This window comes from Capra hircus, chromosome 7 (genome assembly GCF_001704415.2).
Source record: "Capra hircus breed San Clemente chromosome 7, ASM170441v1, whole genome shotgun sequence".
Lineage (NCBI taxonomy): Eukaryota > Metazoa > Chordata > Mammalia > Artiodactyla > Bovidae > Capra > Capra hircus.
The window spans coordinates 103,121,618-103,384,392 of NC_030814.1; the positions used below are offsets into that span (position 1 = coordinate 103,121,618).

At 51.0% G+C, this 262,775-nt stretch overlaps 7 protein-coding genes and 1 non-coding gene across 17 annotated transcripts; 5 read left to right on the top strand and 3 right to left on the bottom strand.

Moving 5' to 3' along the window:
* Positions 1,033–5,267, bottom strand: NXNL1 (nucleoredoxin-like 1). Its single transcript, XM_018051707.1, has 2 exons — positions 4,942–5,267; positions 1,033–1,363 (listed from the first exon to the last, which is right to left on the bottom strand). The coding sequence occupies exons 1-2, from the start codon at positions 5,265–5,267 to the stop codon at positions 1,033–1,035; spliced, it is 657 nt and encodes a 218-aa protein (XP_017907196.1).
* Positions 20,073–60,772, top strand: SLC27A1 (solute carrier family 27 member 1). 4 transcript variants are annotated; one of them, XM_018051382.1, is made up of 13 exons: positions 20,073–20,395; positions 21,980–22,147; positions 46,469–46,863; positions 46,992–47,153; positions 47,247–47,316; positions 48,133–48,224; positions 48,296–48,405; positions 54,349–54,558; positions 55,677–55,803; positions 55,894–56,031; positions 56,104–56,268; positions 56,949–57,095; positions 58,411–60,772. In XM_018051382.1, the coding sequence occupies exons 2-13, from the start codon at positions 21,981–21,983 to the stop codon at positions 58,566–58,568; spliced, it is 1,941 nt and encodes a 646-aa protein (XP_017906871.1). In that variant the 5' UTR covers positions 20,073–20,395; position 21,980; the 3' UTR covers positions 58,569–60,772. The 4 variants fall into 4 exon arrangements, with proteins under 4 accessions (XP_017906871.1, XP_017906872.1, XP_017906874.1 ...); XM_018051383.1 differs by having other exon boundaries at positions 20,073–20,314; XM_018051385.1 differs by lacking the exon at positions 20,073–20,395 and adding an exon at positions 21,110–21,221.
* PGLS (6-phosphogluconolactonase) lies at positions 65,691–73,679 on the top strand. Its single transcript, XM_018051386.1, has 5 exons — positions 65,691–66,178; positions 70,075–70,182; positions 70,650–70,751; positions 71,040–71,180; positions 73,317–73,679. Exons 1-5 carry the CDS (start codon positions 65,891–65,893, stop codon positions 73,452–73,454), a joined length of 777 nt encoding a protein of 258 aa, XP_017906875.1. The 5' UTR covers positions 65,691–65,890; the 3' UTR covers positions 73,455–73,679.
* On the top strand, positions 77,562–95,762 carry FAM129C (family with sequence similarity 129 member C). Its single transcript, XM_018051388.1, has 15 exons — positions 77,562–77,631; positions 79,049–79,179; positions 82,240–82,365; positions 82,928–83,042; positions 84,897–85,064; positions 85,793–85,908; positions 85,991–86,095; positions 86,292–86,454; positions 87,090–87,280; positions 88,797–88,955; positions 90,231–90,347; positions 90,428–90,535; positions 91,496–91,607; positions 93,396–93,479; positions 95,435–95,762. Exons 1-15 carry the CDS (start codon positions 77,577–77,579, stop codon positions 95,497–95,499), a joined length of 1,815 nt encoding a protein of 604 aa, XP_017906877.1. The 5' UTR covers positions 77,562–77,576; the 3' UTR covers positions 95,500–95,762.
* Positions 88,083–88,154, bottom strand: TRNAE-UUC. Its single transcript has one exon. It is a non-coding gene; the product is annotated as a tRNA-Glu (tRNA).
* Positions 97,869–120,257, top strand: COLGALT1 (collagen beta(1-O)galactosyltransferase 1). The gene is made up of 12 exons (XM_018051389.1): positions 97,869–98,196; positions 99,523–99,633; positions 100,380–100,497; positions 106,609–106,743; positions 107,901–108,105; positions 110,122–110,241; positions 115,207–115,283; positions 115,364–115,470; positions 115,721–115,853; positions 117,425–117,552; positions 118,320–118,526; positions 118,725–120,257. The coding sequence occupies exons 1-12, from the start codon at positions 97,934–97,936 to the stop codon at positions 118,990–118,992; spliced, it is 1,872 nt and encodes a 623-aa protein (XP_017906878.1). The 5' UTR covers positions 97,869–97,933; the 3' UTR covers positions 118,993–120,257.
* UNC13A (unc-13 homolog A) lies at positions 136,010–202,667 on the bottom strand. Of its 7 annotated transcripts, none has more exons than XM_018051391.1 (45): positions 202,499–202,667; positions 192,971–193,000; positions 192,292–192,391; positions 190,138–190,255; positions 188,413–188,536; positions 187,629–187,702; positions 186,736–186,790; positions 184,808–184,843; positions 181,336–181,543; positions 173,263–173,784; positions 172,648–172,756; positions 170,879–170,925; positions 168,995–169,073; positions 168,826–168,831; positions 168,238–168,309; positions 167,747–167,966; positions 166,524–166,751; positions 165,261–165,402; positions 164,974–165,143; positions 163,873–163,988; positions 162,743–162,906; positions 162,237–162,387; positions 161,852–161,920; positions 161,449–161,538; positions 161,087–161,221; positions 159,051–159,184; positions 157,851–157,936; positions 157,530–157,656; positions 156,737–156,833; positions 156,219–156,362; positions 155,316–155,396; positions 154,687–154,764; positions 154,371–154,459; positions 153,556–153,708; positions 152,295–152,418; positions 151,345–151,350; positions 149,755–149,793; positions 148,614–148,643; positions 147,151–147,207; positions 146,719–146,799; positions 145,471–145,618; positions 144,236–144,292; positions 141,336–141,428; positions 140,465–140,624; positions 136,010–138,586 (listed from the first exon to the last, which is right to left on the bottom strand). In XM_018051391.1, the coding sequence occupies exons 1-45, from the start codon at positions 202,518–202,520 to the stop codon at positions 138,286–138,288; spliced, it is 5,172 nt and encodes a 1,723-aa protein (XP_017906880.1). In that variant the 5' UTR covers positions 202,521–202,667; the 3' UTR covers positions 136,010–138,285. The 7 variants fall into 7 exon arrangements, with proteins under 7 accessions (XP_017906880.1, XP_017906879.1, XP_017906881.1 ...); XM_018051390.1 differs by having other exon boundaries at positions 155,313–155,396; XM_018051392.1 differs by lacking the exon at positions 184,808–184,843 and having other exon boundaries at positions 155,313–155,396.
* On the top strand, positions 221,619–254,873 carry MAP1S (microtubule associated protein 1S). The gene is made up of 7 exons (XM_018051398.1): positions 221,619–221,774; positions 223,030–223,131; positions 224,480–224,562; positions 225,538–225,678; positions 226,321–228,682; positions 252,018–252,253; positions 253,103–254,873. Exons 1-7 carry the CDS (start codon positions 221,654–221,656, stop codon positions 253,256–253,258), a joined length of 3,201 nt encoding a protein of 1,066 aa, XP_017906887.1. The 5' UTR covers positions 221,619–221,653; the 3' UTR covers positions 253,259–254,873.

Below are 262,775 nucleotides of genomic sequence, written 5' to 3' on the forward strand. Positions count from 1 at the left end.
AAACACCTCTACACCCCAATTCTAGGCTTTTTTTCCCCGCATCCGGGTAGCTCAGAGCAGCCCCACCCCTACCGCCCCTCTGCTCCTGGGGCTGGGCTCAGAATAAAGACAGCTTCCATCCCCAGCCCTGGGGTTCGGCTTTAAGCTGGGTCCCCTCCCTCTGAACTGAACTGAACCTGCGCTTCTCAGGTGGCCTTAGTGGTAAAGAATCCGCCTGCCAATGCAGGAGACGTAAGAGACAGTGGGTTTCATCTCTGGGTTGGAAAGATCCAGTGGAATAGGAAATGACAACCCACTCCAGTATTCTTGCCTGGAGAATCCCATGGACAGAGGAGCCTGGCAGGCCACAGTCCATGGGGTCGCAAAAGAGTCCGATACGACTGAGCCACCGAGGACATCCTCCTCCTTCCTGGACTGAACTCAGAGAGGTTCCCTCCCCTCATCCTGTCCCCCCTTCCCGCCTTGTTGAGGCTTTTCAGAGATTCTGCTGGCTCTGCCCGCCAGCCTTCCACCTCGGGGCTCAGAACAGCTTCCCCGGCTCTGGTCCCGCCCACTACCGGGAGGAGGGGTTTGTCGTTGTTCAGTCGCTCAGTTGTGTCTGACTCTTTCCGACCCCGTGGACTGCAGCACGCCAGGCTTCCCTGTCCATCCCCACTCCCGGAACTTGCTCAAACTCACGTCCATCTAGTCGGTGATGTCATCCACCCATCTCATCCTCTGTCGCTCCCTTCTCCTCCAGCCCTCAATCAGGGGGAGATGAGGGCTCATCAAAGAATCGCTCTCGCCCCGCCCCGCGCTGCCGCCCGCCCCGCATCCTTGTGTTCTTTCCTACAAGGGATTCAGAAAAGACCCCAGCCGCCAGTCCCACCTGCCCTTGGGGGTTGGGGGGAGGATTCATCACAGACCTGCCCCTCTCTGTTCCCCCCCACCAAAAGGATCGGAGCAGCCGGCTTCCCCCTCCCCCCGGCTCCGCTCCAATCTTCCTCTTGAGGTTTCATCATAGAACCCCCAGTCCTGTCCATCCCGCAGGGGTCAGAACAGTCCCGCTGCCTCGCCCTCGGCCTCGCCCTCCTGTCCGGAGCCGCCCGCTCTTCCCTGGCCTCGTGCGCCCCGCGCAGCCGGGTCTACGCGGTACTTGCAGCGGCGCAGGGGCTCGGTAAGGCTCCGCGGCGCGGGCTCGTCCAGGTCCTCGGGCTGCAGAAAGTTGCGGTCCAGCACCTCAGCCGCCTCCTGCCAGTTGGCGAAGCAGGCAGGGCCCAGGCGTCGGATCTCGTCGGCAGCGTCGAGCGTCAGCACATCCCCGCTGGGTTTCAGCACCACGACAGCTGGCAGGCGCTCCACGGAGAACTGGCGCCCAAGGTCCCTGCGGGGCGGGTGGGTCAGTGCGATCGGACCCTCGTCCTAGATTCTGAGCTGAGGAACACTCCACCCCTCCTCCTAGTACTTACTGAGCGCCTTCTGTGTGCAAGTGTCCCATAGCAGCCTCTGGGAGCGCCCAGGAACCCAGAGAGGCCGGGGCCATCGTGGCCTCCTGGCTGTGCCTCCAGCGCCCCGGCCACGCACCCACCACAGGGCCTTTGCACTGGCCGCGTCCTCTACCTGGAGCGCTCTCCCCAGACATCTGAGGATTAAGACGCTGTTTGCTGCAGACACCCAGCCTTACATTTCAGTGCCTGATCCACGACTCTCAGCACCCAACGCACTGCATAGCTGATTTCTCCTGTTGTCATTTTCTCCCACAATAGAAAGCAGTTTCACTGGGGCACGGATTTCTGTCTCGATACCCAGGTGTCCCCAGTGCCTGAAACAGTGCGGGGCATAGAGTAGATGCTCAGAAAACGCACATGGGATGAGTGAACAAATATTGATCAATTCCATAAAGAGATATTAAACTGGCTAAAGGACTTAGCGCCAGAGAGGGCCTCTCTCAGGAGGTGCCCCTGGAGCTGAGATCTGCAGGATGAGGAAGGGGAGAACAGGGGAAGGTCTTCCCAGGCAGAGGGCTCAGCTGGTGCAAAGGCCTGGACATCAGGGAGAGAGTGGAGGGCAGCCCTGATCATGGTGCAGGGCCATGGGAAGAACTTGATTTTGTTTTCTGTACGAGAGGAGGGCTGTCAGAATCCGTCCACTGGAGACCCCAGACTTCATCTCCCATTTAGGCCAGAATCTTATGCAGTCTTCATAGAGTAAAGGAGGCTGCCAGGGCTGGGCCCATCCATCCACAGTTCTTAATTTGGGTTCTCAGGTGGCCCTTTTGCTGGCCTTCACACAGAGAAACATAGTGCTTGCAAAATCCCAAAGGAATAGGTTGCCAGACTTAGCAACTAGAAATAGAGGATACCCTGTGTGAATGAATTGGAATTTCAGGTAAACAACAAATAACTTTTTATAAGTATATCTTTGAATTATGTGGGACATACTTATACTCCCAATTCGCCATTGCTTATGTGAAATTTATATTGAACTGGGTATTCTGTGTTTTATTTATTTTTAAAAAATTGTTTTTAATTTGGCTATGCAGCCTAATTTGGCTTCCCTGATGGCTCAGATGGTAAAGCGTCTGCCTGCAGTGCGAGAGACCCAGGTTCGATCCCTGGGTTGGGAAGATCCCCTGGAGAAGGAAATGGCAGCCCACTCTAGGACTCTAGCCTGGAAAATGCCGTGGACAGAGGAGCCTGGTAGGCTACAGTCCATGGGGTCTCAAAGAGTCGGACATGACTGAATGACTTCACTTTCACTTTCATGCGGCCTATGGGATCTTCGTTCCCTGACTAGAGATCAAACCCACAATCCCTGCATTGGAAGTTTGGAGTCTTAACCCACGGACCCCCAAGGAATTTCCCTGGGTGTCCTATATTTTATCTGGCAGCCTGGTATGTAGGAAGGGTAGTGGGTAGAAACTGTCTGGATACTTGCCTGGGGGAAGGGTGTCCGACTGTTTGTGAGATCCCCTTCTTCAGGGGATCTTCCCAACCCAGGTATTGAACCCTCGACTCTTACGTCTCCTGCATTGACAGGCAGGTTCTTTACCACTAGCACCACCTGTTGTTGAGAGGACCCTGCTCCAAACAAAGTCAGTGTTTGGCTATGATGCCCTTGTAGTAGGCATTTCTTGCCCCACGGGAGGGAGATATTTGCCCTTTGGGGAATGGAGCCTTCTCAGCTGCAGTACTCTTGCCTGGAAAATCCCATGGATGGAGGAGCCTGGTAGGCTGCAGTCCATGGGGTCGCTAGGAGTCGGGAGTCGGACACGACTGAATCGACTTAGCAGCAGCAGCAGTTGCTGCAGAAGCCTGTGGGAGTGAGCAAGTTTGCAAACTCTGATTATCTTGGGTAGCGGATAAAGGTCTCCATGACCAGAAACTTCTAAGTTTTGTAACAAAACTAATGAGATCAGTAAAATGTCCTCAAATCTGCAACTCACTTTCAAATGGTTCAGCACAAACTTCACACTAGCGGAGATAAAGCAAATAGAAAAATATGAATAATTTTCATGTGGTTCTTTGTGTGCTCCTTCCAACTTTTTGATGTCTTTGAAATTATTCTTATCTCTCTCTTTTTCTCCTCTTGGATGCTCTGTGTGGCTTGCAGGAAATTTTTCATGATAAAAATCGCGGGCTTAAAAAGAATGTAAGTAAAAAAAAAAAATTAAAAAAAAAAAAAGAATGTAAGTCTGAGACTTCCCTGGTGGTCTAGTGGTTAAGACTTCAAGCTTCCACTGCAGGTAGCATAGGTTTGATCCCTGGTGGGGGAACTAAGATCTTGCATGCAATGTGGTGCAGCCAAAAAATAAATAAAAAGAATGACAGTCTTATTGCAGAAAAGGGGAAAGTTTGAAAATAGCCACAAATGTTCACAGTTTATCCGGCAGCTCACTGGAAAGCTTGAACCCAACCACCCCTCTCTCTCTCAGCTCCGCTGCTGTCTGAGGATCACAGGCCCACTTAGTAGGCGACATTGGGGGCACTGCTGCACACGGTGCCTGCTGGCTTCCCAGGTGGGCGCTAGTGGTAAAGAACCCGCCTGCCAACGCAGGAGACAGACTCGATTGATCCCGGGGTTGGGAAGATTCCCTGGAGGAGGGCATGACAACCCACTCCAGTATTCTTGCCTGGAGAATCCCATGGACAGAGGATGGCTACAGCCCATGGTTACAGCCCGTAGGGTCACAAAAGAGTCGGACACGACTGAAGTGACTTAACATGCATGCATGGTACCAGGGGGCTTCTTGCTCTTGGTGTTACAGTTCCCTGAACTGGCTGTTTTTTCTCTGAAATCCTCTGAGCCTTTGTGCTGTGTCTGTTCTCTGCCTGGAAACCCTTCGCTTTCCTCATTCTTTGCCCTCCTTTCCTCCCTGTCCTTGGGGTTCTCCCTTTGAAGCAATTTCTTCTGGGAAGCATCCCCCAACTCCCAAATCTCAGCAAGGTCTCCCTGTTATATTTTCACATGACACTCTCCCTTTTGCTTTTGGAATGGCTGCAGTTTGTTATTATGTATTTCTTTGAGTGTTTGAGTGTTGGTTTCACCTTTGGTAAACTCCCCTGCAGCTGGGTGGAAATGGGCATAGATGCCCCTCCCTCCCCCATCTCCAGGCCTGACTTCTCTGTCCTGACTGGCCCACAGAGGGTGCTTTTATCAACTCCAGATGGAACAGATACACCAATAAGCAAATGGTCTTCCTGGGTAGTTCAAGTGATAAAGAATCTGCCTGCAATGTGGGAGACCTGGGTTCGATCCCTGAGTTGGGAAGATCCCCGGGAGAAGGGCATGGCAACCCAGTCCAGTATTCTTGCCTGGAGAATTTCATGGACAGAGGAGCCTGGGGGGCTCCGGGCTATTGGGTTGCAAAGAGTCGGACACGACTGAGCAACTAACACTTCACTTTCAGCAGAAACAGCCCCTCCTCCAGGAAGCCCTCCCTGACCTCTCCTCTTGTCTCACCTCCTCAGGTCATCCTCGAAGGGCAAGAAGAGCCACTTCTTGGGCATGTCCCTGAGGAACAGGTCTTGCTGCTCCTCCGTCGGGTCCTGGGACACGTACACCAGGGCCACCTGGGCTGCCCGCAGCACGTAGAACTCATCTGTGAGCCGCACGAAGAAGTCCCGGAGGATGGGTGCAAAGGCCTGGCACTCCGGGCAAGACCCAGCACCAAAGAATAGCAGCACCAGCCGGTTTTCCAGTCGACGGCTGAGCTCAGCCTCTGTGTCCAGCTCATCCTGGTCGCTGTTGTTTCGGATCAGGACGCGGCCGGAGAAAAGGGAGGCCATGGCAACTCTGGCTGGGTGCTGGGGACAGGGTGGAAGGACCTTGTGTGACCCTGAGCCTGCTGGCTGGCTGCTGCCCCAGGATTAGGAATCCTTAGGAGGCCAGTTTAGGACGTCAGTAATCTGCCTAAACCTCGACCTGATTCTTTGCTGCCTCTGAAGGCACAGGGCCAGCTGCTCATGGGCTGGTCTCAGGAGATAGCTGCGAAGAAATTAAGAAGCCAGTCGGACTGAGATGTGGGAGTGAAAACAGCTTATTCAGTTGTGATGTAAAAAGATAAGTGAATCTTGCTGAATGCACTCAGGATTTCAGTCTTCATGAATGCATTTGGTAATCCTAAATCACAAAAGCTCTACTAATTAATGACTGTGATTTCTAAGTTGTTTGGTCGTTTCTGACTCTTTGTGACCCCATGGACTGCAACACTCCAGGCTTCCTCGTCCTTCACTGTCTCCTGGAGTGTTCAAACTCATGTCCATTGAGTCGGTGATGCCATCCGACCATCTCATCCTCTGTCGCCCACTTCTCCTCCTGCCCTCAATCTTTCCCAGAATCAGGGTCTTTTCCAGTGAGTCAGCTCTTCGCATCAGGCGGCCAAAGTATTGGAGCTTCAGCTTCGGCATCAGTCCTTCCAATGAATATTCAAGATTTATTTCTTTTAGGATTGACTGGTTTGATCTTCTTGCAGTCTAAGGGACTCTCAAGAGTCTTCACATTTCAAAGGTATCAGTTTTTCGACGCTCAGCCTTCTCTATGATCTAATGCTCACATCTGTACCTGATTACTGAAAAAACCATAGCTTTTTCTATACCGACCTTTGTCGACAAAGTGATGTCTCTGCTTTTTAATATACTGTCTAGGTTTGTCATAGCTTTTCTTCCAAGGAGCAAGCGTCTTTTAATTTTGTGGCTGCAGTCACCATCCACAGTGATTTTGGAACCCCCCAAAATAAAAGTCTGTTCCCGTCTATTTGCCATGTGCTGGGACTGGATGCCATGATCATAGCTTTTTGAATGTTGAGTTTACTGTGATTTCTAAGTAGAGACGAGTGTAAATGATATTTGAAGGTACCCGCCTGCCATGACCATAAGGTGCTATGAAATTATCTGAGATTTACGCGGGTGACAGAGTCACAGAATTGGCCAATAGCTGCTTTGATAGCCCAACTGGATGCACAATTCCAGTTAGAAGTTAATAAGAGTCAACGATTTTTTTCTTCCCTCCTCCCTCCTGAATTCTGTCTGGACAGCCCACCTTGACATTCCATGGCGTCTAACTGTCCAACTCACCGTCATAGTATTTTGCAACCCTCTCCCATCAAGCCCTGGGGACTAGTTTCCCTCTCCTTGAAGCCAAGTTGGCTCCTAACTTGCTCCCCCGCCTTTTTTTTAAGTTTATTCATTAAAAAAGATTTTTTTAAAATTTATGGCTCTGCTGGGTCTTCATTGCTGCTCGCAGGCTTTCTCTAGCTGCAGCGAGCAGGGCCCACTCTGCGTTGTGGTGTGTGGGCCTCTCATTGCGGTGGTTTCTCTTGTTGCAGAGCATGGGCTCTAGAGCGCAGGCTCAGCAGTTGTGGCACTCGGTCTTGGTTACTCCGAGGCGTGTGGGATCTTCCTGGACTAGGGATCGATCCCGTGGCCCCTGCATTGGCAGGTGGATTCTTAACCACTGAACGACCAGGGAAGCCCATTCTTAACTTGCTTTTGACCAATAGAATGTGATGGAAGAGGCGAATTCTCAGGATAAGGCTCTTCTTGCCTCCCACGCTCTCTCTTTTGGAATGTGGCCTCCTGACATCCCATGTAAGGAAGCTGATCTAGCCCTGAGGTTGGCAGACTTTTTATATAAAGGGCCAGGGAGTAAATATTTTCCACATTGTAGGCCATATGGTCTCTGCTACAACTTGGAATTCTCTCATTATGTGCATGCAAAAGCTTCTCTAGACAATATGAAAAAGAATTTATGTGTCTGGCTTCCAATAAAACTCTATTTACAGACATGGAAATTTGAATTTCCTAGAATTTTCATTTGTCATGGGATACCAATCTTTTTTTTTTTTTAACTGTTCGAAAATGTGAAAACCATTCTTTGCCCATAGTGAGCAGGGTTTGGCCTGTGACCCTGTGCCAGTCTACTGGTTCAGAAGCCACATGGAAGACACCTAGATGCCCAGCCAACTGCCAGGACCAACTGCCACAAATGCGACCTTACAGCCTAGCTGCTAGCAGAATGTAGCTGAGTGTCTGAGCCAGGTGAGACCAGCAGAGAACCATCAGGTGTTACTGACCAGGGCTGCGTTCTTGGCCTCTTTGATCAATAGAAATTGATCAGAGGCCAGTTAAGAAGTTCAGGCAAGACTTCACTGGCAACCCTGCTGTAGCAGTGGGGAGACAGAACAAGTAACGGTTTCTGTTGCTTGCTCACTCACTGGGACGGGGGAAAGCTTGTTCCTTATTTGGGGTGAGGGTAAGTATGTGTCCAGGAGGTGGGCAGGAGAGGTGGCTTTGGTGGTGGTATGTGCAGGTGGCATACCCGATTGTTGTTGCTCAGTCACTCAGTCCTGTTCAACTCTTTGTGACCCCGTAGACTGCAGCACGCCAGGCTTCCCTGTCCTTCACCATCTCCCAGAGCTTGCTCAAACTCATGTTCATTGAGTCGGTGATGCCATCCAACCGTCTCATCCTCTGTCGTCCCTTTCTCCTCCTGCCTTCAATCTTTCCCAGCAAGAGGGTCTTTTCCAGTGAGTCAGTTCATCGCATCAGGTGGCCACAGCATTGGAGCTTCAGCTTCAGCATCAATCCTTCTAATGAATATTCAGGATTGACTTCCTTTAGGATTGACTGGTTTGATCTTGCTGTCCAAGGGACTCTCCAGAGTCTTCTCCAACACTACAGTTCAAAAGCGTCGATTCTTCTGTATTCAGCCTTCTTTATGGTTCAACTTTTACGTCCATACATGACTACTGGAAAAACCATAGCTTTGATTATACAGACCTTTGTTGGCAAAGTAATGTGTCTGCTTTTTAATACGCTGTCTAGGTTGGTCATAGCTTTTCTTCCAAGGAGCAAGCGTCTTTTAATTTTGTGGCTGCCCTCACCATTTTCAGTGATTTTGGAGCCCCCAAAAATAGTCTGTCACTGTTTCCATTGATTCCCCATCTATTTGCCATGAAGTGATGGGACCTGATGCCATGATCTTCGTTTTTTGCATACTGAGTTTTAAGCCAGCTTTTTCACTCTCCTCTTTCACTTTCATCAAGAGGCTCTTTAGTTCCTCTTCGCTTTCTACCATAAGGGTGGTGTCATCTGCATATCTGAGGTTATTGATATTTCTCTTGGAAATCTTGATTCCAGCTTGTGCTTCATCCAGCCTAGTGTTTCAAAGGATGTATTCTGTATATAAGTTATATAAGGGTGACAATATACAAATGACATACTCCTTTCCCAATTTTGAACCAGTCCGTTGTTTCATGTCCAGTTCTAACTGTTGCTTCTTGACCTGCATGCAGGTTTCTCAGGAGGCAGGTAAGGAGGTCTAGTGTTCCTATCTCTTGAAGAATTTTCTACAGTTTGTTGTGATCCACACAGTCAAAGGCTTTAGCATGGTCAATGAAACAGAAGTAGATGTTTTTCTGTAATTCTCTTGCTTTTTATGATCCAACAGATGTTGGCAATTTGATCTTTGCTTCCTCTGCCTTTTCTAAATCCAGGTTGAACATCTGGAAATTCTCTGTTCATGTTCTGTTGAAGCTTGTCTTGGAGAATTTTGAGCATTTCTTTGCTAGCATGTGAAATGAGTGCAACTGTGTCATAGTTTGAACATTCTTTGGCATTGCCTTTCTTTGGGATTGGAATGAAAACTGATCTTTTCCAGTCCTGTGGCCACTCCTGAGTTTTCCATATTTGCTGGCATATTGAGTGCAGCACTTTCACAGCTTCATCTTTCAGGATTTGAAATAGCTCAACTGGAATTGCATCACCTCCACTAGCTTTGTTCGTAGTGATGCTTCCTAAGGCCCACTTGACTTCACATTCCAGGATGTCTGGCTCTAGGAGAGTGATCACACCATCGTGATTATCTGGGTCATTAGATTTTTTTCTGTACAGTTCCTCTGTGTGTTCTTGCCACCTCTTCTTAATATCTTCTGCTTGTGTTAGGTCCCTACCACTTCTGTCCTTTATCGAGCCCATCTTTGCATGAAATATTCCCTTGGTGTCTCTAATTTTGTTGAAGAGATCTCTAGTCTTTCCCTTTCTGTTGTTTTCCTCTATTTCTTTGCATTGACTGCTGAGGAAGGTTTTCTTATCTCTCCTTGCTATTCTTTGGAACTCTGCATTCAAATAGGCATATCTTTGCTTTTCTCCTCTGCCCTTCGCTTCTCTTCTTTTCTCAGCGATTTGTAAGGCCTCCTCAGACAGCTGTTTTGGCATTTGCATTTTGTTTTCATTTTTTTTTAGTTCTGTGCAGTTTATTGCTACCAACTCATCTCCCTCCAGCCTCATGCACGCGTACTCAGTCATGTGACCCCATGAACTGCAGCCCACCAGGCTCCTCTGTCCATGGGATTCTCCAGGCAAGAATATTGGAGTGGGGTGCCATTTTCTTCTCCATGCATTTATTTTTTCCCGGAGATGGTTTTGATCACTGCCTCCTGTATAATGTCGCAAACCTCCGTCCATAGCTCTTCAGGCACTCTGTCTATCAGATCTAATTCCTTGAATCCATTTGTCACTTCCCCTGTATAATCATAAGGGATTCGACTTAGGTTTACCTGAATGGTCTAGTGGTTTTCCCTACTTTCTTCAATTTAATTCTGAATTTTGCAATAAGGAGTTCATGGTCTGAGCCACAGTCATATTCAGGTCTTGTTTTTGCTGACTGTATAGAGCTTCTCCATCTTTGGCTGCAAAGAATATAATCAATCTGATTTTGGTGTTGACCATCTGGTGATGCCCATGTGTAGAGTGGTCTCTTGTGTTCTTAAAAGAAGGTGTTTTCTATGATCAGTGCATTCTCTTAGCAAAACGCTGTTAGCTTTTGCCCTGCTTCATTTTGTACCCCAAGGCCAAACTTGCCTGTTACTCCAGGGATCTCTTAACTTCCTACTTTTGCATTCTAAGCCCCTGTGATGAGAAGGACATCTCTTTTTTGGTGTGTGTTCTAGAAGGTCTTGTACGTCTTCACAGAACTGTTCAACTTCAGCTTCTTCGGCATTAGTGGTTGGGGCATAGACTTGGGTTACTGTGATATTGAATGGTTAGCTTGGAAATGAACAGATATTATTCTGTCGTTTTTGAGACTGCACCCAAGTACTGCATTTTGGACTCTTTTCTTGACTGTGAGGATGACTCCATTTCTTCTAAGGGATTCTTGCCCACAGTAGTAGATATAATGGTCATCTGAATTAAATTCACCCATTTCTTTCCATTTTAGGTCACTGACTCCTAAAATGTCGACCATCACTCTTGCCATCTCCTGTCTGACCTCTTCCAATTTACCGTGATTCATGGACCTAACATTACAGGTTCCTATGCAACATTTTCCTTTACAGCATCAGACTTTACTTCCGTCACCAGTCACATCCACAACTGGGTGTTGTTTTTGCTTCATTCTTTCTGGAGTTATTTCTCCACTCTTCTCCAGGAGCATATTGGGCCCCTACCGACCTGGGGAGTTCATCTTTCAGGGTCCTATCTTTTTGCCTTTTCATACTGTTCACGGGGTTCTCAGGGCAAGAATGCTGATGTGGTTTGCCATTCCCTTCTCCAGTGGACCTCATTTTGTCAGAAGTCTGCATGACCCGTCCATCTTAGGTGGCCCTACCCGGCATTGGCTCATAGTTTCTTTGAGTTGGACAAGGCTGGGATCCGTGTGGTCAGTTTGATTAGTTTTCTGTGATTATGGTTTTCATTCTGTCTGCCCACTGATGGATGAGTATAAGAGGCTTGTGGAAGCTTTCTGGTGGGAGGGACTGGCTGTGGGGGAATCTGGGTCTTGCTCTGATGGGTGGGGCCATGCTCAGTACATCTTTAATCCAATTTTCTGCTGATGGGTGGGGCTGTGTTCCCTTCCTGTGGTTTGGCCTGAGGCCAGACTACAGTCAGGCTAATGGCAGTAATGACCACCTCCTTCAAAAGGACTTATGCCAGAATGCAGGGCCTCCCAGGACTGTTGTCGTTAGTGCCCCTGACCCTTGGCAGGCCACTGTCAACCCACACCTCCACCAGAGACTCCTGGACACTCACAGGCAAGTCTGGCTCAGTCTCCTGCGGGGTCCTGCTCCTTTCTCCTGGGTCCTGGTGCACACAAGCTTTTGTTGTGCCTTCCAAGAGTCTTGTTTCCCTGTGCATTCTCAGCCCTTTGGCTGGATCCCCAGTTTGGGAAATCTGTTGTGGGCCTTAGAACTTTTGCAACAGTGTGAGGACTTCTTTGGTGTAATTGTTCTCCAGTTTGTGGGTCATCTGCTCGGTGCCTCTGTGGTGGGGCTAATGGTGACTTCCTCCAAGAGGACTTAGGCCACATGCCACGACGCCCGGGTCTGCTGCAGCTGGAGCCCCTGTCCTTCTGGCAGGCCACTGCTGACTCTTGCCTCCGCAGGAGACACTCAAACACTCGAAGGCAGGTCTGGCCCAGTCTCTTGATGGGGTAACTGATCCTTTCCCTGGGTCCTGGTGTGCACAAGGTTTTGTTTGCGCCCTCTGAGCATCTCTGGTGGGTCTGAGATTTGATTCGAAATGAGATTGCACCTCTCCTGCTATCTTGTTGGGGCTTCTCCTTTGCCCTTGGACACTGGGTATCTTTTTTTGGTGGGATCCAACATACTCCTGTCAATAGCTGTTCAGCAGCTAGTTGCGATTTTGGTGTTCATGCCAAAGATGAAGTTTTGTTCCTGACACCCTGCTTTTGCTCCCCAATCTTCAGAAGTGGCAGTTGGCTTTTTTTTTTTTTTTTGGTCTTTTTGTACCTTGTTGTCCACAGCTTTTGTTTTTGTTTTTAATACTTATTTTTGTTTATCTATTTGGCTGTGCCAGGTCCTAGCTGTGGCATGCAGGATCTTTAGTTGTGGCATGTGGGATCTAGTTCCTTGATCAGGAATCGAACCCAGGCCCCCTGCCTTGGGAGTGTGAACCACCAGGACACCTTGGGAGTGTGGACCACCAGGGAAGACCCATATGCATTAATTTTCAGTCAGAGACATTACTTTGCCGACTAAGGTCCGTCTAGTCAAGGCTATGGTTTTTCCTGTGGTCATGTATGGATATGAGAGTTGGACTGTGAAGAAGGCTGAGCGCCGAAGAATTGATGCTTTTGAACTGTGGTGTTGGAGAAGACTCTTGAGAGTCCCTTGGACTGCAAGAAGATCCAACCAGTCCATTCTGAAGGAGATCAGCCCTGGGATTTCTTTGGAAGGAATGATGCTAAAGCTGAAACTCCAGTACTTTGGCCACCTCATGGGAAGAGTTGACTCATTGGAAAAGACTCTGATGCGGGGAGGGACTGGGGGCAGGAGGAGAAGGGGACGACAGAGGATGAGATGGCTGGATGGCATCACTGACTCGATGGACTTGAGTCTGAGTGAACTGTGGGAGTTGGTGATGGACAGGGAGGCCTGGCATGCTGCGATTCATGGGGTCGCAAAGAGTCGGACACGACTGAGCTACTGAACTGAACTGATCTCCCTACGAGGGAGCTCAGTTGTTAAAGAATTTGCCTGTAATGCAGGAGACCTGGGTTAGATCCCTGAGTTGGGAAGATCCCCTGGAGAAGGAAATGGCAACCCACTCCAGTATTCTTGCCTGGAAAATCCCATAGACGGAGGAGCCTGGTGGGCTATGGTCCATGGGGTTGAAGAAGAATCGGATACGACTTCATTCTGATAGGGATAGAGTAAGATAGTCACATGGTTAGAAATCCCACTTGGCGATGATAGGTAGAGAAGGGCTTCAGGAGATCATTATAAACTAGACACCGATCAGGAAACGCCCAGACCTTCTGGCGACTAAGCAACAATTGGAACATTTTGAGATTAAACAAACTTACTTAGGCCAGTATCACAGGAAAAGATACAAGACCCGCTCTTGGCCTTGTAAGATAAAGAACCCTGAAAAACCGCATTCCTGCACGTAGCGTGCACAAGAATATGGGGGAAGGTGAAAGAAACTAGGGGAAAGGTGACGTTATACTGAAACCTGAGATGAATTGCCATATTTCAGTCTATGTTACAAACTTTTTGCTAATATCCATATGATTCTAGGTAGCCCGTAAGTCCCAGTTAGACCATATAGAGTTCGAAGAGGAGCTAATGATGTAAGTCTTGACATCTATCCAAGAAGGAGGAAGAAAGTGGCACTTTCCTCCCCTTTTTCTTTTTAAAGATGTATCTGCTTGCTCATGTATTTTTGGCTGTCCTGGGTCTCCGTTGCTGCTTGTGGGATGTCTCTAGCTGCGGGGAGAGGGGACTGCCTTTCATTGGGATGTGCGGGCTTCTCACTGTGGTGACTTCTCTTGCTGCAGAACGCTGGCTCTAGGAGCTCATGTTTCGGTCGCTGTGGCGCCCGGGCTTAGCTGCTCCAAGGCCTGTGGGTTCTTCCTGGACTAGGGAGCAAACCTGTGTGCCTTGTTTTGGCAGGTGTATCCTTAACCACTGGACCACCAGGGAAGGGCTCCCTGTGGCTCAGATGGTCAAGAATCCACCTGCAATGCAGGAGACCTGGGTTCGACCCCCATGCTTTGTTCTCAGGGTGGCAGAGTGCTCTTGCCTGCCTGCTTGTTTCCTTCACAAGCATCCTATACTATTAAATCCACTTCTTACCTATCACTTTGCCTCTTGTTGAATTCTTTCTGCACCAAGACAAAAGCAGCTGAGCTTCAGTAAGCCCTGTGACCAGGTGTGACGTTTCAGCTGGGAGACTGTGGGTCTGAGTCCCATCTGAGGCATGTGGCTTCAATTCCGTCCAGAAACAATTTCCTGGTCAGATTTTCCTCAGTCTGCCAGAACCGTGGGAAGTCCCAACTTGTTGTGAATTCAAGATGTTACTGAGAGCAAAATGATCTCAACAATGGGGAATTTTTCTATGATGTTTATGAGGTATGAAGGAAGATAAAAGCAAACCTCAGGAAAATGGTGTTGGGAGGCCAGAAGGGGGAGCTCTCACGCAGTACACTCAAGGTCAATAACAGGAAGAACTGTCCTTTACAGGCCCCAACAGAAGATTCATCAGTTACAGGCACCAAGAAGAAAAGATGTACATTGCATCACCTACAGGAAATCGACTCCCCCAGGAACTTTGCCAATGAGGAACTGTCATCACCTGAACTCTCACTTTTCTCCAGTGGATTTTCCTAAAACAATGCCTTTCAACTTCCTCCTTTTTCTCTGTAAAAGAATGACCCTCTCCTTTAAAAAAATGATTATTTATTCATTTATTTGGTTTTTCCAGTAATCATGTATGGATGTGAGAGTTGGACTATATAAAGAAACCTGAGCGCCGAAGAATTGATGCTTTTCAACTGTGGTGTTGGAGAAGACTCTTTAGAGTTCCTTGAACAGCAAGGAGATCCAACCAGTCCATCCTAAAGGAGATCAGCCCTGGGTGTTCATTGGAAGGACTGATGCTGAAGCTGAAACTCCAATACTTTGGCCACCTGATACGAAGAGCTGACTAATTTGAAAAGACCCTTATGCTGGGAAGGATTGGGGGCAGGAGGAGAAGGGGATGACAGAGGATGAGATAGTTGGATGGCATCACTGACTCAACGGACATGAGTTTGAGTAAACCCCGGAAGTTGGTGATGGATAGGGAGGCCTGGCGTGCTGCAGTCCACGGGGTCGCAAAGAGCCGGACATGACTGAGCGACTGAGCTGAACTGATTTATTTTGGCTGCACTGGGTGTTTGTTGCATCACGGGCTTAGTTGTATGTGGAATCTTAGTTCCCCAACCAGGGATTGAACCCAGCCCCTGGGTGTGTATATTGAGAGCACAGAGTCTTATCCACTGGACCACCAAGAAGTCCCCTTGTCTGGTGTGTGTGTGTGTGTGTGTGTGTGTGTGTGTGTGTGTGTGTGTGTGTAAATCATTGGACTTGCCTATGGTTTTTGCTGTAGCTTGCGTGTCCTGAATTGCAATTCCATGCTATTCCCCTATAACCTCATCTTTGCTGGTAAAATAACTGTTTTATTTTTAAGGTCAACAGAGGCGCTGGGCTTGTGTTCTCAGAACAGCCCTATAAGGCCTGCGTGGTTTTATTCCATTTTACAGTGAAGCACAGAACCTGGGACCAGTCACTCAGCCAATGGTTATCTGTCAGACCGCACAGCTCATTCCAGCTTGACTGGACCTTTCAGCTATCCCAGAATTTCCAAACTGTAACAACTCTGCCCTTTGGGGCCAGATCATTCTGGGGGCTGTCTTGAACATCATGGGAGATTTGGCAGAATCCCTGGCCTGGACTCACTAGATATCATAACACCCCCCACTCCCACCACACATGATTCATTGTAACAATTAGCAATGCCTCCAGGGACTTCCATGGCTGCCGGTGGCTGAGTCTCTGACCTCCCAATGCAGGGAGCCCGCGTTTACCCCGGTCAGATAACTAGATTTCACATGCCACAACTAAGACCCAGCGCAGCCATAGAAATAAATAAATACATAAATAAACACTTTTTAAAATGTCTCTAGGTGTCAACAAATGTCCAGAGGGGGCAGGATTACCTCCTAGTTGAGAATCACTGCTCTAGTATGTTACCCTGCTGTTACTGGGCTGACTGGTTGCCCTTACAGAGACATGTGCAAGTCCTAACCCCCTAGAACCTGTGACTGTGACCTTTTTTTTGGAAAAAGGGTCTTTGCAGATGTAATTAAATTAAAATTTCATGATGCGATCATCCTGGATTATCTAGGTAGGTCCTAAATCCAACGACAAGTGTCCTTGTAAGAGGCACAAGAGATACAGACACAGGGAAGCAATGTGAAGATGGAGGCAGAGATTGGACGAAGGTGGCCACAAGCCAAGGGATGCCTGGAACTGGAGGCAGGAGGGAGATGCCCCCACCCCCACCCAGAGTAAAGGGATCAGAGAGTCATTCCCTGTGGACTGAAACTCCAAGACAAACACAGCAGGACAATTGAAGGAGGAGGCTGGGCCCTGCCCAGACCACGTATTTCTCATTCTCGAAGTCAGGAGAACTTCTCGACCACACATGTGCAGAAAGACTCTTTAGAAGTCAAAGAAGGCGATGTGAAGGGATGCTCTACGCCTTTTCAGTAGAACCCATCTTGGCTAAGAGATGCATGGGCTCACGTGGGAGGATCCCGAGACGCACCAAACATGGACTGCGAACCAGGAAATCGAAATGACTGGCCAAAGGAGACCCAGAAGAAATGCCCCCTGAAAGGAACTCAGCTACCAGAAGGGCGCAACTCAGCGGCTCTTTCTCTCTCTGAGTCTGCCCACGTGCCTATCCACGCCCGTCAGATCAATCGCTCCGTCGTGTCCGACTCTTTGTGACCCCCATGGACTGCAGCACGCCAGGCTTCCCTGTCCATCACCAACTCCCAGAGCTTGCTCAAACTCATGTCGAGTCGGTGATGCCATCCAACCAGCTCATCCTCTGTCGTCCCCTTCTCCTCCTGCCCTCAATCTTTCCCAGAATCAGGGTCTTCTCTAAGGAGTCAGTTCTTCCCATCAGGTGACCAAAGTATTGGAGCTTCAGCTGCACCATCAGTCCTTCCAATGAATACCCACATGTACTGTACTCTTTTTCCTCTTAATAAATACTTTGTTTGACTACTTTCCATCTTTGTGGGAATTCTTTTTTTGCAAAGCCAAAGGGCCAGGGCCTTGTCACTGACCACCAGTCCACTGGCTAGGATTTGGTGGTCTCCCACCAACCCGGCCTCAGTCTCCAGCTGGGAACCCGAGCCCTGCTTCAGGCTGTTGCTCACTGAGGACACCTGAGGTCAGAACCACCAGAAATCAAAAGAGGCAAGAAAGCACCCCTAGAAATTCCAGACGGAGTGAAGTTGCTGACACTCTGATTTCCGAGCCCGGCTTCAGGAAGAACTGCGAGACAATCCACTCCTGTTATCTTAAGCTACTCAATTTGTAGGATGTTGTTATGGCAACCCCGCTACACTAATACTTCTACTGTGGTGGGCACTTGAACTTGGCTGGGAGAAACTACTCCCTCCCCCCTAGTGCTCATGTTCTATTTATAGCGCAATTCCCACGCTGTGATGGTCCACTTACTTTATTTCAATATACGCTTCACTTCTCTCGTTCTTCCAGAAAGTTCCAATAATTCCCTCTGCTGAGGACTGCAGATCCCTGTGATTACCTGGGGAAGGGAGATACCTGTCTTTCTGTGTCCCCCACCTACTGTGTGCCTGTTCATTCCCCAGATGAGAAGCCCCCACGAAACTTTGTGCATGGTGCCCTGGGAGGTGATCAGCCAGAGGGCAATCAATGCGCAGAGGTGAGAGGTGGCCCACCCAGGATCACCCCACTGGAGAGGCTCAGAGCCTGCTTTGACCCTGAAGCTTGAGTTCTGCTCCCCTTGTCCAGGTCTCAGTTTCCCCTTCTGGACAGGAAGGGGAAATGGGGCAGGACTGTTCCTTTACCGGTCATCTGGAACCCTGGAGAACTGCTCTGTTTTTGGAACTGGGAATTATTCAGATCTTAGGAAGGGAAGGCTGCCCTGTGTTGTGTGATGTCCCTGAGGGTGTGTGGAAGCCCTTATGTAAAGAGACAAAGGGCTTCCCAGGTGGCGCTAGTGGTAAGAACCTGCTTGCCAATGCAGGGGATGTAAGAGACATGGGTTCGATCCCTGGGTCCAATGCCTGGGTCGGGAAGGTCCCCTGGAGTTGCACAGCAACTCACTCCAGTATTCCTGCCTGGAGAATCCCATGGACAGAGGAGCCTGGCAGGCTACAGTCTGTAGGGTTGCAAAGAGTTGGACACAACTGAAGCGACTTAGCAGCAGCAGCAGGCGTAAAAAAAGAACACTGCTCACTGAAAACAGCTTGAGTCAGTGCTATGGAAATGGTCCCTCCACTGGACTACTGGCACCATCTTAAGAAAAAGGTGGGTCTCCAGCGCCGTGAGGACTTGGGGATTGCTGACTGAAGACCCAGAAGAGTGTCTCCAGTAGCCATGGGAGGAGTTAGAAGAGATTGTTATGTGGCATATGGGATCTTAAGTTGCTCCACCAGGGATGAACCCTGTGGAAACACACAATCTTAACAACAGTCCCATGTGTACTACTGGTATTTAGCCAGGGCTCAGTAAACCTGGAAAGATGGGGGGAGGAGGAGAGAGAAGAAAGTGGAAGAAGAAGGGGGGAGGAGGGAAAGCCACAGGATGAGAGGAGAAAGGGAAGAGGTGTGGGTGGAGGAGAAGAAGATGAGCAAACGGGGAAGTGGAGGAAGGCTAAAGGAGGAGGCAGAAAACTTGAAAAGGGAAGCAGAATGGGGAAGGGGGATGGGTGGGGGGAATCAGGGCAAGATGGAGAAGAGGGAGCCGCGTTAGGCATTACCGACAAAATAGAGGCAGGGCCCTAAACCCCCTCCCTTTGTTCCGCAGGCATGGACCCAGAATGAAGAAGTTAGGCTTTGTGATTCTGATTTGTTTTTCCCTTTCCTCGGCCGAGCTGACTGAAGAGAATATTAAGGTGTTTATTGTTTTTGAGAGGAGCATGAGAAGGCATAAAGCCTTCTGCAGCTGTGCTCAAAGAATAATTCATAAAGTTAATCACTGACATTTGTTCAAGGACTTTTACAATAAAGTGTTCCAGGGTGAGCACACAGGCCGCAGCTTGAGCCCATGGGAGGGACTGCTATCTGAAGCCCATTTGTGAGAAAAGTGTTTATGGCAAAGGAGTTTGCTGAATTTAGGGCTTAGGAATAATTAAAATAGAAGCTAAAGATTTAAGGATTGCTGTAATGTTACAATATTCTACTATAGCTTATAGAAATTACGGACTTTAGAGATATTATTAGCTAGAAGCCCTTTCTAAGAAATAGTGAGCTTAGGGTACTAGGGGCAAACAGGACTTAGAAAGATAAGAAATAAACTGAGGAATGTGGTATGCAGCCCAGACATTAGCATGAGTTACAGTGGATTCACAAGGACACATGAGAAAAAGTAGATAAGAGAATCGCTGAGGAAGGAACTCCTTTTGAGGGGCAACAATGATTTTTGGAGAAAAATCAATCTGGGTCAATGGGAACTAAAAATATCAAACCTCTGACCTAATGCTTTTGTAAAAGTATAAAAGAGAATCATAAGCTTGAAATAAACAGGCAGTCCAAGAAAAATGAGAGGCTGCCTCAGTTTCTCGCCGACACTGCCCACCCCTTCAGGTTGAATCCCTGGCTGCTGGAGCTGGACTCTGGCAGAGAAGTTCAAGGAAGACTGAAAGGGAAGGAAGGGAAGCAAGCTCTCTGCCCACATTTGTGAAAGAATGAATCTCAACTCCAGCTAGTGTGACAGTGTCAAGCCTCAGTTTCTTTACCTGTAAAATGGGGTGATCACAATAGCACTATCTGGAAGGAAAAGAGTAGCTGCTATAGTTTCTGGGCATTCCTGAACCCTAGCTGAGAAAGTCGGGGACCAATGGCTGGATCTGGGCCTGTCCTCCGGATCTGCCTCCTTGTCCCCATTTCACCCACCCTAGGTAGCCCGCAGGGACCAATGGCAGCATGCGTGGGGGGAGTGCCTGCCCAGTCCTGTCCTCTAAATGGTGCTGGAAGCAGGCGCTGGCTGCCTCCCAAGGAGAGAGCTGAGAAGGTCGGCCAAGCAGGGAAGAAACAAGCAGGGGTGGGATAGGCAAGGGGGCAGAGGAAGGGGGAGCTTCGAGAGAGGGTTCCAAGGCAGAAGCCCACATGGGCACAATGCAATCACAGCAGGCCCCATGAGCCTGCAGAACCAGAAGCCCCAAGGGGAGGTCCTCTGTCTTGGCCTCACTGTCGGTGTCCGCCTCCTGCCTGAGCTTCTGGGAGCCCACGACGGAGCAGCCAAAGCCTGAGGATCTGTGAGCAGCTCCAGGTCAGCCAGGGAACAAGGTGGTGAGCAGTGAGAACAGCACTAGCCCTCACTGGATCAGCTGGAGGGCTTTAGGGTCTCTAGGTGAGCATTTAGGGTTAGGGTTGCAAATAAAGGACTCTGTGGAGCTTCCTGTGGAAGGATGGGGACCTGGTGTGTGGATTTTTTTATCTTCCCTGGGCAGCTGGGGTGTTATTGAGATGAAACTCACAAGATTTGGAGATTCGGATTTGGGATTAGTTGGGTCCCTGGAATATACCTTTAAGACTGAGACAGAGGTTGGATTCCCTCACAACTCAGGTCTCAGTCGGTGAAGAATCTTTCTGTAGTGCAGGAGGCCTGGGTTCAATTCCTAGGTCGAGAAGATCCCCTGGAGAAGGAAATGGCAACCCACTCCAGAATTCTTGCCTGGAGAATCCCATGGACAGAGGAGCTTGGCAGGCTACAGTCCATGGGGTTCCAAAGAGTCGGACACGACTGAGCGACTAAACTACCACCCACGGGTTGGATATTCTGGGACCCCTAGGCTGTGAGTTTAGGGCTCCTCAGTTTCCTGGAACGTGTGTTTAAAACCGAAGAGGCGTTAGGGATTGGATTTAGAACAACCTGGGCCAAAGCCCAGTACAGGTAGGCCCTGAGTATAAACTGGGACTTTATAGTCCCCGGGCGGTTAGAATTCAGTTTGCCATCTAGGGCTTGGGCCGGGAGAGCCGGGGAGCCACGCCTCTTGGCTGAGGGACACACAGTTTTCTAATTACCAGGCTGGGAGGGGAGCTGGGAGCGGAGCTCGGAGCCTGGGGAAATTTGGTGTTGGAGACAACAGCCGTCCTTGCCAGGACGTTCTAGCCCCCAGGTCTCGTTGGCAGTCGTCACTCTGGCCAGAAACCCCTCTCTATGGTCCTGGTCTCCGGTACGGGGTGGGCCTCGGCTGTGCCGCAGCGGGGCTCTAAGTCGGGTCGGAAGAGAGCTTGTCTGGGAGGGCAGGTGGCGCGGGGCCTAGGGTGCTAGGTGGGCCCGGGGGGTGGTGACTGCCAAAGCCTGAGGGCGGGGTCGGTAGCCGGGGTGGAACTCAGGCCTGTGAACACCCGCTAAGCCCAGGGCCGGGGGCGGGGCTTGAGCCCCAAGGGCGGGGCCTTACTCAGAGTGGGGCGGGGCCATGGGACAACCTAGGGGCCGAACCTGGTTTAGAGGGGGCGGGGCTCTGGAACAGTGCCTGGAGCTTACGGGCGGTGCCAGAGGCCCAACCTGGGGGTGGGGCCAAGCGAGTGGCGGAGGCGGGTAGAGGCGGGACCTAGAGGAAAGCACGGGACCAGGGTCTGTGGTGGGGCCAAGGTGGAGCCTAGGCTTGTGGGTAAGTCGTTAAGGTGGAGCTTGGGTTCGGGGTACGGCCGCTCAATCGAGGCATGGGGCGGGGCTCGCCAGTGACTGACGGAACAGAGACTGTGTCGGGGGCGTGGAGATACACTAATGATTGGCAGAAAAGCCTGGGCCGGGCTTGAAGCAGGGAGGTCTGGGACGGGGCGGAGCCTGTCCGAGACCAGTCCAATCCCAGGCATCGGGGCGGGGCCTGGCTCGAAGCGGGAGCGGAGCTCGGTCTGGGGGCGGGGTTGGGTCGGTCTTGAGGCGGGGCCCGGCTGCCCGCGGCCTCAGAGCTCTCCGCCTCCCCAGGATGCGGGCTCCAGGTGCAGGTTCGGCTTCCGTGGCCTCTCTGGTGCTGTTATGGTTGCTCGGACTGCCATGGACCTGGAGCACGGCGGCGGCTCTCGGCGTGTACGTGGGCGGCGGCGGCTGGCGTTTCCTGCGCATCGTCTGCAAAACCGCGAGGCGGGACCTCTTGTGAGTGCAGCCCGGGCCTGATCCAGGGGCTGGGGTCGGGGGCGGGCTGAGTGTCCACGGGGGACCAAGAGAGGGGGTCTGCAAGGGCGGCGTGAAGACAGGGGGAGAGGTTTTGGAGGCTGGGAGGCGGGGTTTGGGTGAGGGCGGGGCTAGGGGCGGTGCTGGGACGGAAAAGAGCGGATTGGGGACTCTGAGGGCACCTGCAGGGGACAACTTGAGGGTCTTTGGAGGGAGATGAGTAGGTTTCAATGCCCTTGAGACTGAGTGGGTGACTTCAGGGAGCTGGACGACAGCTTGGGGGTATTAGGAGTGCGAGTAGGTCTTCCGGAGAGCTGACACTGATGGAGGGGGAGCTGTGCATTTTAGGGGGGCGGGGGTCTTTATGAGGCTTTGGTAACTGGAGGACTGGGGACTCTTCAGGGACTCTGGTAGGTCCCTATGGGGCTGTCGGGAACTTTCTCGGAGAAGATGAAAGGGCTTCCTGGGGAATGTATAAAGGGTTTTTAGGGTCTTTGAAGGGTGTTTGTCTGTTTAGGGCCATTTACAGATTTTTCTGTAGTTAGAATGCTGGTTGAGAGTTTGAGATCTGTGCGTGATTTTGGGGGTTGTTCACTCCAGTACTCTTGCCTGGAGAATCCCATGGGCGGAGAAGCCTGGTGGGCTGCAGTCCATGGGGTCGCTAGGAGTCGGACACGGCTGAGTGACTTCCCTTTCACTTTTCACTTTAATGCATTGGAGAAGGAAATGGCAAGCCACTCCAGTGTTCTTGCCTGGAGAATCCCAGGGACGGAAGAGCCTGGTGGGCTGCCGTCTATGGGGTCGCACAGAGTCGGACACGACTGAAGTGACTTAGCAGCAGCAGCAAGGCCTGCCGAGAGGTTGCTGTGTATTCCAAGGCTTGCTTAGAGGTCTCTGGTGACTGACTATCTCTAGGGAGGGTTCGCAGGGATCCTTGGAAGGTCTCTGGGCTGTCTCTGAGGGCCTTGCTCTAAGAAGCTGTTGGGAGTCCTTCTGGGGTAACATAAATGTTTCTGGGCATTCCACCGGAGCAAGTCTTAGGAATAGCCTCCATGTGGAAGTCCGTGAACACTTGCTATGGGTCTGCCAGTCTTGGTGCCCATGAGAAGATGGGAGGACTAACCCATTGTAAAGATAAACTGAGTTTCTGTGAGCAACAGGGGTGGTGTGGAGTTGGAAAAAGTTCCTCTGCTAGCTGACTAGTTCTGAATTCTTTAGAACCCACCCTTTCCTTTCTACACCCTGGTCCCTGCCCCTGGTTTTCTGACATGCAGCTCAGACTGTGCTCTCTGCTCACACATTTTCCACGACCTCTACCCGCTGCAGTAGAAAAGACTCAGTCCCCAGCTGTGTCCTTGGGGTTCTGCCATTCTGTTGCCTGCCCACTTGCCACTCCCCACATCTCCATAGGGCCCCCAGATCAACTTGCCTTGTCAGGCTGAGGCTGCTTCCTCTGCCTGGAACACGTACGTGTGCATGCTCTGTCGCGCCGTGATGTCTGACTCTTGGCGACCCCCAGGGCTGTAGCCCACCAGGCTCCTCTGTCCATGGGAGTCTCCAGGCAAGAATACTGGAGTGGGTTGCCATTACCTTCTCCAGGGAATCTTCCTGACCCAGGGATCAAGCCCGAGTCTCCTGTGTATGGAGGATTCTTTAGCACTGAGACACCTGGGAAGCCCACGGGCCCTCTTTTTTCTTTTTTTTCCCACCTGCTGATGCCTTATGATGTTGCCTCCCTCAGAGGAACCTTTGCTGAATTTTCCTGGGCAGCACTCTCCCACGGCTCCTTGTTGCTCTAAGAATCTAGACCAAGTGAGCTTTCTGACCTTGTCCCCAACCTCCTGTCCTTTTCTTTGTCACTCTTCCCACTAAACTGGCTTCTGTGCCATTCCTAAACATGCTCCTATTTATTCAAGCCCCAAGGCCTTTGCACTTGCTGTACCCTTTGCCCAGATCACGGTTCCCTTGTTCTTTATTTTCATCATGGGTTAAATGTCATCTCAGACAGCCCTCCCCTGACCCTGTGTCTCTGTAGACCCTCCTACCTTCTTGCTTTCTAGGAGGATAGCCAAGACTGACGCAGGGCTCCCTCTGTGTGAGGCGCCCTGGGAGTCATGGCTTTTTCAAGTCCTCCCAGCCACCCTGGGAGGTCTGTACTGTCTTGTCCCATTTTACAGATGAGCAGATTGAGGCACAGCATGGTTTGGTCACTTGCCCAAGGTCACACAGCTGGCCGATACCAGGGGCAAGATTTGAACCCCGACAGTGTGGCTCCAGAACTTGACTTGTAACCACGAGCAGCATCAGTCACTTATAATTATCTTGTGTGTCTGCCTTCTTGCCTTTTAATTTTGGGGTCTCTTTTCCCCCTTGGACTAAACTGTGGGCCTGGTGGGAGCAGGCGGCACAGACTGCCCTGTGGCCCTGGCCTCCTCCCATCAGTGTGGCACCCAGCAAGTGCACAGGATATATTTTTTGACTGATGGACCTTTCCCCACCTCCTTCCTTGGACTTGCCTAGGCCCCAGCTCTGCTCCATGGAGCAGGGGCTATCCATGCCCAGGCCTGTCTCCCCTGGAACAGGGTAGGAGCTGAGTCCACTCTGAATCCCCAACACAGAGCTTGGCACACTTTCTGTAAGGAGGCAGCCTGGAAGATGGTTGCACCTTCTGGTCTTCATAGCTTTGTATGATCCCTTTCCTTTGAGTGTGGGCTGGACCTAGTGATTCACTTCTTTTTTTTTTAGTTCACAAATGTTTATTACCAAATGCTGAAAGCTTTTAAGAGAAAAGATAAGAAGATTTCCTTAAACCTGGAAAAACGAAACATAAAAGAACCAGCAATGTTTTAAACAAAAAAAATCATAAAAATTATAATCATCTTCATCAGTTTATTCAGTCCTATGCAATTAGTTTTTGATCTTCATCTTTTGTTAGCAGTTTATGAATCTAGTTTTTCTTTGGAGTACTATAAATCCTTACCCAGTTGATGTTATGATCTGAAAATTACCGTAAACTTGTATCCTAGAGTACTTGTCAGAATTCTTTTTAGAAATTTCTCCGAAGAAGGAACACTCTTGTAGGAACTCTTTAGGAAAAGCCTCAGAGTAAAGCAATAACTGTCCGTAGATGTCAAAAGACTTAAAATGCCATAGCTAAAGATCTGATTAGAGTTCATTACAGTGTAGTTGACAGGGAAATTTGGTTATTTCTATGATACATAGCACTGTAAAACAATAACTAGAGTTATGACTGATAATATTATCAGTTATTATATTATTATAAATAGAATATCACTATATGTATTATAATGTTTTATTGCAACATTACCAGAATTGATGCTTTTGAACTATGGTGTTGGAGAAGACTCTTGAGAGTCCCTTGGACTGCAAGGAGATCCAACCAGTCCATTCTAAAGGAGATCAGTCCTGGGTGTTCATTGGAAGGACTGATGCTAAAGCTGAAACTCCAATACTTTGGCCATCTCATGGGAAGAGTTGACTCATTGGAAAAGACCGTAATGCTGGGAGGGATTGGGGGCAGGAGGAGAAGGGGACGACAGAGGATGAGATGGCTGGATGGCATCATTGACTTTATGGACAAGAGTTTGGGTGAACTTTGGGAGTTGGTGATGGACGAGGAGGCCTGTTGTGCTGTGATTCATGGGGTCGCAAAGAGTCGGACATGACTGAGCAACTGAACTGAACTGAACATATATTTCTAGGAACATGATATAATTTTAAAAATACTTATATACCTATATAAATACAATATAAAGAAAGCTTAGTATTTTTACTTCTTAATGCTTCTTCACATGTAACTTAACATATCAAATAAGTCTAATTAGTTTAACATCTATATTTTTGTGAGAAGAGAGAACAAATCTTTTGTAATATGCTAGGGGCCCTCTAAAAAAAATCCCAAAGTTAGTTTGAGGTCAAAAAGACTTCTTTGAGAATTTCATCTTGGGGAAGGTTTTAAAAAAATATTAAAAGGTTTAAAAACACTTGGTCACATAGGGTCATAGGACACTGTGAAACAATACTTACGTATTTAACCAAAGTCGCAAAGATTTTACAGGCAAATATAGGTTGCATAGCTGGTGATTCACTTCTGATGAATAGAATATAGCAGAAGCAATAGGATATTATTTCTGAGATTAGGTCATCAAAGACTGTGGCTTCCATCTGGGGTGCTCTTCCGTGGGTCCCTTACATGGCAGTCAGTAAGGCAGCTCTCTGGAGAGTTTCGCATGAGTGAACTTGGAAGTGAATTCTTTCCCAGTGAAACCTTGAGATGACCACAGGCCCAGCCAACACCTTGATTTACAAGAGAGCCAGAGCCAGACCACACAGCTAAGATGCTCCTGAATTCCTGAAACTGTGAGGTGATGAATGTTTGTTATTTCCAGTCGGTAACTTTGGGTGTAATTTGTTACACAGCAACAGCTAACCAATGCAGCTTGTCATAATACCAGTGTTCTAGTGTCCTCACAATCTTGTAAGGAAGGAATGCTTACTAATCCCATTGGATTGTTGATGAACCAAAGCAAACAAATAAGGCAGGTCATTTGCCTAAAAATGCATAGCCGGGGGGCGGGGGGCAGGGCTCTAGATGCTGTTCTTAGCTGCTGTGTTGTGCTGGAGTAGTGGTGGAGGCTGGCTGCATTTAGATCTGAGGTTCAAAAATATTTAAGCACCCTGCCCCAGTTCTTCCAGCTCTCCTCTATTTTCATCATGAAATCTGATCACATTCATCCTTGTTTATTTCTTCCTGCCCTGGTGCCCTGGAGCTCAGGGTGGAAAACAGGATGGGGCAAAAGGAACAGAGGGACAAGAAGAAGTCTCAGGAAGGGTCCAAAGGCAGACAGTGGCCTCTTTGTCCCCAGAGTGGGGGTGGCTTGTGCTGCTGCCAGGCAGGGCGGCCTAGACATGTGGCTGGAGCCCAGCGCCGAAGTCCACTGCCCGCCCGTGGGTGTGCTCCGGAGAGGGCTGTGAATGCTCGGGTAACGTGAGCACGAGCCCCTGCGGCCTCAGCTCGCATTTCTTTGCTGTGTTGTCTGTGGACAGGAAGCATCCTTGTGGGGGCTGTTTCCTATGGTTCTGACCCTTAGTGCTAACCCTCTCCCCATGGTTGTAACACTAGTATCCCTTCATGGGGTTTTGGGGGTACCCTATTGAATTCGTCCATGGGAAACTGAGCTGGGCACAAAGTAGGTGCTCAGACTTGTTGGCACTGATTGCCTTCAGGCAGCAGTGGGTACCTCAGTCATTAGGAGCTTGGTGGCTGGAGCCAGAGTAGCTAGCCCATGAAATTTCACCCTCTGGGTCTCCGCTCTTTCGTCTGTAAGAGTGCACTGTGTACAGCACCTCTCCTTCAAGAAAACGTGGCTTGAGTACCTGCTGTGTGCAGCGTGGGCGCTTGGTCTGCCACGTGGTGCACGTTGAATGTTGCCCTCAAGCTTCGGGGCAAGCTTGGGCAGGAGCAGAGGGACCCTGCCAGGGGTCCTGGGGCTGGGTTGTTCTGTCCTCTACTTGTTGTGTGACCTTGGGTATGTTAATTCACCTTTCTGAGCCCCCACCTCATCTACCATCTGGCATGGGGATTTTAGAACTGTACTTTGAAGTCTGGCTATAAGGTCAGCTCAATAAACACTGAGGTCGCTCATCGGAGCAACTCTGTTTATTAGTTGAATGGTCAAGATATCAGGATTTGACCAGGGAGTTGAGTGTATAAACAGCTAACTTTTGACATTTTACATTTTCAGTTAGTTTTTTGTAGCAATTAATACATAACAGGTACAAAATTCAGATGTTAGAGAGAGGTTTGCAGTGAATGTTGCCCTCTCTGGACTGCCTGCAGCCCTGCAGTTCCCCTCCTCAGAAATGTCTTATGTCTCTTTGCCAAGATATAGTTATGTAGGGGCTTCCCTGGTGGTCAAGTGGCCAAGACTCCATGCTCCCAATGCAGGGGGCCTGGATTTGATCCCTGGTCAGGGAACTAGATCCTACATGCTTCGACTAAGAGTTCATAGGCCACAACTAAAGAACCTGCTTGCTGCAAACAAAACCTGGCGCAGCCAAACAAATACATACATATTTTGAAAAAGGAATATATGCAGATCTTTTGTTCTTTTTTAAAAGTACTTGGCCACACCCCACGACTTGTGGGACCTTTGTTCCTCAACCCAGGGTCAAACCCATGCCCCCTGCCTTGGAAGGCAGAGTCTTAATCACTGAACTGCCGGGGAAGTCCCAGACCTCTTGTTCTTGGTGCTCACGAGTGGCCACACATCCATCATCATTTTCTTCACCACGTGCTTTTTTTCTGAAAGTTTTCCTTTTATTAAAGTCATGCAAGGTTCAAGATGAAAGATTCTAAGCCGTCTACCTCAAGTGGCAGCTGCCTGCTCAACCTTGACCCACATTTTCTCTTCTCTGTCAGGAGTGATTCTTACCTCTTGTTTGAATCTCCAAATGGCTTATGTGACAATATCTGCATTTTTTCACTTTGAGAGCTCGTCTGTCCTCTCCCTCTATGGAAGATGAGGATTCAGCACCCCTTTATCCCCCTGTCCTCATTTTCTTTCTGTTCCTGTGCATGTTGTACACATACCCACCCCCCATACATACCCAGACATGTTTTTCCATTCCTTCATTGTCCCAGTATTATCACAGTAGATTCTCATCATCTGTTCTACAGAATTGCTGCAAACATTGAATTAGCAAATACTGAATCATTGTTCCTAGGGAAAATACAGGGTTAGGTTCCTGAGAGCCTCTGATCACATTTCCATCAACCAGTCAATACTTAATCTTGTTTTATGCGTGTTCTATTGAAAGACACCTCCTATATATTGTTTATTTATTACAACTGAACTCACTGCCAACAACATTATAACTCATGCCTGAATAAAACTTTCTAATGTGCACATCTTCTCCAAAAGGCACATCCCAGCCTTCTTGTGCTTAGGAACCCTAGACATCATTTCAGCATTATGCGTAGGACCCCATTTTAAACAGAAAAATCACCAACAAAAAGCAAAAAGCTTAATAAAAACTGTGGTGTATGTGGTGTTTCAGTTCAATTCAGTTGCTCAGTCGTGTCCGACTCTTTGTGACCACATGAACTGCAGCACGCCAGGCCTCCCTGTCCATCACCAACTCCCAGAGTCCACCCAAACCCATGTCCATCGAGTTGGTGATGCCATCCAACCATCTCATCCTCTGTCATCCCCTTCTCCTGCCCTCAATCTTCCCCAGCATCAGGGTCTTTTCAAATGAGTCAGCTCTCTGCATCAGGTGGCCGAAGTATTAGAGTTTCGGCTTCAACATCAGTCCCTCCATTGAACACCCAGCACTGATCTCCTTTAGGATGGACTGGTTGGATCTCCTTGCAGTCCAAGGGACTGTCAAGAGTCTTCTCCAACACCATAGTTCAAAAGCATCAATTCTTCGGCACTCAGCTTTTTTTATAGTCCAACTCTCACATCCATACATGACCACTGGAAAAACCATAGCCTTGACTAGATGGACCTTTGATGGCAAAGTAATGTCTCTGCTTTTGAATATGCTATCTAGGTTGGTCATAACTTTCCTTCCAAGGAGTAAGCATCCTTTAAATTTCATGGCTGCAATCACCATCTGCAGTGATTTTGGAGCCCAGAAAAATAAAGTCAGCCACTGTTTCCACTGTTTCCCCGTCTATTTGCCATGAAGTGTTGGGACTGGATGCCATGATCTTCGTTTTCTGAATGTTGAGCTTTAAGCCAACTTTTTCACTCTCTTCTTTCACTTTCATTAAGAGGTTCTTTAGTTTTTCTTCACTTTCTGCCATAAGGGTGGTGTCATCTGCATATCTGAGGTTATTGATATTTCTCCCGGCAATCTTGATTCCAGCCTGTGCTTCCTCCAGCCCAGCATTTCTCATGATGTACTCTGCATATAAGTTAAATTAGCAGACTGCCAAAAGGATGTTTGTTTTTAATATAAGCTAAACAACTCTATGTATTTTCTCTGGAGTTATTGATTGCCTTTGTATTTGTTAGTTGTCTATGTATCTATCTCTACTTCAAGCTCAAACTCCACACATTTGTCTCTCTCTCTTCTTATGTTTATAGTATCAGATGGGCTTTCAATTTTACCTTTTTGGAGAAATCTCTGTTCTAGTCTCCAATCTGTCCAAACTGTGCAAATTGCCCTTTCCACCTGGGGTGTCACCATCACCCCAGCCCTGCTCCTAGCCATCCTCCTGAAGATCAGCATCACTTTGACGTGGGCTGGATACCCGGTTTCCTGGGTTCCTGGTAGTCCTCCTCTTTGGTTTATTCTTTCAATTAGTTGGAGCACGTCTTTATTAGTTTTGGGAGAAATGATGCATGGGAATTTAAGTTTTTGAGACCCTCCATATATGAAAATATTTTCACCCTCCCATTTGACTGGTGGTCTTAGACTTCTAGTTTGGATATTACTTTCCTTCAGAATTGAAGGCATTTCTTATTTTCTTCTCACATCATGGTTATTACTGAGAAGTCTAAAACCCTCTGGTTCCTGATCCTTTGTGGTAGCCTGCTTTTTTGTTTTTCTTTCTGGCAGCTTGTGGGATCTTTTCAAGATAGTGGGCTATTTCCATTCATTGTATGATCTGTTGGTGGGGTTTCAGGTCAAGGAAGTGTTTTTAATCCTATGATTGGTGATTTCCTCACCTTTCCTTCCTTTGTCCTTCTTTGAACTCCTGTTATAGAGTGCCTGGAACAACGTCTAGCTTGAGAACTATTTGTTGAATATGATGTTGGATCTTCTGGACTGATGCTATAATTTTCTTATCTTTTCTCTTTTATTTTCCATCTCTGTCTTTTTATTCTACTTTCTATGATATTTCTTCAAATTACTTATAACCCTTCTATTAATGTTTAATTTATACTCTCACGTTAAAAATTTTTATTATGATTATCATTTATTCAAATTAATAAACTTTATTGATTTTTTAATTATGTTTTTTCTTTTCTACAAAGACTTCATTTTTTACTGTCAGTTATAAGTTTACAGAAATTGAGCAGAAAGTATTATATACTCCCTCCCTATCCCCTGCAGTTTTCTCTATTTTTAAGACCTTGTGTTAGTATAGTACACTTGTCACAACTGATAAGTCATTATTGATACATTACTATTACTATTTACTAAATCTATATTTTTCACTTGGGTCATGTTGTATGTTGTATATTCATGGTGCCCTCACATTTAAATTTTTCACTTTCTTTTTTTTTCTTCATTCCCTGAAAGCTTTTTTTTTTTTTTAAATACTTATTTCATGGATGCAGTAAATCTTCTCACATCTTCAGGAATATTAATGACTTTATTAGGTTTTTTTCCTCTTTGCACGATCTTTTCTTTCCTCAAAGCTTCTCTTCTTTGATTAGTTTAGTCTCCATCACCCCTGTTAGAGGAGCCCCCCAGGAGTCTGGTGGTCTTCAGTCATAAAGCCAGTCAGAAGCTCTCAGCATGAGTGTGCATAAGGGGCGAGGGGTCTTGTCAGCTGAGCTTCACAATGAGGGTCACCTGGCAGGTGGTGCTTTGGGGAAACTGCAGGGCAGTGTCCTCAGGTCTTTCCTCTGGGCCTAGTCATGTCTTCCCATAGGAAGCTCTTCTGGTCTTCTGCCTGGGGTAGAGACCCCACCAGCAGCGTCCCAGGAATGCAGAGGGGGAAGAGGGCTGGAAGCTCAGTATGTGGCAGGTGAACGTTAACACCCATTTGCAGGAAGGTGTCCCACCCAGAAACCATCCTGTAGTTGGATGTTCAGTCTCCTCCTGGGTGGCAAAGGGGCCACTTTCTTTCTAAATTTTATTTATTCATTATTTTCGGCTGTGCTGGCTCTTCCTCGCTGTGTGGACTTCTCCCTAGCTGTAGCAGGCGGGGGCTGCTCTCTAGCTGCAGTGTGCGGGCTTCTCACTGCGGTGGCTTCTCTTGTTGCAGAGCGCAGGCTCTAGGGCATGCGCTCAGCAGTTGTGGCTCCCGGGCTCTAGAGCACGAGCTCAGCAGTTGCACACAGGGGCTTAGTTGTTCCATGGCACATGGGCATCTTCCTGGACCAGGGATCGAACCCCTGTCTCCTGCACTGGCAGACAAATTCTTTACCACTGAGCCACCAGGGAAGCCCTGATTGAGATACTGACGTATAATACTCTTGGTTTCAGGTGGGCAACATAATGATTTGCTATTTGCATAAAGGTTCCCCCTGCTATACAAAAACAGAGCATTCCTATGAAACCATTCATAAGCCAAAATGATGTAATGCAAAGAAGCAATTACCTTAGGATGCATCTTGCTAATGGATGCACAAAAGAAATTGAGATAAAAGTCAGGTGCTCACAGAGTTCAAAGCTACAGTGGCTTGACACTGGGATGCCAAGTGTATTTAGTTCCAGGGTAAGGGGCTTGACGGTGCCTCTCTTGCTCCTTTGGGTTCATGCTGCCCCATAACAGCTCCCTGGAAAACAAACACTGAAGGCTGTTTTCACATTTTGCCTTTTATCGTAAAAGTGAAAGTCCTCTTTGGATTTCTTATGGTTAGCAAAAACAGGTACTCATTTAGGTCTTTCGCATAAGTGAAGAGGCATTAAAGTGAATTTTTGAGAAGCAGAGTGCATTATGTATATTATGAAACGGTTATATTATATATATTGTATCTTGTATATTATGAAATTATTAGCCACAGTAAATCTAGTTAACATCCATTACCATACAAAGTGAGAAAAATTTTTTTTCTTCTGATAAGAACTTCTAAGATCTACTCTCTTAGCAACTTTCAAATATGCAATGAGGTATTATTAACTATAGTTGCTACTTTGTACATGCATCCTCATGACATTTATTTCACAGAGGGAGATTCTTAATTTTATTTTTTGGCCATGCCATGTGGTATGTGGGATCTTAGTTCCCTGACCTGGAATGGAACCCGTACCCCCTGCATTGGAAACGCAGAGTCTTAACCATTAGACCTCCAAGGAAGTCCCAGAAGGGGTTTCTTAAACAGATTTCTGCCAATTCTGCAGCCCAGGATTCTGCTTTCTCCCACCTCCTACAGCTCCCACCTCTTATCTGCTGTTTCCCAGCTTTTCAAAGTGAGGTGACTTGGTCCCTATGCTCATCTTACCAGTCCTTGTGAGTACACACTTTAAAAAAAAAAAATCCCTTTAGGGACTTTCCTGGTGGTCCAGTGGTTAAGACCTCAAACTTCCATTGCAGCGGGCACGAGTTCAGCCCCTGATCAGGGAACTAAGAGCCCCCATGCTGTGTGGAGCAGCCACAAATAAAACAAAAAACTAAAACAAAAAAATAACCCCCTTACTAGCTGTTCGGGGGAATGCAGGGAGGTGTGATGATCAGTCAGCGTCTGGGCACTCAGTCAGCTGCCTTTGCTAGATCAGCACTGACTTTTCCCATTTACCGTCAGGGTCCTTCCTCATTCCTTGCAGTGGGGGTGCCTTTCTTGTGTGCAGCTTTCCGTTGTAACTTCGAGCTGATGTTCATCTGATCCCTCACCTACTGCAGGATGTTTGGATCCCTTCCTATCTTCTGCTCAGAGCTTCCTGGGTGGCTCAGTAGTAAAGAATCCACCTGCCAATGCGGGCCCCGCAGGAGACCCAGGTTCGGTCCTTGGGCCAGGAAGATCCCCTGGAAAAGGGGATGGCATTCCGGCTCTTGTCAGGATAATCCCATGGACAGAGGCCCCTGGTGGCCTATAGTCCAGTGGGTCACAAAGAGTCGGACATGAACTGAGCACACATGTCCATCCATCTTCTGCTCATTGGAAGCTAGAAATGAATAATGCGCTGTCATTTCCCCCACGTGACTTTAATGTGCCAAAATCAATCCATGAGTTAGTGGGGCGATTCAGAGCCATGAGAGATATTCCTGACCCCGTGCTCTCTCTACCCCGTCTCTGCTTCACTCTCTCTTCTCCCCTGTGGGCCTTTGCTCTCTTTCAAATCTGCCAATCTCCTTTCTGCCTCCAGGTCTTTGCACTCGTGGAGCCCTCCATCTGGAATTCTTTCCCTCAAGCTTAACCTATGGCTGATTCCTTCTTATCCTTCAGAGTTCAGTGCAGATGTTGCTTCTTCAGGCAAGGCTCCCCGTCCCCGTGGGTGAGATCTGGTCCTGGTTGTGCCTGATCACATCGTCTTGTTTGCTTTTTATCTTAGGAAACATATAAAACTGTAATGGTTTTTGTTTGCTTTCTCCTTGATTATTAACTGTAGACCCAGAAGAGTCGGACACGACTGAACGACTTCACTTTCACTTTTCACTCTCATGCACTGGAGAAGGAAATGGCAACCCACTCCAGTGTTCTTGCCTGGAGAATCCCAGGGACGGGGGAGCCTGGTGGGCTGCCGTCTATGGGGTCGCACAGAGTCAGACACGACTGAAGCAACTTAGCAGCAGCAGCGCAGCAGCGTGGTGGCAGAGATCACACCTGCCTTGGTCACCTGTGTGTTCCTGTTCCTGTCATGATGTCCAGCAGGTCGCAGTCCTTTATGGAGGTGTGCTGCACGTGTGGATCAACTCCTCTGGGGAGGCGTTCTCTGTGAGGAGGCTTCAGCTGCAAATAGTGGGAATCCCGATGAGAAGCGGCATCAGTAGTAAAGCACATTTATAGCCACATGCAGTGGGGTACTGGGACATGAGATGGCTTTAGGTTGATCAGTTTGTGTTCAACATGTTCTACTGACCCAGGTTCCTTCTGCCTTTCTGCTCTGGCATCCTTGCTGCAGAGGCTTGGTGTCGCCAGTTGATTACCCTCATGGCCTCAGATTGGCTGCTGTGGCTCCAGCCATCACATGCTGACCACTTCTCTGGACAGAAGAAAGGGAATACGGGACCACCATGGCCCACGTTGCAGGGGGTGTGAAAGCAGCTATTGTGATGGCAGGGGGTCTGTGAGTTGGGCACTTATGGAGTCAGAGCCAGATTTCCAGGGCTTTGAACACTGAGCAGAAGAGTCTTATGTTCCCAGGGAATGGTTCTGAGTAGGGAAGCAGCACAGCCAGGCTGACCTGCAAAGAGGAGGATGGTGGCTTGGTGAGGAGGATTTGGGGCAGCCAGGCAGGAAGTGCTCTTATTCCCAGATAGTGGGAATGGAGACACACACCCCTCTCTCCCCTTGAATGGGGCGCAGGGGTGAGAGCAGTAAGGAAGACAACCAAAGGTTGGAGATAAAGCAGTGTGTGTTAGTTTCCTGTGGCTCTCAGAACAGAATAGCACAAAGTGGGTGACTTATAACAGCAGAAATTTATTTGTGGAGGCCTGCAGTCTGAGTCTTCCCAGGTGGCCCAAGTAGTAAAGAACCCACCTGCCAATATCTCCTACGTAAGAGACGAGGATTCGATTTCTGGGATGGGAAGATCCCCTGGAGAAGGAAATAGCAAACCAATCCAGTATTCTTACCTGGGAAATCCCATGGACAGGGGAGACTGGTGGGCTACAGTCCACGGGGTCACAAAGAGTCAGACACGACTGAAGCGACTTAGCACGCACCCACAAAGTCTGCTTTGAAGAGTGGGTTGGGGGGGTGGCAAGCTGAATTTCATCGTTAGCCCACTGGTAACATTATGTGGAATTGTCTTTAAAAATCAACAAATGAGTCCATTTTTAAACACCCGCCTCCTTTAAAAAAACAATTACAGGGCATTGCAGTATGGTAGTTCAGAGAAAGAATTGTGATCAGCATTAACAAAATGCCATCGGTAAACTCATAAGGGGTTTAAACTTGACTTAAGCTGATCACCTTGGGAGAAGGAAATGGCAATCCACTCCAGTATTCTTGCCTGAAGAATCCCATGGACAGAGGAACCTTGCCGGCTACAGTCCATGGGGTCACAAGAGTCGGACACGACTGAGTGACTTTCACTTCACTACTTCACAAAGTCTGAAGTCAAGGTGTGGGTAGGGCCTTCTGGAAGCCCCAGGGAGAATCTGTTCCATGCCTCTCTCCTAGCGTCTAGTGGCTTCCAGCAATCCTTGGCATTCCTTGGCTTGTGGTTGCCTCTCTCAGTCCATCTCTGCCTCCACCTTCACGTGGCCTTTTTCTCTGTGGTTGTGTCTCCTCCTCTGCCTCTTAGAAGGACACTGGTCGTTGGATTGAGCTGTGCTTAGTCGCTCAGTCATGTCTGACTCTTTGCAACTCCATGTACCATAGCTTGCCAGGCTCCTCTGTCCATGGGGATTCTCCAGGCGAGAAAACTGGAGTGGCTTGCCACGCCCTCCTCCAGGAGATCTTCCCAACCCAGGGATTAAACCCAGGTCTCCCATAGTGCAGGTGGATTCTATACCATCTGAGCCACGAGAGAAACCCATTGGATTTAGGGCCTACCCTAAATCCAGGAGGATCTCATCTGAAGATCCTCAACTTTGTTACATCTGCACAGACCCATTTTCCACATAAGGGCTCATTCACAAGTTTGGAGGGTCAGGACTTCATGTATCTTTGGGGGGGCCACCATTCACCCCACTATACACAGGGTGGGGCCTGGCCCAGGGGGGAGGTGGGAGACTCGGAGGAGGGGACCACACTGTTTCAGGTGTGTGATGTGGGGCCTTGGCCGTGCTGGTGAGATCGTCAGGCTCCAGCTAGTCTTCAATGGAGAAAGTAATTTGTTGTACCCAGCCTTGAGGACCTCCTGGGCACCACACCCCATCTGGGCTTCGGGATGCCGGGGTCACTGTGATGTGCTGTGAACACACCAGGCACTTTTGGTGTCCTCCAGAGCCCACAGCATAGAGAAGGACACTTGAGAAGGAATTAAGGAAATAATTTAAACATCAGAAAGTGATAGGAAGGGGACTTCTCTGGTGGGTCAGTGGTGGAAGAGCCAGGCTGCCTGTGCAGGAGACACAGGTTCATCCCTGAACTGGGAAGACCCCACGTGCTGTGGGGCGACTAAGCCCGTGCACCGCAGCGACTTGAGCCGGTGCACCAGGGCCCATGAGCAGCGACTCCTGAGCCCGCCTGCTGCGACTGCTGAAACCCTGCCCCTAGAGCCTGTGTCTCCAAGAGAAGCTGCAGTGAGAAGCCTGTGCACCACCCCTGGAGTCGCCCCTGCTCACCACGGCTAGAGAAAAGCCCGAGCAGCAATGGATACCCAGCACAGCCCAAAATAAAAACAAATAAATAAAACTTATTTTTAAAAAAGAGCAAGTGACACGAAGAATACAGCATGAAGGGAGGAGTCAGGGTTCATGCTGGACTACTTCAGCCAGGGCAGTTGGCATGGGGCACCCTGCACAGGTGGTCAAAGAAGGAACCAAGCTTGCAAAGCCTAAGAATTCTGGAAGACCTGCTCCAGGCAGAGGGAACACCAGGTGCAAAGTCTGGAGGCAGGATCCTCCTGCGCAGAGTAATGATAAATCCCTCTTACTCAGTCCTTTTACTTGGTCAGGCATTTAAGACACTTGACACGTATTAGGCCAAGAATCCTATTGTTTCCCCATGTATGGAGGCGCTGCCACTCTGGGCCTTGCTTCCTGTTTGTAAACGGGGTGATGGCAGTACCTACACTTTGCTGAGCTGCAGAATACTTGAGAGGTTGTGACTTTTAGCCTTCTGATTCAAAGTAAGGAAACTGAGGCCCAGAGAGGGCAGGATCTGTGGCACACAGTGGGTAGGTGGTGCCAAAGCTGTCAACTCCAGGCCACTTCTTTCCTCTGGGTTCTGCTGGAGCTCAGAGCTCTGGGACAGACACTTGAGGAATCAGTGTTTGTACAAGGCTCTCAGGTGATGCCTTGCCCCATCTCCTAGACTCCTTGGGGATTTTCTGTGCTGGCCCCCACTCTTGGAACTTGTTTGTTCCTCTTTCTTCCTTGCAGTGATAGTGAAGTTGCTCAGTCATGTCCGACTCTTTGCAACCCCGTGAACTATAGCCTACCAGGCTCCTCCATGGGATTCTCCAGGCAAGAATACTGGAGTGGGTTGCTATTTCCTTCTCCAGAGGATCTTCCCGACCCAGGGATTGAACCCAGGTCTCCTGCATTGTGGGCAGACGCTTTACCCTCTGAGCCACCAGGGAAGCCCAATGCTGGGCTGGAGGAAGCACAAGCTGGAATCAAGATTGCCGGGAGAAATATCAATAAGCTCAGATATGCAGATGACACCACCCTTATGGCAGAAAGTGAAGAAAAACTAAAGAGCCTCTTGATGAAAGTGAAAGAGGCAAGTGAAAAAGTTGGCTTAAAGCTCAACATTCAGAAAACGAAGATCATGGCATCTGGTCCCATCACTTCATGGGAAATAGATGGGGAAACAGTGGAAACAGTGGCTGACTATTTTTCTGGGCTCCAAAATCACTGCAGATGGTGATTGCAGCCATGAAATTAAAAGATGCTTACTCCTTGGAAGGCAAGTTATGACCAACCTAGACAGCATATTCAAAAGCAGAGACATTACTTTGCCAACAAAGGTCCATCTAGTCAAGGCTATGGTTTTTCCAGTGGTCATGTATGGATGTGAGAGTTGGACTATAAAGAAAGCTGAGTGCCGAAGAATTGATGCTTTTGAACTGTGGTGTTGGAGAAGACTCTTGACAGTCCCTTGGACTGCAAGGAGATCCAACCAGTCCATCCTAAAGGAGATCAATCCTGGGTGTTCTTTGGAAGGACTGATGTTGAAGCTGAAACTCCAATACTTCGGCCACCTGATGCAAAGAGCTGACTCGTTGGAAAAGACCCTGATGCTGGGAAGATTGAGAGCAGGAGAAGAAGGGGACGACCGAGGATGAGATGGTTGGATGGCATCACTGACACAATAGACAAGGGTTTGGGTGGACTCCAGGAGTTGGTGATGGACAGGGAGGCCTGGTGTGCTGTGGTTCATGGGGTTGCAAAGAGTCGGACAGGACTGAGCAACTGAACTGAACTGAACTTCCTTTCAGAGTGGGTATGAGTCAAGTTTGGGAGCTTCCCTGGTGACTCATATGGTAAAGAATCTGCCTACAATGTGGGAGACCCGGATTTGAACCTTGGGTTGGGAAGATCCCTTGGTGAAGAAAGTAGCAATCCACTCCAGTATGCTTGCCTGGAGAATTCCATGGACAGAGGAGCCTTGAGGGCTACAGCCCATAGGGTCATAAAGAGTCGGATACGACTGAAGCAACTGAGCATGAGTCAAGTTGCTGGGCAGACGAAATGCTAATTCAATTCTGATTTCTTATTGGTAGTACATACCTCCCTGAGGACAGGACAGCAGCAGAGTTTATTTAGAATGTAAGACATGTCAGGCCCTGTCCTTAGAAGTCTCCATCCATCTCTTTTATCCCCCAGTGACCTGGAAGGCACAGAATCTTATTGCCTCCATTAACCAAGAGGCCCAGTGCAGGATGTACCTACCAGGGTCCTCTGTATGAGTGTCCTGGGGCTGCTGTAACAAAGTACCATAATCCTGGTAGCTTAAAACAAAAGGAACCTGTTGTCTCAAAGTCCTGGAGACCAGAAGCCAAAATCGGTTTCTGGGGACTCTGGGTGTCTTTAGCTTGTGGCTGCATCTCTCCAGTCTCTTCCTCTGTCTCCCCAGGGTTTCTCCCTTGGGCCTCTGTGTTCTCCCTTCTTCTTTTTTAAGATCAATACTTCTTGGCCACTCACATTGCTAGCATGCGAGATCTTAGTTTCCCAACCAGGGATCAAACCCACATCCCCTGCAGTGGAAGTAAGTGCACTGTCTTCACCACTGGACCACCAGGGATGTCCCCCTCTCTTTTTCTTTTTTAAAAAGCCATTCACTTTTATTAATAACCATGTATTAATTTCACCATAGTTGAAATAAAACCTTTTACAAGCCACAGTATGATCCATGATTAAATACAGATCAAAAGTACGGAGAAATATATTCATTTTTTTGATATAAGGATGTGAGATTTGTGATTTTTACAGCTTACTGAACAAAGCCTAGGAAGCACTTCGCAAGCATGGTATACACTAATTCCATGCCTTTTCCAGGAAGGGTTTCTTAGGTTTCTAGGTTATCGCTGTCTTTACTTCAACATTTTCAAGTAATAATCATGACTTGTGTTGATATTATAAGATAGATCAATAGTGCAGTGACCTGTCATTGTGTTCTTCTTACAAATCAAGGATATTACTATTGAAACATTACAGCCAGCTTCTGTCTTACTTTAATACATGGAAAGATTAAATGATCACTTATATCATGGCAGCCTGCAGATATTTCACGTCAGTGAGAAATACCTCCATTTAGATGTTCATTGTACATTTTACATTATGGTATCCTTCATCTTCTAATGGAGAATAGATAGAAATGGTTGCAACACAATATAAAAAGGCTAATCTTTAATAAACCATCAAAAACCTGTGTTTGCAAACACTAGAAACAAAGCATGAATGTGAAAGTGAAGTTGCTCAGTCATGTCCGACTCTTTGCGACCCCATGGACTGTAGCCCACCAGGCTCCTCTGTCTGTGGGATTTTCCAGGCAAGAATACTGGAGTGGGGTGCCATTGCCTTCTCCAGCTCTCTCTTCTTATAAAGATACCTGTCAGTGGATTTAGGGCCCATCTAGGCAATCAGGAAGACCTCATCTCATATTTACTTTAATTATATCTACGAAGACCCTGTTTGAAAATAAGGTCACAGTCTGAGGTTCCAGGTGTACATGAATCTGGGGGACACTCTTCCACAACTGCAGTCCCAGAGACGGAAGAGACTGGGTCGCAGTCAGGCCAGCCTGTGGGCCACCAGCATTGTCCTTACATTCCAGGCCCTATCTCTAGTGCTGAAATTACAGCTCTGGACACAACAGACAGACAGATGGGGTGCCTGCTGTCATGGAAACAAAGAACTTAGGAAACCCACAAGGGAAGAACTGAAGCCCACAGCTTCAGGTTGTGATGATTGCTCTGAAGGAATAAAACCATATTGGGGTGGGAACTGGGAGTGTATTTACCCACCATTACCCACTGCTGGCTAGCAAATTACCCTTGAGCCTCAGGGGCTAGGGCAGAGTACTCCAGGCAGCGGGAGCTGTGCAAAGGCCCTAGGGTAGGAACCTTTGACTTGCTGAAGATCAGGAAAGGAGGCAAGAGCAAGCTGGGGGAATGAAGAGTGAAGAGGTGGTCAGATACATGGGGCCGGTCCATGCTGGGCTTCCCAGGACACAGGGAAGGCATTTGATTAACAAAACAATGGGAGCCTTTGGAGAGTTAAAGTATTATTTTTTTAAATTGATTTTTAATTTTTTTAAAAATTTTTTAAAATTTAGGGAATTCCCTGGGCAGTCAAGTGGTTAGGACTCCATGCTTCCATTGCAGGGCACCCAGGTTTGATCCTTAGTCAAGGATCTAAGATCCTGCAAGCCTCATAGTGTGGACAAAAAAAATAAAAAATAAAAATTTTTAATTTTTAAAATGGAAACATTTTATTTCAAACTAACATTTATTTTATTTAATTTTAAAATTTTATTTTATTTTTTAAAATTCTGTATTAAAAATTTTACTCTGGAAAGTTCAAGGCTGCAGAAGTAGAAAGAATAATGTAATAAGCCCACGTGGCCAACCCCACAGCCTTCGTGATCTTCATATGATTGCCTGCTCACCTCCGCCCACTTCCTCCTCTGTCTGAATCTCAGTGGCACATGTTTTCATCTGTTAGTTTTCCAGAGCATAGCCCTGGAAGGCAAGGACTCCCTTTTTTAACCTTGCCACAGATAGGCTTCACAAGTTTCAGTAATTTTTGTTGTAGTAAAATGCATATAATTTACCATCCGCAACATTGAGTACATTCACAATGTTGTGCAACCATTAGCTCTAATTCCAGAACATGTCCATCACCCCAAAAGGAAACCCTGTCCCCACTAGCAGTCATTTCCCATTCCCCCTTCCGCAGCTCCTAGTAACCACCAACCTGCTCTGTCTTCATGGATTGCTTCTGAGGTGTAATTTACCTGTAATAAAATGTACCCATTCTAAGTGGTCAAGTGGGGCTTGGGGTATCACACCCAGGTTACCACCACCATCAAGACATAGAACATTCCTGGGCTACTCTGGTGGTCCAGGGGTTAAAAATCTGCCTTGCAGTGCAAAGGATGCTGGTTCAATCCCTGGTCAAGGAAGATCCCACATGCCGAGGGGCCACATGCACAGCTTCTGAGCTTGCACTCTAGAGCCCTTGAGCTGCAACTCCTGAAGCCCACCTGCCCTGGAGCCAGTGCTCCACAACCAGAGAAGCCACTGGAATGAGAAGCCTGTATACCACAAATAGAGAGCAGCCCCCACTAGCCACAACCAGAGAAACCCCACGCACAGCAACAAGACCCAGTGCAGCCACAAACAAATAAACATTGGTAAAAGTTGGGTTAATCGCTTCAGAAAGATATAGGACCTTCCCATCTCCCCAAGGACCTCTCCTGCCCCTTTGCTGTTGGTGTCCCTGCCCTCCGCCCCAGGCCCCCACTGACCTGCCTTCTTCCACTTGACCAGGTCACCTGTCCACAAGAGGTGCTCACTGCTTCTGGGTTGAATGATGGAAACTCTGCCTTTGGACTGGCTGCCAGGAGGGGACAGGATTCTGGGCTCCATGTTCAGGGATGTGAATACAACCATCCGACCTCTGTTTACAGAGCACAGACTATGTGCCAGGCTCCTAGTCAGATGCAGAGGGAGTTGCTTCCTCTGGGGCCCCTCACCAGGTTGCTGCAAACAGTGGCTTTGATGAAGGGAACCCTCCAACTGGAGATGTTCGCTTACAAGGATCCATTCAGCCACCAAGAGTAACAGGGCAGGAACCCAAAGGGACCTGGTGGGCAGGAAGCTGCCCAGGACTCTTTGTCCTTGCTCTTCACATCTGTCCCCATTGCTGGCCCCTAGACAGACAGGCCTTGCCCCGAGACCCTATTCATGTGTGGCTGCTCCTGCCTTTGCCAAGGATCTGACCAGGGCCTGGCCAGCTGCTCCCTTTGGTTGCGAGGTTCAGGCCTGGCCTGGGAGCCCCAGACACTCCTCCCTTCCTCCAAGTGTCCCATGCAATTATTTGTGGCAGGCTCACTCTACTCCAAGAGGATAAACCTTGGTCTGTCTCCTCCACTGCCGTTTCTCTTGGGCTGAGAATGAAAAGACAGAAGTCCTGTCTACCAGGAGCAGGGAGAGACAACTCAGAGGCAGATGGTGAATGGGTAAACTGCATTTGGCGTGTGTGTGTGTGTGTGTGTGTGTGTGTGTGTGTGTGTGTTTTAGTTGCTCAGTCATGTCTGACTCTGCGACCTCATGGACTGTAGCCTGCCAGGCTCCTCTATCCATGGAATTCTCCAGGCAAGAATACTGGAGTGGGTTCCCATTCCCTTCTGCAGGGATCTTCCTGAGACCAGGGATTGAACCCAGGTCTCCTGCATTGCAGGCAGTTTCTTTATCATCTGAGCCATGAGGGAAGCCCTTTAAAGACTGTAAGTCTGTGTTAAAAAAAAAACAAAGCAGGGAGGGGACTTTCCTGGCGGCCCAGTGGTTAAGACTTCACACTTTTACTACAGAGGCTGTGAGTTTGATCCCTGGTGGGGAACTAAGATCCCACATGCTTTGAGGCATAGCCAAAGAATAATAATAATTTTTTTAAAAAGTAGGAGGGAGTTCCCTGGTGGCCTAGTGATTAGGAGTCCATTCCTGCTTGGGAAAGTGACATCCCACAAACCATGCCCCGCAGCCAGAAAACAAGACAAAGCAGGGACCCGGGAGGGAAGAGGAGGGGGTGGTGCAGTAACAGGTGGGCGTCCAGGAATGGCCACCTGAGCCAAGACCGCACAGAGGTGGACGAGGAGCCACTTGGATGTTGGGAGGAGTGGTCCAGGCAGAGGGCAGAGCCTGTGCAAAGGCCCTGAGGTGGAAGCACGCCAGGTGTGCTCAAGCAACAGCAAGGAGGCTGCAGTGAGTGAGTGAGGGGGAAATCTGTGGGGAGGATGGAGGGGGAGGAGGGTTGGGTCTCTCTAGGCCTGGCACACAGCAGGTGCTCCCCATCTGGGGATGAATGGAGTAGTCTGTGCTCCTGTGCTGGCTGCTGGAGAGGGCAGGCACACCAGGTCCAGAGTTCAGGCAAGAACAGCCATTCAGTTTCTGTTTACTGAGCATCTGCGACATGCTAGGCTCCTTGGCTGGAGCAGAGGTGACTTCCCTGGCTGCTCAAAACCCTGGGGAAAATGGACTCACAACAGGGTGGCTTCAGGGGTTTTAATGGGGGGCTGTGGGTAAAGGGGGTTGGGAGGGCTCTTGGGGTGGACAAGAGAACATTCCCTGAGCCCAGCCAGCACGCAGTCCGGACTGGCCCCCTTTGGGGACATGATGGGGGAGCAGTGGGCACAGCACAGGGCCAGAGGCCTGGAAGGCTCCCTGGGGGAGGAGGTGAAAGGAGTCACCGGAGAATGAGCAGGTGTGTAGGGCTGTGCTTAGCTCAGTGTGCTGGCAGCAGACGTGTGTGCAGGTGCTCTGGCTGAGCCAAGTCACAAGGGCCACAGGATCCCGGTCCCTTCCCAGGGGCAGCTAGAGGGGCCCTCCAGGGACTCTCAGGATGCGCAGCTTGACCCAAATAGGAAGTCTCATAAATCTCTCAGAACCCTGACCTCTTGTTTTTAGAAACTGCGATGCAGGTGGCTGTGTCGATCCAACCTCTCCTCTATCAGACCTTCCTGACCCACCCAAGACCTTGTCTTCCTCCATTCCCCAGGTCCAGTCCGACCCCAGGACCTTTGCACTGGCTGTGAACCTGGCTTTACACTCACACCGCTGCTTTTCACTTCTGAGGCCCTGCACAGGCCTTACCTACCTGGCTATCTCCGGGGCCACCACTGCCTCCATTCTGACCCATGTCATTCTGACAGCCTTGTCATCATCTAGCACTTTCCTCATGCTCATTCATTTATGTAGAGGGGGTTTCTCTCCTGGGAAAACTATGAGGCTCGAAGGGTTGGATCTAGTCATCTCTGAGCCAAGAATGCCCAGCGTGCAGTAGGTGCTGGTACCAAGAAAAAAAGAAATCCTGAAACAAAAATAAAGCCAATTAGATCTTCTAATTAAAATATAAATAAAGCCAATTAGATCTTCAAACTGAAAAAAAACAAAACACAGTAGGCCCTGAGACACATCAGCTGCCGTCATGAATTAAGGACAGAGGGAATGAATGAATGAATGAAAACGCTGAGGTCTGTTGTGAATCTGTTGAGTCTGAGGAAGCCATTGCAGGGAATTAAGGAAGCAGCACAGAGGAAGCAGTAGGGATGCACAAAGGATGGTTCTGATAACCAATCTGATGCTAAAACTGGTGGGACACAATAGCCAGATGAAGCCTAAAGAGGGAGCAGAGTCAAGACCACTTGTATTGGTCAGGGCAGAGGAAGCTGCTGTAACAAACAGGTCCTCACTCATCAGTGGCTTAACCCAGCACCAAGTTACCTCTCAGAGCCAGGGGCTCTGGATGGTGGGCCAGGGAGCCAGATAAAGCCAGGAGACCACTTGTTTCTTGAGCTCCTGTACTAGGAAATTTTGACTTTCTTGGTTCGTGATCTAAAAGCCATCACTTTTGCTTTAAACAATACAAACAAGTTCAAGTCTCACTCATCTCAAACGGCCTGGTGTCAGCGATGGCTGCTCATCCCAACAGGGTCATTCAGGAGGCTGGCTCCTTCTCCTGGAGTTCTCCTTTCCCCTCTGACGTCTGATCGCCTTGTATCCGCTGTCAGGTGGGGACAGAGGAACAGGACACCTGCCACTGGGGCCTCTCACTAGCCTGTCTCCTGGCCCCACCTGGGGCAGAGGCAGCTCCCCGCCTTAGGTGGGGGCACCCGAGCTGGGTGGCCCAGTCACCTCAGCCTAGTGCCATTCAGTGACTCGAGAGTGGGGCAGCCACGCAGCTCAGGGATGGACCCCAGGGCTCAGCTGAGGCAGGCAGGGCATGAGGAGTCCAGGCTGGAGGCAGTGTGGAGTCAGCATGGGGTACTCTGGATCCCCCAGTAAGGAGAAAGGAGGACTGGGCCCTGGCTCCTGAGGGTCACCGGGCAAGCTGTGATGCGGGAGGACAGGGTGAGTCTGATTAGCACTGCATAGCCAGCTTTGAGAATCCGCCTCCTTCTGGGCTGGTTGGGAAATAGCCCTTTGCCCTTAGTCCTCCGAGAGACCCGGCACCCCAAGCATCCTCTTTGAACCCTCGCCGCCCTTAGGGAACTGGGGTCTCTTCCTCTGCCCTCTCCGTGTGGGGATGCCGAGGCTTGGGGAGGTATCCTGGGGTGAGTGGGGCACCCAGTGACACCGGCTCCTCATCCCCCCTGCCAGCGGCCTCTCCGTGCTGATACGCGTGCGCCTGGAGCTGCGGCGGCACCAGCGCGCACGCCACACCATCCCGCAGATCTTCCAGGCGGTGGTTCAGCGGCAGCCCGAGCGCCTGGCGCTAGTGGACGCGGGCAGCGGTGTGTGCTGGACCTTCGCGCAGCTGGATGCCTACTCCAACGCTGTGGCCAACTTGTTCCGCCGGCTGGGCTTCGCGCCGGGTGACGTGGTGGCCATCTTCATGGAGGGCCGGCCTGAGTTTGTGGGGCTTTGGCTGGGCCTGGCCAAGGCAGGTGTGGAGGCCGCGCTGCTCAACGTGAACCTGCGGCGGGAGCCCCTGGCTTTCTGCCTGGGCACCTCGGGCGCCAAAGCCCTGGTCTTCGGAGGGGAGCTGGCGGCGGGTGAGGCCGGGTGTGGGTAGCATCTTCTCGGTGGGGGCCTGGGGCTGCTCAGGGCAAGGAGGCAGTGCTTCCCCGGCCCTGGGAGGGGCACCTGTCCATCTTCAACCACGACATGTTTCGCGCCGCAGCGGTGGCGGAGGTGAGCGGGCAGTTGGGCAAGAGCCTGGTCAAGTTCTGTTCTGGAGACGTGGGGCCTGATGGCGTCTTACCGGACACCCAACTCCTGGACCCGCTGTTGAAGGAGACCTCCACAGCCCCCCTGGTGCAGCTCCCTGGCAAGGGCATGGATGGTGAGTCCAGGTGGGATCCCCCTGCCCGTGCCTATCCTGTCCCCTCGTCCCACCCAGCCCAGCCTCTGGTCCCAACACCCGTGTCTCTCTCAGATCGACTCTTCTACATCTACACGTCGGGGACCACGGGGCTGCCCAAGGCTGCCATCATCGTGCACAGCAGGTGAGGGGCTCGTGGGTGTTGCCCACCCCGCTTCCGCCGCCCCCACCCCCACCCACACTGGAGAGCCACTCCAGGTCGTCTCTAAGGCTTTATCCTCCTGCCTCCCTCCCCACCCCAACCACCCCCTGGCCGCCGCCCCCCCGTCCCCCCCCCCCACCCCACCCCCCCGCCCCAGCTCTTGTTGAGGATATTGCGGGCATCTTGAACTCAACTGGGTAAAACCCACAGCCCATCTCAGGACCCAGTGCTGTCCTCTGCCCCTCCTCAGCCTCCGCCTGCCCCCAACAGCCCTCCTCTCCTCCACGACCAGAGGACATCCCAACTCATGCCAAACCGCCCTGTACTTACCTTGGCCCTTGGATAAAAAGCCTCATTCGTGTTGTGCCGCTTCTCTGATGCCATTTTCCTCCTCTGCCTCTTGGCTCGCTCTGTCCTCAATTCCTCCAACCTGCCAGGCTGCTTCTGACCTCAGGACCTTTGCATATGCTCCGCACTTCACCTGCTTGCCCTTCCCTAGCTCTCCCCACAGCTCCTTCTTACCAGGTCTCAGTCACCTCCCCAGCGAGGATACCCCAGCCTCCCTGGCTTTGTCCCCTTCAGCCTCTCTCTGTTGCTCTGTTATATTCCTCATGGCACCAAGCGTCATTTCCTTTCTTTGTTGCGTGTTCCTCACCCGCCGGCCTCTAAGGCCCCTAAGAGCTGGGCTGGCTCCGCCTGGGTCCCTGCTGTGTCCCCAGTACCCAGCACGCTGCCCCCCCCACTCCCACGCTTTTCTCGGGGACGTGGGCCCCAGCCCCTGCACTCCCTGCCCCACAGGTACTACCGCATCGCGGCATTTGGGCACTACTCCTACAGCATGCAGGCAGCAGATGTGCTCTACGACTGTCTGCCCCTGTACCACTCGGCAGGTACCACGGGGCGGCTCGGGCGGGGAAGGGGGCGGGGGCCGGGGACCCCTCACCGAGTCCACTCTCTGCAGGGAACATCATGGGCGTGGGTCAGTGTCTCATCTATGGGCTGACGGTGGTCCTGCGCAAGAAGTTTTCAGCCAGCCGCTTCTGGGATGATTGCGTCAAGTACAACTGCACGGTCAGGCCCCGCCCTGCCCCTGTCAGGCCCCGCCCCCGCCTGGTCAGGCCCCGCCCCTCTTTCACCACTACCCTCCTCCCACCCGTCTGCCTTACTTCTCTGAATGGCTGCCTTGCAGGGACGTGAGGGGGCTCGGAGGGGGTCATCGGTGCTTTATGCTCTCTGTCGGGCCAGAGACTAAACCTTCAACGTGTAAGCTCCTTGTAGCCTCATAGCTGCTTGGGAGCAGGCAAAGGCATCACACCCATTTTGCAGGTAGGGAAACTGAGGCTTCTAATGCAGTTAGGATTGGACGCAGACTGCCTGAGCTCCTTAAGATGCTACCTTCCCCACACCCTGTGCCAGAAAGGTTTTCCCTGCTGGTAGCTGCAGGCAAATGGGTGGGTCATGCTTCCTGGTGGGGTAAGCATGAGGCAGAGGTGGAGGGCATCCACTGTCCTGCAGAGCAGGTAGGGGTTAAGACAAGTCCTTTCCTCCCCTCTCCCCTCCTCAGTGCGAGGAGACAGCTGAAAGGTTTCAGTGCCATGGTGGGGCTGGAAATACAGGTGCTAGTACCTTCCTCCAGGTGGAGGAAAGAGTGAGAAGGGGGTGTGTCCAGAGACTGACAAATTGGGAGGTACTGCCCTCACCTTGAACAGGCGGGGGCTGGGAGGGGTTCAGCCAGTTGCCTGAATCACACAGTAGGGCAGGGTGGGGGCTCTGGGCTGGCATCCTGTGGGGTCCCTCAGGGTGAGGGCTGTGCCATGCTCTGCTTCTGAGGATTTTATGTTCTACTTGGAGGTGTGTGTGTGTGGGGGGGGGGTCTTGGGAAAAATTGCTAATCTGAATCTTGACATGGAAAACAGTCCATTTGATTAACTTAATTATTGACAGTTGCAAATACAAATGCGGACAGAAACGTTTAGGGGCTTCCCAGGCACCCATCCTTCAGCTCCAGAGGAGTCAGATACTCTGTCCTCCCCTCTCCGCCTCCCCACCCATGTCCCTCCTCCAGTCTTATGAAGCAGCTCCAGACAGCAGCCTGTTTCCTGCATAGATAGCTCAGTAAAACCTCCAAAAGATGATTGTTTTTTTTTTTCTAATTGAGGTGAAATTTACATAAGTTTAGCCATTTGAAGTGGACACTTGAGTGGTATTTAGTCTGTTTACAGTGTTGTGCCACTAGCCCCTCTATACAGTTCTGAAAACCTTCCATCACCTGAAAAGGAAATCCTGTCCCCACTGGCAGCCACTCCCCATTCCTCCCTCCCAGCCCCATGGCAACCAGGAAGCTTTCTGTCTCTGTGTGCTGGCCTGTTCTGGACATTTCTTGTAGATGGGACCTCTGTGTGGGCTTTTGTGTTTGGTGAGGGCTGTTCTTAAAACAAAAGATCTGAAAGCAGAGTCTCAAAGAGATATTTGTCCATCCATGTTCATAGCAGAATATTCACAATAGATAAAACATGAAAGCAACCCGAGTGTCCATCCACAGATGAATGGATAAGCAAAATGGTCCATCCCTACAATGGAATATTATTCAGCCTCGAAAAGGAAGAGATTCTGACACAGGCTACAACGTGCATGAACGTTGCAGATATTATGCGAAATGAAATATGCCCATCAAAAAAAGACAAATACCGCCTGATTTCACTTACATTAGGTACTCACAGTAGCTAGAATCATAAACAAAATAGAGTGGTGGTTGCCAGGGGCTGGGAGGAGGGAAGAATGGGGAATTAGCATTTAATGGGGATACAGTTTTAGATTTACAAGATGAAAAGAGTTCTGGGATGGATGGTGGTGAAGGCTGCTCAATAATGTAAATGTGTTTAATACCCCTTTAAAATAGCTACCCAGGTGGTGCAGTGGTAAAGAATCTGCCTGCCAATCGGGATACAGACTCGATTCCTGGATTCGGAAGATCCCCTGGAGAAGGAAACGGCAATCCACTCCAGTATTCTTGCCTGGGAAATCCAAAGAACAGAGGAGCCTGGCGGGCTACAGTCCATAGAGTTGTTAAGAATCAAACATGACGAGGGACTGAGCATGCACACACAGAAAAATGACTAAGATGGAAAAAGAAAATGCTAAGGTGGTGAATTTTACGTTATGTGTATTTTACCACGATAAAATAAAGAGAAAAAAAAAGGAGGAGAAAAACCCCACAGCCACATAGCTGCAGTATCATTATCACAGCCCCAAAGCGACAGGATTTCTCAACCATCAGGAACCCGGACACTGATCCCCAGTGTTTTACCATGTCAAAAATATGGGTTTTCTTGTTTCTGTATATTCTTTAAAATTTTTAATTAGATAAAACCTACACACAGCAACTAGTTGATGTTTCTTGTAAGATTCCTTGTCTATCTCTCATTCTTTCTCCTTTTTCTCCCTCCCTTCCCTTATAATTTATTTATTGAAGAAAGGGGGTTTGCCCTGTGGTGTGTTCCCAGTCTGGGGATTGCTGCAAGGTCCCTTGACATACTCCTGTCACTCTGGTATTTCCTGTACCTTGGGAGTAGGGTTAAGCCCAGCGATTTTTTTTTTTTAATCTATTTTTTAAAATGGAAGTGTAGTTAATTGACCATGTTGTGTTAGTTTCAGGTGTACAGCAAAGTGATTCCGTTATACATATCTATTCTTTTTCCGATTCTTTTCCATTACAGGTTATTGCAAGGTATTGAGTATAGTTCCCTCAGCTACACAGTATGTCCTGCGGTTATTTTATATATAGTCGAGTGTATCTGCTAATCCCAGAGTCCTAGTTTGTCCCTTCCCACCCCTGATCCCCTTTCATAACTATTAGTTTTCTATGTCTGTGAGTCTGTTTCTGTTTTGTAAATAAGTTCATTTGTATCGGTTTTTTAGATACCGCACGTAAGTGATATATGATAGTTGTCTTTCTCTGCCTGACTGACTTCATTTTATATGGTACTCTCTAGGTCCATCCACGGTGCTGCAAATGGCATCATTTCGTTCTTTTTTTATGGCTGAGTAGTGTGTCTATTCCATTGTGTATACGCACCACATCCTCTTTATCCATTCATCTGTCAGTGGACATTTGGGTTGCTTCCATGTGAACACTGAGATGCATGTATCTTTTCAGATTAGAGTTTTGTCCAGATATATGCCTGGAAGTGGGATTGCTGGGTCATATGGTAGCTCTGTTTTTAGTTTTTTTAAGGGCTGTCTGTGCTGTTCTCCATAGTGGAAGCTCAGCATTTCTCAACTGCAGTGCTGTGGAGACTTGGCTGCCTCGTTCTCTGTGGTGGGGGCCATCCTTTGCACAGTAGGATCTTTAACAGCATTTCTGGCCTAAAATCACTGGATGCCACCAGGACCCCACCTCCCAACTGTGATAATTAAAAATGTGTCCAGACGTTGTCAAGTGTCTTGGCCACGGTTGAAAACCACTGCTTTAGACAGATATTTGATTGATTCAACGTCTACTTTTTTGTCTGGGGCTCCCTGTGGGTGGTGTCATGGCCTCCTCCTGGGAGGCCCGCAGTGTCTGGTGGTCCCTCTCTTTGTCCTTGACATGCATATGGTGCATCGGGCTTTGCTCACTGTCTCCAGGCCCCTGAAAGGCTTCCGTTCTGTTTCCTTGAAGAGTTATTTCTGTGACCAAGAGAACGCATTGGGGAGCTCTATGAAGATTAGATAGGGTGGACTCCTCAAGTGAAAATCACTCAGTCGTGTCCAACTCTCTATGACCCCATGGACTGTAGCCCGCCAGGCTCCTCTGTCCATGGAATTCTCCAGGCAAGAATACTGGATTGGGTAGTCGTTCCCTTCTCCAGGGATCTTTCCTACCCAGGGATCAAACCCAGGTCTCCCGCACTGCAGGAGGATTGTTTACCGTCTGAGCCACCAGGGATGCCACCAGGACTTAAGAAATGCTGCTGGGTTCAGAAATCCCATCTCATGGCTGTTGGGTGGGGGAAACTGCATGGCTGTTTGTTTGTTTTTTTCACAGCAGTGGGTGCTGGCCCAGATCAACTGGCCAGCTGTCCTCATCAGAGGCTGTAATCTGCTTTCTTGGCTGCATACAGCAGGTGGGCAGGCAATAGACAAGTCAACCCATCATCCATCCATGGGTATACAGTTCCTGTGTCTCCCTGTCCGTTTGGGTGTGTACATTTGCAGTTGTAGTGGGGGTCCCAGGTTGACGATTCACTCCTAGCTTCTGCCCAGATGCTGCCCCGCAGGCTGGAGGTCACAGCATGGGGCACCTGGTGTCTCCCTCTCTGAGCTGACCTGAGTTGCTTTCCTTTTAGCCCTGGGTCTGTCTGAAGGTCCAGGCCAGAGTAAAGATCAGCTGTTTGACTCTCAGTATGCAGAGCTGGCCTCAGAGCCACGGGGATGTCATTGTCACTTTTAGCTGCCTCCGTTGTGGTTGTGTTATCCCTTCCCCAGCCTAATTTCTGAAGAGGACAGTTGAAAGCTGCCTGGGACGACTTATGATGGTCTGGAGGGCAGCTCTGTTCTTAGGCAGGACTTTGTCAGCTGACAGGTAAAACCAAAACCCTAACCCCAGCCCTAACCTAAACTCTCGCTTTCTTGACGAAAGAGATATAGCAACTTATGGAACTGAGGAGGCCAAATAGTGGACAGCTTCAGGCACACCTTGATTGGGGTGGGGGGAAGTCTATCTCTGTCTTGTTTTTCTCTTCCTCTTGATCTCTTCTTTCCTTAGTGGGTGGCTTCCTCTCCACTCTTCCTTCCCCAGGAGGGTTCCCAGCAGCTCCAGTTGACAAACAGCCTGTGTTCCCACCATCCATTAAAAGTCTCAGGGATGATTCTCATTGGCTGAGCTGTGGTCACATGCTTATCCTTGAACCAATCATTGTCTGAGGATGGACTGGGCTGATTGGCCAGGCTGTATGACTTGCTCTGCCCTGGAAATAGGGTGGGCTGGGCCACCAAGACAGGGGAAGGAGCGGAGGGCAGAGGGAGAGAAACCGTCAGGTGTCTCTGATCTTGCCTTGCCCAGGCTTGCCTCCTGGTGATCTTTGCCCAACTGTATCTCCTCTCTGGATTCTTGGTGACTTCACCTTCAATAGAGAGTGTTGGGAAGATTAAACAGATGAACTCTGTGTTCGACAGGCTTGTATTCATCAGATCCACACCAAGTCCTGCTCAGCCTTGGTGGCATTTGAACTGAGACCTGACTCTCAGTGTGTCAGAGGGAGGAGTGTCCTAGGCAAAGGGAACAGTATGTTCAAAGGCCCTGAGGAGAAGACCTATGTGACAAGGGCCGAGTGAGCACAGGAGCTGGAGAGACACAAGGTAGTGAGCAAGGCAGGGCCAGATGGAGCTGACCACAGGTCCAATTTTATAATGCGTTTTGGTGTGAGCACTTTGGAGCTATGATTGCCATGGTGCTTCATTCTGAACATGTAACTGTTTCATTGAGACTCTGGTGCCCGGAGGCCAGATTCCAATCAGATTTTACCACGTTATCAGCCTTGGTGGGCGCTTACTGTCTGTGAGCATCTGTAAAGTGGGGAGGGTACATTCGGAAGCCCACCTGAAGATGAGGACTCAAGGGCAACTGGGGTATCTGGGAGACGACCCCAGAGGTGGAGCCACAGGAAAGAGAGAGAAGGAGCCGGCGGAGAGGGGTGATCAGTAGGTGACTCCCTGAGCCACTGGGGCTAGGTCTGTGCTGTGACTTCAGAGAAGCCACAAAGAACATGACCTGACAGTTATCCCACCCCTAGGTCAGAGCTGTGGGCGGGCAGCCTGAGCTCAGACAGGGCTCTGAGCGAGTGCATAGGTATAAATGGTCTGGACTGTTCTCCTGCTGTCAATCTTTAAGGCCATTTTGCTCCTAGCACCCAGATGGGAGGAAGAAGGTTTTGGGTCTAGGGGGGCCTCCAGCCCGCAGCAGCCTCCGCTCCCAGTGGGCTCCTCTCGGCCCCAGCACAGGCGCCCACTGCTTGCTTCCCACCCCACCCCCAGGTGGTCCAGTACATCGGGGAGATCTGCCGCTACCTGCTGAAGCAGCCGGTGCGCGAGGCGGAAGGACGGCATCGTGTGCGCCTGGCAGTGGGCAACGGGCTGCGGCCGTCCATCTGGGAGGAGTTCACGGAGCGCTTCGGCGTCCGCCAGATCGGCGAGTTCTACGGGGCCACCGAGTGTAACTGCAGCATAGCCAACATGGACGGGAAGGTGGGCGCGGGCGGGGCGGCCCGGGCAGGGCTGGGGGTTCCGGGAGCACCGCTCCCTCTGCCTCGCCGGCCTGGGTTCCCATAGAGCAGCCTGGTTTGTGGTCGGCCTCTCGGCCAGGGTGCTGGGCAGCCTTCCTGCCAGCTTGCTCAGTCACCTGACTGTTGCCCCTGAGTTCCGATCACAGCGTGGCTCTGTGCCTCAGCTTTTCAGAGGCTCAATTTGTAGCAATAGAGGTGGAAGGGAGAGCAGGGTTCTGGGGGACCCAGGGCCAGGAATGGGGTGCTGATCTACTTGGCAAGTCACTCAGGCTTCTTGGGTCTCAGTTTCCTCATCAGTAAATGGGATTAACAACTTAGGTTTGTTCTGATCATGGAACATCCTGAACTCAGCATAGCACTCCTTCCCCCTGCAGTAAGCTCTCTGAAAACACGCAGACATTTATGATTAGCAAGTATTATCTCTGATATATCCTTGCAGGACCCTCCTTCTTCCTTATCAAGCGTTTCCCACCCAATGTCAGGGACAGGAAAGGAGAAGAATAAAGCAAGCGCCCCGGAGGCAGGCATTCTTTTCTGTCTCTTGCTGCTGGGGCCCCAGCATTGGACAACAAGGCCTGGTCCGCACCATGCACATGAGTTGAATGTGCAGCCCCAGAGTACACTCTTGTCCAACCAGCAGAGGTTGCTGCTGTAACAAACATGCCCAGCCACGTGCGGCAGTGCAAACCCATTAGATGGGCATTTCTGCTCATAGAGCTGAGCCAGGCAGTGTGCCATGCACTGGGCAGCAGCTCTGCCAGGGTCCCTTCACGGCTTCAGAGTCACTCTGGGCATCCCCTTCCTGCCAGCCTGGAGGGTTTTAAGGACCAAGAAGTGGTGGCCGACTGGCAGGTCTCCTCACGTGACTGCAAGGGAGGCTGGGAACAGGGAGAGAGGGGGCGTGATTCCTGATGGGAGCCTGCACTTCATAACCCCCTCGTTCAGATCATCGAAGGTCACAGAGTTAGTGCTAATTCTAGGCCCCGAGGCAGGAGAGGCAAGGTGTCGGGGGTGGGGGTCGGGGGAGGCCACGCCATATCACTGCAGGGCTCCTCGCTGACTGGGTTGGCCCCATCCCAGGTTGGTTCCTGTGGCTTCAACAGCCGCATCCTGCCCCACGTGTACCCCATCAGGCTGGTGAAGGTCAACGAGGACACCATGGAACTCCTGCGGGATGCCCAGGGCCTCTGCATCCCGTGCCAGACCGGTGAGCAGGGTCCTATCCGGTGCCCCCCGGGGAGCTAGGGGGCGAACCTCCCGCGCGCCCGGCACAGCCTGAGTGCTGCCTCCTCCCCAGGGGAGCCCGGCCTCCTCGTGGGTCAGATCAACCAGCAGGACCCGCTGCGTCGCTTTGATGGCTACATCAGCGAGAGTGCCACGAACAAGAAGATCGCCCACAGCGTCTTCCGCAAGGGTGACAGCGCCTACCTGTCAGGTGTGCAGAGCCCGGGGGCCGGCTGTGGCGGTGGTGGGCCACCGTCTCACCTCCCGCTCTCCCCTCTGCCAGGTGACGTGCTGGTGATGGATGAGCTGGGCTACATGTACTTCCGGGACCGCAGCGGGGACACCTTCCGCTGGCGTGGGGAGAACGTCTCCACCACTGAGGTGGAAGGCGTGCTAAGCCGCCTGCTGGGCCAGACAGATGTGGCTGTGTATGGAGTGGCTGTGCCAGGCAAGCTGGGGCTCCGGGGGTGGTCCCAGGGTCCTGGGGGCAGCCCCAGAGGAGCCCAGCCAAGAGGAACTTGGAGGTACAGGTGCCCTGGTAGGCAAGACCTAAAGCAGTGCACAGCCTGGACAACCGCTCAACAGGGTGGTGGCCTGGATCTGGAATTATTCCTCATGCCTGATGCTGCGCTTGTTTCCTCATCCAGGAAATGGGCTCATGAAATTAGCTGTGGCTCAAGGTTGCAGCGGAGAAGGCAATGGCACCCCACTCCAGTACTCTTGCCTGGAAGATCCCATGGATGGAACAGCCCGATAGGCTGCAGTCCATGAGGTTGCTAAGAGTCGGACACGACTAAGCGACATCACTTTGACTTTTCACTTTCATGCACTGGAGAAGGAAATGGCAACCCACTCCAGTGTTCTTGCCTGGAGAATCCCAGGGACGGGGGAGCCTGGCGGGCTGCTGTCTGTGGGGTCGCACAGAGTCGGACACGATTGAAGCGACTTAGCAGCAGCAGCAAGGTTGCAGGGAGTGCAGCAGGAGCTCAATAAAGTGTTCACTGCTTCAGCGAGCGTTATCCCAGGTGGATAGCGCTGGAGATCAGAAGCCAGAGGCCACCACTGGAGGATGGATCTGGTCTCATGGTGGGGCAAGGGTGGGGGTCTCAGCCAGATCTCTGTCTCTAGGAGTAGAGGGCAAAGCAGGCATGGCGGCCATCGCAGACCCCCTCGGCCAGCTGAGCCCGAACGCGCTGTACGAGGAGCTGCAGAAGGTGCTGGCGCCCTATGCCCGGCCCCTCTTCCTGCGCCTCCTGCCCCAGGTGGACACTACAGGTGCGGCCCCTGCCTCTCTGTCCGTCCACTTGTCAGTTTCTCAACCATTTACTTACCCGTTCTGGTTCCGCCCCTGCGCCTGGTCTAACCTGCTGTCCACGGCCAGCCGGCACTATGAGCTGAGCTCTCCTCTCGTCGTATTTGCACGCTTCCTTCTTTCCGCTCCTCACTCCTACCCCACTGGCTGTCCTGCAGTGTTTGGTGCATCTCTTCCTTTTCGGCATTTTTCCGAGGACTAGGAAGTTTGAGCGAATCATCTCACACATTTGAGGTTTCCTATTCTGTAAATCACCTGCTCGTATCTTTGACCGATCTTAGTATTGTCTCGTTTTTTCTTTGTGATTTACGGGAGTTCCTCCTAATAGTGCAGATGTTAATTCCTTAGCAATATCAGACATTTTAAATCTCCTCTATTTTGGAATCTGTTAACTTTGTCCATGGTGCCCTTTATTGAAAAGAAGCGTTAATTTTGATACAAAGGTAAACACCACCATCATCACCTCCGCCCCTGCTTTTTTAATCTTGAGGTTTGTACTTTTCAAGTCTCCTTCCTTATTTTTTAATGGCCAAGCAGCATAACTTGCGGGATTTTAGGATCAAACCTGTATCCCCTGCAGTGAAAGTGCAGAGTCCCAAACACCAGGGAAGTCCCTGAAGTTTCATTAAAAAGGGAAAAAAAAGAAAACCAACCTTCCTAATTCTTGAGCACACAGGGATTCTCCCTCGATTTTCTACAAACCCAGATCTTTCACAAAACCCCTCTTTAATTGTCTACTGCAGGGAGTGCAAACTTTTTCTTTAAGGCCCAGATAGTAAATATTTTCAGTTTCGCGGGCCACAGCCTCTGCAGCAATGATTCATCTCCTCAGCTGTAGGGCAGAAACAGCAGTAAGTAGTTTGTATGTGTCCAGGGGTGGCTTCCTTAGATGGGGGGTTGAATTTGGTCCGTGGGTGGATCATGGGCCTACAAGTTGCTGACCCCTGACCTCCTGTGTGACTGACCTAGCCCTTTCACCTCCTTGGTCTTGTGTGGGGTGGACATGTGACAGGCAGGGAGTATACATGGAGTTTTGGGTCACGCGGGGGGTGGTCAGGGAGGCCTCCCTGGTGGAGGGAGCATGAAGCTGAGAGCCAAAGGCCAAGGAGGAATCAGGCGGGCAAAATGGGGAAGAATGCTTCTGGCAGAGGGGACAGCGCATTCAGAGGACTGGAGGTGCCGGAAAGAATAGTGAGCTGGGGCGTGGTGGGGTTCCTGGCAGCCCCCTGCCAAGTTCCCACCCCACCCCCGCCCCTACTTCCGCCCCCGTCCCCACAGGCACCTTCAAGATTCAGAAGACCCGGCTGCAGCATGAGGGCTTTGACCCACGCCAGACCTCGGACCGGCTCTTCTTCCTGGACCTGAAGCAAGGCCACTACCTGCCTCTGGATCAGGGTGTCTACACCCGCATCTGCTCAGGCGCCTTCGCCCTCTGACACTCCTGTGTTGGCCCAAGACTCCACACCAGGCCCAGCGAGCAAGGCGGGCTGGAGCCAGACGGACAGCCCTGGTCTGTCCTGGGGCAGAGAAGCCGGATCGCAGGAGGAGCCCTTATTTCCCGGCTTCCTCCTTCTCCTCTCCACCAGCTGGCTGCCCCCGCCTGTCTTCCACTCCTGTGTCTGTGTGTCTGTCTGTGCTCCCTGCTTCTGGGCCTCCCCGCTGTCCCTGACTGCCCTCCCCTCTTCCTCCATCTCTCCTCTCCTGCCCACTTCCTGCCAAAAGTAGAACAGACGTTTCTGGGAGCTGCAGTCTGTGTGGGGGCCCACAGCTGTCCTGGGGGCCTCTGTGGGTCCTCCCTCGGAGGGTGGTAAACCCAGAGTGGGGCCGCTCCACCTCCCTCTCAGCTGTGCCTTATTAACAAACCCCACCCAGCCCAGCCCTCCCTAGGCTGCTGGATGCCAGGACATTGTAGCCCTGTAGGAGTTCCAGGCAGCCCCTCTGCCTTCCTTGCTGAATGAGGAGCTAGGGATGGTCTGTCTGGACAACCTGGGTTCAAGGGAGCCTCAGCCCAGGGCCCTTCGGGTCAGCAGGGAATCTGCCCAGCTGGGCCAATTGCCTTTTGCACTTCCTGTCCCTGGTGGCTCTCGCTTCTCTTGCCTGCATTTCCTGATGCCCCAGAAACTTCTGGAACTGACTGTGACCACTTGGATGTTGCTCCTGCCCAGTTGTCACCATGGAGCTCCTGCTGGAGGGGACCTGAAGATGGCCCTGTGTGGCTGCTTGGCCCACTGCTCAGATGCTTACACTGGAGGAGGCCTCTTGGGGACCCCACCTGCCGTGGCTGCTGGCAGGACCCAGGGGGATGGCAGCAGTGGATTTGGGGGAGCTGCCAGGTCAGGGGTGGCCTCTGAGATGCCCTCAGGGGTTCCTGCCCCATTGACTGTTCCCCTGACCTTGCTAGTGACAACTTGGAACCTTGGTTGGTGACATCCCAAGACCACCCCGCCAGGACAGCCCGGACCTTCCCATCAGCTTTGTCGGTGGCTCATCCCAGACACCCATCGGTGGGGCTGGCCACCCAGACTGCTCCCCGTCCCTCCCTCTGGCAGCACCGTCCGGCAGCTAGAACAGCAAGGCCAGTAGCAAATGACCCCGTGCTGTTTCGCATGGGCCTTTTCAAGCACTGAGGTTTTGTTTGCTCGTTGAGTTTAAGAAATAAACCTGCAGAGCGTCTGGTGCCTGATAGGAGCTCAGTCACTCACCTTTTGTCCCCATGTGGCCCAGAACTCTGTGAGTTTCAGACAGCAGGCCCCTCCCAGGGAACACATGGTTAGTCGCCAGACATGGGCAAAACACACTCGGCCTTTACTGACAGCTCCTGTTGCCTCTTCTCCAGCCTGCAAGGTCCAAGGTCTGGGGACTGGGTAGGGGGTGGAGGGGCCACGGGTTAGAGTTCTTACCACCTCCCTACAGCCTCTGGGTTCTGGCAGGTGCACAGGATGGCCCGGGACAGATGGTATGTCCCAGCAGGTCTGGCCGCCCCTCTCTGGGGGGCCAGCATGTGTGGCTGTAGCTCTGAGTGAGAACCACCAGGCCTGCGAGGGTAACTGTCTGAGCTGGGATTTGAACCCAGGACATTGAGCTCCAGAGTTCATCTTCTCAGCTTCCTCCTCCAGAATTACAATGTCTGTCTTATCTTGTCTTCAAAGGAGAGAGGAAGAAAATCTTATGAAAATTGCTAGGTGCTAGGTGGGAGCACCCAGGGGGTGACTCTGGGGATGGATGGGGGTTGGATGAGTCCTGGACCAGCCTAAGAATGGATGAACTATTGTTGTGGGGTGCTGGTCCTTCACTGCCCACAGTGCAAGGAAGGTGATGCCAGGTAGAGCCTTTGAGTTGCCCAGTGAAGGTGAGAAAGATATGTCGTGGTGGGGATGGAGGCCCCTGGTGTGCTGATAAGCAAGTGCATTCCAGGTAACATCCCTTCAGACATCCGACCACCTCCAAAGGTGTCATCATGGTCCCTGTTGAACAAATGAGGAAACAGAAGACACAGGGAGGGGAATGAAGTCATTGTCAGGGGCTCTGGCGAGGAAGTGGTCTAGTGGGGACCCTTCTCATTGCAAAGTCAGTCACTCTAGCTGCAACAATGTAAGAAGTTCTCTCCAGACCAGCAAGAAAATAATCCCGATGACTCTTCCGTTCCGGCTCTGTGTGTGTTTGCTCTTAAAGATTAATAGATTTTATTTATTACAGCAGTTTGAGGTTTTACAGAAAAATGAGTACAGAATTCTCTTATGCCCTTTGACCGCTGTTTCCACTAGAATTAACATCTGACATTCGTGGGTTACATTTGTTACACCTGATGAGTTAATGTTGATACATTATTATTAAGTCAAGTCCACAGTTTACATTAGGGTTCCACTCTGTTGTACATTCTATGGGTTTCAACAAATACATAATGGCTTGCAACCACCCTTAAGAGTATCACAAAGAATAGTTTCTCTTGCTCTAAAAATCCTATGTTCCATCTCTCATCACTCCTACCCCAACCTGTGGCAACCACTGTTCTTTTTACTGTCTCCCTAGTTTTTTTTTCCAGACTCATGGATGGATTTGGAATCAAACTGGGTGTCATCTTTTCAGAGTGACTTCTTTCATCAGAGGTTCCTCTATGCCTCCTTGTGGCTTGATAGATTTTTTTTTTTTCCCCATACCAAATTAGAAGCTCCATGACTTGCCCCTGGGGACCCTCAGTAAATCATGAAGAGAGGTGGGAGCTGATGGTGCTCCGCCACGAGCTGCTCCTTTCTGGATGCGCCCTGGAAGCATGTGCATGGAGAGGACGCCTGTACCTGTGGGAAGAGAAACGGCCCAGCCTGGTGTTGGCACGTGTGCTGTGAGAGGCAGGGGCTGAGCCGTGCACAAGGGACCAGGAAGCAGCAGCAGCTGCTCAAAAGGGCATATGGAAGAGGAGAGTTCGCGCCAAGAGCTTCCCGAGGAGGGGGCTGCAGGCTGGATCCCTGCCCCACTCTCCTGGCGTCCCCATCACTTCAGGGGAGAGTCCAGGCGCTCTGGCTAGCACTGCTGTCTTGCAGGCTGCTTCCCTTGTACCATGGATAATTGTTTCCAGCCTGTGTCTGGCTTCAACGCCTTCATTCCGATTGTTCCTTGTGCCCAAATCAGTATCTTTAATTGAGCTAATTATTTAGACCATAAATTCGCCCTTTTAAATACTGCAACATAGCAGCTTTTAGTATATTCACAAGGTTATGCAAGCATCCCCTATGTCTAATTCCAGAACATTTTCATCACCCAAAAACCCTCATATCCATTGTCCTCAACCTCTGGCAACTACTACTTTCTGTCTCTATGGGTTTATCTATTCTGGACACTTCACAGAAATGGAATCACACAATCTGTGGCCTGTGGTGTCTGACTTATTTCTCTCAGCATGTTTTTAGATTCATCCAAGTTGTAGCTCATTCTTTTTTATAGCCAAACAATATACCATTGTAAGGGTTCCGTTCAGTCGCTCAGTCGTGTCCGACTCTTTGCAACCCCATGAGTCGCAGCACGCCAGGCCTCCCTGTCCATCATCAACTCCCGGAGTTCACTCAAACTCACGTCCCTCGAGTCGGTGATGCCATCCAGCCATCTCATCCTCGGTCGTCCCCTTCTCCTCCTGCCCCCAACCCCTCCCAGCATCAGAGTCTTTTCCAATGAGTCAACTCTTCCCATGATGTGGCCAAAGTACTGGAGTTTCAGCTTTAGCATCAGTCCTTCCAAAGAACACCCAGGACTGATCTCCTTCAGAATGGACTGGCTGGATCTCCTTGCAGTCCAAGGGACTCTCAAGAGTCTTCTCCAACACCACAGTGCAAAAGCATCTATTTTTTTTAACCACCAGTTGATGGATGTTGATTTATTTCCTTTTGTGGGGGTGTGCTATTGTGAGTAATGCTGCTGTGATCATTTGTGTAAAAGTTTTTGTGTGAACATATGTCCTGAATTCTCGGGTGTAAACCTAGGTGTGGAAATGCTAGGTCACATGGTAACTATGTTTAACCTTTTGAGGAACTGCTAGACTGTTTTCCACAGTGACTGTATCACTTTATATTCCCCCCAACAGCAGTGTGTGAGTTCCAGTTCCCCATATCCTTGTCAGCACTTCTTTTTCTTTCTTTGGCCACACTGCTAGGCATGCAGGATCTTAGTTCCCCAACAAACGGCCGAAATTGCGCCCCCTGCAGTGCAATCTTGGAGTCTTAACCACTGGACTGCCAGGGCAGTTCTGTCTTTTATTGTGATCATTTTGGTGGGTATCCAGTGGTATCTCCTTATAGTTTTGATTTGTATTTCTTGAGGGCTAATAAGCAGAACATCTTTTCATGTGTTTGTTGTTGTCTAGTTGCTAAGTCCTGTCTAATTTTTTGCCACCCCATGGGCTGTAGCCCACCAGGATCCATGGAATTCTCCAAGCAAGAATACTGGAGTGGGTTACCATTTCCTTCTCCAGAGGGATCTTCCCAATCCAGGGATCGAACCTGCATCTCCTGCATTGGTAAGCAGTTTCTTTACCACTGAGCCACCTGGGAAGCCATCTGTATACCTCCTTTGAAAAGAAATGTCATTCAGATCCTTTGCCCAGTTTTTAACTGGGTTGTCTGTTTAGAGTTGGAAGAGTTCTTAATATAATTCTGTATACTAAACCCTTGTAAGATATGGTTTGCAAATTTCTCCCCTCCTGTGGATTGTCTTTTCACTCTTTTGGTAGTATCCTTTGAAACATAAATATTTTTCATTTTGATGAAGCCCGGTTTTTCTTTTTTCTGGCCACAGTATGCAGCATTTGGGAACTTAGTTCTCCAACCAGGGATTGAGCCTGTGCCCCCTGCACTGGGAGCATGGAGCCTTAACTGCTAGACTGCCACAGAAGCCCCACTCTTGCTTTTGGAATCATTTTCTAACCCAAGCTCATAAAGATTGATGCATCTGTTTTCCAAGAATGTTTTCATTTTAGCCCTGACATTTAAACTTTTGTATACGGTTTGAGGTGGGGATCTGTATTAGTTTTCTAGTGCTGAGGTGACAAACACCGCAAACTTGGTGGCTTAACACCAGTGATTTTACAGTTCTGAACGTGAGAAGTCAGAACTGGATCTTACTTGGCTACAATCAAGGTTTGGCAGGGCTGCATTGCTTCTGGAGTTTCTGAGACAATCCACTTCCTTGCCTCTTCCAGCATTTAGAAACTGCCCACATTCCTTGACTCATGGCCTCTTCTCTTCCTCCATCTTCAAAGCCATCAGCAGTGGGTTGGGTCTTTTTCATGCTCCTCCTCCTCCTCCCATTTTCCGTGACCCTTGTGATGATATTGTGCTCATTCATGTAACCTAATTCAATCTGCAGTTTTCATTTCCCCCTGCCAAGTAACCTAACAAATTCAGATTTAGGGAACTAGGGTGTGGACACCATTGGGGAACTATTTTTCTGCCTACTACAGGGTTCAATTTCATTCTTTTGCATGTGACTGTCTAATTTTCTCAGCACCAGTTGTTGAAAAGACTATTCTTTTCGAACTGAATGCTTCTGGCACCCTTGTTGAAGAGTCACTGATCACAAACATATGGTTTGTTGTTCTAGCTCAGTTGTATTCCATTGATAACATGTCTATTGTATGTCAATACCACAGTTTGATTACTATAGCTTTGTAGTAAGTTTGAAATCAAGAAGTGTGAGTCCTCCAATTTAGTTCTTCAAGACTGGTTGGCTATTTGGGGCCCCCTGCAATTCCTCATGAATTTTAGGATCAGTTTGTTGATATCTCAGAAAAGGCTCTCAGAATTTTTTGAAAGGGATTACATCGTGTCTATAGACCAATTTGGGGATTGTTGCTATCTTAACGGCTTTCCCACGTGGCTCAGTGGTAAAGAAAGTGCCTGCCCACGCAGAAGACGCAGGAGTCACAGCTTTGATCCCTGGGTTGGGAAGATTTCCTGGAGAAGGAAATGGTAACCCACTCCAGTATTCCTGCCTGGAAAATACCATGGACCGAGGAGCCTGGCAGGCTACAGTCCACGGGGTCAGACACAACTGAACACAAGCACACGTGCTATCTTCACAATATGTTTTCCAATCCATGAATGTAGGATGTTTTTCCATTTATTAAGATCACATTTTAAGTTACTCTTCGGCAAAGCTTTATAGTTCTCAGCGTATAAGTCTTGCACCTCTTTTGCTGAAATTATTAAGTATTTTATTCTCTGCTGCTATTATAAATGGAACTGTTTTCTTAATTTGCTACTTCTTTGAAAGATGCACTGCCTATGCAAATCTCTCTGCACTTATTACACTATCCTAAACTCTCAGGTTCTGAGGTGGTCCAGCTGCCCTGACCTACCAGACCGCCTGTCCCTTCCAATCCTCCCTGCTCATGTTATTCCCTGAATGTTCTATCTTATCGGGCTTCCCTCATGGCTCAGTCGGTAAAGAATCTGCCTGCCTGCAATGCAGGGGACCCCGGTTCGATTCCTGGCTCAGGAAGATCCCCTGGAGAAGAAAATAACAACCCACTCCAGTATTCTTGCCTGGAGAATCCCATGAACAGACGAGCCAGGCAGCCTTGTCTCCATGCCGGCCCGCGAGCTGCCCTCTGCCGCCGCCCTCGCTGGCCTCGCGCGCTGGACGCTGGGCTTCTGCGACTAAACCACCACCATTCTATCATATCAGCCAAGGCCCACTAGTCTCAGTCTGGGAGCTTCTCCAGGCAAGACCCACGGGGGAGGAGATCTCCACAGAAACATACAGGAGAAATTCAACACAGCTCCTACACCGTGCCACAGTTCAGGTGGGTTGAGAGGACTCTGAACAAACCAAAACAATCGTCCTTATCAAGTATATACTTTAAAATACATAATTATACTTTAATTAAAGAGAGGAACAACAGATACAGAAATTTCAAAGTCCACCAAAATCCCCGCCCTCCAAGAAATCGGCTCCCTCCAACCCCACCCCAGGGCCCCCTCATTGCGAGCCTCGAAGCTCTGAGCTCCGGTCTCTAGCCCCGGCCTGATATCGGGAACTCGAGCTCAGGTGCACCTACTCTGCCTGCTCCAGCCCAGGAAAAACCTCCATGATCAGGCAAAAAAAAAAACCAGTGAGCGCATCCGGACTCACCGCCCGGCCCCTCTGGGACGTCATCCGTGGGTCTGCGCATGTGCTACAGGCACCTGGGTAGCGGGGCGGGCGTTCACGCAGGCGCACTCGTGGCCGCCGGGAGGGCTTCCTCCTGCCTGCCACCGCCACCGCCACCGCCATGGCCGCGCCGGCCCCCCGCCTCATCTCTGTCTTCTCGAGCCCGCAGGAGCTGGGTGCCTCGCTGGCGCAACTGGTAGTGCAGCAGGCAGCATGCTGCCTGGCGGATGCCGGCGCCCGCTTCACGCTCGGCTTGTCCGGCGGCAGCCTTGTCTCCATGCTGGCCCGCGAGCTGCCCGCCGCCGCCGCCCCCGCTGGACCCGCTAGCCTCGCGCGCTGGACGCTGGGCTTCTGCGACGAGCGCCTCGTGCCCTTCGAGCACGCCGAGAGCACGTACGGCCTCTACCGGGTGAGAGCTACGGGGGCCGCCGGGGGTCACGCCGAGAGGGCCGCGCTCATCGCCTGGACCCGGCTACGGAGGCCACCGGGGGTCATTTCGAAAAGGCCGCGCCCACCGCCTGAACCAGGCGACGAGAGTTATGCAGGGTAGCGCCGTGCCCTCTGCCTGGACTGGAGCTGGGAATGGTCTGCTGGGTGCCCGGAGGTTCCATCAGGGGGTGCACCTCCACTGCCACCCGGGTGGACCGGTGATGCATTTTGTGTGTGTGTGCTCTGTCGCTAAGTCGTGTGCGATTCAGGTGGCCAGGTAGAGGGCATGACATGAGCAAAGGCATAGAGGCGAAACGGAGTGGTCCATTCCAGGGTCTTCGAGAAGCTCAGGCGCTGCAGGCTAGTAAGTGCAGAGGCCGAGTTAGGAAAGAGCCAGGTAGGCGGGATCTGGTGTGGAAACTGGGCCTCGGAGAGTTCTCTTTGATCTCCACTCTGCTTGTGGCGCTGACAACTCCGTGGCTGGTTATCTTTGTCCTGGGGCCCCAGACTCCTATAGAATCAGGGCAACTCCCCACCCCCATTTTATAAGAAGGGAAACTGAGGCCTGGAGAAGCTATGGTCTGAGCTGCCCTCCACCCCCCCCCCCGCATCTGAGTCAACTCTTCCTGCCGTGGATGGAGAAGGAAAACCCACCCAGGGAAGTGTGGGAGGGGTGGAGTTGGCCAGAAGCCTCAGGTTGCTCAGGTCCTGGGTGTGTTGAGTTCTCTTCGCAGAGAAGCTTGAGCTGGGTTTTTTTGTTTGTTTCGTAATAAGGAAGGTTTACTGATTACCATAGCTTTATTCACATCATCTCATGAAACCCCACAAGCGCCTGTGAGGCGGGGACTGTTATTACCTGCATTTCATAGATGGAGAAACTGAAGCCAGACAAGGAGAGTCACCTAGTGGCCAGGGAGGGAGCTGGGGTATGAACCTGCCTGGCGGAACCCCCCAGAGAGCGCCCGGGACACATTTCAGGGGCAGGGGCCACTCTCAAGTCTGCTGTCCTGCATGTCTTCCCCTAGAGCTTAATTTTAAAGTGACCTTGTGCTTCTTTTTTAGTTTGGCAGACTTTGAAAGACTTTTTAAATTTTTTTTATTTTTAAAGCTTTTTTTGGGGTGGGGGCAGAGATGTGAACCATTTTAAAAGTCTTCATTGAATTTGTTACAGTATTGCTTCTTCTTTATGTTTTGGTTTTTTGGCGGTAAGGCATGTGTGATCTTAGCTCCCTGACCAGGGACGGAACCCATATCCCCTGCGTTGGAAGAGGAAGTCTTAACCACTGGACCATCAGGGAAGTCCCTGAAAGATTTTTAATTAGGAAAGCCATACTTGCTCAAGTAACAGAATCCTAACAAAACAGTCAAAGAGAAAGTTGCAAGGATATTCAGTGTGTGTGTATGTGTGTGTCCTTGTCCCTGTATCCAGCACTAGGGACAGTTCCCTCGTAGGGCTCACAGTGGGGTGGGGCACCAACATGCAGGGCAGTAAGAGTGGAAATCCGCTCATAGCCGCGTGTAATGTGTAATGAAGTTTGGACAGAAGATAATAGTGTGAGCCCCAGTAGTCCGGTGGCTCCCAGTGCAGGGGGGCTGGGTTTGCTCCCTGGTCAGGGAACTTAGATCCTGCATGCTACAATGAAGATCAAAGATCCCAAGTGCTGCAATTAAGACCCAGTCCAGCCCAATAAATATTTTTTAAAAACAGTAGTGAGATGATAAGACGTGCCACGGGAGGAGGGAGAGCATCCTTCAGCCAGGGCAGTGGGGCGCTCTGAGGAGGTGACATTTGGGCAGCGACCAGGAAGATACGAGGAGCTGGCCACGGGTGAGCTGGGGCAGAAGGCGCAGCAGAGGCAAGTGCTCTGCGGTGGGAACCTACGTGGGGCGAGGACTTGCTCCTGCCAGTTTGCCCCGGAAGGGAATCATATTAGTTTCCTGGGGCTGTGGTAGCAAAGTACTAACCAGTGGGTAGCTTAAAACAACAGGCATCGATTCACAGTTCTGGAGGCCAGAAGTTCAAAATCAAGGTGTCAGCAGTCCCGTGCTCCCTCCAAAGGCTCTCAGAGAGGAGGCTTCCTTGCCTCTTGCGGCTTTTGGGGGTTCCAGGTGTTTCTTGGCTTGTGGCCACATCATTGCAGTCTCTGCCTCTGTTTCTACGTCACTTGTTCATCTGATTCTCTCTGTGTCCTCCTCTTGTAAGGACACAAGTCTTTGAATTTAGGGCCTATCCTAATGCCCTGTGACCTCATCTACACTAATGACAACTGCAAAGACCCTCTAAATAAGGCCACATTCTTTTTTTTAATTAATTAGTTAATTATTTTTGGCTGTGCTAGGTCTCTTGCTGCAACAGCTTTTGCAACGGGCTTTTCTCTAGTTGTGCCGAGCGGGGACCACTCTAGTTGCAGTGTGCGGGCTTCTCATTGTGGTGGCTTCTCTTGTTGCCGAGTTCTGGCTTCAGTAGTCGTGGCTCCTAGGCTCTAAAGCACAGGCTCAGTTGCACGTGGGATCACCCCAGATTAGAGATCAAAGCCGTGTCTCCTGCATTGGCAGGTGGATTCTTTACCACTGAGCCACCAGGGAAGTCCACATTCTGAGACTCCAGGTGGCCGTGTATATGGGGGCGGGGTCACTAAGCAGCATGGTACAGGGATGCAGGGGCGTTCCTCTCCTGGAGGATGGACCCCAGGCAGTTGGGCTCACCCTGTACCATGGGCCTTCTGCTGTCCAGGCTGGAAGGAAGAGCTGGGGCCCACCTTCCTGGGGATGGTTTCTCAGCACCTGCAAAGTGTTTAGAGAGAACCCACCCAATCCAATTCTAGGAAACCTGCCAAACCGATGTCTAGCCTGAGGAGGAGGAAATGGCTCTGAGCCTCTAGGGGGATGGCAGCTATGAAGGGGACTCAGGTGACAGAAATAAGGCACCTGTACTCCCCACTGACTTCACTCAGTATGATCCCCAAGGGTGTGTGTAGATAGGGACCTTGGGCAGAGCTGGTCTTTCCCACGATGGATCTGTCTGATCGTGCTCCTCCCCAGCTCACACACCCTCCTTGGCTCCCTGTTATGCTCAACACAGAGCCTGCACTCCGCAGGCCAGCATTTGGTGGGGAGTCAGCACCATAAGTTCTGGCTGGCTTATTTTTGTTGTTTACCTACTTTTACTTTGTGGATCAGCCCGGCATTGACTTGGCTGAGCTAGGCCGTCCCCAAAAGGAGGCACCGAGGTGGGGGTTGCCAGCATCCATCCCAGAGCAGATCAAAGACCATGGGGCTCATCTCTGCAGGAAAGGGCTGGAACCTTCTGCCTTGCAGGACGCCTGACTCCAGGTACATCTGCATTAAATCCACCGATCATAGGCTGGGGTGCTTGCTATGGGCCGGGCATGTTCACCCTGTAGCGCAACCCAGAAAAGAAATCAGTGCTTACCACAGTTAACATGTCACACCCCCAAGGAGCAGTTGGGGAAGGTGCAGGCAGAGGTAGCTGCTTGGAGGAGGCAGCTTGAGGGATGTATAAGAGTTTCCCAGGCAGATCAAGAGCTGGTGTACCTGCTGAGGCCTGGAGGTCAGCAGGACCTCCTGGAGGGCTGAGAGGGGCTAGGTTTTATCTTGAAGCCCAAAGGACCCTGGGTGTTTAGAAACAGGATCCTGGTGTGGCCAGACAGGTGCAGGCCAGAGCCAGGAGACCTCCAATCACCAGGGACTTGAAAGACCTCTGGGGGAATGCCACTGGGATCCTCACTCACACAGGAGGTGGGTATAATGACAGTCGTGTCCTAACCTGGAGGATCCAGGTAGTCCCTGGTGTAAGCCCCATGCCCCACTGACTGTATGTTGCTGTTGGTGACACTGTGCGTCTGTCCACTGCAGACCCACCTGCTCTCCAAGCTCCCTATCTTCGACAGCCAGGTGATCACCATCAACCCCGCGTTGCCTGTGGAGGAGGCCGCTGAGGACTACGCCAAGAAGCTGAGACAGGTGAGCCCCTTGGAGCTGCTGCAGGGAGACCTCATCCACCCAGTGGGCTCTCCCAGAGTGATGGAGTAAGCCTACTGGTGACGCTGAGTGGTCATCACTGGCAGAAGCTCTCCCTGGGGGTGGTCAGTAGACCCAGTCTCACGCTGGGCAGACCCCTTTGAGAATCCCCCTCTCTCTGAGAGGCCACAGCCCTGCTCTGGGGGAACCCTCAAAGGTGGCCTCACTTCTGACACCCTGGCAGTAGGCCTGGGTATTCACGTCTTGGGCACAGCTGCATCCCCAGATTGTCAGGCCATTGAGACAGTGAAGTGTGGAGCCTTGTAGATTAATAGAGTTCCTTTTTTTTGCAGGTAAAGCTGAGCCTTGCTTACTGTGTTATAGCAACTTGTTTTTCTGACAACTGTTTCTTTGTGTCCTCTGAGCTCTTCCCTCACAACTTCTTGGGACGGTCTTCCTTCCCCACCCAGGCCTTCCAAGGGGACTCCATCCCGGTTTTTGACCTGCTGATTCTGGGTGTGGGTCCTGATGGCCACACCTGCTCACTCTTCCCAGACCACCCCCTCCTGCAGGTGAGCACACCCACGAAGGCCCTGCTCACGTCTGAGCCCCAACCTCTGCCATCTGGGGGTGGGAGGTGCCTGCAGCATGGTGTGAGTCAGCCTCAGCCAACAGGCGTGCCCACTGGGGCCTGACCCTTCTGAGCCTCAGTTCACCCATCAAAACAGGGGCCTTCGGTCAAGGGCCACAGAATTAGCACAGTGGGATGGAATGATGGCTGGATGGTGCCTGGCCTGTGTGAGTACTCAGGAAGTCAAATGATGTTTTCCCGTTTCCACCTTGGGCCTCCCTGCCTCCAGGAGCGGGAGAAAATTGTGGCCCCCATCAGTGACTCCCCGAAACCACCTCCGCAACGTGTGACCCTCACTCTTCCCGTGCTGAACGCAGCTCGAACGGTCATCTTTGTGGCGACAGGAGAAGGCAAGGCAGCTATTCTGAAGGTAACAGTGAGGGCCCCCTTCCCTAGAAGGTTGTAGGCGGAGAATGCGATCCTAGACACTGCTGTGCTGAAAGCACCACATCCCAAGGCATTTCGGTAATTCTTGGGTTGAAGGAGAGATGAAAACTGCAAATACAGCCTAGTTAGGGGTTAAGAATTGTGAATTGAAATTGACAAGATACGGCCAAGACGGCTCAGAGGTAAATTCATAGCACTTAATATGTATGCATATATATTTCATTATTAACTAGAAAACAGTTGAAATAAACCAGTCAAGCACTTTAGAATGAGAACAAAGGAAAATAACATAAATCTAAGAAAAGTCAGAGGAAGGAATAAGTGAGATTGAAATCACTGAATTGGCTCATATTCTTAAAAGCTTAATGGTAAATAGATCCATAACATAGAGCCATAACACAGACATAGATCCATAGCATGACAGCTACCCCTGGTGAAACTGGAGGAAAATCGTGTGTAGTAGGAATAAGAAAAAAGGTATAGTTATACATAATATATTAGGAAAGCATAAAATTAATAAATTTATATTTATATAAATAGAAATATTACATATGTTTATAATTTATAAATTTATACATTAATAAATTTATATTGGCAAGAATCCTCCTGCCAGTGTAGGAGACATGGGGTTCGATCCCTGATCCAGGAAGATCCCACATGCCACGGGGCAGCTAAGCCCAGGCACCACGACTGCTGAGCCTGTGATCTAGAACCCCCAAGCCACAACTCCTGAGCCCACATACTGCAACTGTTGAGGCCCACGTGCCCCAGAGCCCACGCTCCACAGCAAGAGACGCCGCCGCAACGGAAGTGGGTGTCCCACAGCTAGAGAGTAGCCCCCCACTCGCCACAACTAGAGAGAAAGCCCACGCAGCAGTGTAGACCCACCACAGCCCCAGATAAACAAACGAAACCACATTTAAAAAAATCATGAAGTGGATATAAAAATAAACAGAAAAATACTTTAATTACCATCACTGAAAAGACCAACAACTATGGAAGAAACTAGACATATTTTTAAAGATAAATAAGTAACAATTCTTCCACCAACTGTTGGGCCCAGATGTCTCCATGAGGGTAGCTAATGTTAGGGCTCAGGGTGTAGACTCCAGCAGACCCAGTGGCCCTGCCAGTGATACCCAGCATTCCCTTAGATGGTCACTGAACCCCCCCACCCCACCAAGCCTCAACTTTCCCATCTGCAAGGTGCACTAGGAAGGTTCCTCCCCATGGATTTCCTGAGGGTCAGTTATGGCAGTTCCAACTCATAGTCCACTCACAGGAGGCTGCCCTCAGCCTCAGCTTCCCTGACTGTAAAAAGAGGGGTGAGAACAGAGGCAACCCTGCAGGGCTGTGGTCAGAAGTGAACAAGTTAATGATTCAGAGTGCTTGCGGCAGACCCAGCTGGCAGAGAGTACTATTTCCCATGCCCGCTGATCATGAAATCACATTAGGGGGTCAGCCCACCACAGCTAGAGGGACCGAATCCTCCTGATAGCTAAGAAGGCTTTTGACCTTTTTAAGCGGTTGGGAGAAAAAGCAAAAGAGAAGGCATATTCTTTGGTGTGTGAAAATGTTACAGAATTCAGATTTCAATGTCCACGAATAAAGATTTGTTGGAACCTGGCCATACCCACTTGGCGACGAGTCTTCTGCTGGTACTTTTGCCTTGTAACAGCAGAGCTGAGTAGTTGCAACAGAGTTGGGGTGTCATCTGCAGAGCTGAAATAGTGACTCTCTGGTCTTGGCAGAAAAGGTGTTCTAGAGACTTCCCTGGTGCTCTAGTGGCTAGACCCCATGCTCCCGATGCAGGGGGCATGAGTTTGATCCATGGTCAGGGAACTACATCCCGTGTGCCGCAATTAAAGATGCCCAGTGCTGTAGCTAAGACCTGGTGCAGTCAAATAAATATATTTTTTTAATGTGTTAGAAAAAAAAAAGTGTGCTGACTCCACTGTTAAACAGTCACAGATGATAAAAAGGAAGAGACCCCCGTCTCTGCTGGTTGCTTGAAGCCAGGACATCTAGGAAGGGTGATCTCAACTTCTGAGGGTTGGAGAGGTCTGAGGGGTGCTGGGGTGCAGGGAGAGGGGCCCATGCTCCTGCCCTCTCCACACAGCGCATTTTGGAGGACAAGGAGGAGAACCCGCTCCCCGCCGCACTGGTCCAGCCCAGCACTGGGAAACTCTGCTGGTTTCTGGACGAGGCAGCAGCCCGACTCCTGACCGTGCCCTTCGAGAAGCATTCCACGTTATAACCCGTGCCGAGAGGTGCTACCGCTGTGACTGTGTGCAGCCCCAGTGGCCTGGGACCTGCTGGGGCTGGGCCCCGCTGCCAGCCCACTCCAGGCTTCATTTTAGAAAAGCCGAGGGGTGCCACTGGAAGCTGAAGGGTCTGGCCACCAGGCCCGCCCAGGGGCTTAGCGCATGGGCTGTGGCTCTGGGTGACTCAGATATTAAAAGGAGCATCTGTTTGAAGTTTCCACTGTCTCGTGGTCCTTGGTGGGTGGTGGGACCATCGGTCTCTAGGTGGCGCGCCTGACTTGTAACATTCATCCCAGCCTGTGGAGGGCAGGAATGGGCGTCTGGCATGAGTGTCCTGGGCCTGCCATAGCAAAGTACCACACATCAGGTGTCTTAAAATAAGTGCAGGTCACTGTCTCACAGTTCACAAGGCCAGAAGCCTGAAACCTCGGTGTCAGGAAGGTTGGATCCTTCCAGAAGCTCTGCAGGCGAGTCTGTCCCAGGTCTCTCTCGTGTATTCTGGTTGCTTCTGGCAGTTCTTGGCCTTTCCTGGCTTGGAAATACCTCACTCCAGTGTCTGCCTCTCTTGTCTGGCAGACTCTCAGTGTCTGGCCTTCTCTCTGTGTGTCTTTCCGTACTTGTCCTTTTCTGTTTTCCTTTTGGTTTGTCTTGTTTTTTCCTTTGGCCATGCTCCTAGGTTTATGAGATCTCAGTTCCCAGACCAAGGATTGAACCTGGGCCCCAACAGGGAAAGCCCAGAATCCTAACCACTAGGCCACCAGGGAACTCACTCCCATCCTCTTCTGAGAAGGACCCCTGTCCTTGGGCATAAGGCCGCCCTAAGTCCTAAATTCTTGAGAGTTTGTCTTAAGATCCTTAATTGATTATGTCTGTAAAAATGCTTATTCCAAATAAGATCGCATTCTGGAGTTTCAAGGGTTAGGACATGGACTTAACATTTTTTTTAACTGTATTAAAATAACACACAAAATTTACCCTCTTAACCATGTTTATACAATTCAGTGTTTTCAAATACGTTTGCATTTTTAAGCAGCCGTCGCTGCCATCCATCCCCGAAACTCTCTTCATCTTCTAAACCTAAAACTCTGTATTTGGAAATTCCCTGGTGATCAAGTGGCTAAGACTCTGCTCCAGTGCGGGGGGCCCAGGTTCAATCACTAGTCAGGGAACTAGGTCCCACATGCCACAACTAAGACCCAGTGCAGCCAAATAATTAAATAAAAATAATAGATATGTATAAATATGTGTATATATTTATTTTAAAACTGTATACTTATTAAATGCTCACTTTCTATTCTCTCCTCTCCTCAGCCCTGGGGCCACCATTCTGTTTTCTGTCTTTATGAATTTTTGGGGGGGGGGAAGTATAGTTGATTTATAATGTGTTAATTTCTGCTGTACAGTACATTATTCAGTCACACATACATATACATTTTCCGTATTCTTTTCCATCCATGATTTATCATAGGATATTGAATGTTGTTCTCTGTGCTATACAGTAGGACCTTATTGTTATCCTCTATGATTTTGACTCCTAAGTGCTTCATATAATTAAAATCATACAGTATTTGTATTAATGTGATGGGCTTATTTCACTCTGCATAGTGTCCTCAGGATTCATCCATGTTGTAGTGTGTGACCTTCCTTCCTCTTTAAAATACAGTCATATCACATTTTAGTTATTTATTCATCAGTCGGCAGACACTTGGGTTACTTCTGTGTTTTGCTATTCTGAATAACGCTGCTGTGAACAAGGGTGGACAGATATCTCTTCCAGAGCCTACTCTCAGTTCTTTTCAACAGACATCCAGAAGTGGAATTGCTGGGTCATATGCATATGGTAATTCTATTTTTAGTTTTTGGAGGACCCTCCGTATTGTTTTCCATAGCACTTGTATCATTTTTATATTCCCGCCAACGGTACACGAGGATTCCAATTTTTCCACATCCTGGCTCACGCTTGCTTTCTGGTTTCTTGATAGTGGCCTGTAGACATCATTCTTTGAGGGGACACAGTTCAACCCTCTCTACGCTCGCTTGGCCAAACTCCCGCTGCAAACCCAGGGCCAGGGTGACTTCTGCAGGCCTGGCCCTGCTGCAGGTCTGCTCAGAAGCTTGAGTGTGCCGAGGCACTGCTTCTTTGCCTCAGGGCTACAGCATTTCCCCAGAGTGCTTATGGCCCACCTGGTTCCAGGGACCAGGGCAAGCAGAGTGGGCGAGGGGCGTGGGAACTGAAACCTCAAATCCGAAACCACAGAAAGTGAAGTTCCTTTCAACATCTTGTCTGGGTTGATCACTCAGATGTGAGAGTGAGGAAGTGGGACCGATTCTGAGCGGAAACCGAGGAAGGTGGAGGAGAGGTTTGGAAGGGAAGCAGCCCAGCCGTGACCTTGGGCAACAGCAGGTGTCATGACCCCTGAAGCCGCAGGCGGAGGCTGAGAAGTGGAGGGAAAGTGATGAGACGGAAAGACCCCGTGTGGAGGGCCCTGCCTGAGGCAGGTCACTTCTCCTGTACCCCCCTCCTGGTAGCAGCAGCTCTTCCTGCTCCAGACCTGCCTGTGGCTCCCCTTGCCTTCATAGTGAAGCTCATCCTCACTCGACCCGCAAGCCCCCACGTGGCCCCTGCAATCCCCACCCTCCTACCTAACATCTACTCCCCATTCACTCTCCTCCAGTCCATCCACCTTGTGTTCTTCCTGGAACCAGCCAAGTCCATTCCCACCTCAGGGCCTTTGCATGTGTTGAGCCCGCTGCTCAGCATTCTTTTTCCTCCAGCTTTTCGCATGGCTTGGCCCTTGTTTCCTTCAGATCTTGGTGCACCATAACCTCCCTGACCCCTCCTTGCGCCTAGCATTTTCTGTTTTTTCCTATTCCATGTTTCTCCCTTATCCATACTGTCTGGCAGTTTTGTTGCTGTGCTAACCAGTGGTCCACTGGGGCTGGACCATGTGGTCTGTTTTGCCCAGGTCTGCATCCCCTGCTCAGGGATGGCGCTCAGGCTATTATGGAGTGATGTTGAAAACAGAAATTCCGGGGAATTGGTGAAGATTACAGTCAGATGTTCCTGGTTTAAACAAAATGGAGCTTTAGCTTTTCCTCTGGAGGGAGGCCACCCAGAACTGGTGGAGCAATGTCATGAACTCTTTGGGGACTCTGCAACTGACATCATAGTTGTGCCATTGTTATCATGTGAGTTTTACCTCGTGGTCCAGAGTGGCTGCTTATGCTCCAGCCATCACGTCCATGTGGCACCCACTGGAATTTGATGCTCTCTTCATCTGAAATCCGGTGAAAACCCCATCTGATCACATTTCAGTCTGAAATGTAGACCTTCCTTCCTTCCTGTCTGCCTTTCTGTCTTTCCTCCCTCCCTCTCTTTCTTCCGTTGCCAAACACTGAGGGCTGCTTTGTGCCAGGCAGTGAAAAAACAGGTGAAGGGGTAAGGCTAATTCAACACAGTCCTCTGCTGTAGATGGGTAAAGCAGGATCTGAAGGGACATGTCCTACGTGTCTACAGCAGAACAGTGGCACCCCACCTACTCCTGCCCTAGCACGGACCCCAGGACTGGAGGTATCAGTTCAGTTCTGTCTTCCCAACCCGGGGCTGGACTAGGCCTGAATCCTCTTGGGCCCCAGAATCACTGCCTGGGTACAGATGAGGGGATAGGAGCGTGATTTAGATGCATGCCCTATCCCTGCCTTCTCCCTGCTTCCCTGGCCTCCCCTCACTAACAGTTGCTCTCATGTGCTGCCAGATGTCTGCCCTTCATCCACCCTCCAAGGCCAGCTAGGTCTTTTTTCTCCACCCGCACCCTGGGGCAGCCCCTGCAGAAACCGCCCGTTCTGGGGAACTTGGCCCAGGGGAAGCGGGAGGACACAGATGCAGGGTGTGGCAGGCGGGGCAGGGGGCAGGGCAGAGTGGGGAGCAGGTGTCCCACGTGCACACACCCCAGGACTGTGCTCTGGCTTTGGATCCCAGGCGGCTGGCCTTGTAGCACTCGGGCCCTGCAGGTCACCTTGCTCCCAGGGTGGCCCCTGAGCTGAGGAACCTGGGAGGTTGTGGGGAACAGAGGGGTGTTTACTTCACTCAGAGGAGCCCAGGAGACGGCAGCAGGATGGGCGGGCGCCCCTCGAGCCCCCTGGACAAACAGCAGCAGCAGCACCTGAAGGGTGAGTGAGGTGGGAAGGAGCCCGATGTTGGCAGGTGGGATTTAGGGCTGGGTTGTCAGCTACACACGATGTCCTGTTAATGTGAATTCTAGAAAAGCAATGAATACTTACTTTAGTATCAGTGTATCTCAAATTTTGCATGAGGGCATATTTGTGCTGAAAAAAAGTATTCCTTAGTTACCTGAAATTCAGATTTAACTGGTGTCATGTACTTTTATTTGGGTAAATGTGGTAATCCTACTTGGGGCATGGGTTCAGTTGTGGCGGGCGGGCGGGGAGGGTGGGGGAGCGGCATGGGGCCAGGAGGGAGGTGCCCCGAACCTGGCCAGATGTAGAATGATCCTCTCAGGCGGGCAGGGACCAATAGGCCCCTCTGTGTGGACCTCAGGGACTGAGTCACAGTTCTTTTGAGACAAAGAAGGGCCAGTGTCCTTCACACTCCGTACCTACAGCTGAGCACTCACTGTGTCACGCGCCCTGGGAATGTGAGGGGGCTCACAGAGAGACCAAGAAACAAGGTCAAGTTATCAGTACATGAATGGATTCAGTAAGCTACTCTGCAGAGTTTTGACATTTTTTTCTGTAGTGGCTTACACAAGATATTTATTCTCCCTCTTACAGAGGGTTAGAATCCCTGAAGAAGGAAATGGCAATGCCTGGGAAATCCCATGGACAGAGGAGCCTGGCGGGCTCCAGTCCACAGGGTTGCAAAAGAGTTGAACATGACCGAGTGAACAAGAACATAGAGGGGGATAGAGGAAGGCAGGCTGATGATAGACAACCCAGCTCCTCCCGTCTCATGGTTCCACCATGCGTGGCTTCTGTGCCTGAGGTCACCGCCTGGCCCAGAGTTGCTGCTCCAGCTCCAGTCATTAGATCCACATTCCAGTCTGCTCGGTGGATGTGTTATAGACACAGTCAAGTGCACACATCTTAGAAGAGCTAGAAGAACTTTAACACGTGTGTAATCACCTCCTAGATCAGGCTACAGGACACATCCATCAGCCCAGAAAGTCCCCTTGCGCTGGGTGAGGTTTTTAAAGATTTTGATAGTCTCCTCAGGTAAGGGGCACAAGGAAATTTTCGGATGCAATGATCTGTTCTTTATCTGTGATGATTTCACAGGCGTGCGCATATGTCAGGCTCATTAACATTTGTGATTTATACAATTAAGCTGTGTTGTACATCGGTTATAAATTAAGCCCGAGTCCCTTAATTCCCCTGCCCCCCACCAACTCCCCTGTGGATAAAAACAGGTCATGGAGGGTTACCAATGAATGGAATTGGAACCTGTCTTTCGGGGAGGCTTTGGGGTGTGGGTAGGAATCCATAAGTCACTTCTCTGCCTGTTTGGCCTCTACTTGGGCAGGTTGAGAGGACCTGATTCAGCCCCCTCACCATCCTCTCGTCCCTGCAGGCCAGGTGGACACCCTGCTGAGGAACTTCCTGCCTTGCTACCGCGGGCAGCTGGCGGCCTCGGTCCTGCGGCAAATCTCCAGAGAGCTGGGCCCCCAGGAGCCAGCCAGATGCCAACTGCTACATAGCAAAGTGGGTGCCGCAAGGGGGGAGGGGGCGCGGAGCAGGCAGGGCTGGGGAGGCCGCTTGTTTGAGGGTCCCTCTTCACATCTTTGCCCTTGCTGGAGCCACGACCTAGGGTGACTATTAAAAATTCATTCTTGGATTGCAATAATGACATTAGCAGCCACATAGATGAAGCTAGAGATTGTCATACAGAGTGAAGTCAGAGAAGGAGAAATATCGTATGACATCCGTTATATGTGCAATCTAAAAAGATGATATAAGTGAGCTTAGAAAACAGAAAGAGCCTCATAGACTTAGAAAAGGAACTTATGGTTGCCGGGGGAAGGATGGGGGAAGGGATAGTTGGGGAGTTTGGGATGAACAGGTACACACTGCTTTGTTTAAAATGGAAAACCAACAAGGGCCTGCTATATAGCGCAGGGAACTCTGCCCAGTGTTATGTGGCAGACTGGATGGGAGAGGAGTTTGGGGGCAGAAAGGATACAAGTGTGAAAAAGAAAAGATTCATCCTTTGAACAGACATTCACTAAGCGTCAGCTGCCTGCCACGTCCCTGGTTGGATGCTGGGGTGCAGGGTGGTGCTAAGTTGCTTCAGTTATGTTCGGCTCTTTGCGACCCCATGAACTGTAACCCACCAGGCCCCTCTGTCCATGGGATTCTCCAGGCAAGAGTACTGGAGTGGGTTGCCATGCTCTCTTGGGTATCTTCCCAACCCAGGGATCAAACCCACATCCCTTACATCTCCTGCGTTGGCAGGCAGGTTCTTTACCACTAGTGCCCCCTGGGAAGCCCCGCCAGGGAGGCTGGGGACACAATAGTAACTGAGAGAGACTTCCCTCTGCCCTCCGGGGCTCACAGTCTAATTGGGAGAAATGACAAGTTAGTTATCAAGTCAATGTATCATGATGCAGGATAACCCCTGATAGGTGCCAGGAAGACAAAATGAAAGGTGGTGTTGAGGGTGGGAAGCTGGGGTGTAGGAAGGCCCTTCTGAGCTGATATGTAAAGGATAAGACAGAGCCAGAGCATTCTGGAGCCCACATTGGAAGGTCATTTGGGGAGAGGGCATAGCCAATACCAAAGCTCTGAAGTTGGAAAAGGTGTGGCCTGGCTGAGTGCAGTTCCCAAAGGCACAGCATGCCCGTTGGACCCCCAGGCCTCTTCATGTGCCACCCTCCCTATTCCATCCCATACTTTGGCTGCTACTTCTTCCAAGAAGCCTTCCTTGATTACCATCACCCTTGCCTGAGTTGGGCACCTCCTCTGGAACCCCCCATCTGTCTGCTTCTCCAGCGCAGCTCCAGGGTCACAGGTCTGCCTCCTCCACTTGTCTGCTTTGTGGGACAGGGTTCAAGTCTTATTTCCCCTTCCCACGTGGTGCCTGCACCTAGTAGGGGCTCAGGAAGAGTATGTCGATGGAACGAAAGAGACTGGAGCTGCCCAGTCTCAGCTCCAAATGTCTTCAGAGCTGGACGATGGTGCTCAGGATCTCCATGTGCCCTGCCCAACTTACTACATCTTCACCAGCCTCAGAAGATGAGTCTTTGACTATTGAGGAAACCAAAGCACAGAGAGGTGAAGTGACCTGCCTGAGGTCACACTGCCAGCAAGAGGCAGAGGCGAGATTGGAACCCAGAGCCCACAGTCCTTATGACACTGGGTCATCTGTCCCAACTGGGGCTCTGAGATTTCCTCTTGGACACCCCATCTCCTAGCTGTGTCTGCCCTGGGATTGGGGCTCCGTGGTACTGTGGACACAGAGCCCACTCCCACCTGGGATGCCACCTGTCCCGCTTGGGGCACCACGGGGTCTGGGTGTTGCCCCCACCTGCACCTTCCACCACCTGTTGGTCCCAGCCACCTGGCCAGGGCACAGCTGATGTGGGGGTTCAAGCAGCATGGAGGAATCTCCTCTTGCTTCAGTTGGGACGTTTTCTTTAATATTTATTTTTATCTATTTGCATTAGGTATATCATTTCTATAATAACATTTTAACAATATTGCTGTGACAAATGTCAGACCTAGAAAGAGGAATGGAGAATCCTTTAACAAATATCTTAGTTCCCACTACTCTACCAAAGAATTAAAACATCACAAATGCTGGTCATTTAGTCATCAAATATTTACCGAGTGCCAACTATGCACCAGGCACCACTCTGGAGCCCAGTCGTGGAACAACACAATTCAGGTGGACAGGCAGTGAGATGAGCAATAAAGAAAACGAAACAAGTTAATGTCCCATCCTGCCTGAGGGAGGGGCCTGTGGACCAAGGCCTGGCCGTTTCTCATAAACTTAAACTAACACCTGTTCCATGATCTAGCAATCCCACCCGTATCAGTTAGCTATGCTGCGTAACAATACACTGCAAAATCACCCCTTCAAAAAACACACATTTATCAATTTATCTTTGACTGTGCTGGGTCTTCGTTGCAATGTGCAGGCCTTCTCTGCTTGCAGCAAGCAAGCAGGGGCTGCTCTTCAGTTGCCCCGCATGGGCTTCTCATCACAGTAGCTTTTCTTGTTGCAGGACGGGGGCTATTGGGTGTGCGGGCTTATTAGTTGCGACTTAAGGGCTCCAGAGCATGTGGGCTCAGAGTTGTCGTGCGCAGGCTTAGCTAGGCCATGGCATGGAATCTTCCCAGACCAGGGGTCAGACCCACGTCCCCTGCGTTGGCAGGCGGATTCTTTACCACTGGACCACCAGGGACATCCCAACACACATTCAGCATCTCAGTTACGGTGGGTCAGGAATCCAGACGGGGCTTCGCCAGGTCCTTTCTTTCAGTTTCTCAATCAAGGTGTTGGTCAGGGCTGGGGTCTCATCTGAAGCTCAAATGGGGGAGATCCCCTTGCAAGTAAGTTGGAGATAACAAAAGTGTCTGCCTCGATTCATATTTGGAAGTGAATGCTGTGAGCATGTGTGATAAAGAATAAAACATCACAACAGCAGCACCCAAGCACCTTGTACTTGGGGGCACCCAGCTCACAGCACGAGCTGTCCAGGGGATTTGGACACTGGAACACCATCAGATGCTTCTGATATCTGCCTGCCCATCCTCCCACAGAAGCTACCCCGCGTCCGTGAGCACCGAGGGCCCCTGGCCCAGCTGCGGGGCCACCCACCCCAGTGGCAGCCAAGCTTCTGTGTTCTGCGTGGGGATGGCCGCCTGGAGTGGTTCAGCCACAGGGAGGTGAGTGCGTGGCTTACAGTCCATCTACCTCTCCATCCCACCCTTCCCAGTGTGGGTTTGGGGTCCAGTTCCTAGCATAGCCCCGCTCCTTTCTTCAGTCATCAAATATGAATCAAGGTCATCTGTGTGCTTGGCCCCTGGATGGGCAACCATCTCCTGCTGTGCCAGGCGGGTAAACTGAGGCCCAGGCCAGGGTAGGGACTCACTTGTGGTCATCAGCAGAGTGAGGTTGAAACCATGCGAGGCCTTTGCATATCCCACCTGCATCCTGCTTCCCAGCTGGGGAATTCTTATCTCCCTGGGACTCAGTTTTCACCTCTGTGAAATGGGATGATGATGGTCTATGCCACATGGGGCTGTGAGGATTTGATGAGATAGTCCTCATATAGCACTACAGACTGGCCTAAGACACAGTGGGTACTGGGTGTTCCACTGTGGAGAAGGGCGGAGGGGTGGAGGCAGTGAGGTGGGTTAACCCCAAATCTTCCCCTGATCCCACGCTGGGACATAGAAGCCACCATTTAGATCTGTCCCAAGACAGTTCTTTGGATGCCTTTTGCAGGAATATGAAAATGGGGACCGTCCCCTGGGCTCCACGACCCTGACAGGGTACACAGTCCTGACTTCCCAACGTGAATATCTCTGCCTGTTGGATGCTCTCTGCCCAGACTCCTCAAGTAAGGCTCCTGGGGACCCCAAGAGCTGGCTTCTCTACTTTTGCACTGGTGATACTGGAGCCAGATCATTTTTTTCTGCAGTGAGGGCTGCCCACTGCACCATAGGATGTTAAATAGTATCCCTGGCCTCCACTCACCAGATGCCAATAGCACTCTGTATCCCAAATGTGACAATCAGATATAACTCCAGAAACTGCCAAGTGTCCTTAGGGGCAGTGTTGCCTCTGGGTGAGCACTCTGTCTCTTGGAAGAGAAACACCCACTCTTGTCAGAGTGAAGGAGTTAGGTCACTAAACCAGAATCAAAGCAGCAAAGGGTAAAAATGATAAAAATCTGGTGTCAGCAAGCATATGGAGAGATGGACAGTGGTGGGCAGGAAAACTACAGACTTCCATCTTCTTCCTCTTCCTGCCCCTCCAACCTCTCTTCCCCTCACCTCCCCTTCCTCCCCACTCCTCCTCCTTCTCTCTCTGAATAGTGTAAGGAGCAACATAAGTGGCTGGCATGCATCTGACTGAGGGCCTGCATCATCTCATTGACTCTGTCCAGGAGGCAGTCCCATCACTAATCACCCCATTTCATAGAAGGGGAAACTATGGCTTCGGACTACCATACCGTTAAGAGACAGAGCCAGAATTACACCCTTTGCTTCACTGCAGAGCTATTCTGCTGCTTAATGATGCAAAGATGTAGCAATGAAAACCATCTGCAGAAATGCTGATGATGTTGAAAAGATGGGAGTCCACCCAAATACTCATCCTTTGGGGTTGATTAAATAAACTGTGGCCTGACCCTTAGGAAAGAAATCTGTGCAGCCTCTGAATGTATCCCAGACATACACAGGAGCCAAAAGGCCAGTTATACATCAGAAAACTCCACCCTGTTAAAAAATGCATCCCATATAGCTTTGTGCAGATTTAAAAATCTGGAGTAATGTCTCCCAAACCGTTAACAGTTATTATCATCTCTGGAGGCTGTGATTAAAGGGCTGCATGATGAGGAATGTCCACTTCTTTCTGCATTATTGTATGTTACTGCAGTTTATATTTATCACTCTGAACAATCTGAACAAAACACTTAAGGATTTACGAGATCTCAATTTAATTAATCTGGGCTTCCCTGGTGTCTCCATTGGTGAAGAATTTGCCTGCAGTGCAAGAGACCACAGGCAGCCTAGGAGACCTGGGTTTGATCCCTGGGTAGGGAAGATCCCCTAGAGAAGGAAATGGCAACCCACTCCAGTATTCTTGCCTGGAAAATTCCATGCACGGAGGAACCTGGTGGGCTACAGTCCACAGGGTCACAAGAGTCAGACATAATTTAGCAACTAAATCACTGCCAATTTAATTAATTGAAATAAATTCACTCATTTTTGTCCTCCCAATTGTTCTAGGTCATTGGTGTCACTTTTTAGCTCATTTTACAGACAAGAAAACTGAGGGGTTTTTTTAGGGTGATGGAAATCTGTGCGAAGAGCTAGAAAATGGTTTGGCCAGGTATGAATCTGGGCCTAGCTGACTCCAGCACCCTCCAGCAAGCAGGACTCAGATCACATGCCAATTCAGACGGTTGTTGGTAGCTCCCCAGGCCGCTGTGTTGAGGAGAATGCTGAGGCGGATTATTAGTATCTGCCCTGGGCACACCTCCTCCTGGGACTGAGCTGGAATAAGGATCTTCTAAGTATTTCAGTATTCTTGCGAAAATTCCATGGACAGGGGAGCCTGGTGGGCTACAGTCCATGGGGTCGCAAAGAGTCGGACACGACTTGAGCAGTTGAGCTCACACGTGGAAGCATTTCATGGGGAATGAAGGGAAGGAATGAATGAAGATTCGAGCTTCCCTGTCTGATTTCAGGAGACCACACACAGGAAGAGCCTGATCCCCTCTTGGAAATGCCTGTTAGCTTCCCTCTGTTCCTGCAGCATCCCTTCCGCCAGCACCTCTGTTTCTCTGCAGCCACAGGGGAGGCGCAGCGTGCCTGGAGACTAGCCCTGCAGGGCGGCATCCGGCTTCGAGGCACAGGTGGGTCCTGGCAAAGGGCAGGCAGTGGTGGGGTGCAGAATCTGGGGTCAGATGGCTCTGCTCATGCTGGCTGTGGAATCCTCTCCAAGCCTCAGTTTCCTTATCTATAAAATGGATTGTGGGGAAGGACAGAGGGGAAACAGGCAATTATGCATGGCCAGGGCTGTGATGAGGACACAGGCCTGTGGGAGCTTAGCCTGGGGATCAGGGAGGGGAAGTCAGAGCTGGAGTCTCAAAAAGATGAGGGACCAGCCAGGTCAAGAAGAGGAACAGAACTGACACGTACAGTTGGGCAGGTTGTTGACTGAACAAATGTACTTCACTGGAGAGGCAATTGGAGACTGCCTTGCGACCTGGGTGGTGACTGCCTGCCTGTAGTAGATGTCTTTTCCTAAATGGCATCGGCATCGACAGGAATTTAAGCCAACTGCAGAAGATAGTGGAGGACAGAGGAATCTGGCATGCTACAGTTCACAAGGTCACAAAGAATCAGACACGACTGAGCATCTGAACAAAAAAACATAAAGCTCGCTTATGGGCTGATGATGGTCTTAGGGAGATGTGCTTCCTGCGGAGAGCAATTCTTTGTGCAAAGGTCTGGAAGTGGTTGACCTAGCTGTTTGAACCTGGCGAGGAGGTGGAGGGCTTCCTCCTGAAGTGATGGGGAGCCAGGCAGCCTGAGGAGAGTAGGGGAGGAATGCGTGGACACTTAGGAGTCGCCCCCTCAGTCCTGCAGCGAAGTCAAGCGCCGGCAGCCCGTGCCTTCCTAGATGCCATACGGCTCTACCGGCAACAACATGGCCAATTTAGCAACGACGACGTGACCCTAGGCTCCGACGCTGAGGTCAGTGCCGCACCAGGCCGCACCCGGGACCCCCAGGCCCCCTCTCGGCCCACTGAAGTACCCATGGTCACCTCTCCTGCAGGTGCTGACCTCGGTACTGATGCGGGAGCTACTGCCAGCGCTGCGAGCCCAGACCCTGCCCGGCCTGCGAGGAGCCGGCCGCTCCCGGGCCTGGGCCTGGACCAAGGTAGGCACAGGGTCGAGGAGGTGGAGTAGGGACGCTCGGGAGGCCAGGAGGGAGATAGGCGTCGGACTTGAGTGCCCAGTTTCTCTGCGCGTCTCTCTATGCCTGTCTCTGTCTCTCCGTCCCTCTCATCCCCGCCCCGTCTTGGCGGTCTACCGCGCCCCTGGCCCTTGTCGGGTCCCCTTGCTGGTCTGAGTAGCTCCTGGACGCCGTCCACGCTGCAGTCCTGGCTGGCGCCTCCGCGGGACTCCGCGCCTTCCAGCCCGAAAAGGACGAGCTGCTTGCGGCCCTGGAGAAGACAATCCGCCCAGATGTGGATCAGATGCTGCGGCTGCGGGCGCGCGTGGCTTCCAGGCTGAAGGGTGCGGTTGGGGGCGTGGCCAAGAGGGGCAGGGCTTGCGTGGGAGGGGCGGGGCTGGCAGCCGTAGAAAAAGAAGGGGAACTGGTTGGGTGTAAGGGTTGGGGGGCGATGATCTGGAACCCTGAGACCTAGCAGGGGCAGGGCCAGAAAAGGAAAGGGCGGGGCCGAAGTGGGAGAATGGACGTGGTTTTGAGGTTTAGGCTGAGGGTGGGGCGAGACAAGGGCTGAGTCAAGAGGAAGAGCTGGGCCGCGGGAAGGGGGAGAGCCAGGGACGCAGAGGGTGAGACTCCAGACCCTGACTGGGTGGGGAGATGGGCCGAGGCCTTGGCAGTAGCGGGTCTGACCTGGGATGAGGTTGTCCTGTCAAAGAGCGGAGATGGCTCCTACTCAGCACAGTAACAAAGAGAACTGGGTTTGAATCCGGACTCGGCCTCCTAGTGTGCGACTTTTGAGCTGATCCTCATCGCACTTGAAGCCTCATTTTTCTCATTTGTAAAACAGGATAGAGGAGGATGCTCAGAGTCTGCGCTCCCATCTTCCTCACCCCGTTGAGCAAATAGTCGCACACCTCCCCCCTCCCCTCTCCTATTTGCTGAGCACCTGGAGGAGATCCAGGCCAGTGTCTTCCGCTCGCAGCCGAGGTCCAGGGCCCCCTGGAGTCGTGCCTGCGCGGGAAGGTGGATGCGCAGCTGCCGCGGATCACACAGACGCTGCTGAGCACTGTGGAAGCCGAACTCGCGGCGGTGCGGACCCTCCTAACCCAGGGCATGGATCGCCTGTTCCGCCTCCTTCGTGGGAGTTCCTCCAGCACCCAGCTGCGGAAGGAGGTGAACTTCAGGGGCTCTGGTTCATCGGGCCTATGGGCAGTGTCTTAACTTTATGGAAGAGTCACGTGAACCTTGCATCTTTCTTGTTTGAAAATCCTCTTTTGAAAATCTCCGAACTTTCTCCTAGGCTGCGTTTTACTCAGGGTGGGCCACGATGGGCGGGGAGGAGTAAGACGACAAGATTAGCGAGTTAGTAACATTCATCTGGAGTCACCGGACCCGAAAACTCTTCCTCCTCCCATTCACTTGTTTGGCGACAGCCCACCCCATCTCCTGAGACAGAATTCTGCTCTATGCGGGTCAGCTCAGTTCTTCTGCTATGAAATGAGAGCATACTATATGCCAAGAAACATTCAACTCATTGTTGACCTTTAAAATGAAACAGCCAGTTATTTTACCAACAAAATATTTTAGGGAGAGAGAGAGACAGCCTCCACATTGTAATTTGGGACAGGCAAGCTAGGGCAAAACCATAGGCAAATCTCACAAAGGGGAGGCATGTTACTTTATAGAGAAAAAGGAGGAAGTTGGGAGCGGTGACTTTGAAGGAAAGCAGGAGTTCCGGATGTTGACACTTTCTCATTGGCTGAGTGGTGGTAGTTTCTCATTGGTTGGGGCTGTTGCTGGGTAAGGAGAAAATCTTCCTCCTGTGGGACTGGTGAAGCGGTAATTTTCTTCTCCCCCCTTTGGAGGGGAGGGCAGAGGGCAAGCAGTGGCAGTGCATGAGAGCTCTCCCTTTAGGGCTTAATGGCTTCATTTTATTTATTTATTTGGCCCAGCCACTCGACTTGTGGGATCTCAGTTCCCTGACCAGGGATTGAACCTGGGCCATGGCAGTGAAAGTGCGAAATCCTAACCACTAGACTGCCAGGGAACTCCCACAACTTCATTTTAAATGAGGTTTCCAGTATTCTTGCCTGGAGAATCCCATTGACAGAGGAGCCTGGGGAGCTACAGTCCATAGGGTCTCAAAGAGTCAGACAGGACTGAGTGACTAACACTAACACTCCCTTCATGAATCTTCACATCTCCATTTCATAGTCATCTCCCCCAGAAATTTTCCCTGGTCCTTTCTGCAGCTGCAGCTGCTTATGCTTCCCTCCTCATCTGAGCATTTACACACTACTATGGTTGTTCGTCTAAACTCTGTCTCCTCCAACTTTTGCGTGGGCAATTTGAGGGAAAATACCACTTTGGATTATTCCACTTCTGCAGCCCCAGGATCTAGCACACAGAGGACATCAGGTGATGGCATTGGTGGGACAAGGGCTGTGTGTGCCCATTTCCCCTCCGTCACGCCATCACCACAGTATCATTTTTTTCAAGTTTCACCATTTTATGTCCATCACTCCATACCTCACCTTTATTGTGGTGTGTTTTTTTTTTTTTTTTTGGTGACAGCTGAGTTGGGATGTGTTTCCAGTTGTGTTTCCCCTTCAGTGAATTGGCCATGAGGCTCTTGGTCCTGCTTTTCCACTGGTGGTGTTTTTCTTACCTGACTGTCATTGGAATGCAGGTGTACTCATTTGGGGAGATGCCATGGGACCCAGAGCTGATGCAGATTTGCTACCAGGAGGCCAAGAGGAGCCAGGGGCAGCTGGGGCAGCTGGCAGCGCTGTTTGGCTTCTTTGGAACACAGAGCCTAGTGTTTGGGGCCCAGGATCTCGCACAGCAGGTAAGGGTTAGTTGGAGGCTGGGAGGAGACGAGGCAAGGATGGCAGCCCCTACTTAACAGGTGCTACGTGTGTGCTGAGGAGACCACAATGACCCAGACAGACCTGAGCCTCCCTGGCCGGGCTCCCAGGGTCACGCAGACCTGAACTCGTGAGCAGGCAGTAACCACATCTGATGGACAGGGCTGTGACGGGGACACCTGAGGTGCTATGGGAACCCTGAGGGGGCACCTGATCCATCTCCAGGGTTGGGAGAGTTTCCAGGAGGAGAGGACTGCCAGGCTGGGGCAGCCATGGGGGGAATGGGAATAGGGTATATCCTGGGTGTAATGAACAGTGTCGTTAAGCCCTGGAAGGTGAGAGAGCTTGTCCACCTTTGGGAAAGTAAAGCAGTTTAGAGACATTGGGTTGTAGATTTCAAGAGTGGGCAACTATGTGAGAGATATGACAGAGAGGTGGGGAGGCAGGTGAATCAGGGCCTTGAGTAATGGGGCTGCAGGGACTGGGTTCTTTTCAAGGGCCATGGGAACCACAGCAAGTGTGTGAGCAGGAGAGGGGCATGAGCAAATTGCAAGTTTTTTAGAAAGCCCTGCCTGCCATGGCGGGGTGGGCAGTGGCTGTCGGTGGCAGGATTGGAAGCAAGGAGGTCTGAACCAGAGCAGGTTGGTGGAGAGAAGCCAGGGGTTTTGAAGGCCAAGGGGATGGGACCTGCTAATGGACGTGGTAAGTGAGAGAGACAGAGGTTGAGAAGACCCAGTTCTGCCTGGCCCGGTTGTTCGGTTTGCATACTGCACAAGAGAGCTCAGTCATGAAGCCTGGACTCTGGACAACTCTCTGCTCCCCATGCTGGGCCTCCTGGCACTGACTGGATGAGGCTTAGGTCCTGAGAGGAAGAGAGTGCTATATTTTTCCTTTTTAAAATTGTATTTTTAAATATTTATTTATTTGGCAGTTCCCAGTCTTAGTTTTGGACTCAGGATCCTTAGTTGCAGCACATGGGAATCTTCAGTTGTGCCATGCCAACTCTTAGTTGCCTCATTTGGGACCTAGTTCCCTTATCAGGGATCAGACCAGGCCTCCTGCATTGGGAGTTCGGAGTCTTAGCCACTGAACCACCAAGGGAAGTCTCAAGGGTACTGTATCTTGGGACAAGAAGGAGCCTGGGGGGAGGTAGCTGGTCAGGGCAGGCTGGATACTGAGAAGGGTTCAACTGAGCAGGCGCAGGGCCCAGAAAGAGCATGGATTTCCAAGGCTCATCTCAGCATCTCCTCCCACAGCTCATGGCTGACGCCGTGACCACCTTCCTACAGCTGGCTGACCAGTGTCTGACCACGACTCTGGACTGCGACCAGGCCACCCAGCAGCTGGAGAAAGTCAGGGGGCGCATGCTGAAGGTGAGGTCTGCGAGGAGGGCATGGCAATGGGCCTGACTGTTCAGGTGGTTGGGGGACCAGCTGCTGTGTGTGTCATGCAGAAATTCCAGTCGGATAGCAGCTTGGCACGGAGGAGGTTCATCCACAGCTGGCTGCTCTGCATCTTCCTGCCCTTTGTGTTGGGCCAGCTGGAGTCGAGCTGCAAAGCGGTGAGCTAATGGGGGACAGGCCCTATAGAACAACCAAGCATCATAGAGCCACCCTGATGCTTAAAGACTTCGGTTCCCTGAGCCCTGAGGCTGGGTCAGATGGCTCCTCTGGGCTTCCATAATGTTCTCTGCTTCTCCCATGACATGGGAGATGTCTGCCATTTGAGAGCTGGCATGGGGTCCCATGTATCACATATCAGCAGGTGATACAGGCTTCAGAGAAAGGAGGAAGCAGAGAGGGAGTGTGTGTTGGTGGAGGGTTCTGAGTGGTTAGGAGGCTCTCTTTGAGAAGATGATGCTTGAGAAGCAGTGAACTAAAGGCATGAGGCATATCAGGGAAAGGGTGTTTTTTGCATATGCATAGGTCCTGAGGTAGATCTGTTTCTGGTATGCTGGAAAACGGTGAAAAGGCGAGTGTGGTTGGAGCTTGGCGAGCCAGCAGGTGGGAAGTAGACAAGGGAAGAGGTCACAGGCACCTGGCTACGCACGGCTTAGGGACACTGGAAAGTGGTCTGCAGCAGGGGTCAGGCAGGAAGTGGCTGTGAAGGGACCCAGCAGGAAAACCTATCCTGTTCCCACTGAGGTGTGATGTGCTTTGTTTCACCAATCCCCACAACAACCAAGGGAATAATGAGTCAAGGAGTCCATTTTAAAGATGAGCAGACTGAGGCCCAAATTTCCCTGGCTAATCAATGGACATGAGTTTGAGTAAACTCTGGGAGTTGGTGATGGACAAGGGAAGCCTGCGGTGCTGCAGTCCATGGGGTCACAAAGAGTCAGACACGACTGAGCAACTGAACTGAACTGAATCAGTGACAAAGCTGGGGAAGGAGTCCATTTTAAAGATGAGGAGACTGAGGCCCAAATTTCACTGACTAATCAGTGACACAGCTGGGGCTGGAACCGATGTCACACACAGCCCACTCCTCTAGCTCACCCCCTCACCTGCTTTGGTTCTAGAAGCTGCTTAAGTTTGAAGGGGACGTCCTTGCTGTGGGCAGCCCTGCCCTGACCATCGAGGGGATTTACGAGGATGTTGTCCGGGCTTTCCTGCTCCAGAGGATCAATCGAGGTGAGCCCCTACCCCTACAGCTCAGGGGAGCCTGGTGACTCCTTGCTGCATCTATTGAGCCCTACCAGCGTCCCCATTGCCTCTCACTTCCTGTGAACACTAGCCTTTTGACTCAGGGCCAGGACTGGGAAAGAAGATATCTGGGGTGGGAGAGCCTATAAGGACAGTGATGGAAGTTCCCTGAAGGAGGGGGCACTGGAGTGGGGCTGTGAGGGATGTGTAGGAGTTCTTAGGCTGAAAGGAAGGAGGGAAAATTTAAAAACTTGGGATACATATTTACATTTATTCATTCAAATAACCTCTCCCTGTTTTATTCTGAGCTGGCATTGAGGCCCCAAGTGTACGTGGACTTGAGAGTAGGCCTCTCAGGATTTCCTGGGCTGGGAAGAGGCTCCTGAACAGTCTCTTCTCCCTCCTGCCTTGTCGCTTCCTTCTTGACCCAATGCCTGTGACTGCTGAGACATGTGTACTCACAGGGTAATGAGCAGTGTGTAATGGTTATTCAGGGAATGCCACAGCTGACACAGAAGGAAGGAGAGGAGGCTGGAGGCTGGAGGCTGTCTGGGAAGATGTGCAGGGCCTAGCCTGACAGGTAGAGGAGTTTAGACATTTCGTGGCAGGCAATAGAGAGCCATGGTGAGTGTGTGAGCAGAGGGCAACAGAGGCCAGACTGGAAGTTAGAGAGGAGGCTGAGGACCTGGACCTGGGAGCAAACGATGGACTTGAGCAGGGGCAGAAACCAAGGGGACAGAGCCCAGGCATGAGGAAGAAGCAGAAATCAGAGGCTGTTGTTGGCCTTGGGTGTTACTAGGTACATGGGAGGGACCACAACCCTGGAAGTGGTGTGGATAGACTGTAGAGGCGTCCCAAAGGGCCTGGATTTGAAGGACACAAAGAAGAAAGGGGATTTCCCTGGCAGTCCAGTGGTTAAGAATCTGCCTGCCAGTCTAGGGACACAGGTTCCGTCCCTGGTCTGGGAACTAAGATCCCATGTGCCTCAGGGCAACTAAGCCCCTGCTCTGCAACTACTGAAGCGCATGTGCCCTAGAGCCTGTGCTCTGGGACAAGGGAAGCCCCTGCAGGTGGAGAGTAGCCCCCACCCGCTGCAACTAGAGAAAGGCCCACGCAGCAACAGAGGCCCAGTGCAGCCTTTAAAAAAGACAAATACAATTCAATGCATATATATGTATATGTATTTAAAAAAAAAAAAAAAGAGTAAGAAGGGATTCAGAAAGAGCAGTCAGAGTTAGCAAAATTCTGGGAGCCAGGAAGTAAGGGTGAGAAGAAACTCAGAGAATCTCAGAGGAGAAACTCAGAGATAGCAAAGTTCTGGGAGCCAGGAAGTAAGGGTGAGAAACTTCCTTGTTCTGTGCATGGCCAAACAAAAAGAACCCAGTTATCTTAGAACAGGGGACATTTTAAATGGAAAAAGTTTTTAGAAAACAAGTTTCTGTTCCTAGAAGCTTTACATGTCATGTGGGTGGGGTATGGTGGGTGGTTGGGGGCAGGGTTTCCACCCTGAACTGATTTGTGACGTCTGTTTGAGGTGCTGTGCTGAAAGGTGGAGTAGGTCGCATTCAGGCTCAGTGAGGGTGTGAGGGTTGGCTAGCAGTGTCTGCCATGGATACAGGTGTGGGCATAGGTTCGTCTGAGCCCTTCCCTTAGGGCTCCTGGTTGAGACACATCCCCCATCCTTTGCCCTCTTGTGGCCTCCCTGGGAAAATTCATGGAAGCCCTGGGATTCTGGGGTTTATCCACGTGGGCCCAGGGGTTTCTATTTTATTTTAGAATTGAAAAAGGCCCTTGGGGCCAGAAACATGTCCTGCATTCTGGATGACTGCTCAGAGGAGCCATGGGACCAGGCAGAAACAGGTGAGGTTCTTGACCCATGCCAGTGAATTGCTGGGGGTCAGGCAGGGGGTCTCCAGGGGGGTTGTGAGTGTGGGTTCTTGGATGGAGCAGCATGCACCTTGTCTGCTGACTTGGCCAGGTGGCCAGGCTCATAGTGAGCTAGGGCAATGGCAAGCCACAGAGTGTACCTAAGTGATAGAGGTATCCTCTGACATGCATATGAATTTGTGTCCCATTTCTTCTTGTCAGGACTCTATAGGGCCTCTCCCAGCAGCTACTGGTTCCCAGCACTGGTGGGGAAGATAGTGGTGATGGGAGTTTTGAGTTCACTTCGAACAATGCAAGGAACTGTGTTCAGGGCTGGGGCAGCCTGGCCTCCTACTATAGGACCCGACAGCAAGCTCCATGTTGGAACAGTAAATGCGTGTAGGGCAAGAATTCCCTGAAATTGGACAGAAAACAGCTGGTCCAGCTGGAAGCTGACCAATGGGCAAGATGTTTATAATCTGGGTGCTCAGAGCCCAGGGTGGATGTAGGGATTCTGGAGTGGCTCACAGCTTCTCAACTCCCTTGGGTATCACTGTTTTGAGAGCTTTGTGAATCCACCCAGCTACGTGGCTCCCACATTCTTTACCCACAGAAACTGTGAGATAATAAATGTAGTTTTCAGTGGCTAACTTTTGAGGTCCTTTGTTATGTGGCAGTAGCTAAGACACATCCCAGCTGATCTGGGGTAGCATCTCAGAGTCAATCGAATTTCTCAGGTAGCTCAGTGGGTAGAGAATCTGTCTGCAATGCAGGAGACGCAGGAGATATGGGTTCAATCCCTGGGTCAGGAAGATCCTCTGGAGGAGGGCATGGCAACCCACTCCAGTATTCACGCCTGGGAAATCCCATGGACAGAGGAGCCTGACAGGCTATAGTCCATAGGGTTGCAAAGAGTTGGACATGACTGAAGTGACTGAGCTCAGGGTCATTTCTCAACAGATTTAAATGTCTACTAGTGGCATTTCTGAGTCAAAACATATATACCATTTCAAGGCTTATTATGACCCCCACACCTTCACCTTACTCCTCTCCGGCAAGGCTGTGCCTTTTAATGAACTGAGTCAATTGCTGCAGATAAACTGATGAATATTCACACTCGCTGGGATGGATGAAGATTGGACAATTTTTAAATGATTAAAATTATCCTGAAATGTCAGAATATTTGGGGATTTGCAACTAGGATGAGGAAATGTGTATGGGCTTCTTAACCTATTGTTGTTCAGTTGCTCAGTTGTGTCTGATTCTTTGCGACCTCATGGACTGCAGCATGTGAGGCTTCCCTGTCCTTCACCATCTCCCAGAGCTTGCTCAAACTCATGTCCATTGAGTCAGTGATGCCATCCAACCATCTTGTCCTCTGTTGTCCCCTTCTCTTCCTGCCTTCAACGTTTCCCAGCATCAATTTAACCAGAATCTAATTGATGATGGGATTTTGCTTCTAGTCCTTTGCACTGATAGCTAATGCCACTGTGAATGACCTTTCATGTACTTTTCATGCAAGTGGGTAAATCCCCCAAGGTGAAATCTCAGGGTTTAGAGCATATATGTTTGTCATTTCAGTAGCAGTTTCCAGAGTGTTCTCCATCAAGGTGGTCGCATCTGGTACCCCCTCACCTGGAGGTGGACTATTTCCCCACAGGCTGTCAGCTGACTTGGGATTTCTCAGATCTTCTGGGTGAAAAATGTCTCAGCATCATTTCAATGAACATATCTTATTGGGAATGAGGTGGAGAGTCTTTTCATGTGTTTAGGAGCCTCTCTGTGAAACTCTGTTTCTCTTGGTGGCCCACGTACGTATCTTCTGGGTGCTTTTACATTTCTGTTAAGCTTTTCTCACTAAGCTTCCATTTCCTAGGTATCTATTATATGCCAGGCACCTGATATGTCCAAATGTTTTGGCATCATTACGATACTTTTCCATTTTACAGATGTAGAAACTGAGGCTCCGAGAGGGACTTGCTCCAGGCAACCAGGCCCCAGCACCGAGGTCTAGCCACTATGCCCACAGCCTCCTCCGGGGACATTCCAGCGCTGAAGCTCTGCCCACACTTATCATCATTCTCAGCAGATAAATGTCTACTTGTGGAATTTCTGAGTCAAAACATATGTACCATTTCAAGGCTTATTATGACCCCTACTCCTCTCCAGAAAGGCTGTGCCTTTTATTAACACTCCCACCAACAATATTTGTGCATATTCTCCTTTCCAAACACTGGAACTTTTCATAAAAGAAAGACTGCCAATCTGATAGACACACACAGATTGCATTGTTTAAATTTCTTTGATGACTATGTGCATGCATGCTAAGTCATTCGGTTGTGTCTGACTCTTTCTGACCCTTTGGACTGTAGCCCATCAGCCTCTTCTGTCCATGGGATTCTCCAGGCAGGAATCTTCGAGTGGGTTGCCATTTCCTTCTCCAGGGGATCCTCCCAACCAAGGGATGGAACCCTTATCTCTTACGTCTCCTGAAGTGGGAGGGGGGTTCTTTACCACTAGCTAGAAGGCACTAGCGACCCACTCCAATACTCTTGCCTGGAAAATCCCATGGATGGAGGAGCCTGGTAGGCTGCAGTCCATGGGGTCTCGAAGAGTCGGACATGACACTTTCACTTTTCACTTTCATGCATTGGAGAAGGAAATGGCAACCCACTCCAGTGTTCTTGCCTGGAGAATCCCAGGGATAGGAGCCTGGTGGGCTGCCGTCTATGGGGTCGCACAGAGTCAGACACGACTGACGTGACTTTGCAGCAGCAGCAGCGTCACCTAAAAATATCTCTACTGACCATTTATATGTTTGTGTGTTTTTATGTTTTGCTTTGTTTTAGTGAGTTGCCTGTTCAGAGCTTTTACCTACTTTTATCTTCAGGAGAGTTCATCTTTTTCTTATTGATCTCTAATAACTCTTTATATATTAAGGATATTAACAGTTTTGTGATACAAGCTATAGATTTTTTTTCCCCTCAGCTTGCTATGTGCCTTTGGAATTGTTTACTTGCTCCAAATCTTAACTTAGATTCAAGTTTCCCAACTGACAGTAGAGGTTTTACTGGTTTCCCCCTGCCTGCCAGAAGCCATCAGTCCACTGGAGGTTGGCAGCTTCTGCACATCACAAGCCTTCCAGCTGCTTCCGGCACCAGTCCCAAGAGGGATTTCCCCAATGTTTTTCTCAGTTCAGCTTTCAGAGGGAGGACATGCAGACTCCCTGGTTTTCTCCCATTCTGCCCTGGAATGTTCATCCTCCCCCAGGAGAATGAGCTTCTCCTTAGCTTTCCCTCCTAAACTTTTGCCTCATGTCCCTTGAGCATATCGAGGACACACAATCTGTGCTGTGAATTTTACTTCACAATATTGAGGCTCCCCCCACAGCTCACGTTAACAGACATTGGAGCATCTTTCTAAAAACAATTTCTTATAACAACACAAAAGCGATCAGGGAAGCCTGGTCTGATGCCGTTCATGGGGTCGCAAAGAGTGGGACACGACTTAGCAACTGATCAACAAAAAGTGATTAGAAACACATTAGATTATTGGGAAAAATTAATTATTGAAAAACAATCCCCTTGTAGCATTTCTAGGGAAACGCCCACCTTGTCTCCAGAGCGTGTGCTCAGCGAGTTCTATCTTCTGACTATCCTGAGGTCGTTATGACTCCATTTTACATATGGGCAAACTGAGGCTCACACAGCGACCCGACGCGCGGGCTGGATTTATAGCCAGGTCTGGGGGCCCATGCTCTTAGTATCCAACAACCCCTGAGGACATCTCTGGGAGATCAAAAACTAAGACGGTAAAACCATGTTGCAGCCGAGGAAACTGAGATTCAGACCTCAGGAGTCTCAACCCAGATCCTAAATATCCAGGTCTGCCTCGTGACACAATCGGTGTGTGTGTTAGTCGCTCAGTCGTGCCCAACTCTTTGCGACCCCATGGACTGCAATCCACCGGGTTCCTCTGTCCATGAGATTTTCCCGGCAAGGATACTGGAGTGGGTTGCCATTTCCTTCTCCAGGGGGATCTTCCCAACCCAGGGATCGACGCAAATTCTTTACCGACTGAGCTACAAATAGAAGTGGGACAGAGAATCGGGTTGATCCCGGCGGGGAGCAGTTTCTGAGGCAAGCCAGATTCTGAGCTCTGCACACTTTTACTGCACAGACCCAAGTTCAGAGCTCTCCAAGTCTATGAGGGGGCGGGGGATCCCAAGCCTGCCTATAAGTTGACGTCATTCCTCCTAGCCGGCTGCTGCTGAGGGTACGAGGCACTTGTGTCTTTAAGACCGTTTGGAGGCGGGCCCTAAAGCCTGATTCCGCCTGGAGCTCTCCTCCCCTTTAAGGCGCGGAGCAGGGGCGGGGTCCTGACGTCCCCTTTAAGGCGCCGTCCGCGTCCGCCGGCAGAAAAGCGGCTTAAAGGCGACTCGTGGCGCGATGGCGGCGGCCCCACGCGCGTGCAGGGGACACGGGCGGCCGCTCCCGGTACTGCTGCTGCTGCTGCTGCTGGCGCTGCCGCCTTTGGGGGGCCCGCCCGGCGCCGCCGCCTACTTCCCCGAGGAGCGCTGGAGCCCTGAGTCGCCGCTGCAGGCGCCGCGAGTGCTGATCGCGCTGCTGGCGCGCAACGCGGCCCACGCGCTGCCTGCCACTCTGGGCGCGCTCGAGCGGCTGCGGCATCCGCGGGAGCGCACGGCGCTGTGGTGAGCGCGGCGCCCACCGGCTCCGCATCAGGCCTGCTGTCCCCGTCCCGGCGGGTCCACGCCGCGCCCTGCCCTCTGTCTTCGCACTGGGCAGGGCGGACCGGACCCACGCGTGCCCTCTGCTTGCTGTCTCCTTCGGGCGGGTCAGACCCGCGCCGCGCGCGCGCCCTGCCTGCTGTCCCGCATCAGAGCGGACCAGAGCTGCGTGTGCCTTCCTGCCTGCTTTCCTCCGCCGCGTTAGCACCGGCAGAACCGCGCTGAGCCCGCTGGCCCCTTTAGGGTGGGGCGAGCCACTGTTCTGCCGCCTACTGGCTTCCCTGCCCCCACTCCCATTAGGACATATCCGGGATCACCCGTGCCGCGCAGCCCGAGACTAACCCCCTAACCCACTTGGGAGCATTCACAGCTTGAAAGATGGGAAGCCTGAGAACCGCCCCCCGCATTGGGGCGTTGCCGTGGCCCACATTGCACTTCTACTAACTGAACGTCTTTTCGCTCCTGCTGCCGTTTTGGTCCCTGAGCCCAGCCTGAATCAGACTTCCTGCCTCCTGACTACTGGAGTGGGTGGGTGGGGTGCCCGGCGGATGGCGGCGGGTAGTGGGGGAGCAGGTCCTTCCTGGAAGCGGAATGGGGCAGGGCCAGGAACAAATCTGGCTGATGACTCATTGCTTCCTACCTCAGTTTTCTCATCTGAAAAGTGGGGATACTAAGATAACTCTGATTGAGTTGTTTTTGAAGATGAACCAGTTAATGAGTGTGAAGCCCTTGTGCCCGAGTTGTGAATATCATAATAATAATTTTGTTCGATTTTGTTATTACTGTTATCAGTGTTATCGTTGTTGGCAACTAAAGAACAATTCGTTTGGGAGAATAGTTCTCAGCTGATGGCTTATTCCTTTTCCCTCCAGTCCAGATAATCCAAGCACTTAGTTGGTGCTTAAGAAATGTTTCAAGTCCACTGCTCACAGGAGACAGTTGAAGAAGGCAGGACCGGACTGTGTGATATAAATGTATTTTTACTAAATTGTACATATTTAGTAACAAATATGGTTGTAAGATCCTAGATGCCCTAGAATACTGGCATCATATCTAATGTGTTTTTCCAAAATGATCTTGTGTAGTCCCCTCTACAGCTCAGGGAAGTGGGCCCAGTCCTCACCCCCTGTGTTACAGATGAGGAAACTGGGGCGTGGTGGGGGCGTGTCATGCCCAGGGCTGTGTGGCTGGTGTGAGGCCCAGCTGGTGGGTGGCAGCCCTGGTGGCCTCACTGCTGCCTGTCCTGCCTCCGTCTCCCTCACTTCACTCCCTGTCCTGCTCCGCCTACAGGGTGGCTACAGACCACAATGCAGACAACACGTCAGCAGTGCTCCGGGAGTGGCTGGTGGCTGTGAAGGGGTTGTACCACTCTGTGGAGTGGCGGCCGTCGGAGGAGCCCAGGTGAGCGCCAGGCCTTGCCCTGGTCCCCTCCTCCAGTTGCACCTGGCTGTGTCGCTGCTCACACACCCTCCACGGCTCCCATTGTCCTGAGACAGGCATGCCCGCCCCCTCCCTCCAGCCCCTGACGCTCCAGTCCAGCTCTTCAGCCTTTAGCACCGGCTCTGGCTGCCTACCCACCTCGCCCCCAGCTTCCCCGGTGGGCCGTAACCCTCCTGCTGGACTTTTACCCCCTCTTTTTATTCCACCTGGAATTCCTGCATTCCCTGGGCTTTGTGGTGGAGGCCCGCTGCTTTATTCCTCGCCTCTCTTAGCTCAGCTGTTTACCTTTCCCACGAGCCCTTGGCCGTGGAAGGTTCCTTTCGTTCTTTCAGGCTTTAGTTCTGTGCCCACCCACTGCCCAAGCCAGATCAGGAGTCCAGGAGGACAGGCTCCCAGTTTTCTTTGACTCCCCATCCCCTCAGAGATGGGGGCGTGTCCCTACAAGGCAGTAGAGGCCCCTTTGTCTCTCACCCCTCTCCAAGCGTTCTTCCCCTCTGGGTTTTGCACGCACTGTGTCCCCTACTTGGGACATACCATACCTCCGTCCTCCTCTACTTTCTCCTTGCTTCTTCCCAGCCTTCAGATCTAGCTTACACATCCCCTCCTCCAGGAGGCCCTCTCTGACTACCCCACATTCAGCCAGCTCACGGCCTCTCTGGGCTCCGACAGTGCCCTGTGCTTCTCCCCTCACAGCTGCCTCTCCGCAGGTCCTACCCAGATGAGGAGGGCCCCAAACACTGGTCTGACTCACGCTACGAGCATGTCATGAAGTTGCGCCAGGCGGCTCTGAAATCAGCCCGGGATATGTGGGCTGATTACATCCTGGTGAGTTTCTCGGCCACCCAACCCAGGGGTCCCCAGTAGAAGGTCTGAGGTCTCCAAGGGAAGGCGGAGCCGTGGGATTCAAAGACCAACCTTAACCCCATTTTACAGAGGGGGAAACTGACACTCTAAGAGGGGAAGTGAGTTGTCAGAGGTGACACAGCTGGTTAGTGGAGGAGCTGGGTCTTGATCCTAGGCCACCTCGGTTCTTAATCATCAGAAGTGAGTGGGTTTTTATGTCCCCTGTGGTTGGACACTTGTTCATCTCCCCTTTTATCACCATCACCGGTGATCTGATATCTCTGCCCAGTTGCAGTGATGACCTCTGGGTGACTCCAAGAAGCAGGAGGATGGGGTGGGGGCTGGGGGATGTTGGTGACACTGATCTGCTAACCCCTGACTTTCACTTCCTCCTCCTGGGCCCTTGGCAGGAAAGGGCTGGTTGAGGTTTGAGTGCAATATTAGGATACATGCCCACAGATCACGAGTCTTCTGTGAGCTCCTTCAGCCTGGCCCCTTGACCAGGCATGGTCCCCTCACTTGGTGCGATGGGCAGGGGACACTGACCACTAAGCTTAACTCTGTGGAGGCTGAATGTAATAATGTCAGACTAACAGTGCCTATGGTGGTTTCCCATCTATGCACCAGACCCCAAGCTTTGATCTTTTCCTTCTCTTAAAGAAAACGTTATTTGGCTGCGCTGCGTGCAGGCTACTCTCTGGTTGCGGTGCGCGAGCTCCTCGGTGTAGTGGCTTCTCTTGTTGTGGAGCACGGCCTCTAGAACACGTGGGCTCCGGTAGTTGTGGTGCGTTGCCTTAGCAGCTCTGCTGTGTGGGATTGTCCTGGACCAGGGACTGAACCTGTGTCGAGCCTGTGTCCCCTGCATTGGCAGGCAGATTTTTAGCCACTGGACCACCAGGAAAGTCCTGGTCTCTATCTTCTTCTTTATTTATTTTTGGCTGCGCTGGGTCTTGGTTGCTGCATGTAGGCTTTCTCTAGTTGTGGCGAGTGGGAGCTAGTTTTCGTTGAGGTGCACGGGCTTCTCATGGCGGTGGTGTCTCTTGTTGTGGGGCCCGGGCTCTGGGGCGCACAGGCTTCGGTAGTTGCAGTGAATGGGCTCCAGAGCTCAGGCTTAGTTGCATGTGGGATCTTCCTGGATCAGGGATCCAACCTGTGTCTCCTGCACCGGCCAGTGAATTCTTCACTGCTGAGCCACCAGGGAAGCTCTGGTCGGTACCTTCTTAATGTATCAATCAGCATGTGGCTATCAGCCACTCCCCATGCCTGCCCTCCTCGTGCCAGGCCTGGGGGACACAGTGAACATAGGCACAAGCTGAGCCCCACCTTCCTAGCTTCCCAGGAAAGGTGAAGGTGACCAGAAAGCAAACAAAACCGAACGAGGAAGTATCAGAAGGCGGCCAGTGCTCCGAAAGACACGGGACAGCATGGTCAGTGCTCACGGGCTCCTGTAACAAAGGGCCAGCACCGAGGGGCTTGGCATGATGCAAGTTTCTTGTCTCACGCTTCTGGAGGCCAGCAGTCTGAAACCTAGGGGAGGGGGCTTCCTTGCCGCTTCCAGCTTCTGGAGGCTTCAGGTGTTCCTTGGCTTGCGGCAGCATCCCTGCAGGCACGGCTTTTGTGATCACGTTATCTCTTCTTATAAAGTCACCAGTCACCGAATTTAAGGCCCACTCTAATCTAGCTTGGGGCTTCCCCTGTGGCTCAGCGGTGGAAAACCTGCCCGCGGTGCGGGAGATGCAGGGAGACAAAGGTTCGATCACTGCATCAGGAAGATCCCCTGGAGGAGGGCGTGGCAACCCACTCCAGGATTCTTGCCGGGAGAGTTCCATGGACAGAGGAGCCCGGCGGGCTACAGTCCATAGGGTTGCAAAGAGTCCGACAGGACTGAAGCGTCTTGCCATGCATGTACTAATCTAGTGTGGTCTTCCTGGTGGCTCAGATGGAAAAGAATCTGCCTGCAGTATGGGAGAGCCAGGTTCAATCCCTGCGTCAGGAAGATCCCCTGGAGAGGCAGATGGCAGCCCACTCCAGTATTCTTGCCTGGAGACTCCCTGTGGACAGAGGAGCCTGGCCGGGTACAGTCCACGGGATCACAGAGTCAGGACAGACTGGAGACAAACACCTTCGCTTTCACTAATGTAGTATGAATCCCATCTCTTTTTTTAAAGTGATTATTGTTTTATTTATTTTATATTCTTTTCCACTGTGGTTTATCACAGGATGTTGCATCTAGTTCCCTGTGCTATACAGTGGGACCTTTTTGTTTATCTGTCCTGCGTATAATAGCTGACACCTGCTAATCCCGTACCCCCAGCCCCTCCCACCCCCACCCCTCCTCCCGCTGGGCAACCGCAAGTCTGCTCTCAAAGTCTGCGAGTCTGTTTCTGTTTTATAGGACAGGTTCGTCGGTACGATAGTGTAGCTTCTGCGTGTAAGTGATGTCATACGGTGTCTGCCTTTCTCTTTCTGGCTTTCCTCGCTCAGTAGGAGCCTCTCTAGCTGCACGCCTGTTGCTGCGCACGGCACTGTCCCATTGTGTGTACGCCTGTCTTCTTGACCCGCTCGTCTGCTGGTGGACATGCGGGTTGTTCGCGTGCCCTGGCTGTTGTGAACAGTGCTGCTGTGAACAGGGAGGTGCATGTGTCTTCTCGAATTAGAGTTTTGTCTGGATATATGCCCGGACCTGGGATTGCTGGATCATACGGTCGTTCTATTTTTAGTTTTCTGAGTCGTCTCCATAGTTTTCCATAGTGGCTGCACCGACTTACATTCCCACCAACAGCGTGAGAGGGATGAACTCCACCTTAATCACATCTGCAGAGACCCAGCTTCCAAATAAGGTCGCAGTCACAGGTACCAGGGCTTGGGGACCTCCCTTAGGAGGGGGCCCTAGCGGAGACCTGAGGGAGCAGAGGAGCCAGCCTCAGTGGGAGCTGGGGGTCAGTGTCTGAGACAGAGCGAACAGAGCAGGGAGCAAGTTTGGGGCGTTCCGGGACTGGCTAGGAAGCCAGAGTAGCCAGAGTGGAGTGATGGAGGGAGGGGGCTGAAGTGGTGGGTGGGGGCTGGACTGTACAGGCCAAGAGGGAGGGATATGGCTTTTACTTTGAGGGTAATGGGGAGCCGTGGAGGATGCGTGAGCAGGAGAGGGCTAGCTTCTGATTTCCGGTTTTTAGAAGTCCCTGGGGCTGCCGTGGGGGCAGGGCCGATTGGGCAGAAATAGGGCCATCGGGAGGCCAGGGTGGGCGCTGGTATGGGGCTGTGGCTTCAGGATGTGTTCTGAGGCTGAGAGAACAGTCCCTGCTGGATGTTTGGATGCCAGAAGGACCTCACATCCTGGGCGTGAGCCTTGTGGGGAGGACAGAGCCATCTCCTGGGAGGAGGAAGGAGGTAACAGGCTCGTCCTGGGATCCCTGTGACTTGGTGCCTTATCAGACCATTTTACAGATGGGAAAATAGAGGCTTAGAGAGGTGACAGCCTGCTGGGTGGCGTCTCAGAACCAGTGAGGGACAGAGGTGGGCTCAGGCCTCCTGGAACCATCCAGCCCAGGGCCGCCTTGTGTGCCTCCCTGGGTTTTGCTTTCATGGTTTGAGGTTGGCTGGTTTTCACTTTTTTCCCTCAGCAAACCTGGGTGGAACTCAGGGATCTGGTTCAGAACTCAAAGCAGCTTTTGACACACTGATGTATTTTTGTTAACTGAGGGCTTTGGTAATCCATCTTGGAATGTGAAATCATTTGTTGAGTGTTTTTTTTTTTTTTTAATAACTTTATGTGTTTATTTGGGGCTTCCCAGATGGTGCCGTGGTAAAGAATCTGCCTGCCAATGCAGGAGACTCAAGAGATCCAGGTTCCATCTCTGGGTTGGGAAGACCCCCTGAAGGAGGAAATGGCAACACACTCCAGTATTCTTGTCTGGAAAATTCCGTGGACAGAGGAACCTAGCAGGCTTCTGTCTATGGGGTTGCAAAGAGTCGGGCAAGACTGAGTACCTGAGTACATGCATTTATTTGTTTATTTTTGACTGCTCCGGGTCTCCATTGCTGCACGTGGGCTTTCTCTAGCTGTGGCCAGCAGGAGCTACTTTTCCTTGCGGAGCACGGGCTCAAGGGTGTGCAGGCTCTGTAGTTGTAGCATACAGGCCCAGTTACACCAGGCACATGGAATCTTCCTGGACCAGAGATCTAACCCACTACCCCCTGCATTGACAGGCAAATCCACATCTACTGTCCTGCCAGGGAAGTCCCTAGTGTTTGAAAATTGTTATTAAAAAGCCCTCTTTCTCTATTTATGGATACTGTGGGTGTTACGTGTAAGAAAATACACAAGAAACAGTAAGAATTAGCTTAAGGGAAAAAAAAAACATACCTTGTAATGTCACCTCCTAGAGAGACTCACTCTGGCTGTGTTTTTCTAATTGAGGTACAAGTCACGTCGCATAAAATTAGCCCTTTTCAAGTGTACAGATCAGTGGCCTTTAGTACGTTCATCGTGTTTTGCAGCCACAGCCTCTGTCTGGTTCCAGAACTAGCTTCCATCACCCCCAGGGGAAACCCAGTGCCCGTGAGCAGTCACCCCCGATTCTCCCAGTCCCTGGTGGCCACTGATCTGCTGAGTGTTTCTGTGTGTTGGCCTGTTCAGGGCATTTCGTAAACTATGCGGTGTGACTTCACTCGGCCTAGTGTTTTCAGAGTTCACCCGTGTTGCAGCGTGTGTCCCTGCTTCACGTCTCGTCACGGCTGAGTCATGTTCTGTGCGTGAAAGGGCCACATTCTGTTTTCCTCGGCTGACGGCCGCGTGGTTGTTCCCACTGTTTGGCTTCTGTGGATAATGCTGCTGAACGTGGTGCACAAATGTCCATTAAGCCCACGTCTCCAGGTTCCTCATTCTGTGTCTCTGAGTGAACTCGCTGTAACTCGACGTTCCACTTCCTGAGAAACCACCAGACTGTCCTGGCCATTTTCACCGCGTGTATATTCCAAGGTCGCAGATTTGAATGTCCGCAGCGGCTAGGCGGGGGATGTCACAGCACTGCACGGTCTGCCCCAAGGGGCGGCCACCTCCCATCTCCAGCTGCGCCTCGCCTTGTGGGAATGCTATTCCCCTGTTGCTGGAGAAGCCTGGTGTACTAGTGTTTGCTGTTTGCAGCAAATGATTTGAGCATTCTGAAAACCCTGCGTGAGTAACGGAAAGTACGTTCTGTGGACTGGATGCATTAAAAGAAAAAAAGAAAAACCAAGAATCCCACCTCCTGACAGCTCTCTAATATACTGTGATCTGTGTTTTCACATCCCGGTCGATAGAGAGATCCTTACTTGTGTTCTGTTGCTTGATTTTCACTTGTCCCGACTCTTGAGCCAGACAGTGCGACAGGGCCAGAGTTTCTGTAGCTGATTCTCCACGGCTAGACTCCTGAGTCGTTCCCAGCTTGTGTGATGAACAACTCTGCCGTGTGACTTACGGGGGGCACCAGCAGGCGCACACCCCTCTGTGATGACCCTGTCTGTGGGTTGGTGAATTTCCTTCTAGGTTGCCTCAAACGAGTGATCATCTTTTTACTCCGATGTTCAAAGTGTTAAAGGAAAAAAAGAACCTTACGTAAAGATCCCATTTTTACAAAATTTTTGGTTGGTGTTTAACTCACATAGAAAAAAGTGTCTTTCTCCCGGCCCCTCCCTGCAGAGGTGGCTTCTGCCCCAACCGTCCTTCTCGTCAACCAGCGCTGCCCATCTGGAAAGTTCCCATAAATGGAGCCACGTGGTACACCCGCTGTCACTTCCGGGGTCTCGCCAGCACTGTGCGTGGGGCCCGTTTGTATTGCTTTGTGTCGTGTGGCCCATCCCTTCTCTTGCCATGTAGTGTATTTCATCATGTGATCGTAACTCTGATGGTGACTTAGGTCAGAGCTGTCTGTTGAGAAGCACGGGGGCTTCCGAGGCCTCATGTGCTACTCAGGGTACCCCAGGCCCCCGGGACTCTGGCCTCGGCCCCAGCTGTTCCAAGCCGTGGTCTACCCCAGGTGTGTCTGCTGGCCCACGCTGATGTCAGCCCAGGTGACTCTGATGGCCCATGCTGATGCCACGTTGGGTGTCTTGCAGTTCGTGGATGCCGACAACCTGATCCTCAACCCTGACACGCTGACCCTGCTCATCGCAGAGAATAAGACGGTGGTGGCCCCCATGTTGGATTCCCGGGCTGCATACTCCAACTTCTGGTGTGGGATGACATCCCAGGTCAGGGGCCTGCTGGGGTAGGGCAGGGGCCTGGGGGTGGCGGGGGCTGGACAGAGCAAGTAGGGACTGGGTTTGAAATCTAGCTTATTACCATGCTGCCTCATCGTGAACATTTTATAAACACCATTGTGACAATCCTTAAATTAGGGGATGGTCTGAGATCGTTTCCACCCCACCCGCTGCCCCCAGCCACCAATACCCTGAGGCAGAAACGCAAATACAGAGAGGGGGAGTGACTTGCCTGTGCAAACATCGCTAGGACGTGGTAGTGCCAGGGTAGGGCTTCAGGCTTGATCCCTGTGTTCAGCCAGTTCCTCCTTCCCTTGAGAGACTTCATTTTCAAACTCCTGGGGAATAATTCCAGCAGCATTCAGCTAGTTCACTCTGGTTGAACCTTGTCCAGTCTCCTTCTCCACCTGAACCAGTTACTGAAGCCAGGAAAATGCCAGGCTCTGATCACCCCACCCCAGAGTTGAGGGTGGGGTTGCAGGGAAAGCCAGAGGGAGTGAGGGACAGGTGCTGGAGCAGGGCTGTGCCACCGGAACGGGGCCAGGTGGCTAGAACCAGGATGCTGACCTAGCCTATCTCTTCCTGTGTTTTTGTTTTGAATTGATACATAATTCATAGAATATAAAGTTCACCATTTTAAAAGTGAATAATTCAGTGGTGTCTATATTTTAAAGTATTCATAGAAGTCTAAATTTATATGCTAACAATTCCAATTTGTAAAGGGTACAAGGAAGAGAGAGAACAATTCCAGATTGTTCCAGAAGCTTTTAGAACTTCTAAAACATTCCCCCTGACTTTTTTGAAGTCCTGCTTCTGGTGTTTTAATTTTAAAATCAAAGAAGCTCAAGTATCTGGTCCCTTTTCACGTTTTTAATTTCCCTTCCCAAATGCTGCCTTTCTGATCAGAAGTATTGATCTGGGTCTGTGAGTGACTGTTTCCCTGTGTTCGCTGCCACTGCCCAGCGACTGAGGTTTGGGGGTTGGAGACTGCTTGGCCCTGCCCAGAGCTCTGCACTCGGGAATGGCCACTGCAGCCAGAAGCTGACACCTGGTCTTACTCTCCCAGGTGTTCTGGGCCTCCCTTTGTTCTGGTCTCCAGCCTGCCCTTTAGGGACCCCCACACAGAACTCTGCCTCCACTTCCTGCAGGGCTACTACAAGCGCACGCCTGCCTACATCCCCATCCGAAAGCGGGACCGCCGGGGCTGCTTTGCAGTCCCCATGGTGCACTCCACCTTCCTGATCGACCTGCGGAAGGCGGCATCCAGGAACTTGGCCTTCTACCCTCCGCACCCTGACTACACCTGGTCCTTTGATGACATCATTGTTTTTGCCTTCTCCTGCAAGCAGGCAGGTGAGCCCACAGGAGATTTGCCATCATGGGGTGTCTGTCTGGTTCTTGGGGACCAGTTCTCAGCCCACAGAAGGTTCACAGAACCAGCACTACAGAGTACAGCGATGACCTCAGGTGCAGCTGTATCCAGCCCTGGCTCTGCTGGGTGACTTCACTCCCCAGGTCTTTAAGTCTCCTTATTGATATTTTCCTATATTCTTCCAATTATCTATAGTTGACCATAATTGCTCTCTAATTGTATACTTAGGGCAAAAAAAATTTTAAGAGAAAGAGAACACTGAATGCTGACTTGTCATTTATTTTAAAGATGGGTCAGCAACTCATGGCCCGTGGGCCAAATGCAGCCCACCATCTGTACTCACTCATATGGACCCAAGCCAGAATGTCTTTTGGGTTCTAGGATCCAACTCCCGTGTGTGTATGTTGGAGACGGGGTAATTTCCCATGCCAACCAGCAATTCTAGGACACCAGCAAGGTGTCTGATAATTCAGCTCAATTCTATTTCAATTTTGACTCTGTCTACCTGGAGATAGCATCCGATTCCACAGGTTAAGGTCTCAGGCCCACAATACTGACCCCTCTCCTGCTTCACATGCTGGCCACAAGTTCAAGTTGTCACCTGTGTTTCTACTGCATACTCAGTCGCTCAGTTGTGTCTGACTGCGCGACCCTATGGACTGTAGCCCGCAAGGCTCCTCTGTCCATGGGATTCTCCAGGCAAGAATACTGGAGTAGGTTGCCATTTCCTCATCCAGGGGATCTTCCCCACCCAGGGATAGAACTCACATCTCCTGCATACATTGCAGGTGGATTCTTTACCACTGAGCCACCAGGGAAGCCCCCGTGCTTCTGACCTAATGGCTATAAATCAGAGGTTTCACAGCTCCTTCCTTGGGTTCTGCTGATTTGCAAGAGCAGCTCAGAACTCAGGAAACTCATTTACTCACTGCTGCTGCTGCTGCTGCTGCTGCTGCTAAGTCGCTTCAGTCGTGTCTGACTCTGTGCAACCCCATAGACAGCAGCCCACCAGGCTCCCCCGTCCCTGGGATTCTCCAGGCCAGAACACTGGAGTGGGTTGCCATTTCCTTCTCCAATGCATGAAAGTGAAAAGTGAAAGTGAGGTCGCTCAGGTTACTGTTTATTATAAAAGTGTATATAACCCCGGAACAACCTGTAGGAAGAGATGCATGGGGCAAGGTGTGGCGAGGGGCGCAGAGCTTCCATGCCCTTTCTGGGCACATTCTGAAGGCAGACTTGAGTTGTTGAGATAGAGCAGTTTGCCCCACAAACCTAAACATTTACTATCTGGCCCTCTGATGAAGGGCTTCCCTGGTAGCTCAGCAATAAAGAAGGCATTTGCAATGCAGGAGCCTCAGGAGATGTAGCTTCGATCCCTGGGTCGGGAAGATCCCCTCGAAGAGGGCGTGGCAACCACTCCAGTATTCTTGCCTGGAGAATCCCATGGACAGAGGAGCCTGATGGACTACAGTCCATGGGGTCACAAAGAGTGAGACACAACCGAAGCGACTTAGCACCCACACACCTTGAATGAAAATCATTTTCACTGGGATTATCACTTTAAAAATATATATATACTTGTTGTAAAGTTTTAAACCATTCAAAAAAATGTTTTAGCTATTCAGAGAAGGACAAACAGACAGAGGTAATGATATTCATGGTTTGTCCAACTGCATCTCATTTCTGTATGTAAATATGAGTATTTGCCGTTCACCCACCATTCTGTGGTTTGCTTTGTCACGGAAGCCTGCAGGGACGGTCAGTACCCATGCAAGGTGGAGGTTTTTTTGTCTTCTCGCCTGGCACTGTGAACCCTTCTTCTGACTGCAGTTCCCAGATGGAGTGCTGGGGTGGTCTCTGCCAGTTGCTGGGAACAGCTGGACCCATTTATGCCCCGGCCCCACGCCAGGCAGTGAGGCTAATGCTGCTGCTAGGAGGCTGCCTCCACGGCCTTACTGCTCTGTGTTCAATTCTCATTGTTGTTGCTTTGGCCCCAGAGGTCCAGATGTACGTCTGCAACAGGGAAGTGTACGGCTTTCTGCCGGTGCCGCTGCGGTCACACAGCACCCTCCAGGACGAGGCCGAGAGCTTCATGCACGTGCAGCTGGAGGTCATGGGTGAGTCTGTCCGCACCGCCCCGGGAGGGCCACGTTGCCTCCCTCTCCCCACCATCTCGCGTCTATCTGTGAACGCTGATCGAGTGTCTGTTGGGCATCCGTCTCTTTGCCGGGCACTGAGAATCCAGTGTGAACAGTTGCCCCCCGCTCTCATGGCTTGCAAGCGGCTATGCATGGCACGCTTGGGGGAATCAGGGTGAGCTTTCTGGTGGGGGTGGCATTAAGATGCAGGATGAGTTAGCTGGAAGGGACATTGCAGCTGGAGGGAGCAGCATGTGCAGGAGCTGGGCAGCTGGAGGGGCTGTGAGCTCAGGAAACAGGCAAGGTTGGTGGGGCAGAAGGGGGACAGAGCCAGCAGGCAGGGCCACCGTGGGGGCATCAGATATTGGACTTAGGAACGGGTCTTGTCCCCAGGGGTAGGCAGGAGCCGTGGAAGGTAGGTTTCACTGATGACCCTGCACGTGTGCGCCTGAGTCAGCCATTTCATCACCCATGCCCCTGCCAGCCCCCAGACCCACTATTTGTTTAACGTTTATCTTATCGGACACTTTCTTTTTTTTATTTGAGTACACTTTGAAAAGGAAACTTTAATATGTATTTTTACTGTGGTTGCAAGCTGATGGCTTTCTAATACATATACAAATAAATCCATAGGCTATTATATTAGCACCTGTACCTCTGGTGAGGTGGGCTGAGTGCACAGGGCTGAGCCACCATTGAGGATGCTTGAGGAAGGGGACTCTGCCTCAGCTGGGGAGTCTCTGAAGCAACCAGACAATGGAGCAACATCCTCTCCTGGGGGGGCCTGGCCCTGTGCTGAGCACCCACTTCCCTGTGAAGGCCTGTGAAACAGCACAGCGATTCCTTCCACTGCACAGAGAGAGGATTGGAGGGCCAGGCCCCTGTCCTGGGGCTCAGTCCCCATCACCCCATCCATTTCTAGAAGATTCTGTCTATGGCTCCCCCTTGTGGCTGAAGATGGAACGACACTCTGCTCTCTGTTAAGAGGGGGCTTTGGGGTCTTCCCTGGTGGTTCAGATTGTAAAGAATCTGCCTGCAATGCAGGAGACCTGGGTTTGATCCCTGGGTTGGGAAGATCCCCTGGAGAAAAGAATGGCTACCCACTCCAATATTCTTGCCTGGAGAATTCTGTGAACAGAGGAGCCTGGCGGGCCACAGTCCACAGGGGTCACAAAGAGTCAGACACAACTGAGCGACTAACACTTAACACTTTGGGTCTTTTGAGATAACACCTGGAGGCTGCAAGGTCACCAGGGCGAAGACCCCCCCCGCCCCCAACACCCAAGTGTCTGTCCCATGCGGTGGCCCAGGCCCAGCACGGCAAACCCGCCATAGTCACAAGAGGTGGGTCTCTGCTTATTGGCAACTCCTTTCGGTGATTGGACCCTGAGAAGCTTCTCTGTGGCTACTATTAATGGTCCTAGTTTAAATTTTCACGTATATTCTTGTTTCTGGTTAGGAAACTGTTCACTCCACTGTTATAAACTCAAACACAACAGAGGCATGAATATTTTCCTGTTTTTTTGCGGGCTCAGGCAGATCACCCAGGACAGATAGAAGGAGGGTCTGGAAGTTTCAGATATTTGGGCAAATCCTTCTTTACAGTTCTTCTGAAAACCTTCTTTTCTCTCTACCTGTATGTGGGTACCTGGTCCCAGGCCATGCATGTGATTTTACATGTGTTCAAAGATCTTTCTTACAATAAAATTTCAAGCTTACAGAAAACCTCGGAGAGATGCCCTCTGTTCATGGGGAGTCCAGCAACTTGCTCCCTTCCCTGCCTGCTCATGGAGTGTCTTTCCCAGTTGGCCCCATACACTTGGCTCAGTGTAAGGCCTGTTCTCTGAGTCTTAGCACACACAGCAGTGACGGGTCATGGGTGTGCAGTGATGATTGTTTTATATCCCTTTATATGCAGATGGAGACCAAGCCCTGACCCTCCCGTGTCCCCACTGCCCCGAATCCACCGGCTGACAGGCCTTCCCATTTTGTGTTTCGCATCAGCGGAATCACACCGTGTGCTGCTCAAGTGCGGTACCTCCCCCTCAGCGCCCCTGTCGGTGCCGTCACTGGCCGCTGAGTGTGGCTGTGACTCATTCCCGTGCCTTGCTGTCTCGTATTCCATGTAGATGTTCAGCTACAGATTTATCTACTCTTAGCTGTGTCATCGGTCACTTTACCCATCTTCTCTGGGGCGTGCAGGGCATTTCTTGTTTGCCAGCATTGCAGAGAGTTCTGTAGGTGCAAAGTTAGGAGATATTTACAAGATTGCTCTCACTTCTTACGTCAGTTACATCAGGAGTCCCCAAGAACATGTTCAGGTTGGATCATCTACTAGAAGTACTCAGAGCTCGCTGCAAGCTATTAAACTCACAATTTATTACAGCAAAAAGACACAAGTTGCAGTCTTGGCAAAGGGAAAAGGCACGTGGGGCAGCATCCAGGAGAGTTCCAAGCACAGGGATTCCTGGTGTCCGTTCTCTGCGGAGTCGCATGGACAGTGCTTGCTTCTCCCAGCGCTAGCGCATGGCAACATGCATGGCGTACTGCCAGCCCGGGCTACTCCCCAAGCCTCTGCATCACGGGCTTATGCTGGGGCTCATACAGATACAGCTGATGCCATGTGGCTGACCCCCGTCTCCAGTCGCTGTAGAGCCTGAGCCGAGACCCCCACCCTAAGGTACACTGTTGGCATAGATACCCATTATGGCCCAAGGCCTGAAATAAACAAAGACATTTCCAAGGTCTTCAACTACCCAGGAGCAGAGAGCAAAGGCCAGACCTCTCTGTGGTCAAGTTTAATCCTTCACCCTATGATCGGTCTATCAATGTTACGATTTTTTTTTGGTTAATTTGACTGTGTCTGGAGTTAGTTGCAGCCTCTGGGATTTTCCACTGTAGCTCACGGGCCCATGTGCCAGCTTAGTTGCCCGGAGCATGTGGGATCTTAGTTTCCCAGCTAGGGATTGAACCTGCATCCCTTGCACAGGAAGGCGGATTCTTAGCTACTGGATGACGGGGGAAGTCCCTAGGGGTGTTGCATTTTTATATCACTGTGACATAGCTGCATTGCCTTGCTCTTTCTGGACCTTAATATGCTCCGTTTCCCCAGAACTGATAAGACAGGATGAAGAGATACCTCCACTTCCCACAGGCGGATCCTTCCCACACGTACACCCCAAGGGGGGCAGGCAGAGACTGAGAAAGAGAGGGAGAGTGATTTGCAGCCGGATTCTCAGATCCCTAAGCCTTGCCCTTTTGGGTCCCAGGGTCCCCTGTAGATGGCAGCGGGTGGCAGGGAGCTGTGATGGGTCCCGAATAGGAAGAAGCCCCAGGATGCAGTGTCCCTAGAGGAAGAGGCCCAGGCTTCGAGGTGGGAGGCTCCGGGTGGACTCTGGGCCTCACCCAGGCCTCTCCTAGACAGAGGGGCCTGTGTCTGCCCTGCTAGCTCACACGGGGCCTTTGTTCTTGGGGAGGTGGATGCCACGCTCAGCCTCAGCAGGCTCATAGTCCCCTGTGGATCTATTCCTTCTATGGGAAACCATCTGGGAAGGGCCAAGACAGGGCTCTGGGGATGTGGTCTGAGCACTGCCCACAGCAGCTAAAAGGGGAGCGCTCATGACCACCCTGAAATTCTTAGCATACCTGGGCTTGTAGACGCCACTCCAGTCACACGGCCGCCAGCTCCCTGTGTGTCCTCACCCCGTCTACCCTCCGTGGGGGTCTCTGTGTCCAGATTTCCCATTTTTATAAGGACCCCAATCATACTTGATTACATGCCAAGTGTATATGTGCTAGTGGCTCAGTTGTGTCTGACACTTTGTGACCCCATGGACTACAGCTCTGTCCAGGGGATTCTCCAGGCAAGAATACCGGAGTGGGTAGCCATTCCCTTCCTCGGGGGATCTTCCTGACCTAAGGATGGAACCTGGGTCTCCTGCATTGCAGGCAGATTCTTTACCGTCTGGGCTCCCGGGAAAGCCCATATTGATTAGAGCCCACCACCCTAATGACCTCATTAAAGATCCTACTTGTAAATAGTCACCCTCTGGGGTACTGGGGATCAAGCTGCCGGTGTATCTTTTGGGGGGAGGACACAGTTTAACCCAAAATAACATGTGATTTCATGGCATTGCCTCATGATAGAAACCTCGAGAGGTTTTCCAGGCCATTTTCAAGACTGAGGGAAGGAGGAGAAGGGGGCGACAGAGGATGAGATGGTTGGATGGCATCCCCAACTCCATAGGCATGAGTTTGAGCAAACTCTGGGAGGTAGTGAAGGACAGGGAAGCCTGGTGTGCTGCAGTTCATGGGGTCGCAAAGAGTCGGACACGACTGAGCGACTGGACAACAACACAGATGAGGAATGTCATTTCTTTGCTTGATTTATGAGTTTGTGCCAAGGTCCTTGTTGGGTGCCAGGGAGCCAACGTGAGTGGGTGGACCTGGTGTCCGTCTGGTGGAGCTCACGGGAGATAATCAGAGAATTGGGACTGACTTAGGGCAGCTGAATGAGGCTTGACAGAAGGCCGGGTGCTGTGAGGGCCTCCAGAGAGGTACCTGACTCAGCCTGGGGAGGTCAGGAGACTCCTGTTGGTGCATCGCCCCCCTCCCCAAGAAGACATCTTAGCTGATAACTCAGAAGGAAGCGAGGGAGGAACAGGGTTTCAGCGAGGCCCAGCATGTGCAAAGGTCTAGAGGTAGGAATACGGGATGGGTAAGTCTGGAGCAGTGCCAACAGCCAGAGTGTGTAAGAGGCAGAGGAGAGAGACTGGCACTGCTTCTGCGGGCGGGGCTGGGTCAGGCAGGGTCTCTAGCATCAGGCCGAGGAGCCCGGGGTGACACGGAGCCATGCAGAGGTTGGGGAGGGGGCCATCAGGAGCGAGGCTGGAGCCCTCCGTCTCCATGACCCCCTGCTGACCCCTTGGCTTTGCTGCCCCCCAGTGAAGCACCCACCCTCGGAGCCCTCGCGGTTCATCTCAGTGCCCACCAAGACGCCAGATAAGATGGGCTTTGATGAGGTAGGCTGGGCCTTCGCTCGGGGTGGGGGCCGGAGGCCGGGGGCCAGCCCGGAGGGTCCAACAGAGGCTGTGGGCCGCAGGTCTTCATGATCAACCTGAAGCGGCGGCAGGACCGGCGGGAACGCATGCTGCGGGCCCTGGAAGAGCAGGAAATAGCGTGCCGGCTGGTGGAGGCTGTGGACGGCAAGTGAGTTGAACCCTGCTGGGGGAGGAGCGGCGCCACGGGTGGGTATAGACCACCCTGATGGCCCCGCGGAGGGGGTGTGGGTCTGACGCTGGCCGGGTGCTCAGACCTGCGCACGGGTATAGACCACACCCAGGCAGGCCACATCCGGTCAGGGATGGGTTGGGGGAGGGTAGGGAAGGGAGGCTCACTAACTGGTGGGATTGTGGATAAATACAGTCTTCCTCTGCCTCCCACCCCTCCCCACTTGCAGAGCCATGAACACCAGCCAGGTGGAGGCTCTGGGCATCCAGATGCTGCCGGGCTACCGGGACCCCTACCATGGGCGGCCCCTCACCAAGGGCGAACTGGGCTGCTTCCTCAGCCACTATAACATCTGGAAGGAGGTACGTCTGGCAGAGGGGCGGGACCCTCCTCAGCCTTTTTTTCTTTTTTTTTTTTAATGTTATGTATTATGATTTTTATTTATTTGGCTGCCTCTGGTCCTAACTGCAGCACTCAGAATCTTCCCTTCACACGGGGGCTTTTCGTCACAGCTAGGGGATTCTCCAATTGCGGCACTCGGCCTCTCTAGTTGTGGCTCACAGGCTTAGTTGTCCCACGGCATGCTGTATCTTAGTTCCCCTACCAGGGATCAAACCCGTGTCCCCTGCGTTGCAAGGCAGATTCTTAACCACTGGACCACCAGGGAAGTCCCCTCCTTGGGCTTCTTAACAGCTCAGGAAGGGAATCCCCTGCACCCCAGGAAGGCTTCCCAAACCACTGCAGGACACTCAGCCTCTCTGCTTGGGTGAATGTGGCACCTGAACCCCGGGTGGGGCAGCTGCCATCTTCCCACTGTGCAGATGTGAGTCCTGAGTCTGAGGAGGGGTGAGCCTGACTGTAGAAACAGGTGGGGTCTGAGGCCCGGGACCTCCAAGTGAAGCCTCTTCATACGCAGCCACTGTCAAGTATCTAGAGCCTGGGCACCGTGCTCGGAGCTTGCTAATAGGAGCACCAGCCACAGTGATGTTAACTAGTGCACAGCCCACACATTGGTGTCCCATCAGCCACAGAGGCTCATCAGACACCCTGGGAGGGAAAGGGTATGATGGGCAAGGATGCCGGATGGGGCTTTGAACCTGGAACCATCCAACTTGAGGCCACATTTGGTGTTTGAGGCAGTGCATTCTCGCCCAGGTTGCTCTATTTTTCTGACATTCATCATGGAAGGTACGGAGCAAAGGTTGCGGTGTCCAGGAAGCTGTGGAGCCAGAGGGGATCCAGGTTCAAGTCCAGCCCTGCCTCTGAGCGGGGTGAGCTCTGTGAGCAAGGAAGGCATTTCCCAATCTGAGCCTCGTTTTCCCAGATGAAGAAGAGAGTCTTCAGCCATGAAGATTATCAAGTTCATTCGTTCAGGGAAGATTTGTCAAGTACCGACTGCATGCCCAGCCTGGTGCTGGTCCAGGGGACACGACAGCCCCCAACGCACACCCAGCCCCTGACAGGGGATTCACAGCCCTGGGAGCTGGGGAGACTGATGCTAAACCACAGAGAAATGAATAACGTTGAAATAAGTGAGAGGCACCTACAGGACAGGTCCAGGGTTATGAATCGTCCTCAGCTAGCAGTTTTGGGTGATAGTCATGAAGGATCTCTTTAGTTGACATTGGAACTGAGGCCAGCAGGGTGAGAGGGATCCTGCCTGCTGCTGCATGGGAGAAGGGTGCTCTGTATCAAAGGCACAGGGCAGGCCCAGGCCCTGGGGTGGGAAGGGGCAGCCAGGCTGAGGCTGTGGAATCTGCTTCCAAGTTGTAAGGAGAAGGTTTTGGCCAAGAGGTAGATCTGAACTTGTGGTGGGGTGTGTGTGTGTGTGTTTTGCTTTTTCCTGGTGCCCCAGACCTCTTAAGCAGAACTAGCTTTGGGGTCAGGCCTGGGCTTGATCTCTGCAAGATCTCAGCGGGGCCTCCTCCCTCAGGTTGTGGACCGCGGGCTGCAGAAATCCCTCGTGTTTGAGGATGACCTACGCTTCGAGATCTTCTTCAAGAGGCGACTGATGAACCTTATGCGGGATGTGGAGCGGGAGGGTCTGGACTGGGACCTCATGTGAGTCGGGCCTGGGTGGGGCCGGAACTTGGAGGTGTGGCCTGGTGACTAGCTCTGAGAGCCTTTGCAGGTTAATAGGTTGGGTTTTGTGGGAGGTTGGCAGGAGGACTCATACTTGACCTGGAAGTCGGGGGTCTTGGAAGCCTGCCAGCTCTTTCGGGGCTTGGTGACTTGACTGGGGCTTTCCTCTTACTTAGCCAGTGTGGCTGAGATTTGACTTGGAAGCCTGTGGGTGTGGCTAAAGAACTTGGGGGTGTGGCCTGGGTGGGTGTGGTCAAGGCTTGGAAGCAGGGCGGAGCCTTTGGTGCCGAGTGTGGGGTGTGGCCCAGGGAGCCTGGATCTTAGACCACTTCTAAGTGGAGGGTGGCCAACGTATTTCCAGAACAGTCTCATGTAGGTGGGTTGGTTCATCCCTCCTCTGTGCAGAGCCCTGATCCGGGTTCTGAGCCTCAGACTCACCAGCGTGTCATTAAAATGAGTAGTAATGGGTCCCTTCACTCCTGACCGCTTCACCTGAACCCTCTACCTTGCCCACCCGTCCCACTGCCCTCTGAACCCAGAGCAGCTTCCTTCTCAGTCCCACTCTGCTCCTTGTGGGCCCTAGACTTCTGTGGGCCTGTTCTCACCCAGTCCAGTCACACCAGCCTCCGCAGTGCTCCCCAGTTCCCCCACCCCAGGGTCTGACAGCGGCTCAGTGGCTCCCTGGGTTAGCATTCTTGGGCAGGTAGACAGGCGGAGGGTGAGAGAGCCCCCATTCTGCACCCCAGCTACGTGGGCCGGAAGCGGATGCAGGTGGAGCACCCCGAGAAGGCTGTGCCCCGCGTGAGGAACCTGGTGGAGGCCGACTACTCGTACTGGACCCTGGCCTACGTGATCTCCCTGCAAGGCGCCCGCAAGCTGCTGGCTGCCCAGCCGCTCTCCAAAATGCTGCCCGTGGACGAGTTCTTGCCAGTCATGTTCGACAAGCACCCAGTGTGAGCGGGGGCGGCAGTGGGCAAGGGGAGCTGGGGTCTCGCTGTGCAGTTGGCCTGGTTAGGGGGTGTGAGGCTCGCGGGCCCCAGGAGGGGGCTTTTCCTCTGCTTCCTTCCTCTGCCGCTTCCTTCCTGAGTCCCCTTTGCCATGCGCTTCTGTCTCCATCTGCCTCTGACCCCCACCCCGCTCCTCCCCTGCAGGTCTGAATACAAGACCCACTTCTCCCCTCGGGACCTGCGCGCCTTCTCCGTGGAGCCCCTGCTCATCTACCCCACGCACTACACAGGGGACGACGGATACGTGAGCGACACGGAGACCTCAGTCGTGTGGAACAACGAGCACGTCAAGACCGACTGGGACCGCGCCAAGTCCCAGAAGATGCGGGAACAGCAGGCCCTGAGCCGCGAGGCCAAGAACTCCGACGTGCTCCAGTCCCCGCTGGACAGTGCCGCCCGGGATGAGCTCTGAGAGCTCTGAGGGGGCGGTGGCCGTGAAGCCAAAGCAGCGGTAGCTGGCCCGGCCCCCACACGCCCACCGGGGACCTGTGGCCCCTGGCAGGCCCCGGAGGGCTCCCTTCACTGGGCGGCGTCCAGCCGGCTCTTGCTCAGCAATCACGTGCACGCAGGCAGCATTAATGGAGTGCCTACTGTATGCCAGGCGGCCTGGGTGGGAACTGTTCATCTCTGGGTGCACCCAACACTTGGATTGGTTGCAGGGTGCCAGGTTCCCTTGCTGATGGAGTCAGTCATGAAGCGTTATAGATCCCCCATCAAGAATCAGGCCCTAGTGACACACATTCACTGTTTCAATTCCTGCGAGTATTTATTGAGTGCCTACTGTATGCAAGGCACCATCCCAGGCTCTGGGACAAGTGAGGCATACCTTCATTTGTTTGAGCACATACTGAACACCAGCTCTGTGCCCGGTACTTGTGACACAAAAGTTCTTACCGACTCAGTGCATTTATGGAGTGCCTGCTGTGTGCCGGGAGCTGAGCGTGGTGCTAGGGCGGAAGATAATCAAGGTGCTTTTCACTCTAATTGGTTTCTTCTCCACACATCCAGAGAACATCTCCTGCGCTAGTGAAGCAGGAAACTGGACAACAGCTGTTCAGTCAGCATTCGAGCCCCCACAGAGGTGGGCGAGTCCTTCCATTTCTTCATGCAGCGAGCACTTACTGCGTGCCTGCTGTGTGCCTGACCTCGCGGACTCCCGGTGGGGCTGACTGAGTTTGATTCCTCTTCTGCACCACCCCCGTCACCTGAAATGTGTGTGCGTAACATCCCCCCACCACTGCCCAGGAGCAGGGGTGACTCTTCCCTCAGCAGGGAGAGCCATGAGTTTCAGTGACCCCACGCCCTCATGCAAGGCTCCCCTAGACCCAGCCCCCCTGGAGGGGGCGAGGACCCCCCTGTCCTCGGTTGCTTGGCCGCCCTGCCCTGCATCTCAGGTGTGGTCTACCTGCTTGATGGCATTCTTTTGTCCAAGCCTCTGGTGGGATCATGTGTTTGGGGCCTCGGACGGGCTCCGCTGCACTGGGGCGCTATCCATGGCCTGGGCAGGACGTCCCCCAGCACAGCCTGGAGGACTCACCGTGCCTTCAAGCCTGAAACGAATGTCAGAACCGGCCAGCAGTGCCTCATCCTCTGAGGGGTAACTAACTGCTGTCCCGGTCGGGTTCTGGATAACTTCCTTATTTTTTTATTAAATGTTCCTGGTTGGGTTTTCACATACATCTGTGTTCCCTTCTTGGCCCGATGGTCTGCTCATCGCCTACACACCACCCACACTCCCCACCCTCTGCTTCAGGCCAAGACGTGGGAGGAGACCAGGTGCTGGCGGGGAGCCAGTGAGGCGGGTGAGGGTGGAATGAGAGCCTGGTGCCCCAACGCGCCCTGTGAAACTTACCCAGCATAGTGCAGGGATAACAGACGGCCAGCCGCACTCTACCCTATAGGGTCAGCTACAGGACTGTCTCAGAGGACAGAATGAGGAGGGCGCGGTCATAGTTTGGAGTCTCAAAAAAATAGACCCTGAGATGAGGACTTGAGTTATCCAAGAGATGACCCCCAGATAGCCCCCAGGGTGACGCAAAGAAGAGCGGGAAGGAGTCCTGCAGGGGTCGCCAGTGAGCCATTCAGTTCAGTCACTCAGTTGTGTCCGACTCTGTGACAGTCACTGCCAGTAACTGGGGACCTTAGATGGGTCTGAGCAATATATAGCATCGATCTTAGAGTGGTCCCAGCCCCCAGATGAGGGAGGTGGGGCATTTATCCACCCTCAACAACGTACATTTTCTGGGTCAAATACTTAAACGTTTTCAAGATTCTTAAGCCCTTAGGGCTTGGAGGCATATACTGGAGGCTTTTACAAAATAACAGATGGTGTGTGATTCTAGTGAAGAAATGAGAATTTACAGCTAAGCAAACTGAAAAAAAGCAAAATTAAATCATACCTCCTCAGAGACAACAACAACTTTCTGGTGACAAAACTTTCCAGTCTTACCCATGTGCATGGTGCAAATATATACATGTTTTGAAAAAGAAGTTTCATATTACATAAACTCGGTTACAGCCTGCTTGTATTTTCTCCCACACAGCACATTTTTATTTCAGAAACACAGGATCAAATTGTACCCGGGGTTTTTTTTTTTTTTTTCACCCCCAGCAAGGTTCTTTGTAACTTTAACAGCATATTGTGGACATTCTAATCAGCACAGGCACTTACCAGCTCTTTTTGGATTGTTACATACAATTAAAAATACCATAATCAGGATGGACCACCATTTACTCAATCATCCTGACTGAAGAATATCACAGTCCGGCAGCGAACGGCATTGTACAACACATCTTTCCTACTGGATTTTTTATTTCGGTTGGGTAAGTTGATACAGATGAGATTGCTGGGTTAACAGAAATGAACGCTTGATGTTTCCGTGGAGACTACCATATTTACTCTTGTTAAATCCTAACTATTCATCTTTGTCTACCAGGGTGTCCAGTCCCCTCTCATCAAACACTGGAATCATTTCTCATGCGTTACTGTTGCGAGTGATGTTTCCATATCTTAACTCTTAGCGGTTAAATTAAGATTTTAAAATTTGGTGGGTCACTATTGGATTGTGTCTCTCCAGGACATTTGGTGATGTCTGGAGACATTTCTGGTTGTCATGACTGGGGGTGGGTGCTATTGGCATCTGGTGGACAGAAATTAAACACCATGCAGTGCATGGAGAAGGTCCATAACAGAGAATGATTGGGCCTTAAAAGTCCACAGTCACACCCAGTTCCATTCAGCCTCTTGAAGACATGAGCCTCTAGAAGAGACTTCTTCATGGCGTGAGTAAAATTTCCTTTGCTATGAAATGTCTCTGATTCAAATGTAGATTCTTAGGCTCTGTTTCCAAACTGAAGAGGTCAGAATCTTGGAGGTGATGCCTAGGAACCAGAGTTTTATTTAGAGGGCAGCAGAGGGTGAGATGGTTAGATAGCATCACCGACTGTGAATTTGGGGAAACTCTGGGAGATAGTGAAGGACAGGGAAGCCTGGCATGCTACAGTCCATGGGTTGCAAAGAAGCGGACATGACTTAGCCACTGAACAACAGCAACAGTCCAATTGTCTATGGGGCATTCCAGGTGGCACAGTAGTTAAAAAAAAAACCTATCTGCCAATGCAGGAGACGCAAGAGACTCAGGTTTGATCCTGGGTTGGGAAGATCCTGCTGGAAAAGGGAATAGCAACCCGCTCCGATATTCTTGCTTGGGAAATCCCATGAACAGAGGAGCCTGGCGGGCTATAGTCCATGGGGTCGCAAACAGTCGAACAAAACTGGGTGACTGAGCACACACATGGGTATCTTGTTATCTAACTTGGATCTCTCCTTTGCTCTCTGAAACTGGGAGAACCACATCCTTCTAGAACATTCCAACAGAACTGGCTTACCAGGGGGAACTGAGGCTCCCCACCCTCACAGAAGGGGCAGTTGGGAGATTCTAGGAAGCTCCAACTTGGGGCACATACCTTGTATCTGCCTCCATCAGAACTGCCTTTCTTTTATTGTTGTTCTGAGTTTTGGCCATGCCGTGTGGCATACAAGATCCTTAGTTCCCTGACCAGGGATCAAACCTGTGCCTCTGCATGGAACCATGGAGTCTTAAGCCCATGGCAGGGAAGGCCCACAACTGCTTTTCACTGAACAAGGGAATTTGAATTCCAAAATATCAGATGTTTCCATGCCCCACTGCCGGCAGTGTGAAGTGAAAGCAAAACCAAGACACCTCCGATTGCTTCTGCCTTCCAACCCTCCACTCCCGCCCGAGGGCTCCTGTGGCCTGTGGACCTGAGCGCAGACACTGATGCAGGGACTTCTCGCAGTGTGGCTGCAGCTCTGCAGCCTCTTCCCAGAAAGGAGTTGGGTGGGGGCGGGTGCTGATGTCAGCCCAGCATCCCCTCTCATTTAGTGACTGTCCATTGTGATGGTGGAAAGAATGACTATGTAATTACAGACTGCATAATCATAGAAACTGTTCTATGTAATTGCAGGATTAGGAACTGAATAATTATAATGCAGTGTAACAAATTACGGAATGAAATGTAATCTCACATAGACATTACACAGTCATGTTACACCCTCCAGGAACTGAGTATGCATTTTGTTGACTTTCTCTGAGAGAGCCTACTGTGTTGGCAGGTGTCATGACGAAGAGGTGTGGGGAGACAGTGGGGTTACGTAGTTTAAGGGGGAGCAGAGGGTTCAGGTGAGAGTGGAGGGTGGGGTGAGTATAAGGAAGGTGGTGATAGAGTTTAGCCTAAGGTTGGGAGAAGTGAGGGGAACCAGGAGGGGAAGTTGAAGAAAAACGGATTAAGTCCTGTACCATCCTGGTGGTCCAGTAGCTAAGACTCTGAGGTCCTAATCCAGGGGTCCTGTGTTCCCATCCCTGGTCAGGGAACTATATCCCACACGTTGCAACTGAGAGTTTGAATGCCACAACTAAAGAGCCCACATGCCTCAACTAAGACCCAACTCAGCCAAATAAATAAAAAATAAATATTTTTTTTAAAAATGGATTAAGTCAGGGGTTGGCAAACTATGGCCTGAGGGCCAAATCTGGCCAGCCATGTTTCATCGTTGTTGTTTGTTTTTTTTTAAACTGGGACTTCCCTGGTTGTCCAGTGGTTAAGAATCTGCCTTGTAGTACAGGGGACTCAGGTTCAATCCCTGGTCAGGGAACTAAGATCCCACATGCCCTGGGGATGCTACTGAACCTTTGAGCCACAGCAAGTGGCGCCAGAGGTAAAGAATCTGCCTACCAATGCAGGAGACACGAGATATGGTCTTGATCCCTGGGTTGGGAAGATTCCTCTGGAGGAGGAAATAGCAACCCAATCCAGTATTCTTGACTGGAAAATCCCCAGTATGGTAATTCTGTTTAATTTTTTGAGGACCTCTCATCCAAGGCTCCATAGTGGCTACATTAAAAAAAAAATATTTTTAAGCGTTTATTTATTTATCAGGTCCCAGTTGAATGGAGGAGCCTGGTGGGCTGTAGTCCGTGGGGTCGCTAAGAGTTGGACACGAATGAGCAACTTGACTTTCACTTTTCACTTTCATGCATTGGAGAAGGAAATGGCAACCCACTCCAGTGTTCTTGCCTGGAGAATCCCAGTGACGGGGGAGCCTGGTGGGCTGCCGTCTGTGGGGTCGCACAGAGCCGGACACGACTGAAGCGACTTAGCAGCAGCAGCAGCAGCAGGCAGGATCCTTGTTGCAGACTCAGTAGTTGTGGCACACAGGGTTCATTGCCCCATAGCATGTGGGATCTTTGTTCCCCAACCAGGGATCAAATGACTGTCTCCTACATTGGAAGGTGGATTCTCAACCGCTGGACCACGAGGGAAGTCCGCGTTTCCTTCTTTCCCTCCCCATTTCTTTTTAAAAATTTACTTATTCTATTTTTGGCTGTGCTGAGTCTTCCTTGCTTCGAGGGCTTTTTTCCCAGTTGCCGTGAGCGGGAGCTCCTCTCTAGCTGCGGTGTGTGGGCTTCTCATTGTGATGGCCTCTCTTGTTGCAGAGCACAGGTTCCGGGCCCAAGGGCTTCAGTAGCTGCAGCACGCAGTCTCGGTAGTTGTGGCTCGCAGGCTTAGTGACTCTGCAGCATGTGGGAGCTCCTGAGATGAGGGATCCAGCCTGTGTCTCCTGCACTCGCAGGCAGATTCTTTACCACTGAGCCGGCAGGGAAGCCCCCCATTTCTTTTTTAAAAATTATTTATTATTGTTCATTTTGGTGAAACTCACGTAATATCCAAGTAACCAATGAAAGTGTACAATTTAATGCCATTTGATACATTCGCCGAGTTATGCGAACATTTTCATCACCCCAGTGGAAAGCCAGTACCCTTGAGCAGGCACTCCCCAATGTCCCCTCCCTGCAGCCCCTGGCAACCTGCTTTCTGTCTCCTCCTCTGGACATTTCATATGAATGGAATCATATCTACGCAGTCTCTTACGTCTTGTTTCTCTCGTCACCATGCTTTTTAGGGTCATCCACATTGTTCATGCATCAGTGCTGTGTTGTGTTCATCCACTCATCTGTTGATGGACACTTGGGGTTGTTTCCAACCCTTGACCACTGTGAGCAATGCTTCCCTGAACTAGAGCAGCTTGTTTTTCCGAGCAAAGTTCTATCGTCGCTGAACCCCGCCGTCATTCACATGTGGCTGCTTTCATGCTACAGTGGCAAAGTTGAAGAGTGGTGTCAGAAACGGTATGGCCTAAGATATGTACTAGTTGACTCTTTACAGAAAAAATTTGTTGACTCCTGAGTGAATGAGTTTGGGAGCTGGGTCACCTGGGAGAAACTGCTAGGTTTTTTTTTTTTTTACTCAATATGTATTTTTTATTGTTGGTTGACAACGTGTTAATTTCTGCTGCACAGCAAAGTGATTCAGTTATACATATACATGTATATTCTTTTTCAAAAATATCCTTTGCACGATGGTTTATCGTGTTAGGCGTGTGTTAGTTGCTCAGTCGTGTCCATGTGACCCCATGTGACCCCATGGACTGTAGCCTGCCAGGCTTCTCTGAGAAAGAGGTTTCCCAGGCAAGAATACTGAGTAGGTTGCTATTTCCTACTCCAGGGGAACATCCCACATCCAAGGACTGAACCCTGGTCCCCCACACTGCTGCAGATTCTTTACCATCTGAGCCACCAGGGACGCTCTTATGGTTTATCACAGGATATGGAATATAGTTCTCTGTGCTTGTAGAAACTTCTGGTTTTGCCCCAATAACATTCTTAACTATAACTATGGTTGAGAAAATGGCCACAAAGAGCGCATTTCCCAGCATCCTTTGCAACTAGGTACACGCCAGAAGCAGGTTCTGGTGGGAGGACTCCTGATGGAAGCAATGGCCACAGCCTCTTGGTCTTGCCTGAAGGGATGACATTTGACCTCCTCAGGCCTTCCGCCTTTACCACCAGCTGGAGCAGACATCTTGGACCCTGAGGGAGAAGAAGCAAGATGAAAAGATGGTTCTGCATGGCCGTATCAGCCCTGGTAATATAATATAATATAATATAATATAATATAATATAATATAATATAATATAATATGATATGAGAGCCCACCGTGGCTCTCATTTTCATTCTCTGGTTACCAGAAGTGTGTGCCTTTCCATGTGTGTATCAGCGATCAAGTTTTCCATTCAGGAAATTCCTATACATGCTTTAGTGTATGTTCTATAGGGTGTGATCTGTCCCTTACTAATTCAGGGTTCTTTACAGATCCTATTCTTTTCTTTTTCCTTCTGGCCGCACTGGGTCTTTGTTGCGGCACGAGGGCTGTTTGTTGTGGGGCTCTGGCTTTCTCTAGCTGCAGCACTCAGATTTAGTGGCCCCACATCATATGGGAGCTTAACTTCCCAGCCAGGGATGAAACCCAAGTGGCCTGCATTGGAAGGTGGATTCTTAACCCCTGGACCACTAGAGAAGTCCTGATACTATTCTCTTTTTGGTCAGGTGTGGTGCACACATATGCTCCCAATATTTGCTTGCCATTTCATGCTCTTCACGGTGTCTTTGATGAACTGAAATGCTTCATTTTAATGAAGTTGAGCTGATCATCTTTTCCTGTATCGTCCTTTCATGCTTGTTGTGTCTCCTTGAAAAAGTTTTCCTGGCGCCAACGTCATAAAGCTATTCTCTTACACTGACTCCTAAAATCTTCTATCATTTGGCTTTTCACAGTGTTTAATACGCCCAGAGTTGGGTTTTGTATATAATTTCATGTAGGGACTTCCCAAGTGGCTCAGTGGAAAGAATGTGCCTGCCAAGCAGGAGACACAGATTTGATCCTTAGGTTGGGAAGATCCCCTGGAGAAGGAAATGGCAACCTACTCCAGTATTCTTGCCTGGCAGGCTTCAGTCCATGGGGTCACCAAGAGTTGGACATGACTTAGAAGTTCAACAAGAGGAGTTTCATGTTGGGTAAACCAGGGCCCTCAAATGCTTTGCTTTTAATTTTTGACACAGAAACCCAATTTCTGTTTTTATGAAAATCATCAGTGGAGCCTCTGTAAACTTCTGGCAGGATTATCTTCCATTTATTTCTGATGTTGGATTATACTCTATTGTCATTCAGTTCCAATGCATTTTTTCCAGAAGAAAAAAAGGCAGACCCAAATGCCCAAACTCCTGTAAGCCTCAGGATTAGGGTGGGAATTTAAAACCAAAGGGAGTGTGGTCATAGTTGGGGAACCCCCAAGATGTCCCCCAGTGATCTCTGGCTGGTCTTCAAGCCCTTGTGTCATCTTCTCCCCTTGATGCAGGCTGGACATAGTGACTCCCTCCTAAATAATGGATTATAACAAAAGTAATGGGGTGTCACATCTGAGATTAGGTTACAAAGGACTGGGACGTCTATGTCTCTCTCTGATAAAGCCAGCTGCTATGTTGTGAGCTGTCCTGTGCAGAGGCCCCTGGCATAGAACTGAGGGGAGCCCCCAGCTAATGGCCAGCAAGGAGCCATCAACCTGCCAACAACCACATGAGTGAATTGGGAATTAGCTCCTCCTGCAGTTGAGCTTTCACGTGAAACCACAGGTTTGGCCAACATCTTGATTGTGGCCTGTGTGAGACTTTGAGGAAGAGGCGTATCCCTCACCCAGAGAAACAGTGAGATGATAAATACTGGTTGCTCTTTTTTTTCTAAAAGTATGTATATTTACTTATTTTGCTGTGCCAGGTCTTGGCTGCAGCATGCTGGATCTCTTTTAGCTGTGACTTGTGGTATCTTTAGTTACAGCACAGGAACCCTTAGTTGCAGCATGTGGGATCTTGTTGCCTGACCAGGGATCAAATCTGGGCTCTCTGCATCAGGAACTCAGAGTCTTAGCCACTGGACCATAAGGGAAGTGCCAGTATTTGTTGTTCTAAGTTGGTGCATTTGAAGGCAACTGTTACATGGTGTTAGGTAACTAATACAGAGGCCATCCCGGAGTGGAGCAAGGACAGTGAATGTGGCTGATGCTGGGGGCTGTTTACCTGGAAGCCACCATTCGCTTCATGGATTGGGTAGCCTGGTGGGAGGTAGGAACCAGAACTAAAGGTCTCATTGGTCTACACCAACCCTGGTGATCCATCTCTCTTGTCAGCTTAGGTGTAGGCTTGTGACCCATTTCTGGCCAATGGTGTGCAAAAGGAGATTTCCAGAAAATTTTAACTGCCTGAGAAAAAGAGATATACACAAATGGAGTTTTGGAGCTCTGACAGCCATCCGGGGATTGAGAAAAAGGCCATTAAAGGCAGAGAAAAGACAGCAAACACTGTCCAACACAGGACCTGTCTAGCCTTCTTTTTAAGGATATGACCTAGTTTTGTCCGTGTGGCTTCTGCTCATACCTCATTGGCCAGAAATGGTCACATGACCACGAGCTACAGGGGAGGCTGGTAACTGTAGCCTTTGGTTAGCTATGTCCACAAATGATGCTTCTATTATTGTCCTAAAGGAGGGAAGAAAGTGCTGGGGGAGGGGTAGCCATCTACCTCTACCACAAAAATATATGTTGTACATTATAAAATAAACCCCTACAAAGCCGCTGCCCACTAAAGGACCAGATTTTTATTGATATCATCTCGCCCACTCTTCCCTGCTCCCTGCTCCCACCTCCCTGCCTTCCCCACTCCGCAAGGCAACCACTGCCCTTGGTTTTTATGTTTCTTTTTTAATCCTTGATTTTTAAAAATTCTGTTAAAATACATATAACCTAAATTTTACCATTTTAACCATTTTTAAGTGTACAGTTCAGTGGTATTAAATACATTGTGTTGGGCACCATCACCACCATTCATCCCCATAATTATTTCATTTATAAAACGGATATTCTGTACCTGTTAAACACCAACTCTTCATTGCCCCTTCCCCAGTCCCTGGAAACCACCACTGTATTTTCTGTCTCTGTGATTTTGCTTAGTCTTGAGTACCTCATATAATGAGACTCATACAGTATTTGTCTTTTTGTAGCTGGCTTATTTCACTCACTATAATGTCCTCTAGGTTTACCCAGTTGCAGCATACTGCAGAATGGCTTTCTTTTTAAGGCTGAATAATATTCCATTGACTGGATGGATCCCATTTTGCTTATCCATTCTTCTGATGAGGGACACTTGAGTTTAGCTATTGTGTATAATGCTGCTATGAACATGGGTGTACAAATATCTTTCTGAGAGCCTGATTTCTATTCTTCTGGGCGTATACCAAGAGGTGGAATTGCTGGATCATTTGGTAATTCTATTTTTGACTTTTAATTTAAGTATAGGTGATTTAGAATGTTTCAGGTATACAGCAAAGTGATCCAGTTATATGTATATTCTGAAGGAGATCAGCCCTGGGGTTTCTTTGGAAGGAATGATGCTAAAGCTGAAACTCCAGTATTTTGGCCACCTCATGCGAAGAGCTGACTCATTGGAAAAGACTCTAATGCTGGGAGGGATTGGGGGCAGGAGGAGAAGGGGACGACAGAGGATGAAATGGCTGGATGGCATCACTGACTCAATGGACATGAGTTTGAGTGAACTTCGGGAGTTGGTGATGGACAGGGAGGCCTTGCGTGCTGCGATTCATGGGGTTGCAAAGAGTCGGACACGACTGAGCGACTGAACTGAAACATATATATTCCTTTTTCAGATTCTTTTCAATTATTACAAGATGTTGAATATAGTTCTCTGTGTTATACAGTAGGTCCTTGTTATTTATCTTTTTTATATATAGCAGTATGTACCTTTTAATCCCAAATCATTCAATTTATACCCTCCTTTCCCCTTTGTTATCCAAAAATTTGTTTTCTATATCTGAGTCTATTTCTCTTATGTAAATAAATTCAACTCTTCACATCAGGTGGCTAACCTATTGGAGCTTCAGCTTCAGCACCAGTCCTTTCAATGAATATTCAGGGTTGATTTCCTTTTGGATTGACTGGTTTGATGTCCTTGCAATCCCAGGGACTCTCAAAAGTCTTCTCCAACACCACAGTTCAAAGCATCAATTCTTTGGCGCCTAGACTTCTTTATGGTCTAACTCTCACATCCATACATGACTATTGAAGAAAACATAGCTTTGACTAGACGGACCTTTGTCTGCAAAATGACGTCTCTGCTTTTTAATGTGCTGTCTAGCTCTGTCATAGCTTTTCTTCCAAGGAGCAAGTGTCTTCTAATTTAATGACTCTGTTGCCATCTGCACTGATTTTGGAACCCAAGAAAATGAAATCTGAGACTGTTTCCACTTTTTTCCCGTCTATTTTCCATAAAGTGATGGGACTGGATGGTATGATCTTCGTTTTTTGAATGCTGAGTTTTAAGCCAGCTGTTTCACTCTCCTCTTTCATCTTCATCAACAGGCTCCTTGGTTCTTCTTCGCTTTCTGCCATTAGGGTGGTGTCATCTGCATATCTGAGATTGTTGCTACTTCTCCATGTCTTGACAATTGTAAACGGTGCTGCTGTGAAGACTGGGATGCAGGTATCTTCTTGAATTAGAGTTTTGTTTTTCCAGATATATGCCCAGAAGTAGGATTGCAGGATCATATGGTAACTCTGTGTTTAGTTTTTTAAAAGAATCTCTATGCTCTTCTCCATAATGGCTACACCAATTTACATTTCATGTTTAATCTTTTGAGGAACCTATGTACTGTTTTCCACAACAGGTATATCATTTTGCATTCCCGCCTACAGTGCACAGAGGTTCCAATTTCACCACATATTCACCAATGCTTGTTTCCTGTTTTGTTTTGCTTTTTGATAACAGCCAATGTATATAAGGTAGAATTCCCAATTTTTTAAACTTGCTATGTGTGCTATGCTTAGTTGCTCAGTTGTGTCCAACTCTTTGCGACCCTTTGGATTGTAGCCCACCAGGCTCCTCTGTCCATGTGATTTTTCAGGCAAGAATACTGGAATGGGTTGGCATTTCCTTCTCTAGGGGATCTTCCCAGCTCATGGATCAAACGCATGTCTCCTGCTTTGCTGACGGATTCTTTATCTACTGAGCCATTGGGGAAGTTTTGTGCTTATCATATTTTATTAATCACCGTTAATTATCCCTAAACAAAATCTCTGTGGGTGTACCTGGTAGGTCTTTTGAGCTTATAAATGTAGTATCATGCTCTTTGAAGCCTTTTAGGACTTTTTTTTTCTTTCGGAGAAGGCAATGGCACCCCACTCCAGTAATCTTGCCTGGAAATTCCCATGGGCGGAGGAGCCTGGTAGGCTGCAGTCCATGGGGTCGCTAAGAGTCGGACACGACTGAGCGACTTGACTTTCACTTTTCACTCTCATGCATTGGAGAAGGAAATGGCAACCCACTCCAGTGTTCTTGCCTGGAGAATCCCAGGGATGGGGGAGCCTGGTGGGCTGCCGTCTATGGGGTCGTACAGAGTCGGACACGACTGAAGCGACTTAGCAGCAGCAGCAGGACTTTTTTTTTTCATTCATCATCACACTTCATTCATTTGTCAGAATGAAGAAGCTCACTTCCTAGAGAATGACAGAAAAAAGCTTGTCATTGAGCCATTGGTGTGGAGTCAACTGTGGGACTCACTGCATCGGAGCAAGAAAGTTTCTCACAGTTCAGCAAGCATGAGCCTCAGTCCCCAAGCCACATGGGTGACACAATGGACTTCACATGCTGAGAGGCAGAGGGCCAAGGGCTCAACACCTTTTGTAGAAAGCAGTAAACAAGCCAGCTTCCCTCTGTCGGGAACGAAACAGTTACACAGAAGTCATGCTGCGGGGTGGTGGGGTGGGGTTCCTGGCAGTCCAGTGGTTAAGACTCCGTGCTTCCACTGCAGGGGCACGAGTTCAATCCCTAGTCTGGGAACTAAGATTTCACATGCCTTGTGGCCCAGCTAAAAAGAAAAGAAAGTCATGTTGTGTAGCCTATGTGCTTAGCTATGGAAACTGCTTGGTCTTGGGAGAAGTATGGATCTGCCCTCTGGCACAGTCAGCAAAAGCCTGCAGGTGGACTTCCCTGGTGGTCCAGTGGCTAAGACTCCAAGCTCCCAGTGCAGGGGGCCTGGGTTCGATCCCTAGTCAGGGAACTACATCCCGTATGCCATAAGAGTTTGAGTGCCACAACTAAAGATTCTGCATGCCACAACTAAGGAACCAGCATGATGTATCAAAGACCAAAAATCCCTCATGTCATCACAATAGCTACAGATGGAATTCAGCTTGGAAATTTGCACTCCACTCAAACAAGTGGAATAGGTTAGCCCATCATTGTGATGGACAACCAAGTATTGACAGTACCAGCAAAGGACATTGCTGAAGAAACCCGTTATAAGTGGAGAAGCGCAAAAGACAATGGATCAAAATAATTGGAAGCCAGGTGGAGTCTCCAGAAATAGAAGTAAGGAGTCTTTTACCCAAACAGATAAATACTTTTTAAAAAGCATTAATTAAAAAAAAAAGAATTTTAAAAAAGAACCTGCAGGGTGCTCAGGACCTGCAGGCTGCCTGCACAGAGGTCATGTAGACACATGTGCCTTATCCATTTCATAGCTGAATAATATTCCTCCACTGTGTGAAAATACCATGTCAGTGATGCTGCTTCCAATCTTGCCCACATGCAAGACTCTCTTGAGGACAGAGTTACTGAGCTATGGGTTCCCTGTGGTTTAGCCACTTTTATATTTTACCACCCCCCCCTTTTTTTTTTTGGCATGCAGCATGCGGGATGCTAGTTCCCCATTCAGGGATCAAAACTCACACCTCCTGCAGTGGAAGCATAGAGTCGTACCTGCTGGGCCACAGGGAAGTCCCTTACTTTTAGCCTTTCTGACTGTTACTTGCAGCCAAATGCACTTATCAAACTCGCTTCCAGGGGTGGATCCCACAGCCCCTGCCCTGGCCACTCAAATGTACAAACAACTCCAGGTCTCAGGAGGAAACCTATAGAAGAAACCTCAAGAGGAATCTCTGGACTTTACTGAGGAACCCCTGAGTTGAGTAAGATCCCATTTTTACTCCCTGGTGGTATGGGGGATCAACAGAGTCAAACTCAGATATATAGAAAAATGAAGCTTCATTCTTTGCCCATCCAAGTTGATAACATGAGATTTTCACCCGCTACATCAAAAAACAAAACAAAAAAACTTCCAAACAAGGGTGAGTGGGTAGAATTTGAGTGTGTCCCTGGCATTTGTGTCTTAACTTTGAGCAAAGAAAGAGCGACAGTTGCCCAATATCTTGGGTTCAGATCCTGGCTCCATCCCTTCCGAAGCATCTCCCTTCCCTGGACCTGCTTTCGTCTCTGTGAAATGGGACCATGGTAGTTGTAATGATTTGCATTCATGGGCGGGAAGTGTACTGAACAGTGGCTGCTCACAGTAGGTGCTTTGTGATTTTTTTGGCCAATTTAGGAAGACAAGGAAGTCACCATGCATCGAGGCTGTGTGCTTTTTCTTCTTTTAATGTCTGCTGTTAATAAAATATTTTTACAGAGACCAAAAAGTCAGAATAGTGCAAAACATCTCAACACCATGCATTCATGACCACTTCTCGTTGGTTTTAAACATTTGTTCCAATATTTACAGAGAAATGGGGACATCTGTGCAGATGCCAGACTGACGGGATGGAATTAAAACAGACAAACAGCATTTTGAGTTCACATTTGCAATCACATGCTAAGAGAAGGTGTGTGGAGGAAGAACCTCCCTGGACTGCGTGGCCAGGTTTCAGGGTCTCAAGGGGCCGGGGCCAGAGGTGGGGTCTGAGTTTCCCTGACTGTGTAGCCAGGGATACCTAGGGACCGTCCGCCAGTGACCTGTGCCTCGCACAAGAGTCACTATGGCTGGGCGGGGGGCAAGGGGCAGAGGGCAGATGGAGGGGGTCCTACTTGACACTGTCAGCTTGATTTGTCTCTTAAAAAAAAAAGGCAAAGAGAAAAGCAACACGTGTCAGCGAAAATGACTTTGGTCCTTGACAATTATTAGGAAAGGATGTTCAAGGGGACGGCAGGGGTCATGATGGAGAGCAGCTCCACAGCGAGTTCCCCTCCCTCTCTGCCTGAGCAGCAGAATTGGGGCAACTCTGCACTGCCTCCCCTCTGCCCCTGTGTCTCAGTGTTCCCACCTGTAAGATGGACATTGCTGGGGGTGAAGGACAGAAAGGTCTCTGAGGTCCCAGCCGGAGAGGTCCCAAGGATTTCTAGTTGGCTAAGTCTTTTTTTTTTTTTTTTTTTTTTGCATCTCTGATGGGGGCATGGTGAGGTTTCAGGATGTAGTGCCGGAGAACCAGGACTGGGGGATGCCCCTGGGCACCTCCTTATTTTAGGTAAATCTTTTGAGGACAGACTGGAGAGAGCAAGGAGGTCCCTCTTCCTTCTAGTTCTGTTTTTGCCCTTTCTCTCCTGTCTCTGCAGCCTCATCTCTGAATTGCTCTCTCTTCATTTCAAAGTTCTGGCTCTTCCCATCCAGGCACGATCTGATGCTCTGACTTCTTCCTCTCTCCGTCTGCCCACCCCTCTTTTCTCTCCTTCCCTCCCTTCTCTTCTTTGGGTCCTTACTGTCTCCTCCCTTTTGAGGGGGGATTGGCTATGTCCCTCAAGGTCACCCCCACCCCACCCCGATCCCATTACGAGCCTATTTTATCCTTTTCCTGATCCATGAAAATCTGGGGCGAGTTCCCCGCATGGAGCAAGGTCCCAGTGCAATGCCAGGACCCCACTTGTGCTCAGAGCCCCGGGCACCCCAGGTGAAATGGTGGAAGCCCAAAGGTATCGTCCAATGCTGGGTGGCCCTCTGCTCCTCTCTGAGCCTTGTCGTTCCCATAGAGGGATGTTCTGATTTCAAACACTTCCAGTCCCCTCTGTCCTCTCTTTACTCTTTGCCCTGTGGCTCAGCCAGTCTGCTGGGAATACCTCCTGGGTGCCTAGATCTGTGTGGGAGGGGAAGGTTGGTATGGACAGACACACGTGAATGTGTGGGCACACACAGAACTCCCTGCCTGAGACATAATTCAGTTAGAACCCCCTCCCTGACATCCCCCTCCCCGGGCCCAGCCTTTGCTCACTGAAATTGGGGCTCTTGAGGGGGCTTCAGAGCCCCTCTTGGGGGGAAAGAGTGCCTTTCACAGATACCCTCAGCTCCATGGCATCAGAGACAGAGGCTGCGGGAGGGGCAGACAGAGGAGGGACACTGGCTGGGGAAGTCCTGAGGGGGTCGGAGGTTTTCCACAGAAGGGAGTATTTGTGATGAGTTTTGAGAAACGACTATGAGTTCTCTGGGGGAAAGAAGCAAGAGAAAATTTCCCGAACAGTTTTAGCCTGGGAGTCAGAAAACGTCATTTGACAAATACTCCCTGAGGCTCCCTCCATGTGCCTGGGCCGGTGCTGGGGAACCCTACACACACACACACACATCCACACACACACACATACATACTCTCACTCACTCACACACCCTTAGACCAGAGCACCTCCCAAAAAGTGTTTGGGAAACATCTTGGCTTTGTCTGGCAGAAGCTCAGCTCCCCCTGCCCTTTTCTGCCAGTCATTCAAGAAGTCTTTCAGAGCCTACTCCAAATCACAGATTAACTCCCCTTGGGATGTTGTTCCTCTCTTCATCTCCAAGTCAGCCATCCAGCCCACCTCCACCTCTTGGATGGTCTGAAGTTCAAATTTCCCTTTTGGGCCTCATAACAGAGACTTCAAGTTCCCCGCAAGACACCTCCAGCCTGTCTGTTGCCTCTGGGGTGGAGGGGCCCTCCTGCCCCACCATCCTGAATGAGAACTTTCATCCTAACCTCTAATTCCGAACCATTAGTCACCTGAAACTGCCTGAATTTACACACGCTCAAAACGCTTAGTCATGTCCGACTCTTTGTGACCCCATGGACAGAGGAGCCTCGTGGGCTACAGTCCATGGGATTTCCCAGGCAAGAATACTAGACTGGGTAGCCATTCCCTTCTCCAAGGGATTTTCCCAACCCAGGGATCGAGCCCGGGTCTCCCGCATTGCAGGTGGATTCTTTACAGTCTGAGCCACCAGGGAATTTAGGGGACACAAAAATACTTCCAGGTAAATTAGAAATAACAGCGGCTTCATCCAAACTCTTGTTCACAGATGGGGAAACCATTACCATAAATATACAACCCTTAGTTTGCACATGGCCTCCTTAGAGATGCTCAACCCCTGGGCAGTGCACAATCAGGACATCTGTACCAAGGGGCCCTGGGGCTCATCTAAGGCATAGTTTTAAATATATCCTCCAAAATCTTTCCAAGAATTAATTTCAGTGTCCTGAAAGCATCTTGTCCTCCCTCCCACCCCCACCACCACATCAGTCTATTCTTCATGAGGTAGCCAGAGGGAGAGTCAAAACCTGAAATCCAGACTCTTCCCAGATTTAAAATCTCCTGGGGCCTCCCAAGCCTCTAGGGTAAAATCAAAACTCCTCAGGGCTTTATACCAGATCCCACCTGGTCTGAGACCTCGGCAGGCCTTCCCAACCTCATCAGCATCCCCTACCACCCCATTGGTTGACTCAGCTCCAGCCACCTGACCTGGCTATGCTTCAAGTCAGCCCACTTCCAAGCCTTTGCATCCGAAGTTCCCTCTGCCTGGAGCTCTTTTCTCTCCAATGGGTGGTTCCTTTACACTTTTCACCTCCACAGAAATCCCTTCCCCCTCTGAGGTAGCCCCCATCACTCCAGGAGCCCAGTTAACTCTCTTCTCATCCCTCTGTTTAAATTTTTCCCTAGTACAGCACAATCCTGTATTTATCAGTCTGGTGGGGAAAAAACCCACAGCATACACATACTGGTCCAATGTGAAAAAGCAGATCCTGAGCAAAGACAAGCCATGCCAAACTTTCCCAAAACAGCTCCCAAAATGCCTGTGTGAACTAAAATGGAGAAATTTGGCCAAACTGCCCCAAAATCCCTGGTGGAGGAAGTGTTTCAGGCAGCTAGAGGCGCCACCTGAGGTATCCTGTGGCCTGTGTGTTTAAATGAATGAATGAAATTTGGGGGGAGTAAGCTCCCCAGCAAATTTGTATATTCACTCACACACACACATACACACACACCCCTCAAGTTTCTGGTCCCTTTCCATTCTTTCCTGACTCGAGCATTCTAGGGGAGGAAGAAGTGGTTGGGGCAGGGGACTGGGTCCAGGAAATCCCAAACCTTCACTCTATTTTGGTGGGAGATCAAGAGTTCTCAGGTATCTAACCCCGGCGTCCCAATGGAAAGCAGTGAAGGCAGGGGTTTTGCTTGGCAGCCAGAGGTGGAAGGGGGCACTGGGGGACTTGGCCCTGAACCCCCACCTCTTTAAGGATTGGGGGCAGTCCCCTGAGGGGGGTTAGCAGCAATGGGGAGCTGTATCGGCTTATCCAATCTCAGCTCACCCTTCAAAGGGGCACACAGGCCAAAGAGAATGGGGAGGGGATGTGGTACTGGAACCCTCGGCATTATCTTAAGCAGCTCTCTGGGCCCCGGTTTTACCATCTGTCAAATGAGTGGATTGAACTCTATGATATAAGGACTGGATATGTGGGGGGGAAAGAGGAAGGCAAAACCCCGTAGGGAAGCTGGGGCAGCGTGGATGTCCCAGAGCAGACCCCTTGGCCGGGTCTGGGCGCCCAAGAGCGCATGTGCTTTTGAAATCCCATCCTCTCTCCTTCCCTGTTTATTTTTTGCACAAACATCAAAAGGGACTCTGGTCCACCTTGGTCGGGGGGCTCTCTAACCACCACCCTAGCCCCTCCAGTCCCCACACCACCCCAGGGGGCGCGCCAGGAAACCCTGCCCCTTGCCCAAGGCCCGCCCCTCAAGGGAGCTGAGAGTTCCATACTTGGCAAATTGGTCTTGGGCCCCAAAGGTTGGGACCCATCTTATGGCTTTTCCAGGGGGCAGGAGGCAGGGAGTCCAGCTAACACAGCTCTGGGACCTGGCCTCCTCTGTAGGGGCTGGTTTTCCTCCCATTACAGCTCGAAAAGCCCCTAGACGCTGGGGAGTGGCCTCAAGTAGGGGGGATGTGGCTTCTTCCTTCCTCTTGCCCTGGCGCAAGGCCTCCTGAGGGGGCGGGGCGCTGCCATTCACCTTTCCCCAGAATGGGAAACTAAATCAAAGGCGCAAAGGCGGGACGCCTTCCGTTCAGAGCCCGGAGACTCGCCCTCAGGGAGGTCCAAGCGCGCAGGCACCGCCCCGCCCTGCGCGCTCTGCGCAGGCGCAATGGTGCCTGCCTGCGTGCACCGCACTAGGGGGCAGGCCCGGCACCGCCTTCCTCGGCGGAGCGCGTGTCCGACTTGAGCTTGACGAATTCCTTAGCCACCTCGTCATTGCTGCGTTGCGACAGGATGCGCAGCACCGTGAGGCCCGTGTCGTCCATGTGGATGCGGCGGCCAAGCGGCAACCAGCAGGCGGCGCTCCCGCGCTGGACCAGCTCGCGCAGCTGCAGCACGGCCAGCCCCACCGTACGGTCCTCGCGCGCGAAGCAGTAGTCCTTGACGCACACCTGCAGCTCGTAGCACTCAGGGCCTGTGTCAGCGCTCAGCGTGCTGCGGGAGGGCGGAGAGTGAGGACAGGTCTCGCCCTCCTGGCCAGCCAACCCCACCGGCGACTCCTCCTCCCTCACCCGGGCATTCCGAGGCTGGGCCACGCCCATATTGAGTGATCCTATTTTCATAACCTGGTGCGAAGAACTGACTCATTGGAAAAGACCCTGAGGCTGGGAAAGATTGAAGGCAGGAGGAGAAGGGGACAACAGAAGATGAGATGGTTGGATGGCATCATCAACTCGATGGACATGAGTTTGAGTAAGCTCCAGGAGTTGGTGATGGACAGGGAAGCCTGGCGTGCTGCAGTCCATGGGGTCGCAGAGTCCGACACGACTGGGTGACTGAACTGAACTGATTTTCATAGCCTTCCAAGAGAATAAGCCTGGCTCTGCCCCTGCCCCAGGTGTCTTGCCTCACAACCCCATGCTGGGCCACGGCCACATCAGCTGACAACTCCTCTCCCTAGCATAATCCTTGCCCATTCTCTCCACCCTTCCTTCTCTCACTTCTCACTCAAGGACACCCCCATGAAACTACTCCCAGCCCCCAGCCAAGCCACATCCTCACCCCAAGAGCGCCATGTTCCCACCCCGTGATACCAGCGCCCACACCCACAGCCGGCTGAACCGCTGCCTCCACCACCTTGACCCAGAGGTGGCACCCAGAAGACCCTTTACCAGGCTCCCATCTGAACCCAAGATCTCCCCTTGACCTGGCCCCTCCCCCACGCTCCCTAGCCTACTCTTCTTACCCCCAAGATGCCCTCTCCATATAACCCTGCCCTGATGTCGCACCATGAGTGACTACCCACTCTAGCACTCTTCCCCCTCCTCCAGGTTACAGAGTTCCTGCAGCTGGGTCCTGCCCTGATGCTGGCTAGTTAAGAACTCTCTTCTTTCTGGCTACACTGGCACTGATCCCTTGCATCTCCTTCCCAGGCCGCATTCCTAGCCCTCAACTACTTGGGCCCACCCCCAGGAGATATCTGCCCCTACTTATGGTGGTGCTCTTGTTCCCAGGTATTGCTTTAGGTGACCTACATTTCCAAAGTCCTCTGACCAGGAGCTCTTCTCTGATAGGATTGGCCAGGCTCCTGTCCCTCCAGGGACCCCCCCTTCAGCTCTGATGCCCCCTTACCCTGCTGCACTCTGTCCCCCAAGAACACCTCCCCTGTTACCCAGTGGGGCTTACATATGATCCAAAGATCTGCCAACCCTCACCCTCACCCCAGGTATACCTTGATCAGACTTATTTATGTTCCCTATAAATCATCCACCCCTCTAGGTCCCTGACGCCCCTGACCAAGATTACTCTTGCTTGTTGCGAAGCCCCATCTGGATGTGATCTCAGTCCTACCCACATGACACGTATCCCCATGCCCTGGACCAAGCCACATTCCAATCTTGTCCCCCAGAGCAGACTTCTCCAGATGACCTATCCCAATAGCACCAACAAAGCTCATTGCTGACTCCGGGAGGTCCACCCCTATGCCCGTCAGTCCCTCAGCCCCAGGTTTCTTGCCTCATCATGACCACCCATGCCTCTTGGACCAGAAGTTTTAGCCCCAGAAATGCCCCAGGTCAATATGTTCCTTCTGGCCAGACATCTTCTCCCCTTCATGAGCCTTCACTATGCTATCATATCATACTCACTGTCCCCGACCCTGGCCTGTGTGTCCCCCAAGGTGCTGACCCCCATCCTGGTGTCACTCCTGCACTAAGGTGCCTCCTTTCCCACCATCCCCACTTACGATGTGATCCCTCCTGTTCCTGATCCCAGAAACCATGGTGCACCAGACATCCCTCCCACCTACTGGCCCCTGAGGTTCATACCGGGTCATGTCCCCTAGCCATGCTCCCCAAAGCATCCCAGACTTACAACTGAAAGCTCTCATTGTACTTGGGGGCCCAGCTGTTGTTCTTGGATTTGGTCGCAAACTTGCGTTTCTTGTCACTGAGCTGGGGCCCAATGATGTTGACCTCGATGAATGGCCGGAAAATGCCAGAAGTCTGCCACTTGAGATCATTGGCAGCCACCACTGTTGGGGGAATTAAAAGGTAAGACTACTTAGGGTTCCCCAGTACATAGCTGTGGTTTTCGAAGCCTGGCTGAAAGATTACATTTCCCAGCATGCTTCTGTAGCTAAATATGACCACGCCAATTAGATGTATGAGGAAGTGATGCAAACAGCTTTCAGCAGGGGAATGCCCCAAAGGCAGGGAGAATGCCCTATATTTTCTCTTTCCCCTAGCTGCAGACTGAGAAGCTGATGGGGGCTGAGTTCTTTGGGACCCTATAGAGGAAGAAAACACATTAGGGATAAAAATACAGCAAAAGATGTTTGGAGCCTGGATCCCCAACACTGTGAAGCCCCCACGTCAGTTCTGGGCTGATTGTTCTTGGAGTTACCCCAGAGTAAGATTCATTCCATCTAATAATATCTTGTTTAAGCCATTGTTATTTTAGGTCTTGGATAAAACAGACCAATCTGTGTTCTAACTAGAAAATTAAAGCCCACAGCAGGAAAGCAGAGCTGGAAGAGAAAGTGGAATGAGTCCTGTAACACTCTTTGTACCTCTTGACCCAGCTGTGCCTGAAGGTGGATACTTCTGAACATTTCAGTTTTATGAAGGCATTTTTTTAAATTAAAAAAAAAAATTCTTCCTTAAGCCTGTTTGAGTTTGGTTTCAGTCTTAGAATCTAGTGCATCTTGGCTGAGGCACTCTCCCTCCCACCTCAGGCTACTCACCTTTCACTGTGACCTTGTGTTCCCCAGTTCCTGGATGAGTGAAGAGCTCTACGTGGACGGAGACTTCACCCACAGGGTCTTCCACACCCGAGCCTGGGCGGGGCAGGGGAGAATACTTGGCATGAGCTTCATTCTTTCCCACCCACCAGAAAGGACATGGACTGCCTCCCACCCACCATATGCTGGCGGCATCAGGTCATCAGCCATGACAGGTTGGCACTGAGGGCAGGCTGGGAAGATGGGTGCTCATAAGGAGGCCGGGAATCCTTGGCCTTTCACTACTTTGTTGTGTGATCTCAGGCACATCTCGTAACTTCTCTGAGCCTGACGTCCTCTTCTTCATTCCCTGTCATCAGACTCAGTCTTCATCTTTCACACCATCTTGGCAGCATCTGACACATCTGGCCTACTGTGCCTCAGTTTCTCCTCTTGGCTGCAACAAGGCTACACGTTTCAAGTTCTCATCTTACAGTTAGTCTCTCCTTCTCCCTCTCTTTTTCCATTTCCCATTCCTCTGTTGACCTTCAAACTGTAGCGGCACCTATACCTCAGTCCTTAGCCCCTTTTTTGTTTTCACTTCCTCGCTAAGTACTGATATGGTGGAAGATACTGCCAGGTCTGCCTTCAGAATACATCCAGACTCTGGCCCATCTCCACAGCCTCCATCCTGGTTCAGTCCCCATCAACCATGTGGCTCCATCTCACACTTCGGGTATGGCTAAATGAACCACAGGTGCCCAATCAGAGCATTCTCCGGCCATGGCTGCAGTGATTGGCTCAGGGATGGTCATGTGACCGGAGCTCGGCCAACAGTTGTCCTCCCAGGGCCAACTAGGCCACTCTAAACTGTTGTAGTAGTCTCTACTGTGTCTCCCGACACTTCCCACTCAGCTTCTTTCAGTACACAGCCAGAGAAATCCTAAGTCAGACTGTATCCCTCCTCTGCTCAAAACCCTTCCAAGGCTCTCATTTCACTCTGAAATAATCAGAGTCCTTTCTGTGACCTGCAGTCACTCCTGATATATCCTCACTATTACCCCTCCTCATCTCCCTCCATTCTCATCCTCCTCTAACACTCTGTGACAACATGACCCAGAATTCTCAATTCTGCTGAAGTGACATCTTGTAGAGATATTTTTTATTTTCTCTCCCATTCCTTTTCCAATGGACCATCTCAAGTTTCCACTGAGGCATGTCCCTACCTCACCTCAGACATTGTAGCTCCATCTCGCACTTTAGGAATGGCTAAATGAACCAGGGCTGCCCATGGCTTCAGTGATTGGCTCAGGGATGGTCATGTGACCCAATATGGGCCAATAGGAACTGGCCCCAGGACTTTTGTTGTAACTCTTAGGAAAGAGTCTGGTGGCCCAGTGAAGGGAGAGCTCATCCCACAGAGGTCTCAACAGAGACCAATGACCAATGGCATTGTTGGAGACTCTAGGTCCAGATGGCAAATCAATCCTTAGGCTTTCAGTTACAGGCTCACAAATTCTCTAGTCTGCCTGAATTAAGGTAAGGAACTTTTCAGTTTCAGCCATGACAAGCATCCTGATTGATTGATTCTGATGGGGATCATTCAATGAGCAGTTCAGAAGCTTCTGTCCCCAACCCTCTGTGACTCTTGGGAAGGGCATCCTGTGGGGCCTGGGGACCTGTGACCGCCAGCACCTCCACCAGGCCCCTCCCCTGCCCCTCAGGAAGCTTACCACGCCTGGAGCACCCCATGCATGGGGGGAGGAACAGGGGGAAAGTTGGGTGGGGTGGGGTAGGAGAATGGGTCAGTCCAAGGTTGATCAGGTTACCTGGCTCTGTGCAGTTAGTGACCAAGGCTCAGGGGGCAGAAGTCCCCCATTGCCCCAGTATTGGGGTGTGCACCCCCTCATCTTTGCCACCCACCCCAGGCTGCCTTCCTTGTCATCTCAGGCTCCCACCCCACTTCCCCCAACCAGTCACATGCTCAGCCTCACCCCCCCCAACCCCCACCCCAGGCTGATGCTTCATAGCAAGCTCAATCCCGGCCAGACTGAGAGGTGCCAGGGGAGAGTCGGACAGTGGTGGGTGGGGTGAGGGGTCAGATCACGGCCAAAGCTAGTAAGAAGGGGGAGGGGGGCAGTGCTGGGCGCCCCCATCCCAGGGTTTGCTGGCTCCAAGGGGAAGTGTCTTTCCAGGCCTCTCTGTGCTTGTCCCAACCCCACCCCCACTCCCCCAATCCCAGGCCCCCTTGAGGGGAAGGTTCCTTGGGCAAGGGGCTTAATCTCCTTTGAGACAGCTTCCTCATCTATGGAATAACGGATCACCCTGAGGGGCAACCTAAAGGAATGTCTTCTAGAATACCGAGAAATGCTTGGCACAAAGGCTAGCTCAGAGTTAGAGCCTGAAAAATGCTCGTTTTCTTTGCTCATAAAAGTGACATAAATAAAAATAACAATAATAATACAACTAACAATTGCTGCCAGCTAGTACATGTCAAGAACTGCTCTAAATTTAATTCATCTAGTGCTAAAAATAATCTTATGAATTAGGGTCCTTGACTGTTCTCATTTTACAGATGAGAAAACTGAGGCTCAAGGAGGCAGCCGGTTGCGGGAGGTGCCCACCCACGGAGTGGCACAGCTGGAATCTGAGATGGGCAAGCGCCTGTCTGGGGGACCCGGGATTTGGGTTAAGAGCAGCACCTAGGGAGAAACGGATTCCAACTCGAATCGCTACTCCTTCCCCACATGGAACCAGCAAGCCGTCCTTCCCCCTGGTCCGCCTAGGCACCCCTGAAGCCAGTCGGGCCTGGGCGAGGCCCCGCAGGCCTGGGAGGCGGAAGGACGGGCCTTTTACTAGCCGGGCCAGGAGGGGTGCAGGCACCCGGCACCGGGCGCGGGCGGGCGGGCGGCGGAAGCACGTACCCTTCTCAGGATAAATGTCTTCACTAAGGGTAAACCTAGTCCCTTTTCCACCATGGACTAATCACGGGAGTGGGGAGGTGGAGAAAGGAGGGGAGGGAAGAGGGAGGGGAAAGACGAGCGAGCGAGAGAGAGGCGAGGATGGAGGGCGAGTGTGCGTGGCGAGGAGCAGGGTAGGCGCGGAGAGGGGGCGGCGAGTGAGAGGGAGGAGAAACAAGAGAGAGAGAAACGTCAGCTGCAGACGGACAGACAGACAGCCTCCCGCTCCGGGGGGACACCAGGAACACTAAAAGCAGCAGCGTGGGCTGGGCACGAAGCTGAGCGCAGAGGCCCGACGCCCAGGGAGGGCCCTAAGCCCTGGGCTGACTCGGGGGGAAGGGGGCAGCTGGTGGCCGCAGGGTTTAGCTCCCCTCACCCCAGCCTCCTCTTCCACTGCCGGTACTAAGCCTGGGTTAGCGGCCAACCTTCTCGCCCGTGTCTGCACTCTTAGGGCCAATTTTGAAAAGGAGGGTCCCCAGGGAGGGGAAGTAGGACCCTGGAGTCCTGCCCCCCAGCCCCAGCTGCTGTGTGCGAACTCAGAGATGGACAGGAGACAGAGGCAAGAGAAGAAAGAGAAAGAGAGAATTTGAGAAATAAGAACTCCCTCTCCGTCCGCCCCCTCCAGGTCGGCGTCCCTCCCATCTCTGGCGCTGTCACTTCTTAGCCCCCGACAGTACAGACGTCCCTTCCAGAGTACTTTCAACCATTATTCCAGAGGTCCCTCCCCCGGAACTGCCAATCATTCCTTGGCCACGTGATGTCAGAGATCCCGCCCCTGCCAGGGATGTCAATCACTGTCTCCGCCGTCACAAGCCCCTCCCCTAAAGCTATCAACCACTCTCTGGAACCAAGGAGTCGAGGTCCCGCCCCTAGCAGCTGTCAATCACTCCTTGGTCCTTGCGGACAGAGGTCCCGCTCTACAGAGTTCAATTACATCCTGACCCCCTGACGTCATGGGTTTTCCCAGGAGATGCATTCCCTCCTGGCCCACTGACGTCAGAGGTCCCGCTCCTACAAGCTGTAGATAATTCATTGGCCCGGTGACATCATGGAGCTCACGTGCGCCCTGGAGCTGTCAATTCTTCCCAGGATCGTGACGTCACAGAGGTGAGTCCAAGGCGACTGCCACGCAGGGGCTTGGGGCTGGGTTGCCCCTAGGGAAGGCGGGATTTTCTTCGCGCTAACCAGCGGCTCCTTACCCTGGGCCGACTGCGTCTGCACGAATGTCTTGATGAGCAGGTCGGTGGCCTGCGTGTAGAGGGACAGGGCATAGCGCAGGGACTGCAGGTCTGGGCTCTTCTCCAGGAAAGTTTTCTTGAGGCCCACGCCACCTGCATGGAAGTATTGCTGTGGGGAGCAGGGTGGAGAGAGGTCAGGCTCAGACCTTTGACCTGCCTTTCGGGCTGGGCAGCCCCAACGCCCCTCCCCTACTCTGCTGCCCTCTTCTGTGATGGGTGGGTTGACCGGGCGGGTCTTCAGAACACCCAGGGCCCAGGACTTCCCTGGTGGTCCAGTGGCCAAGACCCTGCGCTCCCAATGCAAGGGGTGTGGTTTTAATCCCTGGTCAGGGAACTAGATCCTACATGCTGCAACTGAGAGTTCACTGCTGTAACTGAAGATCCCGAATGCTGCCCTGAAGATCTCAGACCCCGTGAGCCGCAAGGAAGACCCAACACACCCAAATAAATAAATATTCAAACCAACAAAAAAAACAGGTCCTGCTACTCCCACCCTTACCCTGCCCCAAACCCACAGGTGGGCTACCAGCACCCTCAGTAACACCCATGTCTTGCACCCCCTCCCAGGCCCTTTGCAGCTCTAACCTGCAATCTCCTAACCTTCTTTCCCAAAGTCTTCTCTCACCTCAGGGCCTTTGCACTTTCTCTGTTTGCTGGTGAGAAGGTCCTCCCAGTCCCCACCCCTAATTTTCCATTTTGCCATGGCTGGCTCCCTGTCTTTCTTTAAGTTTTCAAAGGGTTTTCCTTAACCACCCCTCCTTAATATGTCGCCAACCATATTTTGCTGTAATTCTCCATTTCAACAAAACATTTCCTTCTACAAGAGTAGTCTTCACACTTTTTATTTCATGGAAACCACAGCTCCCTTTCATGTCTCCATGTTCTTGGAAGGGCTGGTTCCCTGCCTAAGAATGCTCTATTTGTTTTGCCTTGTGAATTTCTATTCTTCAAACTCCACCTCCCATCTGCTGTCTTCCAGAAAGCCCTCCATGGACTCTCCCATCCTTTCCAAAACCCTGTCCTGACCCAACAGAGCTGGGGATGTCCACAGGGGTCTGCCCTCAGCCAGCTGGGAACTGACAAAGAAAGGTGATCAGGGAGTGTTTATAAATGGAATGGATTAAGGTGGGCTGCAGCCTAGATTCATGTCCACACTAGCCACATCCTCTGCTTGCCCCACCTGGGATGGGCAGGGGAGGGGCCTCTCACCTTGATAGTGTCCAGGGCCAGCTCAACAACTGCACACTGCTTCGGGGTCAAGCTCTTGGCTTCTTCTCGTACCATGTGGTCCTGGATGGATGAAGAGAGGGGCCAGGTGGGCAGTGCAAACTCTTCCCTGGAGATCTGCCTATGTATGGGTCTCATCTTCGCTAAGCTCCAAGGAGCTGGACAAGTGGGTCTTTCATCACTGTGCTCTCAGTGCCTAGCATGTGGCTGACACATGATACGTGCTCAATACACATTTGCTGAATAATTATTTTTCCTCTTGATCAAGCTGTATCTGAAGCTGAACCTTACAATACACTGAGCAAATACATTGTGCTTAAGCCATTCTGAATAGGGTTTCTGTCCTTTGAGCCTGCAAAGCACGCCACTATTCTCAGACCTCTTCCCCAGGAAGCCCCCCACCCCTGGCCTCACCTTGAGTTTAGATAGCTGACCCAGCTCCTTGGCTGCATTGAAGATCATCTGGGTTCCCTGTGGGTAATAACCGACATAACCCCGGTGAGCGTGGGGCCCTCCTGCCCAGTGCCCAAGCCCCCACTGACACCCTAGCCCTGGACGCCACCTTGGTTCTTGTCCAAAGGCTCTGGACAACCTTGTTCCCAGGTTGCGCCCTGGGGACAGATGTTTGGAACCCCCAGAAAGTGCTGAGGAGGAGATGGTGACCTTGTCCCCAGAAATCTCAGTCCTGTGGGGGGCACTACCCATCCTCCCACCTCCACCATGGCCCCAGGTTTATGGCACAGAGAAGGAAACAGGGCAGCGGGAGGGCAACTTGATGTTTTTGGGTATGAGTGGGGCTTGCCAGCCCCGGGGCCACGGAGCCTTGAGGAAACCACAGGACGGACTCTGGTGAAACCTACCACCCACCATGGGCCCGCTCCCTCTGTGGGAAAACTTCCCCAGTAATCAGAGGGGGTGGGTAGGGGAATGTTAACCTGAACTTTTAAAGAAAGAATCCTCCCCCTTAACACCCACCTCTGGACCCATCTCCCATTCCTCCCCAAAACAGACATCAGCAAGATGACATCCTGGTTATGGCTCCGATGGGCCAGGTGGGCCTGGGTTCAAATCCCAGCTCTGCTGTGTGGTCCTGGGCAAGTCATTGAACCTCTCTGAGCCTCAGTTTTCCCATCTCCGATGGAGGAAATCCTATTCCATTTGTGGCTTAGCTGGGACTAAACATGTCTTTGTTCAGTGTTCACAGTTATTACTACTCGGTTATCAAGGTCATGGGCAGCGCTAGGGGAGACGGGGCCCTGGCCTGGAAGCTATATATCCTGTCTCTCACCCCTCATCATGATGCCGAGTGAACTGAGACACGTCTCAAGCCCTCTCTGGGCCTCAGTTTCCTCCCCTGGCCGCTAGGGGCACCTACACTAGCTTAGGGGATGGTGGTGGGTGGGGCTGAGTATCATTGAGGTTAGAGTCCTGGGGTGGCCTGGGAGTCCTGGGCAAGGCTAAGCAGGGAGGAGGGCCATTTTCAGCTGGGATATTTGGAATCACACTGATGCTTTTCCAAGCTGGCCAGTGGGATCCAGTCACCCTGCCGCTAGTGGTATCAGCATTAATTATCATCCTGGCTGTAGCTACTCTTTTCAGTCCTTGTCTGTGATTCCCCGAGGCTGTCACAAGGCACAGTTACTCGGGAGCCCAGGCTGGGCCTCGGTTTCCCCTGCCACACCCTCCTCCCCACTTGCCACCCACCCCTGCCACCCCTCACGAGCAAGCCAGACAGACAGAGGAAGAAGAGACCGACAGACAGGGTCACAGTACACCCCCAGACGGCACGGATCACAGAAGTGGAAAGAGGCACGGGTGGGGTTGGGGAGCAAGGGGTGAGGGTGGGAGCCAGACAGACAGTGAGAGGCCGGTCTTACATCTGAGTGGCTTGGCAATTTCACCCTGCCCTGTGGAGAGAATCAGGTGAGGGTCAGAGTTTGGGTTGCTGCTGAGAAGATATTCAGTGGGGTTTCCTGCCCCCCTCATCACACAGCCCACAAGCTCCCTCCCAGGTTCTGGGTCCAATGCTGGACCCCCTCCCCAGCTAGGCACCTCCCCTCAGCTCCTGGTGGGGATTCAGGGTCAGACTCTGAACTGCCAGGAGACTAGAATCAGCCTGGGGACAGGTACCCAATCCCACAGTCAGCCTGCCCCAAGATGGGGTGCCTTGGGGAGGGGGGGAAAAAGAGACAGAGCTTGGGGTCTCTCCTTCCTCAACTCCCAAGGCCTTACCCCAGCAGCCTGACTCTAAAAGAAACATACTAACACAAGTATCACAAGTTCACACAAAACACAGACACACACCCAGGCATATCCACGGGTATGAAAGTTTACGTACACATACACCTGGATCAACGTACAAAGATACATACACATGCAGAACTCAAGAGCTAAGATACACACATGTACTACTAAACACTTGCCCACATGTGTACAATCACACACATAAACCCACACACTCTCCACCCCCACAGGGATGCACATAACGCACAGAGTGCCTGAATATACTGGACACATATGCCCTCCAAAGGGCTGGGTGGGTGAGTTGGAAGCCCTACAACCTCTCTTCATGAAGTGGAGACACACCTTGTGTGCACAGAGGCATGATAGCTCCTGTATGAGTGCACAGCAAGGGAAACTGTTCATGTATTACCACAGCTCCCATCTCCTTACAACAAACACCCATTAGAATGAACGAAACATGTCTCAGTCCAGGGCAGTCCAGTGTCTGGGCCCTTCCAGAGGCCAAAGAATTTCAGCTGAGCCCAGGACTGGGGTTAGCCCTTTGGGCACTGTTGTGAGAGGACAGGGGCTGTGTGTGCACACACACACGCTCCAAGCCATGTCCCTGGGGATCCACTTTGTTTCTGACTCCTAGTTTTGTGGGACTTGGTTAGGGAGCCCACCTCCTACCCATGAACCCCCAGCTGGCCTCCCTGCCCATGCAAATGGACACACACACACGCGCGCGCAGCCACAGCAGAGTCTGGGCCTCAGCACAGGCGAGGCCCTCATTACCTTTTCTAATCCCTTGCCATGCTTTCTCAAGAGGGTGCCCTGCAGAGACAATGTCACAGGGTGATCAGCCTAGCAAGCTGTGTGGGGTGGGAACCCAGGGTGAGAAAACACACTCATGGGGATAGGAAGTAAAGGACATCTTCACTGCACAGTGGGCTGATGACAGAGTTGCTGGGGGATAATGTGTGTGCCTTAATGACTGACTCAAAAGGTGTGAGAGCCAGAGAGGCAGGAAAGAGAGAGAGAAGGAGAAATAGCAATACAGAGCCAGAGAGAGAGAGAAGTCACTGCCAAAATATAATCCATTTATATTTACTGTATATATGAGGCTCTTGGTTTTTGAGTCAACAGGAAAGTAAATGGCTCCATGTTCAGAAAGACCTGAATTTGAATCCTGGCATATATTTGCTATGTGGTTTTAACCAGGTGACTCTTCCTCTCTGAGCCTCAACTTTCCTCATCTGTAAAATGGAATAATATCTATCTCACTCAAACACGTGTCATGAAGGTGAGCTGAAACAATAGCCGTGAGGTCTGGAATACAGGAAATCCTCAACAAATGTACATTCCCTTAGCCCTCTACCCACAGACACACTGTCTGTAGTTGGATAGGCTGCCACCGCGTGGTTACAGTCAGACTGCAGCCACAACAAGTGAGGTGAGCCCGAGCAAGTTTTCGACAAAACTTTGAACTTTATAAGAGCCTCGTCTTGCCCAAAAAGAGGACTCCAGAGCGGTTCTAACTGATCTCTGTCCTTTTATGTGTCTACACACTACCACCACCACCAATAATATTAGCTCTAACGTAGCGAGCTCTGCCTCGGTCACTGAGTTGAGCACTTGAACACATCATCCTACTTGGTTCTGAAAACAACACTCAGAGAGCTGCTACAATTAACCTCTTTCCCCGCCCCGCCCCGCCCCCCAGACAAGGAAATGGAGGTTGGGAGGTGAAGTGACTGCCCAAGGTCACAGAGAAAACGGCTGGGCTGAGATTTGATGCCAAGTCTGCCTGACACCAAGAAGTCACAACATTGTCCCCACCTGGGTGCCTGTCTGGGATTCCTGTGTGTTAGCACGTGTGGAGGGAGTCGGGTGGGCAGCGGTGATGGTGCGGTCTGCCTGATACGCTAGCTTTGGGAACCGGGGTGGTGAGGGTGTAGTTCGTACGGTTACTAACAGTTCAGAGTGGAAAAGGGAGGTCAGAGAAGTTCCACTGACTTTGAACATTCTTTTAGCTTCAGGGAGAGACCCAGATATCCTGGTGGCGTCTCAGCATGGCAGTAAGGGTGGATTCTAACAATCATGAGAGCAGATGTGAAGGCGGTGGACCCCGGTTTTGGAAGGCGGAAGGCCCCTCCTCCGTACTTCTAATTGGGCGGGGTGGGGCGTGGCCTCCCTCCCTCCCGGCCCCGCCCTCCCCATGCCCCGCCCCAGACAGACACAGGCACATCTAGGCGGAAGGTGGGACAGTGGGTGGGGGGCCAGTAGGTGAGGAGGGGGCGCTGGGGCGGGGTGCAGCCACGCGGTGGGCCGAGTCCAGACACAGAGCGGACGGACAGACAGACGGACAGAGGGGCCTCTACTTACGATCATCTGTCAGCCGTGATGGGGGCGGGGCGGTGGGGGAAGGGGGAATAAGTCACCGTGAGTCTCCCGGAAAAGCCAGGGAGGGGGCGGAGACGGCACCAAAGGGCTGACCCCGTGTCCCAGCCCAGCCCAGTCCAGGGGAGGAGGGGGGCGGGCGGGCAGCTAGAGGTCCCCAGCTTCCCCCACCATCACTGCCTCTCGGTTGCCCCCGCCGCCCCTCCCAAGCCTCCCTCATCCACCCAGAAACTTCCTCCCGCTCTAAGCTGTGCCATTAACCACATGCCCTCACTGTCCTTAGGCTCTGACACCTCTCCAGGGGAAGACACACCCAGCCACACCCCTCTGAAGATGACAATCCCTCCACCCCTACCCAGCAACCTGACTGATCACTATCCCTGGGCTGTGCCCAGAAGACTCCCAGAAGCATCGTCCGGGTCTCCAGATGACCACGGACCTCTGCTTGACCTCTGTTAACTTCCGTGCTCTCTATAACCTCTGGTTGACCTCCTGGAACTCTGTTCTATTGGCCTCTGAGCATTGAAATCTGGGTATCTCCTTTACTTGCCTCGTGACCTCCACAGCCCTCTGATGAACCACTGACCCCTATAACCTCTGTGACCCATGGATGGCCTGATGCCCAAGCTGATCTATTTTCTGGGTAATCTCTGACCTTTAAATAATCACTTGTTCCTCCTATGACCCCATATCCCCTAGACTTGACCTCTCTGACCCTTAAATGACCCCTGAATGACCTTTTGACCCTTTTATGACTTTTCACCCATGTGTGACCTCTCTGATTTCTGAAAGGTCCCACTGACCTTCTGGTGGACCCTCAAATGGCCCTTGTGCCTGGATGACCTCTAAGCCCCCAGTGCCTTTGACATCAAGCTCTCTGGGCTCTCCCAGAGGAGGTGGCCCAGGTGTCCCCTCTGGCCCCCTGCAGGCCTCACCGTCTGGTCAGTGAGGGGTGGCAGGACGATGGTCTTCTCCATGGTGTTCATGACCAGCTTCCATAACTCCTTCAGCACCCGCTTCAGCACCGTCTTCTCACAGATTTTGGCAAAGAGAGTCAGGCTGGGGGCAAGGGATAGGTCTGAGAAAGGGCCTAGATGGTCCCAAGCTGAGGAATCCCTTCCCCTCACTACATGGGCAAGGTGGGAAGGCATGCCATGGACATGCAAGAGGGTCTGATGGGGTTACAGTGTGTGATGCACGGGGGGAAGAGTGAATGATAGCTGGACAGAGCAGCAGGAGCGAGACTGGGAAGGAGCCTCAAAATCTAGGAGGCAGGCCTGGGCCTTAGCATGAGGGCAATGGGGGAGCTGTGGAGTGTTCAAGAGAGAGAGCCAGGTTTTTCTATTTGAACGAATAGAGTGAGGGATGAACTAGAACAGGAAGGTTGGAGACAAGGGGCTATGATGGGGCTGGGCCCATGCTCAGGAGAAGAAGGGACTGCTAGGGAGGGGGACAACCTTGAGAGGGAAAACGACAGAGTTCATGACTGGCTATATGGGGCTGACAGAGGGCAGTCCATCATGATCCTTCCAACAACTTAGCCACCCTCCACCAAATCATCCTTCCCCCAACCCTAATGCTTCCACTATCAATTTTTTGGGAAAAAAAAAAAAAAAAGAAGTGAAAGTGAAATGACTCAATGGACATGAATTTGTGCAAACTCTGGGAGATGGTAAAGGACAGGGAGGCCTGGCATGCTGCAGTCCATGAGGTCGCGAAGAGTTGGACATGACTTAGTGACTGAACAACAGCAAGCATCACTTTTCCCTACCTCCCTGCTTTCCTTTCTTCCATCCTCCCACCCATACATCCGTATACCTATCCTCCAAACAGTTATTCATCCATCCAGATACTTACCCAGCTCTCCATCTTATCCAATCTATCCATCCACCCTTTTATCCATATACTCTCCATACAACTTTCTAAGCATTTTTCTTTTAATCTACTCATCCATCCACCCATCCATCCCTCGTGTCCTCTTCATCCATACAAATATTGACCCACTGATCCTTCCAATCATTAACCCATTAACCCAATCTTTGCATCTCTTCATGCCTCTGCTCACCCGCCCGTCCAAACCATTCAACCACCACCCAGCAAGCATGCCCTGAGTATCCTCTCCAGGCCAGCCCCAAGGTTAATGAGGCCCCACTCGAGAGCCCTCCCTGTGGCCCCAGGGCACCCAGCCTGGCTCACTTGCTATCCAGCAGGTCCATGATGGGTTGTAGCACATTGTCAGCATCCTGGGCCACGCTGCTGCAGGCACTGGCTGGCACATTGCCTGTGCCTTTCACCTGGCTGAGGATGTCACCCATCTGCTTGACACAGTCTTCAATGTGCGGCTGGAAGCTGGGGACACAGAGAGGAGAACCTCAGATTAGATTTTCCTGGCCTCTGGAAGGGCAGGATGAGGCTGATCTGTGGACCTTTTATCACCAGCATCAGAGAGCCACGGCATATAACAGGAGTGGGGTTTAACAGCAGAACTGGGCATCAGGCTAAGATATTTCCTTGTGTTGTGTATTTCATCACATGGTCCTACTCAGGTACTACTGTTAATCATCTTTACCATCTGAGCTTCCCTGGTGGCTCAGACAGTAAAGAATCTGCTCGCAATGCAGGAGACCTGGGTTCAATCCCTTGGTCAGGAAGAGCCCCTAGAGAAGGGAATGGCAACCCACTCCAGTATTCCTGCCTGGAGAATTCCGTGGACAGAGGAGCCTGGCGGGCTACAGTCCATGGGGTCACAAAGAGTCGGACACGACTGAGTGATCAACACTTTCACATTGTTATCATCATCCCCACTTTATAGATGGGTAAACTGACATTCAGAGAAATTAAACAACTCACCCAAGGCCACACAGTAGTAAGCAGGGAATCTAGGCTTGAACTCAGCTTTGTATAGCTCCTAAGGGCCTGAGGTCTTCGCCACTACATCTGCTGAGTCTCCAGATGCCCCAGGCTGGGGGCTGTCCCCTCCCTTCTGCTCCCAGCTCTGGAGATGCCCCCACCTGGTAGCAAACACCCGGCTGAGCTCATCCAAGACGTTGTTGAGTTTCACCTGTAGCTCCTTCAAGATGTCACTGGCCTCGGCATCCAGCTGAGGAGGGAGAAGGAACATCAGGTCAGGCTCATAGGGCATCCACACGGAAGGGGCATTTTCCCATCCAATTCAGGGGAAAGGAGCTGGAGAGGAAACTGAGGCTCAGGCAGTTAAGCTGCTTGTTTGGGTCTGATGAAGTCGCTGAGCTGGAATTCATCAGGTATGAACTCTGGGGCCTGTGGGGACATGGGGACGATAGTGACCCCGCCCAGACCCTGGCTCACCTCCTTCCCTCCCATGGCTTCGAACATCTTCTCCAGCTGAACTCTCAGCTGCTGAGTGTTGTTCATGAGGATGCAGGGCTGCAGATGGGAAAAGAGGGGGGAGTCAGGGCTCAGGACCTCCCCCCAGGGCCTCCCCCACCCTGCCATGGCCAGGGACCTCAGATGGTTACAGGGTCTGTGTCTGGAGGAAGCTGGGGTCCCATAAGGTCATCTGAGCATGGAAGACAGCATTTGGGATCAGGTCCCCGGGAGTCCTGGGGGAATCTCTAGAGATGAAGATGGGGAAGGAGAACCTCCCCTCTGGGTAGGCTGGACCTGGTGAGTCCAGAAGGGCTGGACCTCTGGGAGTAGCAGAAAGGGGAGCTCCTGTCACACACCAGCATTCTTCTACATGGGCTCAAAGCTTTGTAAGCTCACATACACACTTCATTCACAACAACCAGACGATGGCACATTGAAGAGTGTCCCCTCCCCTGCAGATCCCCCTGGACTCACACAGCCAGAGACAGAGACACGCACACACAGTCGGATATACATGCAGACACAGGTATCAGAGCCCGGGGAAGGATGCTCTGGGGGTACAGAATGGGGTTGGGGGAAAGAGGACAGGGGCCCCCGCAGGTCACCACTTTCTCCTTCTCCTTGGAGCAGTAGGAAGCGAAGTCCTTGGAGATGATGTCTGCATACTGGAGGAGCACATTACTGATGGTCTGGGGGGAACACAGAGGGTGGGTGAGACAAGGGGCTGGGCTTAGATGGGCCCAGCAAGAACCATGAGTGAGATCAGGGATGAACCTGAATCCCTACTAGCACCTAAGACGGACCACCGGGCTGGGCGAATTCTCCACCCAGGATGACCATCATGATGAAGGGGAGACATCACCAATGAAGATGATTGTTTCACACAGACATAGCTCCTCTTCAGAGCAACCCAACAGTCATATTAACCTAACCCCAAGCACAAGCATAACTCAGTCCCAAATTGAATCCCAATTCCTATCTACAATCCTCAACTTTACCCCAGGTTAAAGTCAATCCAACTGAACTTCAACCCCAGGTCAATGGCCCCAACCTTCAAACTCACCTCAACACCTGCTCACATTCTATATAAAGCCCAGTACTCACTCCAAACTCAATGTTTGATTGAGTCCCAGTCCTAATAGTAACCCCAAAACTAACCCAAATCTCAATCTCACCACTAACCCTGACCCCAGGTCTGAATTCATCTCCAACATTAACTATGACCCTGACATCAACCCCAACCTCAAACTCTCAACCCAAACCCTGATCCCAACTTCAACTTCAACTTCAATCTCAATAACCTCAACCCAGCCTCCAACCTCAAATCCCAACCCCAAACTCCAACCATAACTCCAATGTCTATGGCATGACCAATCCCAACAAGGGCATCAACCCCTACCTTAATACCAGTGATTTCAACAACCCCAACCTTGACCTCAATCCCACCTCAACACCAACCCCAACTTTGACCCTATTCCATCCCCCACCTGGACCCCATCCACACCCCAAACCTTGGCAAAGCGCCTCATGTAGTGCCCCACAATCTGGGGGTCAGGACACTCGAGTTTCTTGATGATCTCAAAGCTCTGGTTGAGCTGGGAGAAGACATCCACCACGGAGCAGGAGAACAGGGCATGCTCTGAAGTCTGCTGGAACTGCATCAGAAGGGAGGATGGAGGGAGGAGAGAGGTCAGAGCCAGACAGTCTCCGCAGTCCAACCCTCCTGCTTTACAGGGAGAACCAGAATGTCCTGGGATGACAGTGAGATGGAGAGTGGGCAAGGTGAACTCAGAGCCAGGACTCAGAGGTGGACGCAGGGGGATGGGTCAGGCTTGATAACCTCTCATTCATTTGACAGAGGAACAAAAGACCCATCAACACTGTGAACAAGACAGCGATGGACATGTTTTCCAGAGACTGGCCTCATCCCAAGGGCAGTTTTGCCCCCAGATTGGATCTCAATGGACCCCAGAAGTTGTGAGGCCACTGTGGGCAGACTGGAAGCTTGGTGGCAGATCACTTTTCTTACCCCATCCTTCTTGTCTCTCTCCAGGGCTCCATGCAAGAAATCTCGGGACACTTCCTCGTTCTCGTCCAGCCACTGGATGACAAAGGGCTCAAACCACCTGGAATGGACAGCCAAGATGGGGCCCTACCATCTCTTGTCTCCCTAATCCTCTGCTCAGACTCACCTATGGCCTGGGTGGCCACTCCCCAGCTCCCCTTCTACTTCACCCTTGAAATGGACTGAATGACCATTGTCAGAGCAAGGCCCAGACATGTGGATCCTGGTGGGTAAACTGCCTTTGGGCAAGTGGATTTATTCTCTGAGATCCTGATACAGCACACAGTAGGTCCTGGTAAATGGTGACCATCCCACTCTCCAACACAGCCCAAGAGTCAAACGTCCTGAGGTCAAATCCTGGCTCTGTCACTAACTGGGCATCACCTTGGACAAATCTTTCAGTATTTTATCCTCAAAGTAGAAATGACAATACTCCTATCTCATAGAATTGGCAAAAGGATTAAAGGAGAAAGGACAAGTGGGACTGCTCAGCATGGTTCCTGGATCTTCTGATCATTAACTGTCTGGCTAGAGAAGTCCATAGTTCAACAGCTGAGAATGGAGAACACTGGGATTGTACCCCACCTGTGCCCCCCTGATGCCCAGGAAGCTCTGAGGAGGTCAACTCTCCTGCCCGGGACCTCAGTCTCGCTATCTGATGCCCAGGGAACTCAGAGGACGTCAACTCTCCCATCTGGGACTTCAGTCTAGCTGTCAGCACTACAGTTCTGGCTTGGGCTCAGGACAGGGGACTTACGCAGGATACTCGGGCACTCGGTCCTTAAAGGCAGGCAGCTCAGCCACATACTCATTGTAGAGCCATTTGACCTTGAAGTGGAGGTTCATGTAGTCGGCACTCTTGCACAGGCGATGCTTATCGTGCTCTGGTGGGAAAAGCAAGGGGGCAACTTAGCCGGAGGTGTCTACCGCTCTCTGCTTTGGCAGTGCCCACTCTGGCCACCACTGAGGTCAGACCTCCAATACAAGGGACCAGGGAACTCACAACCTTAGGGCGGACACTGAGGCACAGCTAACCGCTGCTTCCAGGCTGGGAGATGTCGGGGTGGGGGGCACTCACCCTCCATTGCATACTTCATATCCTGGGCAAACAGATTCCACATCACTTCAGCGCTGATTTTACCCACGTTCAGCTCCTGGGGAAACCTAGTGAAGGTCATGAAGTATGAAACCTTGGCAGACAGAGGCAGACAGGCTGCTTGGCCTTCCCAGTCCTACAGGGTAGTGTGGGACAGGCAAGGGGTCTGGATTCAAGTTCACGCATAGCCACTGACTTGCTAAGTGACTCTGCACTGAGGCCTGCTTCCCTCTGAGCCTCCACCTACCCATCCCTCCGTGCATTCGTTACCCCACTCATCCATCTCTCTACCCATCCATCCACCCACCCATCTGTCTCTTCACCCATCCCCCGTCTCACCACTCATCTCTTCCTGTCTTCATTCTTTTACTCGCCCAACCGTCCGCCCGCCAATCTATTCATCCATCTGCTTCTCCATCCAGCCATCTGTCCATCCATCTATTCATCCACCCATCCATTCATCCACCTGTCTGTATACCCATCTGTTCATCTATCCATCTCCATTCACCTGTCCATACATCCCTTCATCTGTCCACCCTTCGGTCCATTCATCCAAAATCCCTGCTCTGAACTTAATATTTGAGTAACCAAGAGATGCTGGCACTCCAGAGCCAGGAGCCCTTCTAGCATTCACCTCAGGGAGCAAGAAAACACCATAGCTCACTCAGTTAACGCAGATGAAAATTCTACAGACACGTAAAGCCACAAACCAAAACTGTGCACACATTCATACACAATTACCCAATTCACATCACATACTAAAGTATACAACTGTACACAAATAACAACTAAACCCGCGGACCACAACTACACACAAAATTACATTCACACATGTAAGAGATAATGCGATGTACATGCAAAAGATTTAGCAGAGTATAACACACAGGGAATACTCGAGCAACCCTATTGTTTTTATGAACCTACAGACACATAAAATTATATATACATGTACGCACTGTTACGTACATCAACACATAGAAAATACATGTCTGACTAGACCAGTGGTTGTGTACATACACACAATTCTGTGTGCAAATTACGCTGTATTTCATCCATGCACAGCTGCCCCCATATACACATTTCGTATATAATTAGATAGGGTTGCCTTTACACACAAGACTCAAAATCGTGACACACACTGATGACGACCTCCGGGTAGTTAATTACACAGACAGAACTCACTGGTTGAGGCAGGGAGTGTACGAATTTTTGTCTTCCTCAATGATGGACACTATGAGGGTGATCAGCTTGGACCAGAAGTCGAGGTTCTTGATGCTGGGGCCCTGTTCCTCTGGGGGAACTTCCCCCTTCTTGGCCTGGAAAGAACAGTGGGGATGTTGGTCACAAAGGGTTCAGGGGTAGGCAGCTCAGACAGTTCATTATTGAGGGGCAGGGGGTTAGTGAGGAAGGGCCCAATTAACATGTGTATGATTCAGGTGGGAGGTCTTCTTGAAAAGGAATTAAACTCATGTAAACTGGCCTCAATGGACATGAGTTTGAGCAAACTCTGGAAGACAGCGGAGGATGGGGAAGCCTGGCATGCAGCAGTCCGTGGGGTCAAAAAGAGTCAAACACGACTTAGCGACTGAACAACAAGGACAAAACAGGCCCCGAGAGAGCTCATGTCCACACAGCTCACGAAGCTTAATTAGACTCATAAAAACAAGTGGAACTGAATTTAGCTGAACAAACTCAAGCCCACTAAACTGAACAGAATCAAAATAAATGCAAACCAGGACTACTCAGCTTAACAGATGGCAGTTCTCAGAGTTAATTCAGTGGAACAGGGCCAATTATGCCGAATGAATAGAATTAAACGTAACAGGATTGAATTAAACTCAGATTAATCCAATTGGATTGAACCTAACCAATGGGCCCAAGATCAACATCAATCTAAATCAAAATAATGGAAATACATCAACTTGAACTCAATCCAACCTAAAGTAATCTAATTCAGTTCAACCCAAGTCAACCCAATCCAACTTCACCTACTTATCTCAGCCCAACATACTCAGGCCAACTCAATCCAACTTTGGTCAATCAATGGAAATGAGAATATTGGTAGTTAAACTCAACTGAAATACGTCCAACTCAACTGAACTCAACTATACCTAATCCAACAGTCAAGCTCATCCTAACTCAAGCCAATTCAACCCAGTCAAGAACAATTTCAAATAAACTAAATGGAAATGAATAAATTTTCACTCAACTCAGTCCAACTTGGTGATGCTCACTTAATTAGCCTAGAGCAATTTTAACTTAAGTCAAGTGAATAGAAATAAACAGACCTAAACTGATTATTATATTAATAATTGAACTAAACCAAACTCAGTTTAATCTACTTCATCCCAACCCAGTTAAGAGCTACTTGATTTCAACTCTAGTCATCTGAATGTAAATAAACAGAATAAAAGAAAATTGAGCTGAATTCAGCTTATGTGTTATCTCTTATCAGAAGCCCAAGCTGATGCAAGGGCTCAGCTCCCACAGCCTCTTGTGATTTCTCCATCCCAGCGCTAATAACTCCGGTTGTAAATTTCCAATTTATACACTTTCCCCCCAATAGAGTATAAACTCCTTGACCACATTGACAATCCTGGGATATTATATGTGTAAACAATGTGTTGAAAGATCTCAAATAAATAAATAAATACTCAAATAAATTGAGTTCAAGACTGAACTGAAGAAATTCAATTCAACTCAACATTTCTTGAACAGGGACTCTACTGCAGGCACATTGTACTATGCCAGACTCAACTAAGTTTGTGCTCAGATGCTTCAGTCATATCGGGTTCTTTGTGATCCCATGGACTGTGGCCTGCCAGGCTCCTCCGTCCATGGGATTTCCCAGGTCAGAATACTGGAGTGGTTCGCCATTTCCTCCTCCAGGGGATCTTCCTAACCCAGGGTTTGAACTTTTGACTCCTGTGGCTCCTGCATTGGCAGGCAGATTCTTTACCACTGAGCTACCTGGGAAGCCCCTAAAACCAAACTGACTGAGCTCCTACTGTGCACCAGATGCTAAGTACTTAACTATACTTTATCTAAAGCTTGCATCTCATTGAATTTCCTCCTCAATCCTGAGGTGTGGGTTTATGACTCCATTTTACAGGGGAAGATACAGAGGATGAGAAGAGTTAAATCACTTGGGAAGTAAGACTCAGACCAGGGTCTAGTTAGAGCCCCCTGGTCCCTTCTGCCTCATCCGGGGTCCTCACCGGGTCAGTCTGGTACTCTCGACTGTACAGTTCATGACAATTGTTGAAGATGTACTCATAAGTAGAGTTGAGGCAGGCTTTCACACAGTCCTTCACCACCTGGCTGGCTCGGGGTGGGCTCTGGAGTTCTTGTACCTGGAGGGAGAAAGGGAGAAGGGCATGGTTGTGCAAAACTGGGGACAGGAGGTACCCAGAAAGTTGCTACAGGTGGATCTGTGTTTAAGGAAATGATGTAGGAATATGAAAGCACAGGGTCACTGAGAAAGGGCCCTGCTTTCCAGACAAAATGTTACTTATTTAGGACCTAAGAGTCCTGGAGTATCCTTCTCAGAGAGCTAATGGAACTAGGTCCCCTTACCTACCTTCATCCGAAAGAAGGTGATGCTGGTGAGAAGGTCCACAGTGGATTTGAGGTCCTGGAGTCTCTCTGGGCTGCTGGCTGGGAAGTTATTCTATGGGAGGGAGGTGGGGTTATGGAAGAAGGCTAGGGGTTGATGGGAGATTGTGTTTTAGGGGAGACACAAGAGCCTCCAAGTTTCAAGAGGTGTGTTAGAGGCAATTGAGAACATCTTGAAGTATCTGGGGGTATCTTCTTGGATGTACTAAATGTGCTGAGGAGGTGCTGCCCACATATGTGCAAGTGTGTTGGAGGAACACATTCCACATGTTAAGACGGGTTCTCCGATATACATGCTTGCTGGTAGCAGTCCCCTTCAGGCACACACATGCATGTGCTGAGTGAACTATCATACGTGCACTTCTCACCCGATACATGGAGAGGTCAATCCGCAGGGAGTTATGCAGCTGGTCCAGGAGCTTCACAAAGCGCTCTTTCTGAGGAGGTAGAGGTGGAGGAGGAGGTTGGGCGAAAGCAGGGACTTGGGGATCAAGCGCACCGGCCAAAGTTGGCTGACATACTGGCTAAGAGGTTGGTAAACACTACGCACACCCCATCCACTGTTGAACTGACCCCTCATAACATCCATTTCCATTCAACACAGGGGCAAAATTAGGCTCAGAGAGGGGAACTGAATGGTGCAAAGTCACACAGCAAGTGAGGTCCAGACTGGGGATCTGGGAGTCACATGAGGTCTGACCAGCACAGGGTCAAGCGCTCCCTTATCTCTAGGCCTCTGCTCCTGGAACTGACCCCAAAGTTGGAGGCGGCGAAGCGGTCGGAGGCAGACACGTTGGTGGAGGCGGTGGTGTGAGCATAATAGGCGTTGATGTTGGCAAGCAGGGTGCTCATGACGGCAGGCACCCCAGGACACATGTACTTGGAAGAGAGGCAGGCAAAGTGGCTGGTAGGAGGGAATGGGAAGCAGTGGGTCTGGTGTCCAGACCCCAGAATGCCTCTAAGACAGCCCCCCAACCCGTCAAACCATACCCTTACCCTCTGCTCGATTCTGCCCTCTGAGTTCTCTGAATTGCCCTATCTCTGTCTCCATCTCCAGCTCTCATCCTTGTTACTCAGGTTCCCACCAATGACACTTCCCTAGCCTCCAGGAAAATTACAGAACCCCGACCACACTCATCTTCTCTCTGGATTCCCCTCCCAAGAGCCCCTTCCACCCCAGATCTGCCAGTGTCCTCTTGGCAACCACCCCTCCCTCCCCGTTTCCTGCACCTCACGTCCACCCCAGCCTGCAGCCTTACGTCATGGCTTGGTAGATGGACTCGACGCCGTAGCGCATGGCAAATTCGTCTACAATCTCCTGCGCTGTCTCATCATAGTAAACTTTCCAGGCGTCATCACCCTTGGCATCTGGGATCTTCACGACCCCATTGTTCTGCACGTCTGTCACGAAGTGGAACAGGTTCTGCCACCACAAGGGAGAAGGTGTCATCGAGAGTATAAGGGGACACAAAGGGCCAGAGATCCCAGGTAGAGGGCAGCTTACCTCATTCACTGATCTGTTTACTCACTAATTCATTCATCTCTTTGGTCCATCCACCACCCATCCATCCATCCATCCAACTACCCCAAATTTCAGTTATCCCTCATCCATCCTTCCAACAGTTCAACTACACACCCATCCATCTGTACGTCTGTCCATCCACCCATCTACCCACCTATCCATCTATTCATTTACCCATCAATACAACTGCCCCCAAACCTACCTGTTCACTTATCCACTCTTTCAAAAATTCAACCACACATCCATCCATCCCATACATTTACCCACAACTTCACTGTCCATCCAATAATTCATCCTTCGGCCCATCACCCACCTATCCACCCATCAAGTTATTCATCCATCCATCTTTCCATCCATTATCCATCTGTCCGTCCATCTACTCACCCACCTATCTCTCCAACTATCTCCGATTCACCAATTCAACTCATCTGTACTTCCAACAATACAACACACATCCATCCACCCATCCTTTCGTCTTTTCACACACTTTTTATCCACTCCTTCATCCATTCAACCAACAAACTGAGTTCTCTCCAGGAACCCCCAGGCAGTTAGAAGAGACAAACGTTGGCACAAAGAACCTAACTGTGAGTGTTCAGGGCTGAGACAGATGGAAGACCTGGAGTTTGCTGGTGGGAGTCCATTCCCCTTCCCAGAGGAGGGGGCCCTGCAGATGGAACTTGATTGATGGGGAGGAGTTTTCGGAGCAGAAAGAATGGCATGGGGGACGGTCTCAGAGGCCCAGAGGAGTGTGGATGGTATGGTCAGAAAGAGGAAGAAGAAGCTGGGGCAGGTAGGAGTGGTGAGCGGAGGGAACGTGGGGGATGAAGCTGGACTTCAAAGGCAAGGTGGAGCAGCGGGCCTCACCTCGTGCAAACAGGTGTACTGGACGTGGTACGGAGCCACCTTCTCTTCGCCTTTGATCTCCACACTGATGTGCAGCCGGATGGCCCCCGACACAGCAGATTTGTCAGTCCGCTTGTCTGCAGAGCAGAGATGATGGCCGTGTCAGAACTTTCCCGTATAGCCCCCGGCTACTTTCACGTGTCATGACTGCAGGCCTCCCAGACTCCTTGACAAGGCCTAGGAGTTTCTCCTTAGATTGGCTCCCTAGACTTGTGTCTCTCCCATTAGACTAGAATTCTTAAGCCCTGTGTCTGCCTTCTAACTAGGATCCCAGATCCCTCTCCCAGATTAAATGCCTTGGTTTGCATCTCCTTCTTTATACTCAGAGCCTTGCTTCTTCCCGAGGCTGAGTTCTCAGACTCTGTCTTCCTCATCAGATCAAGCTCCCCAGCATCTACTTGATTGATTCTCTTAGACAGGATTCCTAGATCTGTGCCTCTGTCCTCAGACTAGGATCCTCAGGTCTTGCTTCCTGCCTCCCCCATCAGAATGGGAGATCTAGATTTCCTCTGACCAAACTAAGAGGTCCAAGACTCTGCTCACCCCTCTCAGACCAGGGTTCTTCCTCTGCCCTTGGTGTGGGCTCACAGGTCCTACTCATCTTCTTAGAGTTCTTGGGTCTATGGCCCCAGCTCTCAGATTAGGAATCCCCAAATCTACCTCTTCCCTCTTCCCTCAGGCTGGATTCTCAAAGTTCAGTTCCCCTTCTTAGCTTAGATGCCTGGCTCTGTGCCTCTCTCCTAGCAGGACCCTCTGATCTTCTTTCTGCCTCCTGCATCAGAATGGGATACGGAGATTCTGTCCCTCCCTCACTCTCCCAAACTGAACTAAGAGATGCCTAGGTTCTGCTCACCCTCTCAGCCTGGGGGCTTCCTGTTCCCGTCAGACTGGGCTCACAGCCTCTGCCTTCCTCATCAGATGGGGCCCCACAGACCCTGCCTCCTGCATTAGACTGGGCTCCTAGACTAACTCATTTGCACCCACTCTCTTCCCTCCAGCCGGGCTCCCCACTTCGGCTGGGACTCCCCCTCCCTGCCCCCCCCGAACCCCACCCTTGCTCACCCAGGTTGTACCACACGTCCATCTCGCCACTGAGGGTCCGCACCTCGATGATCGTCTGACCCAGGAAGTCATCGGATTCCCTCTTGAACCGCTGCTTCACGCGAGATTTGATATCGTCGTCCTCATCCCAGACGCGCACCTTGATTCGGTCTGAGGAGTTGTGGCATTCACTGCAGAGGGGAGGAGGAGGTCGGGGCAGGGCTCCTGAAGCCGCCCCCCTCCACCCCCTCCGCCTTCAGCTGCCCCCTCAAGAAGCTCCGTATAGGGGGCCGCAGCCAGACACTTACAAGTGAAAGTTCTCCTCCCACACGGGGTTCAAGTTTCCATAGATGGTTTTTGTCCGTTTCTTGGTCTTCCCAACCTGGACGGTGACATAGGGGTCACTGGATCCCGTCTTGTCCTTTGCCTGCAAGCCCTGGGCACAGACCACTGGAAGACACACAAAACAAATACACATGTGGGCTCCAGGAGTAGGCAGGCCAAGAACAGTCACTCCCGCAGGCCCCACAGGGAACCCCTGTGCCGAGGACGGAGGGCTTTGCCCTGGCCACAGGAGCCGTAAGCATACCCACTGCGCATGCAACGCGGGGACACCTCACCCAGTGAAGAAGGTGAAGGTGCCCCAGGGTCACCCCTGGGGCGGGTCACTCTCAGGCGTATGCTCTACACTGCCCCCATAAGGTCCCCAGAAGAACTGAGCCGCCACTTGCCCACAGTATGACCTGACTGGCACCCTCCTCTGAGCTTCTTACCTCGCTGCTCCCAAATTCAGGGAGGGTCTGGAAGCCCTGCTTAACTACTTGTTTAAATCCTTCCTGCTGGCATCTCCCACTCCATCCAAGTCTCCATCTCCCACTGGGACTTTCTGGGACAACATCGCGGATACCCATCTGCCCTGAAATCCTCATCTTGTCATCTGTTTCCAGGGAAATCCCAAGGAGGGTGAGGAAGGACCTCTCAGGTCTGGGAGCTCAATACTGTCCCCTAGTGGTTGCAGGTGTCCACAACATCGCTTGCTAGGTGGCACCCTGCGCGCATGCTAAATCGCTTGTCGTGTCTGACTCTGCGACCCTATGGACTGTAGCCCTCCAGGACTGTAGCCCTACATCCCCTCTGTCCATGGGATTCTCCAGGCAAGAATACTGGAGTGGGTTGCCATGCCCTCCTCTAGGGGGTGTTCCCGACCCAGGAATCAAACTTGCATCTCTCTTATGCCTCCTGCATTGGCAGGCAGGTTCTTTACTAGAGCCAGTTAGTAGGCCTTATTCCCTCCTGGTGTCACTTCCCAATATTCCTGGGTGCTTCCTGGGTTCACCTCCCAGATAAACTGCTTGCCCTCATCTCTTCTTCAGGTCAGGTTCTAGCGTCTACGAACCGAGAGTTTGGGGACATATATGCCCAACTGTGGGCGCAAACACGTACACCCAGCCATGAGAAAGTCACGGAAACCCTCAGATATGTGTAGCAAAGGGAAGGAAGGAGCGTGCGAGGGAGCGCAGGAGGCTCAGATGGGACCCCGTGGCAGCCCCTCCCCGACTCCGCGGCCTCACCAGTGATGCTGATCTTGGCCGACCACTTGGACGTCCCGTCCAGCACGCTCTGCTTGACCGCCTTCATTTGCTGCGTGTGTGCAGTCTTGGTCACCGCGAAGATCTCCTGGATGAGCTCGAAAATCTCGGGCTTGTTGCGCTCCCGGATCTTCATGCGGTCCTTGAGCACCATGATGATGTTCTGCGTCCGGTCCTCCGCCCCGTGCTTGGAGCTCTTCTCCGCCGCCCCTGCGGACGGACGCAGACAGGCGTCACCTTACACAGTGCACCCCGTCCCAGAAGCGACAGCCCTGATTCCTACTCCAGGGCTTCCTCGTCCGCTGCTGCGGGGTTCAGGTGAGTCACCGCACCCCAAGCTTGAGATAGCAGTGGGTGCTCAGTTGCGGCTGACTCTTTCAGACCCTGTGAACTGTAGCCCGCCAGGCTCCTCTGTCCATGGGATTTCCCAGGCAAGAATACTGGAGCGGGTGGCAACCCACATTTTCCTTCTCCAGCGGATCTTCCAGACACGGGGATCGAACCCGAGTCTCCTGCATCGGCAGGCGGATGTTTTTTTTTTGTTACCACTGAGCTATTTGGGAAGCACTAGAGATATCAGAGCTCCTACCAGCTCTCTGAATCCTCCCCGAAACAGGCCTTTCCCTCTAAAGTTCCCACCCTCTGTCAGCCCCTCCTGTCCTCGTGAGTCCCCTCCTGCTCTGACCCCAGCCTTCGCCCAGTCCCTCCCCTTCTCTTTCTCCTCTGCCCAACTTAAGTCCTCTCTGTCCTTTGAGTTAACCCTAACCATAATCCATTTTTCTCCGTGGAAAACCTCTACCTCCCATTAAGCCCGCCCCTTGTACAGTTTATTCGCTTCCCAGGTGGCGCTAGCGGTAAAGAACCCTCCTGCCAAACGTGGAGAAGGGCATGGCAGCCTACTCCAGTGTTCTTGCCTGGAGAATCTTCATGGACAGAGGAACCTGGCGGGCTGCAGTTTGTGGGGTCGCTGAGTCGGACACGACGGAGCATGCACGCGCATCCTTTCCAGAGTGTACAGTTTAGCTCCTCCCTGAGTCCTGCCGCACCCCTCTAGGACCTCCCGCACTTCTCCCTTCCCAATACTCCCCAACACGGTCCAGCAGCATAGCTCCGCCCCGCCCCGCCCCTCGCCAGAGCCCCGCCCCCATCATTAACAGTCCCACCCCTTGGCCTCCGCTGGGCTCCCGCCAGCGTCCAGCACTCACGCTGCAGACAGTCTGCATTGAGCAGGTCCTGGCACTTCTCGTGGCACTTGACACCGCACTCGGTACAGCGCATGCCCTGCCGCGCGATGCCCCACAGCAGCCCCTCACACTCGTAGCAATAGGTGGGTGTGGTGGCCGTCCACACCTCGAAGTTGTGCGGCGTCGTGCACGAGATAGGGTAGATTAAGGCTTGCAGGGTCTTCTTGTAAACGTGATTTTTCTGCAGGGGAAGCAGGGCATGTGACATAGAGCCCTCACCTGGGGGCACTGGCTTCTTCCCTCTCCCTCTCCCCCTTCCACCCCGGCTTGCTGAGTATGGGAAAGTCCCCGTCCCTCCCCCACCTCCACACTGTCGGAATCCATAGACTATGCGCTGTGTTGTCGAATTCTGTAAAGTGAGGAGTGCCTGTCTCTGCCACACCCCACTTCCTTTCCTCCAGGAGCTCCCAGCCCAGTCCACCCTCCAACCTGGGGAAAAGAGCCCCACACACCAGCTCTTCGTTGTTTAAAGTGCTGGATGCCAAGGCGGAGGTGATGCCTGCTTTTCTGGACTGGACAAGGGACTGGAAACAGGGAAGTCCCCAAGGGAGTCAGAAGAGTCCATTGACACCCAGGGGTTATCGCCGCAAGCAGAATCCGCGGTTTGAGGCCACCAACCACCGATTCAGGTCACAGCCACAAACAGGAAATAGGTCACAGCAGTGAGAGCATAATGGCAAAAAAAAAAAAAAAAAAATTGGGAAGTAACAGAAGCTCCAGGTTAGAAGAGACCCTGGAAGAGGAGCAGCTCCACGTCTCTGACTCAGCCCTCCCTCACCACCATGGACCAGACTCGGGAACTAGGCCGTGGTCACCAGCCTCAGAACAAACCCAGCAGCCACAGCATGAACCAAAGTGGGGAGTCAGCTGCTTTCCTCCCTACCAGTGAGCTGCAGGACATGCCAAGGCTCCCTCCCCAGAACCCATGTGCTGAGGGCCAGCTGGAAGACCCCAGTGCGGGGCGGGGGCCAGCTGGAAGACCCCAGTGCGGGGCGGGGGCCTGGGGAGGACAGTCAAGGGCCTGGGTCGCCATCACTCACCATGGCCTGAAGGGTCCAGGCAGCACGCAGAATAGAAATCAGATCACATTAGTTTCAGAGAATGCCTGGCCAACCCCTAGCCCCAGGTCTGCCATGGGCAGTTGCACAGGCTGAGCACTGCCTGAGGCAGGGCTGCTCTGCTGGGGGAGGGGAGGGCACAGGCGCTCACCAGGTCGCTCACGAGTGGGATTGGCTTCCTCTTGCGGATGTCCGGCATGCTATCAATGATGATGAGACCACCGCCAGGGCTGCAAGACATCCAGGGACGTCAAGGGCCCAGGGAAGTCCCCCTTCCTTCAACGGACATTATCTTAGCCCTGGGAAGGATACCTGATCTCCCCAGGTATTAAGGATTGAATTATGTCTCCTCAAAAGATACATTGAAGACCTAACCCCCAGTATCTCAGAATGGAACCTTATTTGGAAATAGAGTCATTGCAGGAGTAATTAGTTAAGGCAAGATCATACTGGAGTAGGATTCACTCCTAATTCAATATAAGTGGTATCTTTATAAGAAGAGAGACTCACAAGGAGAAGACGGTGGTGTGATAATAGGGGCAGAGATTGGAGTGACTCATTTACCACCCAAGGAATACCAGGGACTTCCAACAACTACCTACCAGAAGCTAGAAAAGCAAGCATTCTCCCCTACAGATGTCAGTATGACCCTTGCCAACACTTTGGTTTTGGAATTCTGGCCTCCAAGAACCACAAGAGGATAAACGCTATTGCTTTAAGGGCCCCGTTTGTGGCAGTTTGTTACGGCAGCCCTAAGAAATGAAGACACTGGGCTTCAACTTCCTGGTCTGAGAAATGGGGAGATGATGCAGTTGCCCACATTTAATAAAAGTTCGAATTAAGGCAAATCTAAATAAAAATATATTTAAGAAATCAATGAAAACTTTATGCTCAAAATTGGAAATATATGTGCATATTTAAAGTCTATCCTGGAAGAAGGGACTTCAAAGCCCATGGGAAGGAGGAAACAGGAAATGGTATACGTGCTATTTTCTCTCTGCTGCTTTGGCGTAGCTGGTGAATTGGAATGAGGGCTGTGGCAGATGCCCGCCGGCCTGTCCAAATCCACTTTACTGAGAGACTAATCCGAAGACAGTTCAGGTATGGTTACTGTCCTGAATGTTCCCATTGGCCAATGAGAGTGATGCCTGTGGCCAGTGACCCCGGACAAGCCCTGGGGTGCTCTTCATGCACCAGCACTCCCTGAAGGATCAGACAGAGGCTTGGGGACGGCTGAACTCTGTCTCTGCTTGGCTGCTTCCCCGGCCTGGCCCTGCCTGTGATGGAAGCACCCTTGAGAGCGCTTCCTGCATAAATCATGCGCACAGGAGCCCCACTTTCAGACCCTGCTTCCAGGGCTGCTCACCTGGGACACTTGCCCACCTGGGAGTCACAGCTTCAAAGAATGTACAAGGGAAAGTAGTAACCCTCCAGCTGCCATTTAAAATATTAGTGCAATTTACAGACATCTTTCGCATCCCCTAACCACACTTAATCTCCCTGTATCAGGGATTAAGGGTTGCATTGTGCTGGAATGCACAAACGCTGAAAAAGCACCCCGGAAAATCGGTAACTTAAGAAACTAGACATGGAAAATGTTCCATGTAAGAACAGCTAGTGTCATGAAACAGCCAGCTACGGGAGCAAAATTCTGAGAAATGCGGAACTGAAGCAAAAAATTCACTCCACGGTTGCAGCTGTATCATGCAGTAAGTGGGTTTCTTCTTTACCTTACATTTTGTCTAGGGGGAAATGGTCTTGAATTATATGAGTGGCTTGGGCACGACCTCTCTGGACTCAGTTTCATCATCTGTAAAATAGGGGTAGTGGGCCCCCCGTGGGTTCATTGTGAGGATTTCATGTGTTACTATCTTCGGCTCATGCTGGTCACGAGTTTCTTTCACTCTTGCTCAATCTGTCTCCTGTCTAAATGGAATCTCTCCCTGCTCTGGTTGGGCTGAGGCTATGGTGCGAACCAGCCTCAGGCTCTGGATTCAAAACTTCCTGTTTCTCCCCACCAAGATCCATTACTCACCCGCCTTTGAACCACAGGGACTTGGACATTTCTCCTTCTCCCCGGGCCTGCAGGACAGATAGATAGATTCAGTACGGTTGCCCTTTCCCAGGTCAGCACAGGTATCACACCCACAACCATCTCCCCTTTGTGCTGAGAGTCAGAAAGCCTGGGTCCTAGTCCTCACTGTGTATCCTTAGGGAGCTCACTGACTTTTTCTGGGCCTCAGTTTATCCATCTGTAAAATGAGAATGGAGATACTCTCTTCCACCAACTTCAGTGAACTTTAGTCCCCTTGTCTGTGAAAATGGAGGACTTCATTGAGCATCATCTCAAGCAACAGCTCATGCTCTATAGTCCTGGAATTCTTAGAGGCTGGCTCATAAGATCCTATTATTTAATTATCTCACCTGATTATCTGATCTCATGCCCCAGGGCCTTTGCCCAAGCTGCACCACCTGTCTGTATGGTTTCCCACCTTCATTCTCAACCAGCCTCCATCTATCATTTAGGTCTCAGCTAGACCCAAAGTCAACACCTCTCACTATGCAGCTAAAGGGTGGCATCATGGGGGCGGGGATGGGGGGGCGGTGTGGCGTGGTGGCGGGCAGGGAAGGGAGAATGGTCTGGCACTTTCTCCTGAAATACTGTTCAAGTATTTTGAATATCACTTCACTTTAAGTATCACCTCCTTCAGTGAGTTTTCCTGATTGCCAGATTAGCTTTACGCCCCTTCTATGGAACCCAGAGGTCCCACTCATGTTTATTTTTTCTTGTCATATTATTAGTTTCATTACAAGGGTAGCTGCTGCGTTTTTCATTTAATTTGTTGACTTAGGGAAAGTTAGTCAGTAGCCTTTTCACAGCGTATTCTTTGCTACTCTTTGAATCTAGAGCCATGGGAATGTATAGTAAAAGAAAATTCTACTGCACAACTGAGAAGAAATTTGACCTGAAACTTTTGTAGCTCTGATAATTGATGGTCTGAGACTTTGGGAGTCTGTTTAGGATCTCCTCCTCCTGCCAGCCTCACCCCAGTTTGGGAGGTCGCTCTGGATAACAACACTGCTCTGTCCCCAGCCCAGAGAAGGCTGAATGAATAAAGGCCTCATTCCTGCTGCCCATTAGAACAGTTATCCTGACCCTGACATTAATTCTATTTTTCACCTAATTCCTTTTCCAATACTGACCAGACTTCAGACCTTTCCCTAATCCCAACACTGACACCCAGTGTGACCCCAAGCACTGGCCTCTTCCCCTAACACCAAGTCTAACCCTGAACACTAATGTTTGGCTGCTGCCCTAACCCTGATGTCCATTCCTGTCTCTGGCCTGTATCCCTGTCCATGAACCTGGCCTCTGAACTTGGCCGTAGCCATGCTCTCAGCTTAATTTCAGCTCCAGGTTCTACTTCACTTCTTCTTCCCCACTTAGAAGTCCAGGGCTGCCCTGGGGAGGTTGGACGTGGCTTGGTGGAGCCAGCAGGTTGCACCGGAGAGTAGGTAGGCATGGGTAGGGCCAGGGAGGAGTCAGATTGGGCAGGCGCTGAGCTGGGAATGGTGGGGCTGAGCCAGGGCAGGTGTGGGTGGGGCTAAGGAAGGGGGAAGTGGGTGGCATGGGCTAGCGTGGGCAGGGCCAGGAAAGGGACCACAGTAGTAGACTGGGGCTTGGAAGGAGTGGGGAAGTGGGCGTGGACAGGCTGTCACGGGTGTGGGTGGGGCATGGGCGTGGCCATCCTGTCATGGGTGTGGGTGGGGCATGGGCGTGGCCAGACTGCTGCTGCCACTCACCTCCTGCAGCTGCAGCCGCACTTTGTTGAAGGCGCGCAGCCAGTTGGCCTTGGCTCTAGACATGGAGTCCTGACCCTCTTGGCCTTCCTCGTCTTCTCGTGGCCTGAAACTGAGGCAAGGGGTTTCGTGATGCTCCAGGGCCGGCACTCTCTCCACCCTCCACTGTCTAAGCGATGCTGGGCCCTCCACGGCCTCCCTGGCACTTCAGAGATACAGTGGCCCACCCATGAGCCTCCGGCCATCCTCAGCTCCCCTCCCCACTTCCCACATGCCCATCACCTCTCTGACACCTTCGGGTCCCCCGTGTCCCCTTGCCACCTTCCTGGACCTTCTGCAACTTTGTAATCCTATCTGCCCAAGATTCTTCTGATGCTTATGTGACCTCTCCAACCCTGGAAAGCTCTCCAGCCCCTCACAACCCCCAAGATGCCTTCATGACCCTGCTTGACCCACTCTGACCCCACTGAGCCCTTTCTGACTGCCAAGACCCTCCTATCCCATCCTAGACCCATGACTCTGTGAGAGCCCTCCTCCCCATTCCCCAGGTCTACACTGACCCTACCATGACGCCACTGACCCTGTGACCTTGTGATACCCTCAGCCCCTTCCCATTACCTCTCCTCAGCCTTGGGGGCCTCAGGCTCCTGCTCAGATGCAGGCACTTCCTCGGGCATGGCTGGCTCAGGGGCCACCTTGGCTACGTCGGGGGCTTCAGTGGGCATGGCTGGGGCCTGGTCCTCTTTCTCGGGGGCGGCAGGTGGAAGGCTGACACGCTTGAAGTCCTTGGGCTCTGCCACGGCCACCTCATCTCGCATGGCATAGCCTCGGACGTCATCCGGCACCTCCTCCTCCTCCTCCAGCTCTTCCTCGTCTTCAGGGAGCTCCTCCTCCTCCTCCAGGAAGTCCTCCAGGTCCTCATCCAGCTCCTCATCCAGCTCGTCCTCATCCTGGTCCCAGCGCGGCGAGTCCTTGTGGTAGCTGACCGAGCTGTGGCAGGAGTGGTAGGAGTCCCGGTCCCGCTCATCCTCTAGCTCAGAGCCCTGCAGGCTCTGCTCATCCGGGTCGAAGTCCTCGCTCAGCTGTGAACTGCCTTGGCTCAGCTCCCCTGAGGAGGCGTAGCGGCTGCTGCCTGTGGGGCTACAGGGTCGGGCCAGGGCTCAGGGGCTGGAGCATAGAGCTGCTGCCCGTCCCAGCCCTGGTCACACAGGTTCCCTCACCCAGTCATTCCCTGGGTTTGTCATTCCCTTTATTCCCAGCATTGGTGAAGCACCTCTGGGCACCAGGGAAACACAGCCATGAACCAGAGACAAAACACCTGTTCTTAGGTCACTGACTATCTTGGGGGGCAGGCAATAAAATCAGATTGATGACAAAATCAGTGCCCTACTGCACGCTTATCTAGGCACTGTGGAAGCTGTAAAGCATTCACCCACATGTTGAGGACCCCGAATGAGTGTCCCTGCCACAGCCCCCTCAGAGACCTAGCCCTCCTGCAACAAACATAGTTGCTCCTGTCCCCTGATGCCTCCCCTACCCCCGCCTCAGCCTGGTTCTCCACCTGTTGAGCCCCCTCCATTCATCAGGACTCCCCCTCAGCTCCACCTCAAAGACATATGTGTAACGCGTCCACTTCCTTGCATCCTGGGCCCCACGTTAGTCCAGGCTCTGCCATCTCCATTAGACGCTGTCTTCCTCAATGTCCACTTCTCTCCTGGACATTAACATTTTCCATGAAAGCCACAAAGGGGTTTATCGGAATCAGAAACCCAATCCCAGACCTCCTCTGTTCCAAACTCAACCATAAAAGTAAAGTTAGTCGCTCAGTCGTGTCCGACTCTTTGTGACCCCATGGACTGTAGCCCACCAGGCTCCTCGGTCCATGGGATTCTCCAGGCAAGAGTACTGGAGTGGGTTGCCATTTCTTCCTTCTGGGGATCTTCCCGACCCAGGGATCGAACCCAGGCCTCCCACATCACAGGCAGATGCTCTAAAACCCCATGCCATGCTCTTCACCTCTGTGTGGCCCAGGCCCTCCAACTTCCCTACCCTCAGCTGCCTCCATCCTCCCTTCTCTCCCCCTGCTCCAGCCACACTGACCTCCTGACTGTCCCTCCAACACCCTAAACTGCTCCCCCCTCTGGACCAGTGGTAAACAATCTGCCTGCCAATGCAGGAGATGCAAGAGGCGCAGGCTTGATCCCTGGGTCAGGAAGGTCCCTTATAGAAAGAAATGGCAACCCACTCCAGTATTCTAGCCCGGAAACACCATGGACAGAGGAGCCTGGCGGATTACAGTCCACGGGGTGGCAAAAAGAGCAGAAGGCAACGAAGCAACTGGGCCCTAGCTCTTGCTGTGCTCCCCCAGGAGCCTCCTTCCTTGCCTGCTTTACCTGGGAAATTCCTTCAGTGCCCACTGAAATAGCACTTCTTTGGGTGAGTTGAGTCTCCTTCAACCTCTAGTCAGGTCAAACCTACCCCCATCCACATTATATGCTCCTTATATGCACCCTGGATCACACTCAGCATAACCAGGGAAAAATATCTGCATGAGGGCAGACACACAGGCCACCTCTCAGCCCCTTCTAACCACTCATTCAGACACTTAATAAACAGCGTTCCTTGTCTTAAACACTTCCTCCACTCTCAGTGAAGAGGATCCTCTTTCTCAACCAGCTCCTGGGATGCCTTAGGTATCAAACAGGGGTTCCCCTGCCCCGCCCCGCCCCATCCTTATTTGCTCAGCTTTGTGTGTGATTGACTGCTTTTCATGGCCTGTTCTTGTAGACAGCAAGGATGGGGGAATCCTTAGGTATTATAGGGCTGGAACAGACTCCCAGCTCCCTCTGCTGGTGAATACTCCCAAAGATCACTCCCACACATTCTGGGTTCCCAAGTGAGGAGCATGCCTAGGACTGGGGTCCCCACACAGGTCCCACCTGTGACACCAGGCACCATGTAAATCGCTCCAGGCCGCAAGACAGTGGGACTCATGGTCCCCAAGGCACCTCCCACCCCAGCTCTGACATTCGGGAGCCAACACAATTCTGATCCCAGACGCTTCTCCTGGATCCCATTGAGTTAGCCACCAAGTACCTCCCTGTGTGATCTGGCCACGTCTACCTTTAGCTGAGCTGTTTTCTCTGCCTGGAATTCTTCTCCTCAGACTCCTCATTTACCCTTCGAGGGCTAGCTCCGGGGCACCTTCCTCCAGGAAGCCCACCTTGCCCTTTCCCACCACCAGGGCATCCAGTTGTGTCCCTCCCTTAAGCCAAGCCCTGACCTGCAGGATGGGATGTCTGTTCCTCTGGGGACACGCAGTGCCCACACTGGGCAGCAGGACCAGGGTGGCACGGGATGGTTTCTGCCTGTGCACCCGCTCTCTGTTGTGTGACCTGTTCATGGGAAGAGTGGACAGGGCTCCCCCTTTTCCATTCCCACCCCTCATTCCATCCCAGGATTGCTTACAATAAACACACTCTCCCTGGGACATACAGACACACCCAGGGCTACAGAAGGACAAGACAAGCCCATGCACACAGAATGGGAGCGAGTCCGGGACCAGCTCTGTGCACACCCTGCTTTGAGACCCGGGCAACTCGCTGCTACCCTTTGAGCCTCAGTTTCCCTATCTGTAAGATGGGCACTCTTCTGCTTTTTTCCTCCAAGAGAAGACTTTTCCACCTACGAAAAGAGCTCATATTTTCTTTATATATGGTATCTTAACTCTCCTTTCAGCTGTTTCCCGTACGTTGAAACTTTGTTCCAATAATCGCATGAGTCTGAGCCAGCTTGGATATGCAAGTGATGATGCTTTACAAATGGTAGTGGTTGCAAAAATGGTAGGAGAGACTGTTAGGGAGACAGGAACGCTTCTGAAGATATTTGGAATAAGGAAGTCACTAATACAAACAGAAAGGGATCTAATTCTTTGTTTTCAGGATTGCTCACACACAAAGGAGTTAAATGAAGGATGCTAGAGTAAATCCAGGGTAAGACTAATTCTACTCCCTCTTACATCACTAAGTGGTTTACCTTGAGTATGTCATTTCATTTCCTTGGACCTAAAAAATAAAGAGGCTGGACTAAATGCTCGATTTTATTTTCTCTCTTTTGAAGCCCAGTTGATTTACAAAGTTGTGTTAATTTCTGCTGGACAGCAAAGTGATTCAGTTATACATATACGTTCTTTTTATATCCTTTTTCATTATGGTTTATCAGAAGATATTGAATATGGTTCTCTGTGCTGTACAGTAGGACCTTGTTATTTGTTCATTCGATATATAATAACTTACCTCTGCTAAGCCAAACTCCCATCCCATCCCTTCCCCAAACCCTCCCCTTAGGCAACCACAGGTCTCCTCTCTATGCCTGCAATTCTCTTTCTGTTGCGTAGACAAGTTCATCTGTGTCATGTTTTAGATTTCACATATAAGTGATGCCATATCTTAAATATTTGTCTTTCTCTTTCTGAGTTACTTTACTTCTTATGATCATCTCTGCTGCTGCTGCTGCTAAGTCGCTTCAGTCGTGTCTGACTCTGTGTGACCCCATAGATGGCAGCCCACCAGGCTCCCCCATCTCTGGGATTCTCCAGGCAAGAACACTGGAGTGGGTTGCCATTTCCTTCTCCAATGCATGAAAGCGAAAAGTGAAAGGGAAGTCGCTCAGTCGTGTCCGACTCTTAGCGACCCCGTGGACTGCAGCCCACCAGCTTCCTCCGCCCATGGGATTTTCCAGGCAAGAGTTCTGGAGTGGGGCGCCATTGCCTTCTCCGATGACAATCTCTAGTTGTATACAAAAATACTCTGGAAAAAGTTCCTTCTAACACATGTCATCTATAAACTATCTGAACTTTCTATGGTATGTGCAAAACATAGGCAAGTTTAGCATACAACTTGTTTAAATACCTGCAAAAAAAATATTGTACTGGATGGTGCTAAAGAGTGAGTAGGGAGGACTTCCCTGGTGGTGCAGTGGATAAGAACCCACCTGCCAAGGCGGGAGACACAGGTTCGATCCCTGGTCTGGGAAGATTCCACATGTAGTGCAGCAACCAAGCCCTTGCGCCACAACTGCTGAGCCCGCGCTCTAGAGCCCGGATGCCGCGACTACCGAAGCCCTCGCGCCTACAGCCTGTGCTCCGCGACAAGAGACCAACGCGATGAGAAGCCAGAGAAGCTATAAGAGAGTAGCCCCTACTCGCTGCAAACTAGAGAAAGCCTATACAAAGCAAATCCAAAAATAAGAAAATAAAAGTTAAGGAAAAAGTACTGAGTAGAGAGCTTATCAAGGTTTTCTCCAACTTATGTTTTCCCCAAACTCTCTAGAGTGTTGTCCAGTGGAAATCTTTCCTGTCCATACTATCCAACAGAGTAGCCATCCGTGCATGGCTGTTGAGCACTTGAAAAGCTTCCAGTATGCTGGAGGGACTGAAATTCTATTTTACTTATTATTTAAAATTTGAGCTTCCCTGGTGGCTCAGATGGTAAAGAATCCACCCTCACTGCAGGAGACCTGGGTTCAGTCCCTGGCTTGGGAAGATTCCCTGGAGGAGGGCATGGCAACCCACTCCAGTATTCTTGCCTTGAGAAACCCATGGACAGAGGAGCCTGGAGGGCTACAGTCCATGGGGTCGCAGAGAGTTAGACACAACTGAGTGACAAAGCACAGTGCTCAGCGTTTAAAATTTAACTTTAAAAAGCCACTTGGGGCTGCCATGTTGGATGGCACAACTCTGAAAGCTCATTTAATTCGATGGCACAAAGAGAAACCATTTAAGATTTCTTTTCTGCTTTATTCAAAATAAAGTGATTCTGAGGGTTTCTCCAAATCTCAACATTTGTTTACATCATTAACGTTTTTATCAAGAGTTGGAGAAGGCTTGCCATTCAGGAGGCTGGATGGCTATGTTTAATACCAGGTTTGCCCCTGAATTTTTAATTGAAGAATAATTGCTTTACAGAATTTTGTTTTCTGTTAAACATCAACATGAATCAGCCAGAATGTGGTCAACCCAGGGGTGGTTCTAAGCGTTGCTGGGAGCAGAGAGAACGGTGGGTGTCCTTGCTGATGATGTAGAAAGAACACCACTTCTGTCCAGCTGTAGGATCTTGGGAGGCTAACTTTGCAGCATGTGGGTTCCCAGGTGTCTTTTTAGGGCTGATAGGCAGTATGGCATTGTGTCTGTGGTCATAGACTCAGAAGTCTGCTTGACAGGGTTTAAATTCTGGCTCAGTCACTTAGTAGCTGTGTGATCTTAAGAAAGTCACTTAATCTCTCTGCTTCATTTTTCACAGCTGCCCCAAGGCACGTGGGATCTCAGTTCCCCGACCAGGGATTGAACTTGCATTCCCTGCACTGCAAGGCGAATTCTTAACCACTGGACCACCAGGGAAGTCTCGTAAAACAAAACAAAACAAAACAAAAAAACCTGGCACGTAATAAATGTTCAATTAGCCAGCATTATTTTTCTTGCTTATAGACATGGCAGGACCAAGATCAGGGTGAGGCAGGTGCAGCCGAGTCTTGCAAGCGCAGGTTCAGGTCCTGCTTTTACTTAAACTGTGTATTTTCCTCATCATGGATTTGTTAGGAAATTCACTGAAGTGCGACTTATATACAACAAAATTCACTCTTACGAAGATACATTTTGGTGAATTTTTTGTCATGGGCTATTTTGGCACTCATTCTGATTTTTTTAAATATTGCACTGACATATTGATCTTGATGCCTGAGATTTTTGGCACCCTCTAAATTTTGTACTTGAGGCAACCTGAAGTGTACCACACTTGCCCCAGCCTAGTCCTGGACCTATGTTACAGGGTTTACCTCCAACTCTGCTATATCGGAGGCCCTGGTGTATGTGTGAACTGAGCCTAATATCTTATTTATTTACTTACTTATATGTTCTATTTTTAATTTTCTTGGCCACATGCCGTGAAACATCTGGGACCTTAGTTCCCTGACCAGGGATAGAACCCCCAACCCTGCATTGGAAGTGCAGAGTCCTAACTGCTGGATCACCAGGGAAGCCCCTGATCTAATATCCTACAGAGATTTGAGGGGTCATATTAATAGAATTGGGTTTCCCAGGTGGTGATAGTGGTAAAGAACCCACCTGCCAACACAGGACTTGTAAGAGACGTGTGTTTGAACCGTGGGTCAGGAAGATCCCCTGGAGGAGGGCATGGCAACCCACTCCAGTCTTCTTGTCTGGAGAATCCCATGGACAGAGGTCTCAAAGAGCCAGACTCAAACTGAAGCCACTTGGCACGCACATGCATTAATAGAAGTATAGGTTCAACAAGAGAGTAGAGAACACTCAAAATTTTCATCCTGCCCATCTTTTAACGAAGGAAATGCATTCTTTGGGGAGCAAACATTTCAGAAGAAGACCCATGACCAGTAATTCACCAAGCCACTGCTTGCCGCCCAGCGGGTTCACCACAAACACCTGTCCTCATGATGATTTGCCAACTGTGTGACCTCAGGCAAGTGACTTAACCCCTCTGGGCCTTGATTGCCCATCTGTGAAATGGAGTCAATAATATTCCCACCCAGAGAATGAAATAAGATGATGAAGGAAAAATGTTGGACCAGAGCTGGGCACCCAGTTAGCTCCAAATACTATAATTTGTGTTATTTACCTAACTACACAGCACTTTCAGAAACCGCCCAAAGTGCTTTACAAATATCCAAGCTGTTTAATATCATGTTTGCTGCTGTTAAGAAACCAGGATGGGGGAGATCAAGTCAGCGAAGGGGGGAGATCAAGTCAGCGAAGAGGGGAGCAGCAGGCACACATTTCAGTGTCCTGGGCTCAAGGGCCAACACACTGTGCCCATGTAAGCCAGGGGACTGACCCTGAGGTAGGTCTGGGGACAGCCTCCTTTGAAAGGAGTAGTGATGGTGGCTGGGCTGGGAAGGGGTAGCTCCTAAGTCACTGCGCCCTGGTGGCAGTGGTAAAGAGCCTGTCTGCCAATGCAGGGTTTGTAAGAGACGCGTGTTCGATCCCTGGGTCAGGACGATTCCCTGGAGGAGGGCGTGGCAACGCACTCCAGTCTTCTTGTATGGACAGAGGAGCTTGGCAGGCTACGGTCCATAAGCTCTCAAAGAGTCACACACACGCCCGTGCCTGACTAGCAGTGCCCGTGGCTGCTGGTCAGGAACATAGAGTCGGGGGCCACCAGGAAGACTGAGCGGGACCACGAGCCACCCACGTGCTGGGAGTCTTCCCAGCATTACTATGTTTCACACCACCCTCATCCCCTCCCCATCTCTGGTAATGCCCATCTCTTCACCCACCTCCTCCCCTAAGCAGTTAGAGAGTACACAGGGACCAGAGGGCTTTAGCTGGAGTGCCAAGGAGCCCCCATTTTGCAGGGGAAACTCTTAGGGGCTTTGTGACTTCCTTTTCCTCCTTCAACCAAAGCAAACCCCTTTTGATCAGGCTTGCGGAGTTTTCTTGGTAAGATTTTGGGTAAAGAAAATTTCTACTGCCTACAAGAAAGCATGGATGCTGCTTCCTTAGACCACTTGCCTCCAGCTCCCTCCAGCCTCCTATTCCTCTCTCCACTCCAGGAGATAGAGTGGGACACACACAGACACACACAGACACACACACACAGACACACACACACAGACACACACACACACACACACACACCCCCTCCACCCCACAGTGACTACCTGAGGGCCCGTGGCTCGGAGAACTCCTCATAGCTGTGCATGGAGTCGCTGTAGGACTCCCGGGAACCCAGGGGCGGCGGGCGCACAGAATATTGGTGGACCGAGGCGTTGGGCTGGGACGTGGTGTAGTAGGGCGGCGGGATGCTGTTGCTCGTCTCACTGCGGTAGTCACTGTCGCGGTCGTCCACAGCACTATCAGGGTCATCATCTGGAAGAGAGAGGAGGTGAGGGGACAGAGTGAGCAGGGGAGGCAGAGAGAGAGTGAGCACGCAGTGGAGGCCAGCACAGTCTCTCAGACTTAGGAGGGTCTTCACTGACTGCTAACCCAAGAAGAGGAATCTACCAAAATGAATAAAGGATCTTGGGTCATGTTAATAGAGGTATAAGTTTTAGAACAAAGGAGGTGAAAACCTCGCTTTTCTGTATGTGGGTCAAATGGGACCTAGAGCCTGGGGACGAGGGTAGGTCCTACAACGTGAAGAGGACAGGAACAAATTGGAAGGTGTCTTTCAGCTCAGATGTGAGAATGGACCAGTCCAGGCTCTCTGGAAACAATATGGGTTTTTCCATCAGGTAATGAGTTTCCCATAATGAGAGTCACCCAAACACTTAGGGGGAAGTTGGACGGAGACCAGGAATACAAGGTAGAGGATAAATGCTCTTTAACCTTCAGAGATTTCTTGATATCCTAGAAAGGTGACCCAGACCTGAACTCACATGTATAGGAAAGGGCTCTGACAAGGTATTGTCTCCCTCAGAAAGATTAGATTATTGGGTTGGCAACACCATCACAAGCCCAGAATCTATCGCTCAAGTGGAACAAGGTAGGGTTGCCAAACTCCAGGTGTTTAGTACGAATTAAAGGATACTTTAGTTCAGTTTGCTTTCCTTAGTAAACAGAAAACAGATTTTCTTTCTCAGTAAAAAGAAAACAGTCTCAAAGGATGTTAAATTGTGGTGGGAACAGGAGAGACTCAATTTATTTGGAAAGCAATACTTGAGCTGAAAAGAAGTGAGCTGCCTGCCCCAAATTACCTTCCTGATTGGGTCCCCCATGGTACACTAGGCTGTGGTACCAACTTACTGGTGATTTTAAACACCAAGAGGGTGGGTTAGACTTTTTATTTAAAGATTTTTTTTAACGTGGACCATTTTTCAAGTCTTTATTGAATTTGATACAATATTGCTTTTTTTTTCTCCCCAATCTGTAATCTTAGCTCCCCAACTGAACCTGTACTCCCTGCATTGAAAGTGCAGAGTCTTAACCACGGGGCCACCAGGGAAGTCCCTGGCTGATACTTTTTTTGATGCCTTTAAGCATTTTTGCTCATCTCCTAGATTTTTTTTTTTTCGCTTTATTATTTTAACTTTCTAATTCCTTTTCCCTCTAATAGAGTCTATCTCTTTACATTAAAAAAAAGGTTGAATTTTTTAAATATGGTAAACAGTTAAAATATTAGTTCCATCCTTCGCCTAGAACTAGCTATCTGATTCAGTCTCTATTTTGCCTCCAGAAAAACCTTAAGTTCCTTTTTGGCCGCACTGCTGGCTGTAGCAGCGTAGCCCTGGCTGTCCTTAGCGTAGCTCTGGCTTTCCGATTTCTCACTTAACGTGGGCCACTGTGACCTGCGAGCTTTTCATCCTGTCCCTGCCGTACGACCACCACCACCTGATGTGCTGTGTGCTGACAGCGCTGGCGTCAGAGGCAGAAACAGATGTGAATTTCCACAACTTAGATGTATGAGCTTCAGGGTAAAACTGCTGGGCCTTCAGGCCTGCAGTGGGGCATCTGAGACCGCGGACAATGAGGCAGGGCTACCAAACTGCCCCCTCACCAACTTGCTTTCTACAGTTATTTGGGTTTGGAGTCTACCAAATTGCCCTTGAGCAGGCCAAAATATTTCCATGCACATGAGACTGTGCATGTTCACCAAACTGATTTTTTTTTCAGACAGATTATCAGTTTTTAAGGGGAAGATTGCTCTCTGTTGGATTCTTTCTGCTTTTGCCCAGACTCTGCTCTTTACCAAATTGTTTTTGACCAAATTGCCTGCTTCTGCATAAGACATTTTCAGCCACTTTTGTTTTGACAAAATGATCTGCTTTGGGCCCCATTGTCTTTGCTCTTCTTGACCCAATTATTGGTACAGGCTTTTGCTAAATTGGTTTTAATCCAGAATGTCTTTTTTTTTTTTTTTAAACTGTATTGCTTGTTTGTGTGAAACTGCCTGTGACCAAGCCTTCTTGTCTGCCAAATGTCTATTTTGGCTAAGCTGGCTTCTGATCAACTTGCTTTGACAAATTCTTTTGGGTCAAAATACAGCTGACCCTTGAACAATACAACGGCTAGGGACTCCAACCCTCTGGGCAGTTGAAAATCCACGTGTGGTTTTATAATTGGCCCTCCATAGTCACACTTCTGCATCCGTGGATTCAACCTACTGGGACTGTGCAGCACTGTAGTAGTATTTACTGAAAAAAATCTGCATATAAGTGGACCTGTGCAGCTCAAAGCCATGTTGTTCAAGGGTCAGCTGTATCTGTAAACAGTTTTCCTGATTCTGGGGTCAGGAAGGTCCCTTGGAAAAGGGAATGGCAGCCTACTCTAGTATTCTTGCCTGCAGAATTCCGTGGACAGAGGAACCTGGCAGGCTACGGTCCATGGGGTTGCAAAGAGTCGGACACAACTGAGCAACTCACACTCTCCTGATCCTGAAGGGAGGGTGGGGTGGAGCTTGTCCATCAGGATGTGGGGATGGGGTGGAGGAGCCTCCAGTTGATGGAGTAGAAATCAGGAGGTAGATACATGCTCAGACTAGAGGACTGGATTTCTTGGGAAAAGGTATGGGGGAAAGGGAGCTATTCCTTAGAGAGAACACAGTCCTCTAATCTGGGGAGAGGTGGCTTGTTTCCCTTCCCTGGAGGCAACTTGGAGGAAGCCGTGTGTGTTGGGGGCGGGGGGTGGGGGTGCTTTGGGAGCTGAGCTCTCCAGGGTGCTATCTGCCTGGTGGGTTCTCTGCCCAGCTGCTCTGTCTGAGACCCTCTCCCCTCCCCACCCACCAGCCTCTGAGTGGCACTGGGGCTGGAGGAGGGCTCCAGGTGGAGGAGGAAGATGGGGAGACAAAAAGAGGAAGAGGAGGAGAGGAAATGAGGTTATACATGGGGAGCGAGGTGGTGGGGGGACCACAGTGCCCAGCTGGAGACAGGCAGGTCTCCTGTCTAAATGCCCACTCCTCCCCGCTGAATCCCCCCACCCGAGTGATGGGACCCACTCCCCGTGAGACAGATCATGACCCTCAAGCAGATGTTAGCGATGGGGGCGCGGAGGGCACAAGAGTGGTCTTGCCAGTCCTCTGGCCTCAATGCGTCAGCCACAGGCTCCCCGCTTCCCTGATCGAAGGGGCGGGGCCCTCATAGTCTCCGAGGTGCCTACCTCCCCGTGGCCTCCCAGAACATCAAGCTGAGTACTTACTCTGCTGCTCACCCCAGCCAAAATAATTCCAGTTGCCTACAAAGAGAAGGGGCAGAGACAATAAAAGGGAGCAGACAGAGGGGGAGGGGGGCTCCCCCATCCTCCTCATTCTCCCCATCTCCTCCTCCCACCCGGGACCCCATGCCCTTTCGCCCTGAGGATCTTTCCCGAGTATCACTTTAACCACTGACTTCTGTTGTACCTTCACTCACCATCTTGGGAAGAAGGCAGGATATCCTCATTGTTTGACAAGACCGCAAGCTCAGCCAGGAAGTGATAAAGAGGCCATTTGGACCCAGGGTTTTCCATCTCTGAAATCTGGGGTCAGCACGCCTCATTCCTCTCCCCCCACCTCCCCATCCTCCAGATAATGAAGGAAACACTGACCTGGAGGTCTTCAGCTTTGAAACATCCCTGTTGTGTGAGTTTTTATTTTAACTATTCTTATTTTATAAGTGAGGACACAAGGCTCAGAAAGGTTGAGTGAATAGCCTAAAGTCACACAGCCCGAGCGTCAGAACCAGGGAGAGAATGACACCTTCACTACCTCAGCCCACCTTCTGGCATCTCAGAAACACAGCTTGGACCGGAATTCTGACTCCTCTGACATTCAGCTGCCCCCTTTGTGAACTAAGGGTGATAAAACAGTCCCAGGAGAACTTGGAGGTAAATGCTGGGTGGTAGGTCCCTTCTTAAACTGAACCCACCTCTGGCTTCAGGTCACCGGCCCAGGTGCCCTTTGTCATCTGCTCCTGCCCCCACCTTGCCTGGCCCTGCTCCCAACACAATCCTTCAGTGACCCCATTCACCAGAGAGGGGGTTTATAATTTCTTCAGAGCAGCGGTGATCCCTTCTCTGGTGTGGAAATCAAGGGACTTTCTCCATCTCACACCCGCAAGTGAGTGTAGGAATGGGGTCCTTCATTTGCAGTGGCTCAGCTCCTCCCTCCACCAATCTCCATCATCACATATCCTGGGCATATGGTGGGCGGGGTGGACGACGGATACAGGAGAGACCATGAGAGGGGAGGAGAGAAGGATGGGGAAGCAGATGGAAGAGGAGAAACAGGTTGAAGGGTGGGGTGGGGGCCAAGTGTGGTGGGTATGGGTTTTGCCCAGAGACTATAATTTTCACTTCCCCATCTCAGAGGACTTGGAGGGCGCTTTAAGGAGAAAGACACCTCCTAGATCTTTGAAATGCTGGTCTGGGGGCATCCGAGTGTCTACAGGGCCAACCAAGGAGGATGAACACTCTTGAGAAGTCCAGCCTTTGGTGAAGGAGCCGTGTACAGAGGAATACAGTGACCATCACCATTAAGAGATACAGCACAGCGGAAAGATAAGACAACTCGGAGTCCCTGGGACCTGGGTTCAAACCCTGGCTCTGCCTCCTGCCATGTGTGTGACCTTGGCAAGTCAACCCTCCTCTCAGACCTCCACTTCTTTATCTAAGAAAATAGGAGCCTGTTATACATGTGTTGGCAGGATCGTCTGTCTGCACCGTCTGACTGTGGGCTGCTTGGGGGTCTGTGCTGGCCTCAAGAAAGTTTGTTGAATGAGTTATGGGTCCTCATCCAGGACCTAAGGAATGGACTTGAAGACTCTGCAAAGTGCTTTTCAACCCTCTAGATGTCCTGCATTCCTCCAAAGAAGATCAGAATGCGGGGGGCTATCAGATGCCCCTGTTTCAAAGAGAGGAACTCCAAGGACCAGACAAAGACCCTGGCATGCCAGTGGCCACGTGGCAAGGCGATATTCACACCGAAGTGCCAGACCTTTCCTTCCTTCCACTACACTGTGACTGGATTCTGTTCACTCTTAGGACCCGCATCACTGGAGGGGAGTGACCCATTCATTACAGAGGATAGTCATGGGGTAGAGGAAGGAGAGTTTCAACTGGTGCCCAGGAAGGAGCTGAGAAGTACTTACAACACTGATTGCTGGGAACAGGAAGAGGCTTGTCTTGCTCATCCTGGAATGAATACTGAGGGGGAGGGAAGGAGAGAGGGTTTATCTCAGTGGGCTGCCAGAAGCCATGGCCCTCTGTTCTCTTCTCCCTTGACTTTCCCTGCCTCCTAAGTTCCCTCCCTCTGGAGGAGGATACAGCTGTCCACAGAGGAAGAGGGAGACAGATACACAAAGACAGTGAGAAACAGGTATAGAAATAAACAGAAAAAGAAACACAGACGAGGGAAAAAACCAGAGGGGAAAGAAAGAGAGAAGAGAGAACATTGAGGCAGGGAGCTAAAGAAAGAAGAAGGTGAGAGCTGAGTTTGGATAAAAATTACTAACAAGTGAGTGATACTCCCTCTGCCCCCTGCCTCCAACTAAAGAATGTTCTAAACTTGCCTGCTCTTTCTTCCCTGCCCTTACCTTCTGAAGACTGTCTTCTGGGCCACACTGGGTTTTTGAACTGTGAGAATACAGAGCCCAGAAGAAGGGGGATGGCAGGGAAGAACAGGTACAGGGGCAAGGGCTGGTGGGGAAGGCAAATTTTTAAGAAACGCTGAAAGTGTGACTTGAGAAGTTGAGAGCTGAGGGGCAGAAAGGGGGTTTTAAGAACTGTAATGGGGCCTCTGCATCTCCTTGAGAGTATTTAGCAAACGCAGAACCTGAGTCCGTTGATAGCATCATGTCCTTGGGCGGGCTCTCTGTTCCTTGACACCATCATTGGTTTGAGACTGGACCACATGAGTCACAGAATTTAGTCAGGTTACAAAGAGTTAGAGACACAGACACAGGGGAGGACAAGCGGAGAGAGAAATAGAGGGTGGAGGACAGGGGGAGACAAGGAGAGAGAGGAAGGTGATGCCAACGCTCACCTCATCCTGGTCCCGCATGGCGTTCAGCTGCTCCAGCTTCTTGGCCCAGTAACGGGCCTCCTCTTCGGGGATGTCTGGAGGCAGAGGCCTGGCCGTGAGCCTGGGAGCCCCTCCCTGCCCCTCAGCCTCCATCTAGTGCGTCCTGCCCGCCTATGGGGCTGGTCTCCAGTGAGTGGGGAGAGAGGCCAGGAGAACAGAAACACCCCCTCCACCATGCCACCCAGAGCTGCCCTGGCGATGAATGGAAGACGGGAGAGGAGGCGCGTGCTAGCATTACCAGGAGGGGATGCCATGGGTTCTTGGAAGGATGACGTGGGGGAACTGAGCTGCTTCCAGGAAAGGTAGAGAGGCTTCTCTGTGTCTCTGCCTTTGCTTATCTCTGCATCTGTCTGTCTCTCTCTGATTCTCTGTCTCTCTTTGTCTTTCTGCCTCTGTCTGCATCTTCTCCGTATCCAGCTCACTTCTGCAGCCTAAGACCTCACCAAGGGCCAGCCAGGACGGCTCAGATCTGAGCCCCAGAGCTTGAAAAGCACTGTCAGCCCACTGGTGGCCTGCAGGAGCTGGAGTGGCCCAGCAGGCCCCCCTCTCTGCTGACTGTGATCTGGGAGACGCTCTTCTGGGGAGGGGGAGCCTCATCCTCAGAATGAAGGGTCATCTGATGCGATCGGGCACGTTCAGGATGGTATGGCTATAGACACGAAGGGTTATCCGGATCCACCCAGGCCTGGTCATTCTCCTGGGGCTGGGCAAGGGTTCCTCCCCACGCCTCCCCAACCACACTCACCTAAGGGCAGCTCAAAGCGGGTGTCAAGGAGGATGCGGTGGAAGGTGGGGTCCTTAGTGCCGCAGATCTCGCTGTCCGCCATGATGACCTGAGAGTCCAGGGTCAGCCACTCTCCAGGGCCCTCCTGGGGGTGGTGGGGTGACAGGGGGGAGGGTCCCGCGTGAGGCCAGGTGAGTCACACTTCTGCCGTGCTTGGGCCAGCAGGCCTCTGCTCTCACGTGACATGGCTCTCTCCCTTCATCTCACCCTTGTGCCAAGAACAAGGGCCACATCTTCACTTCACATAAGGAAACCGAGAAGGGTCACAAATTCAACGCATCATGGTGGGTCCCAGAGAGAGGGACCTGCAGGGTCAGGTAGGGGTGGTCCCAGCCTTGCATAGCACTCCTCATCCCTACCGAGGGCTCAGCTTCAGATAGAGGGCCTGATCTTACCACCATCCTGGGAGGAAACCCCCCGAGTGAATGAACCAGTCCCCCTTGGTTCAGGAAAACGAGCTCTTGAGCAGTGGGGTCCACTCTGAACCTCAGTTTTCTTCATCTCTCAAAGGGGACTGATGCTCTGTAGCCCCAGGGAGAGGCTGGCAGGGGTCAGGGGAGCTGTCCGGGGTCCCCGGCCATAGGTCATGGTTGTCCCAGATGACCAGGCCCTCCTCACGCTTGGGGGAGGGGTCACTGAGGACACTGTGGTTCAGCCACAAGGCTTCCTTTTGGAATCACCTGCCTGGACTATTGCACCCCTTTCTTCCCTTTCCATTCACTCATTAAAAAATAAACCTGGGCTTATTGGCCCAGGCCCCAGTAAGCCTGGGCCATGTTGGGCAATCCCTGAGAAGCCCACAGTCGCAGAGTCTGACACAGACACTCCCAGCACCACAAAGTCAAGGGAAGGCCAGAAGGGGGAGGGGAGCTGAGGGATTCAGGGGGTGCTTCCTGGAGGAGAGGACATTGGAGCTGGGCTTAAGGGTGACGGTAAGGAGGACACTTGAAACCCAGAGAACAGCGTATGTGAAAGAAAGCTCAAAGGCCATCTGTGGGGCCCGTGAGGAGTGTAGGTTGCCGTGTGGGGGAAATAAGGCTGGCAAAGTTGGTGGATGCTATCTGGAAGGGCTCCCAGGGTGATAGGCAGGGAGGGCAGGATAGGATTCTAGGGGCCAAGTAGAGGGGGTGAGATTTAAGGCCAGGAGCCTAGAGAAGGAGGCCAAGGTTATTTGCTAGTACTTCTTTGGGGCTGCTGCAACCTCCCTCCCTGATGCCCATCTGGGCACAAAGTGCTAGCTGCTCACAATATCCCTTCTCCTCTCTTCCATAGGGATACACTTCTAGTGGGGCTGTGCAGCTAAACACTGTATTCTCCAGATTCCCTTGTAGGTAGGTGGGGCCACAGGACAGTTCTGGCCAATAACATGTGAGTGAAGCGCCTTGAGCAGTTTCCAGGTTGGGCCCTTAATTGGGAGCGCAAACCCACTCCCTCGCCACCTTTCCCTCCCCCGACTGGAATGCAGATGTAATGGTGATCCTTGACCTGCCGTCTTGGGCTATGAGATGGAAGCCACGTGGGGAGAAAGCCACGTAAGGAGACAGCCTGGTGGCTGGGGCTGCCACAGCCACCCTGAACGTCTGTGTGAAATTGTCAGGAGATGGAGAGAGAGGCCTGTCTCGTTTAGACCACTGGCCTCTGGACCCCTCCCAGGCACTCCTATCCAACCTTCCTCCTACCACTCACTTCATTGGACTGGCGGATGGTCCTCAGGGGGATCCACACAGTGCCCACCATCGTGTCCCAGATGAGACCCTTGTTCCACACCTCCACCGTCAGCCCCAAATCCAGGCGATTAATCTCACTGTTGAGAAAGGACAGAAAAGTCAGTTCAACAGTGTTTGGACACACGACCAACTGGAATGCAAACCCAGGTCTGAAAGAGTGCCAGCCGGGAAGGTGACACGGTAGGTCTTGTTTTACAGAGGGGAAACTGAGGCCAGAGGGCTAAGCTACATGCTCAGGGTGTCACAGCAGAATCAGGATTCCAAGTTGGGAAAGAAGGAGTGGGGACAAGTATTACATGTACCTTCAATTCACCTGGCCCTTCCTCTAGCCCTCAGACCCTGAGAATGCTGGTTAAGTGAGGAAGAGGCTCCAACACCCTCCATGGCTCCCGATTACTCCCACGATAAGGGCAGTTCATCCTTCCCAGTGTCATCCCTCTCCAGTCATACGGGAACACCCTTAAGCACAGGAATGATCCCACCTCTAAGCACTTTCCCTGTAGGAAATGTGCAGATTTGGGGGGGAAATCTTCATGAATGTCCAGTTCGCTGAATCTACCGATTTACCAAAGATTGCTCTTAAGGAATGTTCTCCTTGAATATACCTGGTCATTCGGTAACTGGCTTTAGGGGAAGTTGAGGACTATTGTTTCCCCCTCCCTTCCCCTTTTCCCTAGATTGTAGGACTAGCACCTTCCTTCCCTTCTCTAGGTGCCCCCTTGCTCCAGAATCCCAACTCTGGATTCTCCCATGGCCTCCCACAGTCTCCAGCCAGCCTCTGCTCAGGGGTTGAGGGCTGCCTGGGTCCCCATTCCAGCTCTGCCAGATAGAGGCTATATGACACTGAGCAGGTGGCTTTGCCCCTCCGGTCCTCTGTTCCCTCATCTGCAACATGAGGATTGTGTTAGCACACTCTCCCAGGGCTATAAGGCAAAACGGATTTAATCAAAGCCTTGGAAGAGGTCACAGCAGATGTTGGCCATCATCAGAGTAGGTAGGATGTAATAGGAGGGCTTCCTAGAGACTTCCCTGGTGGCTCAGATGGTAAAGCGTCCGCCTACAATTCGGGAGACCTGGGTTCGATCCTTGGGTCCGGAAGATGCTCTGGAGAAGGAAATGGCAACCCACTCCAGTACTCTTGCCTGGAAAATCCCATGGATGGAGGAGCGTGGTAGGCTACAGTCCATGGGGGTCGCAAAGAGTTGGACACGACTGAGTGACTTCACTTCACTTAATAGGAGGTCTTGAGTGGCTCCAGGTTGAGAAGAAGGTCCAGGTCATGAATTCATTCAGTTTTTAGACAAATATTTTTTGAGCACCTATTGTGTGTCAGCCTCTGTGCTTGGCATGGAGGTCACAAGGGCAGAGACCAATAGGGCCTTACCCTCTTGGAGCTCATAGTCCAGGGGAAGGGGCCAAAAATGTGTCAAATGTCACACAAACGAATAAAATTACAATTGATGGCGAGGCATGACACTACTCTTCAATTAGTTTGAGGGTGGTGATCAGAGGGGACTGCCCTGAGGAGGTGACACAGTTGAGACCCCAAAGGACCAGAAGGAGCCAGCTGGGATGGGGAGAGGACAAGAGCAAAGGTCCTGCGGGCAGACACAAGCTGGACATGTTGGCAGAACAGTGCAGAGGTGGGTGTATCTGGGGCAGGCGAGCCAGGAGAAATGGAGCAGGTACTGGTGTGAGGTCACAGGGACCGGGTCTAGGGGGGCTGCAGGGAGGGATATGGGCTTTGTTTTGAGGTTGATGAGCCACAAGCCAGGGGCAAGTTTGGAGAGTGGCAGGATGTGATTTGCAGTTTTAAAAATATCCCCCTGGCTGCCTGGAGGAGAACAGATTGCGGGGAGGCGGATGGCAGCAGGAGGCCAGGGTGGAGGCTGGCGGGCAGTGGGGACTTGGCTGCTGGCCTCAGAGACAAAGCAAGTGACTGGATTCGAGAAGCGCTTCGGAGGCAAAGCTGATGACTGGACAAGGGGCTGAAGGAGGAGGGAGGGGAGTCCCAGACGACACCCGAGTGTCCGGCTGTGCCCTGCGGGACCAGCGACAGGCCTGACTGTGCCAGGGGGTGAGGCCATGCAGGTTCCAGTCATTGCAGACTCACAACATGAAATCCTGCTCCCAGCTGGGCTGGCTGCCTCGGACAGCGATAGTCGTGCTTTTGACATTCTGCACCTTCAGGGTCACGTAGGTGTTGAATTTCTCTGCGGCAGTGAAAGCAGATGTCAGGGCAGGGATCAGGGACGCCCCCCCCCACCCTGTGTCCCTTCCCAAGCTCTCAATGCCCCTACTATGATCCCCAAGGGTCTGTGAGTTCTTGGGGCCACCCCAGGTCCAATATACTGGGGTGATTCTGTGCCTCCCACCCCCAGGTCAGCGCCCCAAAACCCACCCCAGTGCCTCAGAGCACACCAAGGAGATAGGGAGTTTGGGGATGCCTAATCTTTATGTTTAGAAATGAAGACGTCCAATATCCACGGACATAAGAAATTTCCTTTGCCTCTCTGAGCCCCAGTTTTGTTCCCCGTAGCCTAATCTAAGAGTCCCTGCCCTATCTCTTAGGATCCTGGGAAGCACCACTGGCTCAGGGTGAGCCCTATTCCTATTAGCGTTTTCAGGGGATGGTAGAGAAGACTGCTGGGGGACCCCGGACCAATTCCGATGCTCTCTGTGACGCTCGCAGACATACAGCCCAAGTTCCCCATCACTGGCTCAGACACCCTCCCTCATCTCTCTGAGACAGACAGGCAACACAGGACAGGACAGGAATAGAGGGCACTTACCTTGGGCACCATCAAACTTCGCTTTTTTGACTGTGGAGAGAGACAGAAATAGGGAAGGGAGACGGGGAGAGTGGTGGGGAGGAGAGAGACAGAGAGACACAGGAAAATAGAGACATAAGGAGAGAGAGAGAGAGGAGAGAGACGCAGAAAGAGAGAGAAGAGAGGCGAAAAACACAGAGCGAAAGAGGCAGGTAAAGAGACCAGATTAAAAAAAAAGATAATAAGAAAGACAGAGGCAGAGATGAGAGGAAGAGAAATAAGGAGAGGAGGGAGGCAGGGATGAGTGGGAGAGAGAGAAGCCATCAGACAGATGAGCACAGGCAGACCTGTGATGGAAGGAAGTTTGGATCTTGGGAATATTCTCTGTCCCACCCTCCTCCCCATCAAATTTCCCCAAAGCTGCCTCCCTCCCTCCAGTGGTGACTTTACTCACAATTGAACAAATATTCAAAAGAGGAGACCTCCTACAGGAAGCCCTCCATGATTTCTTTAGAAGGAGTCAGGGAGTCAGGGAGAAGGAGGTAGAGGAGGAAGGAGAATCAGTCTCCAATGATTCCCATCCCCCAGTTAGATTAGTGAGACTCCTCCCCTAACTGTCCAGCTCAAATGCTCCCAGGGTTTAGAGTCCAATATTCAAAAGGGATTGGGAGAGGTGAGAAAAATCAACCCAGAGAGCTGAATCTGCAGTCTACATAGAGACATCCCAGTCCTGTCTAGGTAGGTTGTCAGTTTGTCCAGCCCTACTTGACTGTGAAAGGTGCAAGCCAGATACACCTTAGGGTCCCAGGTGGTCCAGTCTCTTCATATTTTACGTAACCCCACAGCCCCAAGTGATTCAAAGCCATTTCATTCATTACTGGACTTTCTTACAGGGTATCAAACTTTCACTTTTAATATCTCCCAAATTCTATATCTGCCTTCAACGTATTTCTCTACCATTACTCTCTACTCCCACCCAAAAGCTGCTGCCAAACTGAGGCCCCGCTCCTGCTTTCTATATTTCCTTTTCCCTTTAAACTTTTCAAGAGACTATTTTCGTTTGAGCAAGCAATCATGCATATTTTACAAAATCCAAAGCAACCCAAAGATTATACGGTGAAAATGAGGCTCTTTCTACCCCAGCTCTCACTCTCCCTCCAGGATGCAATCAACATTAGCAGTTCCTCGTGGGACTGGAGACAGAGAGTCCATGCATCAGCAATCGTGTGCACGTGTGCGCTATTTCCTACACAAATGGTAACATTTTATACCCTCTGCATGTCTTGAAGAGTGCGTGCCAGTAAGTTAAAGGATAATTCCTAGAATCAGAACTGTATTTCTATTCTTTCTCCTTTTTTTTTTTTTTTTTTTGAGAGTCAAGTTCAGCCTTTTTCCCTGCAAGTGCAATGGCCTCCCATCTGGGATTCAATCTCCCATAGGGATTTCATTTCTCTGTCCTCATCACTTGAATTTCTTTCTCAAAGAAGTACCTGAATGGAGCCAGTGAAAAGAAAATTCCCATCAAGGGCTGGGGAAGTAGAGTGGCTCTAAATACTAGTCAGTAAATACTACTTGTTCCCATTGCAGACAGACTGTGGGGGTGGGAACTGATGCCCAGAAGCACTGAGTGAGCTCCCCAGAGTTGCAGAGCAGAAGAGGGAATGAGCGCCTTCCTATACCAACACCACCATCACCCTAAGACCCAGATTTTAAATGCAAATACTCGCTATACCTGGATTTGGTTTTGGAAAGCAGAAGGCAGATAGAGCCCTTGACTGGGCATTAGGAAAGTTGAGCCCTGATTCAGCATGGAGTCAGGTGGAGCTGGATTCAGACCATGGTGCTGTGTGACTCTGGGCAAGTGAACCCCCCCTCTCTGGGCTTCCATCTCTCTCTCTCTGCATCTCTTTCTTCCACATCCAAAATCTTCCCACTTGAGGCACATAACTGCACATGCAAAGTTCTCTCTCCCACAAGGTCCCTCTCCCTGTCCCACACACCCCTCCCTCATGCCTTTGGCCCCACCCAGACTACAGAGAGCCCACCCACCTAGCCCCTCACCCCTGGGACTGAGTGAGGCTTAGGGGCACTTAGGACAGTGCCCAGCAGGAGCTCCAGGCCTCCCTCCTGGGAGAGCTTCAGCGGGCAAACCTAATGACTCTGTAAAGGGGGAGGAGGGTGCATGGGGAGGATGCGGAGGGAGAAGGATGGGAGAGACACAGAGGCTTAGAAAGGCACACAGGGGGCCATCAACAGGAGAGAAAGGAAAACGAGGGGGGAGAAGTGAGGGGCGATAAGACATGAGAGTCAGACAGACAGACACAGAGAGACAGAAAGACACACAGATTTCCACTAGAGAGAGTGGGCAGGGGAGATGCTGCAGGAAGGAGAGGCAGGGTTGGGAAAGAAAAGTTGGGAGCAGGTACCAGAGGCAGATAGGTGCCTGGCCCTGGGGGATCAGAGGGGCTCACTGGTGTCTGACCCAACCTGGGCCCCTGCAGTTCTATGAGGGGCAGGTCTCAGAGGGGAAGGAAGCGAGTTGTCCAAGGTCTGTCCCTCCTCTCCTCTAGGAAGAAGGTCTCTCCCTGTCTCCCTCCTTCCAGTTCTGTGTCTCTCCACTCCTGTTATCTTTCTGTCTTCTTCCCTTTCTCCCTCTGTCTCTGTCTCTCTGGTTCCTAGTCCCTCAGTCTCTCTCCCTTCCCTCCTCCCTAATCCTTTCTCGGCCAGAGGGTAAAGGGCTCAGTTGGGGTCCACTGGCAGTGGGAGATTGTCAGAGAGCTCTACCTCTAACAGCAGGGCCCCAGGCCCCTTCAGAAAATCCAGGGTGAGGACATCACTGTTTGTTCATCATGGGGACTCAGAGGGAGGAGGGTCAGACTCAGGGTGGGAGATGGAGTTCAGAGAAGAATGGAGAATCAGAGAAGGGGGTTCAAAGTAGGAAGCTCATGGCGGGGGAATAGGGTATGAGGTAAGGAGGAGTAAGGTAGGGGACTAAGGGATGGGGGCTCAGAGAGCAGGAGGCTCACGATGGGGGAGGGGACACAGGCAGAGGGAAGGGAATGGAGGGGCGGGTAGCCTGGGGGAGGGGCTCTGCAGGAAGAGAGCGCTTGGAGGCAGGGGCTCGGAGAAAGAGTCGCGGCTCTCTCCCCATCTCTCTTCCCCTTCAGCAAGCATTGTCATCACATCTCCGCCCCGCCGCCTTCCTCCTGCCCGCGGTATCGGGGTCACCAGGGCGGAAGCGCCGCCCTTCCTTCCCGAGCTCCTGGTCACAAGCACCGGGCTATTTATAACGTGGGCGCCGAGGGCGTGAGCTACGGGACCGCGGGGAGTGCTGAGTGGGGGAGGTGCCCACTGGGCTGGAGATACCGCGTCACGACCAGGTCAGCAGCTTGCGGACTTCTCGGTCCCTGCCACCCCACCCCGCAGCAGCCCATGGGCGCTGGCTGATTAATGTGGTTGCACAGGCAGTTGTTGGCGGGGGCAGAGCCGGTGGAGGTGGGAGCAAGGCTTTGGCACTGCCAGGCTCTGGGCCTCAGTTTCTGTATCTAGAAAATGGCCCCACTTAGTCTCAGTTTCTCCTCCTCCTCTTCCCTTCTTCCTTCCTCTTCTGCCTTCTCCCCTTTCTTCTTAATTATTAGCATTAGCATTATTATACTGTTGTTCCTATTATTATTACCAGCACTAGTATCTTTATTATTTGGTTGAATTTTAAGTGTACCCCCTGGCCTGGACGACTCTGGATTCTAATTGAGATAGACTCCAGTCCTTGGGGTCCATTAACCTGCCAGGCCTGGTGGTGGGAGTGGAGGAATAGAGAGTTCCAGCCATCAATGGAAGCAGCTAAAAGCCCACCCACAGGAGGTTCTTCCCTGATAGCTTAGTTGGTAAAGAATCCACCTGCAATGCAGGGGACCCTGATTCGATCCCTAGGTTGGGATGATCCCCTGGGGAAGGGAAAGGCTACCCACTCCAGTATTCTGGCCAGGGGAATTCCATGGACTGTATAGTCCATGGGGTCACAAAGAGTCAGACACAACTGAGCGACTTTCACTTTCCAAAAGCCCACCCACAGGAGGTGCTTATGGGGTGTCAGAAGACACTACAAGTGGTAGAAGGGAAGCATAGAGAATTCAAAACTGGATTCTAGGAAGTCTGGTATTTAATATGCGATGTAGACATGGACTTTGTGATGAGGACATTGGTCCCTCTGACTTGGCATCTGGGAGAGAATAAATGAGGACTCGCATCATCCATGGACAGAAATAAGCCAGAACCCAATTGAAGCCATAGGTGAAAAAAACACACCAAGAACCTTGACAGATAGTCAGTGTTGTTTACCAAGCACCACTTAGAACTATGTCTGGCATATGCTGCTGCTAAGTCGCTTCAGTTGTGTCCGACTCTGTGCGACCCCAAAGACGGCAGCCCACCAGGCTCCGCCATCCCTGGAATTCTCCAGGCAAGAATGCTGGAGTGGGGTGCCATTTCCTTCTCCAATGCATGAAAGTGAAAAGTCAAAGTGAAGTCGCTCAGTCGTGCCCGACTCAGCGACCCCATAGGACTGCAACCCACTAGGCTCCTCCGTCCATGGGATTTTCCAAGGCAAGAGTACTGGAGTGGGGTGCCATTGCCTTCTCCGTATCTGGCATATAATAGGTGCTTATTAAATACTGGTCATTGAAAGAATGACGTCATTGCCTCCTCCAGCAGTCCCCCACTGAGAGCGGGTCCCGCCACGCGGAACTGTGCTGTCCACGGTGCTGAAATCTATGGCTTCTCTATGAACTGTCCGCGGTGCTGAACTTTTCATCCCTACCCAAGTACCTGCAAAGAATTGGTACTTCTTTTGCCCCCCTGTGTATCACTGAGCCATCCTCAGGCCTGAGAACGCAGTGAGCTCTCAGGAAATGCCCTACACTCACGGAGCTTTTAGTCCCCATTAATAAAAACACCATCATTGATTTTTCCTGCCTTTGGCTCACACTTATTGAAACTTTCCACAAGTCATGCATCATGCCAGTATCTCTGCATGCCTCATCTGACTGGAGAGTTCCAGTAGATCTAGGCAGTGGACACTATCAGTGTGCCCATTCTACAGATAGACACACTGAGGAATGAAAAAGCTGTGGGACTTTCCAGGAAGTGGTGGATTTGGGGATTCAAACCCAGGCCTTCTGGACTCAGGATGTCCTGGTCAGCACCTCAATAGGTAAGTTGATAAATCTAAAAATAAAATAAATTCACAGAGGAAACCCATTGTATGCAGGAGGAAAGTGAGGTGCAAGATAGACAGATAGCTAAGATTGCAGCCCTGAAGATGAATCAGAGCCAAAACCAGAGGCATTCTAAAAGGGTGGTAAAAGCAAATACCCAGATGCAGTTCCCTCACCCACTAGCTGGATGGTGTCAGAAACAGGGCAGCAAGAGGCAGAGGGATTTGTGAAGGTTTCCTGGGAGAGAGGCAGGAGAACGGCCATGATGAATGGGGAAATCATGGTGTGTTTCTTTACTGAGTGGATGAAGGAAAAGGATGAACCTGAGGCAGATTCTCACCCCATGACAAGGACTTAGGTGTCTCCAGGTCCTGAAGGCTGAGTAGCTGAGACCTTCACCCTTCACTCCTAGTAGACTGTGGAGTCAGGCAGCTACACCTCTGACTCTGTGGCACCAGGCAAGTTGTTGAACTTCCATGGGCCTCAGCTTTCCTCATCTGTAAAGTGGGTTGCTCTGAGGATTAAAGTGGGCAATGGGCATAAAAATCCTCAAAACTATGCCTGTGGAATGCTGGACAGATGGAACTTGTTGTAGATATCATTATTAGTTGTGAGGCAAACTCACCTTCAAATGCATTGCTAATTTATATGCACATTCAGTCATCAAATATTTATGAAGCCTTTTAAACATTGAGTGGCCTAGCAAAATGCCACAAAGCATATAGGGTGGTCTGGAACCAAAGCACTACCATCATGTTTTTGCATATGCCCTCCACCTAGAGCAAGATCTCTCTTCTGCTCAGTTTCTCCTCATCTTCTGAGACACAGGCAAATGGTGATGATAGGAATGGGGTAGGCTTGCCAGAGCAAAGGGGCCATGGAAACCCTTCTCCTTAGCTTCCCACCTCTCCCAATCTGACTCCCCTAGCATGAGGCCAGGGGTAAGGTTGAGTTCCAAGAGCCAGGGTCAGTGCCTGGCATATAGTGGGTACTCAATGCTTATTGAGTAAACATATGAGTAAATTCACAAAGGAGTTAAGTGGCACTTGCTATTAGCAGCCTCAGGACTCTGCCAAGACTAAGAAAGTGAATTAAGGTTGACAAGGGGCAATGGGGCTCTACATAAAGAAATGAGAGGGGGCAGAGGCCAGGTCTACACAGTGTAGTCTCCCATATGTAAGTTCAGGATATGCACACAAGAATTGCATTGTGTGTGCTTGAACGTGTATTTGCTCATGTTACCAGGGTAGGCAAGTGAGTGTACATGAGTGTCTGTGTGTACATGTGTGGTGTGATGGGGTAATTACACATGTGTACCATCTGAGTGCAGGTGAGGGTCTGCACATATGTGCTGGGGAGTGGGATGTGACTGTATGTGGGACATGCTGGTGTGAGCTTAGGTATGTGCAGGCTTTTGAGTGATATGTTAAATAGAAACACATGTTGTGTGTGTGTGTGTGTGTGCACTATGCAGTTGTATAGCATGTGTATTTTTGTTCACTTGCATACACGTGCAGACTCCTCTGAAGCTACATATATTAGTGTGTGTGTGTGAGTGCATCATCTGCCACCTGTTCAAAGCGACAGCTTTGAAAGACCAGGGAAGGGTTATCATGTGTGTACCTATATGGCCTTGGCATGTACTCTTGTGTACATACGTGTCTCTTGTGATTTGGGGCCCTAACAGGTATACATAGGTACAAGCCTGAGTGTTAGGGCACGGGTTGATATTTAGATGACATGGATGCTGTAAACATGCTTCAAACATGTGTGGATATATCTGTGTGTGTGTGTGTGCAGATACACATGCCTGTATCATGGGGACCGTGTCTGTGGCACAGACTGTGTCCAGTGTACATGTATGTGTGTGTCAATGGGTGTGTGAATCTGCACATGTGTCCATGAATGCGCAGTCACAGGCACATGGTCTTCATAGAGACTTGGTGAATCCTAAGCACTTCTGTTCACACAAGGCAGGCAAGCTTGAGTGTGAATGTATGGGCCCCAGTGTACGCCGGTGTGGGCAAACATGGGTGGGTCCCTGGGTCAGGGGCAGGTATTTCCTCAACTCTGAGGATGAACTCAGATCCAAGGAAAGCCCTGATCCTTCCCCCCTCCCCCTCAGCCTTCAAGACCTCCCACTCTGGGCATCACCCCCACTGCCTTCAGCAATTCTTTCTCTCCCTGCTTCTCCCGGTCACCACCCCCGCCTTCCCCCTCACCCCACAGAGCCTCTCCCAGCATCAACTGTTCTCTCTACACCTCAGGGCTCTACTTCCCACCTCATCCCCTTTCCTACTCCTCCCAGCGAGCCCCCTCTACTCTGCCGATGACTCCTTCCCTGTAAGTTCCACAAAGTCATCCAATACAATTCTTTCTCACCCCTCTTACTGCCTCCGCTTCACACCACCCCTGTAGCCAAGACTCCAGTTTGCATCAGAGTTAAGGGTGAGATTTCAGAGAAGAGATGGGGCTAGGGGCCAGAGGAGAGTGAGCTTGGAGGAGTCAGCCAGGAACCCACATTGACGCCCTCCTCCAGGGCTATCCCCTCTCAAGTGTTAGGCAGTTCAGAGAAGGGGGGAGGGGCCAGTAGGGGGTTTGGATGTTCACTTCCCCCTCCCCTTGGGCCTAGACTGTGAGGGATGCATGGGGGTCTGCTCTCCTAACTCCGTAGGCTAAGGGCTGAACGAGATGACTTTTGATTTTACTGGCCCTTCGCCCACCACCAGCCCCGCCCGTCAGGAATGAGTTCAAGGAAAGGAGGCACCTGTCCCTTTAAGAACACCCGCGTCCACGCCAGCACAGCCCCGCGCTAGCAGCACGCGGGAAGCCACCGCGGCGGGGAGCGGGCGGGCGGGGTTGGGTTTGTGAATGGAGAGTCACAGCACAGGGGGAGGGGAGCAAGGGGGAGGGGCAGCGGGGGCGGTTCCCGGCTCCCGGGCCTTCCCACCAGGGTCCAGGAGAAGGCCGGGGTTCATCACCCTTCTCTCTCTCTCCCCCTCTCTAGATTTCTCTCTCTCATTCTCTTTCACACACACACACACGCACACATCACACACACACATCACACACACACATCACACACACACATCACACACACACATCACACTCCGGGCTGCCTAAGGTGTCCTGAAGCCTGCCGGCTCAGGCTTGGCCGATACACCTCTTCTTCCACCTCAGCCTTCTGGAAGGGAGTAGAAGTGAGGGGAGGCGGACCTCGGTACTTAAAACCCAAGGTTGAGACCTCTATAAGTCTTGAACCCTGGTTGGGCTACCACCCCTGCCCGCAAAGGTCCCCTGCTGAGAACTCAGGAGTGCCCCAGGCGCCTTGGTCCAGGTGGGCTGGCTTCTCCCCTACCCTGCCTCAGGGGTGCGGCGGCGGCTTGAGGGGGGAAGGAAGGAGTCATGCCCCTCCGGAATCTCTCACTCCACCCACCCAAACGCAGAGCGTGGGCCTGGGCGTGGGCCTCGGTGCAGATGGCGTTCTGGCCCCAAAATAGCTCCACCCCACCTCTCCCTCCCTCCCTCCCTCCCTCCAGCGCAAAGTGGGTGAGGTGAGGATGGGCCGTGAGGGGTGCAGGGGGTACTGCACTTCCAAGGGGTCGGCTCCCTGCGGAGAAGGTCGGATAGGTGTTTGTTCGGTGGGGCCAAAGAGGCGGAGAGGGTGAGGCCCTCAGGCGACTCCCCCAGCCCCCATTAGGGAAACCAAAGAGTTAACTGGAAAAGCGCCTCCAGACCCCTCCATCACAGCTCTCTTAGGGTGCTGGAAGGGGTCTCCCCGGCCTCCTCCCCCAGTCCTTTCCACTCCCAGGGTGAGGAGTACCTAGAGCTCACCGGTAGTCCTAATAGTCAAGCCCCTCCACTCAAATCTTACACGCCCAGGGCTTGGAGACCGCTCCCCCTGCACTCCTCTCCGAATTCCGAGGCGGGTCCGCAGCCCAGCCCACAGGACGAGACTCTTTCCAAGGACCCTGCAGGATTCATTCGAACTACCCCGCTCCTTCCACACGAAGCCGCTAATAACTTATTCAGCACAGACAACCCAGACTAGACCGTTTCCAGATGGAGCCCCGAACCCTCGCCCGCGTCCACACGGGCCTCCGCGTTCAGCCGTGTCCACACGACCCCAGCAGCGGCAACCAGGACCCCTGAGAGCCCAGCTGTGTCTACACGGATCACCTTCTCAGGCACCCTGACTCGTCTACAAGGGCCACCCCCTCAGAAGTCAAGCCGCGTGTACGCGGGTCACCCCCTCAGGAGTCCAGCCGCATCCACACGGACCCCGAGCCCAGTTCGGGTCCACATCGGCTCCCCGTCCCGCAGCCTCGCCTCCTACCTCCAACGCAAAGCAGAGACATGTCTCCAGAGTCGCCGGCGGGCCGGCTCTGTCAGGTCAGGTTTAGCTGCCGCTGGGGTGGGGCATGGCGGGGGCTGCAGCCCGCGCTCGCTCAGCTCACGCCGGGGCCCGGCCTCCGCCGCCGGCCATCTTGGTTCAGCACCGGGGGCGCGGACAGCTCCTGACGTGGTGCTGATGTGAGCCTGGCGGGCGGAGCCCGCGGACGCCTGATGGGGCGCGGGCGCAGCGAGCTCGAGCGGTGGGGGTGGGGTTTAAAGGGCCGGAGCCGGGTGGGGGCTGAGGGCGGCCACCACGCAGATTCGCTTCTGATTCTACGTGTTTTCGTTTCTCCTTTAGCTCTCAACCTCGAGATCTTGGCTGTCTCTCTGCTCTTTCTGAGTATCTCTATTTCTCTGTCTCTTTGCCTCTGTCTCTCTGTCTCCCTCTCTGGGTCTCTCTGTTCTCCTCTCTGACTCCCGGTCTCTCTCGGTAATGTGTCTCCCTCTGTGCTCCTCTCTCTCCAGTCTCTCTGTGTCTCTGCCACGTCCTGTTTAGGTCTCTCTGTGTCCCTGTTTTGCTCAGCCTGTGGATCTTTGCACACACTTAGACTGGATTCCATCCTTCACTCCCTTGTGTAACTGGCAACTCCTATTCATCCATCAATGCCCAGTTTGAATATACCCTTCTCCAGAAAGCCTTACCTAATTCCCCCAAACTGAGCCCTGACTCCACCTTTCTGGACTCCCCTGGATTCCAACTCTTCCTCTGGTTGGGCCCTGACCCCAGCATAGCTCTGCTCACCATCTCTCTCCACACATCTGACCCGCCAGTTCCAAGTGAGCTGGTGGCCAGCAAACCTGTTCAGTCTGTAATGCCAGTACCTAGAACAGCCCCAGAGGCTGAGCCTCAGAGAGTCCCCAGCCCCCAACATATATGAAGGAACTTCATCAACACAAGATGTATATGGAGTTAGTGAAGCCTGTGTTCAAAACCCAACTCTGCCTGTAATCACCAGCATGACCTCAGACAAGTCATGTGACCACTCTGCCTCAGTTTCCCTGCCTGTAAAAGAGGTAACAGGAACTCCTTCATAGAGTTGCAGGATATACTGTATAAATTAACACCTGAAAGCACTTGGAATAGTAATGTATAACACTAACCATTGTTGTGATTCTCATTGCTTTAACATTTTTTATTCCATATCCATTAACCATAGGTAAGGAATTTGTTGTTGTTCAGCCACTCAGTTGTGTCTGACTCTTTGTGACCCCATGGACTGCAGCACGCCAGGCTTCCTTGTCCTTCACCATCTCTCAGAGCATGCTCAAACTCATGTCCATTGAGTCAGTGATGCCATCCAACCATCTTGTCATATCATCCCCTTCTCCTGCCTTCAATCTTTCCCAGCATCAGGGTCTTTTCTAATGAGTCAGTGCTTCAAATCAGGTGGGCAAAGTATTGGAGCTTCGGCTTCAGTCCTTCCAATGAATATTCAGGGTTGATTTCCTTTAAGATTGACTGGTTTGATCCCCTGGCAGTCCAAGGGACTCTCAAAAGTCTCCTCCAACACCAGAGCCCCAAAGCATCAATTCTTCAACATTCAGCCTTCTTTATGGTCCAACTCTCACATCAATACAACTTGAAAAACCAAAGCTTTGGCTCTATGGACTTTTGTCAGTAAAGTGATGTCTCTGCTTTTTAACACGCTGTCCAGGTTTGTCACAGCTTTTCTTCCAAGGAGCAAGCATAAGGAATAAGGAGGAGCGATGACAGGTGCTTGGGTACAGAACAGTATCCTCACAGTGGAGGCTCCTGTGGGCCGCAGCCCCTCCCCAATCTATTGTCTCATCTCTGAAGGATGAACTATGTTGAATTTTGCTTTTCATTCTCCTACTTTTCCTCATAGTTTTACCACATATTTATCATGGTTTGTATATTTTTTACTTGACACAACTAGAATAAAACTCACATTCTTTTAACTTTGAGTGTGTGTGTGCGCAACACGATTTTACTGATATTCATCTGAGTTTCCGTGGTTAGCTGTAGAGCATGCATTTCCACTGCTGTATAGTATTCCTCTGACCTATTACATTTTATTAAAGTATTTGTTTATTTAATTTTATGGAATGCAGGATCTTAGTTCTCCAACCAGGGATTGAACCCATTCCCTCTGCAGTGGAAGCGAGGAGTCTTAATCCTGGATTGCCAGAGAAGTTCCTGATTAGTACATCTTTATTTATTTTCCAGTTGGTGAACTTTAAGGTTGTTTGCCCACTGGGATTATCGCAAACACAGCTTTTATAACCATTCTCAGAAATGTAGGCTGGTACATGCGAGTAGTGATAGCTTGATCATAAAACACCTACATACTTGGCTTCATGAAACAATATTCAACTTGTTTTGATGTGGCTTCAGCAATTTACATTGCAATAGCATCATATAAGCATCTGACTGTTCCACATCCTTGCCAACACTTTGAGTTGTCTGGGTTTTTGAACTGTTCCAAAACAGAAAGGGTGAAATGGTGCCTCATTTTGGTCTTGATTAGCTTTTCGATTGCTCATAAAGTAGAACACTTTATGTAATTTTTTGGTTTCTTATTAGGGTGAAATGCCTGTTGAAGTCTTTTATTTAAAAAAATATGATGGTCTTTTCCTATTGATTTGTAGTTATGAATCTTTTGTTGGTTTCATGTGTTGTAAAAATCTCCAATTTTGTGGCTTGTTTCTATTCTATTCATGGTGTCATTTTCTCAACAGAAGCTCTTAATTTTTAAAGTAACCTTTTTATTTTGGAAAGATGTTGGATGTATAAAAAAGCTGCAGGAGCACAGAGCTCTAAAAAGCACGGAGCATTTCTGCATATCCTTCATCCAGCCTCCACTAATATTAACATCTTACATACGGTTACAAGGCACATCACACTCAGTTGCTCAGTCGTGTCTGACTCTCCGTACCTCATGTACTGTGGCTTACCAGGCTCCTCCGTCCATGGGATTTTCCGGGCAAGAATACCGGAGTGGGTTGCTGTTTCCCACTCCAGGGGATCTTCCCGACCCAGGGATTGAACTTGCATCTCCTGCTGTGGCAGGCAGATTCTTTACCACTGTACCACCTGGAAAGCCCTACAAGATACATATGTCAAAACTCAAACATCCACATTGGCATTCATTATTCACTTGTTGTCAACTAAATTGCAAACCTTATCTTTCACTAGTCTTTCCACTAATAGTCTCTTTCTGGTCCAGGACCCAATCCAGGCTCCTATGCTGCATTTGGTCATCTGGTCTCCTCGGTCTCCTCCTCTCTGTGAGTTTCTTTAGTCTTGCCTCGTTTTTCACGGCCTTGATAATTTTGAAGAGCACTGGTCAGGTATTCTGTTGAAAGCCCCCTGATCTGGGTTCATCTGATATTTTCTCATGATTAGACTGGGGTTATCGGGTTCGGGAGGAAGACTGCAGAGCTGGGGTTCCCTCCGCATCATTTCATACCGGAGGTCCCTGATGGCCAGTGATGTCACAGAGCATGTTAATTTTGGTCACCTGGGTAAGGTGTTATCTGCCAAGTTTATCCACTCTCAAGCTATCAATGTCACCTTTCCCTGCTCTGTCATTTGTAAGCAAATCACCAAGCCCAGCCCACACTCATGGGGAGGGAATTCACCATGAGTGAAGCAGTGAATGGAAGTGGTGAGTGGAAGTTTCTAAGAAGCTCTTAATTTTAATTTCCTTTATCTTACTGTCATAAAATAAACATCACAAAATTTACCATTTTCATACATTAAAGTGGACAGTTCAGCGGCATTTAGCATATTCACAATGCTGGGCAAGCACTACTTGGTTCACTGCAGTTCAGTCGCTCAGTCACGTCCGACTCTTTGCGACCGCATGGACTGCAGCACGCCAGGCCTCCCTGTCCATCACCAACTCCCGGAGTTCACTCAAACCCATGTCCATTGAGTCAGTGATGCCATCCAACCATCTCATCCTCTGTCATCCCCTTCTCCTCCTGCCTTCAATCTTTCCCAGCATCAGGGTCTTTTCAAATGAGTCAGTTCTTTGTATCAGGTGGCCAAAGTATTGGAGTTTCAGCTTCAGCATCAGTCCTTCCAATGAATATTCAGGACTGATTGCCTATAGGATGGACTGGTTGGATCTCCTTGCAGTCCAAGGGACTCTCAAGAGCCTGCTCCAACACCACAGTTCAAAAGCATCAATTCTTTGGCGCTCAGTTTTCTTTATAGTCCAACTCTCACATCCACACATGACTGCTGGAAAAACCAGTACTGCTTCTGTCTAGAACTAAAACATTCCATCCCCACCAGCAGGCACTCCCTGTGCTCCTCTCCCCTGAGGCCCTGGCAACCATTAATCTGTTTTCTGTCTCTATGGATTTAATTTTAAATTCTTCCACTTGATCAATATTTACCTTTACAGTAAGCACACTTTTTTTTCCTTTCAGGCATAATCAACATGTAACATTATATTAGTTTCAGATGTACAACATAATGATTTGATATTTGCACACAGTTTGAAATGCTCATCATGCGGAGCCTAGTTAACATCCATCACTATACATAGTGACAGATTTCTTTTCTTGTGATGAACAGACATTATGTTTTGTTTAGGGAATCCTTTCCTGTCCCAGGATCAGAAAGATATTTTCATAGCATCTTCTATATCCTAAGCCTTGTCATTTACAGTCAAGTCTTGATCTCTCTCAGAGGAGGCGATGGCACTCCACTCCAGTACTCTTGCCTGGAAAATCCCATGGACGGAGGAGCCTGGCAGGCTGCAGTCCATGGGGTCACTAAGACTCGGACACGACTGAGCAACTTCAGTTTCACTTTTCACTTTCACGCATTGGAGAAGGAAATGGCAACCCACTCCAGTGTTCTTGCCTGGAGAATCCCAGAGATGGGGGATCCTGGTGGGCTGCCATCTATGGGGTCGCACAGAGTCAGACACAACTGAAGCGACTTAGCAGCAGCAGCGGCAGCTCGATCTCTCTTGGAACTGATTTGGGAGTGTGGCGTGAAATAAAGTCCAATTGTATATATTTTTTCCAATGTGGATAATCAATTGTCCCAACACTCTTTAATGAAACGGTCACAAAGCAAGTGTTTGTACAAGTGTGGACTTCATAGTGGACACAGAGAGACCAGAGTACTCAGTGCTGCGGGGTATCTGTCCCACCTGGGGTCTGTTCTGGCTCTTCCTTCTGTCCTGGGACCATCTATCCCTGTTACAGAACTTTATACCTGTCCTTGATATCTGCTAATAATGCCATTCTTTCATCCTCAGAGCATCCGGATTATTCTTCTTTTTCTCTCAGCTTGTTGGGTTCTGTGGAGAAATCCAGTTGGGACTTTGACTGAAATTGCATTGAATCTAGAAGCCAAATAAGGGAAGAATCTTTTCTCATACTGACTCATCTGAAGCGTGAATACAGGTCTTTCCATTTGTCTATCTTTCAGTAAAGCTGACAACTTCCTCCATAAATCTTCCATGTCTTCGTTTTTCAGATTTATTTCTAGGTAATTTGTATATTTCAGGCTATGAATAAGTAGTCTTTTTAGGTTACTTTTTTTTTTAACCTGTTAGTCACAGGAGTTTAAAATGCAATTGGCTCAAGTATCTAATAAACTTGATTAACCTTCTGTAAATCCAAGAAATAGATCTGCAGATTCTTTGAGATTTTCATTGTACACAAAGATGTCATCTGTAAATGAAGACATTTTCATTTCCTTTCCAGTCCTTTGGCCTTTCTTTTTTTTTTCCTAGCCTACCATACAGGTCAGGTACTTTAGTACAATCTCAGACACCATGGTAACAGGCACCCTTCCCTTGTTCTGCATTTGAAAGAAAACATTTCAACATTTACCATTAAATATGATATCTGCTATGGGTTTTTAATAGAAAATCAAATAAAGGAGATCTACTTCTATTTACAGTGTGTTAAAGTGTTTTTCTTAAAAAAAATTTTTTTTTCTTTATCATGAACAGGTGGTGAATTTTAGCAACTGTATTCCTACATCAGTCAGGATAACTATGTAACTCTTCACCTTTAATTTGTTACTGTGAATTATGTTCTCTTAATATGTTTGATACCCATTGGTCTCTCTTATTCTCTCTCTCTCACCCATCCCTCATCTCTGTCCTTTTGCCAAAGACCCTGATAAATTGATCGCTCAAATCCAATTAATTTTTAAGCCCAGGTGTCCCATTTCACTCCCAGCAACAACTTGGCTCATTCCAAAGCTATTTATCTGAGCTATCTCATCTCCCCACTTAATTATGCCCTGATGTCTTTCTCTTGCCCTCTCTTCTCTGGGGTTCCCTCCTTCCCTGACTCTCCTCACTGCCCATCTACATTCATGAATTTTGCAAACTCCCTTGCACTCTTTATCTCTCTCTCCTTCCATCTCTCACGTAGCTTCCGATGTCTCACTTTCTCTCCACCATCCTATGAAATCCACAGATAAAAATTGTTGAAAGAGAGATGATGGGAGATGGCTCACAGACTGGTGAAAAGTGCAACACACACATATAGACACACATATCTGTGAAGAGTGCACCCGCCCCCCTCCCCACTCCACCAAATGCACACACACATCCCTCCCAGCCATCCAAGCTCCTGGCCATCCCCAGAGACTCTGCTCTTATTAAAACTTTCCAATCCCTGGTGCCAAGAGAAGCTGTGGAGATGTTTGGGCTTTGGATAAGAAAATTCCTCCTCCACAGCATCTGCTGAGCTCAGCTTTCTAGTGGGGAATGAACAGAGCTGCTTCTAGAATCCCCACACAGGGCAACACTGTTTGGTCTTCAGATAAATTTCCAGTCCTTACTGGGTACACGTGATGTTTCTGGCACTGAGCGAAGCTCCACGGAGGAGACAGATATGAGTCAGATGTCAATCAGTTTGTCCAGCAAACATTTCTTGGCACCATCTGGATGCTGGGAACTACTCTCGTCAACAGGATCCAACAAGTGACATGGTCCCTAGCATGAGAGTTGGAAACAAAAATAAGCAGAGAAAATCAAGGAAAATTAGGAGGAAAACAGGGAGGGTCCCATGATAGAAATGGTGGAGGAGAAGGTAACCACCTCCTCCTGGTGGAGGCAACACAGGAGCTGAGACCCAAGGAAGGAGAAGGAGACAGGCATGGGGAGAGTTGGGGGAGCGGGGTTCTAGAAAGAGAGCAGAGCAGACGCAAAGGCCCTGAAGTGTGACTATGGCTGGTGTGTTGGAGGAATACCAAGGAGGCTGGTGTGGCTGGAGCAGAATGAGACAGGTAGGAGATGAGCAAGGGTTATAAAGAGCCTAGGGGATATGGGGAGGAGTCTGGGATGCAGAGAGACAGACAGACAGGAGGAAACTGACAGGGAGAGATGAGATCTCAGCCCGGGGGGCAGAACATAGACCCAGCAGGACCAGAGACTCCATGGGCACTTTGTGACCACCAAGGCCTCATCTTCACCCACAAACCCCATGCCAGACCTCTCTCTGATGCCCCAACTGCCCAGGTTGGGGGCGGGGAGGGGTGACTGCACTGTGCTGAGCTCAGTGTCATTTTAAGAATTTCTGATTGATCATTTTAAGGATCTCTCTGAGGCTGCTCAGGGGAGCAGGGATGTTCAGGGTGGGAATGTAAGTGGTGGAAGGCCAGGGAAGGATCCAGGAAGGGGCTGGCAGGACCCACAGGAGTGCTGGGCAGGTTTGGGTCATTCTGAAGTCTGAGCCTAGAGGACAACTGGATGGACTGGACATGCGGGGTGAAGGAAGAGAAGTGATGAGAATGAGTCCAGGCTTTGGGACCTGGGGAGCGGAACGATGGTGTAGCCATTCACCTGCCGTGCTGATGAAGAAGTTGATCTCAGGGTGAGAAACTGGGACCTGTGCTTCAGACTGGCTGAATGTGAGATGCTTACAAGGCACCCAGTGAGAATAGCCAGTACAGTTGGATATTTGAGTCTGAAGTTCAGGGGGGAGGTTGGGCTGGTGATGCAAATGGGAGAGACATCAACATGAGATGGGGTGTAGCCACTTGGGGCCAGAGTGCAGACAGAGGGTAAAGGGCTGCCTGGCTTCTACATCAAACTCAGGCTTCCACCGTCCAGCTGTTTGTCTGTCTGTGACTCCAGTCCCTGTAATCAGGGTAGCAAGCAATGTTATATGTGGGGGACATGGAATTCAGAGCCCTTGGGACTGTCCTGTGGAACAAATCCTCCTCTTCCTCTGACAGTTCTGTTATCAACGGCCTTGTCCTGGGGCAGGTCAGGAACAGGGGGGTACTGCAATAGATGAGGTAGGACATGAGTCCTGAGGCCAAGTTTCTCTTAATTATTTCTCATAATTGGAGAGGACAAGAGAGCTCATGTGGTTCCTGAAGGCCCACTGTGTGTTTGTCAATGTGCTGGGTGCCTGACATATCCTATTTCCCTTAATCCTCTGCAACCTGAGGTGGGTGCAGTACTGTGCTCATTTCACAAATAGGAAGACTGAGTTCCTGAGATATTGGGGAGACAAGGCTGGGATATAAAGTAAGATTGGACCAACTCTCGGAATAGGCTGTTTATGCAACACAGATGTTCATGTAATCACTCATTCATTCAAAAAACACAGCCTGGATCCACACCCATGTCCACGCCATGTCCAAGGCCTGGGGAGGGGATAGATCCTGCCTGGGGTCCGGGAGAAAGATGTGGGGCCGAAGAACCCGATCTCTGCAGTCAGTGCTGAGAGATGACTAAGGAGGAAGGAGGCTCTGATTGGTACACTGGGAAAGGTGTCCTGGAAGAGAGGAAGCCAGAGAGTGAAGAGGTCTCCCTAGGCACTGAAGAACTGGAGGAAGGGCATTCCTAGCAGACAGCATAGCAAATATTATATCAATAACCTCAGATACACAGATGACACCATCCTTATGGCAGAAAGCAAAGAAAAACTAAAGAGCCTCTTGATGAAAGTTCAGTCACTCAATCGTGTCCAACTCTTTGCAGTCCCATGGACTGCAGCACACCAGGCTTCCCTGTCCATCACCAACTCCCGGAGCTTGCTCAAACTCATGTCCATCGAGTCAATGATACCATCCAATCATCTCACCCTCTGTCATTGCCTTCTCCTCCTGCTCTCGATCTTTCCCAGCACCAGGGTCTTTCCCAGTGAGTCAGTTCTTTGCATCAGGTGGCCAAAGTATTGGAGCTTCAGCTTCAGCATCAGTTCTTAAATGAGTATTCAGGACTGATTTCCTTTAGGATTAACTGATTTGATCTTCTTGCTCTCAAGGAACTCTCAAGAGTCTTCTCCAACACCACAGTTCAAAAGCAACTTAAACTTTCAAAAGGAAGTGAAAGAGGAGAGTGAACAAGTTTGCTTAAAACTCAATTCAAAAAACGAAGATCATGGCATCTGGTCCCGTCACTTCATGGCAAATAGATGGAGAAATACTGGAAACAGTGAGAGACTATTTTATTGGGCTCCAAAATCACTGCAGATGGTGACTGCAGCCATGAAATTAAAAGTCACTTGCTCCTTGGAAGAAAAGCTATGACCAACCTAGACAGCATATTGAAAAGCAGAGACATTGAGGACAAAGGTCCTAACCAAAGGGTTAGGCAAAGGGAGGACGCGCTCCCTCATAGCTCACCCCATTACTCCTTTATGCCTCGGTTATGAGCTATGATGGATTGGCCTAAGGAGGCTAATAATACAAGACAGCGATTGAACTGGCCAAGAGAGTGAGGCCTCGAAAGGGGCAAAGCCATGGGACTGGCCAGGCGGGGCTCCGGCCTCAGAGGCGGGACTCAGTCTAAAGTCCCCAGAGTGACCAGCAGGGGGCAGCACTGGGCCAACGGCTGATGCCCACGGTTGGGGGTCACCTGGAGTGAGGTACCAGCTCCAGAGGATTACTTTATTTAGCAAGTTCCTTCAGTGTGCCAGGTGCTGGGCAAAACTCTACAAATGTTCACTCCTTTAATCTCCAAGTTGATTATATGGGCAGGGAAACAGAACAAAAATTTTAAGTCACATACCCAAATTCACGCAGCTAGGAAGTGACAGAGTTGGGGTTTAAACCCAGGGAATTCAGCTGCAGCGCTTAACACCTACACTCCCAAATCCTCTAAAATGATAGTTTTCGTTCGTTTGTTTTTTAAAGCAAGGGCTCCCTCTCAACAATTACTGAGTTCTTGCTTACCTTTCTTATGCGCCATCTTCCCGGGTGCATACAATAATTTCCATTCCGCAGGTGTGTACAATCATTCCATTACTCGTTTATGCTTCGGTTCCATTAAATCAAGGCGTAAAGGAGTGACTCTTGGAGTCGAGATGCTTTTTATGTCCAAAGTGAAAATCTCAAGAGTTTGGGAGGCTCATCCACCCTCGGGCCTGGATCCAGCTCAGGGAAGGAACCAGCAGGAACCCAAAGCCTCTGCCTTTTCCAGTCTCCAGGCCCCTGCTGCCCCCACTGCCCCAGTCAAGACACGCCCCAACTCAGACGTGCACCCTCATTCATGCCAGCCTTCCGAGACCTGCTTCTCCGCCCCAGACTGGCTGAAGACCCCATGGACTCCCGCCCAGCCAAGGGAGAGGGCTGAGAACACTCGACAAAGGGGCTTCAGTGATGTTATCTTTGACAGGTGGGAAACTGATCAGAAATGCCAAAACATGTGCCCAAACTGCTGACAGTAGGAGGCACAGCTGGACCCGAAGCCATGCCTCTAAGACTACCATTAAGGCACTGTCAGGCAGGTCTGTATGAGTCCGGGTGCCCAGGGCACCCGAGAATCCTTTGAAAATGTTTGAGACCCAGATGCATAAACACTTGGGCTCTAGAATGCAAAAGGGGAACGCCAAGCCCAAATGAACCCATGTTTTATTATGTTTAAGAACAGGATGCCACCTTTATTGTGGTTAAAATCGATCCATCTGGAAAGAGGCCTGGGTTGGGAATGCTCTCCCTGAGAAGACCCCAAGCAGATCGCCGGCAGTTGTCTACTTGAGAGGGTTGCCTGTGGCCAGTAGATTTCCAAAGCAAAATGATAAATTACAAGAATAATTAACCCGATGCGCATTTAGCACGTGGAGCTTCTGCTTCGAGCTGGGAGTGTTTTAACTCCTTTAATCCCAACAGCGCCTCTACTGGGTGCGGCTGTTTCGATACAGGTTCAAGCGACGGGGAAACTGAGGCACAGGGAAGTCAAAGAGCCGAGGAGGGACATAGCTGGAGTTTGCACTTCACCAGACCCCCTCATGCGGTCGGCACCCTTGACCCCTGTGTCGTCTTCAGCCTTGTGTTACACGGCGGCGTCTTCAGTGGAACGGGAGATGCGGATACCATGGCGACCGTTTGATTTGGAAAGCGTATGGATGTCGGGCACGGCGCAGTTTGGGGTTCCAGATCTGGACGATGGTGGGAAACTAGGTCAGGACTCCTCTATGTCTCCTCCAATCCCAGTTCTCCTCCCCGGACTGCAATCCACAAGGCAGGTCGCCTCCCGCCCTGGACCTGCGTGCCAGCCAGGATGCAGCCCCGCCCCTGACCACGCCCTGGTGGCCGGCGCTGATTGGATCCGCGGGGTGTAACCGCTAGAGCAGTACTTCATACAACAGCTGGTAGCGAATTGGAGGACGTACTTCGAAAGCTCTGGCCGCAAGGCTCTCCTTGCGCGGTGATTGGCTCCCAATCTTCCCTCCTCCTCTAGCATCTGCCTCCAAACCGTGCCTCAGTAAGATGTCTTTAATTCCTCTGACACACCTTTGTGCAGGCTTCTGCACGCACTGTTCCCATTGCCAGAAACACCTCCTCCTCTCTCCTGTATAGGCTGCTTTCTCTAACCTTCCCAGCTGAAATGTCCCCTCGTCTGGGAAAGCCCTGATGCCCAAGGCTGGTTGGAGAACGCCCCTGGGGCCTTCAGCATCTTCTGTTCTTATACCAGTTTTCTTGTCTGTTTCCCAACCAGGCAGCAAGTTCTTTAGAAGCTAGGGCTGCAGCTCAGAAAACATTGTCTCCCCATTGCCCAGCAGCATACAGAAGGAGCTCAAGCAATATATGTCGGACTTCCCTGGTGGACCAGTGGTTAAGAATCCGCGTGCCAAAGCAGGGGACACGCATTTGATCCCTGGTCTGGGAAGATTCCACATGCCAGCAGAGCAACCAAGCCCAGCGCACCTCAGCTACTGAAGCCTGAGGGATCTCGAGCCCGCGTTTCGGCAGCCACTGAAGCCTGTGGTGGCCTAGAACCCATGCTCCGCAACAAGACAAGCCAACACAATGACAAGCCGGCACACCACGACTAGAGAGTAGCCCCGTTTTCACAACTAAAGAAAGGCTGCGTGCAGCGACAAAGATCCCGCGCAGCCGAAGATAAAATAAAATTTAAAAAGAAATAAATATCGACTGGTATAATTAATGAATTAATCTGGTACCAGAGATTCGGGAGCTCTCCACCCTCTGAAACAGAAACACGCCCTGTGGGGCCTTGCCAGTGACAGACATCTGTGTTCCCCACTTCTTGCTTGTAGAAAAAAGCTTTTAGCTTCTTAGGCCTTCCGAGAGAGCAGACTCAAGCAATTGATGACTGGAGAAGTGGAAAATCAGGAACAAAAATGAAGCAGTCAACTGGGAAAGTAATAGCAAATTAAATAGGTCCACCAGAAAAAAGAGTCACAAAACCCCTAGTTTATCCTTGAGGTTACCCCTCAAGGCTATGTGCCTTCTGACACATATTCTTATGCTGTTTTTGCAAAAACCAGGACCCCACCAGATGGAAACTGCTGACCTCAAACATATAGAGCCTAAACTGGTTGGAGGCAGAAGATTGATTACCCTGTTAACTCATCACCAACCAATCGGAAAAATGTCCATGACATGGTCATACACCCTGTGACCCTCACCACCCTTTCCTGGAAGCCATCAGAGGTTGGACACCTTTGGCACTTTAGCTACCTTCTCGCCGTACTTGGCACTGTGCAAAGGATTGCTGCACTTTCCTTCACCACAACTGGTATCAGTTGACTGGCTTTGCAGCGCATTGGGTGAGAGGACCTGAGTCCAGTTTGGTAACACTTTTGGGAGCCCTGAGCTAGAAGCTCCTGAGGTCGGGACCAAGACTCCCTTGCTACCGGTCTGGCATACATGTGTGTGGAATGGGGCGGGGAAGGGGGACTGGTCTTTTGTGAGGATGACGTTGAGGATGTGCTCCACAGTGACTCATGGTTCCCCTACACGATCCTCTGCAGCCCCCAGGGATCCAAGCCACGCCAGCCTGGCACCTCCCTCCCTACTCATCCTCTATCTAGGGCCCACACTGAGGTAGGATTTGGAGTGGCCCGAGGGAGAGGAAGGGATGGGCATTCATGTCTGCGAGCCTCTGGTAAGTGTCCAAAGTGGGCTGTCTTGTCCAGCCCCCCATGGGGGCGGAGCTTGGTGGGACCCTGAGCTGCTAAGAGGAGGAGGGAATCACCATTTCTGGGGGCATCTTTGCACTAATTGGGGAATTTGGGGGAGTGGCTGAGAGATCGCCCACCCAGAGAGGACTGGGATTATAAATAAGAGGCAGCTTTCCTCCCCCATTCCACCCACCCCCACCCCACATCCTGGTGATTTTATGACATAAACTCATTGCAAGCAAGTGCCTATCCCTGTCAGGTCACTCCTAGATGCCTCTTTCCTTTTTGCTCCATAGTATGGGGTTTAAGAGGGCTTCCTTGGTAGCTCAGACAGTAAAGAATTCTGCTGCTATGCAGGAGACCCAGGTTCGATCCTTGGGTCAGGAAGATCTGCTGGAGAAGGGAATAGTGACCCACTTCAGTGTTCTTGCCTGCAGAATCCTATGAACAGAGGAGCCATGGGCTACAGTCCAAAGGATCGCAAAGAGTCAGGCATGACTGGGAGACTCAGCGCACGCGCACACACACACACACATGTTGGCTTGGTCTCATTTAACCCATGCAATATATTTCAAAACAAAAACATTTAGCATCAACTCTCTGCTCTGCAGGAGCGAACTGAAGCCACATCCTTCTCTCAGGAGACCCCTGAAGAACGTCTATGTTCCTCCATTTGGAGCAATACCAGCCCCTCCTTCCCCTTCCAGCCCATCCATGACTCTTTGGGGAGTCCATGTCTGGTTCTGTCTCTCCTAGCTCCTTGCAACCAGGCTGAGGTGAGGCTGGCACAGAGGATTTGGCTGAGGATGTTTGCTGAATTAATGAATGCAAGATCTGCCTGATGAACTCAAGTGCATTCTTCAAAAGCCCAGCTTCAATGTCCCTTTTCCTAGGATACCTTCCCTGTCTCCCCATACAGAGCCTTCACTGCCCCACTCTGGACTCCTCCAGCTCCAGGTCCACCCTCTAGCCCAGCCCTGGCTCCACAGTTAGGGGGCATCTGTGGCCAGCTCTTCCTCCTGCAGACTGGGGTCTCCTTGGGGACCTCTTGGAGGCATAGGAAATTTGTCAGAAAGTGTTTACTGAATGGATGAATGAATGCCTCTTGCAGGGCCTGGAGTTACATAGCCTGGGTTCACATCCCCCGCTGGGGTGCTAGATACTGGATCTGCCCCTTAACTCTCCGAATCCTTTTTTCTCCTTTATTAAATGCGTTTACTCAGAGCTTGGGGCCAAGTTGTTGCAAGAATGAAATGAACTGACATATAAACATACAAGCCTCAGGCTTCCTCCCATTCCAGATTCAGAGAGAGTCGCACCAAGGACCAGTAATTTTGTTCCTTTCTCAGCACCCAGAGCTAGAGTGTTGTCAACGCAAGCGCTTAATGAATGTTGATGAACAGGGTTGGTGATAGGCATGGGGGAAGAAGGGGGAAAGGGCAAATATTAAAAAAACTGTCATAAAAAAATAAAATAATGACATTTGCAATAACATGGATAGAAATAGAATTATCATACTAACTGAAGTAAGGCAGAAAGAGAAGGATAAATACCATATGATCCTAGTTGTGTGTGGAATCTAAAATATGACATGAATGAGCTTATCTAAGAAACAGAAACAGACTCACAGTCTTGGGGAACAGACTTGTGGTTGCCAAGCAGGAGGAGGGGTCGGGGAGGGATGGATCGGGAGTTTGGGGGTTAGCAGATGTAAGCTATTATCTATAGAATGAATAAACAAAGTCTTACTGTATAGCACAGGGAATAATCTTAAATATCCTATGATAAACCATAATGGAAAAGAACATGAAAAAGGATGTGTGTGTGTGTGTGTGTGTGTGCATGCACGTGCGTAACTGGATCACTTTGCTGCACACCAGAAACTAACAAAATATTGTAAATAAACTTATAATATACTTCTATAAAAGTATAAACTTTTATACTGCAAAAAACAAATTATAAACAAAACAAAAAGGCTGAAATCTAAGTGTTGGTAGGACATGGGGGACATTTCCTCCCTCACAGCCTACCTGAGAAAACAACCTGACCGTTTCTTACCCCATGACTCAGCCATTCCACCCCCAGGCATTCACCGGGGGAGAAAAGAGTATAGTCACCAAGAGACACGTACAAGTATGCTCAAAACAGCTTTATCCACAATTGCTCCAGACTGGAAGCAACCCAAATGCTCACCAATGAGGAAAATGGATGAATCGTGAAAAATGGGTACCCAGTGGTTACAATAAGGAAGGAGAAAATCTAATTGTTTGCAAGGATGTGGAGCCTTTGGAACCCTTGTACACTGCCAGTAGGAATGTACAATTTAAGAGCTGCTGTGGAAAACAGCCTGGCAGTTCTTCAAAAGCTAAATATAGACTTACCATACGACCCAGCAATTCCACTCCTAGGTACAGACCCAAGAGAATTGAAAGCAAGTTCAAGAAAAACTTGCCCAGGAATCTTTACAGCAGCACTGTTTGCAAGAGCGGAAAGGGAGTAACAACCCAAATGTCCATCAACAGGTGAATGCACAAGCTGAATGTGCTGGGTCCACAGGAAGGAATAAAGTGGTCACATATGATACAACACGGATGCACCTTGAAAACATTATGCTGAGTGAAGAAAGCCAGAGAGAAATGGTTTCGTGTCGTATGAAATATGTTCAGAACAGGACAATCGACAGGGACAGAAAGCAGATTAGTGGTTGCCAGTGGCTGGGAGGGAGGGGGATGGGGAAGACTGCTAAATAGTATGGGGTCTTTTAAGTATTTTGGAGCTAGATGCTAGTGAGGGTCATCCTACATTGTGAGTGTCCTAAATACCCTGAATTATACACTTTAAATGGTTAAATAATAAGTGCATGCTCAATCACTCAGTTGTGTCTGACTCTTTTTGACCCTTTGAACTGTAGCCCACAAAGCTCTTCTGTCCATGGGATTTTTCAGGCAAGAAAACTGGAATGGGTTGCCGTTTTCTTCCTCTAGGGGATATTCCTGACCCAGGGATTGAAGCTGCATCTCCTGTGTTTCCTGCATCGCAGGCAGATTCTTTATCTGCTGAGCCATCAGGGAAGCCCCTAAAATGGTAAGTAATATGTTATATTTATTTGATCACAATATGAAAAGAAAGCAAAGATACTTGGGAATACTACATAACCATGAAAAGGGACAAATGCCTGTTCCACACACATGAGGAGCCAGAGAAGCCAGAACCAAGAGTGGATACCCTGTGCAATCCCATCTCTGAGAAGTTCAAACTCGGGTAAATTCACCAAAGTGATGACAGTCAGATAAGTGGTCATCTTGAGGGAGGGGAGAATGAACTGGAGTATCCAAGGTGGTACAGCAGGGGCTGGAAATGTCCTAAACCCTGACCTCCATCAACCTCCACTCCTGACATTCATGAACTTGACCATGTCTATGTTCAACCTCAATAAAAATGTTAAAAAGAGAAAAGAATTGCCAGGGGAAGGAGACTAGAGCATCCAGCAGTCCTGACAGTTGAGGGTTTTCCATTTACCCCACAATCTCATCACTTGATCCCTCTGAAAAGAGGCATGGAGCTGGGTGGGGACAAAAGCAGGAGGGCAGTGACTGGAGTCTGTTGCCTGGGATTTCAGAAATGGTCCCCAGATGCTTCTTTCATCTCTTGGGAGATGCTCCCCCTACTCTTCACATTAGGGTCTCCAGACTGAGGGACACTCTGGGACAGGAAAACCTCAGGACTCCAGAACACTCAGAACATCAGGTCCCAGTTGCCTTGGCAACTCAGAGCCCTTGAAGACCCACTAGAATGAACACTAGGGCTTCCCTGGTAGCGCAGCTGGTAAAGAATCCACCTGCAATGCAGGAGACCCCGGTTTGATTCCTAGATAGGGAAGATCCATTGGAGAAGGGATAGGCTATCCACTCAGGGATTCTTGGGCTTTCCTGGTGCCTCAGCTCGTAAAGAATCTGCCTGCAATGCAGTAGATTTGAGTTTGATCCCTGGGTTAGGAAGATCCCCTGGAAAAGGGAATGGCTACCCACTCCAATATTCTGGCCTGGAGAATTCTATGGATTATTCCATGGGGTCACAAAGAGTCGGACACGACTTTGCCTCTTTCACTTTCAGAATGAACACTACCCATCATAATTCACAGCCTTGGGCAGAAGAGAGAGCACAGACTTCCCGCAGAAAGTCCCAGGTTCCAGTCCTGACCTGATCAATCAATACACATGAGTGAATAGTGGATGAAGGAGCTTTTCCCTCCCGTTTCACACCCTTTATCATGCACTTCCCAGATGCTCAGCTTTGTCCTGCAAAAAAACTGGGATCCCAGGGAAATCTCAGCCTGGTCTGGGCTCCAACAACCTCCTATCCTGCTGGGGGAGATAGACCCTGACACAGACGCTCCCACTTTCATTACTGTTGAGAGCAATAATAGAAGAAATCACAAGCAGTCAGCAAACAGGGAAGGGAGCCAAGGGGGAGGGACTGGGATAGAGGAAGGATGCCAGGGCCATAAAGAGAGAGGAAGTGGAGCACTCGAACGTTAGACAGACGGCGCGTGGCCAGCGACTGTTACACACTGACCAGGGAGGAAGTTGGACTGAATAGATAATGAAGGGCAGTGGGAGGTTAATCCTTCTTGGCAGATCTTTTCATTCGTCTTGGTTGGTTTTGTATACCTCCAAAGATGGGGAGCTAACTCCTGAGGGATGCAACCCAGCCCTTCCTAGGCATGATCACCTGTCAAGAAGTGTGATGCAACATGATTTTTCAAGTGGTGGTCACCATGGGTGAAAAGGCTGAATGCAATGGACTGGGGAAGGAGGGTTACCCATGTGAACCAGGCAGCCAGTCCCTGTCGCAGGCTGGATCTGGAATCAGACCCACCTGAATCTCTCCTCTACCTCTTATGGGCCCGGTGACTTCATCTCTCCAAGTCTATTTCCTCTCCATTCCTGCGAAATGACTGTGCCCACAGCCTACTTCATAACTACCAACTTCATAGATTTATGCATATCTTCAATGAGCAAAATGCCCTGCAAACTGTGGATGCAGAATAATTGTGGTGCCCTGCTACAGATCCAGAGTGCTCTGGAATCTGTCTCAACTTCATACGTACCTTCCTAATCTCTAAACTCTGCACAGGTTCTAACTTATGCCTCACATGGCATTATCCCATAACCCACACCTGGCAAACTCCTACGCATCCCTCAAAGTTTCCCTTCTTTTCTCTGTTTAAGCCCTGACCTAGGGAACCGGGACCATCTGGGACCTGGTTCAGACTGGACCCACCGAGATGTGCTGTGAGTTTCTGGAGGGCAGAGATTCCAATTGGCAAGTAGTAGGCACGCAGTAGTAGTGCCTTCTTGGACGAGGAAATGGCAATCCACTCCAGTGTTCTTGCCTGGAGAATCCCAGGGACGGGGGAGCCTCGTGGGCTTCCGTCTATGGGGTCGCACAGAGTCGGACACGACTGAAGCGGCTTAGCAGCAGCAGCAGCAGCAGCAGCAGGCACTTGCTGGATAAATGAGTGAGAGAGTGAATGAATGAATGAATGAAACAGTAGTCATTTGAGAGAGGTGCCCAGAGCCGAGATTCAAGACTCCGCTAGCGCTTCCGAGCCTGTATCCGCAGGTCCCACAACCGCAGAGGGCGCAAGGGGGCAGATAACGAGCGAGGAGGGGCTTCCGGGAGGGGTCTTCAGCCCTTCCGGTCCGGCCCCTTTAAGGGGCGGGGACAGCAGGGCGGGCGCTCGAAGCGTCAGGGCGGCGCTAAGATGGCGGCGACGGTCGCGGGGTCCGTAGCGGCCGAGGTCCCCAGCTCGCTGCTGCTCGTAGTAGGCGGCGAGTGCGGGTGCCGGGGGCTGCTTGCCTACGTGCTGGAGGAGCTTGAACGAGGTCGGGCCGGTCCGGGAACGCGGTGCCGGGGAGGCGGGAGCGGCCGCGCATCTCGGCCTGAGAGCCGGGATGGAGCGGTCGGGGCGGGGGCCGGCCGGATCGGGGGGCGGGGGTGGCCCGGGCCCCTATCCTCTTACCGTTAGACGCAGGGCGCAGGCAGAGGCTATGGGCGCCCGCGGAGGAAGCAGCGTTCGGGGTCGGGCTCAGCTGCTCCGCCTCGAGCGTGGTGCAGACCGGGGAGGCGACACGGGCCCCGGCTTTGGGGGCCCACGCGATTGGGCGGCATTGGCAACGGCTCCGCTTCCCGCCCTCCGGGCGCGCCTCGATTCCCCGGCTCTTAGTAGCCTGGACGTCCTGGAGGGCGGAGCAGGGATAGGGAGGTTGGGCCCGGAGCCCCGGGGGCCACTTTCCGTAGCTCCATGAGGAACTGCTAATTGGGGTGTGGGCGGGTGCGGCCTGCTTAGGGGATTTGGCACCTGAATATGTGAGTCATAGACGCACCTGCAAGATTCACCTGCAAGCATTGGCACGGTGGGACCGGCGGGCGTGGTGCACCCCACACCGTGCTGCTTGGAGGGCATTCATCCGTCATCCTCCATCTCTCAGATCGTCAGCGCCTGTCCTCCACGGCCAGTAAAATGAGATGGCAGCACACAGCTCATGGGTTTGGGGAGTGTCACCCCGCAGGGCATCGAGGGTGGGGCGGGGACCTCTGGCAGGTTCAGACCTGCCCTCTCAGGACTACTGGTCTGTTGGGGTGGGGGTGGGGCAGGGAGATGGATCAAGTTTTAAGCTCAGATGGTTTCAGGACTGTTCGGGGGAAGATGCCAAGGGCTGAGAGGACCTGAAGGATGGGAAGGCAGGGAGAGGGGCCTCTGGGCAGTGGGAACAGTTCCTGCAAAAGCTTAGAGGTGGAACCTGTGCATGGCAGGGCTGAGGATCAGTGAAACCGGTGGTGCGGGTGGGAGGATACTGAAGGGGACTAGATGACTGTCTAGGAGGTGGGGACTTTCTTGCTGAGGTCCTAAGTCTTCTTTGTAAAGTGCCCGAGTTTGGGGGTTCCTTGATGGTGGATGCAGTGACATCCAAAGGCACACTGGATGGTTCTGAACCTCCTGGCCTTCATGTGCGGGGGCAGGTTGGGAGAAGAGGGGGCTGTGGGGGCCCTTGCCTGCCCTCTGCTAGTTATTGAAATATTCTGGGAGCTGGGGAGCCCAGCTGATTTCCTATCTTCCTTTCCCGCCCACCCCACCAGGCATCCGGTCTTGGGACATTGACCCTGGCGTCTGCAGCCTTGATGAGCAGCTCAAGGTCTTCGTGTCCCGGCACTCAGCCACCTTCTCCAGCATAGTGAAAGGTGAGGCTGTGAAAGGTGACCCTCCGCCCACTAGCTGCTCCCCTTCTGTTCATTCAGTGGGCGGATGTTCTCCGAGTGCCAGCTGTGTGCGTCAGGGATGGCTGTAAACAACAACAGTAATAATACAGCTGATATACACCGAGTAAGAGCAGGGGCAGGCCCTCAGCCAGCACTCACTCCCTCAGTCATCAACTCATGAGGTCAGAACTTGCATTTTTGTTCCATGTGACAAATGAGGCTGTGTGGTATGGGGACAGGGAGACCTTTGAGGAGGCTCTTTTTAGATGAGAAGCAGCTGGTGGGGAGGGTGGAGGGAAACACCCAAGCAAAGGGACAAGACATTTGGAAAGTGAGGGGCTGGTGCGTGTGGGTGGGGCCTGGCAGGGACTGGGTGTGGTTTATGGCTGTGATTCTTGCACAGGGTACAAGTAAGTGCTCAGTAGATGGGGAGCTGAGAAAGCAAGATCGAGGAGGGGGTTGGGACTCTCGGGCAGCCCTACATGGCCTGTGCTCCCTGGGGATTCTGGAGTGACTGGGGTGAGCAGAGTAGCTGCTGGGGGGCCTGGGTGTTGCCTAGCTACCCCCTGCTCAGCTGGCCTGTTGAGTCACCTCCAGGCTGCTTCAGGAGGGGAAGGAAGTGTCCGTCACCTCATTGTCCCAGCGGTTCCTGGTGGCTTCCTGACCCTCACTGTATCGGATTGGGGAGGGGTGGAAATCTCATCTGTGCTGTGTGACCTTGGCGGCCACTTCCCCTCTCTGAGCCTTACTTTCCCTGCCTGAATGGGGCAGTATCTGTACATGATAAGAAGCCTGTGATAAGCTGATAGAGGATAAGGGTTCAGATCCCAGAATCAACCCCACTCCCCTCTCCATGACCCTTGAGGCCTCCCTGCCCTTGACTCCCTCTTGCCGCCCCTTGCTCTAGCCCCTTCCTGATCCTTGGACACCGAGAGCTCAGTCCTGCCTCAAGGCCTTTGCCCATGTTGTACCTTTTTCCTAGTGTACCCCCCTTGGCCTTCCCTGGGCTCAGGCTCCTTGATTATAAAATGGGGTGACGATGCTGTCCCCCACAGGGCTGACAGCTGCAGTTGGGTCCTGCCAGCAGCGGAGGCCTTGTCCCTGCTGTCTCCAGCATGTGGCCTGCCAAGGCGGTTTCCTGTTCTTGCCTCATCCTGACCTGCAGCTCTATCTCATGTCTGTTAATCTCTGGATGACCCCCTGGCTGGAGGTCCTGGGAAACAAGAGTCCTGGAGGGACTCCCGGCCACCTAGGATCACCCAGTGAGGTGGAATTTGACCCTGGCGCATGTGGCTCAGCCCTAAACTCAAAGGGCCCGGTTCTCCCACAGGCCAGCGGAGCCTGCACCACCGTGGTGACACCCTGGAGACACTGGTCCTCCTGAATCCGTCAGACAAATCCCTGTGTGACGAGGTAGGAAAGGGAAGGCTTCTGGGGGGACGTGGGCTGCTGGGACCGGCGCCATCCCCTGGCCCCAACCTCCAGGGGCCCCTGACTTCATCTGCCTGAAATTCTCTTCCTGACATCCAGCAGCAACAAAGTCTCCCCTGATGACTCCAGCCTCGATTTAGTCCCTCCTCAGAGCTGCTGATGGGAGTAGGTGGAGTCAGAAAAGGCTGGAGCATGGGCAGATTGAATGGGATAGGGAAGGGCTGGAGTGTGGGAGGGCAGAACCCAACCGCTGTTTTTGGGTCTCATGTGTTCCCTTGGGCTGGGCCCTGCTAGTTGTCTGAACTGACTTTTTAATAATTTTAGCTGTGGACATCGGCACTCTTCTTTCAGTTTCCTATGAGATAGAGCCCTCTAGAGATCCTTGTACAGGTTGATGCCTTTGATCAAAAATGCCCTGTTTTGCTCCCTGAGGAGGCTCTGGTGGAAACAGCCAGACACAGTACCCTCGTCCTATGGCACCTGGGCTGGGCCAGAGGGAAATGTGGGCTTGGGGGGCCCAGACAGACTTGGAGGGGGCACTGGAGCTGGGCTTTGAATGAGCAGGAGTGGGCAGGGAGGATGGGGGCCAGCTCCAGCAGGAGGCCCACAGGCTACAATCCTGGCTTCCAGTCTAGTACTAGCCAGGCCACTTGGGGGAGATTGTTGTGTTTTGGTCACTAAGTTGTGTCCAACTCTTTGGTGACCCCATGGACTGTAGCCCACCAGGCTCCTCTGTCCATGGGTTTTCCCAGGCAAGAATATTGGAGTGGGTTACCCTGTCCTTCCCCAGGGGATCTTCCCGACCCAGGGATCAAACCTGTGTCTCCTGCATTGGCAGGCCACCAGCCCTGGTAGGGGTGGGTATACATAGGTCTGGGGCTGGGGACCACCCCAAAGAGGGGTGCTGGCCATCTCACTGCCTGGAGTAGGGCTTTGAACACTCTCCCTGTCCCTCAGCTCCGGAACCTTCTGCTAGACCCTGCCTCTCACAAGCTGCTGGTGCTGGCGGGGCCCTGCCTGGAGGAGACAGGGGAGCTTCTGCTCCAGACCGGGGGCTTCTCACCCCGCCACTTCCTCCAGGTCCTGGGGGACAAAGAGGTGAGCTGCACCCTCGCCACCCTGGGTCTGAAGCCTGGCTCATCCCCACTGGGCTGAGCCGCCCAGGTGACCTACTGCCCCCCGCCCCGAGCACTGTCCCTTCTTCCTCTGTAGGGCGATGGTGACAGCGTGTACTGTCAGGCTCAGCCCCATGGCCCACTACAAGGTGAGGGCCTTTAGATCAGATGGTGCAAAGGCTCCAAGTGGCACCCCAGATTCTAGGTCCTGTCTGGGACACAACTGGATGGGGCCCGTTCTGACCCCTTGTCTGAGCAGGGCAAATGAGCAGAAAACCTTGGGAAACCATGTTTTCATACTGTAGTGAGTGATGTAGTGATGGTAAGATAGGGCCAGTAGACAGAGGTGGGGGTGGGGGTGTGTATAGCAAGTCTCCCTGGAGGGAAGTGTGCTCTAGGGTGTGAGAACAGTATGTGCAAAGGCCCGGCGGCAGGGAGAGTGAGAAGGTGGGGGAGGGCGGGAGGGGAGCAGGTGGTGAGACAGGACCATGGGCCCTGCTGGGCTGTGGGGAGAGCTTGGTTTTGTCCTGAGGGTGACAAGGGCAGGCAAAGGGGCTTAGCTTTCCCAAGGAGCTGGGTGTTTCCTGGCTCCGGGTAACCCCTTAACCATTTCCCCTTTGTTCAGATCCGGGATCTCCTGGCCTCCACACCCCTGCCTGCAGAGCTGCCCAAGCTCACCATCACCTGCCCGACCTTTGGTGACTGGGCCCGGCTGGCCCCCGAAGTGCCCGGCCTGCAGGGCGTGCTCCAGCTGCGGTTGAACCCTCCAGTGCAGCTGCCGGCTTCTGAGGGCCTGCGCGAGTTCCTGGAGTACGTGGCCGAGTCACTGGAGCCGCCCTCCCCCTTCGAGCTGCTTGAGCCTCCGGCCTCCGTGGGCTTCCTCAGGCTCGCCCGGCCCTGCTGCTACATCTTCCCCGGTGGCCTCGGTGATGCCGCCTTCTTCGCTGTCAATGGCTTCACCGTGCTGGTCAACGGCGGCTCCAACCCCAAGTCGAGCTTCTGGAAGCTGGTGCGGCACCTGGACCGGGTGGATGCTGTGCTGGTGACCCACGCGGGCGCCGACAGCCTCCCAGGCCTCAACAGTCTGCTGCGGCGCAAGCTGGCGGAGCGCGACGAGGCCGCTGCTGGCGGGGGCTCCGGGGACGACCGGCTTCGCCGGCTGATCTCCCCCAACCTGGGCGTCGTGTTTCTCAACGCCCGCGCGGCTGCCTCGCGGCTGGTGCGTGGTGAGGATGAGGCTGAACTGGCCCTGAGCCTCCTGAGCCGGCTGGGCATCGCCCCTATGCCCCTGAACCGAGGGCCGCTGCCTGCCGAGCCCACCGTGCTCTTCCAGAAGATGGGCGTGGGCCGGCTGGACATGTACGTGCTGCACCCGCCCTCTGCCACCACCACCGACCACACCCTGGCCTCCGTGTGCGCCCTGCTGGTGTGGCACCCCGCGGGCCCCTCCGAGAAGGTGGTGCGTGTGCTGTTCCCTGGCTGCACACCCCCTGCCCGCCTCCTGGATGGCCTGGTCCGCCTGCAGCACCTGGGGTTCCTGCGGGAGCCGGTGGTGACGCCCCAGGACCTGGCGGGGCCTCGGCGAGCTGAGAGCAAGGAGAGCGTGGCCTCCCGGGACAGCTTGAGGAGAGAGGGCCGCGCAACAGTGCCCTCCAGGCCCACCCAGGAGCGCCCTGGGGTGGCCCGGAAGGACTCCCCACGGACTGAGGCCCCTCGGAGGGCTGAGAAAGAAGCCAGGCCCTCCCGGGAGGTGAAGAAGGACCCCAGACCCAGTGCCCCTCGCACCCAACCCCGGGAGGTGCGCCGGGCATCCTCCGCGGCCGTTAGTGGCAAGAATGTGGGTGCCCAGGTGGCTCCCAAGCCCCGCAGAGCACCCAACACACCCCGCCCAGGGGTCCCACCAGCTGAGAATGGGCCCCGCAGCCCCCCCAGCTTCCGGAGCGGAGAGGCCAGCCCCCCGACAGAGGCCTGCAGCTCCCCGGCCCCCCAGCTCGTGGCCACGCCCAGCCAAGAGAGCAGCCTGGATCTGGGGCTCAGCCCAGCAGGGGAGGAAGGTGGCAGCTTAGAGGAGAAAACCCTGGAGCTGCTGTTGGCCGCCAGCACCCCCCAGCCATGCACACCCTCGCCCGCTGGGACCCAGCAGGGCCCAACAGAGAGCAGCGGGCCTCTGTCGCTGAGCCCCCTGCGGGGTGGGGAGCCTGGGCCGGATGCCTCACCCACAGTGACCACGCCCTCGCTGCCCGCGGAGGTGGGCTCCCCGCACTCCACGGAGGTGGACGAGTCCCTGTCCGTCTCCTTTGAGCAGGTGCTCCCGCCGCCAGCTGCAGCCGCAAGTGAAGCTGGGCTCAGCCTCCCGCTCTGCGGCCCTCGGGTGCGGCGCTCGGCCTCCCCGCATGACGTGGACCTGTGCCTGGTGTCGCCCTGTGAGTTCGAGCACCGCAAGGCCGTGCCCATGGCGCCGGCCCCCGTGTCTCCCGGCAGCTCCAATGACAGCAGCGCCCGGTCGCAGGAGCGGGCGGGCGCTCCGGGAGGTGCCGAGGAGACACCGCCCACATCCGTCAGCGAGTCCCTGCCCACCCTGTCTGACTCGGACCCCCTGCCAGCTGCCCCTGGCACTGCTGACTCAGACGAGGACACGGAGGGCTTCGGGGTCCCCCGCCGTGACCCGCTGCCTGACCCCCTCAAGATCCCCCCACCGCTGCCCACCCCACCTAGTATCTGCATGGTGGACCCGGAGATGCTGCCTCCTGAGCAGGCCCGGCTGAAAAGAGGTGGCAGCCGTACCGGGAAGCCCCTTACCCGCCCCAGCTCTGGCACTACTACCCCCAAAGCCACTCCAGTGACTGCTGCCAAAACCAAGGGACTGGCCGGTGGGGACAGAGCCAGTCGGCCACTCAGTGCCCGCAGCGAGCCCAGTGAGAAAGGAAATCGGGCACCCCTGTCCAGAAAGCCCTCGGTCCCCAAGACAACCACTCGAGGTCCATCCGGTAAGTACCTGTGGGCTGGAATCCTGCAGTGGGTTTCCTATTTGCAGTGTGGTCTCAGCCACACCCACCACCCTCTCTGGCCTCTGTTTCTCCTATAAAATGGAAGCTTTGCCCTAACTGTCTTAAGCACTTAGAGTTCTAAGGTGCTTGAGCAGTATCGTCAGTGGAAACATCATCCGAGTGAGTACATCTGTGGTGGTGATGTTTCCAGTAGCCACTTGAAGCAGAGAGAAACCAGTGAAATTAATTTTAATGGGACATTTTTATGAAACTCCTTTGTGTCCAGGGTCCCAAATCCACCTCCAGGTTTGATGATTGGGTAGGAGATTCAGTATGTGGTCATACTTGTAAATGTATCACAACAAAAGGATACAGAGGAGGACCAGCAAAGGGATGCGGCCTGGGGAAGTCTGGGAAACCAGGCATAAGCTTCTAAGTTCAGTTGCTAAGCCATGTCTGACTCTTTGCAGGAGTTTAGGAACTGCAGCACACCAGGCTTCTCTGTCCTTCACTATCGTGGAATTTGCTCAAACTTAAGTCCATTTTGTCGGTGATGCCATCCAACCATCTCACCCTCTGTCGCCCTCTTCTCCTCTCAATCTTTCCCAGCATCAAGGTCTTTTCTAATGAGTAGGCTCTTCATATCCAGTGGCCAAAGTATTGGAGCTTTAGTTTCAGCATCAGTCCTACCAATGAATATTCAGGACTGATTTCCTTTAGAGTTGACTGGTTTGATCTCTTTATTATCCAAGGGACTCTCAAGAGTCTTCTCCAGCACATAGTTCGAACCCTAGTGGAATTACACATCACATGCTCGAGTCCCTGATCTCCGAGCTGGGACGGCACGTGTGATGTGCCGCCTTCCAGGGCAGCTTAGAGACTCAGGGCCCAGGGTTTCTACTGGCACTGGCCGTGCAGGCACCTGCCTCACACACACACTGAAAAGGCTTCCTGGGTCCAAATCTTGGACACCAGCTTGGGGGCCCAACATTCCCCTGCGTGTTGACACCTCTACCTGGAGAGAGAATCCCATTCCACAGGCCAAAGGCTCAGTCCCACAAGCACCCTCCACTCCAGGCGCCAGGCCCAGTGTAGACTGTTGCCTGTGCTTCTCACTGGCTGCAAATCAGGGGCTCCTGTGACCCCTTTCTTCCATTTGTTAATATGCCAGAGCAGCTGTCAGAACTCAGGAAAACCCGTGTACTTAATGCTGCTGCTGCTAAGTCGCGTCAGTCGTGTCCGACTCTGCGACCCCATAGACGGCAGCCTACCAGGCTCCTCTGTCCCTGGGATTCTCCAGGCAAGAACCCTGGAGTGGGTTGCCATTTCCTTCTCCAATGTATGAAAGTGAAAAGTGAAAGGGAAGTTGCTCAGTCGTGTCCGACTCTTAGCGACCCCATGGACTATAGCCTACAAGGCTCCTCCGTCCATGGGATTTCCCAGGCAAGAGTACTGGAGTGGGGTGCCATTGCCTTCTCCGGTGTACTTACTAAATGACCATTTTATTATAAAAGGCTCCTAAAGAATACAGATCAACAAGCAGATAGAGATACCTAGGGGGAGATACCGCACAAGGGATTCTCTTTTCGCACAAGCCTTGGGGCCCTGTGTGGTTCTGGTTCCCTGAGGTGGGAAGCTCTGAAAAAGGGTTAGAAAACTTGAGGGTTTTATGGAGGCTTTATTACATAGTAACGATTGACTGAATCATTGGTCAGTGGCAGTTGGTTCAGCCTCCAGCCATGCCCCTCCTCAAAAATCAGGGGCAGGACTGAAAGTTCTGACCCTCCAATCAAGTGATTGGTTCTCCTAACAACCAGCCCCACCCTGGGCTGGGGTCCAAAGTCATCTTCCTTAGCCAGACCCGGTTGTGATGGAAGAGAGCTTCTGAGGAATAACAAGATACCCATTTTACCTCTCCGGCCCCAAAATATTTTTTGGAACTGAAGACCAGAGAGGAAATACAGCAAAAGATGCTCCCATTGCTCTTATTGATCAGAAAATTCCAAGAGTTTGAGAGCTGTGAGTTAGGAACTGGATAAAGACCGAGTGTATCTGAGCAAGCTCCAGGAGTTGGTGATGGACAGGGAAGCCTGGAGTGCTGCAGTCCATGGGGTTGCAAAGAGTCAGACATGACAGCAACTGTACTGATGCCTGAGAATGACCAAATGTATTTATTTCTCATAAATCACAGTATTGCAGTCTACCCCCTGGTGGAACAGATCCCTTAAGGCAAATGACACCCTGTTTTTGTGGATGGAAAATCATTAATCAAAAGTAGCGGAAAACCGTGGGTCCCTGTTACAGACTTAGATTTGGGGTCACATTTATAGAACAGATACAATAGTACCAACACCAATAGGCCTGACAGTTGCGGAAATCATTGTGGGATAAGGGTTGATTTAAAGAAACGTCGTTGCTGCTTGTACCTTACAGTCAATTTGTACAGAACTATTTGGCACAGAAGTCAGCAGGTGATTAGCTAAATCCTCTTCCTCCTCAGCCCAGTCGTTTTCCATGACTGTTGCATCCTCAGGAGACTTAACTCAGGCCCTCAATAGGTTTGATCATCAAAATGCAGTGTTGCTGGGGAGCCGCTGGCTTCCACGCTGGCTCAGCAGTAAAGAGTCTGCCTGAAGTGCAGGGGGCGCAGGAGGTAAGGGCTCTGTCCCTGCTTTGGGAAGACCCCCTGGAGGAGGAAATGGCAACCTGCTCCAGTATTCTTGCCTGGAGAATCCTGTGGACAGAGGAGCCTGGGGGGCTACAGTCTGTCTGTGCATAGAGGTGAAGAGTCAGACGTGCTGAGTGAACACACACACATACAGGGCACTGAGGCAGTTGAAACCTACCAATGCCAGGGTTATACCATACCAAAGTATGGCCAGGGCACAATTCCGTTTCATTACAGAACAGATCAGTGAGAACTATGGAGGTATTCACTTTGCCTTCCCAGCAGCATCTGCCTTTGCCCGTGTACCAAATGTTATTAAGGATAGAGGTGGTAGCATTTGACCATGATTCACTTAGCTCTGAATTCCAAGGTAACCGGGGACAAACTCGCAGGCTTGTACTGAGTCTGTGTTTTACAGCAGGGCCCACCTCTCCTATAAGGAGAACATAAATGGCATTTAGGTTATTCATGTCCCTACTGGCTGTGCCACGGGGTATATTTTATTTCTAGCTTTCCTGGAGGCGAGAGCAGTCTGGGTGCATCTGTGTAGATAGTTAATGCCTCTAGAGAACTTCTCTAAGCTTGAAGAGCCATAGCATTGCCATAAGTGTGTGTACCCCAAGCCTCAGTAGCTAGAACAGAGGGCCACTTGCCCACTGGCCACGTCAGCCTCTGTTCGTATTAAAACAGTCAAGAGGCCTTGGGCTTGTTAGATCAGGGTACAGCCCCCTTCCCAGCGCTGGGTTCTAGCATATCCAGCATTACTGGCTGAATCTGCCTGACCCACTTTGCTTCTACCTGATTCTCTTTCCCTGGTCCAGGAAGATCCCCTGGAGTAGAAAATGGCAACCTGCTCTGGTAGTCTTGCCTGGAAAATCCCATGGACAGAGGAGCCTGGCGGGCTACAGTCCATGGGATCACAAAGCATTGAATACAGCTGAGCAAACACAGACACTCTCTCTCTCCCCAGGCTGGCTCCCATCCTTCGCCTTCCACCTGGAAGAGAACTCCCCTTGATCTGCCTATTCTAGTTTATCTTTTTCCTCTGAATGCTGCTCCTCATTAAAAGCGAATTCCACTTGTCCTCAGATCCCCATTAGCACCTGTTCACCCTCAGACTCTGGCTTGTGGGCCAGCACTACTGAATCCACCAGGGACATTGATGCCGCTGCATATTAGTGGCCTAGGTGCACTTAAGATGCGTGTTTTGCACCCCAAAATTTTGGATCCCCCAGACTAGAGTTAGATGCATGGTAAGCACACCTAGAAAGAAAGAAAGTGAAGTCGCTCAGTCGTGTCCGACTCTTTGCAACCCCATGGAGTGTAGCCTACCAGGTTTCTCTGTCCGTGGGATTTCCCAGGCAAGAATACTGGAGCAGGTTGCCATTTCCTTCTCCAGGGCGTCTTCCCAACCCAGGGATTGAACCCAGGTCTCCCGCATTGTAGGCAGATGCTTTACCATCTGAGCCACCAGGGAAGTCACCTAAATGTGGTTTGATCTAGCTGGAGCCTGCCGCGAGACTTCGCACAGCCTGCCTTGTCTCTGGTGGGATCGTTCCCCCAAGAAACTTGAGCCACCAAGTGATGCCCTCTGCTTTAATCCCATCAGGGACCCACTGTTTTTCCCTCTTTTTGATGAGTAGTTTTCTGTCTGCGGAAACAGGATGCCATGTGCTTGGGCATGGCACACCCTCAGGTGTGCATGCGTGCTACGTCGTTTCAGTTGTATCCGAGTCTGTGACCCCATGGACTGTGTAGCGCACCAGACTCCTCTGTCCATGGGATTCTCCGGGCAAGAATGCTGGAGTGGGTTGCCGTGCCCTCCCCCAGGCGGTCTTCCCAACCCGGGGATGGAACCCATGTCTCCTAAGTCTGCTGCGCTGGCAGGCAGGCCTTTACCGCTGGTGCCACCTGGGGAAGCCCCGTGTTGGGCATGCTGCCGTTATATTTTGACCATCATAACCAGGGACGTTTCTAAGCAATTGATCAAGATTTGCACTTACACAGTGACTACATAGACCAGCCTGCTGGGAGCCATACACCACACGGTTTGCAGCCCCAGAGGAAATGGCTCCCAAGTGTTGTCCTGTGTGTGATAGATGCAGCCTAAAAATAGGAGTCCGAGATACAGGAGCAGCGCTGGAATCCCATTTAGTCATGAACAGTTCTCCTGTTCATTAATGTATCTTAGGGCCAGAGTGCCTCCCAGAGTGACACCAGTCAGGTTTGCCGGCTGCTGCTCCATCTTGTCAGGTCCCCAGATCAGGGCTGGTCTCAGCAAACTAGCTTCAGCCTGCCAGGCATCGGGCATGCTTCTGCTAAGAGAGATTATTCTGCTCTAAGCCTCCCTCCAGGCGTTAATAAAATGCTGGTCTTCCCTCGTTGCATAGCCCGCTTATTCATCCCTTTACCCTCAGAGGTTATTTTTCCTTTCTTCCCATTCGTCATTTCTCTTTCACTCACACTTCTGCACCCTTGGAAGGGACATTAGTTTGGCCACTGCACTGGTCCATCTTGCTGCCAGGAAGCGAACCCAAACCTCCTCCCCGCCTCCTCCCTCCCCCAGGGTTGCACAGTACAGAACCGGCGGGCTTTCACAACCTCTAGACAAGAGCATTCACTGTCAGCCCCAACGTTGCCAGAGGGGATGAGGGCGCATTTCACCCGGGGCCCTTAGAAATTCTGACAAAGACTTAAAGGTGTAGGTACAGTTGCCTGTTTGGGACTCGGCTGCGCTGCTGGCACCCACAGTTGCATGCCTGGTTCTGGGGCCGCAGCAGCAAGTAGCTGGGGGCGGGGCGGGGCGGGGCGGGGGTGGGCTGCTACTGGTGTGGGGAAGATGCACCAGCATCCACGCCTGCTTCCCCGTACCCTCCAGAAAAGCGGAGGGAGCTGTTCAGTGGGGACCCTCCCTTAGCCCTCTCGTGCTGAGTGTGCACACGCAGGAAGGTGAGTAAGCCAGCCTCTCAAGCCTGTATCATCTCCCCTGGTTTTAGACAGCAAATGTTCCAGCCACTCAGTCGAATTTTCAATTAAACCATTACTCAGAGGATGATACGCAACACCTCTGATGTGAAATCTCTTGCCCCACTATTGGACAATATGGGCTGAAAAAGTACGTCTCTTTGTCTGTCTGAAGGAATGTAACTCGGTGGCTCAAACTGTTACAGTATTTCCTGTTCCAGTCCTTCAATAGTATTTTGAGCATTTGCGTTGGACATTCAGGTATGCAAACCTAGAGGGTCTGTTCCTGTTGGGACTCATTTATACCCCCAGGGTTACTGGCCTTGGTCCACTGTAACCCGCTTGCCAGCTCCATCCCCCGGGGCATTTCCCCCGGAGCCACCTGCAGTTTTTCTTGCTGACAGTGTTCTCACCTGCATTGTTGTGCCTCGCAGGGCGCCAGACGGCTAGATCTAGGTCTGGATTTGGCTCCTTCCTCCTCATTGCTGAGAGTCTGCCTGCAGTGAGGGGGACCTGAGTTCGATCCCTGGGTCAGGAAGATCCCCTGGAGAAAGGAACAGCTACCCACTCCAGTATTCTTGCCTGGAGAATCCCTTGGACAGAGGAGCCTGGCGGGCTACAGTCCTTGGGTCACAGAGTCGGACACAGTTGAACAACTAACACTTTCACTACTGAATTGCTGCAGCCCACCCCCCCACGCTGACTCATTCTTGGACCCCCAAAGCATCTACTTTATAGTTCAGTGACCTTCCAGATCTAGAAGGGGTTCTTCTGTTGGACGTTGACATGCCCTGCTTGACCACGTCCTTTAAATTCTCAGAGTGCTTTCCATAGGGCCGTGCCCCTTGCAGACATCCCTTTTATAGCCCAGGTTTCCATTGCCCATCTGCCTGACCACACGGCCAGGAGTCAGTAAAAACACGAAGGGGCTTTCACCATTGCTCAAGTCTTCCTCCACCGCTAGGAAAACAGCATGCGCTTCAGCCCGTGGAGCCAATTTGTTCTTGCTGCCTTCAATCACAGTCTCGCCATCTCCTGGTCTTAATCCAGTCACTTGCCAAACAGGGCATTATCCATTCATCTTAAAACTGCCATCCATAAAGCAAGCGCTCTCTGTGGTTCATTTGAGAGCCATCCACGCGGCTTGTCCTCGTGCCAGTTGGTTCCAGCAGCTCCTCAGTTGGCTCCAAAGTCGGTCCTGGAGGAAAAGAGGCTGTGTGCTCAGGATACAGTGGGTGCCTCCCTGCTTGCCCCTGGCAGCCCGCAGCCCTCTGAACCAGTTGCGTGTTATGATGGAGCTCTTAGGACATTCCTGGTGGTCCAGTGGTTAGGACTTTGCAGTTCTACTGCAGGGGACCCGGGTTTGCTCTCTGGTCAAGAAACTAAGATCCTGCAGGCTGTGCGGTGTGGCAAAAAAATAAAAATAAAGTATTCTGGAACTCTTCTGGGCACTGTCCTCCTCATCAGTGTTTCTCTGACATCACCCGAGACATGATGGGCACCTCGGGTTTCATGATTTTTTTATGTCTGTCAATCATCAAGGCTATCTCCGTGAATGCCCAATCACAGGTTACTAACTGTCTCTCAAGTACCTTGTTCAGACAGCAGCATCTTGGAATTTTGTGGTCCAAAATCCAAACAGTCGTTGCTAGAAGGCACTTGTGGACTTTTGCCCGAAGCTCCAGTCTTCAGAGTATGGTGGCAGAGATTCCCCAAATCATATCTGAGTTGGGGGGTCAGCAGGGCCTAAAGGCCAAGTTGAGAGGGCTGCTGCCATTTGTAATTCAGACACAACCTGCTCTTGTTTGGGTCCACAATTCAGATAGACCTGTCTTTCGGGTGGTCTTACAGATGAGAGCTAGCATGGTTCCCAAATGAAAACCCAAAGCAACCGGCCAGATGCTGGGATTCTTGTGCAGTCCCGGGGACGGTAGTGACAGCAGTTTATTTTTAGTCTTTGGGGGACTATCCAGGCAGCTCCTGCCCAGGTTCTCCCTGAAAATTTGACTGTTTGGGCCGGCCTGGGGACTGGTGTTGGGTTTATTAACATACCCTAGTTGGTCAGTGGACATGAGTTTGAGCAAACTCCAGGAGGTGGTGAAGGACAGGGAAGCCTGGTGTGCTGCAGTCCATGGGGTCGCAAGGAGTCAGACACGACTGAGCGACTGAACAGGTTGGTCACGTGTGTCCCATTGCATTCAGATCAGCCCTCGCCTGCTGTTTGGTTTCCATGGCCACCAAGTGCCGTCAACAGCCTGTGTGAGTACACCAGGGATCTGCCTCGAGGCGACGTCACCTCTGAGCAGATCATGACTGAGTTCAGGGATCCCTTAGCAGTGCCGAAAAAGAATGGTGGGATCCTTCCCACACGAAGGCCAGTTGCTGCTGGCCCTCTGCTGAGATCAAGGCAGAGAAGAGCATCCGCAGCATGAGTTGCTGAGTAGCAGCCTCCTGGTGTTTTCTGTGTGGTTGAGACCGTGTCCAAACCGCTGAGCCGGTGGGCAGCGCAGCTTGCTTTAAGCCTCGATAGTCTACAGTTAGTTTCCACAAACCATCTGCCTTTTTCAGGCCACACAGGGCTGTATGGTACAATGAATTCTTTGGTACCGGCACTCCAGCTTCTAGTCTGTGATGAAGTAAAGTAGCCAACTCTTCTTGCTTCCCAGGCACTCTAGATCATTCTGCATTAGCCACCTGAGTGCACTCCTCAGGTTCCCATCTAGTGTCCCCGGTTAAAACTGGCCAGAGGGCAGACTTAACAGGCCTCTGCTGTACAGTGTTAACTAGGGAAGACGTAATCTCCATTGTAGTTACCTAATCGTGTAAAGGCGATGTGCCCACCTCACACAAAATCTGTTCATACACCCCAGTTGTCATTCAAATGTTCACCTTCATCCCATCAATGTTTCACCTCCATTCATCTCCATTCATCCGAGTCTAAGCTAAGCTGCCCACTAAGACTTCACCAACAAGGGTTGGAATCACAGTGTGCTGGGCTCCTGTGCCTAGGGGTCCTGGGGAAGCCTCTCCTCTGCTGGAATCACAGTGTGCTGGGCTCCTGGGGAAGCCTCTCTCCTCTCCTGGAATCACAGTGTGCTGGGCTCCTGGGGAAGCCTCTCCTCTGCTGGAATCACAGTGTGCTGGGCTCCTGGGGAAGCCTCTCCTCTCCTGGCCCTTTCATCCACACCTGCCTATGCATGCGGGCTCCCCAGGGGGCACTAGTGGTGAAGACCCCGCGTGCCAGTGCAGCAGGCATGAGACACCTGGGTTCAGCCCCTGGGTGGGGAGGGTCCCCTGGAGGAGGAAATGGCAACCCACTCCAGTGTTCTCTTCCTGGAGAATCCTGTGGACAGAGGAGCCTGACGGACTTCAGTCCGTGGGGTCTCAAGGAGTCGGACACGACCGAGCGACACAGCGCACACGCATTTGCATGAGGCCTTGGGTTCCTGCCCAGGCGTGGGACCGGGAGACCCTGGCCCCGGCTTCATTCTTGATCTTGATTAATCAGTGAACACCCAGGGATCCCTAGTCAGGTTTCTTATTTAATGTTTTGCTTCCAGCTTTTGAAACTCTTCCAAACTGGAGTAAATCACGGGCTTCCTTGGGGCCCTTTAGTGTCGGGGCCCACGCTGGTCCATTCCGTCTGGGAGTGCTGCAGCACTTGCTGAAAACTCGGCCTCTGGGCCGCGGTGCCAAATTGAATCTTGGAGTCAGAGTCTTGGATGAAGTAGGCAAGAGGACTGTTACTGCTTTGCCAGGCCAAAGGGGATGTGTGGGTTTGTGCCCCTGAAAAACTGTCCCCCAACCCGGGGGGATGTGATGAGTTTTATAGCCGAGGTTCCAGGGCACAGTTGCTGATAAGATTAGGGTGTGTGCTGGGCCTGCATACCTGTAATCTGGTCTCAGGTAGCCTCTCTCTCCTTTTTTTTGAAATTTATGTTTCTGGCTGTGCCGGGTCTTGGTTGCTGCGCGCAGGCTTCTCTCCGTGCGCAGGCTTCTGATTGCAGTGGCTTCTCTGGGTGGGGAGCACGGGCGCTAGGCTTGTGGGCTTCAGCAGCTGCCACACTCGGGCTCAGTAGCTGTGGCTTGCAGGCCCTGGGGCTTGTGGGCTTTAGTGGTTGCAGTGCATGAACATAGTAGTTGGAGCTGGCGAGCTCTAGAGCGCAGGCTCCAGAGTGGTGACGCAGGGGCTTCGTTGCTCTGGGGCACGCAGAGTCTTCCCGGAGCAGGAATCAATCCTGTGTCCCTGCGTTGGCAGGCAGATTCTTAACCACTGGACCGGCAGGGAAGTCCTTCAGGTGATCTCCTGATGAGCAGCCTGTAATTCCTTTAATCTGGTGGTGGTCTCTGGAGTGAAGAATGCTGGCGTCTTCCGTTTGTTGGTTTTAGTTCTGTAAAGAGCTCCGAGTAGCCCGTGAGGTAGAACCAGGTTTCTTGGCTGCTCCTCTTTTCCTCTGCCTCCCCTCCCATCCTTGATTTAGCACCTGCTTGAATCTGCCCTTTGGACCTCAGGGAGCATCTGCCTTGGAGGATGGAGTCTGTTCCCTACAAATAAGGAGGGACACAGAGTGGCTTCCGTACCCAGGAGCCCCAAGGGTCCCGCTTGGTTTCACATAGACCCCTGTTTCAGCTCCACCCGTGCTTCATTGACTCCTCGTTTCAGTAGCCATCTGAAGACTCCCACTCCGCCTGGTTGAGTCCCCTGACTCTCCTTTGTCTCTCCCCGTTTTCTAAATTACTTGAATATTCTTGGTGCCGTAGGGGAAGCTGAGATAGGAGGTCTGATAAGGCTTCTACAACAGTTTTGTAAACTGGGAAGTAATGTTCCATGGGGTGCCCATGCAATAAAGGTCCCTTAATCACAGCATTGACCAAAACTGGGTAACAGACATCGTCAGTGGGTAAATGTCCCAGTTCTAAAACCAGTCCTATGTGGCTTTCACAGGAAGCATCTCAGCTGCTTCATCTGGAGTGTCCCACTCGGCATTTATAGGGCCAGTTGGGCAGTCCCCGTTCTCAGGATAAACACCCTCTTCAGTGTCTTTTATTCAGTTGACCAGGCTGGCTGTTCCTTCGGGAATAACCTCCGGTGTGTCTGGGGTAGTCTCTGACTGTTCAGCAGTGAGCTGTGGGTCCTGCATCCACCCAAATGTGTTCTTCCACTCCAAAGCCTTCAAAACCAAAGACACAGCTGCTCCGGGAAACCGGCGATACCAGTCTGCAAAGTGAGTCAGTTTCCTCACGCTCCATCCCTTGATTTTAGCTGTTTCTTGGTTTTGCCCGCTCCCCCTGCCACCCCCGCCTCCGACATTAACTACCTTCTTGGTGACCAGAGAGAGACCTTAGAGGTACTTCCTGTTGCCCCTGCATAATTTGGGGCAGCTTTGAGGCTAATGGCCAAAGCTTGGCTCTGTGTAAATCTGAACTTGGTACAGGATCAAGGCCTGAGTGAGCACTTGTAAAAAATTTCATTTAGGCTATTACAGATAATGTTGCTGTTAAAATCTTGGCTTTTTCTGCCCACTGAAGCCAAATTTAAAAAAAAATTCAGAGACAGGGTTTGGAGGAAATAGAACGGTGGTTTACTCCTCAGCCTGCTGAGTGGGAGAGTGCAGTAGGCTCGTGCCTCCAGCTGCGGCCCCCCTTCCGTGAGGAATCTGGGGGACTATACAAGATGAGAGCGCGCAGTCGGGTGGGTGACAAGGAACAAAGGTGCGAGGATCTTGTCTTCTTTCTGTTGCATTGTTTCAAAAACAGCCGTAGGCTGGCGTCAGGTAACCCGGTAGCTGGGCCGTTGTCTTCTGTGTATCGTACTGCGGCCTTCTTTCTGTAATGCAAAAAGAGAAGAAGCACAAGGGGTAGTCTGTGAAGAGGGCGCTGTAAAGGTGAGCACTGGATACAAGATGTAATTAGCAGAGAGTCAAAGGATGGCAGGTGCAAGATGTAGCTCACGCCAAGCGAGGGGGCAGAAAAGCCAACTTACGCACTGCAGACGGGGAGTAGTCACAGCGAAAACTAGGAGTGGCCAAGCCTGCTCACTGGTCCTCTTACCGTCTGTGTTCTCAGGAAGGAAGACTGCGTGCCTCTCTTGCCCCTTCCACTGCAGCAGTCGTCGGGGACACTGTATGTTGTGTGTGCTGCTTGTAATTTTGCATCTCTTTGTATATCCTGTGAGCCACCTGCTTGGAAGCTGGCTCCGCTGTCGTGTCTGGGTTCCACTGGTAACAGTCACCTTTAGTAACTGATTGCAGTGCAGCTGCAGTTTCATTGCGGTTGCCTAGGTAGCCATCCAGGGACCAGAGTTTCTTCATTCCCCATCTTTTTATCCTTACTCTTGAGAAAACACATTTCCGTCAGCCGGGGCCATTCTAGTAAATCCCGCTCCTGACACCAACCTAAGAGGGTTGCTGTACCCAGGTCCAGTGTGTAGGTTTCCCCACACTAACAAGCCTGGGTGCCAGCAGGCTGTCCAGGAATTCGACTCAATCCTGCCACCATCTACCCAGAGATGGAATCAATGCGATCAGCCTCACAAGGCCACTCCAGTTTGGACGCCAGTCCCAAGCCCAGGTCTCCACGTGTGCTTCGACCAGCCGGTGCAGACTGGAGGCTCTGATGACCCTGTGCAGCTCAAGACGCAGTTGCAAGTCTGGTTTGTTTCCTGCGCTTCTGACTGACTAGCTATAAGAGGTTCCCATGGCCCCTCCTTGGGTTTGGTTAATTCGGTAGCACAGCTCACAGAACACAAGGAAAGACAGGTTTACCCGCTAGATTACCAACTTATTATATATATGAGGCTATTAAAGGATACGAATCAACCACCAGATGAAGAGATAAGTAGAATGAGGTCCCAGACAAGGGATCTGATGTCCTTGTGGAGCTTGGGGCTCACACAGCAGCATGCAGAAGCCTTCGGGTTCCCTGGTGTGGGAAAGGGCCAGAAAGCTGTCCTTCGGAGCTTTTATGGAGGCTTCATTACACACAGTTGTGAGTGACTAAATCACTGGCCAATGGCATTGATTCAACCTCAAGTCCCTCTCCCTTCCATCAAAATCAAAGGGCAAGACTGAAAGTTTCAGCTTCTTAATCACACGCTTGGCTCTCCTGGGAGCCAGCCCCAACCCTGGGGTGGGGCCCGAAGTCACCTTCATCAGCATAAACCCAGTTGTGATAGAAAGGGTTTGTTTTGAATAACAAGACACTCACTTCACTGTTATGACCCTGAAGTGGTTTCAGGCACTGAGGACAAGAAACCAACTATTGTGACAGATAACTGACATTGCTCTTACAAATCAGAAAATTTCAAGGGCTTTAAGAGGCAGAACTGTGGATGAAGACCAGATATATCTGCAAATGATCAAATTATATACATATAATAAATCACAACATTGTATACACCAAAGTTTCAGACACCCCCCCCCCACACACACACACCAGGAAGGAGCGAGCAGATGTGCAGCATAAACTGCCTTGCTGTGCAAGCAGTGTAGGCAGTGAGCCACCTTCACCATGTGGGAAGCGGTGGGAACCCTTTCGAAATTCAAGTTCCCAAAAGGTAGCTAAGGGCCATCTTGTCAGCTTTCTAAGGGTAGCAGTCTCAGGCTTCGTGTACTAACGTTTTCTTTTCAGTTTTTGAAAATTGTGATAAAATTAACCACCGTAAGCCATTTTTAAGTGCACAGCTCAGTAGCATGAAGTGCGGTAGACTCCTGTTGTGTGACCATCACCACCATCCATCTCCAGTGAAACCGGAAGCTCTGTCCCCACGAGATACTAACCCCCCCACTCCTCCCTGCCCCCAGCCCACGGCAACTGCCCCTCTGCTCTGCGCCTCAGGGGACCTCGTGCAAGGGGATCATCGGGGTTCTTTGGTGACTGGTTTCTTCCACTTGGCATATTGTCCTCATGCTTTATCCATGTTGTAGCGTATGTCAGAACTTCCTTTTTCAGACTGAAAAATATTCCATCATGTGGATGGGCCACGTATCCGTTCATCCATTGATGGACCCTTGAGTTGCTTCTGCCTTTTGGCTGCTGTGAAGCTGGATGTACAGATACCTCTCTGGGACCCCTGGTTTCGATCCTTTGGAGTACATACTTAGAAGTGGAGCTGCTGGGTCTTATGGAGAGTCGATTTTTGTTTTCTCGAGGAACTGCCATCCTGGTTTTCCACAGCGGCTGTACCGGTTTAGAATCCGCCAACAACGCACCAGGGTTCCAGTCTCTCCACGTCCTCGCTGTTGCTCCTTGTTTCACAGCTTCTTGATAGTAGCCGTCCTAATGGGTGTGAGGTGGTTTCTGGTGGTGGTTTTGATTTGCATTTCACTAATGATTAGCGATGTTTTACGTGCCTGTGGGACATGTGTATATCTTTGTGGAAACATCCTTTGCCCATTTTTGAATCAGGTTGTCTTTTTGTGGTTAGGTTGTGAGTTCTCTGTATATTCTGATATTCATCCCTTATCAGATACATGATTTGTGAATATTTTCTTCCATTCTGTGGGTCGCCTTTTTACTCTGTTGCTAGTGTCCTTTGATGCACAAATTTTTAATCTTCACGAAACCCAGTTTTCCTGTTCTCTCTTTTGTTATCTGTGCCGTAGGTGTCATTGCCAAGCCCAGTGTCATGAAGCTTTTGCCTTGTGATTTCTTCTAAGAATTTTATAGTTTCAACTCTTATGTTTTGCTGTTTGATCAGTTTTGAGTTAATTTTTGGATATGTGTGTGTGTGTGTGTTAATTGCTCAGTCATGTCCAACGCTGCAACCCCGCAGACTGTAGCCTGCTAGGCTTCTCTGTCCATGGGATTCTCCAGGCAGGAGGACTGGAATGGATTGCCATTCCCTTCTCCAGAGGCTATTCCTCACCCAGAGATAGACCACGGGTCCCCTGCACGGCAGGCAGGTTTTTTTACCGTTTGAGCTGCGGGGAAGTCCCAGTTTTTAGATATAGTGCTAAATAAACAGTGAACTGCATTCTTCTGCATGGTGATATCCAGTTTCCCAGGACCATTTGCTGAAAAGACTGTCCTTTCCCCCACTGAACGTTCCTGGCAGCCCTGTCACAAATCATTTGAGCATATATGTGGCAGCTTATTGTCTATTCTGTTCCATTTATCTATGGGTCTGTCTTAATAGTCTTACCATATTGCCTTGATTACTATAGCTTCATAGTAATTTTAGAAATCATGAAATGTGAGTCCTCCAATTTTGTTCTTTCTTTTCAAGGTTATCTTGGCTATTTGGGATCCTATGAGAGTCCATCTGAATTTTAGAATGTAAATTTTTATGTCTACCAAAAAAAAAAATCCTGTAGTGTTGGCATCCTAACAGTATTATCGTCCAGTCCGTGAACATGGGGCGTCTTTCCGTTAATTCCTGTTCTCTTTAGTTTCTTTCGGTACCGTTTTGTAGTTTTCGTGTACAAATATTTTACCTTCTTTTTAAGTTAATTCCCAATTATTTCATTCTTTTTATGCTATCTTTTATAAAGGTTACTGTTTTCTTAATGTTCTTTTTGAATTGTTCATTGGTAGTGTGTGGAAATGCAGTTGCTTTTTGTGTGTTAATTTGGTATCCAGCTATTTTCTAAAGTCATCTAACAGGAATCTTTTTTCTTAAAACTGTTTCTCTTTGACTGTGCTAGGTAGTCGTTGCTGCGCGGGCTTTTCTCTGGTGGCGCTGTGGCAAGCAGGGGCTGCCTCCCTTTGTGGCGGACACGCTCCTCATTGCAGTGGCGTCTCTTGTTTCGGATGCCCAGACTTCAGTGGTTGTGGCACCTGGGCTCAGCACTTGCATGTCTGGGACCTAGAGCACAGGATCAGTAGTTGTGGCACACGGGCTTAGTTGCTCCAAGGCATGTGGGATCTTCCCGGATCAGGGATTGAATTCGTGTCTCCTGCATTGATGCGCTAACAGGTTTCTTTTTTGTGTGTGAAATCTTTAGGATTTTCTACCCATAGCATTATATCACATGTGAACAGAGACAACTTTATTTTTTCCATTCTAATGTGGTTACCTCTTAAGTCTTTTTCTAGCCTGATTGTTCTGGCTAGAATTCCTAGCACTGTGTTGACTCGGAGTGGCTTGTTGTCGTTCAGTCGCTCAGTCGTGTCCGACTCCTGGCGACCCCATGGACTGCGACACACCAGACTTCCCTGTCCTTCACCATCTCTTGGAGCTTGGTCAAACACATGTCCATAGAGTTGGTGATGCCATCCAACCATCTCATCCTCTGTCACCCCCTTCTCCTCCTGCCCTCAGTCTTTCCCAGCATGAGGGTCTTTTCTAATGAGTCAGCTCTTCAGGTGGCCAAAGTATTGGCGTTTCAGCTTCAGCATCAGTCCTTCTGATGAATATTTAGGATTGATTTCCTTTAGGATGGACTGGTTTGATCTCCTTGCAGTCCAAGGGACTCAAGAGTCTTCATCAACACCACAGCTCAGGAGCATCAATTCAGCCTACTTTATGGTCCAGCTCTCACATCCATACACTACTACTGGAAAAACCATAGCGTTGACTATACAGACCTTTGTTGGCAAAGTAATGTCTTTGCTTTTTAATATGCTGCCTAGGTCGGTCAAGGAGCAAACATATTTTAATTTCATGGCTGCAGTTACCATCTGCAGTGATTTTGGAGCCCCCCAAAAATAAAGTCTGTTGCTATTTTCATTGTTTCTCCACCTGTTTGCCATGAAATGATGGGACTGGGTGCCATGATCTTCATCTCTTGAATGTTGAGCTTTAAGCCAGTGTTTTCACTCTCCTCTTTCACCTTCATCAAGATGCTGTTTAACTCCTCTTCACTTTCTGCCATAAGGGTGGTGTCATCTGCATTTCTGAGGTTATTGGTATTTCTCCCAGCAGTCTTGATTCCAGCTGTGCTTCAAGCAGCCCAGCATTTCACATGATATACCCTTCATCTAAGTTTAAATAAGCACGGTGACAGTATACAACCTTGATGTACTTATCTCCCAATTTGGAACCAGTCTGTTGTTCCAAGTCTGGTTCTAACTCTTGCTTCTTGACCTGCACAGAGATTTCTCAGGAGGCAGATAAGGTGGTCTGGTATTCCCATCTCTGTAAAAAATTTCCACAGTTTGTTGTGATCCATACATTCAAAGGCTTAGCGTAGAAGTAGATGTTTTTCTGGAACTCTCTTGCTTTTTCTATGATCCAACGGATGCTGGCAATTTGATCTCTGGTTCCTCTGCCTTTTTCTAAATCCAGCTTGAACATCTGGAAGTTCTTGGTTCATATACTATTCTCCAAGCCTGGCTTGGAGAATTTTGAGCATGACCTTGCTAGCACGTGAAATGAGTGCAATTGTGCAGTAGTTTGAGCATTCTTTGGCATTGCCCTTCTTTGGGATTGGAATGAAAACTGACCTTTTTTCAGTCCTGCAGCCACTGCTGAGTTTTCCAAATTTGCTGGCATATTGAGTGCAACACTTTCACAGCATCATCTTCTAGGATTTGGAATAGCTCAACTGGAATTCCATCACCTCCACTAGCTTTGTAGTAGTGATGCTTCCTAAGGCCCACTTGACTTCACACTCCAGGATGTCTGGCTCTAGGTGAGTGATCATACCATCGTGATTATCTGGGTCGTGAAGATCTTTTTTGTACAGTTCCTCTGTGTATTCTTGTCACCTCTTAATATCTCCTGCTTCTGCTAGGTCCAGACCATTTCTGTCCTTTATCGAGCCCATCTTTGCATGAAATGTTCCCTTGGTGTCTCTAATTTTCTTGAAGAAATCTCTAGTCTTTCCCATTCTGTTGTTTTCCTCTATTTCTTTGCATTGAACGCTGAGGAAGGCTTTCTTATCTCTTCTTGCTCTTCTTTGGAACTCTGCATTCAAATGGGTATGTCTTTCCTTTTCTCCTTTGCCTTTCACTTCTTTTCTCAGCTATTTATAAGACCCCCTCAGACGACCACTTTGCCTTTTTGCATTTCTTTTTCTTAGGGATGGTTTTGATCACCGCCTCCTGTACAGTATTACAAACCTCCTTGCATAGTTTTTCAGGCACTCTATCAGATCGAATCCCTTGAATCTATTTGTCACTTCCACTGTATAATCATAAGAGATTTGATTTTGGTCATAACTTGAATGGCCTGGTGGTTTTCCGTACTTTTCTTCAATTTAAATCTCCATTTGGCAATAAGGAGTTCGTGTCTGAGCCATAGTCAGCTCCTGGTCTTGTTTTTGCCGGCTGTATGAAGCAAAAGTGGCTAAAGCAGACATTCTGGCCTTGCTCCTGATCTTAAAGGAAAACCTTTCAGTCTTTCTGCGCTGAGTATCTGTGAACTGTGGGTTTTTCATTATGTGGCTTTTATCATGTTAAGATGGTTTCCTTTTAATCCTAGTTTGTCGAACATGTTTATCATGAAAGTGTTGGATTTTGTCCGATACCTGTTCTGCACTAACTGCGATGATCGTGTGAATTCTTTCCTTCCTTCCGTTGATGTGTTAGGCTGGTTTTTATGTGTCAGGCTAGTTATTCCTGCATCCCAGGAATAGCTCCCCCTTGGTCATGGTGCATAATCCTTTTAATATGCTGCTGAATTCCACTTGCCAGGGTCTTGTTGAGGGGCTTTGCATCGGTGTTTATGAGAGGTGTTGGTCAGCAGTTTTCTTTCCTCATAATATCTTTGTGTGACCTTGGTATCAGGGCAGTGTTGGCCTCCCAATGTTGTCAGAATGAATTGGAAAGTATTTTCCTGTTCTTCAGTTTTTTGGGAAAGTTGGAAGATTGGTTCTTCTTTGAGTATTTAGTAGAAACTCAGTGAAGCCCAGGAGGTTTTTGATTACTGATCCAGTTTCTTTACTAGTTTTAATTCTGGTCACATTTTGTGAGTCCGTCTAGGCAGTTTTTGTGTTTCTAGGAATTTATGCATCTCTTCTAAGTTACGCAGTATCTTGGTATATAATTGTTCACAGTTTTCTCACAATGCTTTTTATCTCTTTACCTTTTTTTTTTTTTACTTTTTATTTCTATAGGATTGGCAGAAACGTCCCCTTTCATATCTGGTGTTACTAATTCGAGTCTTTTCCTTTCTTAGTCAGTGTAGCTGAAGATTTGTCGATTTTGTTGATCTTTTCAAAGAACCAACTTTTGGTTTTGCTTTTTTTCTTCTGTGATGTTTTCCTATTCCCTGTTCTTGAAATCTCTGCTCTAATCTTTATTATTTCCTTCCTTTGCTGGCTTTGGGTTCAGTCGTAAAGTTAGGTTGTTAATCTGAGATATTAATAACAGCATTTATACCTGTAAACATCCCTTAATCTCTGTACCACTGTATCTTTGTTGCTGGGCAGTTTGATTATGTTGTGTCTCAGTGTAGTTCTTTTTGAGTTTATCCTATTTGGAATTCATCGAGTTTCTCAGATGTTCCTATTCATGTCTTTCATTAAATATGGGAAGATTTTGGCCATTATTTCTTGAAATAATCTCTCTGCCCCTTTCTCTTTCTTTTTCTTCTGAGATTTCCATAACGTGTATGTTGGTCGTCTTGAGAGTATCTGATAGGTCCCTTAGACTCTGTTCACTGACTTCGATTATTTTTCTTTCTGTTCCTCGGACTCGATCGTTTCCATTGTTCTGTGACCAAGTCCACTGATTCTTCTGCTTGCCTGAGCCTTGAGTGGCTCTCTGGTGGCCTTTCTGTTTCAGCTGCCACACTCCCAGCTCTGGACTCTCTTCGCTCACTCTCATGCTTTCTGTCTCCTTATTGGCGTTTGTGCTCTCTCCGTACATTGTTCATCTTGATTGTTTTCCACATCTTCCTTTGGTCCTTTGAGTATCTTTTGGACAGTTTTTTAAAGTCTTGTCTGGTGATCTGCCGTTTCGTCTTCCTTGAGGACGGTTTCTGTTCATTTTTTCTCCCTTTGACTGGGCCATATTTTCCTGCTTCTTTGTGTGGCTTGTGATTTTTTATAATTGAAAACTGTACACTTGAATCTAACAAATGTGATGACTTGAGACAGCCAAAATTTCCTCTTCCCCAGGGTTTGCTGTGGCTCTTTTGTTTGGTTATTGTGGGCTGTCTCTGTGCTGGAGATCAGTCTGCGGTATAAACTCAAGGTGTTCTTATGCCTTTTCTTGGAGAAGGAAGTGGCAACCCACTGCAGTGTTCTTGCCTGGAGAGTCCCAGGGACAGTGGAGCCTGGTGGGCTGCCGTCCCTGGGGTCGCACAGAGTCGGACACGGCTGAAGCGACTCAGCAGCAGCAGCAGCAGCAGCCTTTTCTGACCCTGGACCTCTCCCTGAGTGTCTGGTTCCTTTCTAAATTCCCCTGTATCTGCGTTTGAGTGTCCTAGTCCTTGACTGTCTGGCTCCCAAAAGGGGAAAAAGAAAAAAAAAAAAAGAAGGGGGAAGAAAAGAAGAATTTAAAATTTGCAGTTCTTAAATCCCATATAAGTAGCTCCAGGGGCTTTCCTGGTAGCTTGGGCGGTAAAGCATCTGCCTATAATGCAGGAGACCCAGCTTCGATCCCTGGGTCTGGAAGATCCCCTGGAGCAGGAAATGGCAACCCACTCTGGTATTCATGCCTGGAAGATCCCATGGACCAAGGAGCCCGGTGGGCTACACTCCATGGGGTTGCAAAGAGTTGGACATGACTGAGCGACTTCTCATTGTCTTCTTCAAGTAGCTCCACACCTACAGGGCGAGGTTGCCAGAACAGCTGCCTAGAAGGGGAGACAGATTCCTGGAGCTTCCTGCTCTGCCATCGTCCCAGAATCCTGCTGTGTTCATTCTTGCTGCATACTGCTGTTTCACAGTGATGGTGCAGCGTATAACCAGCATTGAGCATCACTAGGCAGTTCCCTTCTCCATGCTGCATCTTGGGCGCCTAGTGCACGCTTTGCACCCCCAGTGTAGCTTGGCGCACACTGTGCTCCAGTGCTCAGTGGCCGATGCGTCAGTCAGAGCAGGCCTGCAGCTACCCGGAAGGCTGGCGAGAAAGCAGCCGCAGCAATGGCCGGAGCAGTAGCTCCAGCTCATCTCACTGAGTGCTTTCTCTGTTGTCGTTAGTCCCTAAGTCGTGTCCAACTCTCTGCGACCCCATGGACTGCAGCACACCAGGCTTCCCTGTCCTTCACTATATCCCAGAGTTAGGCCAGACTCATGTTCCTTGAGTCAGTGATGCTGTCCAACCGTCTCATCCTCTGTTGCCCACCTCTCCTCCTGCCCTTAATCTTTCCAGCATCAGGGTCTAAAGTATTGCAGTGTCAGCTTTAGCGTCAGTCCTTCCCACGAATATTCAGGGTTGATTTCCTTTGGGATTGTCTTGTTTGACCTCCTTGATGTCCAAGGGATTCTCAAAGAGTCTTCTCCAGCACCATAATTTGAAAGCATTACTTCCTCGATGTTTCCTTATGGTCCAGCTGTCTCATCTGTGTATGACTGCTGGAGAAGCCATAGCTTTGACCATATGGACCTTTGTCAGCAAAGTGATGTCTCTGCTTTTTAATATGCTGTCTAGGTTTGTCGTAGCTTTCCTTCCAAGGAGCAGGCATCTTTTAATTTCATGGCTGTAGTCCTCGTCCGCAGTGATTTTCGAGCCCAAGAAAATAGTCTGTCACTGTTTCCACTTTTTCACTTCTACTTGCCATTAAGTGATGGGACCAGACGCCATGATCTTAGCTTTTTGGATGTTGAGTTGCAAGCCAGCTTTTTCACTCTCCTCTTTTATTCTCATCAAGAAGCTTTTTATTTCGCTTTCTATCATTAGAATGGTATCATCTGCATACCTGAGGTTATTGATATTTCTCCTGGCAGTCTTGATTCCTGCTTGTGCTTCATCCAGCCTGGCGTTTCACATGATGTACTCTGCATAGAAATTAAATAAGCAGGGTGACAGTATACAGCCCTGATGTACTTCTTTCCCAATTTTAAACCAGTCTGTTGTTCCATGTCCAGCTCTAACTGTTGCTTCTTGACCTGCATACAGATTTCTCAGGAAGCAGGTAAGGTGGTCTGGTATTCCCATCTCTTTTAAGTATTTTCCATGGTTTGTTGTGATCCACACAGTCGAAGGTTTTAGTGCAGTCTGTGAAGCAAAAATCATTGTTTTCTGAAATTCCCTTGCCCTGTCTATGATGTAACAATTGTTGGTAGTTTGATCTCTGGTTCCTCTGACTTTTCTGAATCCAGCTTGCTGTGGGTTGGGCCGTGTGCTAGTTGCTTGGGGGTGGTCCTGCCCTCCAGGAGCTGAGAAACATCTCCAGCTTCTCTCCCCATATGGCCTGCCCTGGGTTCCTGGCCACCTTGGTCTCTTGATTTGCCTCTAGCCTCACTGCCTCGCTGAGCCACCACCTCATGTCTTTCATGGGTAGATTCCAAGAGAAGCACCTGGTGGGCTCCTGTGACCTTTGGCAAGTCAAGGGTTCCCAGTACAGTGGCAAGAGGAGAGAGGGTGGCCCTCAGGGTGATGAACAAGGCTGGCACCAGAGACTGGGGGTCATCTGAGGTCCTCTCTGTTGGGGTGTTTGGCCTCTTTCAGAGACCACACGTCTCAGCCACTTGGGGGCTCCTGCTCCCACTGCTTCTAACAAACCAGCAGGCCACACCAGCGCCAGCCAAGCCTGTCTTAAAGGGCCAGAGGGTTCTTACCTTCGCAGGCCAGAGGGTCTCTTCCCAGCAGCTCAACTAGGTGTTATAGCACAGAAGCAGCTCAGTGAGTACCCAGACGGGTGTTCTAGTAGAACTGTTTGCCGAAGCAGGCAGTTGCTGTATTGGGCCCCAGGCTGTAGCTTGCTGGCCTCTGCCCTACCCTCGCCCTCCTGCCCCCTGGCTTCTGTCCTCATTCCCCTTGTCTTCTCTTTGCCATTCTGCCTTTCCTGTTCCCGTCTGCCTCTCGCCTTCCACAGCTCTGGTGGCTTTCCCTTCCTGGCGCCCCACTGTCCCCAGTCATAAGTGAGGGATGCTACTTACTGAAAGCTGGGGGATTTCATTCATCCTGCAAATGCTCCCCCTCCTCACCCCCGCACCGTGCAGCAGCCCTCTGGTCGCACGCCCTGGTCTGGGCAGTGTTTAGGATCTTCAGACGATCAGACATCTGGCAGACTTCCTGCCCAAGAGCCGGCCACATGCTCAGGCAGCTGACGGGTTCACTGGCCCAGGAGTGGTGGCCCTGTCCCCCTCGCACCGGGCTCTGGGTCCAGGGTGCAGACAAGGCCCTGGTGCAGCTGCCCCAGCCTGCATCTCCCTTTCTCAACTCTCCTGCCCACACCCACTCTGGCTCCCCGTCAGCCCTGAAGGCAGGGACTGTTACCTGTTCTGGTCACTGCTCTGTCCCTAGGATGGCTGCGGTGCCCAGGAGTAATTGAAAAACAACAGATAAACTCCCCATGAGTAATTAAAAACAGATGGTTGCTGCTGCAGAGCGTTCCAGATACTGCTGCTTTAGGGGCTCAAGCTCCAAAACCCCCTCTTTCAGGAACTCCCTGAATACCCCTCCTCTCAGGTGCTGGGGACGTCTATGTCCAGGGAGTGTCCTTGAGGGGTTGACTGGGGTGTATGCAGGATTCATCCAGTTACTAAACCTGCCAGGAAGGACTTGTCTACCATGAAATGGTGAGATCAGGCCTCCTGCCAGGGAGGGAGCCACTCTGAGAGGTGCAGGTAGAGCTGGGAGGCTCGTCCTGGGTCCTGGGTCTCCTTGTTCCCCGGAGCTCACCACTGATCTCATCCCTCTTACCCACAGGGTCAGCTGGCAGTCGGTCAGGAGGGTCAGCGGCCCCACCGGGCTCCCCTGTCTACCTTGACCTGGCTTACCTGCCCAGCGGGGGCAGTGCCCGCCTGGTGGATGAGGAGTTCTTCCGGCGGGTGCGTGCGCTCTGCTACGTCATCAGCGGCCAGGACCAGCACAAGGAAGAGGGCATGCGGGCCGTCCTGGACGCGCTCCTGGCTGGCAAGCAGCAGTGGGACCGACCGCTGCAGGTGTGTGATGACCGGGGCGTCGGCTCCTGGTGCTGGGCGGGGCAGCACTTCCCGGTGTCTTCCTGCCAAACCCACACAGTCCTATGAGGCTGGTGTGACCTTCACCCACATCCAAAGAGGGAGTGGGGCTCAGAGGAGCTAATCCCTGTCCCCAAGGCTGTGCAGCCATGAGGGCAAGTGCAGGACTTGCCCAGCTCGCGGGCTCCGTTCCTGTTACGCCACTTCTTGTCTATAGCGCCCCTGGGTGAGGTTGCAGGGTGGGGCTGGTGTGATCATCTCACCTGAGCCCTGGCATTGAGTCTCCCCAGTATTATGAGGATCAGCCAGGAGGAAGGGATGGGGTGTATGGTGTCCACGCATGTTGACAATTGACCCTTGAAGGCTGGGGTTGTCCCCATGAGAACCCTTGAAATAGAGCCTCGAAGCACAAGGTAAATTTGGGTAGAAGGAGCCTCCAGTACCTGGCCACCCACACAGTCCGAGCGTGCTGACACCTGGTCAGGCACACAGGTTACAGAGCGGCTGGGGGGGAGTGTTCCGAGCAGAGGCAGGAGCTGGCGGGAGGTCTGGGCGAGTGAAGCGGGGACATAGCAGGGGAGTCGTTGGGGAGGGAAGAATGGAGAGGAATTGGCAGAGGAGTGATCTGGTCTCCGGGCTGTGGAAGGGCGCTCGGGGTGCCATGGGAAAGAAAAGGCACTTCAGGGACAGGCCGGCCGCCGGCTGCAGACACCTCGCAGGAGGACGGAGGCAGCGCAGGTGTGGTCGGAGAGGAGGGGCCTCCGACGCCCCGGGGCCGGGCCGGGAGGGCAGAGGGGCGCCCCTCACCACCGGTCCGTCTGCCCCCCGCAGGTGACCCTGATCCCCACCTTCGATTCGGCGGCGATGCACGAGTGGTACGAGGAGACGCACCCCCGGCACCAGGCGCTGGGCATCACCGTGCTGGGCAGCAACAGCACCGTGTCTATGCAGGACGAGGCCTTCCCCGCCTGCAAGGTGGAGTTCTAGCCCCCCGCCCCGGCACCCCCGGCGCCTGCCGCTGTCCTGGGGTGCGCCGCGTCAGAAATAAACCGGGTGCAACTCAGCTGTGGCCTCAGTTCCTTCTGCCGGCAGGAGATGCGGCCACACTCCGGACGTCACTGCTGCCATGGGGTGGTCCCCAGTGTGGGGAGGGACAGCCTCTGCGGAATCCCCAGCAGCCTCCAGGTCAGATGTGCTCTGGCCCCCGTGTCACAGGTGGAAAACCCAGGTCTGGGGAGGCAGTGCCTCCCAGGCCAGTGGAGCTGGCTGCCGACATCAGCCCTCCAGCCCAGCACCTGTGCCCGTGGGTCCCCCGGTTTATAGACAGGAAGGCAGCTGCCAAACCCCAGCCGCACAAACCAAGGTGAGATCCGAGCCCTGACTCTGCTCCCGAGCCATTTCAACAGAAATCACCCTCTGTTCCTAGAGATAATTGATGCTCATGGCAGGACAGTCTTACACTCTACCGCAAGCTCTCAACTCATTATCGTCTGGGAAATTTTTGCAGACACTAATGCCTGTGGCCAGCGTTTTTATTTTGGCCAGCCAAAATTTTATTCTGTTATTTCACTAACACTGTGTGGGTTATTACATTCAATAGTTGCACCTGACACACCTGTGAAGTCTTCTCCAGCGCCGTGAGTTTCATTTTCACTTCCGTGTCAGAATCAGTCACTAAAGTTTCTTGTCTTCCCATTGGTCTAACATTCACATCGTCTGAATCGGAACTATCTTCTGAAGAACTGCCACCTTTGGAGACACTACTGTGTATTTCACTCGGACAGTTGGAGCAGGTATCTGCGTAAAATTCACTGAAAAGTTCTCCCCTCAAAATTTAGCAATGCATCATTTTTGAGGAATGTATGGTAACAAACTTGTGTTTATAAAATACACAAGGTTGGAACTGACGGAGGGAAACGTGAATGATAGCGACAGTCGAGAGTTGTGTGGAGAACCCTCGATCAGTTTTAAGCTCTGACAGCTTTGCCTGGTGGTGTCAGCTGTGTTACTGTCTAAATATTGATGCGTCTTTGGTCAATACTGTTCAGGTAACAAAAGATGCATTCATATGTCTTCCGTCGGCAATGTGTTTAAAACGCAGTCTGAAACCTACAAGCTACAAAACACAATCTCCTGATGGACCCACTCCCTGATCTCTCTGTTCTGCATGTATAAGAACACCTAGATGTAATTTTCAGTAAGATGCCATCTCAGTGGATTAGATGGCGACCTAAAAAATGTGACAAGTGCTAGCCCCTCAGTACCTTCCTCGTTTTCCTGTAAGGAGAGACTCCTTAGTCTGGGGTCTGAAGAAGGGTTACTGTTTATCCGCGAGGCCGTGTCACCCTGAATTTTCATCTTGAGTGCAGGAGCTGCCTCCTGTTCTCATTTCATTTCTTTCCAGGGGCATTTTCTTATATTTATTTTTAATTAGTTCAGTTTTTTTATTTAGACGTTTGTCTTTGTCTCACCCAGACATCATCATCTTTTTTTTCTAATAGGCACAATAAACTTGTTAAAATTTTTAATTGTAAAAAAGTGCATAACATAAAATTTGCCGTTTTAACCACTAATAAACGCTTGCATTGTAAATTTTTTTTCCCAAATTTGCCTTTCAGTTTTGTTTAGGAGCAGTTTTGCTGAAAACATTTTATTTTTATGATTTTCAAACCTCAGTTCTTTAAATGTCTCTCCTTTGTGCTTTTAAAGGTCCTTTCACAGTTGGCACAAATTCTCCCAAGCTTGGTGTTTGGTTTTTTTTTCCTGTCTATTTTTACCCACGTAGGGCTAATTTTGGGATGAAGGGAGAGGTGGGGATTGCCCCAACCTGGACAGTTCCATTTTCAATGCGATGTACAGCTTCAAAACACGCCTTCCTCCCTGAAAAAGATCCCAACTGTGTTGCTGTTTATTTCCAAATCTATACTAATCCATCACCAACTTTTCTGGCCATCTCCTTGCTTTCTCTGGTATAGATTTCTGTGCCTCAGTAGGTCATCAGGCAGGTTCTTTCTCCTCAGTTTTACTTTTTCCCTTCATAAAAGGTTGTTTTTTACATTCTCATTCCTCTTGGAGCTCTAGAATCTCCACAGAGGGGGCCCAAACATATGCTTCAGAAAAGCTGTCAACTTCTGCTTCTGACCAGATCGTGGGCTAGAGTCCCAATAAAAACAACTAAAATTGCTGGGTGAAAATGAGTTAAGTGTTGGTTAATGTATCACTGAGCACCCAAAAAATGAGGAACAGTCAGAGGCCAGAACGGTGCAGACAGAAACCCCAGGAAGGAAAAAGGAAGCAGCTTTTCTGTTACACAAGGCACTCTTCATCTTCTTTTCATGGACCTTCAAGATGGTATGTCTGATAAGCAGAGACCTCAAAGCATGAAGCAGACATCAAAATAAGATCTTCCCGAAGATGGAAAGCAACCTTAGGTGAATGACATGGTTTAAAGCAGTCCAGGACGCTGGAGACCCTGGGGGAACTTTCAACTAATCTTAGAGAGCGAGCCAGCACCAAAATTCACAGCCTGTCAATGCCAGTGGCGAAGACCTGGTGTGTTTAGTCCTGGTGGTTTGGCTGTGTTTGATCCTGAAAATGAACCAAGTGCAAGAGACAGTAATATTTACAAAAGAGCCAAATAGGGCCAAGAGAAGTGAAAAAGCAAATAATTGGGTTGGATCGACAGTGAACTGTAGGTAGCTGAAGAGAAAATCGGTGAACTGAAAGATGGAACTGAATGAGTTTCCTAAACAGGGGAAGGGAAAAGGGGGATGAGGAGGCAGAGGCAAAGTCTGAAGGGGATAACGGTGGAGAACTTTTCAGAAGTAACGAGAGGTGTCAATTCACTTGCATTCAGAAAGCCAAATCCCAAGCAGGATATATAAAAAGACAACTTGGCAAAACTAGACAGCATATTAAAAAGCAGAGACAGCACTTTGTTGACAAAGGCCCATCTAATCAAAGCTATGGTTTTTCCAGTAGTCATGTATGGATGTGAGAGTTGGACCATAAGGAAAGCTGAGCGCCAAAGAATTGATGATTTCGAATTGTGGTGTTGGGGAAGACTCTGGAGAGTCCCTTGGACTGTAAGGACATCAAACCAGACAATACTAAAGGAAATCAACCCTGAATATTCATTGGAAGGACTGATGCTGAAGCTGAAGCTCCTATACTTTGGCCACCTGATGTGAAGAGCGGATTCATTGGAGAAAGACTCCGATGCTGGGAAAGATTGAGGGCAGGAGGAGAAGGGGATGACAGAGGATGAGATGGTTGGATGGCATCATCGACTCAATGGACATGAGTTCAAGCAAACTCAGGGAGACAGTGAAGGACAGGGAAGCCTGGTGTGCTGCAGTCCATGGGGTCGCAGAGTCAGACACGACTGAGCAACTGAAGACCAGTGCAGAAAACCAAAGTCAACAGGAAAGCAAGAATAGTAGGCGGGGAGAGCTCCTCAGCCCCACACGTGAAACTCAGGACACAGCCGGGCACCGTCTTAAGCAACCCAGAAGTTCTCATTCAACAGAAGCATCTTTGGAGGGTGAGAGAAATGAAGACCCTTATTGAGTGAAATCCTGAGGGAATTTTTTTAGGTAGAAAATGATCCAAGTGGAAGAGCTGACTTGCACAAGGAAACAGCAAAGAAGTTTGAATAACGGCTGAAGTGTCACCCTAGTTAACAAGAATTCTAGTATCGAATATGTAGGATGAAAAACTGCATTAGGCAACAGTGGCAAATAAGTAAAACTTAGTGGAGTAAGCTTTTAAAATCTTGACATTGAAAAGAAAAAAAAATAAAATCTTGACATTGTTTGAGGGGAGAGTAACATAACTGCTTAGTTGAGCAGAGTAGCAGTATTAATAGTTACAGTAAATACTGGGTGAACAGAACTAGTCTATAACTTCCAGATTAGTAGAGGGGAGAAATTAGACTGAAAAAGAAAATCCCAAATTCTTCCATAAGGAAACAGGTACAAATAGAAAGCACAAGATAATGAAATAACGTACATAAAAATTTGCCGGTTATTAAGTAAATGCAGACAGGCAGAAAACTCCAGTTAAAAGATAGATTTTTTTTCAAACTGTATTTTTTAGTCTAGTTTTTGTGCTACTTACAAGAAACATCTGAACATGAAGATGCTGAACTTTTGAAAGTAAATGATGGGGGAAAAAGAAAAGAGTAAACCTGGAAAATACTAAAGAAAAAAATTAAAGCTGATATATCCACACTAATAAAGTTTTATTTTTGGTGTATTACTAGAAATAAGGGATTTCCTGGGTGGCTCAGTGGGTAAAGAACACGCTTGCCAATGCAAGAGACATGGGCTGGATCCCCTGGGTTGGGAAGATCCCCTGGAGGAGGGCGTGGCAACCCACTCCAGTATTCTTTCCTGGAGAATCCTCATGGACAGAGGAGCCTGGCAGGCCACAGTCCGTAGGGTCACAAAGAGTTGGACACGACTGAAGGGACAGCACAGACACCCTAGAAATAAGAACTATCAAATGAAAGCTTTTAACTCACCCAAAAGATGTAACAGTTCCAAATTTGTATGCGTCTAATAACAGGGCCTCAAAGTTATGAACCACCAGAGGGAGTAAGTTTATCTTTAAAAGGAAAATCTAGGGGCTTCTCTGGGTCCAGTGGTTAAAACTGTTTAAGACTTCAAGCTTGCACCATAGGGGGTACAGGTTCAATCCCTGGTTGGGGAACTAAGATCCCACGTGCCATGCAGCAGGGTCAAAAAAATTTTTTTTTTAATCTATTAGTAGGTTTTCTAATATTGATCTGTCTTTACATTCCTAGAAAGAAGAACACCTGGATTATATTTCTTTTATTATATTTTTATTTCAATAAGTTGTGTGTGTGTTGTGGGGAGCAGGGAGGGTGCTGGGCTTTTGCCCTCAACACTTGGCGGATCTTTCCCTGCCCTTCAGATTTCCCATGCTGCTGTATTTCACCCTCACCCAGCAGCCCAGCATGACAGAGCGTCCACCACCTAGAACATCGGGTGGCCAGACAGGAAGGGGACGTGACAAATCCGGCACCAGCGCCTAAGGATTTCCAGCAGGAAGCCATGTGCCACCTGCACTCACGTCTCATTGGCCAAAGCAAGCCACATGACTCTGCCCAATACAGGAGCTGGAAGATAGATACTCCTCTCTTGTACCCAGAAGGAAGAGAATCAGATAGTGATGGAAATCAATGAATAGCCACTGACAAGTCCCCCCAAAGAGATAGTTTCGTTCTGGTGAGCAGGAGGTTTGGCAAGCTTGTTCTAATAAATATATATATATATTTTTTTTTTGGTGTTGTGGGCCATAGAGTCTGTCCAGACCTCAATTCTGCTGTTATAGCTGAACAAATGGAAATAAATAGCTGCATTCCAATAAAATTTTGTTTACAGAAAGAAACCAGTGGGCTGGATTACAAAGGGCTGTGGTTTACCAACGCCTGGTGTCAGGCATTACTCTGACTTCCCATCTTACCTCTTAGAGCAGTTAGGGACCTGGAGTTCCCCACCCCCTTTCTCCTCTCTCTCCTCTCTGCTTCTTCCCTCCCCACCCCAGTCTCTGCTGACAGCTGTCTGGCCCAGCTTCTACAGAGCATGCACTAAAAATACCCCAGCAACAGCCTGAGCACCGGGGGCCCTGGAGCCCTGGCAGGAGCCAGATGTGTGACCCACGTGTGACCTTGTCCTGGGCACCCACTCTGGGCGCCACCTGCTCATCGGCAGCCCCTCCCCGATACTTGCCCAGAGCCTGAGCAACAACCACCCCCTGATTTCTTGGTGTTGCTCCAACGTCTGGATCACGCCTCCAGGCCTTTGCACCCAAGGTGTCCCCTCCCTGGAATGCCACCGTCCAGCCTTGCATCAGTCAACACATACTGGCTGCTGCCCTGTCGGGGAGCAGTGTCAAGTAGGGGAGCCAGACATATAGGAGGGGCCAACACCCCACGAGGCCGGGCATGTTGGGTGGCACTGGGTGCCAGAGGAGTCCACCACACCTGGGGGTGGGGAAAAACTAAGGATGCAAAGGATTAAGCCAGAATTAGGGGACGACCGAGAGCAAGGGTGGCAGAGGGACCCGCAGAAGCAGAGGCTTGGTCTTTTTGAGGAACCGAGAGGAGACATTAAATTGAAGCCTCAAGAACACTGGGAGGCTGGGGGTGGAGCCATCCCTACAGCTTCATGGACACCCCACTGAGCAGATGGAACTTGCTCTTCAAAGGACCGGGTGTTGGAAGAGACCAACTAAGCTGGGGAGCTGTGAGCACACCAGGATTGGCATGTAGAGTTCGCAGTCTTTCCAGAGGGGCTTGGGGTGGGGCTAGGGGGACCTGGTGGGGTGGGGCGTGGCCAGGGCGCTTATCTGGAAAGATGTGGACTCTTGGAAGGCCAAGATGGAAGGGGGAGGGGTAGCCTTTCTCCAAGAGAGCAACATAAAACCTCTCATCTTCCAAACCCACCACCTAGGGATCCTTCTCCAGGAAGCCCTCCCTGCTCTCTTTCTGGTCCCCACCCCCAGCCCAGGGCCTCCTCTGGCTGTTCCTGACCCACCCCCTTTTAAACGCCACCCTGGATTTCCCCGGCGCTCCAGTGGTTAAGAGTCTGTCTGCCAATGCAAGGGACATGGGTTCGATCCCTGGTCTGGGAAGATCCCACATGGCAAGGGGCAGCTAAGCCCAGGCCACAACTACTGGAGCCCTCTCTCTGCCCCAAGAGAAGCCACAGCAGTGAGAAACCCTCACACCTCAACCAGAGAGAGCCCCCGCCCAGCTCAACCAGAGAGAGCCCGTGCACAGCAATGCAGAGCCAGCACAGTCGAAACCAGACCACTTTAAAACGCCACGCTGTCCACCAGCAAGTCACTCTTGTGCTGCCTTCTGGGCTGCAACCAGGGTTGCTGCTGGGACAGGACATGGCTGGCACCCTGCCCGTATAGCATGTGCCTTTTCCCTTCCTGACATACAGTAGGTGCTCAGGCAACATTGGTTGTGTTCCAGCTTGGCGGCACTGGGACCGTGGCTTGGGGAATATTACTTAAGCTCTCTGGACCCCACACCTTCATCCCACACCCAGTCACAGAAGATTGGCATGAACCTCCAGGTACCCTCGAACTGTATTGGTGGTGACCAGATACCTGAGATCCCTTCCCCATCCCCAGACAGGCCTGTTCTGCATCCTGTCCTCTCCATGCTCACAACATCTTCTGCGATCCAAGGTCAGGACCTGTGAGAGCTTAGGCCTCAGTGCACCTGGGCCAAGCCCTGCCTCTGACATGTCTTCGTGTGTGACTTCAGAGAGTGGCCTCTTGTCTATCAGCCTTAGTCCCTGCACCTGTAATACAAGAATCAAAGCCCTCTCCCCACCTTGCCCCTGGCCCAGGCTTGAGGAAGCCACGTATGGGGGTATGAATGAAGTTCAGACACCACCTAGCTAGCGTGGGTGGTGCCAGAGCCCCCACGGACCTCCCAGCTTCTGATGGGGAGGGTGCCAAGCCCAACTGCCCCAGCCCTGAGGGGTTATCTCTGAGCTGAAAGAAAGCCAGACCAGAGCTACCACGCAGGAACTGAGAGCCAAGTTACCAGTCAGATGGGGAACTGAGAGAACTCCCGGAGGAGGGGACAGCAGAAGCAAAGGCTCTGAGGTGAGACCAACTTTGCGGAACTGCCATGAGAGGAGCAAGGCCAGACTGCGCGGGCCTGGAGGGCTTAGGGATGGGGAGGCCTGGGGTGTAGGGTCTTTACTGAGGGTCCTGGGCACTGGGGCAGGGTTTGGAGCTAGAGAGGCAGGTGATCACTTTCTATTTGAAACCTGCTTCCTGTGGGTACAAGTTAACATCCTGAGCCTCTATATCTGTAGCCCTGAATGGAATAATTCAGCAAATGGAGAGGGGATGGTAGGAGCCAGGTTTCTCCCTATTGGAGCGGGAGGTTATACACAGGCAAAGTAGAAGTTTAGGAGGATCAGTTTAGTAAATGTAAAAGTATCTGTATGAATTCATGTTTAATTCCTATAGATACAGTTACGTATGGGAATATATATAGATCTGGGTATATATACAAGTTAATATACATACATATATGTCCTTGCTCTGTCCACTGAGAGGGCCTAGAAGCAACTATACTCCAGTAGTGATGAGCACACATACTGCCCAAATGCTGGTTTTCTAAAAGTATTTTCCAACGAAGGATACCAGGGCTGCTCCTTGGAGAAAGGCTGATTTTAGGACTAGGGGAGGAAATAGATCAGATGAGTTTGAAGCATGTTGTAGTGACAAAGAAAGGGAAGTGCTAAAAGAGAAAAAAAGACAAGACAAAAAGACAAAAAATGAAAAAGACAGGGGCATGCCAAAGCAACATGAGAGTCAATTGAATGAGCTTCCAATGGCCAAAGCTGGAACAATTTGAACAAGAAAATCGATAAAGTAGTATTGGGTTATAACCCAAAGTATAGAATAAATATCCATGATTCCATACCGATACGGGAGAAGAAACATTTCCCATCAGAGGAATTCCAAGTAATTTTTTGCCCTTGAGGTAGGAGAGAGTGATTCCTTATCCCTTGGATGTGGGCTGTAAATAGTGACTTCCTTCCTAAGGGTAGAGCTTGGAAAGGTGGCAGAGACTAACCTGACAATGGAAACCCCTGCCAGACTCTACCTTAGCCAGGCAATCTCAACATCACTGAAATTTCATGTTGAAGGCATGTGCCCCGGACACAGTGTGATGAGAGGAGGTTTCACCTCTGTGATCTTCTAATCCATCACCCCAGTCAAACCCAGAGAAAAACATCAGGCAAATTTCAATTGTGGCAATCATATAACAGTATATAAACATATCAAATCAACATGTACTACACAGGAAATTCACACAATATTATATGTCAAACACAAATTAAAAAAAAAAATTTTTAATCCCCATTGAGGGACATCCTACAAAATACCTAACCAGTTCTCAAAAACTGTCAAGGTCATTAATATAAAAAAAGTCTGAGAAACTGCTTAATTCAGAAAAGCCTAAGAGATATGATGACTTGATTTCCCGGGGTCCTGGGACAGAAAAAGAAAATTAGGGAAAACTGAGGAAATCTGAATAATGTATGCATTTTAGTTAATAATAACAACTCATGTGATAAATGTACCATATTATGTCCAGTGTTAATATGGAGTGTTAACAGGAGAAATTGGGTGTGGGATATACAGGAACTCTCTGTAATGTCTTCATAGGAATTCTGTAAATTGGAAACTGCTCTAAAATTTAAAATGTATTTTTAAAAACCTCTATAGGGTTTCTCCAGTGGTCCAGTGGTTAAGAATCTGCCTTGCAATGCAGGGGACACAGGTTCAATCCCTGGTCTGGGAAGAGCCTACATGCCACATGGCAACTAGACCTGTGTGCCACGACGACTGAGGCTACACACTGCAACCAGTGAAGCCTGTGCTCCAAAACAAGAGAAGCCACCGCAATGAGAAGCCCATGTGCCATCGCTAGGGAGTA

Coding starts and splice junctions, on each gene's coding strand:
- NXNL1 (XM_018051707.1), bottom strand. CDS start 5,267: ATGGCCTCCCTTTTCTCCGGCCGCGTCCTGATCCGAAACAACAGCGAC. Junction 1,364..4,941: donor TTCGAGGATGACCTGAGGAG/GTGAGACAAGAG, acceptor CCCGCCCCGCAG/GGACCTTGGGCGCCAGTTCT.
- SLC27A1 (XM_018051382.1), top strand. CDS start 21,981: ATGCGGGCTCCAGGTGCAGGTTCGGCTTCCGTGGCCTCTCTGGTGCTG. Junction 48,406..54,348: donor GCGTCAAGTACAACTGCACG/GTCAGGCCCCGC, acceptor CCCCACCCCCAG/GTGGTCCAGTACATCGGGGA. Junction 54,559..55,676: donor TAGCCAACATGGACGGGAAG/GTGGGCGCGGGC, acceptor GCCCCATCCCAG/GTTGGTTCCTGTGGCTTCAA.
- PGLS (XM_018051386.1), top strand. CDS start 65,891: ATGGCCGCGCCGGCCCCCCGCCTCATCTCTGTCTTCTCGAGCCCGCAG. Junction 66,179..70,074: donor GCACGTACGGCCTCTACCGG/GTGAGAGCTACG, acceptor TGTCCACTGCAG/ACCCACCTGCTCTCCAAGCT. Junction 70,752..71,039: donor CAGACCACCCCCTCCTGCAG/GTGAGCACACCC, acceptor CCCTGCCTCCAG/GAGCGGGAGAAAATTGTGGC.
- FAM129C (XM_018051388.1), top strand. CDS start 77,577: ATGGGCGGGCGCCCCTCGAGCCCCCTGGACAAACAGCAGCAGCAGCAC. Junction 85,065..85,792: donor CATCCGGCTTCGAGGCACAG/GTGGGTCCTGGC, acceptor TCGCCCCCTCAG/TCCTGCAGCGAAGTCAAGCG. Junction 93,480..95,434: donor ATGGGACCAGGCAGAAACAG/GTGAGGTTCTTG, acceptor TCCATTTTACAG/ATGTAGAAACTGAGGCTCCG.
- COLGALT1 (XM_018051389.1), top strand. CDS start 97,934: ATGGCGGCGGCCCCACGCGCGTGCAGGGGACACGGGCGGCCGCTCCCG. Junction 99,634..100,379: donor CGGCCGTCGGAGGAGCCCAG/GTGAGCGCCAGG, acceptor GCCTCTCCGCAG/GTCCTACCCAGATGAGGAGG. Junction 115,471..115,720: donor GTGGAGGCTGTGGACGGCAA/GTGAGTTGAACC, acceptor CCCCACTTGCAG/AGCCATGAACACCAGCCAGG.
- UNC13A (XM_018051390.1), bottom strand. CDS start 202,520: ATGTCTCTGCTTTGCGTTGGAG. Junction 181,544..184,807: donor TGGCTGGGGTGAGCAGCAGA/GTAAGTACTCAG, acceptor TCTCTCTTCCAG/ATGATGACCCTGATAGTGCT. Junction 166,752..167,746: donor CAATGCAGACTGTCTGCAGC/GTGAGTGCTGGA, acceptor GTCCGTCCGCAG/GGGCGGCGGAGAAGAGCTCC.
- MAP1S (XM_018051398.1), top strand. CDS start 221,654: ATGGCGGCGACGGTCGCGGGGTCCGTAGCGGCCGAGGTCCCCAGCTCG. Junction 221,775..223,029: donor GCTGGAGGAGCTTGAACGAG/GTCGGGCCGGTC, acceptor CCACCCCACCAG/GCATCCGGTCTTGGGACATT. Junction 224,563..225,537: donor ACAAATCCCTGTGTGACGAG/GTAGGAAAGGGA, acceptor CCTGTCCCTCAG/CTCCGGAACCTTCTGCTAGA.